At 41.0% G+C, this 288,358-nt stretch overlaps 9 protein-coding genes and 1 long non-coding RNA gene across 23 annotated transcripts in view; 4 read left to right on the forward strand and 6 right to left on the reverse strand.

Moving 5' to 3' along the window:
• Positions 1 to 624: 624 nt before the first annotated feature.
• On the forward strand, positions 625 to 29,266 carry adss2 (adenylosuccinate synthase 2). The gene is made up of 13 exons (XM_026189533.1): positions 625 to 889; positions 10,996 to 11,098; positions 12,905 to 12,973; positions 13,065 to 13,115; positions 13,297 to 13,363; positions 18,909 to 19,016; positions 20,693 to 20,774; positions 20,893 to 21,019; positions 22,123 to 22,277; positions 22,675 to 22,799; positions 23,452 to 23,549; positions 23,806 to 23,955; positions 24,065 to 29,266. Exons 1-13 carry the CDS (start codon positions 728 to 730, stop codon positions 24,115 to 24,117), a joined length of 1,350 nt encoding a protein of 449 aa, XP_026045318.1. The 5' UTR covers positions 625 to 727; the 3' UTR covers positions 24,118 to 29,266.
• Positions 29,267 to 54,196: 24,930 nt separating this feature from the next.
• zbtb18 (zinc finger and BTB domain containing 18) lies at positions 54,197 to 63,623 on the reverse strand. Of its 4 annotated transcripts, none has more exons than XM_026190410.1 (2): positions 63,214 to 63,623; positions 54,197 to 58,314 (listed from the first exon to the last, which is right to left on the reverse strand). In XM_026190410.1, exon 2 carries the CDS (start codon positions 58,295 to 58,297, stop codon positions 56,600 to 56,602), a length of 1,698 nt encoding a protein of 565 aa, XP_026046195.1. In that variant the 5' UTR covers positions 58,298 to 58,314; positions 63,214 to 63,623; the 3' UTR covers positions 54,197 to 56,599. The 4 variants fall into 4 exon arrangements, with proteins under 4 accessions (XP_026046195.1, XP_026046192.1, XP_026046191.1 ...); XM_026190407.1 differs by lacking the exon at positions 63,214 to 63,623 and adding an exon at positions 61,050 to 61,180; XM_026190406.1 differs by lacking the exon at positions 63,214 to 63,623 and adding an exon at positions 59,631 to 59,866.
• A 30,037-nt stretch (positions 63,624 to 93,660) lies between these two features.
• On the forward strand, positions 93,661 to 149,044 carry akt3a (v-akt murine thymoma viral oncogene homolog 3a). Of its 2 annotated transcripts, XM_026190100.1 has the most exons (15): positions 93,661 to 93,793; positions 94,113 to 94,166; positions 102,364 to 102,800; positions 124,801 to 124,926; positions 128,189 to 128,300; positions 131,851 to 131,995; positions 132,691 to 132,822; positions 133,030 to 133,095; positions 133,882 to 133,950; positions 135,912 to 136,034; positions 136,658 to 136,786; positions 142,305 to 142,519; positions 143,132 to 143,219; positions 143,769 to 143,871; positions 144,475 to 149,044. In XM_026190100.1, exons 3-15 carry the CDS (start codon positions 102,755 to 102,757, stop codon positions 144,558 to 144,560), a joined length of 1,440 nt encoding a protein of 479 aa, XP_026045885.1. In that variant the 5' UTR covers positions 93,661 to 93,793; positions 94,113 to 94,166; positions 102,364 to 102,754; the 3' UTR covers positions 144,561 to 149,044. The 2 variants fall into 2 exon arrangements, with proteins under 2 accessions (XP_026045885.1, XP_026045886.1); XM_026190101.1 differs by lacking the exon at positions 94,113 to 94,166.
• A 77-nt stretch (positions 149,045 to 149,121) lies between these two features.
• Positions 149,122 to 201,078, reverse strand: sdccag8 (SHH signaling and ciliogenesis regulator sdccag8). The gene is made up of 18 exons (XM_026190099.1): positions 200,747 to 201,078; positions 199,618 to 199,779; positions 198,475 to 198,560; positions 197,926 to 198,024; positions 197,702 to 197,827; positions 197,168 to 197,260; positions 196,856 to 196,920; positions 195,949 to 196,149; positions 195,665 to 195,803; positions 195,187 to 195,339; positions 194,681 to 194,815; positions 193,656 to 193,772; positions 192,846 to 192,988; positions 171,897 to 172,024; positions 166,612 to 166,720; positions 165,068 to 165,199; positions 149,990 to 150,116; positions 149,122 to 149,691 (listed from the first exon to the last, which is right to left on the reverse strand). The coding sequence occupies exons 1-18, from the start codon at positions 200,811 to 200,813 to the stop codon at positions 149,653 to 149,655; spliced, it is 2,121 nt and encodes a 706-aa protein (XP_026045884.1). The 5' UTR covers positions 200,814 to 201,078; the 3' UTR covers positions 149,122 to 149,652.
• LOC113034925 (uncharacterized) lies at positions 152,050 to 227,510 on the forward strand. Of its 5 annotated transcripts, none has more exons than XR_003274259.1 (3): positions 152,050 to 157,175; positions 160,101 to 160,221; positions 227,033 to 227,510. It is a non-coding gene; the product is annotated as an uncharacterized LOC113034925 (long non-coding RNA). The 5 variants fall into 5 exon arrangements; XR_003274261.1 differs by lacking the exon at positions 227,033 to 227,510 and having other exon boundaries at positions 152,050 to 156,932; positions 157,069 to 157,175; positions 160,101 to 160,483; XR_003274262.1 differs by lacking the exon at positions 227,033 to 227,510 and having other exon boundaries at positions 152,050 to 155,340; positions 155,435 to 157,175; positions 160,101 to 160,483.
• tnfaip3 (tumor necrosis factor, alpha-induced protein 3) lies at positions 210,764 to 222,156 on the reverse strand. 3 transcript variants are annotated; one of them, XM_026190095.1, is made up of 9 exons: positions 221,848 to 222,156; positions 219,820 to 220,228; positions 215,643 to 215,833; positions 215,404 to 215,545; positions 214,818 to 214,988; positions 214,533 to 214,710; positions 213,351 to 214,348; positions 212,982 to 213,175; positions 210,764 to 212,859 (listed from the first exon to the last, which is right to left on the reverse strand). In XM_026190095.1, exons 2-9 carry the CDS (start codon positions 220,124 to 220,126, stop codon positions 212,584 to 212,586), a joined length of 2,457 nt encoding a protein of 818 aa, XP_026045880.1. In that variant the 5' UTR covers positions 220,127 to 220,228; positions 221,848 to 222,156; the 3' UTR covers positions 210,764 to 212,583. The 3 variants fall into 3 exon arrangements, with proteins under 3 accessions (XP_026045880.1, XP_026045882.1, XP_026045883.1); XM_026190097.1 differs by lacking the exon at positions 221,848 to 222,156 and adding an exon at positions 221,548 to 221,832; XM_026190098.1 differs by lacking the exon at positions 221,848 to 222,156 and adding an exon at positions 221,074 to 221,517.
• A 3,518-nt stretch (positions 227,511 to 231,028) lies between the features above and the next one.
• perp (p53 apoptosis effector related to pmp22) lies at positions 231,029 to 243,041 on the reverse strand. Its single transcript, XM_026190266.1, has 3 exons — positions 242,635 to 243,041; positions 236,164 to 236,301; positions 231,029 to 233,792 (listed from the first exon to the last, which is right to left on the reverse strand). Exons 1-3 carry the CDS (start codon positions 242,837 to 242,839, stop codon positions 233,581 to 233,583), a joined length of 555 nt encoding a protein of 184 aa, XP_026046051.1. The 5' UTR covers positions 242,840 to 243,041; the 3' UTR covers positions 231,029 to 233,580.
• A 5,439-nt stretch (positions 243,042 to 248,480) lies between these two features.
• On the reverse strand, positions 248,481 to 256,736 carry LOC113035009 (transmembrane protein 26). Of its 2 annotated transcripts, none has more exons than XM_026190237.1 (6): positions 256,451 to 256,736; positions 255,636 to 255,699; positions 255,293 to 255,376; positions 250,929 to 251,137; positions 250,693 to 250,772; positions 248,481 to 249,130 (listed from the first exon to the last, which is right to left on the reverse strand). In XM_026190237.1, the coding sequence occupies exons 1-6, from the start codon at positions 256,639 to 256,641 to the stop codon at positions 248,838 to 248,840; spliced, it is 921 nt and encodes a 306-aa protein (XP_026046022.1). In that variant the 5' UTR covers positions 256,642 to 256,736; the 3' UTR covers positions 248,481 to 248,837. The 2 variants fall into 2 exon arrangements, with proteins under 2 accessions (XP_026046022.1, XP_026046021.1); XM_026190236.1 differs by having other exon boundaries at positions 255,636 to 255,732.
• A 376-nt stretch (positions 256,737 to 257,112) lies between these two features.
• LOC113035456 (uncharacterized protein K02A2.6-like) lies at positions 257,113 to 261,868 on the forward strand. The gene has a single exon (XM_026191038.1). The coding sequence runs from the start codon at positions 257,457 to 257,459 to the stop codon at positions 261,507 to 261,509; it is 4,053 nt and encodes a 1,350-aa protein (XP_026046823.1). The 5' UTR covers positions 257,113 to 257,456; the 3' UTR covers positions 261,510 to 261,868.
• A 7,782-nt stretch (positions 261,869 to 269,650) lies between these two features.
• LOC113035422 (transmembrane protein 26-like) overlaps positions 269,651 to 288,358 on the reverse strand; it is a 20,367-nt gene continuing 1,659 nt past the window's right edge. Inside the window, exons 1-7 of one of the 3 annotated variants that reach the window (XM_026190975.1) lie at positions 287,113 to 287,178; positions 286,940 to 287,034; positions 279,888 to 279,984; positions 279,658 to 279,747; positions 273,137 to 273,333; positions 272,935 to 273,014; positions 269,651 to 271,587 (exon numbers count right to left, since the gene is read on the reverse strand). In XM_026190975.1, the coding sequence (XP_026046760.1) occupies positions 271,085 to 271,587; positions 272,935 to 273,014; positions 273,137 to 273,333; positions 279,658 to 279,747; positions 279,888 to 279,984; positions 286,940 to 287,034 (1,062 nt within the window). In that variant the 5' untranslated portion in view covers positions 287,113 to 287,178 and the 3' untranslated portion in view covers positions 269,651 to 271,084. Of the gene's footprint in view, positions 271,588 to 272,934; positions 273,015 to 273,136; positions 273,334 to 279,657; positions 279,748 to 279,887; positions 279,985 to 280,438; positions 280,682 to 286,939; positions 287,035 to 287,112; positions 287,179 to 288,358 lie in introns of those variants that run through there. The other 2 variants (XM_026190973.1, XM_026190972.1) reach the window with 2 other exon arrangements.

Here is a 288,358-nt window from a genome sequence, read left to right on the forward strand (position 1 = left end):
ATTAGTCTTTACCAAAATAGTAATAAGTGTGTTATTAACTGTTAAACTCCCTCATATATTAGCCTCCAGGCAATCAAAACATGCATATATTTATTAAGAGGAAACATTTAATCTTTTCTAAATCTAAGAATCTACTGGAATTTTTGAAATTACTTAAAGAACATATTTTTTCTTTATTTTTCCTTTCTTTCTTTCTTTCTTTCTTTCTTTCTTTCTTTCTTTCTTTCTTTCTTTCTTTCTTTCTTTCTTTCTTTCTGTTTAAACTTCCATCAAGCAGACAAACAAATATAGGAATATTAACATTGTGCAAGCTCAGAAAGTTTGCTATAGGAAAGAATAATAAAGTACTAAATTTAACCATCTCCTAGTATAATAGTAGCAATAAGTAATTTCAATTGTTTGTTTGTTCTTTTTAAATCAAAGTGTGATAATAATGAGTCGTACTTAGGTAGAACAAACATAAAAACAAATAAATAATTAAAATACGATAAAACGGGGAATATTATTATCTCAGAAGAATGTTGTGCTTTTCTTTGTCTAGAAACAGAAGCTGCACAAAAAGAAACGTTTTGCTCATTGACAAAACTGAATTTTATTGTGAAAGGACTGGGAAGAAGAATTTTTCGCACATGCGTAGAATAAGCTAGGTTTCCGGTTCGGCTCAGTTGCTGGTAGTTCCTCCAGTCTAGGTCGGTGAGGAGTGGAGACAGCCAGGTACCGAGCTGAAATGTCGGACAGCGGGAGTCAGGAAGCCCCGAAAACACGGATACCCAGGCCGACGGTTGGCAACAAAGTGACCGTGGTACTCGGCGCTCAGTGGGGCGATGAGGGGAAGGGGAAAGTTGTGGATCTGCTGGCACAGGACGCGGACATGGTGTGCAGATGCCAGGTACGTTAGGTGAGCTCTGTCGTCAGGAGAGAGTCCGCAGGTAACTGCTGCTCGTTAGCTGAAACACCCGCCTCTCTGATGTTCTGCCGCATTCTTTATGAAAACCTACTGTCAGCTTCCGACTTCCAGCCACTCAGTGGGAGCTGTCACGCCACGGAAATATTGCGCGAATCATGCAAATACAAATCTGCACGAACTCGACAGCAATACATTCAGCTCCTTTTATACAGCACCTCTGTTTCGTGCCGGGCTTCACCCGTACTGTCCCGAACTACCAATACCCAACATAACAGGTGCGATTTCACCAATTTCACACCTCGTGAAAGTGGTTAGCACCGGAAAAAGCGGGGTCTTCCTCCCCCTTTTTTCTGTCATCCTCACAAGACCGTGTGAATTGAATCCAACAAGCCAGCGACTATTTCCTGGCTGACGAACATCCCAGGCAGGCTGGCTCTCTGTGTTTTTGCTAAAGTCACCTTGAATTCCTGCTAGCTGCCTAGCTCCCCAAACACCTGTAAAGCTGTGGTGACTTCATGTGCACACGTAAAACAGATACCTAGAGCTGGTTATTTAAAGAGAGAAGGCGCAAAACAGCGGCTATCCTCGGTTTGTGTTTATTCTCGCCGAGCTCTTCATTAATGCTTGTGTCTTGGCGGTATTGGCACAATTAAAGTTATCTTAAGGCATTTTCTTCTTCTTTCTTTTCTTCTTTTAAATCTTAATTGCTGTTGGCCTCAAAATTGACCCGTGTTGACATTTGACAGCGTTTCAAACGTCACCCAAAATACACAAAAATATAAACTTTAAAAATGTGCAGGTACTACAAACTCTAACACACTGATGCTGTTGGAGTCAAACTAGAGACTCTTGAAACTCTGAAGTTGTACATGCCATGTCTCTGTGTATGTTTTTATGGGACAGTGGTGACATGCGATCTATCTGTGCACCTGCTGGTCTCTAAAGTGTCATGGGAGGAATTGCTAAACAGTGCAATAGTAAAACAGCACAGGAGGGATGTGTATGGGGGCACAAAAGGAATAGAGGTCATACAGAGGTCAAAGGTTTCCTTGAGAGAGGGTACCTCAGTGCCACGGTGGAAAAGTGGGTAATGGTGTTGCTTCACATAAAGAAGGTTCCTGGTACCAAGCCTGTCTGCGTGCAGTTTGCCTATATGAGTACTCCTTTTCCTTGTACAATCCTACGACACACATTGGTGAATTGATCATAGATGTGAGTTGCAAAAAGTGCTTGAAGTTTACAGTACTGTATGAATATGTGGTTACAGTGTAACTTGCAATTAAAGGCACTTTGAGTGGTCAGTAAGGTTATTTTTCCTCCAAAAACAAGTGTTGTAAAACCTAAAGAATGCCCTCTTCCTGCTTTCTGAAGCATTAATTAAGGATTACTAATTGATTACTAATAATCAGCATTTGTTGTAGACACTTACTTTACCTCATAATAAGTGACGCACTTCAATTCTTTTTATATGAGGACTTTATATACACTCCACAATGCTTTTGTATGTTTTATACAAAAGCATTTTAGAGCCATGTTTATACAAATTCAAAAGTAGATGGAGAGACTGGCATAAGGACTGTTTTCAATACTTGGATAAAAATCCTTTGCGGTCAATGACTGCCTGAAGTGTAGAAACCATGGACGTCACCAAATGCTGCGTGTCCTCCCCTGAGATGCTCTGCCAGACCTTAACTGCAGCCAGCTTCAGCTGCTGCTTGTTTGTTTGCTCTCTTGGGTTGAGATCAAGTGACTGACTATGCCATTGAAGAATATCCCCTTTCTTTGCCTTGTACGGTTTCTTTTAAAGCATGCTTTATTTACATTGTTCATTTGCTCTGTGAAGCGTTGCCTGGTCAGTTTTGCAACATGGAGATTTGGGTGAATCTCCATGTTATAAGGAATATTGACGTGACACTTATGGTCCTCTGTAACCATTACCACGATGGTCACAGAGTGGCACAGCTTGCTTTTAGAGAGATTTTAGTGTTTTAGCTTTTTTTAAATCTGTTAACTGCATAGACAATGGCTAGAGCCACTCATTGGTTCTTTTGACCATCTTTTGAAGCCAGACATGACAATTGAGGCCTGACGGTGACACAGAGGACACTACACACTCATTGGCTAACAACTTGTAGTTGACAAAATCATGAGCCAGTGAGCATACCCTAAGTAGTCCTCCAGACTCTAATAATGACCACAATCTACAAAATTAATTTCACCTTTTTAATTTAGCAAGACTAAAGACCGAGCCCATAATCTCACATACAATAAAATTAAGCTTGCTAGTAAAATGGTGACAGTACAAAGACTGCAAGGACTTTTGAATTGCATCCACTGTGGTTTCCTCATGCAAAATGAGTGGATTCAACTTTAAAATACCCGGATATGTTATCCCTGGGCTTTTAATATGCCTCTCCTCTTTTTGTCCAGCCTGTATCTGCCCTTGATCTGCTTAAATAAAAAGGTTTAAAACCCTCAGTTAAAAAGAAATTCTTAAAACCCTGCTGTTATTGTGGAAAGCAACAGAAAGAAGACTGCTGACGTCTGGCAAGGCTGCATCAGACTGCTTATATTAGGGCTGTGATGTATGTTGTTACGCATCATACAGTGTCTGGATTTGAAATGCAGCAACCTTATGTTTTGGACTGGTTTAGGTATTGCCTTAGCAACAAAACATGCAAACTAGTCAGCTGAGTGTGTTGTGTTTGCAGAACAATGCGCAGGACTTCCTATTTTGGAAGAAAAGGCATCAAAGCTTTGCAGATCGCAAACAGGCAGTTTGTCAGCCTGAATCTGTGCATGTAATGCAGTGAGGAGTGGGGAAGCAAACTAATCACAGTATGTTTTACAAGCCTGCCAGGCTTATGCACCAGGTTTATTATTTTCTTTTCTAGGCAAAAGCTTCAACGGTTAAGTCTGTCTCTGTTAACTGTTTTTGTATGCATTTAAACAAAAAGCAGGTGAAATTAAATACTTTATCGCTCTGTCACAATGAGGTAAAATGTGATTTTGGTACTTCCTCTTCATGCTGTAAGAGGGAAACAAATAAAAACCCCAGTGCCTCCCTCCTCTTTCCAGTAATCCGGCTGTGCCTACGCACAATTAATAACAGCGTCAGGATAGTCCACATCAATTCACTGCAATGTTAATTTATCCTCCGTATACCCACTTCTTGGTTGCAGCAACTGCGATGACAGATTTTCCACCATGTCCCTGTAGTAATTGCACAGATTGGCTCAGAAACACACTGGTTTAAATTCTTCTTGGCAAGGTGTGAAAATCTGATTCAGAGGTTTGAAACTTGCTTGAGAGAAGTGCCTTAAAAAGAGAAAAGCATCACACCGTTTCACCTTAAAGATCTGATCACTAACATATGGTGAATGCATTTATGATGTGTTGTTCTGGCCTCCAGCACTGTAACTTTTTTGAAAATTAGACTCAAGATAGTCCTTTCAGCTCACCTAGCTCATGGGTGTCAAACATAAGAACCGGGGGCCAGCATCGGCCCGTTAAAGACCCCGATCTGGCCGGTTGGATGGTTATGGAAAATGTGAAGGAGGGCATAGCAAAGCAGTATTTCTTTACCATGTAGACAAAGTGAGGCAAAATGTTGAAATATCTCTTCTTTGTCTTATATTAAAGTATCTAATTGATTAAATATGCATTTAAACTTTTTACACTGTCAGAAATTGGAGTTTCAGCAGTCCATCCCACATAAGATCAAAGTAAGCTGTTTGTGGCCCTCGATATAAAATAAGTTTGACATCCCTGCTCTAACTCAAGCTCAAACCTGCACTCTTCCACTAAGTAGACTCACAAAGCTCCTACCAAGTGAACCGGCAAAATATTAACCATATCCTCTAATCAGGCAGCGATACCAAAGCAGTTAAAATGCATAATAAACATCTCAAAATTATGATTTAAATCTGTTTGACAGCAGATGGGGAGGATTTCCTGTTAAACTGATAAGCACTATAAGCAAACCTTGTTCCTAATAAAAAAGCAAAGCTTAATAACACCTTGTGATGTGCACTTGGTTCAATTTTTAATTAAAATTTTAATGTTGGCTTCCAAAATTATAAAACAAGATACTGAGATAAAACAATTACTGCACCACATTTATTGCTCTCCACTCAAAAAAGTCCAAATTAACCCACAACAGTCTGTGGCTTCTTTCTTTTTTTTCAGCTGAAATATAATTAATGTTTAAAGAAGTCGATGTAATTATACAGAATTGCTCGATAAGCCTAGAATTACTTTTGGAAAGTGCGTGTATAAACCTGTCAGATAATTTCAACAGGAGCCAAAATAATTGTGGTTTATAATTCTGCTGTAATCAAACAGCCTCTTTCACTAACGCAGACGGTCCAGTGAATCTGCCGAGTGCTCGTGAAAACTGGTTGTTCAGGAAACTCCCTTTTCCGTCCAGTTGTCTGTCAGGCGACCCTGCACAGACGTGCTTCCCCTCACTGCATTATGATGTTATGACATGTGTGCTTGATGTGTAAGTGAGCGGTGAAGTGCTGCAGCAGGCACCCTTAGTCTTTTTATAAAATCAGCTTTGCCAAGCAGTCCTGCTCAGTGTCCCTTACAGCCCAGACCTCTAAGATGCTGTTGGTGACAGTTGGGTGTGTGAGTCAGAGGTGTGTAGCAGACAGGGCGTGATACCAGCAAAACACATTTACAGTAATATATTTCTGTACAAGCTGCTCACACCTTTTAAACGTTTAAACATTCGTTGAATGCACAATGCGAAGACAATTCAATCAGTGATTAAAGTAAACTGTGACTGCGTGCTTTTAACAAAAGGAAAACATACAAACTGTAAAGTGTTATAGCTGAGTACATTGATGCCTATGTGGGATTGAAATTACTCAACACGTACTTTAATAGCTGATTATTTAAGTAGTTTTCTAAACAACAGCTCCAGATTGTCATATTTTTACTTTTTTATTTATCATTTTGGACAAAGTGTTTTTCACTATTCAGACATTTTACAGTTAAAAGTTTAGAGTGGCTCGATCACCTGATCGGAGATGGGAAACGTACCTGATGCAGAACAAAGGGCTGTGAAGCAAGGTTATCTGGTGAAACTGATAATACTTCCTCTCAAGTTTTAAAGCCCATTTTGTCCAGTTTTGTTTACAGTGTAGGTTTAGCTTACAATGGTTTGTATTATAATGGTGTACGAGTTCAGCTGGAGACGTGGTTGCCGCACGTCGACTCAGTTTCTATAGAGATGTTTGCAAAAGGAAAAGAAAACAGAGACTGTTGCCCTGTTAGCCCTTCGACTTTGATGCATTTGGTCTTTCAAGACTTAAAGGGATCCGATAAAAATCGTATAAATCATCTGTAATGAACTGAAGTCAGACCTTCCTACCAGAAAAAGAGGGGAAATATCAAACCACGGCAGGATTTTTCCTGGCTCACAACAGGGATTCACATAAGGAGAACTAATCATTAGTTTTTATATGCAGGAAAGCTTCTGCACAGTGACCAGTTAGAGGCAGATGCTGGCGGTCAATTTTAAGTTAAAGACCCCTGGGCACAACTATGTGGTGGGACCAGAGCAACTTGGTTTGATTCAGCTAATCTCATCAATAACACAGTCAGATCTACTGCTCACGGATTAATGTTGAAAGAGTAATAAAGTATAGAGCTCAGAGAGCTTCTCGGGTAAAATACTCTTGCCCAATTAGAAAAGGAACTTTCTTTGTTGAACAAAACATAAATAATAATGCAGGTAAAATATTCTCTCGATATTCACTGCTTTGGTCGAGAGCTGCAGCAACCCCTGCACTGGTCAGGGCAGCCTGGCTCCTTCATTTAGATTGGACCAAAGTTTCACGTCATAAATTCACTGCATTGCTAGTTTTTCCATTTTCCTCCATCACTTCTGTTTCATTCGTTTTTGTAGTACTGTATCATTTAGCCAGCTGACTCTGAGAGTTACTACTAGCCTCACCAGTGTGTATGATGAACTACTGTGTTCTACCAATTATATCATTTAAATAGATCTGCGTTTTGGTAATATATAGATTGAGGAAACATTTAAACAAATACAGTTATATTGTTTTTTTTCATTTGCCCGTTGGATGGGCTCCTAACTGTACATGGGCACGAACCCAGAATGGAGTGGAACAAAGCCTAGGTTTAGCTCATCTGGCCAAAGGATATCTCAGTCTCCTTCTGTGCTTCTTTTTTGGGCCTTTTATTTATTCATTTATTCATTTATTTTCGAGTGGAAGGCCAAAACTTTTTAGAGGGGGCTTCTAAATCTTTTTGAAAAACCCCAATCTGTTAAGGTTGCTCGGGGTGTGATCACATCCAGCCTTAGCTTAAACTACCTGCCTGTTTTATGTTTTTTTGCTTGCATCACAAAGAAGAAAAGTAACTGTGAGCATCCCCAACAGCTAGTTAATATCTTATAAATATACATACACGCTCCAAGTTCTGGAGTATGGTATTTGATTTTATTTAATGATTGATTCGTAAGATGTAGTTAATCTTTTGCAGCATTGTAAGGTAGTACAGAAAATGACAGTGACCTGCAATTTAGTGTCAGAGTACACTTGAGTAAGGCAAATGGTTGCCAACAAAACATGAGCCTGTTTAGGAGGAAGATCCTGTCCTCACTATGACTCCCTGGTTCTCAGAGACAAAGTGTCAGGTACAACTGATCTGTTTAGCAAAGTTGTTATCTGGCATTAAATGACTGAACAGAACGGAGTTGGTGCTGAACGGTTTTGACTGTTTTGCACATTACTTGATTCAGATGAAAAGCGGCAGCGCTAAAAAAAAGTCCCTGTTTTTGTGCTAACACATGGGATTCAGTGTGGTAACGTGAACACAGTTTGGTGAGGCGTCAAAGCTTTTTTAAAATAAGTCAAATGTAATAACTATATTTAGTTTAAAAAGCAGGATTTGTGGTTGAAGTAGTCCAGTGTTCTCCCAAACTCTCAAAACGTCTATGAAAAGTGTTTCTTTCTCCAACTGCAGATACTGTGTCCCATCAAGCATCACTTTTCCTGCTGTGGTATATCACAGTATCTTCTGTGAAAAAAAACAATATTTATCTGACAGCGATCTGAGATATAAATACTGAGTCGTACCCAGCCTCTGAAAATGTAAATGTCTTTGAATCTACTGAACCCACTGCTGTCTCTGTGTAAAACTCTGTGGGTGACATTTGTAAAAATCAGGTTTATCTTGCAGGTAGGATCTAATAATGAGTCTGATGAAAAGTATCATGTTCATCATCAAGGCTGAGTGTTATCCAATTATCATGATCATACTCAAAAAGTCATTCAGACTCTAAGTTTTTATTGAGTTTTTGGCCACCTGCTGACCACCTGCTGACCTGCTGGCCACCAGTTCTAGCGATGTGTGCCTGCTGTTCGCTGTTTGGTATGCCCAGTGGGTTTGAGCAGTTTGGGTTTTCTTTTCAGTGCTATTAGTTGTAAAAGTAAAAAAAGAAGAGAAAATATAAGTGTGAACATCAAAACCGCTGAACTGAGCTCATTTTGGAAATCGATGCTACCTAAAAGATCAGATGCGCCAGCAAGACATCGACTTACCCAACTTACCATTCTGACATAGCAGTAAAAACAGAGGCGTTGAGACATTAAAATCTTATACATTGAGTAGAAGTTTCTGCTTGCTCTTTTCTAAGCTGCTTATTTTTGCAAAATAAATGAAATCTGAGACCAACGAGTGCTTTTCAAAAGTACCGTACTTGCATCACAACATTAATGAGAGGATGGGGCAAAAAATGCATTTTAAACACATTAACCAAATAAAGATCCAAAGATTGGATCAGCTTAAGATCTCTTAAAGCTGAAGCCAAATAATCTGTAAATTAATCTTATGTAATTATGTCTTTCAGAAGAAACTACCAGTAGCGCCTGATGACGTAGGGATTGACTAATTGTCCAGTTAATTCCAATGGCTAAGAGATGCATAGCTGCAAGATGAACTCATGTTTTTCCTTTCACATCAAAGCATTTATCCCAGGTTAGAGTCGCATGATTCATTATTACCAACAGCAAGGTCAGATTTTTCCTCAGGTCCTTTATCTATTGTCAAAAAGCTTCTACAGCTTTAGTTTTGTCTCTTTTTTAATAATAGTAATCATTTCTGTTATTGTTGAAGTATGTTTGCATAGCAGAGACCTTCTATTGTACCCTTAGAGCAGTAATCACACTGCCCCTGCAGTTCCCAAACTAAAGGGCAGTAGGTGACCATTGTAAAAATTTGTGTCTTGTGATGGGTACGAGAAGCCGATCATGGGACTGCTGGAAGACCGGAGTTCTTCGGTTCTTTGGGGGGATGGGGTGAATCGTAAAAGTCATATCTAAAAAGGAGAGGCATCTGCCCCCCATCTGTTTCCCCTCTCCACCTTCAGGGTGCTGCTGTAGCCAGGAATAACTCCATGTGACCAAAGCACATGCTGAGCCTGATTTATGTCCACAGGCATAAGTTGAATAGGCACCGTGGGTTGTGGGTAGTGACGCAAGCTGCAGCAGAAAAAATGGATCAGCAGTTTAATTTTTCATCACAGCAAAAGAAAAAGAAATTTAAAAAATGAAGTACTTGCTTAAGTATCTGTTTGTTTCTCCCCTTCTTTTCCGTGTACCTCGTGTTCTTTTTTACCTTAACATCTGACTGATAAACATGAAGAAGAGAGGAGTAAAGCAGGTCAGATTGTGATGTTCTAGTCCAAGAACTCACCGTTCCTTTTCTGGGTCCCCCCCATTTTTATCTCTAAAGTCAGATGTGCTAAATCATCTGCAGGCGTCTGTGCTACATCCTATCAGATTAACTCACAGAAGCATGATTAAATACAACAAGATTAAATGGTCTCTGCTTGTCTGAAATTGTAGTTTCCTTTAGCCAGTGGATGTCTTGTGCTGCAAACAAATTGGTGTACAGATATAGTTCAGTACTGAGCGTCTACACACCGATAGTGATACTGCTTTCGCTTCTCAGAACCTGCACTTCCAAGAGTCCACAGTCTGAATGATTAGCTGATTTTGTTCTTGTCATAAATTTGTCATCACTATTGTGATTTATCATCACTATTATCATAAAAAAAACTGATGAGGTTCTGTTTTCTCACCGACTTAGCTGTCAGGCAGATAGCGTCGTCTTGTTAAGTGTGAGGAGTTGGCCTTTTATACATGTCAAAGTCAGTTTAAGTGTTGGCGAGCGTTGCTGCAAATGTGAACAGTGTTTGTATAAAGTTGCACAGAGTCTGATGAGCTATTATAAGTGTCGTTGCTTTGCCTCACTGGTTAAATACTTAAAAATTAGAAATCTGAGTGTGGAGTTGGAAAGAAGTAGCATTACCATATCCTTTTTTCTTGCTAGTAATCTCTTCTCAACTGTAGAAGATTATTGAGGCCATATAAGCTGCTAATAAGGCTCAATAAACAAAAAAGACAGATTATGGTTAATATAGGCACCAATTTTGACAAGAAAAGGACTGAAGAGCTTGTAAAGCCCTATATAAATCTAAATTCTGAGTATTAGAACCTGTAGACAAATTGCATATTGTTACGCAAATATTATAAACTTCAGTCTAGCTTTTACTTTTGTAATCACAGCTTGTTGTAAGGAGGGGCGCAAGAACTCGTTATTCCTCCAGCTTCATTTCCTTTCTTGGAGTACCATGTCCTTCAGGCGTAACTACGAATATTTCTTTATTATATATTCTTAAAGTGTACGTTTGTAGTTGTAGAGTCTTGACAGAACATGTCGCTGTGTTTGGGTGTGCAGACTAGAGGATTATGAACGCGTTCTTAACACACATTACCAACAGTTCGTTTGACATGCCCTTCCATGCATCTGTCAGTAGGTTTAAACTGGGTTGATACCTCTGCTTTCTGACCTCAAAGTAAACAGAAGTTTCTAAGCAACAGCGCAGAGCAACACATACCCTAACAGGCAGCGCTTCGTGGTTTGTGTATGATGCTTGTTGCTTCTCGCCAAACTATTTGGCTTTTCAAAACAAAGTTGGAGAGCCTCCTCTAGTTTCTGTTTGGCTTTAGTCATCAGTTTCTGTTTTTCCCCCCCCTCTCTCCCTGCAGGGCGGCAACAACGCAGGACACACAGTGGTGGTCGACTCAGTCGAGTACGACTTTCACCTCCTACCCAGCGGCATCATCAACCCCAAGGTCACCGCTTTCATTGGTGTGTATTGCATGCAGAAATACACTTACATTGCTGCACGATACAAACACAGTTCCTCGCTATTTTCTTCTTGAACTGATCGCGATCCCTTTTAGTTGGCTGTTCGTCATCGCTCATATAGCCTCCATCCTGACGACTCTTACAGCGAGTGCGATCGGCTTGACTCGGAGCCAGACTGCAGGCTACATCGTATCCACCCATCTGCAGTAATTTCATTAGCTAATGGATCCAACTTTTCCTTTAAGGCTTCCAGTCCCTGTACACATCTGCAGTTGACCACGTACAGTCTATCAATACTTAATACTGTTTCTGCTTTGTTTTTGCTTACGACTGTGGCACTCATGTGTAGAGGCTTATTTCTGTTTGTTGTGACATAACTTTGCCTCCTGTGTAGATTTTGAGAACGTCTCATTTAGTGGGCACATTCATTCTGACAGTGTCATTAAAAGAGCTTTTTTAATGCTTTTATAGCTAATTTCCTTGTTTCCTATATTTAATTTGGTTAAAGTAATTACCTCATTGCCTCCACGTAATGAAGCTCCAGTTAAAAGCTAATTAGAGCCAGCTGTTTGAATACTCCAGTGAGTAAAGAAAGCTCTGCTCTGTCTCTTGGCATTACATTCAGGCACACCTAAGACTGCTTTCACAATGACGGGCGCTGACTTTGGTTTAGATGCAACTTACACACAGTCGAATGAAGCGACTCTGCCCACAAATGGGAATGATAAGCTTATCTTCCAACTAAGTTAAAACATTTCCAGATGCAGGCTATCCTGTTTGGCCAGTTCCGCATTCAGGTTTGCTTCCACTGTGGTCTGAACAGCAGACAGTATAGAACAAACAACAGACAAGGCAAATTTAGCGTCACCTATATGTATTTTGAACCATGATGCGAGGAGTAATGGGTAGATCTGACTGAAACGAACACTGGTTGGTGCTCATGAAACAACTGTAACTGTACAAAAGTCTTGATTAGCCAGGATGAGTGTGTTCAAGGTCACAGAAACTTTCGATGCGACTATTCGCTGGAAACAAAATCACTTATCTGTGAAAGTAACTGTCAGCTCTGGCCAGAAATGAGAGGCTGGTATCTAAACGCTTTGTGCCCTGGTCAGAGGAGAGATTTAAGATTCAGTAACACATCTGTTAGTGTCTGGGTTTCAGAGGTCACACTCTCTCTCCTCATTTGCCCTTAATTTTCACTCTCTCAGAGCACAAAGCTGCTTGATAGAGGCTGACTGCACAGTAACACCAGCAGGCTGAAGTTAATACAGTGGAGTGCTATAAAGACAGGGTTTAAATTTGATCAGGTTTATTTTAGTTCATCCAGAGTAATAAGCCTGGATTGGCCTCGATATCACTCCATAGAGCTACTCAGGACATCTCCGATCGACAGCATCACAAATGACAGCCCCCAACAGAGCTGCATCATCAACAGTGTGTGAAGCATAACATGTCAGAAAGTTTGACTTGTCTTTGTAATAAGTTTTGTTTCTAATATCATTAATGAAGCCTCCGTTCTGTTCAAACATCCCAAAGTGTGACATTGTGGTGATGATAGAATTTTATACTACCTGTAATTTCTCTGTTGTAGGACAATCTGAACCTTCACTGTGGCATTGAAACATTTTACTTTCGTATCAAAAGTCACTCTTCTTTCTTTAAACATAATTTTGTGTATTCTTTAAGGGATCATAAACCAAAATAGGGCATATACTGATAGTTTACAGAGAAATAAACTCAGCTTTGACTCTTTTGATTTGAAACCAAGAACTGTAATGTCACATAGCTTTGTTTTTACATCAGGCAATGGTGTGGTGATCCATCTTCCAGGCCTGTTCGAAGAAGCAGAAAAAAATGAACGCAAAGGAAAAAGTGAGTGCTGTACTTACTTTTTTTTTCTTTTTCTGAGCAAAACATGGTGTTAGTTATCTGTGTGGAACTCACAGCATATATGCGTGTGTAGGTCTAAAAGGCTGGGAGAAACGGTTGATCATCTCGGACAGAGCACACATTGGTAAGTCCTCACAGATCTGCCCCTGCACTCGTTTACTTTAGAGAGTGTGCGACAGTTTGAATGCATGCAAGAAGAAGTGTGTGTGTGTGTGTGTGCGCGCGTGTATGTGTGTGTGAATGCGGGAGCTCTGCTTTCTTTGAGGTGTGTGAGTGTGTGTGTGTCCTCTCTCCCTCCTTCGCAGTGTTTGACTTCCACCAAGCGGTTGATGGCGTTCAGGAACAGCAGAGACAAGAGCAAGCAGGCCAGAAGTAAGAAACCTGTTGCTTACAAATGGCTGCAATGTACACACAGCGTGCACACACTTTAAGTTTCAGGTACTCCGTATATTAGCAAACACAGCTTCAAACACTAAAGTTAGTCGTTGATTGAATAAATGCCACTCCTTGTGTTCCTTATCTTGGATTGCGTTCTGTTTTCGGTATTCATCTTTGCACTGAGTCAAGCTTTTCTTTCTTTTTGTCATGTGAATCTTAGTCAGGCCTCTGGATAGTTTTGCAGTTTGCTGTCACAGGGTCAGGGTACTATTCCACATGTTACACACTAACAGCTGCCAGCGGTAGCTGCTAGTGGTGCACCGGATCACGGTTGAGCCGAAATCCGAACCGATCCCGCTCCACGGTTCGGTATGCGCGTGATCCGAAGATTCGAGAAAGGGGAAAAAAAGGTATGTGTATGGTGCGCGTGGTGGGTCTGTCAAGCGGTGGTTATGGCCAGCGCTAGCGGTCCAAGTGGCGGAGCAGAGGAGTTTGCGGCATTTAAGCAGCTCTTTGCTGCCCAATCCAACCAGGCTAAAGATATTACAAAAGCTACTGGGGTGTTTAGCTGCAGACGGGAGGCCGTATTCCGTTGTGCAAAACAAGTGGTTTAAACTGTGATAAACGTGCTTGAGCCACGCTATGATATCTCGTTGCGCGTCCACTTCAGTGACAAGATCGTTCCAAGCAAGTATGCGCAGGAGAAGTTTAAAGTTATGGCTGAACTGTCCCAGGCATCTTCTGTTGCCTTAACTACAAATGGGTGGACCTCCAGGTCAACGGAAAGCCACGTGACCATGACCGCTCGTTATATCACAGCGGAGTGGTAGATACAAAGCCCTGTACTGCCCTATAGATCACATTAGATTAGATGAAACTTTATTTATCCCTCGGGTGGGTTCCTCCGGGAAATTCAGTTTCCAGTAGCACAGCACCGACAGAAGTTGCAGAATCTGAGCAGAAATATACCATATATACACAAATATAAATACAGAGTATACAAAGGGGATAAATAGAATAATTAGGAATAAGAATACAAGGAATGGCACATTTCAAGTATTGTGAGTCTATTATACCGTTGGATATTAACAAAAACTATTGCACAGTGAAAAGGCACTACAGCTTATTTGTTGCCCCTCCTTTGTCCCCGTTTCCCCTCCCTCTCCCCTCCAGCGAGGAGTTAAACAGTTTGATGGCGTGTGGGACAAAGGACTTTTTAAGTCTGCTGGTCCTTGACTTTGGGAGAAGCAACCTGTCACTGAACAGACTCCTGGTTGTTTATGGCCGTATGCAGAGGATGCCCAGCATGGTCCATAATGTCCATATTGCACCTTAATTTGTTTTTATATAAGTGCGTGGAATGAATCTTCAGTTGAATGTTTTTTAATAGGCAAAAAATACTTAAATAAGTAAATGGCGAGTCAAATTTTTGTCTTTTTTTTTCTATTTTTGCTGATCCGAAAATTGAACCGATCCGAACCGTGAGATTTTTGATCCGTTGCACCATTAGTAGCTGCTGAATGCGGTTAACAACAGTATGACTGTAAATCCAGGTAGAAGAATGTTACGGCACCTTTGAACACGATCCCAGCATGTTGGATTTCTTCTATAAACATCTTAGTCTCCTTTCTATAAATAAACACGACATTGATCCTCACATACAAACTTGAAGCACTGACATTTTTTGTAATAACACCTAAAACTGCTCCCACCCTCGGCTTTGCAGAGCATCGTGGTGACTCTCGGCTCCATGCACACCTTTCATTTTCTGTGTTCTCATAGTGTAATTTTACACAAGGATCTCTGAACATCCACTCTGTGCACTCATCGCTAAACAGCTGAAAGGCAAAGAGACTAGATGGTGAACATCGTGGAGGATTTAGCAGCCAAAATGCCAGATATTTCCACGAGGAGTTAAAAGCGGATTATTGGACTTAATGTCATCCTGTTGCTGCTCGATGTGTAAATATTCAGCTGTTAAACAAAACAGCTTAAAACATAATATGTTAATGTTGTTTGTAGTCCGTCGGGAGGTTTAAACTGGGTAATTGCTGCCAAAGAGTGTTATAGTACTTTGGAAGATAAACCTCATTCACACAGACCTAGAGACCGGTCGACAACGTCCTCTGGCAAATTCCAGCCGCTAGGGAAAAATTTTCATCGACAACTCGGTCAATCACATCTGCTTTTGTGTGATTTGGTTGCAGAGAAGGAACACACAAAAATCGCCTTGTGATTGCTTTATTCTCCCTGCAGATGCAGTTTTCATTTTAATCTAATTTAATTTAATTTAATTTCTGGCTTGCAGTGAAACTTGAAAAAGTTCTGAGCAACACTGAAATGTTGACCAGCCACCTTGAAAGTCAAAAGTTTGCCACACTTCGCATCTTAAAAGGTCTAACTTTTTGAAGGTGAATGTTTGTGTTGAATTTTTCACACTTTCCACACTGTTTGGTGAGTAGTTAGTGTTTCCGGTCAAGTTGACATCTTCCATACAAACTACTGGTGTCTGTGGCAACCTGCCTGTGACCATCAGCAACCACTCGTTGGCTTGCTAATCTCAGAATACACATTTTCCTCTAGACCGGTGGTTACCAGGAGGTCACTAACCGGTCTCTAGGCCTGCATGAATGGAGTTTAGCAGTCGATTTCACAGCAGCTGCCAGCAGCCTGTTGGGGAATGCATGATTTTCATTTGTGACCAGAGACCACCAGATGATTTCCCACAGGTCTCTAGGCTTGTGCAGGTGAGGCCTTAATAAAAGCATTTTTAATATCTCTTGCTGATGGTTTCAATAATAGGTTTACCTGCCATCAGACAGAGTAAGAGGGCCTTACTCTGTCTCTACTATTAATTAAATCCTCACAACAAATGGGAGTCTGTCTAGTCTAGTGTCGTTAGTTTGTGTCATTGTGTGACTTGGGCCATTTCATGGGTCAGTACAGACCGAAAGTAGTTTGTTAAATTGTAAAAGTCTCAGAAAATAAACCAGGATTTATTTGCATGAACAAATCTACAGACTCTTCTGTGTGCTCCCTCACCTGCACAGTTAATTTATTTTGTATGAATACCTTTAAACTTTGAGTTATTTTCCAATTTTGGGGACAGAATTAGCTAGATCCTGTAAAATGTAACAGAACTATATTCATATATACAATACTGTTTTATTCTGTATCTGAAACCATATGGATACATATCACAGAGCCCATTATATTATATATAGTAACTTAAAAAGATAGATATAGCATTTTCTCCTTTACTTATTCACACATAGGCTTATCTTTACTTTGCATGTGTGCACGAACGTCTCTCCACAGTGACACTGTGCGTGTAACCTACGCTTTCCTCTGCCTGGAGGCGTCCTCGGAGAAGTTGGAGGGCAGGCAGAGAGTAGCAGCCCTGCAGCAGGTGTTGTTTCTGTAGCGCGAGACAGAGTAGCACAGCTTCAACAAGTGACTAAGTAAAGCAGCAGGCTCCTGCTGACGGTCTGCCTTCTAAACTCTCCACAAGGACACAAGCAATAAAATAGGTAGTAAAACGAGATATTCAATCATCTAATTCAGTACTCGCCCGGGCACTGCGTCATACTGATATGTGTGAGGAATGTTATGCTAAGCCCGAGGAACATTCAGAATGCTAATCTAAATTCAGACCCAGCATACTCCTGTTAAAAGCAGCCACGGTCCCAAACTCACAGCCGGCTCACGTGTTTCTGAGAGCGACAGAGTGCATGTGCTTTAATGGCCGAGTCATTATAAGCTTTCAGCAGATTGCGATGTCAGGCTGGTGGATTTCCAGCATCTGCAGGCACGCTGTAGTGTAAGGTCTGCTGAAAGTCAGAGCAGAATACGATCACAGAACCAGGCAACACAATTCAGAGTGCTGGAATATCACAGCAGCCGGTGTTATACTGCTGATCTAACCTCACACATTTAAGTTAGTAACTCTCAATTCCATGTTATAATCAAGATTCATAATCAAGATAATTCTACCATAAAATTAAAAGTGTCTGTAAAACAGTTCAAGGCTGGGATCTCTGTGCGACTGTCATAAATTTCATCTCTGACAAATTTACCAGCATTCCAAGTAAAAAAGAAACAAAAACTTTAATATATAAATTAATATTTAAAGTTTTCTACAAATATTTGAAAAAAGATGATGCGTCACTCATTCCCAGCTTTGCACTGCTGTAAGATCACTCATTTGCCAGTGAAATGGACATTAAGTTGCACACATTTAATTTTCCACTTGTCTAATATTTCTTTTCAAATTTTGTTGCCTCACTTTAAATGTAAAGTCTACTATTCCGTACTGTATTCAAACTTTGGGGGTAAAGCTCAAATTAAATCCAATTTAATTCCACTGAAATATCATGCTTTATATTGCACAGTTTTTTTTTTATCACAGCTATTGTAGATTCGGCTCCCCTTTGCGTCAGAAGTGACTTAATTGTTGTCGCACAGATTCCACAAGGAACTAGAAACACTCCTGCTGCTCTGTTTGAACTTCAGCAGGACATCTTGACCATGTCTGCTTGCTGAATTGCACCGAGTTGCTGCCATATAATTGGCTGATTAGATATTTGCATCAGTGAGCGGTTGAACAGAAGTACATAACAGAATAGCCAGTGAGTGTAGTGTTTCTGAGTTTGTTCCCAGTTGTACTTAAGAGTTCATCCCTTTTCAAACATCTCTGACAGTTGTATTTAAATAAGTGTTATTAAGATGTCAAATGATGCAATATTTCAGATAAAGCAAAAATGTGTTTAAAAATAAATCAAAGGTTTGTACGACTGGACTTTCCTTCTTACTTTCTTACTTCTCTGGCAGAAACAGCTGACTTTTCACTCATGCACATTGGCACATATGGTTACTGGATACTACATGAGTTATATTGGCTGCACTGATGATGAAGTGCAATAACTGTAGGGCATATTTATCTATTTCTGTTCTGTAGTTGCATGTATGGTGTAAATATTCTGCTGTGCCAAGACTTCCTTTTAATAGGGCGTCTTATTAGAGGTACATGATGACATGGTAAGCTTTTGTATGTAGATGTGTATTTAGGTGGGCATGCTGTCTCTGTAGTAATTCTGTGGTGATAGCACGTCAGACTGTAATACTCTAGTGTGAGAAGATGCTTTCTGTCTGAGTTTATAATATTTTGGAGTCTGTAGAGAAGAAGCAAATGGCTCAGTGACAGTTAAACATCTGCATTTTGTCATTTTTCAGAGAATAAAAGTTTCCACATCACGAGTTCGGACTTGCTAGTCTGTGACTATAACTTGAAACCGTTTTAGTGATATTAAATGAGAGGTGGCAGGTCAAATGTTTTTTATGTTGTATTGTTTTAGAAACAGCGTAATGAACTTTTGTTCTTGTGATAACCACTGAGCTGCACCTTTTTCATTTGTGTGCAACTGTGCATAGCATGAAATGATTTTACAGTTTCAGAGTTCATGTTGCGGAGTAAGACTGCATGTAAATGCTGTTTTTCTTTTCTCTGTGTTTCCTTCCCTCCTCTCTTGGCCTTGCTCAGCCTCGGGACGACAAAGAAGGGGATTGGTCCGGTGTACTCGGCTAAGGCGGCACGCTCCGGGCTCAGGATATGTGACTTGCTGGCAGACTTCACACAGTTCTCTGAAAGGTCAGTCTCACCAACAACATTATATATGTCACATCTACCTTTCAGAATACAGGTTTGGACACTGGAAAGGCCCACAGTCTATAAACACTCAACATGCAGTGCTCGTTCACCCTGATCACTTTTGCATATCAGCAGCAGGAGTCTGGTTGTCTGGTAACTGTTGCTGTTGTGCCAGTATCACAAAAAAAGCTTTAGACCATAGTTTAGACCATAAATGATATAAAACTTGGATGCAACCACCGTGTTACCCATTGGTTAGTAAAATAGTGTTTCCACCATCGCCATCTAGTGTTTTGAAACGGCATGTGACCAACCAGTGGGTGAATCTGGCTGTGAAACCGCAAGCCTGTGAAAGTTGCTAGCTAATGAGCGTACCCTGGAGAATCCTCCTGACTTCTACTTTCCAAAATGAACTCCAGGTTTTATTCAGTGTAATCTTAAACTAGTGATCGAGTCCGTAAAGTTATCAGGAAAGCGTTCACAGAGCTCACAGAGGAAGGCAGCTGAGGGTCACTTCCCCACAGACTTCCACCAGTGGATTTGCCCCATTAATAAGTAAATGTAAATGAGACATTGAGTCTCAACGGGACTGTCTCTGTAAGTAAGGGTTAAATAAAATATCTTATCTTTACTTTTCAGAAGCTGAAGTTGGTGTGAAGCTGGTTGTTTAGTTTAGTTTCAGGTGGACTGGTTTGCAATTTAAATATGCTGCATTAATAAACAACTGTAGAAGTGAAACAAAAATAAAGTTGAACTGTTTAAACACATTTCATTTCTGCAGTCACCGCTCAGCCTACCCTGACAGCGACACTGTCACTATGCAAAGGTTTAAGATTACTAATTAATTAAAGGCTGAGTAGTATTTTATATCTTTTGAACCACCGAGCTCAGAAATTTTAACTGGCTGACGAGCCTTTTTTCGGTGCCATAAACTCAGGCGCTTTTACTGGAAGCAGATCTAAGCAGGTGTTCAGATGAAATCCAGCTCTGTAAGTTGCTTCACTTACTCAGAGTTGAAATTCAAGATGGTTCAGCTGTTATGGTCATCTCAAGGTGGTTTTGAATACTTACAGGGAGGATTTTACAACTTAGGTGACGGTTATGCAAAGTGATTAATTAAAATAAAGTTTCCAACCAGTTGCTACCTGCTGTAGTAACTCATTGTGATTAAGGAAGCAACCCCAAAGTATTCACACAGACCAACAGAAATCTGCTAGTGTTATTTAACTATAATCATTATTCAAGTGAAAAGCACAAGTGGACATGTCACAGTATGGGAGGGGAGTTTTATGGAGGGTAATGTAAAAGGAAAATAAGAAATAAGAAATATAAAAAAATATCTTTATCTCATATGTATTCTTTTAATAATCATTGGAGGTAGAAAAAAATGAGTTTGATCGCACAGGCCTAGTAGGTAACACCATGATAGACATTTGAATTTCTATGCTAAACCCTTCTACTTTCACTGACCTCCTTCAAAGGGTTGATCTCTTTCTGAATGTGGCCATTCCTGGTTGTTCCTACTTCCCCGCCAGAAAAGGAGGGGGGAAATAGTCCAACCGATAGTTATTTTCTGTGCTGCTATTTTTCATTTGTGTTAAAATGCAAACAAAAATGAAAAGTGTGACCAAGGTGCATGAATGATTGAAATAAATCAGAATCATTCTTTGTTGCAGGTATAAAGCTTTGGCCCAGCAGTACCAGTCTATGTACCCCACTCTAAAGATCGACATAGACGGAGAGCTGCTCAAGTTAAAGGTAATAAAACTAAAAGGAAATCTGAAAACATTTAGCTGTGCTCTTTGCAGATCTCCCTGTATTTTATTTATTATTTATATTGGGTTTTTTGCGAGTTTTTTTTTATTTTTTATTTTAGGACTATGTTGAGCAGATCAAGCCCATGGTAAGAGATGGTGTGCACTACATGTACGAGGCACTTCATGGTCCTCCTAAGAAAATCCTGGTGGAAGGAGCCAATGCAGCGCTGCTGGACATCGACTTTGGTCAGTAAATCAGTGTTTACTTCACTTCTTTGTTTCTTTGTGCTAACCTGTAGTGTCAGTATAAATCTTGTTTCTGATTGCAAAGTGCTGTTTAGTGCACCCACGGTGAGCTGATGACGTTGTCCAAGAAACACTTAAAGCTTTGTGATGCTCTTTGCAAAAGCCTGCATGGAGCTCAGGGTAGGGACGATGGTAAGTTTAAGCGTTATTATTGCGCTTTGTGCATCTGGGCTTGGCGTGCACAATCACAAGTTCAAACCACTCACCTGTGCATGAGCACGGAGGCACCCTGAGTCTATCGGTCAGTTGATCAGAATTAGAGGGCCTCTTTAACTGTTCTCATAATACTTTAAAGTATGACAATTTGATTGTTCCTTTCATTAAATGATACGGTAGACTTAACCATAATATCTCTCTGTAAGAGCATAAACCTGTCATTGAGAGCAGATTAAATTACAGTCAAAGTTCAACATGATCCAGAGACGATGCCTGTAGTTTCTGTGGTGTCAGAGCGAAACACATCCCCTCTTTCTGACAGGCTGGATCTACACATGATCAGAACATGTCACATGGGAGCATGCAGGGTGTCGGCGTTTACATAAAGAGCACTTTGACAGGACACGCTTGATGGTTTAGACACCAAAACTGCTGTTTGATTACACAACAGTCTCTCCTCACAATGGGTTTACCTCCATGTCAGCAGCCTCCAGCAACTGGTTTTGTGATCCCAGCACTTATTTGCTTTTAAAAATTTCCAAGCATGTCATTTTTCTGATTGATTGTTCTGTTTGTGTCGGTCTGTCTGTATGTTTCCTAAGGTGCAACCGCAGGTCTAATCAGACAACAGGACAGACTAGGAAAATTACTTTAAATTTAACTGAGTGTCACGTAGAAGCCATCTGGTTTCTAGTCCAGTCACAGCTTGTTTTGCAGGTTTTGTCACAAATCTCTGGACAAATATGAAAGCCTTTGTACAAATCAGTACAAATCAGGACACTTGCTAAAACAAGCCTGCGATGACATCACCTTTTCAGAGCTCACACCAGTAAAGGAGATGTGACATGAGAAAGTATGACCCGACTTCACCTCTGGTGTCGTTGCAGGAACGTACCCGTTTGTGACGTCGTCCAACTGCACGGTGGGCGGGGTGTGCACGGGCCTCGGGATGCCGCCTCAGAACGTCGGCGAGGTTTATGGGGTCGTCAAGGCGTACACCACAAGAGTGGGCATCGGTGCTTTCCCCTCAGAGCAGAAGAATGTACGAGCACACACCGATACGAAATATAAACACGATAAAAGTTTGGTTCAGATCGGGTTTTATTTTTAATAAGCACGACTTCATATTTCACATGGAGAATTAAAAGCTGCACGTTACATACACATTAACTGTTTCGTACATACAGTATCTACTGTGTCTGCATGGTTAAAACATGGCCTAATCACTTAATTTGTCTGTGTGAAATATGAGTAGATTTTCAAATAGCACCACCTGGAGGAGTTTTGCCACACTGCCAGCAGTAAACCAGCTGTAGCTTAGAATTCGTTTCAAAGATTTAGAGACAAATTTAGAGTATTTTTGTTTTCTGCGATTGCAAACATTTACAGAAAACCTACATAAGAACTGATGTTCAAGTTTAGACTCTTGTTTTCATTAGGAGATCGGAGACCTGCTGCAGACTCGAGGGAAGGAGGTCGGCGTGACCACAGGCAGAAAACGACGGTGCGGTTGGCTGGATCTGGTGCTCATCAAATATGCACATATGATTAATGGCTTCACTGCGTGAGTTTTAAATCATTTTTTTGTATATTTTAAGAGAAAAGAAAGTATTTTAGAGTAGAGTCACAACTCCAGTTAGGATGCTTGGGCACCTTAGGGCACAGTCGCAACACTTTGGCGAGATTATGTCACTAAGTTGGTTTTGTGTCCCTACAGAAGGAAGTTTCTGTATCTTTGATTATTGTATCTAAACACTTCAGGACATCATGTAACCTGTTTATATGTTATATGAAGTATTTAGAGGAAGAGAAGAAGAGAGGGAACTGCTCTGTTAAAAGCTTACATGGATATAAGGGAGTTTTTCCTTCCCACTGTCGCCAAAACACTTGGTCATATGGTCGGGGATTTCTCTGTTATCTCTGTATTATTGCAGGATCTTGACCTTACTATACAAAGCACCTTGAGGCAACTGTTTTGTGAATTGAATTGAATATTGTGATGTGACGCTAATAGGTTTTAGGACCACTAATAGGTTTTGCCGGTGACTATTATTCATTTTTAAAAAGTCTTGTTTTTCTTGTTTTCTGACAGTTTTTCATCCCTTTTGTCACATTTTGTTTAAAGCAGATTTGTTTTATCTGTTTACTGATTTACTGTAAAAATATATAAAGTATCTTTATCCAGTTGTTGTAAAGCTGTCCGTCTTCTCTTTCAGTTTAGCTCTCACCAAACTCGACATACTTGACGTTTTCACCGAGATCAAAGTGGGCATAGGGTACAAAGTCGACAACCAAACTATACCTCACTTTCCAGGTGAGGAAAAATTTGAACATGTGAGCTATGTTAATGAATTTTGTTTTGCTTGGTAGTCTTAAACTGGATCTTGGTAGGTGGAGAATCTTCTGCCTTCATGGGAGATCATCGGGCAGCCTTTTCTCTTCTTCCAGTCTATTTGATCATTTACAGAGAGCTCCGTTTTCAGAGAGAACACATCGATCTGTTGCTGTTGCCCTTCGAGTGATTCCTACTGTCAAGTTAATGGTGTGATGCTGTTATTGATTTGTGCCAGCCAATCAGGAGGTGCTGCAGCGTGTGGAGGTTCAGTACGAGACCCTGCCCGGCTGGGACAGCGACACTTCGGCCGCTAGAAGCTTCGAGGAGCTGCCCGAGAACGCACAGAAATACGTTCGCTTCATTGAGGAGCATGTGGGAGTGCCTGGTAAGAAGTCACGCATGGAAGTGCAAGAACTGATGAGCAGCTTTTTAAATTGATAGATTTTCAGTATTTCCCCTAAGATGATTGCTTCTTCTGCTTCTCACCTCATCAGTCAAATGGATCGGAGTAGGGAAGTCCCGGGAGTCCATGATCCAGCTCTTCTAGACAAATGGAAAGAAACACAGCCTACCTACCTGTTTTAAACCTCCAAACAAAGACGCCACCGTCATCAGACTGTGCCGGACTGGACTTCTCCAGTCTGTTTGGATTTTTAACAGTTTTAAACTTTATTAAAACAGCATCACAAGGCGCTCTGCTAACATTGCAGCGTTTTGTTTCATATACAACACACTGGGCAACGCCAGCTGCCATCAGGTGAGGGCGTGAAGGAACGGCCACGAGACACGCAGGCACCGGATCGCTCGTTTGGTTGAACACATTGTTTGACTGTATTTTGGTTGATCTATGCTGTGATTTTAACGCGCTGTGTTTTCCCCCTCAGCACTTTAGATGCTTTGGACTGTATGTGCTTTATGTTTTATTCTTCCAGGTGTACGGCGCATCCTCACACGATAAAGGGATCGGTTTATATTTTAAATGTGTCTTTCTGTGTTCTCAGTGTTAAAACTTGCCTTGTCATTCAACTCCAAAAAAACAAAAACAAAAAAAAAACCTAGCTTTTAAATTTTTTCCGTAGCTAGCGGTTGCTTCCACTGATCGCTGTGGGAACGCTTGAGTTTTAAGGATTAATCTCAGCAGGTGAGCTCTCCTCTAACCACTAACAGGCACAGAAATGTTAATGTAACTTAGATTTTCGAAGTAAACAAATCAAATTAGTCTGTCAGCACTTTTCCACGCCTCACATTCTTGTGATTAATGTTGTTTTGTCTTTGCACTGTCAGCACATTGTTCTGGTAACATGGGATGAAGGCAATGATTCGATGTATGCTGTTTTTTTTTTTTTTTTGCCCAGTTTTCTGCAAGACTGTAATTCCACAGTCTTGATTTAGAGTACTGCATTGAATCCCCACCTTAGTGGATGACGACATTGTTTGCATTTACAGTTCTGTGCAATGAAGACATTTTGTGTGTTGGATCAAAAGGTGATCATGAGAAGAGACACAAAAAAGTTTCAGCTTTTATTCAGTATACATTAAATAAACTTTAGATTTCCTGTTTCTTCACTGGTCATGCCTTTACAGGATTTTACTGCACCATCATGTAGTTGTCAGATTTGTTGGGGTTTTCAGGTTTTTAAGTGCATGGTCATTATGTATCCTGCTGAAGTCCTTTGTTGAGGTGGTGGTGTGCTTTGGATTATTATCTTGCCACATAATAAAGATCCTCCTGATTATTTTGGATGAATTTCTTTGTAAATTGTCAGAGTATGTTTTTGGAGACTTCTTCATTCATTTTGCTACTGCAGTCATGATCAATGAAAGCGACGGAGCCCAAGCCATGACAGCACCTCCACCGTGCTTTATAAATGAGCTTGTATGTTTAGGATCATGAGCAGATCCATGCTTTTCTGCAGACACTGGTCTTTCCATCTATATGGTAGTAGTTAAGCTTTGTCCCATCAGGCCATAAAGCTGTTCCCTAACTGATGGAGCTCATATCTGTACAGTTTTGTAAATTGCAATCCTGTTTTTTGATTTTTGCTGCTGGTGAGTGGTTGGCATCTTGCAGTGTGGCCTCTGCATTGCTGTTCTCAAAGTCTCATTAGTGTTTTGGGGGTTTCCTTGCTGCTTTCACCATTTGTGTTTTATCAGCTCTTGTTTTTTGTTTTGTTTTTTTTTTAGCTTGGAGAGCCATTTAGATGCCTGTTGCTCTGTACATCATTTCTTTTTCAGGACAATCCAGATACTTTTACTGACTTTGCTCAGCTTCTTTCCAGTTTCTCAGCTTCAGAATAACATGCTTTTCTCATTGGTCTTCATGTTGGTCTACCCAGAGGTGAAAGCTTAAACTGAGAGGAGATATCCATGATTAAACAATGGACCTTGTGGAACAACACTGTACCACAAACTCACCCATGGTTAGCTGTGGGGGGAAAAAAACTACAACTTTAGAAAAAAGTGAAGAAAAATGCAGCTGTGAAATGAGTGTGAGCAACAGGAAACATGCTGTATGAATGTGTGAGCAGTTTAAACATTTTGGTCAGTCCAGCTCAAAAACATCTGTGCCTATTTGAAGTATGGAAGAAAAGCTGCGACTGTGTAAGTTTAGAGACTTAAGTGTCACAGAATCTGAGCAAGCTTCACCATTAAATTCATGTTTAAATATGTACAAAACCCAGTGGTGTTTAAAATTCTCAGTAAAGAGTGAATATAAAATTAGATTTGAACGTGGGCTTACTCTCTGTGCAAACTTGCACAAGGGGAGTCGAGGAATCTGTGTTGGGCTACTGATGTAAGATATCACTGACATCCGCACACAGAGGTTGGTTTGATCTTCCAAGAATTGTGACGACATTTTCTGGAGAATTAATTGATCAGTGTGCTGTGATTTTGTAAAAGTTAAACTTAACCTGTTCCTGGTTATAGAGTCTAACCCAGCTGTCATGACGCAAGAGGCAGGATGCACCCTGGACAAGTCGCCAGTCCATCACAGTCAATACTTAGAGACAGACAGCCGCTCACACTCACATTCATACATATGATCAATTTAGAATCACCCATTAGCCTAACCCCATGCGTGCCTTTGGACTACAGAGAACCCAAATGGACGGTGTGAGGCCCAGACTGTGCCGCTCATCTAGATGTAAATACCAGGAAATAAAAGCTGAAACTCTGATCTCTCTTCTCATGTTCATCATTCAATCTCACACACAAATGTCTTCAGTGCACAGCAAAAACAAGTTAATGCTGTATGCTTTTAAACTTGTGTGTCTCCACTGATCAAGAGGGAAACTGGGCTGCTCTTGTTGGACTTGGAGCTAATAATGAATAACATTACTTTTACTGAGACAAAACTGAGTCGGCGTGCATACAATGAATGTCAGAGCAATGAAAATCAGAAAAATGGTATACGTGCCCACACAGTACTAGCAAGCTGGGTACAACTGCAACAGTTTCTGAAAGGTATTATCTCTGTGCTATTTAATATACTGTGTCTACATGGCGTATTATTACTTACGATAGCTACGTGTGGTTACATATTTGGGAATGTTCACGTTCTGCCATGAGTTGGATTTAATACAGTACTGTAAATGATGCAGAAACAGCTCTGATTTTGTTTGTAAACCTAAATTTGAACACTGTTTCTTTTTTAAAGGTGTTGTTAAAGAAAACAGTCCAGCATGAACTGATACAGTGACTTCAATGGGTCTTCTTTTAAACTGAATAAAAAAATAAAATAAAGGGGTCTGTAAATTAAAAAAACAACAACTATATAGTTTGTCTACAAGGTGATTTGGCTTTTGAGGCAAAAAAGGGTGAATGAAACCAGAATCTGGATCTGGCAACCAGACCTCAGAGGAGATGTGAGGTCACCGCAGGAAAAATGGTAACGTGTCTAATCCTGCGTTCGTATTTCTTACTCCAACGTGGGCGTGCTCACAGACCAATGCAGCAAGGCCGCCACGACAGCTGCTTTAGTAGCCGCATTGTTTGAATTGCGTTAATCAGGTGGAGATTCCACGTATGGGTATAAATGAACAGTTTAGATCGGTTTGCTTTGTGCCATCATCAGAGTGTATTTAATATCATCTGCAGCCATTCTGTCGAAGGTTTAAAGGAAGCAGCTGATGCAACATTTTCCCACTTGGTTCAAATGTTGCAGCATGAACATGGTGGTAGTCTTCCACTTTGTTGTGTAAATCGGCTTTATTTATTGTTTGATCTCATCTTAAGATGTCTGGATTTGAATGTTGAAAGAGTTTTCATGTTACTAAGTAAAGCTCTTCCATAACGTTGTGGCTCAGACATACTTTTAAAACAAGTGTGACACCTCGTACCTCCCTCCACATCGTGTGTGAATCGAGTCTCTGGATGTAAAAATATTTCAGGACACTGGGATAATATTTTCTGGAAAACATGATGACGTTGTGTGGCAGTACTTCATGTTTCAGTTTGTATGCATATGTGATGATATGATGAGAAATGTTCAATCTTCCTTAATCTCGCAATAGCCAAAAACAAAAACCCCAAATACTAAGAGTTCTTGGATCCAGATCTGGACCTACTGCAGAAGTTAATCACTTTTAATATTTTGAGCAATCCTGCTAACAAACTGAACCCATTGCATAACCTTCTTGGCAATCACAGGAAAAAAGAGAAAGCAGAGGTCTGAATTATCCCCAATTTTTATCCTAATGAGGTGTCGATTCATGGAAGGATGGTGCAGACGGAGTTTAATCATTTTCGCAGCAGCAGCAGCTTTAAAGCTGAGCTGTTTTAAAGCTTCCAGGGTTGAGTTTTGATGTTATTTACAAGCTGGACGAGGTGCTTCGACATGAATGAATCGACTTGACATGAATGTAGCATTTAATCAGACCTCAGAAAGCTCACAGAGCAAATAACGCCTGTGTTTACAGGCTACACATGACATGTAAACAAAACTTTAGGAGTACAATTCAGTTGAATCTTCCTTTAATGAGCTGCAGGCGGCTGCTCTGATCCAAGGTGAACGTTGGAAATTTCACACAGACAAATAAAATTTACCATCACGAAGAATACTCTGCTCTGTATTTTTAAAACCACCTTTTCCAAAGCAAAATAATTAAACTGGTGATGGAAGTTATATGATACTGTATATGATCTGCCTCTCATCTGGTGTCCTAGACATCGCACTTATACAGTGAGGACATTAAAAAAAAAAAAAAAAAATTGTATTTTTTGTGTTTCTGTTGTTTGTGACTCACTCAACGAAAGTTGGTTTTTCCTCATATACTCTTATAAGCAGAAAAATGGTGTTTTCTGATTTCCTGATTGTCTCCTGCTTCTGTCTGTCCACAGCAGATGTTGGCACGTTTGCTCTCATGAACTCTCTGAGCCTTTATTTCCTTTTTCTTAACAGCAGCTCTGACTTTTTTTTTTCTTCCAGCTGCTGTTTCGAGCGAACTTTTATCCCTTTACTTGTCCAAACTGCCTGAATCATAAACAGACTAAATGGCTGCATGCGCACAATGTTCACACGAAACCTTACCATGTTACACTGCCTCTTTTTGTCCTTAACACTTTTAAACACAGTTTTCCTTTTCAGGTTATAAAAAAAGTCTCCACATCTTGATATTCCTCCTGTACTGCTCGTGTATTTTGTGACTTTGGGATCTTGACTGGAATTTCAAATAAAGTTCTTCGGGTTTAAACAACATTTCGCTGCAGAGTATTTCTTCAGATCTGAGGAATGTCTGGCACCGATGAAAACCAGATTTTATCAGACCTCTCCGTCAGTGTGATCTTATAAACTTTAAATCTTGAAGTTTTGCTTTTAACCTTGATGGACTCTTGCATGCTTATAAGACACCTTGGCCTGGAAACTTTCCTTAATTTTGATTGCTGTCAGGTGAATTTCTTTGGGGGGGGCTGATGTGGGGATACAGCTCTTGTATTTTTTGTGTTATGTTTGTATCACTTTACTTTGCGTGTGTGTGTGTGTGTGTGTGTGTGTGTGTGTGTGTGTCTGTACATGTTTACATATCCTTGTGGGGACCAAACATTGGAAGATTACTTGTGGGGACCAACAGCCCTTATGGGGACAAAGTCCCCGTTCCCATGAGTTTGAATTTTTAAGACTCAAAACATAGTTTTAGTGTCAGGATTACAATTAGCTTAGATACAGTTATCACAGTGTTTCCAATTATCAAGAACTGGAGTGACAAATTCAAAGAAGACACTCTGTACAGAAACAACATTGGGAGAGGTAGAAAGTGAAAGATTTCAAAGACTCTGGACAGAAAACTAGTGAGAGATTTGTCTAAAGACCCCAGAACAGCTGAAAAGATACTCGTTAATGTTTTGCCAACTCAAGAATGTAGTCTCAAAAAGGCAACAGGAGTGGACTGTGAGGTTGCAGATCAGTAAAACCTTCACACCTTGAAGTAGGACAACCTGGACAAAACTCATGTACTGGAACGTATTGGAAGCACGTTCTTAATTAAGTTAGGTGAGGTGAAATTACAGTTCTTTGGATACAGAGATGCTGCTTATGCTTGGAGAACAAAGAACACCATCCCCACATTTAAACACGGTGGTTGGAGTATTTTGAGAACTGAAGACCGAGGTCCACCCGAGAAGACTATTGATTAAGAGAGATTTGCCAAAGAAGAATGGGATTGCTCAGGAGATGTGTGCGAGACTTCTACAAACATGTGTGAAAGAATGGGTTGTTCCCAGGAGCTCAGTGAATTCCAGTGTGGTAGTGTGATCAGCTGCAACCTGTGCAACTACTAAATATTGCACAATATTGAAAGACGTGAGACTTGAAAACTAAACGACTACAGGCTCTTCCAGTATACAATTATCTATTAGCATAGGGGGATAATCATTTTAACCCTTGTAGTAAAAAAAAAGAAAAAAAGCTGCATTTAACTTTTGTCTTAAACACCAGGTGACTATTGGAAGAAAGACTTTTATAAAACCTTTAATTTCAACCAGAATCTCTTCAGCATGAAAAGAGTTTTTAATTTGTTTTTTAAGGTCTTTTGCAAAGGAGATCAGGGCTTTACTGTTCCATATTTATGAAACAAGCAAAGCATTCACATCAAGACCTTTTCATAACTTTTAAATCAAATATTGCTTTTTAGTTGCTGTTACGTCACTTTATTTTAATCTCTTAGCTGCGCAGCGCTTCAATAAACACCTGGTGCTTTTAAATGTCCTTACAAACACATTGACTTACCTATTTTCCTTTTTGTTGCTGATCCTTGCACAATAATTTCGCAGCATGTGGCAGATACAGAGCAACAGTAAATTTGCAGACCAGAGGACAACTTGTTTTGATCAAATCTAGGTTGCAGCTTATTGTCTACCTTATCACAGCTGGAAATAACAGTTTTAAATTGCTTTTGGGAGAGTGGATGGTTTAGATTTCCTGATATACATGCTCTTATATGCATAAATGACAACTGCAATCGCATTTTGCCCAGTTTTTATTTTCTTGTCTCTCACTCTGGTTTAATGCCTGGGATCAACTGCAGGCTAAATCCAAACTCATTTTATTTTTCTTTCTTTTAACCTATTGTTTCTGCAACAGTAACTAGCTTCATTTCTAAAACTGCAAAAAGCATGCTAAAGTTCTTTTTATGGAGAAAATTTAATGTCACTATTTTTTTTGAAAATATGGGTTTTGACGTGAAACCCATATTGACCTGCCTGGGTCCATAATATAGGCTACCTCAAATAGAGTGTGCAGTGTTGTTAGTTGTTCTTTATTCATGAATGTATCTGCTTCTCATTAATAGGAGTTTGACAACACATCTTTACAGCACACATGCTGGCCTGTCATAGCAGGAATTTCACAGTTATTAATGGTTCTCTATTGATACAGTAACGCTGAAGGCAGCAGTTAAATCTAGTCACACTAGCAAGGTGAAACAGAATCTTGCTAGTATTCCTGTATTCATTACACTTCCAGCACTTTGAGTGATTAGATATCCCATTTACAGTGGCTTGCAAAGGTATTCAGCCCTCTTGAACTTTTCCACATTTTGTCACATTACAACCACAAACATGTATCAATTTTTTTGGAATTCCACGTGAAAGACCAACACAAAGTGGTGTACACGTGAGAAGTGGAACAAAAATCATACATGATTCCAAACATTTTTTACAAATAAATAACTGAAAAGTGGGGTGTGCATAATTATTCAGCCCCTTGAGTCAATACTTTGTAGAACCACCTCTTGCTGCAATTACAGCTGCCAGTCTTTTAGGGCAGCGGTCCCCAACCCCCGGGCCTCGGACCGGTACCGGTCCATGAGTCGTTTGGTACCAGGCCGCGAGAGTTGAGGCTCAGGTATGAAATGTATGGTTTTCAGGGTTTTTATCGGTTTTCAGCGTTATTTTGTTATTGTTTTTATCGTTAACTCGGTTTGCCTGGGTCTTTTCACGTGTGTTATGAATAAATCTTCTTTTTTCGGTACCGGTACTAGTTTTATTTTGTTGTATTTACCCGCGACACCTTAAAGGCCGGTCCGTGAAAATATTGTCGGGCATAATCCGGTCCGTGGCGCAAAAACGGTTGGGGACCGCTGTTTTAGGGTATGTCTCTACCAGCTTTGCACATCTAGAGACTGAAATCCTTGCCCATTCTTATTTGCAAAACAGCTTCAGCTCAGTCAGATTAGATGGATAGTGTTTGTGAACAGCAGTTTTCAGATCTTGCCACCGATTCTCGATTGGATTTAGATCTGGACTTTGGGCCATTCTAACACATGGATATGTTTTGTTTTAAACCATTCCATTGTTGCCCTGGCTTTATGTTTAGGATCGTTGTCCTGCTGGAAGGTGAACCTCCGCCCCAGTCTCAAGTCTTTTGCAGACTCCAAGAGGTTTTCTTCCGAGAGTGCCCTGTATTTGGCTCCATCCATCTTCCCATCAACTCTGACCAGCTTCCCTGTCCCTGCTGAAGAGAAGCACCCCCAGAGTATGATGCTGCCACCACCATATTTGACAGTGGGGACGGTGTGTTCAGAGTGATGTGCAGTGTTAGTTTTCCGCCACACATAGCGTTTTGCATTTTGGCCAAAAAGTTCCATTTTGGTCTCATCTGACCAGAGCACCTTCTTCCACATGTTTGCTGTGTCCCCCACGTGGCTTGTGGCAAACTGCAAACGGGACTTCTTATGGTTTTCTGTTAACAATGGCTTTCTTCTTGCCACTCTTCCATAAAGGCCAACTTTGTGCAGTTCACGACTAATAGTTATCCTATGGACAGATTCCCCCACCTGAGCTGTAGATCTCTGCAGCTCGTCCAGAGTCACCATGGGCCTCTTGGCTGCATTTCTGATCAGCGCTCTCCTTGTTCGGCCTGTGAGTTTAGGTGGACGGCCTTGTCTTGGTAGGTTTACAGTTGTGCCATACTACTTCCATTTCTGAATGATCGCTTGAACAGTGCTCCGTGGGATGTTCAAAGCTTGGGAAATCCTTTTGTAGCCTAAGCCTGCTTTAAATTTCTCAATAACTTTATCCCTGAGCTGTGTGGTGTGCTCTTTGGACTTCACAGTGTTGTTGCTCCCAATATTCTCTTAGACAACCTCTGAGGCCGTCACAGAGCAGCTGTGCTGTGAGAGACTGGCAGCTGGAATTGCAGCAAAAGGTGGTTCTACAAAGTATTGACTCAGGGGGCTGAATAACAACGCACACACCCCACTTTTCAGTTATTTATTTGCAAAAATGTTTGGAATCATGTATGATTTTCACTCCACTTCTCACATGTACAGCACTTTGTATTGGTTGATTGTGGCTGTAATGTGACAAAATGTGGAAAAGTTCAAGGGGGCCGAATACTTTTGCAAGCCCCTGTAGTTTAACATATTTAAATATGTCTGGTCGATGCACAAAATTATAGTTAAACTCAGAAACGTGAGGGATTGTCACTTATAATAATAATAATTTTATCTATTCATTATTTATATTTAATAATAATTTATCTTTATGTTTATTTAGTTCATTTATCACATGAAAATTTCACTCCTTCTTTCTTTTTTCTTTTAAATAAATCAAACAACTAACCAGAGAGACATAGGTTAAAGTCACAGCTTATATAACATTTAAGGAAGTTTAAATTAACTACAACTGATGCAAATTAACAACTAATATATTGTACAACCTTGCGAAAAAACTTTTTTTTCAGTATAGTTACCAGTTTATTGCATGCAATGCACCACCTAGTGGCAGGTTAATGAGAGAAAATGCCCCCCTGAGTTTATTCCAAACAGGTCCTGGATGATTTAGAAAATGACAAATTTAAATAAATATTCAAAACAACATTTTAAATACAAGTAAAAAGCTGCAGATGAAATTGGATTCAGCTGAATAAAGTTACAGAAACAAAGCTTTGGTTTCCAAAAATACCAGAAGATTAAAGATTTAGATTCAGAGGGAAACAGAGCCCAGATGTGGCACAGACAGAAGCACGAGACTTTAAAAAGTGTTACACAGGTGTGCAGAGTTAGGGAGTATTGAGCTGCATCTGACTGAACCGACTGAAGTCGTATTAGATTTTGGAGAAGCTTTCAGGCAGTTCAGCTGCATTAATATTTGTTAATTAATACTGTGGTGACTCCCAACGAAAACATGAGCTTCTCCACTTCCAGCCTGGCCTCCTGTGTTTTTATTAGTGCCAGACTAGACATCACTGCAGTCTTGGAAACCCAGCAGGCGTTCCTGCACATTCCTGTTAATACTGTTAAGTTTATGGATGATCTTTAAAAATTTGAAAACAATTTACAATAAAATCAGTTTAGTATCTTTTTTTCCCCTAAAATCAACATGTGGCTCTTTGTTGTATTTTTTATACATTATCGAAAACCTTCCTGGGCCTGTGTGGAAAAAGTAACTGCCCTTTTTGATAAAAACATGAATTAAATGATTAACTGAGTTTTTTTGGAAAGCTGAGTTAAATTGATTTAGCCACACCCAGGCCTGAACAAAATCACCGACATCTGTCAGTGCAGAAAGCTTTGATTCTATAAACATGAACTCATTTCAACCATAGGGTTTAATATGATGTCGGCCCACTCTTTGCAGATGTAACACCACCAACTTTCCTGGAAATACTTTCCACAAGGTTCAGGAGTGTGTTTATAGGAATTTTTGACCATTATTCCAGTAGAGGGTTTGTGACGTCAGACACTAATGTTGGATAAGAAGGCCTGGCTTGGACTCTTCGCTCCAGTTAATTCTAAAAGTGTTCTGTTGGGTTGAGGTCAGGACTCTGCAAGCCAGGCGAGTTCTTCCTACAGTGAGTGTGGTGGAAACTCGCTGATCCATGTTTTAATTAGCCTTGCGTTGTGTAGTTGTGTTTGCTCATGTTGGAACAGGAAGGGGCCATCCCCAAAATGTTCCCACAAAGTTGGGAGCATGAAATTGTCCAAAGGGCCACAAGGGTTGTTCTCCTGGCAAATCCAGACTCATCCATCAGACTGACAGATAAAAAAAAAAAGATGGAGCTGTCATTCTAGAGAACACTTCGCCACTTCTCTAGAGTCCAGCGGCGGTGTGCTTTACAGCACTGCATCCAGTGCTTTGCATTGCACTTGGTGATGCAAGGCTTGGATGCAGCTGCTTGGCTGTGGAAACCAATTCCTTGAAGCTCTCTCTGAATCCGAAGCACTGTGTTGCTGAATTGGTGTTGTTCCAAATGGCTTTCACTATGTGATAATACCATTAACAGCTTATAACCTTACTTTATCCTTATAAATGATTGACCCAATCGTTTTTTAATCTGCTTCTGTGGTCTTTGCCAAATGTAAAAAATAGTTTTCTACATAAGCACTAGAGGGAGCCATTTGACTGCAAATGAGTGCAAAACAAATGACCAGCGAGGTCATTTTCTCTCCTCGGGATATTTTCCCCCTGTGCAGATATATATAATTCCACAGAAAACCAAATAAACCACACAAAACTAAACTCAAATCTCAAATAAAGGGGTTTGCATTAGCCTCTCTGCCCCCTTTATTTGTATTGACTTTTGCTGTGACCGCAGATTGGCTTTAACCACAGCCTCACCTGCAACTCATTTCCCTGCTTTTGCCAAGCTTCCTCTCCTTATTTGACTGCATCTGAATGCCCCAACAACCTCTAAAAACTCACAAAAACTCACAGAGGAATCGTCCAGATGCGCCTCGCTTTCATGACGAGTACAAAAACACCTCGCCTGCATGTTTATTCATCACCGAGCTCACAAAACTCCTCGGCTGCCCAGAGTGAGGCCATCCTGTTGAATAAAGTGTGTCACCTTGAAGCGCACAGAAACACACGCAGTGGCATCTGGCACGAAGCCTGGCCTTTTTACGTATTGTGTGACTATGTTGATGAGAGGTTGGGAGGCATCTCAGCAGGCTGGAAGGCACCACTGCCCCACAGTTTGGTCTGGAGGTGCACAAACACCTCTCCGCCTTCCTCTTCCTCACCCCTCAACATCTCTCACCTCTCTTCTTCATGCACAGCTCATTCAATGCTGTCTACATAACTCAACCTCCATACTCCACCAATAACCCCTTCAACCTCCCTGCCCCCTCCTCCCCCTTCATTTGAATCCCACAGTGAGGCCTCTTTGTCCAGCAGCTGCATTGTGCTGCGAAGGGAAGCTCAGTAAATGGACAAGCAAATGAGTTTTCAGTCGACTGTGGTGTTTGGACACACACTCAGCCTCATGTGCACAAACATACAAGCAAATCACCCATTCAGGAAGCTTTCAGTGTCTTATTGAGCTGAATATCTGTTTGTTGCTTGTCTCTAATCTTGGACCTGGAAACAGAGGCCTCTATAAGAAAGGGAAGACAGTGGCTAGTACACTTTTGACCATATTCACTGTGATCTCCATCTTTGAGGCTTGATCCTTTTCATTTAATATTTTGTTAAATCTTCATTTCTCTGTTAAATGCTGGGACTTGTGGTCACCAGCTTCTTCTGTCAACCATTTGGCTCCTGGCAGGTAGGGCAAAACTGTGTTTATCTTATCCTTTTATTTGAAACAGCTGCCTGCTGCAGCTGGAAAAGTAACGAGAGCAGAATGAGAGCGAACCAAAACAGGAAACTGTGGGCTGTGAGGCCAAAACATGGAGCTGAAAGATGGTAAAATGTTCCACATAGCAGATCTGGGCTCCTCTCTGCAAGCAGCTTGCTTCACCTTGCGCATACGATTTATTCATTTAAAGAAATAAAAATGTCAACTGGCTGTAACCTTTCTGGAACTCTGAACTGAGATTTAACAAACTCAAAAAAGAAAATTGTCTTAAAATTATCTTAAATATATTATTTTGTTTTCAATTAAAAAAAATTGGAAAACTGACACAGTTAAGTAAATAAGTTATTTCTTTTTAACACCTAGCATACAGAGGAGGAAGTAAATTTTTTCTATCATCTCTTATAGTTAAAGGAATAGTTCAGTAAGTACACATATTCACTTTCTTGCATCTACAGCACTTTTTTAGAAGTATTAATCCAACACTGAATTTGGAGAAAGTGAGCTTAAGCTTTATATGAAAGGCTTGAAACATAAGAAACAGCTGGCCCGCACTGGCACCTAACCCTGAAAAACCCTGCAAAAAAAAATTGTCATTTTTACACTTGAGCTCCTGTTAAGGTAAAAATAAACGTGTTAATTAACCTAAAAGGTGCTGGTTATATTTGTACAGGCTGCAATAACTTATTGTTCTAAAGTTTGCAGCCATAGACTGAGATCTGAAAATGCACCATGCTCATCATTTCAGCCGTTGCTAAGCTGGTGTTTTGAAAGTGGTTGTGATGAACGAGGTGCAGATCTCACTTAGAACCTTAAAGCTCGCTGCTTTCGCCTCCTCTTTGGTTCTCAGTGTGACCAGAATTGAGTAAATAAAGTTAATGTTCCTAATGTTCTAAGACCATAAAGCCATCAGGAAAGTATTTAAGGAGGTTACAGAGGTCAACTGTGCTCGTTTTTAGAAGCAGACAACTTGCTCCCCTAGTGGCTGCTAAAAAGAAAAGAAGTTTAAGAAGCTTCTCAGTTATCATTGCTTTTCAGAGTCAGGTGCTATATACATCTTTTATATACAGTCTTGCAGATCTTGCATTTATCTTCTAACTCAAAAAGATTCCTAACGCCACAAACTATCTCTTTAAGTAACAGATGTGATATATTGCTGAGGTGTAAGGTGGAAACGTACGCTTGCCTGATGGTGTTTGCCCACAGCTCGTGCTATCTCTTAAGGTGGTCTGACGTGTGTGCAAAGGTCAACAGCTATAGTGGCGTTTAGGTCACACGTGTGCTTTTGTTCAGGCCGAGCTGACCGCATTTTAATGCATTCCCACATTTTAAAGGGACTTTTGACCCCCAAAATAAGTTAAAAATTAAAGATGAATAAAAACATTTTGTTCTTTTCTGGGAGTTTTGTCTTTGAGAATGTAATATCAACCACGCATGGGTAAAGTCATGCTGATGTCAGGTCTTCTATCTGAAGTTTGTAGGTTATTATTCATTTATCTACGAAATCCAGCACACAGTCTTTTATTTGCCTTTTCATTTTATCAAGCGCTACCATTTATTTGATCGCTCTGCACCACTTCTTGAGCAACCCAATGACCCTCCACCCGTGACTCTGACCCCTCTGAGGAATGCGTGGCTGTAAAAAGCCTGTAAAGTTGTTTTTATTCACCAGCTTCTTTGACCCTCCTTCACCTGCTTCAGTTTTTCTCTCCTCCTGTTTTCCAGCCCCTCCCTCCCCTCTCAGCTCCTGAACTGTGGCCGCTCTGTAAAACAGCCCGATCACAGCAGATGTGTGACGACCGGCGCTGCTAACAGCTGTCAGCTCTTATATCAGCTCCTGTTCAGCCTCTCAACCGCCCCCAGCACACACCAGCCCTCAGTTTACGGTTTCCGAACAACAATCTCGAGCAGTTGCGGTGCAAACTTCAAGGGTGTCTGCTTTTTCTTCATGTCTCTTACATATCTGTAACATCTTGCTTTTTCCTTATTCACCTAAACAAAGTAGCAAGACCAGATCAACTGTATGCTTCTATTCAAAAACAGGCAGGTGAAGAGCACAAGAGCTGCCCTTTAATTTTCAGAGGGAAAAAAGTTCTGATTGTTCTTATTATCCTATTGCATGCATGCGGGGATCTCTTTAACTTGGATGTCTTCATTTTATCCATATTTTTTGCTCTATCCCCTAATTATTCACTCAGTCTATAAAAAATCAACAAACTTCATCTGAGTTTGAAGTTTGGTTTATTTCATTTGCTCACGACGACAATCAAAAACACACTAATGTCCTGTTTCATTTGTACTATAACACATAGGTTATGTTAATGCTTTAGTTTTGTTGTCTTATTCTAGATGTTTGCCCATGTTTTGTACTGCAGAATGTTTTTTTTTTTTGCTTCTTCATAGACGCCAAGAGTTTGTCTAACTTTCAGAAACCAGACAATGCTGCATTCATGCACGCCTCACTCCGTGATTGGTCAGGTGTGTGGAGGTGTGACGGTAGGCTGGATTTGTAGCTTCTCCAGATCTCACGCTCTTCTTTTATTTCACAATGTGGTAAGTAAATCTGAGGAGTGACTGTCAGTAAACCGCATTTATGTTTCACCTACTTTTAGTAAGCCAGCGGGTTTTCTTTTAGATTCAGAAGTGGACTGCATAGTTTGTTTCAAGCGCACCCCGGCTCAAACTCTACTTGATCCAACCTCATTGTTTCTTTCTGGCATCCATCCCCTGCTCAGCATCTGGCTGCTGTCCAAGGGGCTCGCTGCTCATCTCTGGCAGCTCTGTCCCTAGCCTGTTACCCCTACTGATCCCCTCCCCTCAGCTGAAAACTCACTCCTGTCTGGCCTTTAATGTGCCCCCAGCTTCAACTCTGTTCCCACTTCCAGCCTGTAAGCTTCAACCCCCTAGCCCCGACCTCGACTCCAACCTCAGGGTCCCAGCTTCTGGCCCTGAGCTTTTACCTTCTCTCCAGCCCAGCTGCTGTCGCCTTCCCAGCCGTCCAGCCCAGCATGAGAAGCCTAGCAGCTGTTGATCAATGGGCAGCCGGGGCCAACGCCTGCCTGTCCCCTCCCCTGACCTCCTACCCTTACACACACATACACACACATGCAAGCACATCCACACACGCGCGCGCACAGAGAGATACACACACACTCACACGCTCCCTCGGGATGCAGCAGATGGGGGTCAGCCAGAGGAAAGGGTTGTGGTGCGCTACAAAGGGTTGGATTAGGTGTGTTTTCTGTGTGTCTTGGTTGTGTATGTGTCTCTTTTATGTATGTGTGTTTGTGTATCACACAGCTTATTCCACAGTTTGTGATAAATTTGTGCGTGTGTGTGTGTGTGTGTGTGTGTGTGTGTGTGTGTGTGTGTGTGTGTGTGTGTGTGTGTGTGTGTGTGTGTGTGTGTGTGTGTGGGGCTGTGGTTGGACATTTGCTAGCCGCGTGTCCCCAGTATGGACAGGTGTTGGCGTCAGCAGTGTCCAGACTCGTTTCGGCAGCTGCTGCCACCCCGCTTCTCCACCCAGCTCTCCCCTCTCATCTCTCCCCCTCCGACAGATGTATCCACACCACCACCACCTCTCAGCTTTTTATGGGCCCAGCCTGTTTTGACTTTAAATATTTGCCCAGGAGGCGCTTGTTCTCTATGGGCAAAGAGGGATTGAAGAAGAGTGGGGTATGCGCATGAAATGACACACACGCCCATAAACAGGAGTACAGTAAAACTCCAACAGGTACAATCTACGCAAAGCAGTTATGTGTCAGAAATGTGCATATTTGCACCATTTCTTCTAGATTTCAAAGTGCAATATTAGGATGTATGCTCATTTTATTCTTAGATTATAAAGTTTTGCTGTTTCCTTACCTTTGTATTCAGATAAAAGCCTTTAATACAACCTGAAATGTTTAATTTAATCTAATGCACGGTGGTTTAACTCTTCGCTGGGGCCTTTGTGGACATTAGGTAAATTTAGTGGCTTTCCTCTGGCATGCCTAACTCCAAAAGACAAAACATTATCACAGCCCACAATTTGAGAATAAGAATGAAAGGGAGTCAGAACTGCATTTAAGATGAATAAAAGTTAGAACAATAAGATTAATCTCTTCTCACATTTTCCTAAAAGCAACAGACAAAAAGCCCCACTGGATTAATTCATTTGATTTTGCCTAAAAGTGCAGGTGTACGATATGAGAGAGCTAGAAAAAGCTTTGAGTTGGTAAAACCAGAAAAATGTTCTCTAAATGTCACTCAGTTTCAATGTGTGCAAATCAATAAACATGAATTAATGTGTTGCACTTTTATGTTTTTTAAAGGTCAGTTTTTGTATCATCTTAGAGGCTGACAGCAGGTCTTCATGTGACATAAACCATAAAGAGCCAAATAAGTATGCTTTGTCTAGGGCAGTTATTGTCCTAGTAAGAAGTCATTGTGCCCCTAAAGGTACAATCAGGTACTTTATTTTCTGAGAGTGTGCTCACACAAACACAGTCATTGTGCGTTGAATGTGAGCCCCTCCTTTTCATGTATACACACCTGGATGGGCAGTGGCTGGGGGCTGATTTTTCCTGTTTTGACTCAGCAGAATAAAAGCCTGGTAGCAGCCACACATGGCAAATAAAACTGTTCATCCAGTGATGTGCACCCCTGCAAAGATCAGCTGGCACCTGTGTGTGTGTGTGTGTGTGTGTGTGTGTGTGTGTGTGTGTGTGTGTGTGTGTGTGTGTGTGTGTGTGTGTGTGTGTGTGTGTGTGTGTGTGTGTGTATCTTTACTGCATGGTTACTCTATACCATGGGTCAGTGATATTCATAGTAAACCTCAGTCTTCGCCTACATTGCATGTTGTATTCTCAGGTCAGATGGTCCTCCCGTGGGCTCAGCCGCTGGTATATTTTTACTTATAAAGCTATTCTCAGTCTGCTTTCATCTTACCTGTGCTATTTCATGCAACGCAGCCCTGAATTTTTCTGCCTCACAGAGGTGCATATGAGAACAAAAATGTGAGAAGCAATCAGATCAAACAATGGACAGTCTTTAACGACTGAGCTCCCCTCTAAATATCCTATGTGTTGTCCAGTTTTTCCCGAAGTGTGAACACAGCAGCTAATGTTCGGGCGCGTTCACCACTGGGAAGTGGGCAAACTGCTTTATATAGAAGGCTGTCTCACCTCAACCAAACAGAGTATTTCCAGGAGTCCAAAGGTGTTTGAATTTAACTACTTCCTGTTATGTGCCCTCTTAAGGTACATACAGTATGTCCCTAAAGGCCAAGAGGGACCTGGTGGAAAAGTTGCCTGCTGTTGAAAGCCAGGGAAAAATGGTAAGTGGATGCTTGGACATAGCATGTTTTAGATAAAGTATGCCTATTTCTTCCCTTGTGTTATCATAGTTTGCTCACGTCTTTGTGTATATATTGTGTATTTTACCATAAAAACCAAATTGAGTCGAGTCGAGCTGAGCTGAGTAGGCACTAGTGGAAAAGGGAAATCTTTTCTCCAAAAGGAACATTGTTTGCAAAGTTGCATCTGAACAAACAACGAGACTGCTGGAACAATGTAGACCAAAGTGGAAGTGTTTGGTCATGATATACAGCAGCAGGTGTGTTAAAAACCAAACGCAGCATGTCAGTTCAAAGGTCTCAGTGCAACTGTCAAGCACGGTGATGGGGGGGTGTAATGATTTTGGCTTGTTTTGTAGCCACAGGATCTGGACATCTTGCAGTCATTGAGTCGACCATGAAATCATCTCTCTACTAATGAATTCTAGAATCAAACATGAGACCATCTGCCTGACAGCTAAAGCTTGGCCAAAAATGGGTCATGCAATAGGACAATGATCCCAAGCGCAGCAGCAAAAGAAAAGAATGAAGGTGTTGCAATGACCCAGTCAAAGTGAAGACTTCAGACTTGATTGAAATGCTGCAGCAGGACCCTAAGAGAGGCCACAAATCTCAATCAACTGAAGCAACGTTATAGAGAAATGTGGGAAAAAATGTCTCTGCAATGATGTCAGACACTGATAAAGTCATATAGTAAACAGTGGAAGTTATTGCTGCTAAAAGTGGTTCTACAAGCTGTTGACTCATGTCGTGTACTTACCTTTTTCTTCATGGCAGCTTGTGAAAATCTTTTTTGTGACTGTTCACAAATCAGGACCCTAAAATGTGTCTCCAAATAAAGATTGCTGTTTGGGTAAATTATTGTCAGATCAAATTCATTAAGTGATTTTATGCCGTGCTGAGTTTACAGTTACAGTATCAAACACTGAGCTTCAGATTAAGAAAAAAAAATTCCACCTATATCACTGTGTAAATATTGAAATAATATGCAAGCTTTTGGGCACATTCTTACCTTTTCTGCATCCAGTCAAAGTGAATTTATGATCCCCTTTGATCCTGCACAGTAGCCAAATAATTCCTCCTCCTATAAGGAACCGCCGAGCAGACGTTCAGAGAAGAAAAACCACTGCTGCTCAACCTTTTCCATGTTTTATACAGAAACAAAGGCAGATAAAGTGATGGAGTAAAACTCTACATCAACAAATGCTAATCACAAGGTGACACATGGGCGGCGAAATGTTGTGCTTTTCCAAAAATCTCTAAACACTGACTGAAGCTTCTGCTTGTGATCCCAGAGAGAGGGAGAAAGAGGAGTTAGAGAGGAATGTGGATATAAAAGAATGATATACAGTTGGGGTTTGGAGTTGAAAGATAATTAGAACAGCAGTGAAGGATTCTGCTGCTGATCCCAGAAAAAACACCTCCGCCAGCTGGGTTCAAAGTCCAGGAGGGAGAAAAGACAAGAGGAGGGGAAGACAGAGAGAGGGCCACAGGAAGGGAGAGATTTGGGGATCTAGCAGAAGAGTGGTGGAGCGCACCTTGTTGTGCCATCTGGGCCGACTCCCCCACTACAAACACACACACATATATCTCGTTCCCCTTCTCCTCCTCCTCCTCCCAGCCCATTAGGATGGAGGATTAAGGTGGTGGAAATTACAAGATGCAGCAGACAGGAGCGTACCTGGCAATACATTTAACTGTCCAGGGGAGGAAAATGAGAAGGTGAGAGAGGGGAGAAACCGAGGAAGGCTGCAAAGGAGGAGGAACAAATGAGATGGGTGGGGGGGGGGGAGATAATTAGGGAAAAAGAGGACAACACGCTCACATCAGGACTGCAGAAAAAAGAAACTTTCTTCATCGCACGCTCAGCCGACTCATCTTCAAAAGTGGCAGTGTGAGCAAGAGGGTGCCAAACAGATGCTGGTACAATTGCTGCCATGCCCCCCACTCCCTATAACCACCACCACCAACAACTCTGCTCCTCACCCATTCCATCCACCTAGCCAGCCAGGGGGGCGGGGGAGGTGGGGGACTACGGCTATGGATGGCGCCCATATGGCCGCAGCTGATGGGGGTGATTGTCGGTATTGTTCACTTTGTCAGCGATCCTGGGGATGCGGGAGAGAGCTAATGATAATGCAGAGTGCAGATGTGCTCCGGAGCAGCCCAGTCGTTAAGCAACAACAGCTTGTGTTTTGTGTGTGTGTGTGTGTGTGTGTGTGTGTGTGTGTGTGTGTGTGTGTGTGTGTGTGTGTGTGTGTGTGTGTGTATGAGGAAAAAAGAGAGTTACAACCACAGCTGCTTGCCAGCCTGTCTGCCTTCTTGTGAAGACCTTCTGGAAAGCCCACTATATGAACACACACAACCTTACATGTCACGTTGACGCACACAGACACACACACACACACACAGCTGTTTGGTTCTTTAATGTTGATCTGCACGTTTACTCATCCAAAATGTTTCCTGTGCACAACATACAGAGCTCGAGCTTTGAGGTGTTTTATAGAAATAAAATCTTTCCAAAGTGAGTTATTTTTGGACTTTTTTAAAGCGTGTTTGCTTTGTCCACTCACTGAAAAAGTGATGCATCGATGGCATTTGGACTGATACTGACCTGCATCCAGAAACAGCCGTGAATAAATCACAGCACAGTAAGTGCTGTGTCCTTATCGAAGGAACATAGTTCCTCCTTTTATTTTTGAGTATTTACTACTTTCTCTTGTTCTGTTTATTTCCTCACATTTCCATTTACCAGACATCACCATACTGGATTGATGATCTTTTCAGCCCCTTCCCTCAAGCCAATCAGTCTTTGGATGCTTTTCTTTGGATATGATTGCAATTCTGTCAGTCTCCAGAAGTCCCGAACTAAAGGTTTCCATCAACCACATGCTGGCTTTACTCCACTACAACCAGCATCTGGACTCCAGGGGATCTTATGAAGATGTATCACGCATCAAACTGCCAAAATCCTTCTCTGCTGTAACCTCAAAAATATTCTTTAATACTACTGATCTCTGATTGAGCTGCCAGTTGTTGTTTTTGTTTTTTGTTTTTATAAAAAGTCAAGAGGACTACCAACTTAATTTTTAGTGACACAACACTCACTGGTCTTGTGCTGCTTTTCATAAAACACACTGGAATCTAAACTGGGGAAGTAAAAACTGCGGTCCAAGACAAATTTAGTGATCAGGTTGCATGCGACATTTCTTTGCATACTTGTTCCCATCATCACTCATCATTTGGTAAATGGTAAATGGTCTGTATTTGTATAGCGCTTTACTCAGTCCCTAAGGACCCCAAAGCGCTTTACACTACATTCAGTCATTCACCCATTCACACACACATTCACACACTGGCAATGCCAAGCTACATTGTAGCCACAGCTGCCCTGGGGCGCACTGACAGAGGCTTTGTGTGAACCAGTGTCTGTAAATAGTTTGCAGGGGTACACAAGTTAGTCCGTGGATTATTTCCTCATGTTGTTACACTATCCAATAAATTATATAAGCTTTGGTCTGAAGAAGCTTCTCAGATGAGAGGTGAAACGTCTTCAAGCAACTTAAAGAAGTCCAGACGCTTTTCTTTGCAAGCTCCTTTGACTACGTTGACCTGGATGACTGAGAACCTTCACAGACAAGCTTTGGTCTTGAATCTCTCCTGGTCATTTTAATGCAGAAGGTTCCGTTAACACCATTGTTAGCGACACTTCCTGACACACGGTGAAGGTTTAGGGTCAATTTTCAACATGATTAGGAAGAAAAACATACATACATCCAAGTCAGGAGGTAGTGTGGCTGGCAGATGGCACAATCACATGAATCACATCTTCAGTGTTTGAGGTCTGGGAGGGGATCATGGTTTGTTTTCAGTACATCCTTTCACATCCTAAAGCACACGTTAAAAGGCAAATTTCCCTTTTCAACCAGTCTTTTCCTTAGCTTCTTTAGCTATCCCAGTTATGCCTCCTATGAATGTGACAATACCAGCTGAGCATTTTTGCCCCTAAATTCATGACATCAATGTCCAGTGACTCCTATTGAACAATATTTGACTAATCTGCACATTAAAACCACTATGGTCCTAAGTATCAATATGTAAAGTCTTAGAAGTGAGAAGTGGTGGTGATAATGCACACTCATCCTCAGTTTTGGCCAAGCTTCAGCTTTTGGAGAGATAGCCTCATATTTGATTCTGAAATACGATTCAGAGGAGTTCATGGTTAACTCACTGACTGCAAGGTGCTCGGGTCCTGTGACTGCAAAACAAGCCCAAATCATTGCTCCTCTACCACCGTGTTTGACATTAGGTGTGAGGTGTTTGTGCTGATGAGCTGCGTTTGGTTTTCTCAAAACATGGTGCTCCACTTTCCCAACTTTGGTCTTTGTGAAGTTTTGTGGTTGCACCTCATTCATTTGTCTCTATTATCAAGTTTAGTGTTAGCCTTCAGCTTTCAGTGTCAGTTAACTGTCCTTTGGTTACTTCCTGTTTTACTTTGAAGATCTCTTGTGTCATGTTTGGTTTTACTTCCTGTAATTGTTTCCCTCCGTCCATTGTAATTGCATGTCTTGCCCTAATTCGTCTCACATGTGTTGCATTTCAAAAAAAAAATTTTTTTTCCCATTTTATCCTTTTCAGTTCATGTTTTTGCACCATGTGTTTCATTTATGTTCATGTGTTTTTGTCTTTCTGTGTTTTTATCACCCTCTCTCCACCACTCCAACAGCCGCATTCTGGTAGTAAAGTTTGCTGCCATCTCCCAAAAAAATCTGATTTCATATTTGGAAACCACTTATTTTATGCAATGAGATGACCTGACAATAAATTCTGTATTCATGATCATGAAGCTGAGGCAGGTGAATTCACCTGTGTTGGATTAGTTTGCACAGAAGCAGTGTAAGAACAAATCAAAGATGCATACACAAAGAAGGAAAACATCTCTTTTATAGCTCACTTTCACTCCTTTGGTTCTTTTCTGTTCTCCTCTCCTCCTTCTCTACTTCTTCCCTACCAACATACAGATGGTCCCAAGCTGCCTTCAATAATCCAATGCACAGCCATGCCAGTACACCCCAGGCTACACCCCTGATGCTACACTACTCACACACACATACACAGACAGTGCCAGTTCCCTAGGCAGGACCCCTGTCTCTCTAGCCCAGATTGGATCACTTTGGTTCAGCATGGAGCAGTAACACTGGGCCTTAGGGTTCTACATGGGCCTGCAGGGCCCCACGTTGGCCCCGACTACCTTGGGCTGCAATGGAAAAAAGCTCTGAGGCTTGGTTGTGTTATCTTTTGATGATTACTATTATTATTGCTACACAAGCTGGAGTGGCCACATGTTTTGTTTTGTTTTCTAATCAGTTTAAGCCTGTGCAGGCACTCGAGAGCTGACAAAGACAATAAAGATAGAGTGGTGGAAGAAAAGCAGTGAAGGAGAGATGAGCAAACACTGAAAAGGAACTTCTGAGGAGAAAAACAGAGGACTTTCCAGAGAGGACTGATAAAGTAGGAGAAGAGCGATGGTGATGGAAGGATGGAGGTAAATAAAGAAACAGGGGGGATGGAAAAGGAGGATGGATACGCAGAGGGAGGGATGGACAGAGTGTGGTGGATGGGGGAGGGATGGAAGAAGGGATGGAAGGAAGAATGTGACAGATGGGTCGTGCCTGGCCAGAGCTGGGAGGGTGCGGAGAGGTTGGCATCACAGGGTGAGAGAACACACACAAACACACACAATACACACACTAACTGCACGCATACACGCGTGTGCGCTGTTTAACTCATCTCACGCACATTCTCTGCTGTCAGGAGTGTTTTCAATGTCTTTCCTCGTGTCAAGAAAACGTCGGCCATATGATAAATAGACAAATAAATGACGCAGCGGACATGTTTCGACATATTGCTTGCATAAATTTATTTTCTGCTCCTGCAATCAATTTCCCCGTTGGCAGGCTGAGATAATAGTTCAATATGTTGGGTCTAATTTATGCTTTCACATCAGAATTGCCCAAAGTTGTCTATGAAATCAAGATTATCTTAAGGCAGTAGGAGCAAAAGATTACACATTTAAGTTGCTGAAAACAGACGCAACAGATATGTGCTGTTTTATACCTTAAACAAAACCGGGCTTGTTTATGATTGATTTCAGTGGATAAAGTATGTTAAGAAAACTACAGAGATCTTTATCTGAATAGTAAGCAGAGTCAATATGTTTCAGTGTGTCTGTCCCTCCTTCGTGTAGCACGAAGAATAAATAATCCCAATACACTGTATAGTATTAGATATTATGTGCGCCGCATCAAAAGATGGCAGAAAGTGGATTCTTATTTTAATGCTAAGTGTTTAGAAAACTACTCATATATGATGTTACTTTGACAGTGCAACAAAACTTCATTGAAAGAAGTGTAATTTGATTATTTTTACCCTGTGCAACTTTGTGGCTTGTAACCTAGTTCATTCTCTATAGGAACACTTCTTTCTTCGATGGCTGTATTTGTGTTTAGCATGCCTCTCCTGTCTCAGTGATCTATGACAGATATCTAAATCATCAGTGTAATTAATTTATACAATTATTATGCAAAACCAGTTAGAATGAGGATGCAAGCTTCTGCAGCAGTAAATCTTTGTGTCTGTTAACCATTGGTGCACTGCAAAATGTAATGATTAGCAAGTGGAAAATTACAATAAAATCTTCCATCCGTCCATTCAAACATGCAACCAACCCACCCTATAATGTCAGAATATATATACATATATTTTCAGGGTCATAAATGACTTTACACAGCCGTCCATTATTCTCAAATAGCAGACAAATTCAATGTAGGTAACATTTTCACAGTTAAAAATATAAGCGCAGTGCATATATAGCTTTACATTAAATTCATTCAGTTCAATTCAGTTTTATTCATATAGCGCCAAATCACAACAACGGTTGCCTCAAAGCCCTTAATATGTAAAGAGCCTACTCTAATAGAGTGAAAACCCCCAACAATCAAACCTATGACCAGCACATGGCGACAGTGGGAAGGAAAAACTCCCTTTTAACAGGAAGAAACCTTCAGCAGGGGTGGCCGCATGTTTTAGGGGTGGCTGTAGCTCAGGTAGCAGAGCGGATCAGCCACTAACCAGAAGGTCAGTGGTTCGATCCCAGGCTGCTCCAGTCTGCATGCCAAATATCCTTGGGCAAGATAATAACCCCATGTTGCTCTCCGATGCATCCATCGGAGTGTGAATGTGTATGAATGTTAAATACTTAGCACTTAAGCTTAGAAGTGCTGGTGTGATTGGGTGAATGAATTAGCTGTATAAAGCGTGCTCGGACAGAGTAGAAAAGCGCTATATAAGAACCAGTCCATTTACCATTCAGCAGAACCAGGCTCAGGGAGGGCAGCCATCTGCCTCGTCTGATCTCCTGTTGGCCGTGTGTTTTAAAGTGAGTACATTATGTGTTAATATTCCTCTGTGTGAATGTGCAACATGAACATGTTCAAAAACATGAAGGAACAACGATGTTTAATAACGCATTTTTTTATTTAAATAATTGTTTAAATAACGTGCCTAGTTTCTCCTTTTTTAACCTTTACTAAGCTTGTTTTGTTGAATCTGTGTTTTGTTTTGTTTTTTCATTTTTTGCAGTCATCGAGTCAATAAACTGTTATCTTCTTATATAGGAGCTGTGAACGAACAATATTGTTGTATCTGTAACACTTAATATTTTTTTTAAACACAAGTATGGCTTATTGCATATACGTGATGCATCCATGTAAAGTGCTACCTTCTACCTTCCTCTTTGTTAGAATAGATTTCAGACTGAACCTGTGCTTTGTTTTGCTGTTTCCTCTTGTGTGAATATTTGGACAGGTGTGTTGTGTGTACGCTTCTCATAACAAAACTAAATCAACTTAGTCACTGCACATTTTGTTCGAATTCTATTGAACCACTGAGCTGAGATGGGCTGATGCCTTCTTTTGACAGCACGTCTCTGTAGCTTCAAACCCTAAACATTTAGCTATTATTATAAACTGACAGTTGAATGTGAGACACACACTGTGCCTTATTCCTACTGATTTGAAAATGTACCGCATCCTGACAGCGCTGAGACACATCAAACTGGACTGTGAGTTTTGGGATCTGCTAGATAAGAAGCTGCACACACAACTGCAGGGATTTACGCTATTACCCAGACTGCAGTTTGTCTCTTTTATCACGTCTCCACTGCGTTACAGCAGGAGGAAAGACACGACAGGGAGAATGAACTTGACTCTTCCGCAACACCGCCACAGCTGGCTAACTGCTGCTCGCTCGTCGCCCGTGTGTGTATGTGTGTGTTTATACATGTGTACAGCTCAGCAGGTACGTGCAGCAGATGTCCACAAACACACACACACACCCGGTAAAGTAACAGCGTTACCACAGAAGACAGCAGCAGCCCGACAGGCTGAGTTAGTGACACTAAAGGTCCTCTCCCTGCGTGACCTCATCAGGTCACCATGGCGGTGATAAAGTGCTGAGTTGCGCACATGTGTACCGGTGCCAGCAGTTCACAACAACACCCCGAACACACCCTGTTAATGCCCCTTATCTACCACACACACACTCGCGCACACACATGCACGCACAGCTGGGAGAGGATGGCAGAAGTGTGGAGGGTGATGAATGAAAGAGAAGCTTTCATTTCTGCCTGTGGGGCTTCATTGTTGCTTTAACCTTAAATCCAATTAATCTGGCTCTTTATCGCAAACGCCTCGTCTTCAAATAAGTCCTTGTGATTCAAAGATTTGTCTCTCCATCTCCTTCTCTCTCTTTCTCTCCTTTTTCATTACCATTCTGTCTCTGTTGAGAGTTCATGGCTGCTCTCCTTCCATACAAGAATTACACAAAGGACAAGTACTGTTTAATCCCATCGTAGCCCAGCCCTGAAGACATACCAGCTGGAGGCCTTTGTGTTTGTGCTTGTGCGTGTGTGTGTGTGTGTGTGCTAGATGACAGGTTATATAAACCTGTGTTACTAATGTGTGTTTCTTGCAAACGTGTGAAAATTGCTCATCAATAAGTCTCTTATGTGAGGTAGCTGTATGTGTGGAGGATGTGCATGGGGGTTGCCGTGGTTTTGGGGGGGGTTATGTGTAAGTGGTATTTGGGGCCCCTTCTCACAGAGACACACAGATATTCAAGTTCGAGTTGCATCGCCTTTTGTTTTCAGGAAGGCAGAGGAGGGGGACGAGAGTGCGGTGGGCGGCTGGATGGATGGATGGCTTGCTGGGACACTGTGCCCCCTGATTTTCCCAAAAATCCTCCCCCCTCACATCCACTACCTCCCCCATTTCAGCCACCCCACCCCAGCCAGTGTAGTGCCACTGTATTGTCTGCTGCAGGCAGGCCGCTTGTTGCTTGCCTTCTGTCCTGCTGTGCTGAGTGCCTGACAAAGGCGCTCTTTTAAATATGTAGACAATCCTAGATCACTTGCACACACACACACACACACACACACACACACACAAAGGTTTGTCCCAGCTTTCCTCTTTCGCTCCCTTGCCATCGGTTCTTCTGTGCTTCGACCTGTCCTGGGAATATTTCCTTTTTCATGGCAAATCAACAAGTCCCCGACATGAGAAGGAATACAGGAAGCTTTTCTCCCGTCATTGCGCTATAAGCTCTGAATGAATGCGTGAATAGCGTTGCCGTCTCGTCAAGGCTAAAAGCTTGAATCCTGTTTGTTATGGAGCTTTCGTTTTACTGTACATTTAAACAGATTCATTTTTATGCACAGGAAGAGAATCCATTTTTTTAATGGATTGAACATAAATACATGAATAATCTTTTTACACTGCTACACAAAGCAAAAACATAACAGTCTGGTATTTGCATGCTATGGAGTTTTAAGACGTAAACATCTGTCTCGAGCTGAGTTTTAGAAGTTCCAAAGTTAAAGAATCCTTTTTTTTCTCTGTTCAACCTGCAGATGTCATTTTAGAGACAAACCAAGACACAACAGCCAAACATCAGGACGTTTCCACATGTCCACATGACACTCTTCTCTTTATCTCTTCCTCCCTCCTCCCTCCCTTGGTACGAGAGTCCTCCCTGGCAGCTTGGCAGAGTCCGCTCCCTCACGCAAACCAGCAGAGTGCAGGGGCCCGGGCCCCAGACAGGAGCCCAAGCTGGTCTCAGCCTCCCAACATGTTGAGCTGGCCCGCCTTGGGCACAGCCAAATGGTTCTGCAGCTGCCCCTTTGTCCCCCCTTCCTTAAGTAAACAAAGGACAGAAACAAATTAATGACCTACATTCACAGCAAACCTCGCACGGCCTCCTCATACAGAGAGAGAGAGAGAGCGCGCAGTTGTCTACAAGCAGATGTTCACTTACAACGCTGCAGATTGCAATTAATGATCACCAAGTAGCGCAGGAGCAAAGGAGAGGGTTAATGTATTTTCTGCCTCTGAAGATTTAAAGAAGGTATCTCAAAGAGACTTTTTTACATTGTCTCGATATCTCAACTGAGAAAAAAGGGTGTTTTTTCTTTTAAAATGAAATGTCTCCTACTGTTTTTTGACAAGTTTTATAATAAAATAAATATATTCCAAATAATGGCCAGCCACTGTGAGTAACCTCACCTAGTAAAATAGCTGCAAAGTTGAAATATTGAACTTTCCTTGAAGTGGACGCCACACTGAAATCTTTTTAACACTTCCAAGTTTCTTAAACTGACATTAGGCATTCATCAGACAGGGGACAATGTCATAAAGATTAGGAGTGAGCTTATCACGTGAGTGTGCATTGGGGGCTTATCGAAGTGGCCATCTGTGGCCTAATGAACGCTGCTCCTTGGCCTCCGAGTGCAGGGGCTTTTAATGCATCTGTAAGAGCCGGTTTACTGAGCAGCAAGACATTAGCTAAAGCTGATTTCTTTACTGGAAACTTGTGCCTGAGAACCTTTAGGAAGAGGCTGTGTGCGTGTGGTGCAGGGGATTGGATCTCAACAAGCTGCTGCACATTTTCTTCTCAAATGCAGCCTACACTTCAGCCAGTGCTGCAGATATATATCAGGAGCTGTGTGAGTACACACACAGCGAGTGTGCAGGCCACCACGCTGTGTCCAGGCACGGCTCGCTGTAGAGCTTCTCAGACACACACACACACACGTGCACAGCTTCCACCCACATGACAAGTCATTGCAGAGCAGGATGCCAAGACCTCCCAACTGGCCCTCATGCAACCTGTAACTCGTGAGCGCGCACACACAGAGTTAAATGTCGCTAATCTTCATTATTTTAATGGCAGCGAGGAAACTGTGACTTTTATGAGTAAAGTTAAACACAAAAAAGAAAAAAGCTTCACACACACATGGGTTGAATTTCAAGATTCTTATAATTTATTGCAGTTTGCACACAATTTAAAAATGTCAACAACAGCACACCAAAAAATTACAAAACTAAACACAATTAGAATTTACTCCCCTTGAGAGAAAAAAAAATCAACCCAACTATGATTGTCAAAGCTAAAATGACTAAATCTGAAAAAAGGAACATAAAAGAAAAGCAAAGGAAAAAAATTGTAATCTCAACAGGGAGTAAATAGATCTCAATTGAAATCTGCTTGTCCCCCCCCCCCCCAGACAGTGATTGTCCTTTTTCAAAACAGACTCAGTCATTTCATGCCCTCTCCCCACCCTCCAACCCTTCATGTTCTTTACCATAAACTGTCCATGACATTTGATTATTTTTTTTTAATTTTTTTTTTTTTATATACCTTACTTAAAAAAAAACCAACAAAACCCCCCCCCAATCTATCCCCTTTTGTTTTCAAGTAAGCACAGCAAAAAGATGGAGATGTCCAGTCGGGGTGGTTTACTTCACAGCGTCTTGAGTGGTTAACATCACTCCCGCCACTCCACCCCACACACTCACACTTTTAAAAATAAAATAACAGCCCGGACTACAGCAGTTTAAGGCGGTCAAGTAAAACCAGAGGAACAGAACGGGGAGGGAAAAAAATGAGAAAAAACCCCCCAGCAGTAATGATGAAAACAACAGCAGGATGGAGGGAGCCCATATGCAGAGACGCTGCCAGTGAAGAAATAACATTTCGGGACAAAAATGAGACGATGTGGTGCAAACTGTCGCAATGTCACCCACACTGTTGCATTGGCAGAGCCTGTAGGTGCCACCAGATGACGGGGCGGCATGTACATATACCCCACCCACCACATGCACATCTGCGGGGACACACACACTAACACACACACACACATACATATTTGAGTGAGTGAGAGAGGGGGGGGGGGTAATGTGGAGTGTCAGTATCTTTCTGAAAAATGTTTTTGGATTGTATAAACGCTCGACCAATTATTTTGAAATTTCAATAAAAACAAGAAAAAAAGAAGAAGAAACTGATGTAGCCCTGACCCAAACGCAACATTTACATACAAGAGTTTTCTAATCACATGATCAAAATAGATAAATTCAATAAATTCCAAGAATTTACACAAAATTTTCAACAGCCATTTCTCAATGCTTTACAGTATCAAATACATCACAGCATCAGAAATGTAATTTTATTTTTATTTTTTTTAAATAAAGGCATCTTTTCAGCAAAAAATCTGATTTCATGTCTTTAAGCTTAAAAAGGTGCATTCAGGCATGCCAATTCTCTCCCATCCATCTCAAAGTAAGGATTATGCTTTAAAAGGAAACACACAAACAGACACGCACGCACACACACACAGACGTGACATCCGCTGCACCTAATGTGAAATGCACACTGCACTGAGCTGAGTGAGTTTAACGGCCCCGCTCAGCTCAGCACAGCTCGGCTCAGCGTGAAGCAACAGTGTGGCAGAGATATCTGACCCTTCAACTTTCAGCAGGACAGCTCAGGTTCAGCCTCGCTCCTTCCTTACTCCCTCCCTCCGTATCCTTCACACTTCAGCCAAGCCACAATTTAATAAAAAATGTTTTAAAAAAACTGCACTCAACAGACCTGAAACGAGAGCCCAAATCTGCAGAAATAATTAAGAAATGGCTCGACCGCGTTTAGAACTGGTGAGGACGGACACAAAAGTTATAGCAGTAGAGACATTTAACGCCTGAGGAGGAGCAAGAGGAGGAAGTGCTGGGTGGACGTAGATCTTCAGTAGGTTAAATTGACTGGTGCTAACCAAGTCACACGCTCGTAAACACACACGCGCACGCACGCATTAACACACACACACGCGTGCAGCAGAAAGATCAGTGCATATAGACACAGGCTTAAAATGCTTCATCATATCGCTTCAACATCCGACGGAAACACATTCGGTAACGTTCTTCTAGGATCCCAGCGAGTAAAAAATATCCGACTTTTCACTGTCAAAAGTGTACGGTTCAAACATTCCCCCTCCCCGATGCAAAAACCACAACTTAAAGGTTTAAGACAAAATCAAAATTTCATGCATTTTTTTTTCCATAGTCGTGAGAATAATATTCAGTTTTTCAACAGACCGCACCCTGGATAGTATTCACAAAGAAAAGAAAAGAAAAAAAAAGGAAAGCCCGTTGTCAAATATTTGATCAATTACAATGTGTACAGTAATACAGCAAATTCACATTTTTTATTTTAAAATATACAGGTTTGGACGTCATGCAACAACAGCAGGTCCCATTACAAAAAAAGTAACAAAATAATAATAATAATAATCATTAATTTAAAAAAATGCAAAGAATTAAAGTTTTTAAACTATATCAGAACAATATACAACAACCTTAAATTAAATAACTTTTCAACAAGAGATGTTTTAAAGACTGCCAGCTAGATTTAAGAAAAAAATTCTATCGATAACAATAATAATTAATAATTATTTGTAAAGGTCTTTTCATTTTTAGAAAATACTTCAAATTGACTGGAAGTGAAAAAAGGAGGCTGTGCATTGCATGAGTGCCATCAGTTTATCTGTCAGTCAGTCAGCTTTCCCCTGAACACACAACACCAAAGAGCTTAACAAGAGAAGCGGGGAGCGCTTCGCCAACGACACCTCCGTGCCAGTAGAAAATAAAATCAATACACACAAAACACACTCATACACACTCACGCACGTTAGGTGAAATTTTTGCCAGAGTAGTGCAGTACCACACACACACACACTCGCGTGTGCGCACGCTAATTCAAACTGTGTGTTTGGTGGCGTCGACTTGTGGTGATCACAGTACCCGTTTAGTGTATTGTAATGCTTTTTCACTTCAGTGTGTTCGACCTGAACTCCTGCAGTGGTGTTTTGCTGTCTGTGGAACTGGGACCGATACGCTGGCCAGCATCGGAGTGTTGTGTCTGGGATGAAACACAAACAGAGTGAAATCTCTTCAAAAAGGCGAGACTTTCTCACTGGGACCCGTGTCCAGAGACGCAATTAAAACCACCAACAGGAGAGAACTTGCGCGAAATAAAAATGAGGATTCAGAATAAAATAGAATAAAACAAAAATTACCCCAAATAGGAACAAAAAGAAAAGAAAAACAACTCAGTAGTAACATTTTCATGTGCTATTAAAGTGCTATTGAATGAGATGTTGCAACAAACAAGAACGTGACTCACTTAAACCCCGAATATCAAACTCTGCCGCCTCCCTCTAACCTCCCCACGCCTCTCTGCCTTTCTTTCACTCTCCGTCTTTTTCCCTTTACCAAACCTAGAAGTCTGTTTCTACTTCCACAGTTCCTGGGAGCTGTCCTCGATCGCCCAATCCCTGACATTTGGGAGCGCCAGAGGTTCGCTCTTCACTGACAGCGAGTTGACCAGTTCGCAATGGAACTTGCGGATGTGTCGGTAGAGGTCCCCGGATTGCGTGAAGCGCCGCTCGCACCACTTGCAAGCATGAGGCTTCTCACGCGTGTGCACCACTGCGTGGCGGCTGAGGTTGTGTGAGTACTGGAAGCTCTTGCCGCAGGTGGTGCAGGTGTAGGGTTTTTCACCGGAGTGTGTCCGCTCGTGGCGCTTCAGCGTGTACATGCAGGAGAAGGTCTTGCTGCAGATGTTGCAGGTGGGCACGTTGACGTCTCCGGCGGGCTTGGCGCGGATGCCCTCCTGCTCCCTGAAGTGGGAGCTGAGGTGAAGCTGGAGGATGTGGGGTGAGGGGAAAACCTTGTTACACAGCGGGCACATGAAGATCTGTGTGTGTTGAGCCGACAGCATGTTGGAGACGTAAGGCAGCAGCGAGCTATCCATGCTGGCCGCCTCAGCCTGAGCGCGCTCGTTTTCGCCCCCCAGGATGTCCTCATCGTCTGCTGTGGCTGGAGGCTTCTCCTCCCGCTCCAGCTCTGAGGCCAGGGAGGCTTCTCGCAGAGCAGACAGGTGTGCTTCCAGGCCGAGCCTCCGCTGGGCCGACAAGGGCCCTCCGACCCCGTGGTGGGCCAGGCCCCCATTGGTGTTAGGAACCGTGGCCTTGGTGAGGCCGCTATGCTCCATGTCATAGTCCCCACCTCCCAGTTCCTCTTCCTCATCTGAAGCCACGCCCCTTTCTACCTTTACCCTAACAGCCAATGGGCTTTGGAGGCTGTCTGGTGTAGCTGCTCCGCTGAAAAAGGATTGGTGGTGGTTAGTGTGGTTGCTACCTGCAATTGGCTTGACTGACAGGTCCAGGACGCAGTCAGCTGCATCATTTGACACCCTCCTACCCCTGTGGCCCCCACGAGAGCTCACGGAGCGGTGGGACCTCTGGGAGAGAGATCCAGTGGAGCTGGTGGGGCTGCCGGCCGGAGAAAGGAGCTTTCCTCCCTCTCCCAGGCCTTCCCCTGCTTGCGTCTCCGTCTCACCCTGCCCTGGACTGGTTGTAGCCATAGCTGGTGTCCCTGGTCTGTCTGCAGACGGCAGCCTCAGCCACAGCGGCCCTCCCTCTGCCTTTCCCTCCTCCTCTTCATCGCTGTGCAGCAGGTCGGCAGTAGCAGGCCGGCCTGTGGAACTGTCTGATAGACTATCGGCTTTATCAGAGCAGCTGGACCCACCGTCATCCTCTCTGCGCGTGCTGTCTGCCTCCGCTGTGGCCTTCTGCTTCAAACGTTTCTTACACACCTTGACAATGTCATACATGTGCAAGTAGCTGGCTGCTGCCAGCACATCCTCCACGGGAAGGTCCTGGAACTGCAGTTTGCCCTCATACATGAACTCCAGGAGCAGGGAAAAGGCCGGAGCTGTGACAATGTCACTGTTGAGGTGCACCACGTCTCTCTTGTCCAGCTGGTCCTTGTAGAAAAGGTGAAAGTACATGCTGCAGGAGGCCAACACAGCACGATGGGCACGGAACTGGGCATCGCCCACCAGCACCGTGGAGTCACACAGGAAGCCCTGATGCCGCTGTTCGCTCAGACACTGGAGTAAATGTCTGCTGTGGTCTGGGAACTCCATCCTGCCGTCCTCATAACCTGAAGCCACACACACAGACACAGCGTCAAAGTTAATTACATCTCGTAAAGTATCAAAGATGTCTTTCATTTTAAACCTACAGTTTTTATTTTTTGTTATTTTAATGATTTCATTTAGGGGGTGTAATTAAAAAAAACAACCTTTCCATGAGCATAAATATGCAAAATATAAAGAATTAAAAGGTAAACAAGAGGCAACCAAGATTACATGAAATGAGGAGCAATAGAAAACTATGGAATCTAAAAAGGTGGAAAACAAGTTAAAAACGTAAGCTAAATAGAGAGACCATGATTTAGTTTTTATCACCACTAAGACGTTTCTTTTAACGCCACAATTTCTGTGAACAAAATTTGTATTAAATCTGGTAAAAAACACAAAAAGATTAAAAATTAAGAGACACAAGGACAGAGAGAATCAGTAAAAAAACATATCTGATATAACGACGGTGACAACAAAACAAGAAAAAGACAAGAAAACACGAAAGGCACAAACAGGAAGAGTAACACATGAAATAATAATTTTAAAACACATAAAAAGTTAACTAAAATAAGCCATGACCTACGCACAACCCGGATTTTTTTACTCCTCATCCCAACATCGACAGAAACAATTCTCGTAAAGTCGTGCACACATTCCTTCATACATCAAACCAAATGTTCATTTTCTGCTCCAATTACTTGCTTAATTTAAAATAAATAAAAAGTAGACAAGAAAAATAGAAAGAAAATACAATTTATGGTTTCATTTAAGAAAAACCACTAACTCAGTTTTGTACCAAGACAAAGACTCAATCTCAGGTAAACCACCAGCGACCGATTCTTCTACTCGGTCTCTCCGCTCTCACTCTCTGTATCTCTCCAACTCCTCTGCCTGCACTCCTGGATTGTCGCTGCTCCTACGCTGGTTATTTTTATTAACCCACTTTGGCCTGGCCTGGCACAGCCCTTTTAGGTAACCGGCTTTCAGCTGCACACGCTGTCCTCACATATAAAACACAACACACACACACTTAGTACCAGCCTACCTACCAACCACCTCCACAGGCTAAGTCGAGCAGCAAAACTGGCCAATTGAAACAGCACTGTCAAAAACAAAACAGCTTGTCCCTTGTTTAACCTGCGAGCTTCGGCTTTAGGTGTGAGATTAGACGTGGAGGGAAAAAAAGGGAGGAAATTTGCATCAATGCTCTGCAGGTGTTCTTAGAGAAGATTTGCTGGAAATTATCGAATTAATAAAATTAATTACCAACTAATTGTGCAAAAAACCTTTGATTCCAGAAGACAATAAGAAAAAAGAAATGTGTAAAAGGTCCCACCTGTTAGCCAAGTCGATTTGTCCTGCCTGAGAAAATACATTGGTCCCGCTCTGCACTGTGTTAACCAAAGCAGTTAAATCACCTCATTTGAATGAAGCTAAACCAAGAATGTCAGTGTGTTAGACTGTGTGTGCGTCCGTGTGATGTGCATGTGTGTGTGTGCTCGCCCTCCGGCTTGTTCAGACTGCTTTTAATGAGGGGGACTTACAGGGACAAGGGTGTACCACCTCCCACCTCCCCCCCACCCCACTGTCCAGCCAAACCCCTCTACCACCTCCTCCTTCCACACACACACACACTCGCACACACATATAAACCAGCCGTCACTCATGCACTCCTTTCCATCTGAATCTTACAAGAAAAACCCCGCACATCCGCCCCATAGTAGAAACTGCCCTCTTCCTAAACCCCCTCCACCCACCACCACCCAGAAGAGAAGATTTACAATACAATCACTGTAAGTGCCCTGCTCGTCACAGCATCAATCCTAATCCTTAAAGATGGCTAAAAATAAAGACGACGGTGGCGACGGTGGGGAGGGAGCCGCCGGCGGAGACTCAGGAGGGCAGCAGCCCAGTCACCCAGCCCACCCGGCCCCGGCCAGCCAGCTCAGGCAGGGGTCTGAGAGAGACACACACAGAGGGGCAGGCAGGGAGGGAGAGGGTGAGGGAGAGGCTGGGACGGCCGAGGAGGGAGGCTTACCCACATCTGATCCAGCTGACGGGGGCCATATGGCAGCTGCTAGCCAGATAAAGAGATTAAGACTAGGAGGGAGTGCGATTACAGCTGTCTAGCCAATTCAGGCAGCTCAAATCTGCAACTTCTAAATTAGTCTCCTCTACTCCAGCCGACAGGAGGGGGAAAATGGGTAGAGCGCACCGCACATGCTTTCAAGTAATTTTTCAGCGAGCTAGAATTAACAGGAAAAAAGTAAAGTAGATAATACAGATTAAATAACTGCTCAGTTTATTCTAGGGTTTTTTAAGCCTATTTATTAGCTAAAATGTGTGTTTATTGTCTTCTCTTAAAATGTCTAAATACTATATTTCAAAGGAGACTTACTTTTATGATTTATGATCACGATTAAACTGCAAAAAACTACACTTCCCTTTCAATTAACAAGTGTCCCGACAAAACGTCTGACAGCTCAAACAGGAAGCAGCAGCTTAAGTTTTAAATGCACCCCTCTCGACTGCAAGCTAAAAACAAGCAGACTGCTCCCGGGCTGCAATTACCCCTCAGACAGGCAGCACCGGCTACCTTTGCCGTTTACTTCTGAAGCACTCGCCAGCAGTTTCACGCAGTTCTCACACTGGTTTGACACACCGGAGATCCCCCACAACAAAACAAAACTCCACCATCCCGGACTCTCCTACTGTAAACACACGCACGCACACACATACACACACAAAACGATACCTGCAGCAGTATGCATCAACTTGATTAACTCCACTGTAGCAGAATAGCCGGGCTCTCTGGCTGGGAATGGCTGTGTATCGCCCTCTCCCTCTCTCTCTTTCTTTCTTGCTCTTTCTCTTGCTCGCTCGCTCTCTCTGAATCAATGAGTGGGTAGAAGAGGAGAGAAGAAGAAGAGGGAGGCAGGCAGGCAGGCAAGCAAAAAAAAAAAAAACACGCTGTTCAAACTGCGAGGGACAGATGCAAAGTGGAGGAGATGTTGGAGGGGGAACGAGATACCACCTCCCTCCTCCTCCTCTTCCTCCTCCTCCTCCTAACTGGCGCTGATCAGCAGCCACAAACACACACACACACAGCGTGCGCACACTGCACACACACACGCACAGCACTGACTCTCCCAGGCTGCCGCTGAGACTCACAATAAAGGACTGGGGAGGGGTGGAGGCAGTGGAGGGATGGAGGAGGAGGAGGTGGGGTGGATGGCAGCCTGTCAGCTGCTCTGACATCATCCTCAGATGGAGATGCTACCTCCAGCTGTGCTCTTTCTACAGCCATATGCTGCCTCCTCTACACTCCTGCCACCAGACTCCTCTTTCATTCTACCAACACCGCACAACTTTGTCTCTCTTCTCCCCCTCCTTTTTTTCTCTCTCTGGGAAATAAAACACAAGTCGGCTAAAATATTCTGGGATTTGGTGTTTGGAGTTTACACATCAAAATCACTAAGCTGCAACTGCCACCAAAACTATTAAGGAAATGCAAAGTTTACGCACTAAAAAAACACACATACACACACACAAACAACTTTTCTTTTACCTGGCGTCTAAAATCATTTGAAATGCACTTCTCTGTCCTTCTCCTTCTGTCTTTTTCTCCTTCCAGTTACCATAAACAAAAGCCAACACGGCACATTTGCAACTGACAGACGCACGCAGCTGATATTGTTTTCCACTCTTTTACGGTTCAGCGCCGCTACCTCGTCTTGTATTCACTCATTCATCCGCTCATCCATCCATCCATCCATATATCCATGTATCCAGCAACCACCACCCCCTACACACCACCACCACCACTGCCCGGACCCTTCGAACGACTCACTGGGTGACAAAAATGAGCCGAAAGAGTCCAGTGAGGGCAAAACAAAAGGTGTGCAGGGTGTTTAATAGCCGGGGAGAAACTTATTACACTTATTATAACGGCTGTATTTCGCTTTCGTTTTGGGCAAACTTTCTGTAACGTTTACAACTCTGCAACTTTTATTTTCTATTTTATTTTGGCTGTAAATAAAGTTGTGTGTTTTTTTTTTTAAATAAAATAATAGCAACACCGCCCACTGAGTTTCCACAATAAAATGTGATCACAGCTGCACACAAATGTGGAAATAAATTACATTTATATTATTTTTTCTTTGTTTCATAATCACCCATTTCAACATTTTGTAAGTTAATTAGAAATATTTGCCGTGTAATCTCCTGTAATGAAAATTTTCACTGTGTCAATAAAACAGAAATAAAGTGCGGGAAACATCACATTAATCAACTTAAACTTCTAATTAACTTCACCACCGGAGTTCTTTTAATTACACGGTTTGGAAGTCGCTTTAAAAAAATCAATTTCACCTCACTTTGACGCGTTTTTATCACCTCTAAAGTGCTATCAAATTTAGGAGAAAGTCTGCTGGAGTTTGTTTTAATTTAAGACTCAATTTTCAAGCTGCCTGCCCACGACGGTCCGGAGAAAAAATTAGCATAAAAGTCCAACTCCTGCTACCGCTTACAGGCTGTTCAGAGACAAGTCTCCGAGCGAGAAAAGGAGTATTGTAATTAATTTCTTACCAGAAGACACAACAAACACAGAAAAACAGGGAGAGACACACACGGAGACACACTGACCCACGCAGCTAGCTATAGCCCGATCGCGGCTAACAAAAGTAAGGCGGACGGGCTGCAATATTGAGCTATTTACAGTTGTTCGGGAGGCCCAGGTGCTATGACAACAGCCCCTAAAACACCGCGGAGGGACGGCTAACATAGCAACTATTAGTGCGTGGAGACAACACAGTCATGCTAAGGAAGGTTTAGCTACTTTTTCCCCTCCGTAACCCACCCTCTCTCTCTCTCTCCTGAGCCTCCTTTAATCGGACTCCGGTATTAGAAGCAGCACTTACAGACAAGAAGGTCCACCGTCTTCCCCGCTTCCTCCGTCAAAATCCCCTCTTTTTTCCTTCGGAGACAAAACTAGATTGACTTTGGACTAATTTCCATAACAGGCTGCCGAGGCGAGCAGGCGCAGGGACGGGGAGTCTAGCACTCTGCGGCGGCCAGATGTTTCCGAGCTGTTGCTGCTCAACTCGGGCTGGGGAAGGAGGCGAGTTGACTGGCACGGCACGGAAGCCAATGGTGCCGGCGAGGAGGAAAGTGAAGGCAAATTGGAAGCGGCCCTCTGACAGAGGAGAGGGAGGGATATGTCTTCTTCTCCCGTCGGCGTAGGTTGACACCAGGCAACAACAACAGCAGCAGCAGCAGCACACACACAGTGAGAAGGCAGGAAACAAGAAGCTGGGCCAAACCAACTGGTTCTGCGAGTCAGTGAGGCGGACTGGCGCAGCGGAGAGCGAGGGAGAGTGGAGAGCGGCGCAGTGCGCTCTGGGTACTGTAGTCAAACCTGGAGCGAGAGGTGTCGTGGGGGGGGGGGGGGGGGGGGGTAGGAGGCAGGGAGGGAGGGAGGCTAAGGGGGTGGAGCTGATATGAGCAGGTGCACCACCTTGACAGGAAGTAAAAACATGTGGTTGGGTTTTCCAGTGGTGCTGGATAATGCTTAAGACACAGGCATAAAGCCAGCTGCACCACTTCCAGAGGTGGACATGTATTATGTATGATGACCAGATGAAGATGTGATAAATTATTTATATTGCGTAGTAGTTGTAAGCAAATGCGAGCATTTATATTAGTGTGTTTGTTAATGCACCGCTGATAAACATTTTCAAGTGTTACAAACAATTTATTACGTATTTACGTAGTTGATAGATAATTAGGAAGATGTAAAGTCAACAAACCTACCTTGCTCACTTACCTTACTTCATTTTAATGCCACCTCATTTTAAAAGTGTGTGCTGTCCATCCAGTTAAAAATATAATTTTTTGTTCAATCAATAAAAAAAGTTTTCTTTGCCCGATGAAGGGATGCGGAGAAGTTCATCTACTAGTCAGATAAGTGTCCTTGGGCAAGATACTCCACTCCAAGTGATGGATAGAAAAATACTGTATGGTGTGTGTGAATGGGTGATTGCAGCTTGTAGTAAAAAGTAAAGAGGTTGTGTGTCTGCTTCAGAGTTTGTTTCTTCAACACAGTTAACCTTGATCCCTCAGATAGATAGATAGACAGATAGACACAGTTTAACTTTCACTTTTTCATAATGCACCTTTGGACAAAAACATGCCCCCATCCCTATAAAGGAAGTGATGTTGGCATCCCCTTGTTAATGTTGCCTGTATGTTTTATTTGGCCCCCAAGCCAAAACGCCTTGGTCAAACCATGAAGGTATTTTGTGTGCCTCAGTGGCTGCAAAGAGGCGCCTACCTGCTAATATATACCAAACCTGTTTTGACTTGCCGAGGTAGGAAAAGAACAAAGTGTTAATGATGGCTCAGCTGGCCTGTAGGTGCATCAGAAAGCCATGGCAGTAGATCAGAATCCACAAAATTGAGAATACAGCTATTGATAATACCGCTGTCATTTCCCTATAAAGTGTCTCCTGTGGCAAATCCTCAAACCTTTTCCAGGTGTGGCTCTGATGCAGTAGTAGTATGTGGGTTTTATTCAAAACATTTCAGAGCCCATGTTCATTATAATGCATCTGAGACATGTTATCAGGCCTGGTCTTATTTGTTAGAAGGAACAATCTACGCTTTACTACTTTCATAATAATATCAAAATTGCAGTGTATAACTAGGGTGATTCTTCAAAGCACAAAGAATAAAACTGATTAACATTTTATCTGCAGTTAACTGTTACAAAGGCCTTAAAGGCATTTTTATTTAATGTGTTTTTATTATTCATTAAGTGACTAAATAGACAGACAGCTCTGAGAGGCACAGTTAACAGTAAAATGATCATTTGTTTTACTTCTTTGACATGTTATGAACTAAACAGCAATTTATCTTCTGCTTAAACACAATAAAAATATTAATCACTAATAATATGATTGCTTGAGTCACATCTGTACACTATGAGCTTGTCCAATACCAAGAATTTCTTAAAATCTTAAACTTGTCTTTCCTCTGTGAAAGCTTATATCTGTATTTGAACTAATCCAAAGACATGTTAACATATTTGAGGAAACTGTCTCCTTAACAGAGGCTATGATGATTTTTGGAGTGAGAAAAACTAATGTGCCTCTGTTGCTGTTCATGCTTATAGCACGGTTAAAACCTATAATAAAGTGTGGCTGCCTAAGCTGTGTGAGTCAGAAGAACAAATCCAAAATGTCTGTAAGGTGTAGTTAAAATGTTTGTTTTGTCTCCACCAGAAATCACTCTTACAGGCGTCAATCGGAGTCTGAAATGAAAGGAGGAAGAAGGAAATTCTTTTCTGAAATGACTAATACAGGCCCAGCAGTGACCTTGGATACAAAAGGGTGAATAAAAGTAACAGGTTCCTGTGCTGGCTGACAGGTTTTAACTGCCCGTATCTTTCCCGGGTGACACATGAGTTGTCTTGGACTTCTCTTTCACGGGAGACCTGTGACTTGCTCTGTCCTCCTGAAGTAACATCAAGGCTTCTGGTGGCAGGGCCTGTCTAACCTGTAAGTGGCAGTTTACAATAAACAGGCTGTTGCACATTTTTACACCGGACTGGTTTGTTCCACCAGTAACGGGCGAGCAGAAATCAAGCTGATGTTCTTTTTTTTTTTGGTTTGTTTTAATTTAGTTGTTTTTTTATCAGTCTTTGTTATGGATGCCTTTAGCAGTACGAAATGCTTCACAGATATTGAGGTTGCACGTTTCCTACGTGACAACTGAGAGAAGAGAGCACTGAATCTAGGACACGGCGCAACATCAGCAGCAATATATCTTCCTGTCCAGATAAAGGGACACCATTTCACAGATTTCAAAATAAGGATGTTCAGAGACTTAAAGCTTAGAGTGACACACAAGATGAATTTATTTATTACCCCACTTACCACAAATTATATGCTTACAACATATTTTTCAACTTCTCACAGATGTGGGTCACTGGGACAAAAACCTTTTTTGAATGTGTGTCTGTCATGAGAGTCTCTATGTGAAAAAGTTTGGGGCAGCTCTGCTTGGTGCGTCTGAGGGCCTATTTGCATCTCGTGAACCTGTCCCAGTAAACTAATTGGCGTCACTAATAGATGGCTGGATGAACCGCAGCCCTGTATGGTAATGAATTCACACGATCTGGTGTCATAGCTGAAGGACTTGTTAAAATGCAAATGAATGATGACCCTGTTATGTGTCTATCAATTTAGGGATCCATGTTACCAGCGCATTACAATGAGCCCCTTGTTCATGCACGAAAATACGCAGTTCAACGAGGGGGCCTGTGCAGGAAATTGGACTGAAGGACAGGCTTTTAAAAACTGTTGGCTAATTTGTGCAATAAACGTATGGCAGTCAAAGCATTTTAGATGTAGCCATATTTAATATACGCTGCCATTTAGAGTTTCTCTTTTTCACTTTGGCTGTATTGGAAAGCTCACCTCTCCGGAAGTGTCTTTTGTAGCTTCTGTATATGATGACTGAAAAGAGAAAGATAGCCTTGGATGTACTGAAATCTGTTCTCCAGAGACTCCTGTGCAATTTTCTAAACTTCTTTCACCTTTCTCGTGTTCCCTCCTCTGATCCACATATTGTTTTGCCACTGACAGATGCCAGAATACAGCCAAGTGTGTGAACATGTGAGCCAAGAAAGCAGAGCTAGACTGATGTTTGAAATTATCTGCACTACTGTTTCATCCTCCTTACAGCTGAAAGACAAAGCAGACGGCAGGCAGAAGGGAGAAACATGCAAGAACCAGTATGCATAGCAGAGCTTATTATCTGTAGCAGAAGTTTTGTTTAGGTTTAGTTCTCCTTCTTTCTGCTTAAATCTCAGAGGACATTAAGAAAGAACAGAACAAAACATCTACGAATAGTCTCGTATATTTATGTTGCAGCACTCAGGCCTTTCTCACATTTCTGTTGTCTGTTACGACAATGACAACAATGCTAAGAGTTGTTTCCTTTAAACATGAATCATGCACAATGCTTCTAGGAAAACATATAGAGCCAGACTAATTACAGCATGTGTTTCGCTTCCGAATAAATGCAGCATTGTCCTGAGTAAGTGTTATAATTTCTGCCTCTGGAGGTCGCTGTAGATCCCATATTTTACACACCGGTTCACTCTCTGTCCAGTAGAATTGACTTCAACTTATCTTTGCTTGTTTTACATTTTGATTAAAAATTATTCTGATAAAGGGCATACATGCAAGAAAGGTACTAGACTGCATATCTGCACATGTTTAAGCTCTTACCTAAGGCTAGAATATAAAAAAATCACTTCAAAGAACGATTGGAAGTGTTAAATATCTCCTTCAGATTTAAGCAGACTTTCTTTATGCTTCTCTGGCTTGTAGTTGTGTTCCCAGTGCTTATTTTTCTCTGTTCACTCTTTTTTACTGTCTTTTAGGAGAGAGTGATTGATGCTGCTATTTATCTTTTTGTTGGAATAGATAGTCCTGAGCAAAGCTTTTTCTTTCTTTTTTTTAAAGCAAAGAAAAAGCATGTTGTGCATCTGGCAGATGAAGTAAATCACTGGAAACCTCTGGCCATACCTTAGATATTAGGACTGCATGCTTCACATCTTCTGGCTTTCGCTGCCAGCATTAATTATATTTTGCTTGTTAAGGGGTTTTCATATTCAAAGTTTTGTTTTTTTTTAACATGGATGGCTGTTTGAAAGCACCTCTAAAGGTAATTCTTTCAACAGTCCTCATTTTCCCCAATGAAATGCAAAAATAAATGACTTCTCAGGGTGCTCAACTGAAGATATATTTATTTGCAATTAAATCCATCTAGTCATCCATCCATTTTCTGCCACTTATCTGGGTCTTGGTAGCTGGGGCAGCAGCGATGCAGAAATGCCCAGACTTCCCTTCCTGGCCACCTCCTCCAGCTCTTCCTGGGGGACACTGTGGTGTTCCCAAGCCATCTGAAAGACATTATGTCTCCAACATGTCCTGGGTCTGTCCCTGGATCTTCTCCCAGCTGGCCTAAAAACCTCACCTAGAAGGTGTCCAGGTGGCATCAGATGCCTGAACCACATCAACTGGCTCATTTCAGTGTGCAAGAGAAGCGACTCTAAGATCTGAGCTCTAAATCTGATCTCATTGTATAATTTATGTATCCTGCGCTGTGATTAATACTGCTTTCTATGTTCCCGCTCTCATCAGTTTGCTGTGATTCCTACATTTAAGTTCATGATAAATTTGGCGATAAAGATCTTAAAGCTTATTTGCACGTCTTATAAGTTGCCCTGAATGAACATGAACTAAATGTTCCAAGCAGGAAAAAACAAATGTTCATTTGCAGAGATATCCCGTCTGGTAGATGGTTCAGCTTAGTTTCGAAGCAGCAGGGGGCTGAAATAATGAAATAAACCCATTAAAAGCAACACGCAAGGGCAGCAGAGTACGCAGCAGCCAGGATCATTATCTCACTTCCTTTGACAATTGTTTGGGCATCTTTATTGATATAAGTAAAGAGCATAAATTGGTTTTTTTCTCATAAAGTCTCAGCCTGTGTTAGGGACACTCCTTATCCATCAATCCTTGAGCTTCCCAAACCTGCAGCAGGCAGCAGCCCTCCACAGTATGTCCCACAGCTTCCTTAATTATGCCCATAATGGAGGTATGCAAGAGGGGAGACACTCTGGGAGACACTGGCTGGCTGTCAGACGAAGATGAAGGGAAGGAAAGGGGGTGCAGACAGATGTTTGAATCCCAGCCCTGGGGCAGATGAGATTAATCCATCCTCCAAGGCAGAGACAGCAAAAGAGAAATAGAGAACGTAATGGAAGCAATTTCTATTAGTTCAATTGGCTGCCCTCTTTCCTCCATGCATACCAGGCATCCTGATCCACCATTTTTTCTTCTTGCAGAAGTATGCAGTGCATCCATTCTATATCACTGGACTGTATGAGAAAAAGGAAGCCTGTTATTGGTGAAATAACAGGCTCATACCTCCTGTTCAGCTGAGATTAATCATGTGAATACAGCAGCAATGTGGCCCAGGATTTATGCAGGTCCCTAAATTTTCCATAAATGTGTGGCATTACGAGACATAAATGTGAACATCCTCTCCTAAACACCTGAGCTCAAGCTAAAAAGCCAACACAAACTTTCTGTCAGTGTCAAAACCTCCAGGAAGAACAAACTTTGTTTCAGCTGACAGTGGGAGGAAATCCATCCATATAGTTTAATGATTTGATCATCTGGTTCAATGTGGCTGCTGTTGTAGGCGGTTTGGAATGCAGCCATTTTGACTGAGTGTAAAATATTCATGAACTATCAATGGTCGCCCATCTGACTGGCTGGGGAACAGCTGCTGGGTCTCTGTGCCTCTAGAGGTGCAGCATCTGTCCATTTAAGGAAAGTGAATTTGTGTTTGTGTGAGTGGATTCTAGCGTTCGCACGTGCATTCCTGAGCATGCGTGTGCGTACAAGAGCGCATTTTCTGATGCACGAGAGTGTGTGTGTATTTGTGCGTGCGTGTGTCTCAGTGGGACCAGACATCAGGAGAAACAACTGTGTATTTAACTTGCTCATCTCCAGATGGTGGAGGATCATTAGACATGATCAAAAAGCGAGTCTCAGTTTTATTAGGATCTGTACTTGTCAATCAAGTGTCGCTCTCATATATGCACAAGGAGAGCGGTGCTGCTGTGCGTGTGTGATGTGTTAAAGGGAATTTTATACATCTGATGTCTGTGCCATTCTATACATATCTGTCTCAGCAAACATCAGCATATCACAGCTATGCAACGTGGGTGTGTGTGTGTGCGTGTGTGTGTGAGAGAGAGAGACTCACACCCATTTGTGTGAAGCTTGCAGAGAACTGTGGAGCTTTGGCTGAGCCTGTATGATGGACATCTGGAAGCTAAATTGGTTAAGTGCGCCTCCAAGCCAACAGCCAGCCGGCCGTCCCCTTGCTGAACTAAGAGAGAGTTGTGCGTGTGTATGTGTGTGTGCAGTGGGGGTGGTGGGCTTCTGTGGTGGGGGACTCTACATCTGGCCAGCTGCCTTGCCACAGACAAAAACCCCTGCTGGACATTTAAGGGCTTTTACCTTCCAAATTCATACTGCAAACGAAATCAAATTAATTTTGTTCACTCAGGCAAACTGCTGCGTTTGAGACCATAAAGAAGCATCACGTTTGGCTCCGATCGCCACACCGCTCTCCACTGTTACACAGAGCTGTGTTATACAGCCTCTAATCCTGCCTGTTTAATATCTCATGTTTTTAGGGAAGAATGTTTATTAATTTGTTCAACTTCTTTAAAGGAATTATAGAAAATTTCAGGTCACTGTTTTCAGTAGTTTTCTCAAAAAAGTATCCTTTTCCCCTCCTGGCCATTTTAAAATTCCATCAGCCAGAAGCAAGGTCCTTCAGTTTTTTTGGGTAAATATCTGGTCTCATAGCTCTGTGGGTCATCGTGACCCCTCAATCCTGGAGCCAGGACTTTGAGTTTTAAGAGCTCATGATTGCTTTTGGTTCTAAGAGTGGTTCTTCTTTGAGTTTTTGTTTTTTGTTCCTTTTTAAATGTAGGTTGTTTGCATTTTTTACATTCTTATATCTCCCCAGTGGCCCTTGGTTATAGTTAGGCTCCTTTGAGCCTTTCATTTTAGCTAATCCTTTGTGTTGGGTTCTTTGTGTGTCTAATTAATGGACACACAAAGGTCTAATACCTGGTTGACTAGTTGCAGAGTTGTTGCTTTAATTTGAGCTCCTTGTTTAGTTGTGTCTTATTCTGTGGAACCAGCTCACAGTTTTTATTCGGGAGACGGACAGCCTCTCTATTTTCAAGATTAGGCTTCAGCTGACCTTGAATATTCCCTTAGTTACCCTGCAATAGGCCTAATCTGCTGGCGGATGCTGTTTCTTCTTCACTCACATTTTTCACTCACTATGTGCTTACAAGCCACTATGCATTTAATCATTAGTTATTATTAATCTCTGGCTCTCTTCCACATTGTCTTTTTTGTCCTGTCTTCCTCCACTCACACTCACCCTGTCACTGCCTCTCCCTGAGGCTGATTCTGTCTGAGGTTTCTTCCTGTTTAAAGGGAGTTTTTCCTTCACACTGTTGCCAAGTGCTCGTTCATAGGGGGTTATTTGTTTTGTTGGCATTTTTCTCTGTATTGTTGTAGGGTTTTTAGTGTACAATATAAATCACCTTGAGGTGGCTGCTGTTGTGATTTGATGCTTTATAAATGAAACTGAATTGAATTCCTGTTTTGTTTTGGTAGCTCTTTGATCTTCTGTATCTAATTTTCTGATCTTCCCCTGCTCATTGTCTTGATTGTTTTCAGCTGTGTGTAGTCTCCACCTATTTCTGTTTGTGTGTATATTGTCTCAATTGTCTCAGTCTTCCTTTGTTCTTTGTTGTGTTGTCTACATACAGAGCCATGAAAAAGTATTTGCCCCTTCCTGATTTATTGTTTGTTTTTTTTGCATACTTGTCACACTTACATGTTTCAGATCAAATAAAATCAAACAAAGTTTAATATTAACCTTTTCCCCCTTAATAAAGGAAATCACATTTAGAAGCTGCATTTTGTATTTACTTGGGATACCTTTGTCAAAAATTAAAATAGTTCCTTGGTTTCATAGCTGTGTGCTTCCTAGCTACGTATTCTCTGTGTTTCATGAATTTATATCCCTGGTTTTGGACTTTGCAATATTCTGGAGTCTTTCTGGATTAAATGATCACTTTGTGTTTGACTTCCGTCTCTTCCATCCTGCTGTTGGTACCACAAAATTAATTTACATTCAGTAGTTGAATTTGACACTATGAACCAGGACTGTTAGGAGTGTAACAGGTTAACAGTAAAATGATGGATGCTTGAGTTCCCTAAAATATTTGGATGTCCGATCTCTGATGGCATATTTGGAGGCTTGTATAAACACTTTTGCAGGTAGGAGAGAGGACGGGGAACAGGACCCTCCCTAAAACTGCGCACTTAAATCTTCTTCCCACCTGCTTCATGTCGAGGAGCGTGTCAGGCTACATTTCACTGTGTGTTATACTTGTATAACTATGCATGTGACAAATAAAGAACCTTGACCTTGACCTTGACCTTCCCATGTTAAAAGCTTGTTAGAGTCTATTGCCATTTAAGCAGTAAACTCCAACCAACTCTAGCTACAATGCACAGCATTGTTCATACTGACTGGTTACATCTATTCAGTCAACCATGAACTCCTCTGTCTTCCAAAGCATTGAGAGGAAAATATGAGACCATATGTTCAACAGGTAAAGGTTGGATGAAATTAAATCATGCAGCAGGACAATGAGAGCTAGCATAGCAGCAATCCTGGTGATTGAGATGCTGTGTAGTGACTTTAAGTGAATAAACAAATGCCTGTAAACTGCAATGAACTGAAGCCATGTTGCAAGGAAGAAAGTGCCAAAATTCCTAAACAACAATGAAAAAAACAACAACAAAGTCATACATAAGATGATTACTTCAAGTTATTCTTGCTAAAGGTACTTATTGGAGTTATTGGGTCATGAGTTGTGCTTTCTTTTTCACATGACTGTATGTTATATCAGTTCATTTATTTCAGTTCCTAGGGAGAGCATTCATTCATGTGCCAGATTTTATGATAAGCCATCAAGCAAAATCAGATTATTTCACTTCAAATCTGGAAAAAAAAATGGACCAATTTTCACGTCAATCCAATTACTGCCGAAATATTCAATCTGGGGGGAAAAATGACCGAGTGCCAAAGTGTGTGAGATTTTTACCCCTCCATCAGTGCTGCTACTGTGGCAGCCTCTATTATGACCTCACATGATTGTAATTTTTCATTATTATTACTACTATTATTATTATTATTATACAATAAAAATGCTGTACCAATGTGTGGATGAATAACTGAGTGTGTCTTGAGTGTTCAATAAAACTAGAAAATCGCTCTATAAATGCAGTTCATCCTATAGTAACAAGAAATACAAGCCAGTCACAGGTCTAAAGAGAGTTGAAGAGGGTAAAATAACAGGCAGAGCCTGTGAGGTGGACTCACAATGAGTAGTAGTAATGAAAATGCAACCAAGGACACACATCTGCCACCCTTCATTAGATTAATGCCCAGGAAAGTGTGCTTAACCTGTACTTTACTAAAGCACTGATAGTCACTGTAGTGTCCTGGGGTTTTATGCGTTGGGCATTTCAGTGCTGTATAGACAAAAGGCTATAAAAACATTTTCTAAAGCATAATTAATAATGAGCAGCAGATGAGTTTGTTGCTTATTTTTTATATCCATCAGACCTGCTGATGGTTCCAACACCATCATTAAGTTTGCAGATGACACCACGGTGATTGGCCTCATCAGTGACAATGATGAGGCCGCCTACAGGGAGGAGGTGGATCGTCTGGCTGAGTTGTGCGACAGAAACAACCTGCTGCTTAACACCGAGAAGACCAAGGAGCTCATCATGGACTACAGGAGGAATGCTGACCCACATCCACCCATCCACATTAAAGGGACGGCTGTGGAGCGTGTGAGCAGCTTCAAGTTCCTGGGAGTCCACACCTCCGAGGATCTCACCTGGACAACCAACTGCTCCAAGCTGGTCAAGAAGGCTCACCAGCGCCTCTTCTTCTTGAGGACTCTGAGGAAGAACCACCTGTCCTCAGACATCCTGGTGAACTTCTATCGTTGCACCATCGAGAGCATCCTGACCAACTGTATAACAGTCTGGTACGGGAACTGCTCTGCCTCGGACCGGAAGGCGTTGCAGAGGGTCGTGAAAACTGCCCACTTCCTGCCATAAAAGACATCTACAGGAAGCGGCAGAGGTGGGACCAAGTCATTGTTTTGCAAGTCTCAAGTAAGTCTCAAGTCTTTATCCTCAAGTCTCAAGTCAAGTCTCAAGTAATGTCAGGCAAGTCAGAGTCGAGTCTCAAGTCACTGGTGTAAAAGTCCGAGTCAAGTCACAAGTCTGAAACTTTGAATTTCAAGTCCTTTCGAGTCTTTAAAAAAAAAAAATGAAAAAATAATGTTGCAGTTATGCTAAATGTAAATATTAGACCATGTAATTTTAAAATCTGTGTTTTTCTCAACACATGACAAAATAGTGAACTTAGAAAATATACACAAATTGTGAAATTGCACCTCTTTAAAATGCAGCTCAATTAAACTTAGCTCCAAGAATAATTTTCACCAAAAGTTCTGAGATAAGCTGCATGTTATTCTTGGATGCGGTTGTAGGACCAGCTTTAAAATCGCATGACAAAAATATCATACACATTAAAAAAAACTGTATCACCAACGTAGCCTGGACAACATTTGCTAGTTAGATGAAGTCAGCTATCTCATCTTAGCATATTTATATGCATATTTATAATTATACGGTTCTTGGAGTGAGTGCATACACTCATGAAGTTTAGTAACTTCAGGTCACTGCAACAAGCCCAGGTACAGTTTACCGACGGATGGGTGCAGGACCTTGAAATGCACCGTGTAGAAAGTAAAGACCATCGTACGTATCATAAGTTTACCAGTCTCACAAATCGTCGTCATAAATACACATTCGTTAACCGTTTATTAATAGGACCTTTGAGCTCAACGGTAATTAATTAGTAGAGGAAATAATTTCTGGTAGCATCACAGAAATGTAGCAGTGACAATAATACTGTATGCTGTAATCGTACTGGGCAATTAGTGATACAAAAAACCTGTTTTATCCTGTGAATAAAAGTATGTGTTTTTGTCAGTGTACCATAATAACAGAAGCGAAACGCAATATTGTGTCAGGATAATTTACTATTTATGCACAATAAATAAAGGAGCATAGCGCGACAATTTCTGTTCAGCGCCAGACTTGCTTGTAACCTATATCACCAATTATGTTATGAAAATGACGTATTAACTACTAAAAAACACTGACCTTTGTGTAAATGCTTGGAGCAGACTAACCTGTGAGCTGGAGTGTTCTGGGACGTTATATTTGATCTTTGAATGGCTGCGATCCAGGCCATCCGTCGCGTCTTTGTTACTTCGGAAACATGGCTTGAACAATTTCTCTTCAACGACGTAATCCGATAACAACCGATCTCTTTACCCGTCGGCTTCCCGTGGCTGTCATGCGACCGGCTATTGCAGTTAATAATACAACAGCTTCTTGACATTTTTGTGTTTCTTTTTATCGCTGTATAACTGATTTTAATTGAAAGCCTGCGTGCGCTAGTACCGCTTGCCACGAGTTCCCAGAATCCTTTGCGGTTCTACCCGTGAATGACGTCACATTTTCAATCTCTATATAATATGCATGTTAAATTTTATATTTGGGGTAAAATATCAAGTCTTTTCAAGTAAACCGGTTCAAGTCCAATTCAAGTCCCAAGTCATTGGTGTAAAAGTCCAAGTCAAGTCACAAGTCTTACAACATTTTTTCAAGTCAAGTCTAAAGTCATAAAATTAATGACTCGAGTCTGACTCGAGTCCAAGTCATATGACTCGAGTCCACACCTCTGGGAAGCGGTGTCTGAAAAGGGCTGGGAAAATCATCAGAGACCCCAGTCACCCATCACATGGACTCTTCACCCTCCTGCCCTCTGGGAGGCGCTACAGGAGCCTCCGGACTAAGACCACCAGGTACCAGAACAGCTTCTTCCCCACAGCTGTCAGACTCCTGAACTCTGCCTCCTGACATCTGACCCACGTTAACACATGGACTGAACATACACACACCCACAATGGACAACTGTACCCTCAAACACAATAATAACATGGACTGAACCACCACTCACAACCACTAGCACTTTATATAGCCTCTGTAGAAATTATCCACATATCTCACTTATCTTAACTGCACTACTGTATAGTTCTGTAAATAATCATTCTGTACATACGATAATTTTTAACCCTACAACTGTTTACAACTTGCATAGTTCCCATTTCTGTATAGCTGTATATCTCAGATTTCTGTAAAGTTATTTATTTCATATTCTGTATAGTTTTTCATATTTATATCCTGTTCATATCCTGTACATAGCTTGTACTCACTACAGCCTGTACATACCTATAGTTATAGAATATTCACAACATACTTCATACCGTGTACATTATAACATACCATAATAGACCCATTTCTGTAATATACTCACATATCTATATTATTGCTAATATATATTGTAATATATCTATATCACTAAAGCACTTCTGGATGGATGCAAACTGCATTTCGTTGCCCTGTACCTGTGCATGTGCAATGACAATAAAGTTGAATTCTATTCTATTCTATTCTATTCTATATGTTTTAATTACTTTTAAAGCTCTAAAGAAAGTCTTTGGGAGCCAGGTATGGAGCTGGTCAGACTTGCTGCAGCTGCTATCTGTCCAGGCAGAATTCACATACAAATACACTGAGGGAGAGGGAGAAACACTAACATGGACAGAGCTTTAAATAAATACAGACACAGCAGATGCAGCCGAGCCCAGGCCAAGAGTGCAAGAGCAGCAGTGTGATCTCCTCAAATCTTTATTCTAAGATTTCAGAGATCATGTTGAAATGAAACGAGTTACTGTAGCCTCTGTCTGCCGGTCTGCTTGCCTGCCTGTCTGTCTCTCTTCAGTCCAGATGTCAGAAGAACTAGCCAACAGCTGCGGCAGGAAATGAGCCCCCAGGCTGTGAAAAGGCTAATACACTTCCACACGGCGAAGAGAGACCAAAACAAAACATGTGCACACACACAGAAAAAACTGTGCAGGAATGATGCAAAAGCGTTACTCGTCTCTTTCTTTGCATATCAGTTTGCTTTGTACCTAAAATCCATGTTGCTGCACATGCGCATATGACTGCTATAACCAGTTCAGTTCTTTGCCTGTGAAAGTATTCGTGCGCCTTTCATTTTTCTCCAGCATTCATCAGTTTTGCGTAAAGTGTGTGTGGATAGGGGTGATGGCGTGCCAGCCTGCCAGCCTGCCTGCCACAGCGCCAGCCCCCCAGCCAGCGGGAACATTTGCCTTGTGGCTCCAATTCCCAGGAATGCCTAACCTGCGCCAGCTGTTGAGAACATGTTACCTGTGCCAACAATGCGCCGGCTCTGCCCACCACATCACCTGCCATTCTGTCTCCATCTGGGCGCGAGATTGGATTTGCGTGCGTATTGTTTGTCAGCGGATTACTGTGCCTTTAACTCACCACATCTGTATTTGTATTTCCAGCTGTGTGCATGAATGCAAAGCCTTTTTTGTGTGTAGTATGCACTGTGCCAATGTGTATAAGAAGTGATGTTGCTAATGTTGTGTGCACTGCATGTGTACATACCAGCTCTGATGTGTGCGTGTATGTGTGTGTGTGTGTGTGTGTCTCCATCTGTGTGTGCTGGGCCTCCCTTGCCTGCATCTGGAGCAGCATTGAAGAGGCTTTCCAACAAGGCCAATGGCAGCCAGCCTGCCAAACAGCCCAGATGTTAGTTCTGTAAGCCTTGGGCTAAATGGAGGGACCCACACTCTCATTATACAGGACTAGTAAATTGCAGAGAAAGAGAGACCACATAAAAGGATAAAAGAACTGGAAGATGAATCAGATGAAAGAGATATTATTTGATACGATGTGCCTGTTCACCTTTCTCACACAAGAATTTAAACATAAATTAATCAGACTATGCCACTTTAATGGATTTTTGCTCAGTGTTGGTATAACCGGAAACCTCTGGCCCCTGGGAGGCATGAAATTGATATCAACTTCAGTTTTCTTATTTCAATTGGATATATACTTTCACCGGCCATTTCATTAGGTATGCCTGTTGTTCATTAATGCAAATAATTAATCAGCACAATGCAGCAACTCAATGCACTTAGGCAATTAGACATGGTCAAGACGACCTGCAAAAGTTTAAACCGAGCAGCAGAATGAGAAAGGAAGGTGATCTAAGTGACCTTTAATGGTTGGTGGTACTTGGATTTTCACAACTATCTGTAGCGTTTACATAAAATGATCTGCCTTTCTTTGATGCCAGAGGTCAGAGGTGAATGGACATACTGCTTTGAGCTGATGGGAAGGCATTTGTTACAACCAAGGTTGTGCATAGGTTGTGCAACACACCAAACCTTGATGTAGATGGGCTACAACAGCAGAAGACCACACTGGGTGCTACTTCTATTTTTTGCACTGTCCAACCTGGTACTAGCAAGGTGTACCTAACATAATGGCCTTTTTTTCCCCACTCAAATAACAATGGTAAAGATTCTTTCCAAAAGTGCCTGGATCTAGATCAACTAAGAAGTTAGTTACTGTCCTACCTGTGGTCAGGTTTTTAAGCAAATTCTTCTAAATATTTTTTTCTTAGTAATCCAGCTAACAAACAGGCAAAACAAATCATTCAAAAACTCCTTGGCAGCAGTAATATACTACAACCATTCTTAAAGTGAATGATTACATTGTCTAAAAAGTGGATTTTAAATCTGCAGCATTCAGTTCACTTCTTGGGTTCATCAATCTATAAAAAGTACAATATGTATTCATTTGCTTTGAGTCACCTTTTTAAGATCCAGCACTCAATCTCTTTTATCCTAGTTTTAGCCTTAACAAGCTGCTAACGGTAATATCTGCCTGTTTATCCACTAAACGCTTCACTCTTTTCACTACCTTAAGTTTGATGGACAGGATGTGTACAGTTAGTGATCCATAACCTTTTAAAAGTATGGCTGAAAATGCCACAAATCTCTGTGAGAGAAATTTGCAAGAGCAGAGTTTCAGCAATGACAGAGTAATAACAGAGAACGTCAGGATTCTTTGTTCAGTCTGTTTTTTCACATTGCACACTCATTTCATTTCATTAAGGTTCTTGATATGACCATATATAAATTACCATGAAAAATGATGGCATCACATAATCCAGCCTGGTGACCTTCAATTGCGTTACTTTGAGGTCACCCTCTGTCCTTTCTAATCACCAAATCCAGTGTTTCCCAAACCACCTAAAGCCAATATCTCTCCATAAACAAGAAGGCGGTTTTTGAAATAAAAACACAACATGTTCCATCAAACAGTGGGACACAATTAGCTTCATCATCTGGAGGGTGTGTAACTGTGATGCTGAAGCAGATTTATGTGTGTGTACGTTTGTGTCTGTGTGTGTGTCGCCACAGAGGTGACATCCATGAGGCTGCTTTAGCTCTGTTTGTGAGATCCATGTGTGCGGACTTCCAGAGGGCTTATAGAAAGGGCCCCCCCATATGGTGAGCACACACTGTGGCAACAGGATGCAGCCCTCCCCTGTGTGCGACCTCCAGCCAGCCATCACACACTGACTGAGTAAACAACAACTGGACATGGAGTTATGATGTTGTATTTGCTGGCATATTTTTGGATGGGATATTATCTCCTAAATCTGTCATGAAAGTGAATTACCTTGGTCGTATGTCAGTATTTATACTGAAGCGATATCCTAAAATCTGTTTATCCTTTTTGAAAAACATTGTTTTTGTCAACAAATTCTAACACATTTCACTGGAGTGTTTATGAGTAACGGCTGTCAGATGTTACTGATGCGGCAGAGCTAGTGTGAAATGGATTCACAATGATAAAAATGTAATGAGTTTTATGGTAACCTTATTAGAAAATAAAAGAAAATAAATTGAATTGATCGTATCTGCCCCACATTCACGTGCGTCTTCTTATCAAACACAGCTTAGGGCACATTTGGGAAATGCAAATTGCTGAGAGAGAAATGTAACTGAGAGACATCTCCTCCCTTGACAGATATCCTTCTCACATCTCTCTGTTCCTGCACACAGATGTTACGCAGCAGTTTGTTCAGAGAAGGAGAAGATGATTCCTCCTGTGCTTCCCCAAGGAGTGTGTAGCCTGGGGAAAATCACATTTACACATAAAGTATTCATGTGTGTCTGTGAGCAAGTGTGAGGAGGAGACTAAAGAGAAAAGAAGACAGAGAGAAAGAAAGTGTCATGCAAAGGAAATAACTGAGGCACAGACCAGAAATAGGAAGTGGCAGGATTGGAAACTGAGGGGCCCTTGGGGGCCATCAGAAGCTTTGGAAATGCGTGTGTGTGCTCTGTCCTCTGGCTGTGCTCAAACTGTGTGTGTTTTTGATGTTGATCTCACCCAGTTGTTGGAAAACCAAACACAGTCTGTGCACCCAGATGCTGACAGATGTGCCGTGCACAGCCTAACATCCTCTGAAACTCACGTGCACAATGACACACACACATACACACACAGCGGAGACAGTAACCCACATCCTTCCTGTAGGCCCATTAGAAACAGTCCTTCTGGCTTTCGTGAGGGATTCAACAAACACTCCAATATTTCTTAAAACCAATCTTAGCTCCAGTGGTGTGCTGCTGTGCTCTTGAGGGACAAGGTGTCCACTCTGCTGTTCCAGATGTTCTATAACAAACTAAAACACAGAATTTGTGTCATGCAGATGTGTTTGCATCATAGTCGGCAATTTCAGGGAGAGGCAGGGAGACAGACAGGCAAATAGCCGGAGTTAATGCAGCTCTCCCTAGTGGTCTGGGGCGGCTCCTGCACACATGCAGCTGTGCACATGCAGAGAGGATGTTGAGATGGATGGTTTGGAATGGTGGGACATTTAGCTGTCATCTCTCACAGGCTGGGCTAGGTTGGGTAGCAACGTTTTAGTGTCTCAGCTGTTGTTTTTCATCCAGTCCTATCATTTCCCATCCTGTCTGATCCTACTTATCATGTCACATCCTGACCTTTCTATCCTATTTGGCAAATACCCTTTAGATACTCGCTTTTGTTGTGTATTGAAAATGAATTGTATTGTATTAATTTATTGATTAATTTTTTTAGGTAGTTAGGTTATCATGTTTTCAAACACAACACAGTTAAGTACATAATTTGTTGGATAAAGGCACAATTTTTAGAGTTTTACCTCTGTAAATCTCCATAGTGGATTTCTACTCAAACAAATAAGATGTGATTGAAGCAAACAATTTTAACTTTAATTCAAGGGTCTTAATGAAAGACTGCATGAACTGTTTTGGTATTACAGCATTTTTTATACAGTCTAGAGACAGAATGTCATTAAAGTAAATTAAACCACATTCAAACACATTGCAACCACATTTTTATGCTTATATTGGACTGTCATAATTGAAAATAGGCCATTTTCTATAAGGACTACTGAAAGAAGATGTCAGTGATTGCATAAATCCAAGGATGAAACTTGGATTTAACATCCATGAACTGATTCCCTGAAGGACCACAGAAGGACATTCAGATTATTTTAACACATTTTCTTCAGAAAGTGAATCTAAAGCCTCTTTTTTTTCCTCATTTAAATTTAAACTATGCTCAATTAATTCAATTTAGTTTAATTCAATTCAATTTTATTTATATATTGCCAAATCTTGACAACAGTCACCTCGAGGCACTTTAGATTGCCACAATAAAACAGAGAAAACTCCATGAGCAAGCACTTGGGGAAAGTGAGAAGGAAAAACTCCCTTCTAACAGGAAGAAACCTTGGCAGAACCAAGCTCAGGGAGGTGCAGCCATCTATTGGGACCAGTTGGCATATTTATGATGATATGACACAAAATATCCTGTTTTTCCCAATCTTGAAGAGGTAAAGAACCCTTTGAATTATTCCCAGAATGACCACAAAAGTTAATGACTTCTAGGCCCGTCAGTCGATTTTTAAAGAAATCAAACAGCCAAAAAAATAAATAGACAAATTATTCACTTATTTATCTTACAAGTCATAAACCTGCTTCATCAGGACTGTTAGTGTTGTTTGACAAAATGTCTTTCTTGCTAAATGATGCAAAACCATAATTGTAGCATGAAATTCTGTGACAAAACCCTCAAATACAGAAATATCTTAGATGTAAAGTAATTGTTGCCACAAAACTACACTTTTAAGCATGCTTTTAGCCATCCGTGTTGTAGTAAATTTGGGTTGGAAATATAATAAACTATTTAAAGAACAACCACAGAATTATTTTCTATATTTTCTATATTATATTTTACAATGTCAATGCAGCTGGGAGCATTATATTTCTAAAGGTTTATAACAGTATGTGTTTAGCCATATGTCAAGGTCACACCTCAGAAATGGCAGTGTTCTTGCTCCTCCATTGCCTCAATGTGAGCAAAATCTATTTTGATGGCACCCAGTAAAGCTCCAGTATGCAGCTGGAAGAGCAACAAGAGCAGTGTGTGTGTGTGTGTGTGTGCGACATAGGGATTTCATTTGTATGTACATGTCACAGAGTCCAGAGCTTGGAGATGCTTGATGACGGTAGAATGAGGTTTCTGGCTGCCCTCACTGTCACATGCGGATAACATCTGTCTACAAACACATCCTGTTCACTCACTCATTTCTCATAATGACAAATAATAAAATTCAATGTAAAGTGAACAAAACACCTTTGCTAAGTCTTGTCGGCTTGTCCAGCTGTCCTGCAAAATAAACAGCCCCTTCCTGAAATGTGCAGTCTCATTCTTAGAGTCACTTCCAAGAGCTTATGACGTTAGTGCTGGCCGTCAGAGCAAACCTAAGCAGTATATCAAGAGGCTTTGCTTTGTGGCTCAGCTCTCTCTTTATCACCATGGCGCAAAATGATTCCTACATTACTGCAGCAGCTGCTGCTAAGCAGCGGTCAATCACATAATTACTTTTACCCTCACTCATGAATAATCTGCTGTCACATGCTGTCAGAGATACAGGAATTACAACTTGCTGACGTAGAAGCTGCTCATGAATCTCATCATGGTGGGAGGTTCACAAAAAAACTGATTCACAAGGTTGAACTGGGAGAGCTTTCTGTCATAGACGTGTTTTCTTATTTAAAAGGACGCAATGTACAGATACAATGTAGGAAATTCTGTAGTAATTTAGTGGCAGCTGGATGCTGGAAAGTTACAGCAAAAATATCCTGTATCCTGTAATTGCATTTACTGTAATTTGCTGTAAATTTGAATGGCCACCTTGTGCTGAGTGGCAGTTAACTGTTAAAGTGACATCTTTTCTCTGTTATCCTTTTGCTGCAACCTCAAAAGGATGGTTAAACATTGAATTTTAAAAGAAGACTCTGCCATTGGTCAGTTTTTCCCATGCAGGTTTTACTTCTGTAAAATGGAATTACAGTAGTGAACCAATATTTTCCCATAATCCTTTGCCATTTACAGTAAATTAATGTGTAAACCTACTATACTATCTTACTGTTGGCATTACAGATTAATACTGTTCAAATTACAGAAACTGGTTACAGTATATGAATACAATAAATTTATAACAGAGATTTATAACAATATGATTTTATTTCTTATTCAGGATGTGGAAATAACAATATAAAAAAAATCAGTTTTATCACAGACTCTAATATTCTGACACATTTCTGGGCCACTCTTTACCTTAAACTGTCTTAAAACCTTACAGTTTTCATCAGACTTGGATGCTTTAATCAGCCAACGCATCTCCTTGACAATCATAATGTGGGAAGATTGGAAGTTGTAAATTAAACGTTAATGAAGAGGTTATATCATTGTTATTACTACTCTTGTAAAGTTAATCAAAATCTGTTTCCACTCTTCTGGACCCCAGCTTTTCATTTTAGAGTAGCAGCTGCACACTGCTGCACAACCTGAAAAACCAGGCTGCTCCAAACAAGGGGATGGATGTGTGTATGGAAGGTAGTGTGGGGGTAGAGGACAATCTGTGTGTTTGTGTGCATGATGAAGGGCCAGGGGACGGGGTGTTTATAGGGAGAGTTCAACCTGTCTGCACATGAGCAGAAGGTATCCACAAACACACATACAAATGCATATGCAAGCAAGTGTGTGAACATGTGATACAACACTGGATAACACATAAGGAGGCAAGCAAGCGAGCACATATAAGCAACTACACACTGATACACACAAAACCAAAGTGCCTTCTCATTTGCACACAGGGTGTAAGTTGGACACTCCATTTGCAGAAGTGAAATGTTTTGATCACATACTGTGTATAGACAAAATAATAGCAACAGTTTACCGTGTGGTGCAATCAAATGCAATATCCCTGTAACAAATGAAAGCCTTTCACAGCTACAGCTGTGGGGTAATGTGGCTGTAATGTTCAGTTTGCTGACTCTGTGTCAAGAGGGTGGAGATTAAATGTGACTGAAACTTGGATAGTTTGTGGAGTTGCATTGATCTCCTTGTATTTTGGCCACACTTTGAACAGCAGTATGAACGGCATTCATGTGACAATTTCAGAGTAGTGGACCATCTACATTAGTGATTTAATGCAAATATTCACACAATTATATCACTGAGACGAACATCAGTGAATGCATAACAGCCAAATATTCCACATTGTTTAGTTTTTTTTCCAGAAGCAGCAGCAGCAAAAATTTTGTTTACGAGCTGAAGTTTATATCTGGTCATCTGGTAATTCGCAGACTACATTTCACACCTGAGTGCAGAATAGGTGACCCAGAACAGAGGAGAACAGAGCACAGCAGAGCCATGCTGGACCATACTGGCTCCCAAGCTGTCCTGCTGTACAGCACACCTTCAACACCGTGGCTGCAGCTGCTCTGTCCTGTCTCATGTGTGCATACATTTATGTGCATGTGTGTGTGTACGTATCCCCTGCACATTGACCTCAGCTGTCCCTACCTCTATGCTGGTCTCCTGGGCAAGGCTGACCTCTCTCCTGAAGCCACTTCAAAGAGACCAGGGATGGGCTGTAGGTGCACAGGGTGCTGAGCCGGCCAGCACGGCTGCTTCCCTGGGCTTTGGGAGCTGGGGCTGGAGTTAAGGTAGGAGGGAGTGTTGCAGAAGGTGAAGGGAGTCACAGTGGCAGGCGAGCAGAGACAGGAGGTAAGGGAATGGGATTAGGGATGTTATGATCGTCAAAAGATGGAAGTTTAGACTTGTGTTTGTTTGCTTTTCAACCTGGGCAGGCTTTCTGTGCTCTGGTGTCACCTACAGGAGTATGTGCATGCGTGTGTTATTCACTCAGCAGCACATCCCCTCACCCGCAGGGAGTCATATGTTCAGCTTGGTAAGAAGTGACGGCTAGGGGACCTGGGGGCCACTGTTACATTGGACTCCCAGTGGAAAAAAAAGATTACAAGACAAACACACCCATATTAAGAGATGGGTGAAATAACAGAACATCTGATATAATCACGGAATCTAGTTTAACAGACATAAATGCATTTTTAAACTTTATAAGTTGAAGAAATTGGAAAAAAAGGAAATAACAAAAAAGATTGGATTGAGATGTTAATAATATAGAACAACTGCTGGTGAAAAACCTTATTTATAGATTCTTCAAGACAACTGTCAAAATATGTGCCTGGACACCTGCTTACTGTTGGCCCAAGGACCACCACTTTGGTCCACTTTAAAAGAACTTTTTGCATCTTTGTGAATTTTATGTACCGTATGGATTACACACATACAGGTTATGTATGTATTTCTACATTAACCATATAAATGAAGTGTGAAAACCTGCCACGTGCAAGACTCAAACTTTGGTTTCTGGTGTGAGCAGCAAAATCCAACCTTTTAAAAGTGAAAACAATCATTTTAAACACAACGACACAAATCAGTGCATATGATACTGACCAGATTCAAAAGAAATTTTGTCCAGGCACACATAAACTAAGGCTGTGAAACTGTGTTGTTTGCTGTTCTTTGTACAGCAGGTTTATTCAGTCGGTACATTTCTCCAGAGCATTTCCAAAAAATTGAAATGTGACTCTACTGAGACATTTAAAACACAATGGATTTCAGTCATGTGTTAAGATTCACAGACTTGTCGGACTCTTTAGAAAGGGCGACATTACAATGACAGGCAGCTGGATACCCTAGTCAAAGAAAAGCAGCAAAGGATGACAGCCATTCAAGCCACTATGTTGGTCAGCTGAAAAACTATTATGTTATTATGTATGTTCTCTCTGCGCCTGTGGGTATGAATGGCACATCTGCTTGGGGTGTATCCCACCTCTTGACCAATGTCAGCTGGGATAGGTTTCATTGAGGGATGCTGATCGTGAGGCAGTTATTATCATAATGGAGCGTTTTTAGGAACTATATTGTCATTTCATCTGTGGGTGCACCAGTTTTCATCCAGTCAAGCAAACACTGGATGGATTACCATGAAACACTGTGCAGACATACTCCTTGAGCACCAACAGCTGAAGAGGATCTCAGTTTAACCTTGATGGACTGATACAGCATTTAGTGCAGATATTCATGTTTCCCAGGGGCAGTGTATCTTTGCTCTTCCTCTTTTTGGCCTCGGGAATATATTGACAGGTATTTTGTTCCTGTAGAAAACAGGAAGCAGGAAACAGGAAGCAAACTGATATGCAATTATATGTAACACCAGCTACAGGTTGAGACATCTGTCACCTTGCATTCTTCTGTTACATCATCATTATTTTTTATTTTCTTTTTTATTTAGTGTGTGAATTTCACCAGCTGTCGTTGAAAGATTACCCAACCTTTTAGTTAGCTAGTATCTTTTCTTGAGAGCGCAAAAACCTCAGTGAAACACAAATACACACAAAAGCAAGATGGACAACGACAAACAAACAAAGATTAAAGGATGGTGGAATGAAGTTTATTTCACCTCTACTTTCTCTCTGTCTCTCTATCTTTTTTAAAATTTGTGGACATGTGCATGTAGCCTTCCGAGGTAGTTTTTTTTTTAGTAAAAAATTAATGGTAGACATTCATCCACCTCAAAGCAAATGGCAAAGAATTTGATGATCTCTTCTTTTTTATATGTTGTGCTAAAAACTAAAAAAGTACTGCTTCTTTCAGACTCTCTCTCTCTCTCTCTATAAACACCCAGCACGCCCCTGCGGGCGGTTTATCCTTCAAGCTCGGGTCCTCTACCAGAGGCCTGGGAGCTTGAGGGTCCTGCGCAGTATCTTAGCTGTTCCCAGGACTGCGCTCTTCTGGACAGAGATCTCCGATGTTGTTCCCGGGATCTGCTGGAGCCACTCGCCTATCTTGGGAGTCACCGCACCTAGTGCTCCGATTACCACGGGGACCACCGTTACCTTCACCCTCCACATCCTCTCGAGCTCTTCTCTGAGCCCTTGGTATTTCTCCAGCTTCTCGTGTTCCTTCTTCCTGATATTGCTGTCATTCGGAACCGCTACATCGATCACTACGGCCGTCTTCTTCTGTTTGTCTACCACCACTATGTCCGGTTGGTTAGCCACCACCATTTTGTCCGTCTGTATCTGGAAGTCCCACAGGATCTTAGCTCGGTCATTCTCCACCACCCTTGGGGGCATCTCCCATTTTGACCTCGGGACTTCCAGGTTATACTCCGCACAGATGTTCCTGTACACTATGCCGGCCACTTGGTTATGGCGTTCCATGTATGCCTTGCCTGCTAGCATCTTGCATATATATATATATATATATATATATATATATATATATATATATATATATATATATATATATATATATGAATATTTACTTTGAGTTTGTTCTGCTTATTTCAAATATATGTAGTGTTTCTTTTGTTTGTTTCTTTTACTTCTTTTACTTCTTTATGTTGTTGTATTATTAGAGGGCTAATATTTTCGAAGTTGCTTACTGACTCTAAGTTATCTGTAGGTTTGTGTGTGCGTGTGTGTGTGTGTGTGTGTGTGTGTGTGTGTGTGTGTGTGTGTGTGTGTGTGTGTGTCACAGGGGCACGTCTGGCCACAGCAACAGTAACAGAAGGGCTCCCCTGTGTTGCCTTTTTCCTTTTCAAGCTGTCTCTTTACCCCCACCTCAGTTATTCAACCTCCACACCACACACACACACACACACACACAACAAACACACACACATACACACCTTCCTTTTGCTGCTGGTTGCTACCCATACTCCCCCTCGTGCACACAGGGCTGTGAGCAAAAGGCCAGCTGATGGCAATACGTGTATGTGTGTTAAGGGAGGCCAGAACAGTAAACACATATATTATGTGACACGCTAGGTCCACCTGTGTCTGCACTCTGTGCCCAGCCATGGTCCCATACCTAAACCCTCTGCTGCTGAAGCTCCATGCTCCACACAGATGATGATAATGGAGGCCAAAAAGCCAACAAATGAAAATTCTAGCTTTAATATAAGGACATGTCTTTCTGAGATGTTATCAAAAGCATAAGAATCATTTGTCTGTATCAACTCTTGAATAACCAAACTGACGCTAGGATGCCCTAATTCAATATTGGCTGTAACAAAATTAAAGAACCATAATAGGACAGCTGACCCTGTTGGCTTGAAACAAACTGCACAGGAATTCAAAAAATGTGTTGCATAAACAATCTGAGCCTTATATGTGCACTGAACATTCTGGTTTACACTAGACTGATCAGCTGTTGTGTAGAGATTTCAGTCATATGCTGTGCAGCTGTCTGATCCTTCCGGGCTGTAAACAGCATTCGGAAAATGGCAGTGTGAAGAGGATGCATGGATTGTTGACCTCACAGGTTGGTCATTGTTCAGACACTGTGTCTTTGAAATAGAAATAGTAATAAAAAAACAAAGAAAAATCTATTAAAACATTTCTAATGATACAACATTTCAATGTAACACAACCACCCAGTGAATTCTCCTGGCTTTTGTTTGTTTATTCCAAGACTGATCTTAAAGATGAAAAAAAGTTTAACTGAAATCCAGATTGCCTTGTAGGAGTAAGTGGTTTCCAAGATTTATCTGTTTGCATACAACAGCCCAGTGTCTTAAACTGGTATCTCTCTTTTTATAACAACAGATCAAGGGTTTTCTAACTTTTCAAGATTTAAAGATGTTGTAGGCTTTCTTCAAGCAACAGTAGGAATATCATTTATCCATCCATCCACCTTGGGGGCCATGTTGCAAGTTTATTGCAGGTCTAATAGAGATAAACAACTAGTCACGCATATATTCACACTTACGACCTATTTAGGGTCACATTGATCACAGCATTGATGTGATTCATTGTTCATTTTTCTAAGCAAATTCTGGGTTTCTGTGTTCTGACTTTTAGACCTCTTCATGGACATCGGCAAATGTCCCCAACGGGTGCCTGAGGATCTTGTGATCATGGCGTATTTGTTGTGCACCACACCAGTCTGAAAACTCAGTGGTCTCTTTCAAGAAGCAACTAAAAACTTATCTTTTCAGACTTGCTTTTGGTTAACTCCCTTTTTTCTCATTTTTTAATACTCTGGAATTTTTTTGTGAAACACTGTTATCTTTGTCTGGAAAGGTGCTATATAAACAATGTTTTACTTACCCACAAATAAACCAGACATGCATGTCCTTGAAGTGTGGGAGGAGTGGGAGGAGAGAACACATGCAGGTGTAGGAAAATCTCTTCTCCAAATACAGTAAGATCATAACTGTAAATAATAAATCAGTAATGGTTTCCATATCAGTAACACTTAGCTCCACTGATTTTAGAATGGGTCACCCTGTAACAGCTGGGATAGACTCCAGTCCAAATGTGACCCTGAACTGGATAAGGTAAAGAAAATGGATGAATCATTTGTGGACATTTGGTGAAGCTAACATTTTGGCAGTATTGTTAGTAATTGGTTGCTTATTCACACAGACAGCAGTTACAGAACGGGGCATTATTATTAATATGAGTCATATTTTTGGATGTAGCTGAAATTAATTGAAAAATAAAGAACAGCCAGGAAGGTATTTTTGGTACATGGTGTTAATGATCATAAGTATAAATACAACTGACAAAAGTACATTTTCAGTCAGTGGTAATAACATCTAATGGGGGTTTTTTTTTGTAATAAGACATCAAATTGTAACATTAGGGTGACATTTGGGCTGAAGGGTTAGCTTAGGCTGCTGCCCCCGCGACCCAGCCTCGGATAAAGCGGATGAAGATGGATGGATGGTTAGTTTTGTGTGGGTTAATATGTGAGAGTCAATATGAAACTGTGATATACTTCAGCAAAAGATAAAGAAACTGGTTTGTATCAGTCTTGTGATGAATAAATATAATGTTGGGTGTTTTTTTTTTGTTTGTTTTGTTTTTTAACTTTAATTCATACCTTCTTATGCACCTAAATGGAGGTTAGATGTTGTTTTTCTGGTCTAACTGATAACATTTGTACATTAGTGAATTCCCTTTTTCTGTTGCAATACCTGTTGAAATTTGTAACTGTTATTTCAGTTGCCTTTCTGTTTGGTAATCATCTTTGGGTTTCGCCAAGGATCCATTCACAGATCAGGCCTTTTGAGCCACAAGTTTCTTGTGAGATGTGTCCAGTTTCGCAAGGGACAAGGGATACAAAACAGAGAGACCTGTTTCCACTGATTTTCATCCAATCACTGTGTAATTTGGAATACCTCAGCATTTTCTCCCTGTTCCCCTTCCTTAAGAATTAGTTCTTGGATTAGCTGGAGGGCCAGATGTATCTCTCAGGTTCTTGCTGGATTTTATTTCTCTTAAGGACATGACTTTCACATACTCTTCATCTGCTGTAGGTTGTTTTTCAGGCCCGCCACTTCTTTTTGTGTCTTCCACTTGTTTAGTTCGCTTAGTTTTTTAAGGAGACACTACACCATGTCAAAATATGCCAGGTTTTCAGCTAATAGTTCTTTCAAAATCTCTTGTTGGTGGAAAAATTTAATTTTATGCCTTTCAAACAGGCAGCAGCAGGCTGCTAGTCAAAAAGCGCTTGCAGATGTAATATAAAATAATAATACATGTGGTAATGCACTTTTATTTAAGAATAATCACTTAAAGTTATCACACGACTTCTACTCTACACACTGTATTGTTCTCTGCTGCTTCCATATATGACATACTGTCTGGAGATATGGGGTAATGCATATATAACAAGGCACTCTTCATATTTTCAAGTTACAAAAAAGAGCTATAAGAATTATAAATCAATCAAACTATATAGAAGTAACTAACATTTTGTTTATTAATCTGAATACCCTGAAATTTTTATGATTTAGTTGAATATAAAATGGCACAGATAATGTATAAAGCACAAAATAACTTGCTTTGCCCCAGTACTCAGAAGCTGTCCAAAGTCAGAGAGAGTCAATATGACTTAAGGGGAACAGGTTTCTTTAAAAAAAACAAGATAAGAAAAAATATAAAGCAGAGATGTGTTTCTATTAGAGGAGTTAACCTGTGGAATAGTTATGACAGTGATTTAAAAAGGTGTAGTTCATTTTCCTTGTTTAAAAATATGTTTAAAAATAGAGTATTAGAAAAATATATAAATTAAGAATGAAAAGAGCAAAAAAAAACAAACCCCCCCCCCCCCCCCCCCAAAAAAAAACCCCCTCTTGATTCTTTTTCTTTGATGTAGTTACTTATCTAAGGTGGAAAGTTTTTTTTTTCCCTTGTTTGTTTGTTTGTTTTGTTTTTGCTTTGTTTTATTATTTGCTTCGAGCCCTGTGTACAGGAGCTGCATGCAAAAAGTTCTTTTGTTAAAAGGGTTGGCGTAATAAGCAAATACTTCAGCCAATACCTTTTGATTAGCCTTGTCTCATGCTTTCTTGCTTTGTGGTAGATCTTTGTTCACTGAGATATTTGAATGCTAATCAATAAAATCAAATCTACTTTTACTTAAAAAGTAAAAACCTCACCTTAGTTTAACAGTCTTTGCTTCAAAACTAACGTAAAAAAAAAAAGTAAATGATTTCACACTTTGCAAAGTGACCCAGTAGGCCAAATTTGATCCTTTGGTGCACCTTATGTTTGACACCCCTATGGTTATTCAAGTAAGTACAGCTCTGATGAACGGATGATGAGTGGCTGCACCTTTGCTAAGCCCAATAAAATTAATTATTGGACATGTTTTTTGAGATGTTTACTGAGATTTTGGATGACTGCAAGTGTGTGAGTCAACAGTTTTCAAAAAATTAATGATTTACCAAAATCTGTGTCTGCTCAATACTGTAAGGACATTAATGACGAACGATAACAACTTGTAATATAGCCCATAACTAAGGGCGTAATTCCCCTGTAATTAAAAGGAATTTCAATGTATTTTATTTTAAATTATAATGTAATTATATTTGCATTCAAATACTTAGAAGAATTTGGTAAGAAATCAGATTTTTACAGGAAATAAAGAATTAATACTGTGAATTTTAAGTATAGCATAAGTAAAGTTGTGTGTAATATCATGGTACATATTGAGGAAAAACAAAAAAATCTGGTTTATTATTAATATACTTAATGTATACTTAATATAAGTATGTTTGGGGGTGCAGGTCGTATTATGAAGTGACTTAATCTTTTCTCATCTTTATTTGTTTTAGATCTTTATTAAATATTTATTATGTAGATGTGCAAATTGCCTGTTCTTTCATTTCCCCTTTTAGTAGGCATGCAGTAGGGATTTAGAACATTTTATTCTTAAAGTTATAGTTGAACAGTTATTGTGAGGTGATTGTGAAGTTTGATATTTTAAATTTTAATGGTATTTGTTTTTGTATAAGTTACAAAAAGAATAGTCATGATCACATTTAAATATCACATTATCACAGATTATTATGATAAAAGCACAGTTGTATAATAGAACATCCATCATGCACATTAACATAATGAATATTAAATAAGCACGTAAGAAAGCGAGATTAAAGCACTTCATTATATGGCCTGCGCGAGAAGTACAGTACAGTATGTAAGATTTAAGATGGGGAAATGTTGTTTAAAAAAACACAATAAAATTACGCTGTACTTAAACTTACCTATGGTGTACTGAAGATGACTTATGCTGTACTGAAATTCACTTGCCCTATACTTAAAATTACTTACAATGTAATTAATTCTTTGTTTCCCATAAAAACCTGACTTGGTGCTCCCTTATTCTAGTGTACTTACCTTAAAGTATTTGCAGGTAAATATAATTACATTGTCATTTTAAATAAAAAAGTGGAAATGAAGTTTTATTACAGGGGACTTGAGCCCTTAATGATAGGCTTATTATAAGGTGTTACCTAAGAGACTAACAAAAACACTAAAAGAAATAAAAACTAAAATGAAATTTAAAAATTTCAGAGAATAAGAACTCGTGTTATTTCCAGCCGAGAAAACCAAATAATACTAACTTGAATTTTAAAAAAGGGAAAAAATTAAATAAAAATAAAAACTACTTAGACAACATCATGGTATTGCTCTATTTTAAAAATTGTGCTCCAATTTTTCTGCCCTTGTCATACTGTTCTTCTTTATTTAAGCTATTGTCATAGGCTGTGTAATGTCTTGACTACTGTGACACAACAATCACCAAACTTCTGGGATCGATAAAGTCTGTCTCACATCTTATTTCTGATGATATGTTTGGGTTTGTGATTCAGTTATCTCGCAGATAAACCACCTAAGCACTTAATTCTCGCGATACTTGGCTTATTAGCCGGCACAGACGCACGGGGTGTTGGGATGAGATGATGAGAGAGCTCCACAGGGAAGGAAAACAAGACACAGAACTGAAACCGTTAAAATCGAAAACGGGAGAACGAGACGAGACGGTAGGGAGTGCGCGCGCGCGCGTGTGTGTGAGAATGTGGGTGGGGGGATGGGGACATAACAGAAATGGGGTTGCCGTTTCCCTGAGTGACGTCACCGGTTTTCCTCACCAGAGTCAAAACAACCGTTGGCTGCGGTAAACGAAAGCTCCGCGGAAATCCGTTTGATGTGTCTGCAAACGATTATTTCTGCATCGGCTCGTAACGTGAACCGACGACGGTTTCTTAGCTTACTTAGCTTGCAGTCCCAGGATAGCTTAGCGTTCCTCACTTAAGAAGCGTGGAAAAAAATAATTAATAACCCGAGCCGTCCTGTCAACAGCAGGTGCAAGGGGGATACCACACACCACCACCTCTACCGCACCTGCGGCTACAGGTAATACTGTTAGCTAGCCACACTGTTGTGACAGTAAACACGGCACGAGCAACGCTAAAGCTAGTAATATAATGCCTCGTGATAACATTAGCGAGGTGTGTTTGACCGCTCACATGGGAAAACTGAGGCGGGGGATAAAAAGTAGTGTTTTTAAACGTTTATCGTGCGTGCAGTTTTCTGCCTGCGTGTGATATGCGTCAGTTGTTTCAAATCACCGTGACGCAGGTATTGCAGTGGTGGTACCTGTGTGTCTTAATCAATCATATTCATCCTACCTGCTGGATACATCACTGCAGTTTGAGGCAGCAGTATATCGGGATGATTTGCATGTACGCGGTATGCAGAGAAACGGCAGACTAGGCCTGGCTCGATTTGCCTACACAAGTTACGGCAAGTAATTAAGAGGGTGTGCCACACTCGTAGATAATCCAGTTGATAATAATGGGAATAGTGCTGGTTGAATTAGTAAACAATATGTGTTGCAAATTTTTACTTTTGGAGCCTGATATTTGGATTATAATCGATTTAGGAGCCCAAGCAGAATAGAAATTAGAGGAAACCTGCTTACCAATTTTTATTGATTCTTATTTTCTTTTTAAGAATTGTATCAGAACAAAATATTATCTTCATGTCAAAGAGATCATTACAAAAATCCCCAAACTGCAATAAGGCTACAGAATCTTCTCTCTCTCTCAAAAAAAAAAAAAAAAAAAAAAAAAAAAATGCTTTGCTGCTGGAAAGATGTACAGATAATAAACTGAAAATGAGTTGCTTTTACCCACCTTTAACTTACCCTATGAAAGAAAAGTAGGTGCCCCAGATTTATGTAACATGACAAAGGGTAGGCACTTGTATTATTTACCTAATGTTTGTAACTTCACCCTTTTCTCTTTTATTACTCATTTTTATAATTTTCTTCAAAAGTGCTTTGATTCTTTGCTCATACTGATTCTGCTGGCTCTGAGCTTGCAATAGGTCATATGGGAGGCTGACCATCCGATCACTGGTTTTGAGCTGAGAAGACTGGCAATTGACCGATTTGGTGCCTGGCCGGTCAGTTGGCGCATGTCTAATACAAATGCTTAATTTAAACAACTTAGGTCAATTAATTAGGCCCAAACTGATTATAATTGTTCAATTTAATGTAATCCTTTGGTTTGTTTCTTTCCATATACTTCTCCTTAATGTAAATAGGGAATATACTTTTCCTTTTCACCAAAATGTCAGTTTACAACCTTAAAGGCTCCCCTGCAATGGTTTTTTTTAAATGCAAACTCTCAAGAAACTTAGAGCAAAACAAAACGCATATCTGATCAAATGCACAGAGATACTGAGTGGCGATAAGGTAACCACCGCGGCATATTCATTACTTTGGTTTTGAACATAATAGCCTCTGTTTAGTATGTGTATTGCAACACTCAACATTAAATATTGACCCACTTTTTAACTGTAGTATATATTTTTTTAATTGTTTGATTTAATAGTTTCTTTACATAAAGTCTGAAAAATGGTTAGTACATGAATTCTAATGAAAAGGAAAAATTAATTTATAGAGCACTTTTCTGCTCTTGCTTGTAGTGTAGATAGAACAAAGTGTTTGTAGTGTAAAGCACTTCAATGACCAGTTGAAGTGCTTTACACTACAAGCACTTTGTTCTATCTACTTAAGCACTTTATCTAACTTACATCCCCACCTCCAGCCAATTTGGATCCAGCAATTAACCTAACAAACATATCTTTAGACTTTGGGAGGACGAACATGCGATCTCAGTACAGGAAGACACCATCTGACCAGAGGTTCAAACGAGGGATGTATCAATAATAGTAAAAAATAATAATAATATTTCATTAATGGAAAAATTAAGTCTATACATTTCTATAATAGGCAGAATCCAGCATATGTGAACATTGAGGTTATGCATGCATATAAATAACATACCAATACCATAATCCAGTAATGACATAAAATTTCAAGCAACAAGTCTTGCACATTGCAACGCCCACCCACCCTCAAACCTTTCCATTATAACAAAGCATAGAGCGGGGGCTGGACTGGGTGACACTGAATCCACCTTTAGTTACGATAAAATAGGCCAAGGCTGCTGGGGCCTTCCCAGGATGCACTAACATCACTCACTATGTCTTTTTATACCACTCTGCATTTAATCATTCGTTAGTATTATCTCTGCATGTCTTTTGTCCTGTCTTCCTCTCATCACCCATAACCAGTTGTAGCAGATGGCTGCCCCTCCCTGAGCCGGCTTCTGCTGGAGGTTTCTTCCTGTTAAAAGGGCATTTTTCTTTCCCAGTGTTGCCAACTGCTTGCTCACAGGGGGTCGTTTGATTGTTTTCTTTGTATTATTGTAGGGTTTTTACCGTACAATTTAAAGTGCCTCAAGGTGACTGTTTTTATTATTTGGTGCTATAAAAATAAAATTGAGTTAAATTGAACTGAACAAGTCTTATTGTTGATTCTAAAGTAGAAACCTAGTTTCAGTTTTAAGTTTTCTCACCAGTTGCTGAAGTGAGGAGTAAACGAGAGAGTCATAAGTACATATATAGAGAAAGTTTTAGTGCATCAAATGCATCTGTCCAGCACCTTTTGTTGCTAGGCTACACAAGGCTTCTCAAGTTTTTCTCCTTTGCTGTTATTTGCAGAGCTGATATTTTAAGTCCCATTCCTTCTGATTTCAGTTGGTTAGTGAAAGAAGATAGAAGTGACCTTGACAAGTTCCTAAACTGAACTGTTTTGAACAAAGAACGCAACAAAAATCAAAAAACACTTGTGTACCAAGGCCAGTTTTGGGTCTAGGACTTTTAGCACTGTGAACACTCAGCTTGATAGGATTTGTATAGAAAATAAAGCACAGATCTAGACACAAACATTTAATCTCATGTGTTCACTTTCTAGTTAAATTCACTTTCATTTAATAATAACAAATAAATAACAGTTACATTACATTCCACATCTCAGGCTTTTCATACAAAGGAAGAACTTACATTTCAGAAACTCTGATAACCATCCTCAGCATGTTTGCTTGATGCAAAAGATTAAGCACTTGTACAACAATTGACTAATCATTTTATTTTTAATTTTATTTTCCGTCTCTTCTAATGAAAGCAGCACTTCATACAGAAGCATCAGTGTAGTGTGCTTACCTGTGTATTGGCAGTGTTCGCCATCGAATGTACCCTCGCATCATTAAATGCTTATGAAGAGAAGAAAATAGACTTCAACCCTAAGTAGCATGTGAAGGCAGCTTCATTGATTAAAATAGAAGCGAATTTCTCATATCAGATCCGGATTAAACAGACCATCTAAGGGGGGGGGACAACAACACCTAAAGCACTTTCTGTGTTAACAGAGTGTAACACTTGAGGTCCTGCCAAAGGCTGGCTTTCATTTAGGAATTTAGATTGTGGATTTGCTGCTGTGGATGTCAGCCAGAGTTTTCATGAGGCCAGTGTTGTGGGTGAGGAAGGGTGATGAAAGGTGAATTGAGGTGAGGTGTACTGTCCTGACCTGAGTTTGATGGGAATGTTCTACCTTTTAGAGCTGATTACATATAGAATTAGCTAAAGAATAGTGATAGCTTGCGACGTCAGTGTATATCTCCTTTTGTAGATGACTTGTTCTGTAGAGCTACACCAGTAATGGTGCATATTTTAGTCTTATATATTTGTATATCGTGTACTGGTGCTTTGCTTAGAGTACAGTAGACTCTCTTCCACTTAGGCTTCAGTTTCTATCGTAGTAGTGCAAAAAAATCTACTTGCAGACATTCTTCCTTATTACTGTTTAAATTTATATCAATTAGTGATATAACTTTTTCTGTCTTAATACCTTAGGTATCTGTTGATATTGAGTACAGATTAACACCAGAGTTAAATTAATAAACTATATTCCTTACTGTGGGTAAGAGACTGGGAATCAGTTCAACATGCTTGACTTACACAGTCTCATTTGATATCATCTTCCAGTCAGCTGAACAGAGAGACCAGTGCTGTTTGGCTAGCTTATATGAATTTTTATGTTTTTATGTTTTTGTTATGAGTTATGGATCGGTGAACTTTCTTTCCAACTATACTGAAGTAAACCAGTCCTTATTACACACACTTGAAGAGTAGTATGTATACCTCAACTCACAATTATTTATTTTGGTCTTAGTCTTTACAGTATTTTCACAATCAGAAGAGATAAGTGGTGAAACAACAGCTCGGATGCCAGCTAGTAATTCAGCAATGAACGAATTTGCCTGTGCAGAGACTAGCTGCACAGACCCATGAATTGGGATGTGTGTTGCCAGGTTTTGCTGCCAGATGGTTGAAGTTCTATGTAGTGTGTGGTTGTGTGTATGAAGACTGTGTTTCATAGACAGTCTGGCAACTTGGGCAACATAAGAGGAACACAAAACTTGCTGATTTTTTTTTTAGTAGAAAGTTTGCGGGTCATGCCAAATACAGAAGTTTGCCAGGAGAGTCTTGAAATATTAGAGAACCTGGGGAAAAAACCTGTTTGCAGGTATGCTTGTTAGTATGTTACAAGAAAGATATTTAGCTTTCTTTCCTTGAACAGTGGTTGGAAAATGCTGGTGTCTGAAATGTGATCTGTTTTTTTGTTTTTTTTAAATAAAATACAACAAAGATTAAATTGTTTAAGGCAGACCTGTGGATTTGGATTTGGGTCTGTTTCTTACCTTTGCAATATTAAGAGACATGAGTGGGGATTTGAGCAGTGTAGATAGCTTAACTTGTGTAAGAACTGGCATTGCTTGTATTAGTCTTCGTCAAGCTGAAAGTGTTCCAGTTCAAAGTTAAAGCAGATGGAGCTTATAAAGTGTTGAAATTATTCCACTTTCATCACAATTTCAGAGTAAATTATGGGGGAATTCATCAAGTATTCTGTAGTTCTCAGTTGTAGCAAAGACTGTTAAAAGAGAAACACAGAGCTCTCAAGCAACCCTCAATGTCCCTGGAAGAAGTATAATTCTGGGGACAAAAAGCAATTTAAAGCTTTATTCTGGGGTGGAACTTACTGGTGATTATAGAGATGCAATTTATATGTCCCCGTAAATGAACTGACAATAAACTTAATTCAGATAATGCTTTATATCAATTGCCCAAATATGTGCTGAGAGGTGTTGTATAGTTACAACACCTTGTAAGTATAGTTCTTCTAGTTACATTGAGTTCAAAATCCCATACTGTGCTCTATGTACTCAATATCATGGTTCAACAAACTTAAGAGTGAATCTCAGTTGTTTTTATCCTTTTGGATGCACTTCTAAGCTTGTCTTAGTTAAGTCACTCTTTCAGAAATGCATTTCCATGGTAACACTACTTAAATTATGGATAGACAAATTAAAAATGGAAAAATTGTATATTTGCTTTAAATCCCAGTTTACTCGTCCATCAATATCACTACATTGCATTGTGGAGTATACATGCCAATGTAGTGTCTTGTGCTTGCAAACTATAATATTCCCTTCATATTGAGATTGCTCATATACTGAAAAAATATTTTAAATTTATATATTAAATTTTTTTACTAAGTAGTAAGTTTGTTTATTATTTTGAACGCACATTGTTTTCTATAGGTGTGGCAACTGATGCTCTTGGATACACTATCTCAAAATTATAGTGAGAACATCACTTCTGCAAAACAAAGTAAATAATAAAAACAGGGTTCTGCTGTTATGTAACACATATTCGTTGAATGCTGCCACTCGCTATGTGTCTGCCTCCACTGAGTCTTTTTCTCTTTTCTTAAAGTTTCTTTTCCTTATTTGTATTTTTTTGTCTTTGTTGTTGCCTCTGAAATGAAAGGGCATGAAATAAATGTTGTCTGGCAGGTGCTTCCCCTGGCATGGTTGGTTCATCATTGCAGTACATGTCACCATAGCAACAGCCACCCTAGTGACAAGGGGTTGCCACTGTCTGGACATTCCTCTCCTCTCCTCACTTCAACTCTCCTCAACTCAACTCAGTCCAGGCTATGCTTCACAGATTAAGGTTGAAGCTAACCAAAGCTTTATTGAATAACAAGCTTAATCCAAAATTGTATAGTGTCTATAAAAAGAATGTTATCCCCTTGGATGTAATTACTAGGGCTGAAAGTCATTTATTTTTCTCTTCTAAAGTAGTGCCATTATGATAGTCTTTATGCCTCAGTTTCACAAATATCAACTGGATTTCAAGAACGAGGTCTCTTTCTGTTGAACAAAAGGACACAAAAGGAACCATCTGAATAAGTAATATTGTAAATTAAATGTTTGATTTTTGTCTTCTGTAACACAAGCACCTTATCTTATGGTGTCAATTTGATTGATTTTAATTTTTAGACATTTCAGAAATAGACATTTAAGAACTAGAAAAAAGTATGATGAATAAATTCCAAACATTAAAACTACAGCAAGAGATGTTCCCATAGGGTTAATATATTTGCCAACAAAATTAATAGGTTAGATGTGCTGGGGTAAAAAATTGACTATTTAACTAGTCTAAAAATAAGAGAGCACACACACTTTATGTGCATTTAAGTTGTTTGAAAACAAAAATGTATTTCTTTATAATCAGATAATCAAATCTTATTTCTAAGTTTGCTGAAATATGTGGCAATTCGACACTAAAGTGGCCGATGTTTACTGTGTTAGCGTAAGCACCCTACTTTCTTACAGGTTAGCATCCGTGCACCTTTGCAGAACACGGTTGAGTGGTCTTTGCCATTTTGCTCTGGCACAGCCTCTTACTGATTTAGATCAAAGTAGTGCAGAACCATGATGTGATATTTACAACTTCAGGGCAGGACAGTAGCCATCGTAGGTGGCTGCCTAAAATCTTAAAACCAACAGTTGGCTGGTGATGTACCTGTATAAAATGTGAATATGCTGACTAGAAACTCCAGTTTAATTGTATAGTTGATTAGTTGATTGATTAGTTGCTCACATACCTAATTACATTGTATTTGGATGGTAAAATATTAAACATCCTCAAATCCAAGGTCATTTTCAGGTATTATCAAAGGTGCAAAAATGTACATTATTGATTGTTTTCAATAATTAAACAAAATAACGGCATAAAACAGGTGCTATAATTTCTTAAATCCAAAGTGTTGAACAAAAAGTTATCATTTTGACATTTGAGACATATGACATGTTTGAAATGTGAAAGTAGATATCCTCCTGTTGATTAAATGAATCTCTGAGCTTTGATTACCAACAAACCTAAATGTGATGAACTAGTCTGCATTTGTTCATTTGCTCGCTGACTAGTCACGACTCTGCTGCTTCAAAATGTATTAAAAAAAAGAAAGAAAAGAAAAATCCCTGTGTCACCTACTAGGGTGTGTGCGCATCTGTGGGTCTATTCCAGCATTCGCTCTGACGCTGCAGACCCCACAAGTGTCTGCAGCATTGCAGACAGTAGCTGATCTGAATACTGATTTCCAGCTAGATAGCATTGACTACTAGCCTAGCTCCCGTGGTGCTGATCTTCATTCAAGCTGAGCAGCGTAGTGTCGTTGCGGGGTTTTGTAATACAGTGTAGTAGGGTGCATCTGAGGTGAACGCAGCAGCTATGCAGAGAGACAAAGAGAGGGGAGGGAGAGCAGGAGTGAGACGACAGAGAGGTGCAGAGATTTGCAGAGAGAAAGGGAGCGTGAGAGCATCCCTAACTGCCGTTGTTGCTATTTATAACCAAGCCCTACTCCACAGTCCTGAGAAGCTCTCTCACCTCCCACATACGTTCAAATCAGCCCACACATACCCACACACACACACATTGAAAAAAATTATTTGATATACAGAAATACATTGAAGGCAGAGCGCTAGATTGGCTTATGTATGGTGCACAACCTGCTAACCAGGACAGACATATCTGTGAATGAATGAGTTCTTTAGCTCTGGGATTTTGGTTTGGCAGTCAGTGTCAGGTTTTTTTTTTTTTTTGGCTTCATTGACAGTTCTGTAATAATTCATCTTGTTTATCAGAGAGAGTGTTGCGTGGATAAAAAGAGGAACTGGGTGTATGATTGGGTGGAGAGAGAAGGAGAGGAAGCAGCCCTCCCAATAACTAGTTGTTTGTCTTGTCAGAAAAGGACTTATGACAGGAAGAGGGGACCAGCAAGAGAGGAAGAAAAATAAACCCATCTCTACCTTTTTCTGTATTATTATTTTTCTCTCCTTTCACTTCCTTACAGGCTGAGTCACTGCTGGTGAGGAGGAAGGTCTGGAGAGGGAACGAGAGAGGAGGTGGTGGAGGAGGAGGGGGAGAAGAAGAAGAAGGAGAAGAAGTAGGGAGGGAGCTGAGGAGATAAGCCACAACAGGAAGCAAGTCGACACACACGTACAATATACATACACACCGCGTGTTTGTGTGTGTGTGTCTAAGAGAGAGGCTGCGCGAACGAGAGGGTGAACGGGAAAGGAAGGGAGGGAGAGTGACGCGGAGGCTGGGAGAGCCGGCCCCCCTCCTCTCCTCTCCTCCTCCTCTCCCTCTCTTTCTCTCCTCCTCTCCTCTCCTCCCCTCCTCCCTCTCTCTCTCTCAGTGGAGCAGGCGTGCAGCGGCATCAGACTCGGCGTGAAGGAACCATGAGCGATGTCACCATCGTTAGAGAGGGATGGCTCCAGAAACGGGGTAAGTACATCCAGTACCTCTCTTCTTCTTCTACACCCCTCCCCTGTGCTTCTGCCTCCTCTCTTCTTCTTTTCCTCTGCCTCTTGTCTAGACTGAGGGCCTGGCTGTGCCTTTCCACATGTGCTGGTGGGAGGATGTGAGTGTTGCGATTGTGTGTGTGTCTGTGTATGAGTGATAACATGGATGTCTGATTATGTAGTATGAGACTGTACATGAGTGTGTGTGTCTTTGTATATTATAAGCTTGCCTGGCTGTGTTTGCTAAGCCACTATATGCCCCTCTCAAGTTGTGACTGAAAGGACTGTGCATGGGTATGTGCTTAAATTTGTATGCACAAGTGTATATATGTGTGCACTTAACAACATCTACTGGGCTAGTGTGTAGTGTTCTTTTTCTGTTTTGTTTTTTTTTTTGTTTTTTTTTATGCCAGTGTCTCTGCTTGTCTGAAATCCAGTTAGTTCTGTCTCTCTGCGGTGTTATTGAAAACAGAAGTTTTAAGTTCATAGCGTGGTGTCATTGGGAGTCATATGATGTGGGGTTGAGGGGATAGTTGGGGTGGAGTCAGGGTGTGTGTGTGTGTGTGGTGGGGGGGTTCACTGACAGCACATCCTGTTTATAGCAAAATGAATGAGAAATGGGAAAATTTTGCAATAGCTGAAGAACATGTGGCAAAAAATAGTACTTCCCTGTCCTCAAACATTCACAGCTTATGCTCACTCAGTGGTAGTCACAACACAAAAGAAGGCATTTGTAGCAAGGCCAGACTGGGCAGAATTGGCCAAGAAAGTGCTATAGAGTAGCTCTGTGATGAATGCATCACTGACTGGTAGACACTTCAGGACTTTTTTTTTTGTTTTTCTCCTAAACCACAATTTCATGGGGTCGTGTGTCTGCCTGAGGGATACGACTAAGTGTATGTGAATGTCTTTTAGAAGGAGTGCTTCAGGGGTAGAACAAGGGGATTTCCAGTCTTTTAGGCCAATGAGCAGCATCCTCTTGACTGTGATGCTGTTTTAGGAATGTGTAACAGAAACTCTTGAACAGGAAGTGACATGGGTACATAACAGACAGCAGGTTTCTGGGTATTGTAGGCTCAGCCTACAGCACAGCAGGAGTATATGCTGCTCCTACTACATGGACTGGATTATCGCTCTCTCACTGTGTCAGACACTCAAAAACAATCTGTATTACGGTAGTAAAAAAGAGGGGCAAATCGTTGTCAATATACGCCAACATGCCAGTATGATTCTCAGACAGTCGTCTGTGCATATTAAGAGGAACACATCGCCCCCAGTCACGACGCAGCAATACTAGTGCTTGCAGTGAGAGGGAGAGAGAGATAGAGGTTAGGGAGGAAAGAAGGGGTGTTTGTTTGTGTCAGGAATATGAATGTTTGTCTGCATCATATGCTAAATCTTTCTCTGTGTTTGTGTGTGGAGTGAAGCAAGGTCAGGGTGCTGACTCACTGTCCAGGTCGTGATACAGCAGACACTGCAGTCTTAGTCATTAAACAGCTTTATGCTGAAATAAAATGGCAAGATAGGCCAATGCAGAAAGTTAAACTTCCACATACACAAAACTTTGTGCTAATATGATTGCATTCAGTTGTGCTCTCACTGTCTGGAAGAGCCTGTACTTTCTAACTCTTCTAACGTCTTTTTGTTTTGAACTGAGTGACAGTGACAATAGACACAGAGACTAAAACACTGAACCTCTGGAGTTTTAGAATCTCTCTGTATAAAGGAATGAGGCTCTTAAGTGCCTTTGAAAACCTCTAGTTAAAAAAATTGTAAAAACAGTTTTCCTGTTTTTGTTCTAGTCAGTATGAGAGCAATACCTAAATAACTGCTGGGTTTGTGTATAGTTTCTGCTTAGATGAGTACTGATGTGTTTGTCTTCCTGTTACTAATTCAGTCTTGTTTGTGTATTCCATAATTCAGGTTGTATTTTTGGTAATCTTGTAATTGATCATTTTAGTTTAATTTTATTCTCTCAGTTCAGGTCTACAGCAGCTGTTAAGTATGTAGTTCCAATATGGTAAAATCTTGCTATCAAAAACAACTTGATGTTAATTAGTTGGAAAAACTCTGCTTGCGTACAGAAATTTTCTTTTAATAATAAGCAGGTTGGTTGAATATTTTGGTTGTTGTTTTATTTGGTCTGATTGCTGATAGCTCAGGCTTGGTTCAGATATAAAAGAGCTTTATAAAGACTGTTGTTTGTACGTTTGCTGATGATATAACTGTTCTAAAGTTGTAGATATGTATGTCCATTGGATAAATAAAACGGACAGTTTTGTCTTCTTTTAATTTAACCAGATTAGCTAAAAGACAACTATGATAAGAAATGTCTGATTTTTATTTATTGTTTTATGCTACTCTTTCCTCTGCTTATAAATTAGAAATGATTGATTAGGAGAAAGCATTTACCCTTCAAAATATCAGTGACGGTCATGACTTCTTGCTCATGGACTTCGAAGGGACTATGTGTACCTGTGAGTTTATTTGACAAGTTGGTGTCTGTATACACTTATTTCTGTAGCTTATATCTGTATATGTATGCCCAACTGCACCAACCTCAGTCAACCTTTTTAACCTGTACTGTAACTATATCAGAGCTTCAGGATGCATCCTTACTTTCCGTATTGCCTTTCTACTTCAAACAATGAGACCAATTTGAAATACAAAGTGTTTCATAAACACTGAGTAAAAGATCCATAAGACATGAAAGAAATGCACAAGAGATCGCATAAAATAAAGCGTAATGAAATGTAAATGTAATAAAAGCATAAAGTTACGCAAAGTTAAGATGAATTATCTTTGTAATCTTGCAACCCAGAGATAAGCATCAAGAGCTTTACCTCTACAAAAACAGAGTGCACCATGTCCTTAGATGACCGAGCCTTTGAATGCTTACTCGCTCACTACCACAATGATGATTTCCTTCCTCCTTTCATTGAATCAGAGTGGGGAGTGCATTTGGCTGCATTATGTCTTTATCAATGGAAGTAAAAAAAACAGTGGATTAATCCCGTAAGCTGCCACACAATGCGTCATAAAAGGAACAGATGGAGAAGTAAACCAAAATCATTATGGAATTAAAACATCTATAAATTTTAAAAATATTTAAATAAATTATTAATTTCTGAAAATAGGTGCAAGTGTAACCTTGGAAGGACACTGTATTGTGTTGATTATCTGTGGGTAACAATCAATATTTAAATGCCTAACAGAGCTGTTTTAGTTTAGCTTTAATATCTAAATCTTGAAGTATACCTGTCTTCTTTTCTGCCAAAGCTGGGACTTTACTTTCTGACAACCTATATGAGGCCACAGAGGTCACACAGTAGTTGTGGATAATGTTACCTCCATCAGCATCAACCCACACAGCAGTCAGCACAACAGATGGCTAGGAGGGAGGAGAAACACTGGAGGAGAGAGGACAGGGTGAAAAGCATTGTCTTTTCTTTGACACTTTGTCCCATGTGAAGTGCTCTTCCGTAAAGCTAATAATCTCAAAACTATATCAAAGTAGAGTTAGGCTTCTTGCAGACTTGTTTGATCATTATTTATCTCCCAAGAGATAGAGGAGCGATACAGGTTTTTTTTTTCAAACAACTTAGATTTATTTTTACATGAAACTTAAAGAATATAGATGCATTTAGAAAAAAATGTTTAAAGAAAATGCTATGAAAACTTACTGTTGAAGTCAGAAGGGAAACACAATATACTGCAAATATATGCTGCAATTTTTGCAAACAATATGTTTCCTTCTTTAAATTTCACTCAGCTTCATTTAAAAGTATAAATCTTGTATTTCTGCTAGGAATTAAAAATATAAAAAGGGCATCAGGCTAGTTCAGTTCAAATACCTCTTTGCATATCACTTCTATTCCCATAAGCTGTAAGAAACTAGAAATTATACTACAAATACACATCCATGTTTTCTCGAATGCAGTCATCTTAATAATATATGAATCATCACCACAGGAAGGAACACTTCTCTTTGTTCTTCCTCTCTGAGTTCAATAATTTTGTAGTGGAAATTATTGATTTCTTTGACTGCATAATGGAGGGAAAAATCAAGAGGTCAAACGAGGCTACAGGCTCGGACATATGGTCTCGATTGTGTATTGGTTATGATATTATATTATAAAAGGAATTGAATTACATTGCAGCAATTAAATTACATTGCAGCATCCTACACATTCACAAAAATGTTTGTTCTTCATAACTTCATTTGTATCTTTAGCTCTGCTCATGCTGCTCACGTTGCCTGTATCTTTCCATCGTTTGTTTGGAAATGACATAATACGGAACCCAGGAAGTAGCTGCATTAGATATTCAATGTGTCTCTTTATGAAAATCCATTTATCTGTCCCCAGTGAAGTGGCTTTCCTCAAAGCTACTGATCTCTAAACTATGTCAAAGTGGAGTGTGTCTTGTTACAGACGTGCTATGAAGTGGTCAGGATCAATAATTCTTTGTTGATAGAATCAAGGGGATGTTGTACATACTTGTCCTTGTGCAGTTTCACATTAGGCTTTTCACGCAACCTGTCTGCATCTCACCACTCTCTTATGAGACACTGAGCTGCAATAAGGAACAGCACACCTGTCCTTTCTGCACTCTTTCCTCTTGTACAGTCTCTTAAAATTAATCCCTCTGGGAACTGTACGTGCTATACTGTATACATTGGGCTGCTGTGGGGTTCATTGGGTGCAGTGCAGTGAGGCAGCCATCTTGGCTCAGTGAGTTCAGTGAGTTCAGTGATGCTGGAGGGAGGCTGGCTGGATCAGGTGGCAGTGCCAGATCTCTGATATCAATCACCAGCCGCTGCCTCTGCTACTGTCTGCTGTGTCGCCTTTCTCTCTTCTCTTCTCTTCTCTTCTCTTCTCTTCTCTTCTCTTCTCTTCTCTTCTCTTCTCTTCTCTTCTCTTCTCTTCTCTTCTCTTCTCTTCTCTTCTCTCTCATTTCCATGTACCATTATTCATCCCCTCTTTTTCTCAAACTTATTCTACAGGCCAATAGTAGACACACAGACAGTGAAGGCTTTGTTATGAATGGCATCCTCTTGCACATCCGGAGGAAGTGTACGCTCCAGTGTGGCTTTACAAACTGTCTCCATTGTCCTGAGAATGACTCACTCTACACTGCAGAGAATGGCAGACAGCCAGGCAGTCAGACAGACTGACAGCACAGTGCAGACAGACTAGTCTGCAGAGCCTACAGACGAACAGCAGAGAGACAGTTTGTGACAGGTAGAGCCAATATGGAACAGAGGAAGCCAACTTGTGAACTAAAAAGACCTGCAGCTAGCACGTGTGGACACAAAATGTAGATGGATAACATACACAGATAACTTTGTGTTTAGCTGGAATATATGTTTTTTGGTTTTTGGATTATGTCTGTGTTAGCGTTACACTGCCTCAGCATAACCACGGATAAATTTTGCGAGTTGTGAGCTCAATGGCCTGAAGCAATATAACTGTCAGCTCAGTAAGATCGGCTGAAGCATCCCTATAAAAGCCATGCACAAGGACACTCCTGGAGTAATGGATGGGTGTGTGAATGAATTAATGTAGAGTTAGGCAGTCTTGGATAAATGAATGAGTGAATCAATGAATGGAGTGCTGATCACTGCAGATGAACAGCTTGGACAGAGGAAGTGAGCGGGGAGTAAAGGAGGAGAGGTTGAATAATGGGATTAGTTTGCAGCTCAGGATCATCAATATGCTGACCTCAAACATTTGATCACACTGTGGGTGGATGCACATATATTCACACATGTACACTTCACAAGGTTATTGTTAGTTATTATTTATCACTACTCTGAAAATCATTGTCAGAATCCAAATTTTGCTTAATGCACCCTGCTTACATGCTATACATTATCACTCCTTTCACTTGATTAGTAATAAGTGTGATCAGAAGCACCCTCAGCTAAACATATTGTCTGTCATCTGCTGCTAATAATTAAACAAATTATACAGTTTGTTATCAATGTTAGAATTTAATACATATATAAATTAATAATTCATTTATATAAAGGTGCTACTGTGTATATATAAGAATGTGACTCAAGCTTGTTAGACATTTTCATGGTCACGCAACACAAATCCAACAACTAACAGATGTTATATGATGGATTTCTTTAACAACATGGTTTATGCCACTTGCACCAGTAAGGCTATTGTTGAATATTGTTGCCAATGCTTGCTTCGTTTTTCAAATTTAGCCCAGACAATGTTTTTTTAAGGGAAAAAACCTTTATGTATCCTAGATTTCCTACACGCCTCAGGTTCCTCCACAAGTATTTTCCCTTGTTCCAAAGGGAGCCTGGAGATGTGTCTTTAGTTTAATAAGATCTGTTGACAGCAGCTGCACTGTCCTCACTTGACAAAGCAATTTGAGTTTAAGTGGAAACCAGAATCTATGTTTAAATGTGCTAACACAGATTAGACTAATAGGGTAGTGTGTGGTTTAACATCTTGAGGTTATTGAGAGCTGGTGGGAGCAGGCTTTGGGTTGATTAGAGAAGGCAGGTTACAGTGGGGGTTGGTTTGGCTGATTTGGGCCAACAGATTAGTTCCTAGTCGCTAGCAGCTAATGTAAGTGTTACAGTAGCTGACAGAAGTATTACCCCAGAGTGAGACTGTTTTGGCTTTTTATGTGGCCATTTTTTTTTTTCTTTTCCAGTTTTGACAAAATTTTAATCCATAGCTTGATATGATATTAAAACTTCTGAAAAATAATAGTCTACTGTATTTAATAAAACCCTGTAATGAGACCTTGTACAGCTCCATTTCAAACTAGTTTTTCTCTCCAGTATCGAGTACTACAGATAATCAGATATACTGTCTGTTTGTGCCTTTTTAAATAATAGAACAGCACAGTCTGATCGTATGTCTTAGAACTGCTTTTCACACTGACAACAGGACGACACTAGCCAGGCTGTTGCTTACCACAGCTGACAAAATGATTACTGCTCCAGTAACAGTGTGTGTATTATTTAGTATGTCCATGCTGAAAATTTCCCTAGAAACTGTTTTTGGTGCCCAGTTTTTTCTCTGTGATGATTTTATTCTTGTATGATTTTTTTTTTCACATGCTGAAGTTTCAAATAAGATAAGGATGAATTAAGAAATGCTTTATCCCCTGTTTGGGGAAAAATGGATGTTGCAGTTGATTTGGGTGCAGCAAGAATAAATCAGGTGTATAACACAACAAAGGTGTTTTCAGCAGAACCAAAATGGTCGACAGTGGTGTACATCTGTTTGCTCAAAGCAACTGGACAGCATCCTTGATGCATTTCTCTTCAATTTGTAGCACAGAGCTCTTTGTTGCCTCATTTTTAAGTCCGAGCATGAGCTCCACAGAGCATCGTCTGTTACAGAAGCCAGGAAAGAGGTTTTTGTGGTTATTGGAGCCCCTTTTTAAAATTTTTATTCAGCATTTCTGAATCTGACTGATGGCTATTGGGTTGGTGACTTAATAGTTGAGCTGCATGTTGATGTTACAGTGATCATGGTTAAAGGGTCAGTCAGTCTATTTATAACTTCCCACCTGTAATCTGTCCCTGACGGGATTAACAGAGCCACTAGCTTCAGCCTGCTGTGCCACACAGACACGCTGAAAATGTCACACATGAATAAATACATGCATTAATAAAGGTATAAAGGTGTACAGTGCATGCAGACCAGAGAAAATGCATAAAATGTGACCATGTTTTTTTTTTTTACTGCACGTGTACATGTTTGTTTGCATGCATTTTTCTTATTGGTATACACATGTTTCACAGAATCTTGGTTATTTGGCCTGACTAAAAACAGAAGAAGACGACACCAAACAGTGACAACATTTTTTCATCCTCCCTCAGACTCCTCCATCTATGGTTGCCAATCTCCAGTCATTAATTAGCTGTCCATGATAAAATTCCCCATTCCCAATCTGACACTAGTGTAGAGCAGTGGACAGCAGTGGTAATCATGTCAGCAAGGCTTGGCTCAATGTTCTGAGGGGGCTAAATGGCCCCCATATGGTCCACTGGCTGGGACCCGCTCTTCACCATGCTCTCATTAAACTACTGCTTAATATACCAAGGTAAAGAAACACACACACACACACACACAGACTAATGCATACTCTCAGCTGTAAGAAACAAATCAAGGCATTTGACAAGGGATTGGACACAAAGGGACAGGAGGACAAGGAGGTGGTGTTTGTTTCTGTGTTTGTGTGTACATGTGGTGTGTGTGTCTGTGTTTTGAGAGAGTGACGCTGTACAATTGTTGACTTGCCATCTGTCATCAAGCAAAGAATTCTGTCTGTCTGTGTGTGTGTGTGTGTGTGTGTGTGTGTGTGTGTGTGTGTGTGTGTGTGTGTGTGTTTGCATAGACAGGAAAGATGAGACAGAAAGGAAAGAAAGAAACAGTGAGTGAGGTGCAGATGTCTCACAGCATAGCGGCTGGAACATGAGGTTCAACAGCAGACTGCTGTATGAGAGGAGGTGGAGGGGGAGAACTGAGAAGAAAAGATGACGAACATCTGCCATATTCAGATATTGCTCCGTGGTTTGAGTGTTTCCACAAAATATTTTGAGCTGGAATAGGCCTGGGACATTGCCTGCTTATTAAGTAGTTTGCAGGACTAGACTGGCAAGTTCACAAATATTCTTAAGTATTTAACCAAAAATGCGATTTTATCTCCCTTCACCAACGTTTTGTTTCACTGGGCGTATGTCTTTGTTGGTGAAATACTCTGTGGAGAAACAGATGAGCCATTTGACACGGAGAGCAAACAGTTGAACAAGTTGGTGCAACTATAAACCTCAAGAAATATTTTAAAGTCAGATAAATCGTACTGCTTGTTAGCTGGTGTTCTTTGTCTGTATATTGGAGTTTTTCTATACTTAAGTCATCTATCATTTCCTCTTTACTGTTAGGAGAGTGACATATATAATGATTTGTTCCCTTCACTTTTTGATTGATCACTTGTTTGGAAGCTTTTTCTTTTGCAATTACAGTAGTTAGCTGTTACTGACTGGGAACTTTTCCCCATTGTAGTGAATGAATTTTAACATAACTGCGTGTGAAAACTTTGGTTTGATTTTAGTCTGGCATATGTATTTTTTAATCTTGTTTGTAATTTTCAGGAAGTGCAAGTAGCAGATTTAATACTTAATATGAATGTTTTGAGTTAAATGAAAATTAAAGGATTAATTTTCATTAGTAATTGGCTAAAACTGATTACAGTATAGATGACACACATATAGCCATCTTTGTTTCTTTTTAACTGTGTGAGAGGCCTAAGTGCCTGATGCTGGCCAGCTGAGGTGGACAAGTTGTCAAAAACAGCCTCTTAGACAGAAAGGCGTTACAAAATGACAAGCACCAGCTCCCAGGGACAGAGAGAAAAGTGTTTGCTGTAGTTAAAGTGATATACTGTCTGCCACCTCAAGGTGTTACAGACAGGCAAGCGGTCACTAATTGCAATCACACTGTGATTCGTTTCCCCAAAGTCTGTAATACTTCCTGAATTTACACTGCCAAATTTTAAATAAGCAATCCATCCATCCAGGCATCCATTCATTGATCAACCAGGTTGAGTCATGGGGTCAGCAGTCTAAGGAGAGATGCCCAGACCTCCCGAGGATGGGAATGCAGAGGTGAAGTAATTTCTTCAGCATCCTTGGCCTGCCTAGGGGTCTACATCTGGTTGGAGATGCCCAAACCATGTCCAACCAAAACTAGACGCCTAGTTTATTCTTGCCATTGTCATGAGCAGAACTTAGGGTGAGCCCCTACCAATGGAAGCTCATTCTGGTATCTGAGGTCTTGTGCTTTTTGTCTCTAACAGAATTATAGACAGCTTTACTTTGCTTTCACCCTTACCTGTGAAAGCACAAGTCTCTTGTTGTGGGCACAACTGGGGCGCCACTGTTTCCACAAGACCCTGAAAATATTTTTTTAAGGCTTACGCTCAAGTCTTTTATTGAACTGAGTTGTGGTGTCTTTATGAGACATCGGGAAGTTTTAGTTGCAGGTGAACCAAAACAAATATGATTTTCGTTCAGACGACGAGGAGTGAGTAATTGTGAGGGGAATTGAATAAGTGTTACATTTTAAAAGCTTTATGAACTGCAGTCTGTCACATCCCTCTATATCCATTATCCTTGAATTCAGATGTAAACAACTATATTACTTATGTACTTCATCACATAAAAAACTAAATAAAGTCTCTTTTCTCTGGTTATTTGTTGGCATCGCAATTTCTGAGTTGCAAGAACAAAGTTTAGTGAGAAAATAATAAAAAGTGTGTGAATGAGCTGTGCTAAATATGCCCACAGTGAATTCACCGTAATAGACAGATGGGCACACACTAAGGCAGGTGGAGAGACAGACAGGTAAACAGGCAGGACGGAGAGGAGAGCAGAGAGCAGCAGTTAGTGAGGTGGAGAGCACTTACTGTCGGCCCTTCAGTGCAGCACATGAATGGACCCTTTGAATGAGGCGCGGCTGGGCTGGTGTGTGTTGGGGGCAGTACTGGTGCAGGGGAGGCGGTGCTCTTGACAATACTTGGGGTATAGTACTTGATTGTTTACTCTTGCCTGTGGGGCTGAGCTATTGTGCTCTAGTGTGTATGCGTGCATGAGTGTGTATTTGTGGTTGCAGAGTAGTGTGTATGTGTGGTGGTGTGTATAAAGTTTACAGGCATTCAAGGAGACAAACGGCACAGTGCTTCTCTGTTGATCTAGAAGAGTATAGGGGCTTCACAAATGATCAGGGAGGGGGTCTTATGTTGGCCACACAAACACTCACATGCACACATAATGCCAGCTGCCGCCCTTAGCCCCAGCCTAGTATTTCTGAATTAATAATACAGGGCCAGCCACTCTGGAATAATGGTGATTTACACACACACACATCCATGCACAAAGCTTTGCACCTGTTCACCACTGCTTAACTGGACAGGGTTGGGCTTCACCACCACACGCACACACGCACACACACACGCACATCCACACCCCCCTTGAGTCTGTTGTGGGCAATAGTTAGACAGCTGTGTCTATCTCCTGACCCTCCCCTTCTATTTCTGATGGCAAGCTATTCTCACTGAATGATTGGTCCAGTTGTGTTACTTTGTTCCCCTGATTGGATAGTTTTATATCCAATGAGGCAAAGAAACAGGATAATAATTTGAATATGAATGTCAGATTTAAATGGGGACCCTCAAAGCTATGCACTTCTAAGTGTTAATGCACAGTATGAATATAGCAAATACTGAATGGGGGGAATGCAACCCGTTGTAAAATTGTGAGCCCATACTGGTATTGTTTTTTTGTTTACTATTATTGTATTTTTATTTTTAGTATTCATATTTACATTTTTTCATATTTTATGTTCAGCACTTTGGTCAGTGCTAGCTGTTTTTAAAATGCTCTGTAAGTAAAGTTGACTTGGCTTGTTCCTCCTTTTGCTCCAGACTAACAAGTAAAATCTTTGTAACTTAGCTTTTTAAAACCTTAAACCGCTTCATCATTTTCAACATTTAACCAGATAAACAGAGAAATGTCAAGAAGGGACATTAGTGTATTGCAGCAGAACCAGACTAGTCATCAGGAAACCACTGATAACTTTGGTGTTGTTATGATGATTTTCATTTGTAAACAGGGCCTCTCAGGCATGAACTAACTGAAAGTAATAGTTGAGGGAAGTAAATTGCCTTTTTTGAAACAATTTAAAAATATATTTAGACCTGCTAAAGATTTAAATTATATTTATATTAAAAGCAAATGAGAAATATCTGTACAGCATTTAATTACTGCATTAAATGTAATTGCCAGTCATACAAAAATAAAGAAATCCAGGGTGCTAACACACAATGCCTCAAGGAGAGAAAAAGAGGAGCAATATACCAACAATCAGTACAATATGATTAGCCTGCTTATTGGCTGTGTGTGTGCCTTTCCTAATCTCATTGGATCCACCTCTTTCTGAACACAGGCAGCATGTCATTCCTAATGTTATCGGGTGTTTGAATGCAAAGGATTTTTTTTCTGGTTAGCTCAGATTGTATTTTTACCTTCTTGATGTGCGAGAAGACATACAAACACATCAGTCTTCGTGTTTTCAGTGACATGCTGCCTGGGTAGTTGTGCGTGTGGGGGTGGATGGTTATATATAAAAATGTATTTTGGCGGGGCAGACCATCTGACTGAGCTGTTTTGAATATTGTTGACAGAATTTACAGATTTAAACCTGGATTGTCCGGTTAATGATTCTATCAGCATCAATATTTGCATATCTTGCATATCTAAATCTTACTTATACATTGACAAACAAACTACGAATTTTAAAAAATGTAACAATTTTAGGGAAAGTCTGCAAAAAATAGTATATTTTTCTGATAAATAAAAAATGGTCATCTTATGTATTGATTTCCTGCTTTTGGCTGATGTTGGCCTATTGCAGATATATTAGTATTAACTTGTTTGTTTTTGTTTTGTACCTTCAAACTATGACAGTTTTCTGACTTACAGCCCCTCAAAGTAAATTGGTGTATTTGGATAGAAATACACCAACACTGCGACAGACTGGCGACCTGTTCAGGGTGTACCCCGCCTCTCGCCCTATGACAGCTGGGATAGGCTCCAGCGCCCCCCGCGACCCTGAAAAGGATAAGCGGAAGCGAATGGATGGATGGATGGATAGAAATTTCAAACTTAACTTACCTTTGAGTCACGTAAAGTTTTAAGGACGGAAAAATGCATTTAAATTACTTAAAAAATTTTTTAGCATGAGTTTTTTCTGTTATCAACTTTAAATATCATTATCACAAGTTGCAGTAATTGGCATACATCAATTTAATGCCTCGAGAATATCTTGAGAGCAGGGGTTAAAGTGGGCTTGGACTGCCTGGATCAGTATTTTGGCACCTTCAGTTAATAAGCAATTAAATCTGATGGGTAGGTTAATGTAAATTGCTGTCAAATGAGTTAATTTTTTTATGTACTCCAGTCCCTAAAGGTCAGCACCAGTCAGGTTCAAGTAGAGATGTATTTTATTTGTAGCTGAAACTGTAAAAAGAAGCCTCTGTAATGTGTAAGGAGAAGAATTTGTACTGAACCAGGCTTCATTTACTGGACAGGAGGTCATTCTGGGCCCAGGTGTGTCTCATGCCCCTAATAATACCTCGTCACAGGACTGATTTCTGAAAACAGAAGAGCATAGAACATAAAGCTGGACAGATGGGGAATCGCAAAACACTTTGGATGTCACCATTAAGTCAGAAAACTCCTCACACATTCTAAAGTTCATAAGCTTCTGTGGGCATTTTTGTGTGCGTTACATATCTGTTCTCTGTCTTTTACAAAGCAAAGATTTGCTGTAGGGGTGGGTGACAGACCCTACACAATGCGGTCACATAATAAAACTAAAATTCAAAAATATTTTCTGCTTGGGATGTTTTAGCCTGGGTGCCTCTTATTAAAGCACTCCTTTTTTGTCATACGAGTTGGCACCATATACTTGGCCGCACAATATTTAACCACATCAGTAATTTCCATCCACTGTTTGCTGTTCCCGTTTTCCTGTTAAATGGAGTCTAACTAGCATGTGCTCTAGCCATTGAATATTTGTTTACTTTTGGGCCATACATCACCTGCTGCTTATCCCCTTGCGTGCCTTCCTAGTAGGGCTGCCACGATTAGTCGACTAGTCACGATTACGTCGACTATCAAAATCGTCGACGACTGATTTAATAGTCGACGCGTCGTTTGAAGCTTTGTAAGATCCAAAAGACGCAGAAATAAGTAGCAGGATTTAAGAGTGTAATAACGGACTGAAACAGAAGATGGCAGCACTGCATGTACAAGGATGCCAGCTGCCGTTAAACCCCGAAGAAGAAGAAGCTGTGTCCCAGAATTCATAGCGCGGCCCAGCTCAGTTTCCAACAATGGCGGCAGCTAGTTAGTTTTAATATTACTCTTATTATTCTTTCTGGGTCACAAAATAAACGTTTAACATATTTTCAGGCGAGAATGTAGCTGTGTAAACCTCAAATATCTGCTCAGTTTATTATCAAGACACCACATATTTTCAAAAGCGCTCCGACGTTTTCGGAGACGTCTGTTACCCACTAGCTCGATAGCTAGCCGGGGGCTAGGCTAACTAGAGCCGTGAGAGCACCGGACTCCCGGCAAATAGTTTTCAAACCCACCGCCGTCTTTCGCTCCTCAGGTTAAACGTGATATATAAGTCACTTAGATAACTTAAAAATGTTATTGTTTTGCCTTTTTTTTTTTTTTTTTTTTTTTTTAGTATTTTATTTGTTCCTGAGTAAATCAGTTTGGCTGAGATTAAAGTTATAGTTTTTACACAGCTGAATAAACGTCAAGCAGACAGCTGATTATCAGAAGTGTGAGATGCTGTTATATTTTAGATAGCAAGGAGTTTATTAAACTTCACCGAAACAATCTGCAAATTTCATTAAAATTTAATAAACTATCATCCTGTCTTTATTTTTAGTTAGCACAGACCTTAAACACTTAAAGCTGTAAGCTAATGATAGTTATATAAGAGCAGATGCTGCTGGTGCAATAAGCTGTACGTTTTACGTCCAATGGATGATGATCTGATTAGTCGACTAATCGCCAAAATAATCGGTGACTAGTCGACTATCAAAATAATCGTTTGTGGCAGCCCTACTTCCTAGCCTGGTTGAATTGTATGATGTGTGCATTTTGTTTTGGTTGTGGTAAAACAAGTTTGTTGTTTCCACCTTTACCACTATCGTTGGAGGGCGACATGCGGCTCTGGCTGTCGGACATGTCTGGACTGGTCTCATTGTTTCGTGCATTAGGGAATGTAAATGTTGTTGCTATAGCAATGATATCATGATATGACACTTTTTTTCTTATGACGTTAAAATGTATATCATATTGAAGCTGACTGAACTGGAGAAATGGTCAAACTGACATCAATTGACATACAAACACGGAACTGCCATCTTATATATATACTGTTCTCACACACACACACACACACACACACACACACACACACACACACACACACACACACACACACACTAGCACACACATTCACAACTGTGCTCTTAGGGGGATTAGAATGAGCGGCATCTTGGCTGAGCCATGTTTGTCAGTCACTTTCCAGCACAGCAGCAGTGGCCACCATGCTTCAGGGAGCCACCACCATCTACTGGACTGTAGTGGTACTGCAGGAGAGGATATCATAAAAAGAGAAGAATTGTATTTTTTTTAAGCAGAAGAAATAAATCGAGGAAAAAAAAAAAGGTTCAATTCTGTAGTAATGTTTCCCCAAAAGAGATGTTGTATTCCTTGTATTGCAATTGAATGTGTATGCTGCCAGTGTGTATGTGTGTGTGCATGAGTCCATGAGTGTACCTCCTTCTGTACCAGCTGAGGGAGCAGAGGGGCACCAGGGCATGCTGCATGCATGTGTGAGTGTGTGTCTAAGTGCACCCAGCACAGCTTACCAGGAGGCTCTGGCTGTGTGCAGCTGGCTGGGTAAAATCTCCTTGGCCCCCAAGGGATGGACATACTCCCATGGGTTTACACTCAATCTGGTCACCCTGTGGCTGCCCTGCCCTGTCCCAGCTTTCTGTCACTGTCATAGCTTCAACCACACACACACTGAGCCTTGTCTCACTCTCACTCAGTATCTTGCTCAGTGTTTTCCCCTCACTCTTCACCATGACATCCTCTTCATCATTACACTGTTGTGGCTCCGTGTAGTAACGCCCCACAGACAGCGCTATAAGCTTCTACAATTACTCTAGCACTAAATGCTTAAACACAGCACAAGCAGGAAAAATGCCATCTCAGTTTTACAGGGAGCACGTAGCATAAGTTTTATGCTCTCACTGTATTTAAAGCAGTCATGCACACGCTGGTAATGTGGTAATGAGACTAATGCACACTAAGTAGATTGGCTTTGAAGAGTCTGGACTCGCCTTAAGAAGTCTGAGCAGACTGGAGTTAGAATTGCTGGGGTTGAGGTCACGCATAGAGATATTTCCTAATAAATGCTCACATGGCTGATGGAGTAGACTCTCCAGATAATGCTAAAATTTTGCACTCTTTTGAACCAGTGAGACTGACAGTAAATGTCTTGTGCAGCTGCATATACTGGACAAACTCTCAGAAAGATATAGTCATATTGAAGCATCTTTCAGCACAGTTCTCCCAGTTCGCCGTATTCTCCGTGCTCTCTGTGCAGTCACTACACTGTTACCTTTCCTAACATCAGAAACCAGTTAGGTGTACCTCTTCGTCCTCCACACGATCTGTTAATGCCTTTTGTACCTGCTTTAGATTTGCAAATTAAAACTCCTTCACACAATGTCTTGTGATGTATGTTGACTTTTGTCAATAAAGAGGTCAGCTAAAAGCCCACCTACCAGTTTGACTGTGTTCTGCTTTTGTTTCACAATGGTTCGTTAAACCCCTAAAAAACAGTAATTCCTGCCCACCTACTATAGCTCAACTGCATAATATTTTGGTTTTTCAATGCTTTTTAAACATGATAATTTTTTGCTTTAATGCACGTCCTTTCACATCCATGTTTAGTAAATGAAGTCTGATTAATAAAATGACCAAAAATAGCCAAGACAGTTGGAAAGCAGTTACCATATTTGCTTTTGTTTTTTTTGTTACAACCAATGTTATTAAACACTAAATCAAAAAATTTTTTTTTAAAAATGTGGAAAAAAAAGATTTACTAAAAGAAATAATAGATAAAACTAAAATAAAATAAAAATGCAGAGAAAATTCTTTAGTTTTAATTTTTAGCCTTTGCTGTTATGGTCACATTTTGTCAGCAGATTGTCCTGGTGCAGATGTTGAGTAACTGGAATGTCACAATAATAAATAAAAAGACTAATAAAAGCTCAACTAAATCTGCTCTGGAAACTAACAAACTAACTAGGATTGAAAGCAAACATTCAAGGCATAAAATACATGAAAAAACGAATTTAAAAAAATACAAAACAGCAGTAAATCTGATTGCAAGAAAACCCTGTTATATGGAAGTGAGTGTGTGGTGTTATGTGGCCAGACGTTTTTCTTTCTGCTGGTGAGCTGCTGTGTATGTGCTGGAACGTGGCAGAAATTTCCCTCCACCCTCATCCCCGCCTCTCCCTACCTCTATACACCACCACCCACCACCTCTCCAGCTCCCAGAGTGCCAGTCACACAGCCCCGTCTCTGCACCATCTGCATATCAGCTCTAGCCTCGGCCAAAGCATTAAATTAAATCCCTGTTTGGGTTGATTAACAAATGGCTGGTGAGCTCACATAGTTATGGACTTATTTATTTAATTGTCATCAAAGCTTTTCCTGATTTTCGTCTGTCGTGTTCTCAGCTAAAATGTGGTTAAATCAGGAGAGCAGAGGTATACCGATGTCCTTAAGGAGTCAGTGCGAAACAAAGAGATGGGGAGAAACTAAAGAAGTTTGTGCAAGTTTGTGTGTCTCATTCCTGTTTTGCTGGCTGAATTTCAGCCTCGTCATTTGTACCTGTCTCCCCATTTATTCTCTCTGCATTTCCCTCACTGATTCTCTCCTCTTTTTTCCTCCGCCCCGAAATGAATAGTTAATCAGTCCACTAATTGAGTGACAGTTAGCGAGCGCATTGTTGTAATTGTCCAATCAGAAAGCTTGGAACGGACACAGTCACAGCTGATTCATCTCTGCTTCTTTCTGCTAAATCCACAAGCTGCAATTGGAGGAGGTGCCAACGAGATTTATTTCTCCTATAAGTCGGAAAAATTACTTTAAAAAAGTCTAGCTTGATTTTTATGTCATGTTGACCTTTGTGAGTCAGCGTTACACTTTTATTTAATATTTTCCTAATAGTTACAGAAAACGGAATAGAGAGGAATGTATGAATATGCAACCTCTCATTTCTAATTATATGGAAAAGAGCACTTTACATCTCCTGCTGAAGTCTATATTTTGTCGTCTTTTTGAAGCAATTTGAATACACTTCAGAATGGTGTATCCTATTCTCCTAAACATCTTCTGTTCCTTCGATCCTTCAGATCTCCCACGTTCTCCTGTTTTACTGATACCCTGTCGTTCTAACAAGAAACAAGAGACTCCTGTTGTTTTAAGCACTGTGTACTGTAGTATTTACTAATTGGCCTTAAGGGAAAAGTAAAGTTGTGCAGAAAACTAAATGAAACTGAAGTGAGGAGTCCGAGAGAGATGGTGTGGGAAGGAGACCGGCTGTTCTGTTTTCTCCAGCAGTCCAAGCTAGAGACATGTGGCTCCCCAGACAAGCTGTCCAGAGTGGGAGAGCTCGCTGGACTCATTACAGGCAGGGCCAAGACGGGATAGCTTGACAGAACAGCATTGGATCATACAGAGAATTGGATCGGTCAGAGCAGAATTGTTTTAGTCTGTGTGTGCGTGTATGTGCATGCGCGTGTGCTTGTGTTTGTTTGGAACGGCGTGTGCGGACAACTGTCCATCTCCTCTCTCTCCGTCTGTGCCACCCCTGGCTGCCCCCTCCCCCCCCCCCCAGTGGACATGTACACACAGAAAAACACACTCACAGACTCACACACTCACGTACACGCTGTCTAGGCCTGGCCAGAAGGATCGCTTAAATGTTTTCAGTTGTACTGGACAGCTGAGGGATGAAGTGGCCAACCACAGGCTTCCATTGGTTGGACACCTCATCTAGAAACTGACTCATAGAAATGACTGGACTTGGACCGGCAGGCCAGCCGTCGCTGCCAGTTTATAATAGTTTTATCAGTTTAACTTTCTCTTTATCTTCATCCTTTTTGACAGTCAATCCATCTCTTTTTCAATCCAGTTTGAAGTTAAGCAGAGTTTCTTTTTTCCAGATGATCAGTTTCCATTTTCATTCCTTTCTGAGCTCACAGCTGGAACGGATAAACCTCCAAAACTGCTAATTTCTGTCAACTTTCCACCATAGATCTTATATTCATTCATTTTTAATGTCTGATGCATATCTATAAGAGCTGAACACAGTTGCACAATAATAATTTACATGTGCACTGCCAAACTCAGTTTGTGTGATGTGTAGGAATGTCATTTTGATTCTTGATACCCATATTAAGATGTCATGGTATGAAAACCAAAAATGATTACCCTGTTTACTTAATCGTAAACCTCTCCAATAAAATGTATTTTTAGATCACTGACACAATGGTTTATCTAAAATATGAGCATTATATTTTATTGATACAGAAATCTTGGGAGGCTTGCTGAGTAGTTTAGTAACATTACTACAAGGTTGCATTAGGTTAGCTTCAGCAATAAAACAACATTACATACTAAATGTGCACAGAGGGACTAAATATTTTCAGTAGTACTGTAGAGTTTAGTTTTTATTGCAAACATTTTATGCTGTGGACCACAGATGATTTTACACTGCCTGCAGTACTATCAGGATGGCCGGGCCAATAGGACACCTGCAAAATATTGTACATACATTATATGAAAAACACAATTTTCCTGACATTTTCTCTTCTGTATAGTAATTCTGGCATTGGTGCTCCTGTGCATTTCATTGAAAAATAGATATCCTAAACCCTCCTTCAGTTTTTACACTGTGCAAAGCTATCCAATTGGATTGGACCTTTGGGTGGGCTCGTTCTGGCTTCCATAAAGATGGATCATGACATCTTCAATCTCTAAAAACACTGAACATCTGTATTTAGTTTAATTTTTACTTCATCTTCATCTTTTCAAAGTCCATCCATCTCTTTCTTAATCCACTTTTAAGTTACTTAGTTTCACTTTAAGTTTTTTTCAATCATTAATCATTAACTTCTGTCTACTGATTAATATCTAATGATTAAATCATAAAATATCATAAAGATATCTAACCTCGCAATTAAACTTTCAATAAATAGAGCATTAATACACTTTCTCTGATGCAAATCTAAAGGAGCTTATCTTAGCTACAGAAGAGAATATCTCATCATAATGTTTTCCAGACACGGTCTCCACAAGCACTGAACATTATAACCTTCAGTATTTATCACAGGGCTTTTATTGCCTTAGATAATTTTTTCTGGACTTTATAAAGCACACGTTGTTTAGAAAGTCTAGTGATTTTCCACTTACATTTATTCACAAAGTAGCAATGAAAGAAACATTCATTCCTGCTTCAGGGAACCAAAACCCACAGTATAACAAAATGCTGAATTGATTAACTGTGAACCTCATTAAATATTTATTATCTTTTTTTATGCCCGATTATCTATTATTGTTTGGTCAGAATAATGAGAGATTCTGGGTTTTTTTTTTTTGCTTGTTTATAATCTACCCCCCTCTCCCCCCATATTTTTTGGAATGCTTTCTTTAATATTTTTTCTTTCATCTTCCTTATGCCTCTCTCCACCCCTCCCATTCAGCCCCTCTTGCAGCACTCTGTTTATCAGTAGCAAGTGATCCAAAGAATATGCTTTGTTTCTGAAAGAACAGGAGAAGGAAATAGGAAAGGAGGAGAGAGTGGGTGGATTTGTGAAAAAGAGAAAAATAGAGACTAGGAGAGAAGAGGAGAGGAGAGGTGTGATTTGGTAGCCCTGATGACGCACTGGCACCCACAAACATTTTATGTGTCTGTCTGTCTGTGTGTGGTGGTTCAGATCAGTTGCAATCACTCCCCTCTGCGCCACACACACGCACACACACAAATACACACATGCACCTCTACCACCATCAGCGCCCAGAGGTACCGGCAGGGCCCGCAGTCGCATGGTTCCTTCAGTGGAGCAGGTGTTTTTCTGCGATGTGTTAACGAGCACGGCCTGCTGTCATTTCCGCTTTAAATGGATGTCGCAAATAGAACACACACACATATATAAGCTCTCCGTGTTCTCTTCTCCCAGCGAATTAGCTGAAACAAGGTGATCAAAACTGTTACTGAGCTTTGTATGTCAGCTGTGAGCATTTCTGCACATATTATGTGGAAAAGGTGTGTTAAAAGTGTGCGAAGTATGCACGTGTCAAACATTGGCTAGTTTATTTAAAGGGGCTGAGGTTTCAGCTGCTTAAAATGACAAACTGAGACGTTTACACAGCTTCCATCTCACCCTGTATGTGCACTCATTCTACTCGTCCAACTTTGTGTGAATCTGCACACGTGTGCACTTTAATCCATGTGTGTATCCATGCTGTTTTCCAGTAAGTGTTATCCGCCTCTGTGGTGTGGAAGTGCTTGACACTCATGTAATCCTGCAGCGGGTCATCTGATAAAGCTGTGGTGCCACCTTTGCGTCAGTCTGTGCCAGCCAGTTGGGTAAAACTCTGCCACCAGCTGCTCAGCAGATGTTTATATTTGTCTCTGCAGTCTAGGAAGGGTTATTCTCGATACGCAATCTTATCTGATGTAATCTTGTCTCATCTGATCTGTCTCTTCTTTCTTGTCTTCTAGTGACCAGTGGTTTTTGTAGATTTGTGTGCGTTGTGTGTCCGCGTGTGAGTATTTGGTAGAGGGGTCGTCACCTCAACACCTGCCCATGTATCAGCCAGATGATGTTTCTGGCATGGATAGTTTGAGTTCTGCGCTGGTAAACATGTTTTTGTCATTTTTTACATGATAATCCGATCTGAATCTGGCAAGCGCTGTGGGAGCCATAGAGATGCTGTGTGTAAGTGTGTGTTTGTGCAACACTGCAGAGTGTGTGTGTGTGTGTGACATCTTTTGGACAGATGAGAGTTGAGCAGACAGGCTCCTAACTGTCCAGGGAATAAAATCTGTATTTAAAATCCTTAGCATTATTATTGTTGCAGTTAATGCGACTGTCCATATATCATGATGATTATAGTAATCATCACAACCCCTGAATGAACTATTCCATCAGCATCACTCTTTCCTCTGAATCTGATCTGAATTTACCTGTGTGTGCACCAAGTATTTATTGAAGATATTTAACTCCTACATTTTCTTTCTTTTTGTGTTCATCTTTCTTTTCAGGTGAATACATAAAGAACTGGCGACCGCGGTACTTCCTGCTGAAGACAGACGGCTCTTTCATCGGCTACAAAGAGAAACCTCAGGATGCCGACCTGCCCTACCCCTTAAATAACTTCTCAGTAGCAAGTATGTTACCTACAACATATGCCATTATAGACTCTTGACACTGTGCTCTAAAATTTTGTGTACATGAATTTTTACACTGTATACAGACAGGAACATTAAAGGCAAGTGAGAAAATGATGATCCACAGATTTCTGTCAGAGGGATGCAGCTGCAGATTACATCTTTTTGTTTGACTCAACATTCAGTTGACCGATCATGTCAGCACCTTAAAGATATTGAAATGTTAAACTGTAAGCAGGGTATATGGGAAGACTAGTAGCCAGGAACCTGCATCTTTCCTCTACGTACATTACCAAAGTACCCTGCATACTTCTCTGGAGGCTCATAATTAAGTAATGATATGGTAACACCTCCTGTAATTTATCTGTGAAGGGAACATTTCAGTTCAATGAAGAATCTCTGCAGGTGGTACTGAGTCACAGTCTTGCTTTAGGACAACTCAGCACTTGATGAACTTTTAATAACCATCAGTATTGCCTCCAACTGCTTATAGGACAGAACTGAGTTTCTATTAACTAAAGAGGCACCTTTCTGTTTTTAAAAATATCAAATTTTCTCAAGTTAAGGTTACTTTATACTACACATAGATTAAAGACATTAAGTCTGGGAAATGAGAATAAAAGTGGACTTAGCTGGGCTTAGTGGAAATGCAGTAAAATACTTTTTCATGTAACATTGATTAAAGATATCAGTCAGCTCATAGTAAAGTTTGAAAGTGCCTTATAGCAGATAAAATGAAAGACTGAAATGGAAGAAAACAAAATCATTACCATCTGTCCAAGTGAACATCAGTCTACAAGTGAGGGAGGCGGGTTGAGAAGACAGTTATATCTCTGTCAGTATTAAAGAATGCGTGTAATAAAAGTCCTCAAGAAGTAAGTTGTGCAACTAGGCAGGGATCTTGAACTGCCTGAGGGCACATGTGGAGGCAGTAAACCTGATTTTTTTTTGGGGGCTACCACAAGGACTACCATTCAAGCTGAAATGAGATAAAGGAGCAGATAACCTTGTTTAATTTTGCAAAATGAACCAGATCATTTTGTTGTTTTATAAAAAATATAGTGTAACACACAGCAGCTGTCTGTTAATGAATAAATGAGTATGTATTATCTAGTTGTTTACTCTAGTTCATGTTTATACATAATCTGATTGTTACTATGATGGTGTTTGCCCTCTTGGCACAAGGCCTGATGCAGATGCCACCAAAATTATTAGCATCTATTTCCAATTAACACTGTATTGCTGCACAATATCTCAGGTTTCAAAATAACATAAATGAGGCGAATATGTTTATTCTTTTAAATCAAATGGCACCTGCAGGGCATGTGAAATATCTGCAGAGAGGCAGAGAATATGTGTGAGACGAGAGCCAAAACAGAAAATATGATGTATGATAGAATACAAGCTGATACCTCAGAGAAAATGATAAAAAATGGTACATCGAACAATGGAGGTGGAGAAAGAAAGATAGGAGTCCAGAAGGGAGGACAAGTACAGGGAATGAGCGATGGTAGCTGATCAGAGGTGGCAGAGGAGAGAGGAAGAACAGGGAAGGGCAGAGATGGAAGGATGATTAGGGTGGAGGAAGAGAAGGACGGAGGGACTGGGAGAGAGGAGGATCATCAGCACCGAACAGACAGGGAGGAGGAGACGAAGACAGGACTGGAGAAGGAGGAAAAAGGGGAGAGGAAAGAGTTTGTGAGGAGGACAAGCCAGGCCATACATCCGGCCCTGGCTGCTTGGCACAGCACTGGCATTGCCACATCTGTTGCCCAAAGCTGGGAGGCCAGGTGGTGTGTGTGTGTGTGACTGTGTGCGTGTATGTGTTTGTTTGTTTTTGCGTGGTTGTGCGTGTGTGTTTGCGTGCGTGAACAACAGAAGTGGTCAGATGGAACAGAGATGGTACAGGCCTGTTCCCTGCAGAGGGACTCATACATACAAGCCTTTCGCGCGCGCGCGCGCGCACACACACACTAACACTGCTACACAGTTTTCACAATTGCCTGCTGTGGCAAACAACCCAATTTCATTCAAACTTTACTTTTACGTGTGTGTATGTGTGTGTTTGTCTGTGTGTGGGTGTGAGTGTTTTTTGGCATCAACCATAGCATAACATTGTTTTCAGGCAACACTGCAGGCTGTATTCACAAGTCAGGTTGTAGCTTCTTTGTGTGTGTAGTTTTGTGTGTGTTTACATCGAAGCACTGTGGTCTTGTCATTAACCTTCCTGTCTATATTTAGGCAGAGCCATGACATGCTGTGCTGTGCCACAGTTAAACAGATAGCATTATAAGGAGGGGAAGGGAGAGATGAGCGAGGGAGAGAAGGTGAGCGGAGAATGACAGGAGACAAAAAGAGGACAGAGGGGAGGAGAAAACAGGAGAGAGAGAGATGGAGGGTCACATATGTAGAGCAAGTGGGGGAGACGAGAGGACAAAAGGTGACTCATTAGGCTCTTTTACATCAGTTCTCGTCTCCAAAAACCAGAGAGACTGCAAAGGGGCAATGAAGATGCATTCTTTCCCACAGCAAGCTCACAGCCCCATCTGGCTATGTGTGTATACGTTTCTGCTTTTGTGTACTGTAGTATGCTTTGCGCAGTAATGGACTGCTGTATTGCCTATTTTCATAGAAATGCGTCTGTTCTGATAGTCACCAGATGCGTATGTGGTGCACCACATAATATCCCTTGGCACAGTCATTGGTTGCTGAAGTTGCCGTTTTTTTTAAATCAACAAATTAAAATACAAAGTGCATGTTTTCTTAATGATAATGTTAAGGGTAATTTGTTACATGGCTTCTTTTTCTAGCTAAATGAATTCTAGTGTCACTGTGGCAAGGACTAGGCCTTTTTAACAGCAGAGGGCTTTAAGGGAAAAATACAGATGTTGCTAATAACAACTGCCTAGGCACAAGTGTAGAAAAAAAATACCCTGGCAAATCCAATGGCCGACATGCTATACGTGCATATTTTTAACTTGTCATAAGTCATAAGTAACTTTGACCTGAAGTCACTACATCTTAATTTATTTCTGGTAGAGTTAGAAGTGCTCTGACCTCATCTGAGTTTGTTTCTGCTTATTTGTTTTTCTGGAGTGCAAAGTGATTGCAGTCATCGTACAGTGAAGAAATCACTTTCCTCTGGGTGCCCATTTTCTTTCTTTTCTTTTCTTTCTTTCTTTCTTTCTTTCTTTCTTTCTTTCTTTCTTTCTTTCTTTCTTTCTTTCTTTCTTTCTTTCTTTCTTTCTTTCTTTATTTTTAGAATGTCAGCTGATGAAGACAGAGAGGCCGAAGTCAAACACCTTCATCATACGCTGCCTCCAGTGGACCACGGTCATCGAGAGGACGTTCCATGTGGACTCCCCAGATGAGAGGTCAGTTTTCCTTTAGGCAACAATTCCTAAAGTGTTCAACAATCAGGGTTTGATCAGTGAGTATCTATATCTCTCTGAGAAATGAGTGCAGCATGCTAAATGGACATTTTGTAATCTAGTTAAGACTTATTAGTCAGAATACCAAAAAATGTCTATTCTCTGTTAATTCCACCAGTTTTGAGAAAATCTCCAGCACTGGCGGAAAACCCCAAACCATGACAGAGCCTCCACCATGTTTTATTGATGACTCTCACTGTTGTACATCTGTCTTCTGTACATATTGACAACAACTTGAATCAAAAATGTGAATGCCACAGATTTTCAATCCAGTTCATTTCCCTTCCTTAAGAATTTCTTCTTGATAGCTACGCTTGCACTGAGACCATTTTTGATGACACTTCAGTTAACAGTAGATGGATCACATATCATGAATGTCCTGGTGCATCGCTCAGGTTCTGTGTCAGGTCTTTGCTGGAACGCATGACTTTAAGACCCTGTTCATCCACTATAGATATGTTTTTGGGCATGCTACTGCCACTTGTGTTCTCCACTCCTCCAGTTTCCTTATATTTTTAATGATACTGCGCACCATGCTGAGATATTCCAAGTTTTTGGCTAATAGCTTCTTCAATCACCTCATTAGTGCAAAAATATTATTTTTTGCTTACCAAACTGTGTTATGTTTGTCTTTTCCTTAGATTCAACTAAAGAAATGAGAATAAATTATACGCTTGTAAAAAAAGTTATTTAAAATTGCTTCCTTGATAAGCTGACTGTTATATGTAGACACGACAGTGGTTCATCTCTTGAGTTAGTTGCCTTTTTATCCTTGTAGGATGCATAGGTTAGTGTTTCAACAAACAAAAAACATTAAACTGAAAATGATCAGGTGGAGATACTGGACTAAAAATGAATGAAAACCAGCCAAAAAACCACTTTGAAAGCCCTTCAGAAACCCAGAGAACTATTGCTCAAGAGCACTTAAAAAGAAATTTAAAATTGCAAGAGAGTTTGGATCATTGCATGCAAAATATAAAGAAATGACAGGCTGATTTTTGCACAGTAATGTATTCTTTGTATTACATTCCATTTGGAATTGATTTACACTCTCTTCCCAGAAGAGACAGTTTGTTGCTTTCAGGGTCAGCTGTTGTTGCGGTGTTTTTCATGCCACAAGTCGGTGCTTGAATTTTTCTTGAGTATCGTGCCTCTTTCTCAATAACCTGTGGCTACCACCAGTCAAATTGACATCCACGACTGCTTGACGAAGCATTTTTTTTTCCATTAAGGGAAGCAAAAATAGCCAAATGAGTACAAATCATGTTGAAGTAAAATAAATGGAAAGTACATGGGTAAACGAATTATCAATGGCAGGGATACAGGATGTATGAAGAGGTCTGTACTGTATTGCTTTTGGTGGTGTGAGAGAGAAAGGAGAGGGTGAGAGAGACAGAGTGGAAAGGAGACCTTTCAAGTTGCGTTGGCATAAATTCTCCAGCTGCTCAGTTCCTTTCTGAGGAGCTGAGGTGTTTATCTCCAGAAAATGAACAGCTTTGCCCAGAAGACCACAGATGCTTCTGTGCATCCTTTGAGTTTGTGTGTGTGTGTGTGTGTGTGTGTGTGTGTGTGTGTGTGTGTGTGTGTGTGTGTGTGTGTGTGTGTGTGTGTGTGTGTGTGTGTGTGTGTTCTTTTTATTTATTCATTTTTTTGGGGGTCTATGTGTGTGGGCTGCAGCTGTCTGTCTAACTTGGTGTTATATGTTGCTTTTATAGTAGTTTAGTCTCTAGATAATCAAATAAGCATTTGAGAGATAACATTAAACTAATAACTTTATATTGATGGAGGAAGAGGAAGTAGATGACTGTGAGCTCCAGATGTGCCTGTGCTTTGTTGTAGAAGTGTGCGCAAGATTTTTTGCGTTATTGAAGTGGGTTGGAAAAAAGTCTGCGTGTGGGAGTCTGTGCTGTTGTGTGTTACTGTATCTGTTGTACTGTACCCGTGCTGGCAGAGCTCCAGCTACCACAGCACCAACCCAGAGAGGGTGGCACGTGTTGGCGTGGTGCCCGACTGTAGGCAGGCCCATTATCTCTCATTAGCAAAAAAAAAACCCTCATTACACAAAAAAAAATACTCAAAATGAGAGAGCATTTATCTGCTGTCTGACCTTGAGAGAGTTCCCGTTGCTTTTCACGTAGCACACACACATTCGCACAATATGGATGCCACAAATTGAGTGCTCCACTGTTGTTGATAGAGTGTAACTTGAGTTTGCCCTTGTTTTGGAGTGTGTAGGGTATGCTAAGAAGTCTTTGCAGAAGAAAGAGATTCAGATCTTAAAAACACACTGCTCTGTTTAGGTTCAGATGAATATTCCTCCAGATCCCTCAAGGAAACATATGGGCGTCTAACTCAAAACAAAACAAAGCAGACAGAGGTGAATGTTTATGAGTCAAGCAGGTTTCATTATTATGATCTCCTCACGGCTTACTCTGGGTAAGTGTGTTTTCAAAGTGCATTCTCGTAAATCCAGATTTGCTTCTCCCGAGTCCAGGGGATTTCAGAATATTTGAGTATCATTTTTACTTCACCTCAGTTCAAGCTCTCTGGTGTTTTCTGCTAACATGTAACCCCTGCATGTGGCACAGGATTAACACTGTTTGAGTGAAGATCAGTGGCATAAAAAAAACTTCAAAGTACAAGTCATTTTGAACCATTTCATTCTTGAGGAAAACTTTCAAGTTGTGTGAACTTAAACTAATTTACAATTTTTTGGATACTGCTAAAATCACAGAATCTTCTCTTCTCTTCTCTTCTCTTCTCTTCTCTTCTCTTCTCTTCTCTTCTCTTCTCTTCTCTTCTCTTCTCTTCTCTTCTCTTCTCTTCTCTTCTCTTCTCTTCTCAGGGCAGAGGGAAGCTAGACCCTCTGTCCTAACCATTATATTCATCATTGTTAAATACAGTTAATGCACCTTAACATCTTGATGCATGGCCATCCATGCTGCTACAGATTATAATCACACACACACACACACACACACGCACACACACACACACACACACACCTTCTCTGAACAGATGTTGAACATCACTGCTAATGGAAAGTCAATGGGGAGGAACAATGTTAGCAAAAAACAAAGCATTGTTCCCTCTAATGCACTGGTGTGTATTTGCACACACTCATTCACCCCCTCGCCTCTCGCACATGCACACACACAGACTGGTAGGCATTAGTTCTGCTCTATGATCATTGCTCATTTGGTTGATTCTCTAGTTGACCGTGTTTCCACTCTGTTGAACAAATAGGTGTTTATGTTAATTGAAAACACTTTGATGCCTTTAAAAACCTGGTTAAATAAGTGCACTCAAATTTCTTTTTAATATTAGGACCAGTATAATGCATTACACCAATTTAATGTTTTTATACATGTGCTAGTTACAGGTGTGTGCTTAAGCATAGTAAACTGGACCTTTTTGGACAGTCAGTATATTAAGAAAGGTCTTAGTAAGGCTGCAAATGCTAACTTTACCTTTTTACATGCTTTGACTCCAGAGATGAGTGGACAGAGGCAATTCAGATGGTGGCTGACAAGCTGCAGAGACAAGAGGAGGAAAGGATCCAGTGCAGCCCCACCTCCAACATCGACAACATGGTGGAGGAGGAGATGGACATCTCCACTACACACCACAAAAGAAAGGTAAAAACTACACTTGCACGTGCATGTATTTTATACCCAAGGTACAAAAAATATTCCAGCCGTTATGCTGTTTTATGTCAGCTCATAATTTTTTTCATGTTATAATACTCCAGCGAGTAAAATCAGTCCTGCTAAATATCTTCTGTGAAGGCACAGGTGATACTTGGGCACATTTCCTACTACATACATAAAAAAATAAATTTAACAATCTACCACTAGCTGCCTCCTCTGGCTCTGCTGTTTATTACACCCCACTCTGTAAAGGTTTTATGTAATAATGTTATGGTTCAATAAAAATCTGTTTTCAGTGTCTATCTAAAGGGCTTGTTTTGACCTGACAGTCGCACTCGGCATGGTCATGAAGATGACTGGGAGTCATCTCACGGGTGCCATTAACATCACTCATGAATTTCATGGCATTTAGCCCAGTAGCAGTCAATAAATGTTGTTTTTGGCTGCCTGAATTTAGATATCATTTACATTGAGGAAGATTGCCACTTTTCTGTTACATGAAAAAAGGCTTCACAGAGAATCCTCATTGTATTGCTTAAAGGAGAAAAATATACTTATTTCAAAATATTCACAGCCCTACACTTCCAATGGGATTTTAATGTTTCTAAATGCCAGTAGATACTGCATCAATTATTCAACTGAGGAACTCATGATATTGGCCCTCTCTTTTTTTCCTCTAATAGACAATGAGCGACTTCGACTACCTGAAGCTGCTGGGAAAGGGAACCTTTGGTAAAGTGATTCTTGTCCGGGAAAAGGCCAGCGGGAAATACTACGCCATGAAAATCCTTAAAAAAGAAGTCATTATAGCCAAGGTGAGTCTGGAAAATACATCAAGTATGTATTTTCAGTTGCGTCCATTAATTTGAATATTTTATCTTTTACTGTACTTTTGATTCTGGGTAATGTCAGATGTCAGTATTGGTTGTTTTTATTGTACTGCTGCAGCACTGTTCAGCTGTCCTCTTTCTTAGTGGTTTAAGTGGACTGATAATGGTTTTCATTGCATGTTGTCTGAACAGGATGAAGTGGCTCACACACTCACAGAGAGCAGAGTACTAAAAAACACCAGGCACCCCTTTCTAACTGTAAGTACCTCGTACACACTAAACACAACTGGTTTAAATTTATAGATCTTTACATATGGACCGTGTCCTGACATCTGTACACACACAGCTTATTGATCCTCCACATACCTGAGTCTTCTGAGGCCAGTTATGATTTAGAAGCCACATTGTTGTACTTTAACAGCTGCATCTGTTAGCTTTGATGTACACATTCACACATTAGCTGCTGCACACATATATGCATGTTCACACACAGACACACACACACACACACACACACACACACACACACACACTATCGAAAGAGCAATTACACTTCACATCTGAGTTTAGCCCCGTCACACCTGCAGCCACAAAGAGACTTCAACCAACTGTTCTTTTGTTTAGCAGATTTCTCCCTCAAAAGAGAAAGTGAACACACAGACACACAGACACCTACTTGCTTTGAATAAACAAATAGAGGCATAAACAGTTTAAAGCTTAGGCCGATCACGTTGTGCTCCTCCTGCTGTTCTAGCTAGAACGGCAAGACTTCCTGCTGTGTATGAAATCGTTCACTCACCCACTTCACTGTTCACTGTACAGGGAGTGCATACGAAAACAGGCAGATTGTTTGTGTTTTTTAAGCCAAATGAAGAAGGAGCATTCCATATTACCTCTCCTGTACAACCAGTTAGGCCTGAAATGTTATATTACATATATATCCTGAGATTATTTTATTTTAATTAATGCAAGGCTGATGCTTTCAGTGCCTCGGTGAATGATTTCTTTTATATAAATTGTTTGTGTGTGTGGTTTTTGTTTCAGTCTCTAAAATACTCATTCCAGACTAAAGACCGCCTCTGTTTCGTCATGGAGTATGTGAATGGAGGAGAGGTAAGAGACACACACATTTGTGATGGATGTGCTGTGTGTGGTTTCTCATCTTTGTGTTACTACTTTAAAGAGCCGGTTAAACCACATTTCCACCACAATAACTGTCGGCGAGTTACTTTCTCACAGTAACTGTCTTATGGTATGTAAACAGATACATTCCTGGATCTGTTATCTTAATTTTCATTTCAGTTTTTATATATCAGGGTTGTTACAAGTGTTTTAAATCATATTTAATCACTCTCCAGATGCCAGTGTTCAGCCAAACTAAAAGAGACTGGATTTAAATTGTAAATTAGTTGTTTTTGTGATTATTATTATTTCAAAGACAATTTCCTAAACAGTTTTTTGGGTTCATAAATGTCTCACAGATGAATACAGAATATGTTGTAATTGTATGTGCAAAGCTGCAGCAGCAGTGCCGGGAATGATTGGTTGAACGTGCAAACACTGAAGAAGTGGCTAAAGTTTCGCTTTTGGATTGCTTTCTAACACAGTTAATTTTCCAACCAACTGGCCTCTCACTTGCCTTCTCGCCTCTCTTTTCTGTACTCTCCTTCTCCTGCGTGTGTCTATTTATGAACACACCTATGGGGAGGACACAGCCAGAATGACAGTCTGAGATGAAATGAGTTTGGATTCCCCCACTTTTCCATTTCTCAGATTTTTAATCGGGCCGTTTTTGCAATCTTGGTTCATTCCCTTAGTGTAACTGTCACCTGCTCCCCTCCCAGCTAGTTAAGCAGTTCAGCCAGCACCAGGCCTGAGCAGAACTCACACACACACAAACACACACACACACTTACCCTGAGAACACAAGCACAGACACACACACAAAAGGCACACATACTTAGACAAACACACGCAGCAAATTTTTACCTCAACGGACAAATTGTGACCACACATGCCTCACACACACACCACACACACACACCGAACCCATTACAAACCTGCCACAGTCACAGCTGCCAGTACACTGATGAAGGCCCACCTGTCGTGTTACCCCCTCTCACCACAGTTTCAACACATACACACACACATGCACACACTTGCACACAAACAGACACCATTTGAGCAAGGTGGTCTGTGAGGATCACTCCAGTGGCCATTATGCAAACCTCCCTGAACAATTAATGGGGAGATATCTGCCCTTTGGCCTCATGGGTAATTTGTACGACTCGACTGTTGCGGCACAGCAGGCTGATGTCAGTTTGGTGCCACATGTGTAGCTGTGTGACAGTGAGAACTTGACAACTGACAGCGAAGGAGAAAGTAAGTGAGGAAGGGAATGTGAGGTGAGCCATTTAAAAGGAAGACAGGAGAGGTCAAACCACAGGAGGGGTTGTACTCTTTAAAGTATGAAAATAAGCCTTGTGCCAAAAACAGAGAACGGTGGATATGAGAATGGAGCAAATGAAGACGGAGGCTCAGGGGGCAAGGCCAGTTAGGCCACTAATGAGTACTGCACCGTAGGCAGTCGGGGGGCTGTTGGCGACAGCGGCAGTCGGCCTGTCTTTAACTAGACTGGTGTATTGATTAAACCCTTGATTTGGCCCCCATCGCCGAACTCCACGCCAGCACCGTGCCAACCTAGCCCAGAGGGTAACGTGGAAGAGGTATGCGTGTCTGTGTATGTGTAGTGAGAAGGGGGTGTGGGGGGGGCCACTAGATGAGGCGCCAGCTGCCGAGCGCCTCCACCCGCCGTCCTCTGAGACCCCCCCCACACACATGCACCCCTCACACACACACACGCGCACACACACCCCACTCACCCTCCCCTCCGCTATCTATCATCTCAATATGGTGCGGGCAGCCAGTTTGTGTTGTGCTAATTTCCTCCAATAAATCAGTAATTATTGCTGTGCCGTCCCTGCTGTCTCTCCCCCTTCTCTCTCCCCCGCCCTCTCTCTGTTCTCTCCCTCTCACCCGCTCTTCCCTTCTCGTCCTTCCTCCTTTTCCCGCAGCTGTTTTTCCATTTGTCCAGAGAACGGGTGTTCTCAGAGGAGCGCACGCGCTTCTACGGCGCAGAGATTGTTTCGGCTCTCGACTACCTGCATTCAGCCAAGATTGTGTACCGGGACCTCAAGGTAAACAGAAACAGGGAGGAAAAGCAGGCTGGGGGCATGGAAGAGAGTGATCAGATATTTTAGGGAAAACTTCTTTTGTTTTTGCCCCCCTCCCACCTCTTGTGTTTCGGTGTCCCTCCCCGTCCAGGAGAAGACAAGTGGCTCAGGATGTGTAGTAATTAAAGAGACGGACAGGGACAAACTCACACAGACATAAAGCAGCAAAGAATTGCAGGAGGCAGGGAGAGAGGGAAGGAGAGAGGTGCTGATGCCACAGAGGTAGAGAGGTAGATGGCTCCGTCTGAGTGCCTGCCTGGCAGCCTTGGCCCCAGCCCCACTCGCAGCAGCCAAGAAAACAGAAAGGAGAAAAAGCAGACAGAGAGTGAGAAAAACACTTCAGCCATTAAAATTAAAAGGTTGAGTGGCTCCACTACATGCCTGAAGTTTATTTCCCTTTTCAACTTGGTGTTTGTGTGTCTGAGTGTGTGTACTGCCACACTGTGGAGTAATACAATACAGCTTACTCGTCCCTCACTGCTTTCCTCTTCAAAGTGATAACAAGTTTGACTCCACAGTGCACAAAAAGTGTTCAGCCAGTTAATAAAGTGTCACATAATGACAAAGAGATTTTGATTTCCTTCCAGTTGGAAAACTTAATGCTGGATAAAGATGGCCATATCAAAATCACAGATTTTGGGCTCTGCAAGGAGGGCATCACTGATGCTGCTACCATGAAGACCTTCTGTGGTACACCAGAGTACCTTGCACCTGAGGTAATGTTTTTTTTTTTTTTTTAAATGTGTGTATATACATTTATGTTTTTGTCATCAGAGGGTGAATGTGAGGTGCCTGCACTGCACTGCAATGCGGTAAATAAGCACACATCCTTGGTATTTTCACCTGGATGTATGCACATCTGTAATCTTGTACAGGAAAGGAGAAGCTTTTTTTCTTTGATCTTCACTAATTGATCACTCACGTGTGTACCCCACGTGTGAAATTTGAAGTGTAACATGATGTGTGGTGTCAAAGAATTTGATGCATTTGTTGCTTAACGTTTTCATTAAAATTCTGTTTTTATTTATAGATAAGAAGAAGAGATGAGAAGCAGTTAAAGAAATTGCTAATATGTCACAGGGCACATTCCTGAGAGTTGTACTGTATAGTAGTTCTGGGCACCATGTAAAAACCATACACTGTCAGGACAATGTACGTGTAAGATATTTTTAGAGGTGCAGGATATAGAGCTCAGCCTGTTTCCACATGCGACATTGATTCAGTCATGAACATGTTAGGTGTTCAAAGGCCAAAAAGCAAAGGATTCAAACCACCAGATCCACGAAGGAGCGTCCACTTTTTAAACTGATTTATATAATTGATCAACAAGAGAAATCTCAGTGACTGTATGTTATGTTCCGTAAACTGAGCAGATTGACTTAGGCCTCGTAGTACATAAAAGCATCTGTGGCATCCACAGGCGGCCTATCCATTAGGCAGCTTTTCTGCAGTGCTCAGGGTTCCACCAGGAAGGCCCCTGTGAACTGTGAGACTCATGTTGCCCACTGCACAGTTTCTGTTTATCTAACAACAGCCCTGGCTGATTAATTTAACTACCGGAATTATTACTGAGCTTTGATAAATGGGTGCCTGCAGGGTAGGTTCATGAAGAACCTGTAGGAGCCACACATACAGTATCCTTTACTGCATTACAAAAATCCATTGTTAATAGCAAAATGTATTTCTAAGTATTGAAACACACTGAAAGAGAGGTCATTCTGTTTTTCGTTATCATGAATTATCTTATTGTTTCATTTATGTGTCTGGTTGAGGCGGAGCTAATGCGCTCAGTACACTTGAATCACAAAGTGATGATCCAGAGACTCTCTCCCGACCCGTTACCCATAACACTCATGAGGGTGTTAGGAGTCTTCTTATAGTGGAATTTATGTATGTACAGTTTCATTTGCAAATTTCACAGGCAAACAATTTCCATAATATCAGGGTGAACAGTAAATATGCAGTTTTTGCGTGCGAAGCAGGGTGTTGGTTGAATTGGAAAAGGGCAAAGCACGGTTCCTCTCACACACACACACAAAAACACACACAAACACACAGCGCTACGATCTTGTAATCATTTTTTTCAACCATCCGCTGTCCAGTCATCAGCTCTGCCTCACTCGAAGGCCAGCAGATCAACTGCAGAGAGTGTTGCACGACTGTGGGTGGTGGAAGCAGAGCGATGGTGATGTGGAGATGAAGGCAGGAGGGGAGAGGCATAGTATATATCCCACTCAAAAAAGTATGGAGGACAATTTGGCGCAGCATTTTGTGCTTTTTTTTTTTTTTTAGTCCCTTCCTTTGCGTGCCAAAAGCTGATTGGAGGCTGTTGGTTATTTTTCACAGGATGTGCGTCTGTGTGTATTTATATGTGTGTGTGCGCGCGTGTGCGCTGTGTGTGTGTGTGTGTGTGTGATTGCAGTAGAAAGTGCAGGCTAAAGCGAGGCAGATGGCGGCAGATGGGCGAGGTTGGAGGAAGGTGCTCGGAAAAAACCTGGAAATCTACACCACCGCCGCCGCCACTCGCCCGCCCGCAAGCTCTGCTCGCCCGCCCGCGTGTAAAAATAACACAGTTTGCTCGGAGCCAAGTTACAGAGATGCAAAGTAGCCGGGATAAAAAAGAAAAAGGGGGGATGGGGGTTGAAGACAGAGGAAGATGAGAAGGGAGAGAAAATATTTCAGGGTTACAGGAGTGAAATTCAGACAGTTCCTGTGTTTGCCGTCAGTGAAAAGGGCAGATGAGAAGTGAATAAAGAGGGTTTCTGTCTGCTGCGTGCCTGAAGAACACACAAACAGATACTGCAGCAACGCAACGCTGAATAATTCTTCATCCAAACTCGTAAAGAATTAGATTGAAGTGTTATCATTTGTTTCAAGGGAAGTCAACAATTATAAAAAAGATTAATGTAAGATTAATAAAGAATAAGCAGTGTAAGATCCTCGCAAAGGGATGGAACGGGATCAGAGAAAACACATGGAGAGTGTTTTTTTTCCTTTTCTTTTTTGTGCGTTTGACACATTTCTTTGTGGCAAATTTGAAAGTGTTAAAGGGAATGGATTTGGGCCTTTTCCATTTATTTTTATGTGTTTGTTTTTATTTTGTTTGTATGTTGTATATGTTGGGTATTATTGCGACTCCTTTTCTATTGTAAATGTTTCACAAACATAGCGGCACAGTCAGCGTATTTCAAAATGTTAGCACAGTGACAGCACAAATTCATTTTCAAGTGATGACACTTTGGAGATGGAAGGCCTCTGTCTGATACCCACAATATGGGATAGTATGTTCACAGTATATGAACTGTGTATGTGGATGTGTGTTTGTGTTTCCTGCTGGGTATCTGGGCTGGTACAGCCTCAGGCTGTGTGTGCCCATCCCGTCCCATCTAGCCCTGTCCAGGCTGCCAAAGCCCTCATCCTGCGATCGGCAGCTAGCTGCCACATGGCTGCCACTATAGGGACCAGGACAGGACAGGACCTTCTCCATCACTGCTGCTTTAAATCACTCTCCTCTCCTCCTTCTCTTCTTCGCATCCTCTCCTCCTCTTCCTCACCTCCTTCTTTCCTCCTCTCCTCTCCTTCTTCTTTCCTCTCCTCTCCTCTCCTCTCGATTTGTCCCATTTGTTTCTTCCTGTCTTGTCCTATTTATTTGCCCTGCCTCTTTTTAAATTATACACATAACCACACATGCCATAAACACACACACACACACGCATACACACTCCAGTGCCTCCATGCCTCGGGCTGTGGGGCATCATTCTGGCTCTGTGTGGATTAATCTGCTCCCTGCCTGCAACCGAGCTGCCACCACTTTCTTTAGTCCCAGGACACACGGACACACCATTACACACACTGTTACAGACACTGACAACCACATACGTATACATGCCTAACTGGACACGCTGATTAGTTTGCATTTCTGTACCTTTTTTGTACAAAGATGCAAAATCAACCTCATAAGCTGCTCTGAATTTCATAAACGGCTCCGTGTGTGTGTGTGTGTGTGTGTGTGTGTGTGTGTGTGTGTGTGTGTGTGTGTGTGTGTGTGTGTGTGTGTGTGTGTGTGTGTGTGTGTGTGTGTGTGTGTCCTCGAGCTGCAGGAACTGAAACAACACCAAACATCTCACACTCAAAACTTTATGAATTTGATGAGGATGGATAAATATTCCATCTGCTGTGTGTGTGTGCGTGTGTGTGTCTTGCAGTCTCCCAGCAGTCTAAGCCAGTGTTATCCCTCCAGCCGTACCAGTCAGTAATATATCTGGAGCTGGCGGTGTGTTTCATTCCCCCAGCTCTTCTCTGCAGCTGCCAACTGGGTGACCAGCTTAATTCTCACCCAAACACACATTCACACATAAAATAGCACTCATAAGTCTCTTATTCACTTCCACGTACTGTACATGTTGACTTGCACACATTGAAGCAGTCCGCCTGCATCATTAGCAGTTTAGTGTCAAGTGCATGAGCTCAGTCAGTTAATGACCAGCTTTCCGTGGTATTGAACTGCTGTAGAAACTCACAGGCAGCTGTTTGGTGTGTTCTTCGTATTCTTCCTTTTTTTTTTCTTCCCTGCGTGGTGCACTGTGACATTTGAATTCAGCCGTCTTATCTAATTGTAGAGCTGGAAAGAAACTGCCAAGTAAAAATGTATTCAAAATAAGCATATTGCATATTTTCTGCCTGCCTTCACGGCATTTTAGGCTGTGGTTACTTTAAATGACAGCAACTCTGTTTAGGATTTAAAATGCAGAAATATGCTAAATAAAACTAGATTTTGCTTCCTCGAGTTTCCTCATACAGTTGATTATATCACATCCGTAACATTGAAATGATACATTTAGAGTGGTATGGTTTGATTTTAGACACTGTTTTCACCTTTTGACACTGCTAATAAGGCCTATGTGAACATCAAAGCACAATTTGCAATTAGTATGCATCAACGTTTTTTTGTTGTTGTTTTTTAAAGTTTATTAAAAGTTTTGATATGTGACCCTGTTTTCTGTTTAATATGAGCCAGTTATGTATTTATGACACCTGTCCTCCCAGCATCTGCCACACAATGTCTGGTGTTAGTTCAGAGTGGAGTATATGTTTTTAAATATTATGATATTATTAAATTCACTGTGTAATTGTTTCATGTCATTTTAAATAGTGGCAGTACAAACAGGCCTTTTGTGAACGTTTTAGTCTCTGTTAGCGTGTGCTCATGTCCACCCTGACTGGTCCATTATTAACAGTGAGTGAGATGTTGTTATTATTGGCGAGATGTACAACATATGCTGTTCTGGCTGCTCTCCAGCCCTGTCTGTTTGTCAGTCACACGCACATACACACACACACGTGCAACACATGCACACACTTGTACTCATCATGTTAATAAGCTTATTATGTTAATGAGGGCCTCAACAGCACCTGAAATACCTCTCTTCTTGTTTCTGCCTCCTTCTCTTCTCCTTCTCCCTTCCAGAGGTTTGCAGAGCGGAACATGAGGGGATGAAAGAGAGGAAAGCGAGTGAGGGAAGGCATGATTAGAGGATGGAGAAGGCAGGATAAGACAGGATGGAGAGGATAGTGCAAGGAAGGGATGAAGAGTAGGAAGGCGGCCCAAACGCGAGATTTAGATATAAAAGTGACTTACTAAACAGTACAATTTTCCTTAAAACACACACAAATAGACATGAAACACAGCAGTTTACCATGCAGTACTTGTGCCACCCAGCTTGGAGGTTGGTGTGGCCCTGACTTGGACTGGAGGCTGTTCCTGCCTTTTCCATCCAGGGACATTCTTGTCTGTCACTGCCAGGAGAGCTTAGTGTGCCAGGGAGAGCTGGCAGCAACCGGGGGGGCATCTGGTAGGCCACGCCAACACGCTGACTTTCCTACTGTAACAGGAGCCTCTGAAGACCTGCCATCCCATAATATTTGCCTCTGTACGTGGCTGTGTATTGAGAGAGGTGGGGGCTGTCGTCTACACCTTAGTCCTTGATAACTGTGCAGCAACTTCTGTTCATCTCAGACAACTTTTTGGTTTTATTCATCCCTGGAGCCTAATGGCATATTGACTGTCCTTTGGTGCCGTTCCTCGCTCATCTGTTTATTCAATGGATACCTTAAGCAGTCAATATTGTCCAATAAAATAAATGCAGACGTTCACTAGAAAAAGCAGATGCCCAATAAAACTAATGGTCCCATTTTAAAAGACAGAAATTTCGTATCTTTGTGTTTGCTCCTCAGGTCCTGGAGGACAATGACTACGGTCGAGCGGTGGACTGGTGGGGTCTGGGTGTTGTGACGTACGAGATGATGTGCGGTCGCCTGCCTTTCTACAACCAAGACCACGAGAAGCTGTTTGAGCTCATCCTCATGGAGGACATCAAGTTCCCCCGCACTCTGTCAGCTGACGCAAAGTCCCTGCTGTCTGGCCTGCTCTTCAAAGATCCGAACAAACGGTGTGTGTCGAAGCTTTTTTTTTTTTTTTTACTTTCACATGAAATCAAATTTATTCAGTAATGTGAAGCAGGACCTCTATTAGAAATACTATTTTGATGTCAAATAAATCTCTTTATTCGTATCACCATGTCAGCGAAATTTAAATTTTTACTTTGTATCGCCAATATGGCCCGGTACTGACTTAATACAAGATATTAACAGATCTGGTGAATTGACAACCACCGGCAAAAGTGGGAAAAGTTGGGAAGATGATTCATATTTGTGCCCTTTGTGTAAAGTTATTTTTCAGTTACTACCTTCAGACACACAGAGGAGACTAACTTTAGTTATTTTGCTATATAAACAAAAAACACCCACTACTTTTAGTGTACAGCCACTAATCATACAAATATAGAGATGTGCTGATTCTTACTGCTGTTTTAATGGGCAAAGCCTTTCATTCTGTAGATCACTGATTAGCCACCATTTGTCGATATAGCAGCAGTAAGACACGCCATATAGAAAATTGTAGAAATCTTTCTTACATTCTGTTCACGCTGTGCTGTTCATTTCTTACTGCGTTTGTCACTTCTGCTTCTAACAATCCTGTCTTCACCTGTCCTCTGCCCTAGGCTCGGAGGAGGGCCAGATGATGCTAAAGAAATAATGAGACACAGTTTTTTCTCTGGTATTGACTGGCAGGATGTCTACGATAAAAAGGTATAGTTTGCATGTCTAATTAAACATAATAGGACTGTAGAAAATAATGTATTCAACTTATTAAGACAGGCAGCTGTAAAGAGCACAGTGTTACAGAGATGTGTGACTTTGTATCCTGTGCATGTTTCTCATATAACACCATCAAGTGAGAGTCAGGTGGCATCACTTAAGCAGCTAAACAGGTGTCAAGCCTCCTCATTTGACTTTTTTTTAAAAAGTTGTTTTGTTCTGTTGCAGAGTTTAGTAGAGTCCAGTGATTCAAAAGCATAAAAGACCTCCTTGAAATTATTCAGTTGGTTTAACTACTATTTATAGGGTTTTATGGTAATGATGTAAAGACAAGACACTCTGGATCTCAGGCTCGGATGTTAACTATGAATAATAACTGTGGTGAAAGGAGGATTTTGGTGGATTTATTTCTTCTTCTTCCTGGCCTTTTTTTCCTGACTTTTAGTTACAGGAATTTTTATGTCTGTCAGTCTGGAACAACAACAACGCCCACTGCTGTTATTTACAATCTGATGTGATCTCTTCGCATCTCTGTCCCAGCTCGTTCCTCCGTTCAAGCCTCAGGTGACGTCGGAGACAGACACCAGATACTTTGATGAGGAGTTCACAGCTCAGACCATCACAATCACCCCACCAGAGAAATGTGAGTGTCTCGTGCCTCTTTCTTTTCCACACGCGCATATGAACAAATAAGTCAAGAACATAATTTGACTAAATCACAAATTTTGTTTTTTTACAAAGCTGCAGATATTGTCCTTGGACATAATGGTGAAATAAACAAACATGCATTCTCTGTTGTCGGGTGTTTAATACGTGTCAGGATTTCTGTAAAATGTTAGTGGTGAAATGACAGCGTTTACTCAAACAGATGACTGTTTCACACTGTGGAACAAACACCTTTGTCTGTTTATTCGAGTGTCTCTGTGTTAGTCCTCCGGCCACATGCAGCTCTTCTGGGCTTCTGGGATACAGATCGTGCTTTTAAAATCATTTAACGCTGTATTATACATGAACTGATGTGAGGTTCCACTTGTTTGTAGGTCACATGTTAGTAGAATGAAACTGGCACATCAGAAACTTACTTTTTAATTGTTTAACTCGACAGTAACAGAGAAGATGATCAGATGAGAGAGAGAAGTTGTATATTTCCTGATTGATGTCATGTATTAATACAAATGAACTGTGTTATATAGTAAATGCTTTAAAAATGACCTCTGAATCTATACTTTTCATATTTTTTTCTTAGTCGATGAGGATGGGATGGACTGTCTGGACAACGAGAGACGACCACACTTCCCGCAGTTCTCGTACTCTGCCAGCGGTCGGGAATGAACTGTCCATCACAGTGACATCATCACAGCTGGTCTCTGAGGCCATCACTGTGGGCGCAAAGAGACCCACAGCTTTGGACCAACCCAGAACAACCATGACTTGAAGGATTTTTGCCCTTTTCCTCTTCCTCGTTATCTGTTCTTCACCTCTCCAGTGTGCTTCTTTTCTCTCTCTCTTTTTTTTTTTAATTCTCTCCAATCCCTCCTTAGAAAAAACCTTCAGGCGAAATTACGGTCTAATCCTGCACTGCAACCCCAGGTGATCCGAACTGTGATGTGATCAGTTGTTATGTAATGACCCTTTAATGATGGGTGCACCTCCGGTGGCCTGCTGTGCTTTGACGTGTGTCGGGCCTGCCAAACTCTAAAAATGAACATCTCTGATGCACTTAGACAACAGCTGATGCATTTCTAAGGAGACGTTTTTGTGGCTTCTTTATCCGTGGGACGGAAACACTCAAATCATTCAAAACCCAAACTGCCATTACCAGTTGTATCTCAGGCTTTTGCAGACAGGTCAGATTTGAAATCCTCAGTTACATAATTCTGGGATTTATTGAGGCTGCCTGGCATCGAGGAAGCAGTTGTCACCAGTGAGCAGAATCCTACACACCTCATGTTGTCGAGCAGGATTTGACTCAGGTTTTGCTCAGTGCAAGTCATTATCATCGTTGCTGCTATTTCAACTACTACAACAACTATTACAGGTACCGCTGTTCCTACTGCTCTTATACTATTACTGCTACTACTAAAACCCGGTGCTACAATACTGGCTAAATGCTGCTGATCATTATACAAGCGCCAGCAAAACATGAACCACACTTATGCTTATACAGCTGCAGAACAGCTGCTGCTCCTGATGCACAGCTCTTACACATCAGCTCTGTAGATCAAACGCGTGTCGTGTGTGTCTGTGTGCGTGTTTAAGGTCCAGTTATGGGTTTGTGTTTTAAGATCGCATCTCAAAGCACAGCAGTTCAGAAGGATGTGACTCTCAACCCATGAGCTTTACTACATAACCTACAGTGCAGTGCAAGATGGTCGATGCATATATTACTGCAGAGGTGAAAACAGCTGGTTTGAATGTTTCCCCCCAATTTTTTTTTCTTTTTTAGTTTTCAGTCCCGCTGAGTTTAAATCTCTGAAAGGGAACACAAAAGCAAAACGGTACTTTTGTTTCGACGATGGAAAGCTTTACTGTGACGCATCGTTATAGCGGCTGTTGGATCCATGTGGCTGTACCTCTGTGTCTATGTGCAGGAAAGGGAACCTGAAGAAAGGAGCAGATTTAGCACAGAGCAAAAAAAAAAAAAAGTCTGAGATGGCAGGGTGAGTGCAGCGATGAGAAAAAAAAATCAGGAAAGATGTGAAATATTTATAATGTGATAAGGAGCCGTGAGGTAACAGGTATAAAAAGTATATATGTTTCGTGAGGAGGTACACGTCAACTGTTATGGGTTTACAAGAATCACAGCAATGGTTATAATATATATATGTTTTATTTATTGTTCTACTCATCAGTTTTATATTTAACTTTTTCTATTGTTATTACATTATTCTAGAAAGAAATATATTGTTATTTCTTAGGGCTGAGAGGGAAAAAAAAGCACCTCAAGAAACAAAAATGGCTGAAGAATGTAGGAGGGAAAGCAGATAGCCTTCCTGCTCCATTTGTTTTTTTGTTTTAATGTTTTCGTGTTGTTTTGTGACCAAAATGTGACAGCCCAGAGGTGACAGGACATATTAAAGACAGACGACGAAAGTTTGGGAGAAACATCTAGGAATCTGCATAATTATCTCAATGAGATGTCAGATATGAAGACTAGTAGATGTTGCTCATATTTATTCTTATTACAGGTGTGTGTCGGTGATGGTTAAGGCACAGTCGGGTGAGAAAGACAAAGTGGAAGTTGAGCAGAAGGATAACAAGTGCAGCACAAAAGGCTGAATGCAAGGCTTTAGCTGTAAGTGTTTTGAGGAGAGGTGAGTTAGCACTCGGTTAAGAAATGTATGTTTGAAGGCGAGTCGTCGTGTTCCTGTCGGTTCTTTGGATGTTTAGAAGATCCAAGTTTATTTAAAGATCAGGTCCTTACCACTAAACCATCCCCGCACTCTTCTGTCTATAACGCGCGCCGTCATTTCTCCCTTGTGGACTTTTCTTTGTTTCCAGTCGTCACGTTGTCGTATGTCTTCCAGTCTGACCAACAAGATTTGAAAGTCCCCTCAAAGTCACTGTCTTCAAATGGCCAGTAAGCCTTACGGTTTAGCTCAGAACAAGTCAAAGACGTTGACACCCAGCATTTCTGAGACAAAAATATATATATCGCCAGATGTGAGGTAATATATTTTTAAAATTTTAAAATAGCGACATGTTCATCTTGTGGGGGAGATGTCACCTTCAGTGTCAGAATGACGGATTAAAAGAGTACCAGGGGATGTGCTCTTATTAGCCGTGGAAAACTGTATTCCACTTTATTTATTTGAATGTTTTTTATCTTTATTGATGGATAACTTGAATTTATTTTCTATTTAATTTATTTAATGTTGTTTTGGCGTTTAGCAGTAAGGGGATGTAGCTGTGTTTCAACACTTTGTGCTAGAAATAAATGTCTCCTTTTTTTTTTTTTTCCATTTTCAGATATACAACAAATTACCTGTTTTTCCGCTGCTCTGAAGTCCATATGCTTTACTGTTGCACATCCATTAAACCGCTACTAGGCGCTTTATGGCAGAAAGTATAAAAGGATGGCGCTGGCCTGCAAGCTGTAGTCCTCCTCTGTCCGCTTCACCAGTCCTGAGTCAAAGTGGCACTCAGAACTCTTATGAAAAATACTGCTCTGTGATCGATTGAGCCTGTCTGGCACGGCTGAAGCGAAATGAGTACAAATCCCACCCAGCTGGCACCCTCGACAGGCTCAAGCAAACGCTCCCCAAGTATTTGGAAGGATTTCAGCTTTGATTTGACCCAGGTCTGCGAGCGACTGAGGAGTTCTAGCTGCATGTGCACGCTTAACGCCAAAAATCATTAGAAACCAGAGTTCATAAAATATCGCTTTGTAGCTTCGGCCATAGCACTTTCAACACCCATCACTTTTTATATGACTCAGAGGAGTCTGGTTCAGCTTTGCTTTAAAGGAAGACTTTTAGCTTGTTTTTTATGTTTGTAAGGAAATGAGGATTTTTCAAAACACATCTCCCCCTCCATCTACAACCACTAGCTTTGATGTTGCTCTGATGTTGAGAGTTGGCGAGACTGGATGAAGTGTGTCGCATGCTGAGACGAGTTAGAGCGGCCTGTGAACTGGGCTCAGTTGGAATTTTTAGTAAATTGGTCAGTGTTTGTTTAAAAAAACAAATCCACTGATCAGCCGTGGCACTGATGTCCCAGATTCCTGCTCTGATTCGCAAAGTTTTTTTCAACAGTAAGCCGCCAACTCTCCCACACTCCATCCTCGATGGATACAGGTCCATGTAGTGACAGCAATGATATCAGAGTCTGACTGTGGGGTCAGAGATCCTAAAAAAAGAAGGAAGGGTTTCCTCTGACTTTTAATAGGGGGGAAGGTAACGCTTTGTAACACACTTACTCAGTGTGGAACAGCAAATCAGTCGTGGACACGTGGCTCAGTTCTTAAACTGAATGCAGAAATTCATCGTTCCTCACAGCTTTACTGGTGGCCTCAGCAGTTTGAGATTTGATGCTGCGCTGATGGTGTTCCCTCTTAAAGCTGCTGCTGTTTGTACACCTATCACACAACACATAAGACCCCACTCGTGTTTCAGACATATGTAAAATTCTTTCAAAAACTGACCTCTTCCATTGTTAATGAACCCATCAGCTCTAAATGGCAAACCGCTCTCCGCCAGGTGATCAGTAAACGGCTCGAGTGTTTGGAAGGTGAAAGTGTTCGACCTCGTGTCTGCGGCAGATTCCCCCTCCCCTCTCCTCTCTCTGGTACTAGACCGCTATCATCACATTTAACATAAACAAGCATGAGATGCATTTATTTATAAACGGCAAACAAAAAAAACAAAACAGCAAACATGTACAAATATTACACAGTATAACTGGGTTTTGATGCCATGTCCATCCACTGTAGCTTTACAGTTGCATGAGACATTTGCGGACAGCTTCCAGCTGTTCGGCAGAGTGGGCCGCGTTTTCCCAAGTCGCTGCGCGGCCGAGGTCGTCGCCGCTCTTGTCGAAGGCACAGAGATGGCGTAGACTCTGACACGGCATCGGGGAAACTCTGGAGAGCTTCACAGAAAAGCGGATCAAACTGCCTTTTTCTGTGCTCCGTGCAGATGCAGAGCTGCTGGCCAGTGAGCCCGCCACGATGTGAAAACAACAAATTACCATCAACATGAAGCTGGTTTTTTTACTCTGTACATCCTTAGTATTTTTACACATAAAATGTATATGATAGGGATGCACATTATTTTCCTTCTTACAGACAGCTTCAATAAAGCACTATGTCAATCTGCTGCCATCGTGTCGACTTTTTGTTCGCTTTGTGGAGTTTCAGCTCAGTCTAAACAGAGCAAAAAAACAATGTTCACTAAAAACTCACAAAATGAGTGTTGGGGGTGCGCTTTGCACACATCATAACAAGCTTTAATACAAATCAAGTCTATGTCCAGTATGGCAGAGGTTTACAGAGGCACTTTATGCTCAAAGTTTCCCAGCAAATAAAATCCTGTAATGGAAGTAAAGTTTGGATTAGGATCTTTACAGTTTTTAATCCAGGACACTTCCTATTGGACATTGAGTTGTGCATCATGTTAGCATTTCTATATAAAGAAGTTGTACTTCAGAAAGCTCATTAGTGGACTGAGCTTTTATTTATTAAAATGGATGGGAGGGAAAAAAAAAAAACATACTTTGAATACTCACTTGACCTATCAATCATAATTACACTCAGTCATGAGACAAAAAAATGCCACAAAAAACCCAGTTACATGAACACAATCCACATTAATACCGAATAGAGGACATAAATATCCTCTAAGTAAACAACAGTTTGTTTTCCTGTTGACAAACGAACAGAACATCGTGATCCACGGAGCGATGAAGGGAAACCGGCGAGACAGACTCATGTGGACAGAGTCTCAGTTCGTCTCGTGTTCGGCAGCTTGAAAGACAAACACACAACACATAGTGAGAAGTGTATGTGAACACACACAGAGGCGCGCACAAACACACCCTGTGATAATGAATCACAGCAGAATACAGACAACATGTTTTTCAGCAAATCCAGAACCAGACAGAATCATTAGTCACGAAGGGACAAATGTCTTCTTACTGGTTTTTATTCTTGGTAAACTGACAACTCTTAGCGTGCTCCCAGAGAGAAAAGACACGACTACAAATTCATTTAGTATCAGAACAGTGAGTCACACACAATCATACACTCCTCTGTGTGTTCGTACCTCGATGCGTAGGCTCTGCATCTCCTCGCTCAGTGTGTTTCTCTCCTGCATCAGCTGGTTCTGTTTGGCCAGCAGCTCACACACCTGCTGGGCGCTGCTCTGACAGTGACGGTCCAACTGCTGCAGCCTGCAACGCACACGCGCACACACACACACAATATTGACTGAAAGAGTGTGAGAAGAACGTACCCTCCTGGCTAATATAAAACCAAATGTTGTAAATATTGAAAGAGAGCTGGATCCACAAAGAGCTTTTAATATCACCGGACTTTGTTTTGATCAAGCAATCAACAGTGTTTACAGGGATACGAGTGCGGTCTAAGTTTTTCACTGTGAGTGCACATAGGGATGATGCAGTAGCTGAAATGTATCAAAGGACTGGATGCTGGCTAGATGTTTATATAATGACGGCTATTAAAAATTCCTCTTCCAGACAGTTTTTGAAAACTATAAAGTACGTTTAAAAAAAAAATGCTGACTTGAGGCATCGAGTCGATAAGCTTGGTGCATTAAGAGCTAATTTATATACAGAAGAAGTTTAGTCCAGTAGGCCGCATTATCAACCTATTGATAATTAATGAGGAAGAGTCAACAAAAAACAAACAAAAAAACACTCATCTTATGTGAAACTGGATGAAATCTTATTAAAACACTTATTCAGGGATACATTAGTGACACACTCGACCAAATATTTTTTATAAAATGAGTGACTAGTAACCAAAGGTACCAGTTCATGACTCAGCTGGTGTTTCTTATCAACAGAATCAGAGTGAAATAATTAATGAAGTTGCCGTGATGCCCGCAGGCCCCAAACTTTCGTTTTTATCTAACAGCAAACATCGTAACCTGACAGACAGCTCCCTAAAAGTGCAACCACACGTCAAGTCGACACAGCCCGCAACTATTCTGATTGGTCTGTTCAGTACTGCTGATTCCTCCTGTGAATTTAGTACGCAGAAGTCTACATCAGGCCTTACAGGCGTGTCACATTTTCCACCTCGTGGATATGCTGCACTGCAGATGTCTGCAACTGTAAACACTCCTTTGCAGAGACATTACAAGTCAACAGCTCTGCCTGCGGTCTTCAGAGCGATATAGCAGGAATGAGTGCTCGTTATTAACGGAGTATAATCCCTGCATGAGAGACCGAGGGACACCGTGTGCTCACAGGGCAGCAGCTTGTCACTCATACAATCCTTCATCATTTTTGCTGACTTTAATGACTTTATAAGAAAATAAGCTTCACATGGTGTTCAATAAGACTTCAAACTAGTGATGGAGCTCATATACTCCTCAGGACTGTGTTTTCTCAGGTCAAAGATCAAATGAGCCAATGGTAACTTTCCTTTACACTTCTAAACAAAGTGCGTTAGTACAAGAAGTCGCCCCCTGTGGGACACTGAGAGAAGAAGAAAAATGCTGTGACTTCATTTTTAGATTTTCAGACCTATAAGACACATGCATCGTTCCTACTGCTTGCTTTTTCAGGACTTCCAACATAGAGAGTGTTGTAGTATATCACTATATCACTATATCAAGATCATTACTATGGGCAACATACTGTCATACAGTTGTTTTTTTAAATTTAATGCTTTTTCACTCATAAATGATAATAATGAGAAAATTAACCCATAACTATAGATTGAGTTAGTGCAATAAAGTAAGATTTGATAACATGGGACAAAGTGATCAAAATACATGTTGACCATTCATTTGTTTTAGTCACTGTTTTCATCACTGCAGCGTACCATTAGCATCTCTGGATATTACATCTATCTAACGAGATCATTCAAAAGTAATTATTCTTTAAAAATTACTCGGATTTTCTTGGTTATATCATCAGTCTGTCATCCTGTAGCTGTCAAAAACAGTCAGTCTGGTGAGAAAGTTGTGTGTGTGCGTCGTTCTGAAGTTTTGATCTTTACTACGACATCCCAATTAGTGTGTCCCTCCCTCTGACACAGCCGCTCCTACAGACAATGAACTCTTTCACTGCACACTAGGATTAAACTCAGAGTGTGTGTGTGTGTGTTCCAGCTGGAGTTCAAGGATGTGTGAGAAATTGTGTGTGTCGAATGTGTGTTTGGGGTTGGTGGATGAATGTGTGTTGAGATATTTCCCACCAGCAGCCCATTATTTCACTCATTCATCCATCCATGCTCCCCTCAAATGCAGTGGTGAACTCATTCATTTACACACACACACACACACACACACACACACACACACACACACACACACACACACACAGAGAGATAATGAGAGCGATGTCACAGCACTGGAATGCACATTTACATATTTAACCAGCCATCTATAAAATTATACATATTTCTGTCTTCTATATGAGGAACTTTAGGATAATTTAGAGACTTTTGCACACATAAAACAATGCTTCAAAGTATTAAGTACAATTACTCGAGTACCACAACTTCAGATTACTCATGCTTTACTTATGTATTTTCATTTTTTTTAAATTTACTTCTGCTAGATTTCAAAAGGAAATGTATCATTTAGTCTGATATGTCTATTAAATAAAAATAGCCACTAGTTAATCCTCTATAATATGATGAAATATTAAAGATTAAACCAGTTCTCAATGAATAAAACACTTTTGTGGGAGGATTTATTTATTGTTTTCGTTTCTCTCCTGTGTAGGAACCCGACCTTTAGATTACAAACCACAGACTAGCACCACCTCAAGGAGCATTAGAAGTTATATACTGCTCACATATTGATATGCAGCTAATAAGAATAATCATAAATCCAGTATCTCAAATTCTTAAAATATTTTTAAAGACCAGTATAAAAGAGATTTTAAATACAAAAATGTCCAAATTCCAAAAACTGTACACTTGTTTGGAGCTTCTTTACCACAGTTTACTGCTTCAGTGTATGTGGCATGGAGACGATCAGCTTAAAGCACTGCTGAGTGTTCCAGATTGCTCTGACAGTGTCCTCCATCCTTATTTTTGGATGAGGGATTTCTCATCTTCCTCTTGAAAACATCACATAGATTACTTAAGACTTGTGGTATTAAAACTTTATTTACTACTTACTTAGAGGGAGACAGGAGGAAAGATAAAATGGTTAATAAAGTTAAGAAAGTATCTGCTACACTTTTTGAATTTAAAAAACCAACATCGGTCTCTGCAGAGCTTCTCAGAGCTCATAAGCACCCTGTGAGGAATTTTAATTACTCTGATATGAATTATAAGCTAAAATTGTCGCTGTTTCAACAAGTTCATTAGAAAGCAATGATGTGGGGGGATACAGACAAGGAAGAGCGAAGAAGAGGAGGATGAAGAGGGCAGTGGCTCGGGGCAGAGAGAGACAGAGAGGGGGTAGCTGGGAGGGAGACAGATGCCCCTGCCCTGCTGGTCATGTTGGCAGTGGTAGTGCTGGCTGTGTGAGACAGACGGGGGAGGCGAACATCCCAACACTTCACACTGCTCTCCCCACCCACATGGTCCTCACTCTGCTCTGCAGGGTTTAATCCTTTTTTTTTGCCTGTCCTTCTTCATCATCCCTACCTTCCCTCTTTGAGCCTCCTCCTTCTCCTCCATCCTGTCTCAGGGCCCGCTGAGTGGTTTATCCCAGTCCCGGAGGCTCTGTCCAGTCCTGGAGGCTGAGGGCGATGACTCCCCTCCCTGCCTGGTGTTCCTCCAGCCGGCTGCCAAGCTGTCCTGACCAACCACCCCCTCACTCCCTCCTCCCACTCTGCTCTACCTCCTACGCCTTCACACAGCACCACAGCAGGACATCGCCACGTCACCCAACAACACAACAAACACACACACAGAAGCAGCCCCACTGCGGTGAGCGAAGACACAAGGTACAAACACAACCAGTGCGGGGATGTCGGCCACACACACACACGCACATATACACACACACAGCGGAGCACCTAAAGGTCAGAAACAGAGCCTGTTGTTCTGAAGCTGTAAATGTTTGATGAGGGAAGTGTTGGGAATGTGTCGACTGAAGGCCTTTAGCTCCACACCACTAAACTAATCTGAGTCACGCTGGGAAAATGCCAGTCCTTATCCATTCATGCCCTCTGATATCGATACATGTAGATGCACCACTCCGAAAATCAAAGAGAATTTACGGGAGATTTTGTGGCGATGACTTGGCCCGCTTTGAAATCCACTCTATAATCCAACAGGGGTTTTACACTTTGTCTGCTAGTGGAGAAAAATGTGACACTGGAGTGAAAATGTATTCATTCATTGATTAAAGCTGGGAGGATATTTCTATGAAATGATCCACAACTTGTTCACAGAGGACATCCTACAACGGTAAACAAAACAAAACCTGACATATCTTAAAAATCCCATTTTATACCAACTTTAACTTAAACTTTATTACCCAAAATAAAATATTTCTAGTCCTACAGAGAGTTCTGTTGTTTGCATTCAGAAGTTTAACTTAATCAAATTTCTTTTTTCCACGCACAAACCACTACTCTTTAAAATCTGTATCTGAAAACTATCCCTCTTCAAAATGTGGATATTCTTTCAAATGTGAGTCTGAATCATTTAAATCCTCTCTTTAAATAAACATTGTGAAATGACAACATACTAAATGTTTAAACTGAGAAAATGTCTTTCTTTTTTAAAGAATGTGTGCTCTCTTTGAGTTTGATCCCTGTGACGTGTTGGATAAAGACTGGAAACGTTATTTAATTGGGAAAAAAAGTGGGAAAAACACCTGTTGGAATATCTTTAAAGTAATTAGGTTAATTGAAAACAGGTTTAGTAGCAAGGCTGGCCTACAAAACACATGCACTTGGAGACTCTATCTTATAAAAAGAATGTAAAAAGTCCGGATGGAGAGGGGAGTCACCATGTTTAAGGTGTAAGGTTTATCTAAAACGATTAAAAAAAATTGGGGGTGTACTACTAAAAGAGTCAGAGATTCTGGAGCAGAATGGGACGAAGTAGGGAGGAGGCCAAAAATCAGGCCTCCAGATAGCACTGCATTTGACAGCCGTGCAGTGGAAATCCGTGCATCGACTCAGGGACGCTTCTAAAAACTAGTCTAAATTAGCATACACTCACCAGCCACTTTAATAGTCCTACCTGTTGACGCAAGTATCTCATCAGCCAATCACATGGCAGCAACTAATTGCATTTAGGCATGTAGATGTGGTCAAGACAACTGCTGAAGTTTAACCCGAGCATCAGAATGGCGAATAAAGTTGATTTAGGTGACTTTGACCGTGGCGTGGTTGTTGGTCTGTATTTCAGAAACAGCTAATCTGCTGGGATTTTCCTCACAAAACCATCTCGACGAGAGGGATCATCCAACATATCAGCACAGAGATCAAAAACCAGCATCGGTGATTGAATGTGAGGCATTAGAGCAGATGGCACACTCAATTAGCACATTTTTGAAGTCGCCATTAATACAGACAAAGTTCTGGAATATTGACATCTTGTTCAGGAAAACTTTCTTATTTTAGCAAGATAACCACACGTATTACAGCAGAGCGGCTTTGCAGTAAAAGAGTCCAGGTGAAAAGAAAATGACCTCCCTGTAGTCCTGAACTGACCCCGGCTGAACTTTTAACTACAGGAACTAATCGTCTCAACTCCCACACACATGCAGTGTTTCTGAAAGAAGAGGTGATGCAACACAGCGGTCAACATATATATGTTTTTATTGCGTTGCTACCCATGAATTCAAAATGAGCTTTTACGTGCTGCATTTTCATTACTTTCAGTTTAAAACAGGCTTTAAATAGTTACATTACATTTTACACTTCCACAAAAGTAACTTTGTAGATGTTTTTTGTCAACACACTGATCACCCATTCCTAAAGCATAACTGGGTCACTCTGGAGTTAATATATCCAAAACACAATTATTCTGAACAACATGGCAACAGCTGTACAAAATGTAAAATGCCAGCAGGCTTCTACACAACCCCCTGACGTGACGGTAAGTGAGCTAAGCAGGCAGCCAGTAAATCAGTCGGCCAGGTCGTGGCTCGAGATGTTTAAACCGGCTATAGGTTGTAAGCTGAAGGTTTATGTAATGCAGTAAGTGAAGGATTTGACCCCAGCACAGACATAAACAACCACAGACGCAGTTTGTCTGCCCTCAGAGACGCCAACCTCTGACCTTACACAACACACTTTCTCTAATCCACTTCACCTCACCTTGAAACCCCGCCTCCTAGGGGGGATGTGTGTATATGCGTGTGTGTGTGATTAAGGTAGCGCTCCTTCCAGCAGCTAAAGCAGCAAATCCAATAACTGGTCTCTATCGACTGGCACACTCATTAATTAGGGCTTAAAACGGCTTAATGCTCAGGCACTGCCCTACACTGAACACCCCCCCCAAACACACACACACACACACACTGCTGGCTTGCTGGCTCAGTTCTGCACACTGCTTGGAATGGGTTTGGTTAGAAGGAAGCTTGGATTCACTGACCGACTGATGGGAGGACAGATAAACGGATGTTTGGGTGAAGGGGATCTGCAGCCGGTGAAAAACGAGGGCTGACAGTTTGTGGTGTCAGGTGAGGTGTCGGACTGAGCGGTGGTGGGGGCGAAGAGAAACCGAGGCTCCAAGCTCCAGCCGTCACCATCCCCTGCTGCCTGCTGATGGCCGGGCTGGCAGCTCAGTGACCGGGGTTAGAGAAGGAGAAGCTTCCCCGCTGACCTGGTAAAAGGACACCACCTGCTGGATCCAGCGCTTCACTGACACACACACACACAACGCACACATCTACACTGAAATAATTCCCCTAAAATACCTGAAAACAGCTTCCAGAGCAGTCCTGGTACTAAGTGTGTATTCTGCTCTCCAGCAGACATGACAGAAGCAAGTTTTGCTGGGAGGCAGTTTGCAGTAATTTCCCCTGACAGCCCAATAATCAAACTCTGCTCACAATCTGCACCTCAAACCACAGCACTCTCTATTGACTGCTGCTAGTAAGGAGATTAATTACAACACACAAACACAGACACAGCTACCTCTCTCTGGTATACATCAGTCGTAGCCCACAGCTAGTGTCTAAACTCTGTTCTGTGTGTACGTGTTTGTCTGTGTTTGCATATTTATTTACAGGTGGGAGCATATGTCCTAAAGGCATGGTCCAAAGGGAAAGTGCTAACGTCACGTTAGAAAAACAGAGACACTGTAATAGATACAGAAGATCTGGAAGCGGCGTTCAGGTCTGTCACTCAGCAGCCCCTTATGAATGTGTGTGTGTTCCTATCACTAAACAAATCAGCCAGTGGAGCGTGCCACTTTAAGAAAATATTTATCGCACAGTGCATAGATTATCAAAATTACTCAAAAACAAACCACAGAGTAAACTGACGCTATCCTGCATAAACTGGGTTGTGAGATCAGGTATTTTACTTTTTTTTTTTTTTTTTAATAAGAGTAAAAAAAAGGAAAATCTGTCAGCGATGGCGAACGTGGGCTGTAATTAAAGAGTACATTTCAAAAATCTGCAAACCAGAGAGATAAAAAACACATGCTCAAACATCACAAAAAACTAAAGAATTGGACTCAATGTTGCAAAAAATTAAATCTAAAGACAATGAAAGATCTCTGAACCTACGTGTGTGCGTGTGTGTGTCTGTGTGCAGCAGGCAGGGAGCCTAGGGGGGTGAAGAACGCAGGCAGACGGCCTTGGTTTGCCTGGTTACAACAACACTGCCAGGGGCATGAAGGCTGCAGCTGCCACACACACACAAACACACACGCACAACACAAAACCATATTTCGCCCAACCCCAGGCTTGCCCACCATCACCACCCTCACACCCCAGCGCTCCCGCTAAATCTTGGCTGGCACAAAACCGCACTCGAGAATATGTGCGTGTGCCTGAAGGCCATGCCCCTCGTCCTCTTCCACCAACCTGTCACGCCAGTTGTTGCTCTCGCTAACATGTGCATTTGACATGGGAACGCCATCGCTGACGCTGCGGGGTTTTGATCGGGATGAGCCCGACGTGCATTCCCTCACTGTCTTTTGATTTTCTTTGCTTTTTGTTTACGGCCACCTGGCAATTTCCAGAGACTTTATTCTGTAAAGGCACAGCGGATTTCACATGTGAGCGTCACGCTTGAAAGACACGCTAAGTCAGTCTTCATTTCCAGATCCACGACACAGAAGATCACTATCCCCTGAATAAACAGATAAAGAAATTACATATACTGGATATTAAAGAAGTATATTGTTTATGGGCAATTTCTAAAGCAGGATATAGTTGATATTTTTCTGTAATTTAGAATTGAAGAAATCCTAACAATCAAATCATTTGCAAAATCCTCTAAGTTCCAGTAATCTTTAAATATGTACATTCTAACTGGAGCGGCTTTGGTGCACCGCATTTCTGTCAAATTGTGAAGACAGAAATGGCGATTAAACAAATGTCGGGTGAATTGGCATCTAATCATCAAACTAAAAAAAATATCATCTGTGAAGCAGCCTCTGTTAAAACTGCTCTTTTCCCCCCATTAGTTTCCAGCTCACAGCTGTTCCCCTGCAGTGCTGAGCACAGTGTGAAGATCAGGAGGGGAAGAAAAAAAAAAGTGTCTTAGATGTTACTAGCCCGCCAGATGTTCCATGAACAGTCACATGAAAGTTGCAACTCATCTGTCGCAGTCCTGCAAAACCAATATTCAGCACTTATTAAAGGAACAACATACACGAGGCAGCGATCCTATAGCTGTTCAGTTTTAATTCCTTTTACTTTGAGCACTGCACTGTGTACACATTTATATTCATGCACGCTGAATAACAGCGTGAATATAATAACCTAAAGTCTGTCAGGCCAGCTTCTTCTGAGAGCACGGCATGAAGTGAAAAATACTTTTCAGCATGTGATCACCAACATTAAATAATACTTTTCTTAAAAATGTTTCTTTTTTGTTGATTGAAATTTTTAATTTGGCTTCTCTTGTGTTTGTTACTACAAAGTCATGTTAACTAATCATGCTTTTATTGTGAAATCTTTATTTAACAGGTGCAAGAAAATGATTTTTACTGACATTTTTGTTTGAAAAAATGCATGCTTAAACCTTTATATGAGATTTAAAAACACTAAAACAGCATTTATATTATTACTGGTTTGTTTGTTTTTTTAATTTTCAAATACAATTACTTGATATTACTGCTACATTTACATTGCATGCTGTGGTACTTTACAGTTTTTAGCTTTACATTAAAGTGAACATAAAGTTGAGCGTAAAAGAAATTAAACATCATGTCTGCTTCTTGCGCTGATTGCAACAAAAACCATAAATATCCAGCTTACATAAGTATTAAGTTATTATCAGTAAAATAAAATTTGAAAAGTGCTGTGCAAAAAATCTTAATTGCAGATTCTAAAGTGGGGCTAGTATTAGGCCGTCAGCTGTGCTGTACCCAATAAAACATCTGTAACAGACAAACTTGGCAAATCTGTCTTTTTTCGTCTTAAGACCTCCCAGTGCCATCACCTTCCGTATGATGTAATTTCATATTTTTAATATCAATTATTTTCCTTGATCATTTCAGGTGCTTTTTCTTTCATTCCCGTAAAGCGTCCCAGACAGCAGTTCACCAGCGTAAAATGAAAGGCTCCTGGCCAGTATTTATAATTAAAAATAAAATCTGGAAAGAGTTTAGGAAGGGATGTTAGAAATATATTCACGATCTGACGAAGCTGTAAACAGCTCTGAACGGGCACAGAAGTCGTCTCTGCTTTCATTTCTGCATTAACAGAGGTGTCGGTGCTGCTGCAGGCTGGGAAATCATCTATTTAACGTCAGAGTTGTTTGCTGCCGTGAGGCCTCCTGACTGTTTTAGGCCGTGTGTTTGAGCTTTTGCTTTGCTGGCATTAAAGTGTTTCTGCTGATGTTACTTTTAACATTTTTTCTAAAGAAGGGGCAGGTGCTTCTGCTCGAGTTTTCTACTTGTAGTTTTATGAAGTAGTGTTAGAGTCACTGACTGGGGCTTGAGATGTGACGCTTTGCACAGTTAACGCTCCAGCTTGCAAGCCTCTGGCTACAGCCTGACATCTGAGCTGCAAATCTGTGCGTCTGTGTGTGCGTGTGTGTGTGACAGAGCTGTAAAGCCACCGTTTGACAATGCTCTTTCAGCAGGCCGCCCTGCAGTCGCTCCCGGCTGCGGGAGCCAGCTGGGCCATGCAGAGACAGAAACGATGAGAAAAGAAGAAGAGGAAGATGAAGGAGGAGGGAGACGACTGATCAGCGCCACCCAGAGGTAAGAACGCAAGTATGAGTGAGGAACGAAATGGAGGTAGTGTCTTAAAACGGTTAATACTTCCTCGTGTTTGCTTTTGTAAATATTTAAAATTTAAATTAAATATTTGAAATGTTTGGAAAGTAGCTGCTAACAAACCACATTCTGACTACCCAACTACCTACCTGTGATCAGTGCTTTATGATAAAAACCTGAAAGGCAAGGGGCTGCTGTTATGTGAAAAATAAAAATCCATTTTTAAAAAAATCTGTGAAGAAACAGCTATGTGTGATCAGTAAAAAAAAAAGGAAAAAAAGAAACGCATGTGAAATGTAAGGAGGTGATGTTAATATTAGCACTCTGTGGAAGATGAATACGAGGCGTTAACGTCACTGAACCTCACACTGGGCCTTCTTTGTCTTTATCCTCACTTTCTCCACATCTCACTCTTTTTATCGTCCCCCTGTTTCTCTGTACCTCATAGATCACACACATAGTGGCAACTCATCACACACAGATGCACGCACACACAAATATCTGTGTGTGTGTGTGTGTGTGTGTGTACGCGCGAAGACACAGATGAGACAAATGAAAGCTGTCCTGTTTTCTTCTGCCCAGCCTCTGCCAACTTCATTTGCAAATGAAAAGTTTTGCGACGAGCGTCCTTTTGCTTCTGGGGCGGCATGGCAGCACACTGTGTGTTTGGGAGCGGGGGGATGAGGAGAGACGAGGGTTTGACAGAGGGTGTGTGTATGTGTGTGGCATGAGCCCAGATGAAGCAGCCCTCGCCTGAGGCTCGCTGTCCGCCCGCGGTAGCAGCAAGCCTGTTCCCTCTTCCCTGGCCCGCCGCGACCATTTGTTCCATTAACCAATCTCCTGGAGCCTCTGGTGCAAACGCACACGCTCATACACACGCATGCACTCACACACACATCCACAGGCATACATACTTCAACAACTGCTTGCACAGCTCATGCCACACATGGCCCTCCATCCTCCGCTCCATCCCTCCCTCCCTCTTCTGCTCTCCTCCAGACGCAAGCACCATCTTTCTCCGTGGAGGCCATATGGCCCAGTGAAGCCTGTGGATCTACAGACACATCTGCGTATATGTTGCTACTCTTCTTAAAGGACTGCACAGTGAGCTGCGCTCGTACACCTCTACAGCACTCGCGCACCGAGGCCTGACAAACACACTCCGCTGTCACGATGCGTGGTTAAGCAAGCGTTGGTGTTGTGCTGGTCCGTCGTACATGTGCGCGAGAGTCTATGTGCGTGACCTAAGTGTGTGCATGCGTAGTGATAATTGGTAAAACAGCCTGCCAACAGCTGTGGGGTGAGAAAAGGTTGCGTGGTGTTTAGTACGGAAAGCAGAGGGGAGGAGGAGAAGAGAGGAGAGGAGAAAAGTTGGAGCAGGAAAGGAAAGTAAAGTGAAAAGAGATAAGAAGAAGAGAAGGGGGAGGTAAGAGGAGACGGAGGGCAGAAGAGCCACAGCTGAAAAAATAATTAATATGAATAGAAAACTGAAGAAGTTACAGTTTAAAGTCACATTTCCCAACAAACATTACTCTGTTAGAAAAAGGTTATTTCATATATAGAGAGATCGACAGATATGTTTTCCTTTTTCTTGTTAAAGCTGCATTATTAAGAGAAATTTCCAACTAAAATGGACTAAAGTGGATTAAAGTTTCAGGGCCAGCTGTACATGTACTCATGCAGCGTTTTCAGATTTTAATAATATCTTTGCTTTAAAAGAAATGCTCGTTTTTATTTATGTATTGATTTTAAATATTTTGGAATAACTAAGAAATGCATGATTTGCACTGAGAGTTTAATGTTTCTATTAACTAATTCATCTGCACTGCAAAATGTTCACTTTTGTCACAGTTATAGCAAAATCTTTTTTCTTCCGTTTATGCTTGTATTAAGTTGTTTTCACATAATACAAACTCACAAACATCACCTGCCCACTGACAAATGATCGGCTGTCATGAGTTAATAAAGGCTGATTTGTTGTTTGTATTTTTCGGACACAAAAGCATCTGAAAATGATCAAATACCAAAAATGTTAAATAAAATATTCTTGAAAACTAAAAAAAACCAACTATTTAAACCTAAAATCCCAAACTACATTATACACTAAACTAAATCAAAATGTTTTTAAAAAAGGCTGGTAAAAATGATAATAATCGCAGAGGCTTTAAATTCAACATTTGCATCTATGCATCTTCTCTAACTCGCTGCTGTCCTGCTCCATCTCTCCACCCTCCGCTCCATTCCTTCATTTCCAAGCAGAAAAAAGGAAAAAGAAGAAAGAAAAAAAAAGCAACAACACAGAAATAGTAAAATAAATAATTAAATGGTGCAGCAAAACATTGTGTGCTAAAACCCCTGTGTAGTTTGGCAATCAGCTTGCCCATGTAAAAATAAATCAAGCTGATTTTCCAAATGTTTTGTGCGTGGTGCGCTGTTGCCGCTCTTCGCAGCACAGATTGCAGGCCGATGGAGAGGCTGTGGGGAGGGGCGGGGCGCTGGATATTGAACCCACTTACACCAGCTTGTTAACACGTACACCTTAACCCCCGAGCGGCACGGCGGGGCGCCCACCGAACACTCGGGGCCTGTGGGGACCAGCGAACATATACCCGACATATAGACGTGCAAGCACACCGAAGATCACGACAACAAGTACAAGAAAAGAACTGATGACGTACTGGCTTAAACGCGCACAAACAAAACTGCATGCACACACACTCGGAAGCCACATCTCAAAGTTCGCGCCTGTCGCTAAACTTCCCAAACTCCAACAAATATTATTCTCTTATACTCTTATGATATACATTCTATAATGTTTACCTCAAAAAGAAGCACATATAGAGATAAAAAAAACAAGTTGTATCAGCATTGTGTATCATAAATGTTAATCACACCTCTCTACCTCATCTCTATGTTGCACCTTTTTAAAAAAAAAAAAAAAAAAAAAAAGGCAGCTAAATGCCAAAACTACTCGTCAAACCAGTATAAACACACTCTCAAACAAACACACCTTCTACCGGCTGAAAAATAAAAACGCGGTCAGCCGGCTTAACAGTCGCTCCTGAAGTGACCTCTTGTAGGACTGAACTTGAGAGATTTTTAAATATCAGGAGGATTCATCAACAAACTAAGTGTCAAAGCAGAAAATAAAACTCAGTAAATGCCAAGAGTGATTATCGTGGTTCAGTTGGGAGAAGAGAGAAGTTAGGTGCCAACTTCCCAGCCAATCCACTTTTGGCAGCCACATTCCTGCTCTGCTAAACCTCCTGAGAACATGCAATAGCAACCAACACACACACGCACACACACATACACAAAATACCGCAGCAACATATGCACAGAAACGTACAGAATATTCATACTTCACACTCCTTGTCAACTTAAATAGCTTTTCTTTCTCTAAACCACACAAAGAGTCACACAGAACCAGGAGACAGCTGTGACTTGGTAAACTTTGTTTTTTTGGCAGCGTGTGACTATCGACAGGTTAACACCGGTGGGAGGTAGACAATATGTAGTGTCATGGATGGAGCAGGAGAAAAGGGTGAGCGTGATTGCAAGTGTGTGTGTGTTAAGAGGAAAAGTGGGGGGCACTGGGGTAGAGATCCTGCAGAGTGGGGCAACAACACCCACACACCCTCTCCCACATTGGCAGAGCCAAGCTGTATGCCAGGCGCCCCGTGGAGACGCACGCCAACTGGGCTCCGCACTTAAGGAGGAAGAGACCCCCGCATCATGCATACACATGTACAGATACTGTAGCATAAGCCAAAGATGGAGGCACTTTTAGCTGCAGCTTTCATAAGTAAAGAAACCCAACAAATCTTCATACAAATACAAATACTCAACTATTACACTATCAGATTTATTTTCTCTTAACTGACTCCTCAGTTCATCAGCTCACTCTGATCAGCTTCGTTCTTTTCTTAAAATGCACACTGCCATGTTTTTTTTTGACTTGAAGACTATTTATGGTTTCTAAATTCCTCCAAATCTCACTTTACTGTTCACTGCAGTGTAATTAAGAGTCTATTAGAGTGTGACAAGCGCACGGGAGCATCGTGTGTCAGCTCCCGCTGACAAGAGATCAACTTACCGCTGCTTATTATAGGTTTTAGTCACTGCCGAGACGCACAACTTCTCACGAATTACCCACTTGTTAACTTCATAACTCATCTGAGCCACAGAGGTGTGAAGAAGCACAGCTGTAAACGAGCAATTTGATAAACAAGTACCTAACGTCCTCGTTTTAAGACTTTTTTCCCTTTAACATGTGTCCATTATCTGTGTTGAGCTGTGAGAGACTTGCGTGTGAACGGGGCGAACAGTCGCAACCGCGTAGTTATACCGCTATAACTACTTTACTTTCCTCCTGTCTGTTATGTAAGAGAAAAGTTTCTGATCAGAAACTCTTGGTGTGTGCAGCCTCAGTACAGACAGCAGGAGAATAAAGCGCTGACACAAAAAACACTATGTCAACAAAAAATTAAAACAATTCTTATATAAAAATAAACATCAGATGTGCAGAAGATTCACTGGTGAGGGGACAGAATGTGAAGAAAACTGTGCTTCCTTTTTTAAAAGGCTCGCTTCCATCGCTGCAGAAATGTAAAGAAATGAACATTTAAACACTCGTGATTTAAACACTAGTGATTTCTATGTAATGTCACTGATGTTTACAGGACTCTTTCAATCAGATAAAATTCTTGACGGGGAGTTTACAAGACCAATGAACAAATTAAACAACCCCAAAAAGATGTCAGAAGATGTTTTGCCCTCTGCTGCACGGACAGTATGTGTAGCTGTGTAGTTATGTGTGTTATGCGCCCACCTGTCCTTCATGCGCTGGTGCATGCGACCGTGCTGGACACACTGTTCTTCCATATCCGAGCAGCGAGCTCTCAGATTCTTCACCGTTTCCTCCAAGTGTTGTTTCTCCAATGCCAGCTGTTCCAGCTCACTTCTGCATACACACACACATACACAGCTGCTATATTCACACTACCAACGTACGAAGCATTATACAACCAACAAACTGAATTCATCATCCACTTTTTTTTCTTTAATATATGACTTTTTAGTAAAGTATATCTGCGTAGTCCCAGAGAATGAAACAGCAGAGATAGCAGCAGAGTCTTTGTCAGTGTGTGCGCACATCTTACGAGAACGTATGTGTCATCAAATAAATGGCAGCGAGGTAGCTCAGCGGTTAGCATTGTTGCCTCACAACAGAGCTCACGCACCTGAGTACTTTTCTCTGGTGTCCAAAAACAGGCTAGGTTCATGATGCCTATGTTGATCCAGGAAATAGAAGTCTCAAAAGGCAAAACAACAAATAAATAGTGACTTCATTTACTCTTCGGCTAATTTGGCAAACATGCCTGTTTTAAGATCACCATTTTCCACTCTGCCTACCTAACATCAACAGTAGAGGTAACAGCAGGAAATGCAGGGATAAAAATAGAGGTAACGGGCTGCATGTCCAGACGTAGTGAGTGTCACTTTCACAACATTACATTGGCCAATCTGCAGCAGCACACTCGATAAAAGGTGCAGAGTCAGCAGGACTACCAAAAACAGATGATCATTTTTCTTTTCCATCTTCCTGCAACTGTCTCACTGTAACCTCACTTCGCCCGAGTGAGGCAGTCCAGCAGGACTTTAACCGCTACGTTGGGCTTAGACTCCAGGAACTCAAACAGCCCGAGGCACCAAACACACCACCACGCTGCTGCTAAACTAAATAACGCACACATCCAGAAGATGTACACAATGAGCCTTCAGGCCAGTGTGTCAGCATGACTCTGTACCTACAAAAACTCTATACGTGTACCTGGTACTCACGTCCTTCCAAACAAACAAAATACACAGTGTACTTTGGTGTGTGTGTTGTGTGCATGTGTCCTGTGGTTGGTGAGGCCAGTGCGGTCTGGCAGGGCCAGATTGGAGGCTGTCATGTGACTAATGTGCAGCACAGCTCCAACAGCTGACAGGACACTGAGCCCAGGGTCACTGTCATACACACACACCCAGAAGACAATCACACACAGACACACACGCATTCAGCCCAGATGGAGAGCTGGGCAGGCCTGCTGTGACTACTGTAGCATCAGGTTAACAAGAAAACAGGTCAGACTGGAAAGCAGTATGTAGTATGTTGACGTGCTCTGTTCAAACAGCCTGGATAGATGATGCTTTGTGAAATGATGACATGGATGTCCAGCAGATAGAGGGAATAAACAACAGAGTGGCAGAGCAAACAACTGTTTCATGTAGAGAGAAAAAAGCCACTGAGCTAGGAAGCAAACGGCAAATTTAAAAAAAATCGAGGCATAACTGAGCGAATAAATGTTCAAACACAGAGGAAACACTCACCTGCTTTTTTCAGCCAGCTCTTCCAGTTTGGTCCCCAGGTTGCAGCACTCCTCCTTCAGCCTCCCAATGAGGGAATTCTGGGAACTCAGGAGACCATCCAACTCTCCAACTGTAATCAATGATGGGAAAGCTGGCAGTCACTTTAGGTTTAACCACCACAGGTGACGTTCCTCCAGAACAGGTGAAAGTCCTCACCTACCTACCTTTCTCTTGAAAAATTAAATGTTATTTATTTTGGATGCAAACATAGTTTAATGCCATCAGTGATTCTGTAGCTGACTGGCTTTAATGATGATATCAACACGTGCCAGCTAAACACAGAGAAGAATTAGACACCTTTTTCTGAATGATAAATTACACATCGGTTATAGAGATACAGATGTGTATTCAGGTCCTTTCAAAATAAATCTCCAATCTGACCAAAACAAAACTGAGCCTAACTAGACCATTTCCAATCTAATACTTAAACACAACTGAATAAGTTGCTCTGACAGTGTAGCAGCTGTTGTTTACCTAACAGCGGTTACACTCCCTTTAATTAACTGCTGCTATATGTAAAAAGGACAATCTCAGTAACAAGGACATGATGGTTACATTTTTAAGCTGTGGAGCCAAATCAAAAAAATTGACAGCATAATAAATGTTTTATGCGTATGCAGGTTTTAAACACAAGGAACAGCGAGGGGCTTAATTTGAAGATTGTATCTGTCAGTTTCACCTCTGAGAACATAAAATACTAAAGGTCAAAAAAAAGATTTGGGCGACTAGTTTTCACAGGTGAGGACGATATCTTAATGTCGTAATCATTAAGCTATCATCCAAGTATGTTTTTACTATAATGCCACAGCTCATAAAACTGAGCATGAGGAGAACATGAGGAGAGTAAAGCATCCATCCTTCAGTGGAATAAATTCAAGTACACCTGCATGCCCGCCTCAATATTATTGATATAATTAACAGACAGAGATCTGATTCCCAATCTGGAGAAATTATTGAAAGACATTTACAGAACCCTATAAAAGGCCTCCATATTTTGGAAAACCCTGAGATGCCCCTTTTATTCTAATTAGCAGTTTTGCATGCTCATGTCATTAAAAGTACAAAGGAAAACATAAAGAAGATTAAAATTATAATTAAATAAGTAAAAAAAATGTGGGTCAGGGCCAGGGCTGTTCGATATAACGATATATATCGGATGACGATATAAAAACGTCTATCGTTTCATTTTATGCTATCGTTTGTTTCGTGGTGTCGCAAAATAAACTGTTTACAGCAATATTTTTTCATCCTTTTGATGGTCACTGTAGTGGCTATATTAATTAATGGCTATATCTTCTTTCTCTACGGACGGACAAGCGCCTGTTTTATGCGTTGTCATTAGCAACAACGACGGTAACACAATCCCGTGTCCGCTTGTTTATGTTTCACGTAAACCTTTCACAATAAAGCTCAAGATCCTGTTGAGACTTTTCAAAATAAACTGAGTCACGTGAAAGAGCAGGTTATTTACGGATGAGAATTAAAAAAGAGCCGCCAGGTGCTAAAAAATAAACCTTAGACTCCCTTAGACTCAAACGTTGGAACAGGCTTTTCCCCGCAGCACGCCGCGTAATAAATACTCACAAAGAAAACGGCGGCCTTTACAACTTATGTCTAAAAATGTATAGTTTCATGCATCGGTTAAAACACTCGACTTCAGGTACATGACGCGCAGCTGGAAACACTTCCCGCAAGTTGAGCTGCCCGAGATTCACAGAATTAATGTTACATTTTTGTGATTTATATCGTTATCGGACGATAGAATTCTTATATCGGGATATGAGATTTTGTTCATATCGCACAGCCCTAGTCAGGGCCAATAATATCAACAAAAAAAGATTCGAAGTGAGCTGTACTAAAGGACTCTGCACTAGAGGATGGTCACTGTGACTTGTAAACTGGAGTCATCATGTGAGATCTCATCATGTTTTAGAAAGAAAAATCAATGTTTAAATGGTGTGTCTATATGTGCTACTTGGTTCCTGTGCAGAATAAAAATTACACCGCGACTGACTAAATAAAATACAATAAACGAAACATATGTTGTTATGAAAAGTTAGTTAAAAGACATTTCCCAACTTCTGTGGGCACATAAAAAACCCCAAGTGGCCTCACGTCAGAGGATAACGTCTACCTTATGGACAGCACAGAACAATGAAACTAAAGTCACATATAGGTACATATGTCTCTTTGAATCTGCAAAAAATGCTTTAGTCAACAATCCTATTAAAATAAAAACTGTTCAATCGACACAAATAAATGTACAGGAAAAAAAAGCAGCCATGCACAGAAGAGAGAATTTAAATATAAAGTGAGAAGGGTAAAACAAGGTGGAGAAAAAGAGTGGATAGTTGTTTGAAAGCGCTTTCTTTCTCCTTTCCACCCTTCCTGCCACCTCCTCATCCGCTCATGGGGGCCTCTTTCTGAACAATCCAACACTGGGCTTTCATCGTTCCTTTGAAATGGTCCACGTTCAGCTCTCCAGCATATGTCTGCTCTTTTAAAATAACAATGGCTGCCGGTTGGATTGAGGGAATGATCCACCTGCTCCGGCATTCTGTTACAGTCGACCAAAAACCAAAAAACACCAAGGACTCGCAGTCTTTGAAAAGTAACTCAGACTTTTTTCCTTTTCATACAGCAAATATTGTGGAGAAAATAAAGATCTCTGCAGACAGAAACTGGACTCTCCCCTTTAGACATCTTCGCTCTCTCCGAGCTACAGATTAGCTATTAAAACGGAAAGTTATACAAGTCTTGATTGGGAGAAATTTAAAGGGTAATGCTTAGGATGATGAGCACCTCATCCATTGACCGTGACTCCAAAGGAACCTCTAACCTATTTTATTCCACTGTCCACAGCCGCCTTCTTCAAATCACTACCACAGACAATGTAAGTCGAGCAGAAATTGGATGCTACTGAGCATTAAACTATTAAACTAAACTACACAAACTCACAGCCGTGCACACACACATACACTCTACAAAGTTTGGTCAGTGCTGGAAAAGTTGTATGAAGAATGCTAATTAGCTGAACAGGCTTTGAATGCGTCTGGCCATGCGTAGGCCAAAAAGAACCCTGGGACACAGAAACACAGCAGAACTGGCACTGGAAACAAACAGAGGAAAAATGAGGGAGGGAGGGATGGAGGGAAGAAGCGTGGCAGGGAGGGAGGGACAGAGAGAAACAAATATCTGATATCATCTAGAGGCTGCTCTGTACACATTTACTCAAAAAAGAAACATGAAAAAAAAATTCAGAAAAAAGAAAAAAAGGTGGGAGGGAGCGGAGAAGAAGTGAGAGAGGGGGGGAACGGATGGATGGAAGGACAAACGGATGGACAGAGAGGCGGGATTTGGAGAGCAAGAAAGCTAATTATCCAGCTCGTCTGTTGAGTTGCACGGGGAGAGGAAGTGATGCGAGCTACTAAAGGACGTCCACCCCTCTATCCCCTCCCCATCCACAGTTTCCTGCTGTGCTCTGATGTCAGCTCTCTTTAGACAACATGTGTGCTGTCGACACGCGCCAGCAAAAAAACTCTTTGTTTACCCCCCCACCTACACCGCCGCCACCCCTCCCTCTCTCTATACCCTCCATCTTTGTTCTGCGTACCAGCAGGCTCCCGGGTTGTTGAAGGGAACCACAGGTAAATAAAAAGATAGGGGAAGGGAGGGAGGGGAGGGAGAGTGGCTGAGGGCGGGTGGTGGGTTATGGGGGGGGGGGAATATCCAGATGGTGCAACAGATGTGCTAGCAGCAGCAGCTCTGCTGTGCAGACAGACAGGGAGCTCTGAGCTGGGTCTCCCTGCTCTGCTCCCATCACCTTCCCTCTGCTCTGCCCCTCTTCTCTCTATTCTCCTCTTAAGGCTTCTGTTTGGCTCTTTCTGCTCTCTTCTGCACTTCTGAGGTCACTTCAGCCATGTTTTGTACAGTTCAGATGAATTGCTCTCCTCTCTGTGCCGTCATGGCGGGGACGAGGGGGCACAGAAAGAAGAAAGACACCCTTCAACTGGATGATGCAAGTTCAAGACCTTGTTTGAACAAAGATCCGCCATGCTGAATCGCCCTTGAGGAGGAGAGTGAAAATCATCCAGCTCAATGGATGTGAATGTGTAGCTGACCCTGGTCATCTCTGCCGTTTTGCCTCTTGTTGTTCTGGATATTTGACTCTAATTGCTCTGTCCCATTCAGTCCTGCTGCGTTCTGTAGTCTTGTTTGTCTCGACCGTACACCGACCTCTCCTCTGTGTTAGAACTGACGTGCCTGTGTACTGCGGGGTACTGCAGTAAACCTAGCTGCGACGCAAATCGGAGAACAGACGGCTGCGTAGCCATGTACAGTTTTAACAAGTGTGTGCAGGCCTTCGCTGAAAACTTTTTAAACGATGAACCTGCTCTATCAGCATCCACAAACTCGGATTTCTTTATTCACATGTTGTACATATAACATTTAAAGATTCATTAGATCCTGACACTGTCTTTTCTTTTCGGTCTCCCTACTCTGAAGCATAAAACAGAATAAGAAACATTACAAGATTCCTTCTGCTAATATTTTTTTTAAATGTTTTAAAAATTATAAATACAAATTGCATTAAAAAAAACTGTTGTAAAACAGTTTGTTGTAAGCTTTATAATGTTCAACGGTTTTTACGTTACAATATAAATTGCTTTAAGAAGCTTTATCATGCTTTGCTCGTCCAAGTTTTCCAGAAAGCATTTAATAATAATAATAATAATGATAATAATGGATACTTTATTGATCCCCATGGGGAAATTACTTGTTTTTCTCTGCATTTGACCCATTCACTCAGTGAAGCAGTGGGCAGCCCACTAAGCAGGCGCCCGGGGAGCAGTGTGTAGGGACGGTACCTTGCTCAGGGGTACCTCAGGGTAGCCGTTAAGTGGATTCGAACCGCCGACCTTCCGATCATGGGGCGACCACTTTACCTACTGAGCTATCCCTGCCCCATACTGAGCTATCCCTGCCCCATTTAAACTGCGGCATCGAGCTGTGGTGCAGTCTGTAAGTATTACGACAGCATGACTCTGAACGACAGGTTCTGTGGTGACTAAAATGCCGATGGGGAAGAAAGGAGGGGCTTTTTCTTTTGAAGAACTGACCTGTCCTGATGTGAGCCAAAATGGCTGACTAAGTCAGAGAGGTGAAAAGAGGACATTGTGACCTACGCCACAAGTCAAAAGCACGAAGACAAACCCGTTGTCACTGCTGTGGATTGAAGCACTGACCTCTCTGCAGGTGTTCGGCTTCTGCTTGCTGCAGCATCACAGTTAGCTCTCGCTCCCTTTCCCGAGCTGAAAGAGTCACCGAGGCCATTTCCTCTTCGTGAGCCCGATCTGCACCCTCTCTGTCCTGTCTGAGGAGAAAAAACAAGAAGTTAAAGAAAAAGAAGAAGAATCAGTGAAAGAAAATGTGTTTTCACTATTTCTACACACTTTCTAGTTTCTGGCACATCATATAAAAGTGCACTGCAAAAAATACACGCACAGCGGCCCATTGGTAGAACCCTAAAGACTAGATGACAGTGTTCTGATTCCTCCATAGCTGCTGTGTACACATGCACAGCATCGCATGTGAAAAGGAAAATAATGTGAAAAGTCTCCACAGCCACTCGCTGACATTCTGTGGCATCTTACTCATCACACTCTGCGGGTGATGGTGCATGAAAAAGGTTTCACTCTGAAGCATTTCAAGCACAATCTTTGTTTTTAGGTAGGAATTTGTGTTTTGTGGCTAAAAACTGCAGAAATAATGGGTCTAATGTTTTACTCCTGCAACATAATGCAGACGACAATTTGTACACTTAGATCAAGTTCAAGTCTGTGCATTAACAGACATGTCAATCAGTGCATTTAAGTGGCTTCTGGTTACTAAGGAGATTAGTTTGTTGACACACCGAGAAACAAATTTCTTGCGCGCAATCTGCTCTGGAAGGAGTACGTTAAATAACTGCACTCAAACTGAGACGTGGAAACTAGGCGTTAAGTTAAATGTCAGATCATCTTCATTACTGTTGATGTTTCAGACTTCCCACGCGTCCAGTAACAAATGCACAAAGGCTTACGATGTAATCGGGGTCATTTATCAAGTGAATCCCAGCAACCTGACAAGAATCCACCAGGTCGTATCTGCAGCCGTTTCTATAAAAAGAAAACGCTATGCGTCTGTGTGTGTGTGTGAATGATGTCAGACAGGCTTTTTGCTAAAACCAAGGTGAGAGAGGGAGCAGGAGGAGAGCACATACTATACAACATGAGAAAGAAAGGAAGGGCAGAAAGGACGATGACAGAAAAGACTTGGAGGGGGTCGAAGGGTAAATGTGTCAGGCCACTGTCAGCTTAGAGACCCCTGAGTGATACAGCAGCTGTCTCATTCACACAACACTCGAATAAACTGCCATCCCGCGCATTTTGATACAAGGTAAATCACTGTGATATATGCTACACTAATGCTGAGGACACACAACAGTGAGTCAGCTGATCTGTCATCTCTGTAAGTACGTGAAGGAGTCAAATAACTTTAAACTGCATTCAGATTTGTGTCAGTATCAGAATAGAATAGAACAGGTACGATTCAAGCTGAGGTGCTTCTGGCTTTGAACAGCGGCACATTTTGTTCCTGTCTGAACCAAACTTTCTATCTCAACTAAGTCCAAACGTACCCAAACAACAGAGAGACAGACAAAGAAGGAAAGAAAAGAAAAACTACAAAGAGCGGAAAAAAACGAACAAATAAACAGAACTCTTCCTGAAGTCCAAAGGCGCTAATGAAGAGAGAATTCTCCAGTTTAAGTGAAAACTTTTCTCCCCTACAGCGCTTGGCCTGCATCTCTAAAGTGACCGCGTCTGTCTGTTCCTTCGTGTGTGTGTGTGTTCTCCTGCTGTCCTGCTGTCTGGGGTGTGAAAGCGGGTGGCGGGTGTGCAGGGGACACAAGGAGACTGTGTGTGTCTGTACGCGTATGAGTGTGTGTGTGAGTGAATGAACCCCCGCTGGGCTTGAACAGCAGCCTGAGCCACCAAAGCGCACACCAGGGCTCAGCGGGAGATGGCGGGCAGGCGTTGCCAGCCATTTGGTCCTGCAAGAGGTTCCAGGGGGCCGTGTGTATTTGTGTATTTCTATGAGTGTGCGTTTGTGTGCGATTGGGATGGGGGGTGGTGGTGGAGGGGGCTCACACCAGACCTGTTTACCCACCAATTAGCATCAGACAGATCGCCAGAAAGTTCCAGCAGTCAGCAATAGAGTGGTGGTGAGGAAGAGGAGGGTGATAAAAACTGAGGAGAGGAAATCAAAAGACAGAGAGCTTCACATTTGGCATCTGCTTGGTCGTGCTGATTTACAGAACCAAACCTCAGAAGTACGACCTAGTTAAGGACAGAGAATTGAACAAACGGACTGGAAACTTTCGTTCCTGGGTGAAGAAACCCCAAAGAAGTGCGCTGAGTTTAGGTTTCGGTTCGATAAGTTGGGTGCGAGCACTTGTATCTCTGTGACAAGAGCCTGAATGCCTCACCAAAGATCAAACTGGAGCTGCCAGATCAAACTTTTGCGGTTGTTTCTCCCCTGCGCCATTTTGTACCTCTAATCCAGTGCAACATGTTTACTTGCAAAATGCTGTCACAAAATGGCTGCTGTTGAGCACTATCAAATTAAAGCATAAAAAAGAGAAAGCGAAGGCGAGGTATCAGCGAAAAGCCAAGCCCTGGAGCAAGCATAAGGAGTGACGGGTAGAGCAGAGGCTGAATATGTGGGGCTGGAGCTGTAGAATTCTCCTTGGGCATTAATCTGCCTTCCAGTTAATTGGTGAATGGGCTCTGGGATGCTGCCTGTGGCAGGAACTCTTGTTTGGGCCTAGGAGGCAATAGACTGACTGTTCAGTTAGCAGATAGCTGGGCCTGTTTGTATATGCCTGGCCTGATGCACAGTAGGACAGCTTGATAAGTATGGCGAGAGCTGCATGGGCCAGGGGCCTAAGGTAGGCTGGAATGGCTCTGGGGCTGCGTCCAGGTACAGTGGCTGCTGGGTAAGTGGGAGGTGGCAGAGGCGGTGGCTGGCTGACTAGCTGGCTGGAGTGGTGAGGAAGAAGAGGGAGCCCAGTCCACACTGCCTGCTTAAGTGGGCACTATTCAAGCTGTTGCCCATTAGATGTGGGGTGCCAGGGCCTGACCAAGCGCGGAGTTTGCAGCACCCCATGGTGCAGCCGGCATCCCACGCCAGAACCACCAAATGCCGTGGTTTATCACAGAACGAGCACAAATTGGAGTCAGACGGTGGACTTGGAGGAATTGGAGACATTCGCCAACGCCAGACACAACTGACCGCTGTTCTGACTAAAGTAAAAACAGAATCAACTCTCCACTATATAACTCACATACATATACATGCATATTTAAAGCATAAAAATACGAACACACACACACACACACACGGAGATAATGGGGAAAACAATCATTTAGTTTATATTTTGCTGTAATTTCAAATCCTTAAAAAGCAGTCACAAGATTGATGAAGGAAAAACTGGAGCAACTTATTCAACGCACTGCGACGTAAAGAAAGTGTAAAATATTGACGTGTATCGTATATTAATTATCTACATAAAAACAAGCGATAAGCTAAAAAGAACAATTCCTCAAATGAATGAATATTCAGATTTATGCTCTGCAATAGTTATGTGGTGCAAAATAACAGGTGTGAAATTAACATACAGGTGAACAGACTGCGAACTGAGCCTATAGCAAAAAACATGTGAAGACGCAGGCTTTGTTTGCAACAAAAAGGACTGAATGTTGCAGGTACTGATGATCTCTGCAAAGAGTTGAAGAATCAAGACAAAGACAAATAATAGCATTTCTACTGCGCAGGTAAAATACCTACGAGAGCCCAGAACCAGAAGATGCTATCAATTATGGAATTAGCGGTTCAATGTAACATTTTAATTGAAGAATTACAGATTTACGTAATTCACATGTAACTAGGATGTCATTATAGAATAAACAATAAAACACACTGATTTCTGAATTGGATTTTTAAGCACCTATAACATTAATTAAAGGAAAATGTTGGCACACCCTGCCACTGATTCATCGAGTCTCTTTAACTCTTCTGGGTCCCTCCAATTATCATCTCTTTATGATGCAATCTCTCACAGGTCCTCAAAAGGCTTAACTGAGGTGGTCCTAACACCTTTTTTTCTAATTTACAGCCTGTACAGTGACCCTTGGATAGGGAGCACTGCCATCTTTGAAGAGACCTCCCTCACCAGAATAGAAATGTTACATTTAGGAGATAGTTTCTTTCATTTTAAGGCCACAAATGAAGTCAAATCACCCTAGCAAAACACAGCATACCAGATCTAGGTCAGGTTTTTCCCTTTATTTTGCCTCTTATATGAACATAGCTATAAAAAACCCACAGTTAATTTCCACCCCATTTATCGAGTCAGTAAGATTTTACTGAAATAAACTCATAGTATACTATAAAATGACAACTGTTAATTATTTGCTCTCCAACTGCTCAAAACGGTGACACTCGTGATGATTCACTCTGGTGGAGGAATTCCAGTAGATACACGGTTATTTATGATAGACTGCATCAATCAGACTATATTAATATTCAACAGTTTGATACGCAAGACTACAAAGATGATTTCTGCTTATGTGCGAGTGTGATGTTTATGTGTGCGACAGAGAGACGGTGAGCGAGCGGCCTCGTGTAGGCCCGTCTAACTGGTAACTGCCAACAATCGATGAGCGCGATACAGAGAAAATAATGTGACATATTGAACATTTGCAGCGCTGCGTATCGGTGATGTCGCACACAATAAACATCTGAATTGTTCCGTGTGGCAGACCACGCAGAGTGTCACACGATTTCCTGTCACACGCACCTCAATGTGTTTTAGCACATTTTTATTAAACCTCTGGGTGATGCAAGTCAATCACTCTGCTCCCACATTTTTCCTTGCGGCACCCCTCCCTTCATCTTGCTGTCCGACTCCGTGAAGCAAGCACATCCAACACAGAGGCGGCCTGATGCAGCCTCACTGCTTCTTTACTCTGCACCCAGCCTTATTTATTTATATATATATATATATATACACATACATGTACATACATGTACATACACATACACGTACATACACATACACGTACATACACATACATACACATACATGTACATACACATACATACACATACACGTACATACACATACATGTGCATACACGTACATACACATACATGTACATACACGTACATACACATACATGTACATACACATACATACACATACATGTACATACACATACACGTACATACACATACATGTACATACACATACATGTACATACACATACATATATATAGATATCCGTCCATCTATCTGTCCAGAGCATTCTCATCTCTGCTCCGATCCTTTTTTTTCTCCCGTTCCCATCTCTCCCTCCTCCTTCCTCTTTTCCCTCCCACCCTTTTTTTCCTGTAACTAAACTGGCTGTGTCTCTCTCCATCTGCTGGTTCTTCCTTCAGCGGCCCTGCACCTGTTCACACCTCCTCTCCTGTTGGCCACCTCTTCTCTCTTCTCCCCTCTCTCTCTCTCCCCCCCCCTTTATCTCTCTCTTTTTCTCTTTCTCTCTCCCTCACTCCCTCTCTCTCCGCTCGGTGCGATGCTGCCAGGCCCATTCCTGGCTCAGTTAGCCTCTCTGTCATTCAATCCATCTGTCGGCAAGTCAACTTTGTTTACAGCGGGCGGCCCAAGCCTCTTTTCTTCTTCAAGGAACACTAAAGCCCCCCCGCCGACACCAAGGTCAGTGGTTAGCAAATCGTGCCCGAAAAGCAGAAAGCTGCAACTGTTAAAAGTAGTGCAAAAAAAAATAAATAAAAAATTTATATACCCCCTCGCCTCCCAAACCGTAACACACATATGCAAAAGTATGCACAAAAAAAAGTGTGCAATTTCGCTCATCTGAAAAGCTGTTTAATCTCCCATGCATATGAATAAATGTATGCATATACACACAGACGGCTACAAATAGACACGACCCTGCAGAAACAAACATTTGCTGTTACAGCACACATTCCCTCAGAGAAAAAAACCCAGCTCTAGATTGAAGCAATTAGTGGCTGATTGGCCTCTGTCATCATCTATCTGCTCACAAAACAGAGCGAGAGAAGTTTAAAAATCTTAATTGGCACAGATGACTGATGGTCTTAACACAAGAAAAGCGGCCTGGCAGCGCAGGCATCTGTGATTTTTAAAAATAAACACACAGCATACGTACAATATGCTCTCATATTGACCCAATCCAGAAACCAAAGACCTAACGTCAGTGTCAAATCTGTGCCCCGCAGAAATAGTTGTGGGTAGCATATGTGGCAGTGCTCGAGGTCAAATCTATTTTAGCAGAAAAGGTAAACGACTGCTTAAAATTAATTATTTCAACCAGGCTACCTCTCATTAGGCATCTTTTAAAGTGTATGTCTAATACCTGTTGTGTGAATTTTATGGGACAAATATAATAAGAAAAGGTTCTGGTTAATTACCCAAATAAACAGAAAGAAATCTGTGATTACAACTGTCTTACTGTTAAATGCTTAACTTACATGCAATGCAACAAAAAAAAGAGAGAGAGAAAAGAGAGAGGAAAGAGTGAGAAAGGTACTTATACTATAAGTCCAAATCTTGTGTACTACAGCAAATTTATCTCAGCTGGCGTGAGCACCGTCTACCTGTGACGGAATTCACTTCTTACTGGAGACATGCATGATGTTATTTAAAACACCCACCAGCCTTCACAGTGGGCCGTGTGCTTGGAGGTAACAGGCTCAAAGGACTATGCACCACCTTTCTCTCCTTATGCACCCAAATCATCGTCAGTGAATTCAATCATCTCCTTACTTTCATACCTCGTGTCTCTGACAACGTCTCTCCTCTCCCCTGGGCTTTATAATCAGATGTGTCTTTACCAAGTAGCAACCACTAGAGTTGCCAGAAACTGCAGTTCCCCTGGTGGCCACTTGAGGCTGCCTAAGAAAGTCGAACAAATTCCCAGAGCCCCCTCTTCTTAAAATACTTTACAGTTATTTTTTTTTTTCCTTTTTGAATTATTCAGAACGACTTTACAAGTTTAAATTTTCATACATTTTGCATCTGGAGTGGTTGCATTGATTAACTGTCCCGGCACAGGGAGCTGTAGCCGGGCAGGATTTGCTAGGCTTCACCTCTGCTAACTGGTATCACTGATTGCTGCTGATGCAATCCTTAATGCAATTATCTGACAAATAATACAGCTTGCTGTGTACAGACTATCCAAGAAGTTGTGCTTTGGTGAGTGAAAATTATTAGTACCTTATCATTAGTCATTACGTACTTAGTACTAATTAGCAGATGTTTGTCGGTACATTGCACCTGTTCAGTTTATTAATACAGCTTGCAAAACAAGCTTCCAACTTGTCCAGATATGGTTTTATGGTAAAAAAAATAAAAAATAAAATAAAATAAAACTAATTAAATAAACAATGTGCTGCCAAAGACAGCAAATCTTGAGGCTTCAGAATACAGAAATCAGAAAACTATGCGTGATGTCACAGTCTATGGTCTCAACTAGATCACTTTGTTTGTCAGGATCAGGTCAAGGCGTCTTTAACCTGGCTCGCACGGCACTTTGTTTGGAACGAGCAGCACATCAACATACACTGCAGGGAAATTATATTAATTCACTTGAAATGTAGCTGCAAGTGCCAATGAAGAGGCCTAGCAGTTACAGAGTTGTCACCATGGAGAGTTGATTGGATCATGTTAAAAGTATGGCTGTAAGTACCAATAGCAAAAAGCTTTTTCACTCATTAAAATGGCCAAAGTGGTCAAATAATGAAATTTTTTATATTACCTCAGGAAGGGGAGAAATCGTCCTTCTTCATGTTTTTTCTGCTAGTTCTGCTGCTGGTGTCATGTATAGACACCAAAGTGGACAGCACTCCTTCATGAGCTTCTCCTATTAGTGCTTATAGCCACACTGATCACATTTCTTATTTTGTTTTGGGGTTTTATCAGCTTTGCCTGATTTGATCTCTCAGATCTAGCTTGCAGGAGTAGATCCTTCTGTCTTCTCCCAGTATATAATTATTATTACTTTCCTATGCCGTCTGAACTCTTTGACACTCTCCCCTTTCAGTATTTGTCCTGCTGTATCTTCCATCTCCACTTAGCTGCTACCTTGCTCCAATCTTATCTTTCATCCTTCTGTTCCTTACTGCTCTTTGTGATCAACTCCCAGTACAATCTGCTGAGGGCAGCACTGGCCCACTACCTATGTGGCACCGGTTGGCACTGCTGTGTCCACCCAGGGTAACAGAGAGAAGCTGATGGAACGAAGGCAAAAGAAGGGGAAAAAAACTGAACAAAAAGCAGCTATGCAGGAAAAAAAGAGGATGAAACGACAAAAGGATAGATCAATCAGGTAAAAGAGAATGAGAGAGGTAAAAGAGAAATGGGGGGGGGGGGGGGGGGCAGAGAGAGGTTCTGTCATGTTGGATGAAAGCTGGGCCTACTGGGTAGTGGGCACTGGGTAGCGCCACTGATCCTGCCACCCTCACAGCAGGGGTGTGCAAAGGCACAAAAGTTGAACAGATGACACGGTCACACGAAAACAACACACACTTTTAAACACAGATTTCAAAATCGACCTGCACTGGATCTTCAGCACAATCCTCTAAAACGTATAGAGCTACTGGTAAACCCTTCTCACCATACCTATTTAGAAAGATATGCAAAAGATGAGTACAGAATGAGGTGAAGGGTGGATGGTGGATGGATGGCAGGGGGCTGGTACTCCCTTTCGTTTTGTCCTCTAGCAGTAGTGTGTGTATGTAGGCCAGTGTCCCAGGGCACACTTGGCTGGGGTGGCAACAGTTGTAGCCGACAGATTTGCCTCCATCTTGCCTGAGGTCTCACAGTCAGCGATCTGTCTTTTCTATCCATTCTCAGCCTCGCCGGATGGATAGATTACAGTCCTGCTTAACAATCTTCATACTTACAGTAATGAGTGTGAATATTCTCTGGTAAATTTATAGCATCTACATTTTAACTGCGAAAGACATAAATAAGCTCCTGAGTTAAGAGTGAGAAGGACAGTATACCATGGCTGCACATTATCAGTTATCAGCCATAACATATAACATGTTTATATATAATACTTAGGTTGTGAATACTAGTGAGAAATGTGTGCACTGGCTGAGAACCTAACAAGAATGAGTTCTCTCTGTATTGCAATTCTGTAATGCTCAAACTACTGTGTTTCCCCACATAAACTATCCACACTTGCACCTAACTGGAAAACTGTTTTAAACCTACATGCATGATGAAAATAATAGTATTTAATCGTATAAAATCACTGCAGAATACAATCGCAGCACATGAAACACATGTTTAAGAGATCAGGGAGTACCTGGTAAGGCCAAAGCCATAAAGTCATATGTACTAATGCAGTAGTAATGCTGTTCTAAGAACCATCTTAGATCTATTACCTGATAGTCAGATGCCTCAAGTCTGGTAAATTTCCTTTAATATTATCCACACTCAGGTAGAATAAAGGGAAAAGACTCATAAGCAGAGCATAAGAACCACCAATATAGAAGGAAGATACATTTATTAAGATCACGGGTGAAAACGAAATATGTTAGTGACTTTATGCATGATTTCAAAAGGCATTCAGACACTGACCTACTTCACGAAGTCAATAAACATCAACATAACAGACATGTTCCTGCTCAAGGGGTCACATTTTTATACGTATAGTGCCAATTCCATTAAAACTGTACAAAAATGGTTTCAGTATAAATTTGCTAGTATTTTAATAACTGTTTCATGGCAAATTAACATAACCTTTGAACAGTTAACCAAAGAAATACAGCAGTGACAGGAAGATCAAAGGAGACAGTTAAAAAAGCTAAAACGAAGACACAAACAAGTAGGTCTCAACAGATTGAGCGAGAGAGGCAGGAAGAGTGCAAGAGAGAGAGGCGAGGAGGCACGATGGCAGAGAGGGCACTCCGACAGCGAGGAGAGAAGAACACGGCAAGGTCTCGTCACCGGGCCAACGGGCCCACCACTGTCAACATCATGGCACTCTGTGGTACACACACAAACACACACACGCACACACGGCTGGCCGACGGCCCTCCCAGCTGCCCTATCCGTAACTGTCTGATTAGTTGTGCTAAGCAGCCCCTCCCCTGCCAACCATGGTGCCATCTGCTACCCAACAACATGGCCGCCGACCAGACAAGCACACACACACACACAAACACACACACACAGAAACACACAGCGAGTCTCATACCTGGCACTGCACTGCTGCTGTCACACAGAGACACACACATCAAACTTCACAGACACAGGTGTAGCCCAAAGGTATCAACACATAACATTCACACACAGACGTGCACGCACGCTCGTCTAATTGCACGCTCGCAAACAAGTCAATACAGTTCACGAAACAAGAATACTCCAAGCATGTGCGCACACACAAGAATACATGCACACAGTTGCCTTAGAGGCAGAGTGCATTCATGTTCGTGGTGACAGTGGTTAGACACTCTTAATGCCAGGTAGAAAGAGTGATGCTGTGCTCAAGTGGTGTGTGTGTGTGTGTGTGTGTGTGTGTGTGTGTGTGTGTGTGTGTGTGTGTGTGTGCTCGCTGGCAGCGCTTGAAGGTTCATTATGGCCCCCGCCTCTCCTGAGCGACTGCAGCCCGCGTGGCGCCCCGGCCCTTTTATTCCGGGCCGTGATTGGACAAGGGCCTCCCGCCGAGTTGGTTTGCAGCAGTTTTGTCGCGCCCAGATTTCACTCGCTGCTCAAAGCGAGCCTCTGGCGGGACGCGGCATCTGCTGCCTCACCTTCCTCATTTACACTTCTCCGCCCTCGCACACACACACACACAGTTCTGTTCACCGCCTTTCCAGACCTTGCTATCACGATGTACAACAGAGGGGAGAAAAAAATAGAACGACGTAGAGGTACAGAGGGAACGCAGCAGCGTGACGTGTTTAATAGAGTTTGGGGAACTTCATGTATAAGAGTAACAGCGGTTGGTCCAGAGTTTTGTCTGCCTAACCCTCTCGCTCTGTGTCTCTTTGCACCCATCTTCTGATTTCAGGGTCACAGAAAGGAGACTGTGGCCTTAAAATACACAATGTATGCTTCTCTCCTTGCCTGGCCTATATGGTTGCTTTTGTATTTCCCACACTACCAATTTGGTGCATTCCATCATTTCACAAGTGCCTTAAATGTCTCACATTTTTGCATCTCTAATACATCATCTCTTATGCCCTAACCAGACCTGGTCTAGTACCAAATATATATAAGTTTTCTGCAGAAAGCAATGCAGTGATGGCATGCATAACATAGCTACAAGAAACACAAGAAAGACTTCAATAAACAACTACACAATCAGAAAATATTAATCAGCCCTTTCACTTTTCTTTCTATTTGTGAAAATATAAAGTGATGCCAAAAGGCAGGAAAGATGTTAGTTCATGCAGTACAAAGTCTACCAAATCTTTTCTATTTACTGCAACTATTTGTTGGTTAAAGCAAGAATACATGGCAGATCAACAATGGTGTCTTCACCTCGCTGTTGGATATGCTCTGAATACATCAGTGAATATGCACCTCTGTATAGCCCCCACTAATGGAAGTGTTTTTCCAAGGCCTCTTAATAAGATTATTTCCAAACCTAAGGCTTTGTGTAAAGTGCCAACAGAAGCTTCAGCCTCATGGCTTACATAGTTAGGTTCATAAATATCTGGACTAGAGATGGCACGATACCACTTTTTTTATGTCCGATACCGATATCATAAATTTGGATATCGGCCGATACCGATATGAATCTGATATAGTGTGTTTTTTAATCAATAAAACTGTTTTTGTAATATCTTGCTGCATTTTGTATAAGTTCATACTCAAGTTTAAAAACAAACTAACACTAAAGCTATTCTGTTATACTTGTATGCAAAAAAATACAGTGCACCCAAAATATTTCATAGTTCAGCAATACTGATCAATCTAATAAACGTAAACCTACTCCATCCTCCCTATTCTGGTATTTTAAAGAGTAAGCAACCTAACTAATAAGGTTGCAAACTCCCAGCAAAACTAGCTTACTAGGGTGTATTAGACTTAATAGTTACTATATACAGTAATGAACTTCTATGCATTTTACATCAGATTAAAACTTTGGGTGTAAGATGCAGATAATTGTTTATTAAAAGCTAGATATTTTAAATGAGAATAAGAAAGAAAAGTATGTCTTTGTGCCCCCTTTTCCCTGTTCATGCCCTATGGCCCCCCTGGCTAAACTTTGCTAGATCCGCCCCTGCACAGTTACCAGCCGTCAGCTGCGTAGAAAAGGATTCTGGTGTAGAAAGTAATATTAAATAAATTCTAACAACAGATTATCAAGCTGTTGTTCAGCCGCTGGTTTCCTCTTTCTGGCGCGAAGTGGGCGATAAACAAACAAGAGAGATGGACTCGCGACAGAAAAGCCGATCAGCTGATCATTAATCAGTTTCATGATTTAAGTAGCAGCAGGAGAGGGAGGGGGAGAGAAGAGGCAGTCGCTCCATATATCGGGTGTTAAGCATAAAGCTGGAATGCTTTACAAACATTCAGAGATGAACTTACACACTTGCTTTACTTCTCTCTGGGATAACTTCCTCGGAGATAAAATGCCGGTTTGGTAGCAAGGCTCCAAATGCTCAACCAGACAGCTGACAGGTCTTGCAATGTTATAGGAATTTGTTTTATTTATGTATTAATCACATTATTTTATTGTACAATGCCTTGGTGCCACTGGATTTAAACATATTCCACACTCATTCATTAAGACAAATGGTGGAGGAGTAGTAAGGAAGTTGGGGGAAGCAGACCACTCCACAAGAAGAGTCTTTTGTCTCTTCCAGAACTCTGGGAGGTAGCAAGGGAGTGTGAACCTTAATGTGTGAAACAGCTGTGCACTGCCTTTTGATATTTAACTGAGAGCCATGCTAGGCTCAGGGAGACTCTGCTGACTGTCTCCCCGTGGTCATGCAGGCTCTCCACCAACTTGGTTTTCTGTTCTTTGTGTGTTTGGATTAAAGAATGTTAGCTACCGCTCACTGCTCGTCTGCAGGCTTTATTTAATGGAAAACTTCCACAACACACGCCACAGCCGCTCTATCGTGTGACGCATACTGCTCCGACGTGCTACAGTTAAGAGCCGAGTTATGCCATGTCGCAAGTTTTGTGAGCTGCTTTTGTGATATTTAATGGATCGGATTAAATTTTTTATTTCTCTCCGATATCCAATCCAGTAATTTAGGTCAGTATCGGACCGATACCGATACGTAATATCGGATCGGTCCATCTCTAATCAGAACAGAGACAACCTTTTTCCTAATTTTGGTTCTGTACATTACCACAAATTTTTTTAAATGAAACAACTCAGATGCAGTTGACTTTCAGCTTTGATTCAGTGGGTTGAACACAAAGACCTTTACTGCAGCAGCTTTCAGTTGCTGTTTGTTTGTGGGCCTAAGTTTAGTCTTCAGCAAATGAAATGCATGCTCAGTTGGGTTAAGACCAGGGCCCTGTGCTTCGTACGTCGCTTACTACATCCAAGATCAAATGAAACATCCAAGACCAAATCATCGCGCTAACTCTGAGCTCGCTATTCCGGTTCCCCGAACACACCTGTTGTTGACGATTACTATAGCTGGATGAAGTAATGTGAGATCACTGGGTGGCCCAACAGGGGCTACGCATCGATAGTAGAAACATTGATCGGCAACCCTTTGATTGGTCGGCGAAAATGTCGAAGGAGCACGCTCGGTATTTTTCGGCAGCCAAGCAAGAACTCTTGAGTGAGGGATTTCAGGAGTTTCAGAGTTGAATTAAAACGCAAGGGAACACTGCAAAGGCTGCAAAAGCAAGGAGAGAGGGCTGGCAGAAAGTTGCTGACAAATCAAACTCGTAAGTAATTCAATAATAACAATAATAATGGAGTGGATTTATATAGCGCTTTTCAAGGCACCCAAAGCGCTTTACAATGCCACTATTCATTCACTCTCACATTCACACACTGGTGGAGGCAGCTACGGTTGTAGCCACAGCTGCCCTGGGGCAGACTGACAGAAGCCAGGCTGCCATATTGCGCCATCGGCCCCTCTGGCCAACACCAGTAGGCGGTAGGGTAGATTTATCATATCACACCATATTATCCAATATTATATTACATTATATTATATTATAATATGTTATATTATATCCCCTTTCACATTAGAGCCACAACAGGACCCACTAGAACATGGGAACAAGTAAAAGTGAAATATAAGAATATTCTACAGAATGGTAATATTTATCACTTATATTGCTTGTCGTCTCTTGGAAAGAGACCCTGGAATACTCTGTTTGTTTGTTCATAACAGCAACCAAGAAAAGGGCAGAGCAAAAAAAAAGACAGGTGGTGGTCCTGCACCCCCTCGTCAACAAGTTGGTTAAGTGAATAATACCCTCACGGGAAAATCGATATCTCTCTATGAGCACACTGTCGCGCTGAGCTAAAGGATCCTGTCTGTCCCGCAATATACGCTGGATTCTGAGGACTCTCCTTATCAATCTTGCACCTTCCGCAATGGGTGGCTCGCGTAAACGGACAGGACATGGCTGCGACAGACTTCCCAAATCCACCTTCGCTTTTATAGCCGTGGTCTCTCATCTTGATTACACGAAGTAATTTACAATTACTACTCTGAAATATGAATTACATCTGTAATAATCACATACATGTAATAGAATGTTAATAGTACATTTCCCTTTTTTAGGGAATGACCTGTATGTATCTGTGTGACATCAATAAAAGGATCAAGTGCTGCATTATCTTTAGTTACATTGATGTTATTTATTTATGGTGAAACAGTGGTGGAATATCGCTGTTGCTTTCGTATGAATGACGCGAACATACCTGCGTGGCCGCGATCTAATCCTGTTTACATAAAGTAAACCTGCTCCCCAGCAGGTTTACGCTTACGGCTCTGTTGCTATGACAGCAAGTCCCGGATGGGCTTCGGGGAACCGAACGATCCAGGATCACGCGAAATCGTCAACAATCTAATCCAGCTAACTCACTTAGCGCGGTACGAAGAACAGGCCCCAGGTGACTGACTTGGCCATTCAAGAATAATCCACTTACTTGCCTTAATAAACTCCTGGATTGCTTTGGCTGTATGTTTTGGGTCATCATCTATCTGTATTATGAAACGTCATCCAACCAATTTGACTGCATTTACCTGGATTTGAGCAGACAGTATGTCTCTGAACACCTCCGAATTCACTCAGCTGCTTCTGTGCTGTGTCACAGCATCAATAAACACTAGTGTCCCAGTGCCACTGGCAGCCATGCACACCAAACCCATTGCACTGCCTCCGCCATGTGTTACAGATGATGTGGTATGCTTTCGATCATGAGCTGTTCCACACCTTCTCCATAGTTTTTTCTTGTCATTATTCTGGTAGAGGTTGATCTGAAAACTGTGTTCAGTTATATTAGATGTTTTTCCAATCTAGCTTTTTTATTACGAAGACTTATGAGTGGCTTGCACCTTGCAGTGAATCCTCTGTATTTACTTTCATGCAGTCTTCTCTTTATGGTAGACTTTAATACGCCTACTTCCTGGAGAGTGTTGTTCACTTGGCTGGTTGTTCTTGGTTGTTCTCTTCACCATAGAAATGATTCTGCGATCATCCACCACTGTTGTCATCCATGGACGCCCAGGTCTTTTTGTTTTCACCAGTGCTTTCTTTCTTTCTCAGGATGTACTAAACCAGCGGTCCCCAACCTTTTTTGCGCCACGGGACAGGGACACCGAGTTAATGATAAAAACGATAACAAAATAACACTGAAAACCGATAAAAACCCTGAAAACCATACATTTCACATCTTCGCCTCAACTCTCGCGGCCCGGTACCAAACGACTCACGGACTGGTACCGGTCCAAGGCCCGTGGGTTGGGGACCGCTGTACCAAACTGTAGATTCTGCCACTCCTAATATTGTAGGAATTTCTCTGATGTGTTTTTTTTCCTGTTTTCCCAGTTTAAGAATGGCTTGTTCACCTGCATGGGAAGCTTCTTTGACCGCACGTTGTCTGTTCACAGCAAACTCTTCCACATGCAAGCACCACACTTGAAATCAACTCCAGGCTTTTTATCTGCTCAATTTAAAATGACATAATCAACGAATTGCCCACACGTGCCCATGAAACAACAGAGTCAATTGTCCTATTACTTTTGTTCTCTTTAAAACGAAGGTGGCACAGGTTAAGAGGCTGAAACTCCTAAACCCTCCATCCAATTTGAATGTGGACACCCTCAAATGAAAGCTTAGAGTCTACACATTATATCCATGTACATTATATAACTATAATTGTAATATGTTTTATCAAACAAATAAAACCAAACTAAACTGTGTCCCAATATATATGGACCTAACTGTACAAAACTTAGCTCTCAATTCCACCTGCATGCTTATCCCTTGACTTGTGGGATAAGCGTCATTTTATCATCATTTTGAAGAGGGATGTTTTAACCCAAACCAATATTTCTAGCTAATCCTAATCTAATACTTTTTAAGGGCCTAAACCTCACAAGCAAATGAAGGAGCAAGTTTAAGAGAATGGTAAAAATGGTAAATGGCCTGTATTTATATAGCGCTTTACTAGTCCCTAAAGACCCCAAAGCGCTTTACATATCCAGTCATCCACCCATTCACACAGACATTCACACACTGAAGAGAAGACAAGACATAGCGCCAAGCACAAAGGTCCTAATGGAAGGCAAACTGTGGCCTCCTGGGTCATAAACATTTGACTCTTTCAAATAGGACTGTTAGCATGCAATACTGCTGCAGTGGGTGCACTTAGCACAACTGCCAAAGAACAGATCAGGACACGCTGATCCAAACCCAAAAGACCTTCCCCATCTCACAGCCCGCTCTGCATTATCCAGTATCAACCTTTGGAAACTGTGACCCCAAATGCATAAAGATGAACATTTGCTGATAGGATTTTTAACCAGATATTCACAGATAATCATCACTGCAGATTTTCTCATAAGAGGTTTATTCAGCCTCCTCGGCAAATTTGCTGCCAGGACAATTTCAACTGAAGACTCGTTCTTCAGGTGTTTGTCACATACAGGCACAGATTATATGGACCAGCATGTTCAGATATTTCCTGGCTGAAGACTCCACACAGAAGTTTTAGGTGGAAAAACTGAGCGCAAGTAAACTTATTCACAGAAGCAGTTTGAAGCTCCAGGTCCATCTACATCTCTAAGCAAGCACCCTAATGAACATGGATGCTTGATTTCATGGGGATAACAAAACCGGTGGAAGATCTGGAGCCTCAGACATTCATCTCGGCTCAAACACAATGCAGGCCCACAGGTCTCAACTAACCATGGATACACTAACGCATGCAAACACACATCTCAGTCCTATCTGGCATGTGTTGAAAGAGAAGTTATGCTGGGCAGTTTTCACTATGGCCTTTGGGATGTGTGATCACAACACGGGGAGAGATGAGGCCGGATGGAGACATGGAAAGAAGAAAAGAAAGAAAGTGAAGAAAGGCGGGAGCAAACAAACAAAACAAACTTAGTAAAGCCCTCTGCTGGGTTGGGGCCGGGACTGGAGAGTGTGTGTGCGCATGTGAGGCGATGTGAACAGAGTGGCGGGGATTAGGACAGATCCTGGGCTGTCCAACTCACAGCTGGCTGATGATCCAATCCTGGAGCACAGCGCAGCGCACCAGCCGCCATGGGACCCCCGGATGCGTGCTTGCATCTGTGTGTGAGCGCGTGTGTTTGCGTCTTTGTGTACAGGCATGTGGGTTAGACTGATGTGAATATCGGCGTGCACGTTTGCAAAGATGCCGTTGTACAAACAAATATGTGTGTGAGTGTGTGTGTCCATATTATATGTATGTGTTTATCAGGAAGGAAGGTAGGGCTATCAGAAATCAAACAGAAGCTGTCTGCGCTTCATGTCCCCCCTGTTTGAAGGCGAGCTGTGATCATTTGCGCCACGAGAGGTGGACCGAATGAAAGAGAGGAGCGAGCAAGTTGCAAAGAGAAAAATCAAAGAGCTGCCTTCGAAGGCTGGCCATATAAATGCCTTCCAGCCTTGCTACCGTGAATCTCACCCTCTCCTCTTACTCTCCAACAACACACACACACACCAACAAAAATACAGCCCAGTAAAGCTACAAAGACTCTTGGATGGCTCTGTAGCGAACAACAGCAGAGGGCATGACTATGAATGAAATACATGTAGCTCTGCATAACCCCTGAAGGCCCACAGATGGACAGAAAGAGAATGACACAGAGCTAGTGAAAGAGCAGAGAGACACAATCGCTTGAGGTTTATTTGTTTCATTTCGAAATGGCAAAAGAAAAAAGCGATGAGGACATGACAAGTAAAAAGGGGGGGGGGGGGGGGGGGAGAAAAAAACAAACATAATGCAGTGCTGAGGAGGGACAAAGGCTTTGACCAAACTTCAACAGGTGTGTACGATGCATGTATGCTACCATCTTTGCATGGATACATTTTTGTGCAGAGCCATTGCACCGCTAAGACTTGGTTTTTACCATCACAAATTTGATGAATCTTTAAGATGTGAGTGAAATATACCATTCTCTAAAGCAGTTAAATCAACAGAGATCCCATATCCATGTATGGATGTTAAGACTTTGCACACTTCTAAGAAAACTGCTTTTTGGAAACAGGCCTGCTGGACAGCTTTCTGTGTCCTCGGCAGACTTTTTCCTTCAGAGCTCAGAGTAATGATTAACCAAATATCAAAAGTAATGAGTTGAAACTGCTTTAAAGTGCATCTCAGACGGACAAACCTTTAGTCTGTACAGTCAAACGGTGTTCAACATTTACTGTAACAGCACAACAACTCGTGGTGGATTGATACCTCTGTGTTAGGAAACTGTAACTGCAGAAACATCTGAAAAACTACCATTTAAACTACGCCTTAACCTGACATGCACCTCCGTGGAACTATAACTAGACGTCACATCGACCCAGCCTGCAGCTATTGTGATTGGCCTATTAGGTGTGTTCCTCCTGTGTGTGTTTCTAGCTATTTTTCACTGCAGTTTCTGAATGAATCAGAGAAAGAATAAGAATTATCATCTAAACATGAGAAATTACAATCATAGCCTTAATATTAGTACTTACAGATGTGGTCAAATTCTTGAGGGGAGACTGCCAAACTATTGGGAGTGGGAATGTACAAAAAAGGGGGAAAATCTCCCAGGATTTTTGGGTAGCACTGCATTTAAAACACTGAGCCACAACCACAAGATAATAAACACATTGCAGAAGGCCACTTGCATTGGTTACATTGTAGAATCAACAAAGATTTACAGCAGAAGTGGAAATCAACTGTCAGCCAGCTGCTATAAAAAGCAACTTTCAGCTGCTGCCTTATTCACGGGAGAGTCGTCATAGCAGGTAGCTCCACAGGTTTCATTGTGTCTCCTTTCAGCGTCAAACCAGGAATCTTTCAGCTGTCAGAAAAATGTGCAAACCACCGCACTATTATGGAACCATCCAAGCTTAAAACCAGGGGCGGTTATGGGTATTAATCATTTTTATACTCTTATACTCTTTTGCCTTTAAATGTGACTAAAGGTGTTACTGTGTGCAAAGACTTAAGACTTCTTCTCATCTAAAAAAAAGAAGCAGCCATATTAAATCTCTATCAGAAGTGGTTTTCACTGCTAATGACCAAAATTGAATCTGAATGGCTACATGCTTAGCCAAGTCAACAGCTGTCAAACATCTAGTATGCAACTGAGGACAGATAAAACTATAAACTCTCTCATGCACATACAGGCGCACACATGGCAGTAAAATGGTTTCGTCCAGTAGCTCCTCTAGTACAGGTCAAAGTCATCATGTAGCCACATTAATATGCATGTCATTCTCCACAGCTGGCTGCAAAATGCACACACGTGTGCACGCACGCACACACGCTCATTACATCATCTTTTTAAAAAAAACAAAAAACACACAGCAGCCAGTCATGAAACCAGTGTGTAAATGCTGGCCAGCTGACAGACAAACACACTTAAACACAGATCAGAGCCAGAAGCAGCAGTGGACACACACACTTAAACCAGACACACATATACACACTTAGATTGCACAAACTTGCATCCCGCAGCCTCCAGCACCACGGGACACCGCCACCACATCTGTGCCCATCTCAAACACCTCGGCTTTGGGCAGCGGGGGTGAGAGAGTGCCCTGAGCGGCTGGCATTGGCTGGCGTGGCCTTGGCGGTGAATGGTGTGGAAGGAAAAAGCAGCCAGAGGAGGGACAGAGGGAAGAAAAAGACAAGACCGTAGTAAGAAAGGAAAGAAAGAATAACGTCAAAGGGAGGACGGCGATAGGATAACGTTACAGGGGAGATTAGTTTCAATTAAAGAGGAGACAGAAAGGCCAGATAAGGACAAAAGAGCAGGTGGAAGTAAATATGAATCTATGCCCAAATAGGTGGGATGAAATCATAAAGAATATCAGAGGTCTTGATATAGAGATGCTGGAAAAAGCAGGACAGAATGGTGCAAAAATAGATAGAAAGATAATGGAGGGGTGCCGGTAGTGCCCGTTGTGAGGACGGGTGCAGGGCACTGGCAGGTGGCACTGAGGCCAGGCTGTCCAGTGACCATCAGCCGCACTGTTGTGTGTGTGTGTGTGTGTGCGCCAGGGACAGAAGAAAGGCTCAGGCGCCATTTTGGCTCTGTTGGAGCTGTTGCTGGGTTGGGCACTGGCCTGGTGGCACAGAGTGGGCAGTGTGTGTGTGTGTGTTGTGTTGCATTATGTTGTGGCATGCTTAACAGGATTAGAGGTGACCTAGTGAGGTCCAGTTGGTATCGGGACCATGGCACAGCGGCGCGCATGTGTGTTTATGTGTGTGTGGTTTGTATAATAGGATTAGCTGTTACCTGGTGCGGTACAGTTGGTGTGCTGATCTGAACTGGACTGGACTGGGCTGAGCTGGGCAGGAGCTGGACAGAGGGGAGCACTGTGTGTGTGTGAGTGTGGTGGCATGTATAATAGGATTAGGTACTACCTGGTGAGGTGCAGTTGGCGCTGGGCATTTGCCAGCTGTTCTGCTAGGCTCAGGGCTTCGGCCTGCCATTGGCTCCCATCCTTTTGGACCGCCTCCAGATGCTGCCGACAGCCAACCAGCTCTGAGCTCAGCCTTTCCACTTCCTGTCCCGCAGAGATGGAAGAAGAGAGGAGGTGAGGAAATCTTTCACAACAACCCACCCTGTGCCCTCAGATGAACAAAACATTAAAGCCTGGTTACAATAACATGTAAAAACTGAGCAGGACAAAAAAAGGACGTCAGGTTTGATCTTCTGAACCTCAAAATGGAAACACAGAATATCCTGCATTCATTATTTAAATTTAAAGGGACAGTTCACCCCAAAATCAATCAGAACCTTTAATGCCATTTAGTCATATAGATTGTTTTGGTGCGTCTTGTCCAGTTTTTGAGGTGTGTAGCAATGTCTGACTTCTTTATGGCATTTGCCTTGTGGTGCTCAAAGCACACGAAATACACTTAAAAGACATAAAAAAACAATCTCTATCACTTAATATCACTAAAGGCTGAAGGAAAAGTATGCAAATTTGATTTTGGTGTGAACTGTTCCTTTAACAGTTTGGATAATTGATGCTTGTGCAAATAACTTGAGAATAATTTGGAAAATTTGAGTTTTAATACTCATTTTGCTTGCTATGCTTCATTGCAGACCCTCAAAAAAAGAAAAATAAAGACTATTTATGAAACAATCAACTCTACAAAATACTGGGTCTGTAGCCGACTTAAACAAATATCAAATAAATCCTAACTAATCAATACATCGGCACATACCTGTGCTGCCTTTTCCATCCGTCTGCTGGTCTTGGCGTTGAGCTCTCTGAGCTCTCGTTCAGCCTCCTGTTTCTTCAGCGCGGCCTGGCTGAGCTGATATCTCAGATCCACACATACCTATAGATGAATAGTCCTCATTAAACAAAGGCGGTCTTTTAATTAACAAGTATGTCACATTCAATGCTTCATCATTTATTGATTTTCTTTTTATTATCCTATCATGTCCTTACTTTGAAAATCACCCATCTAAATCATCAGACTGTCTCGTTCCCAGGCTCAATGTTTTTACACTCGTGTATTTGACTAGTTTCACATTTCATCATCCCTAAAAGCACCTACTAATTCAGTCTTTCACCAAAAATATAAAAGCACTGTGATGTTTAATCTCCAATCCTCCCCTAGAAGGATTAAGAAACAAACACAAATAAGACGCATTTGAAAAGTTTTGAGAATCTCTTTGAATTATTAGAAAGATTTGAATCTGGCTGTTTGTTGTAAACTAAGTTTTATTTTTTTAAGATTTGTAAAATGATATGAGGGTTGAATTTTGTGTGAACCCACACACTTTGTTTGTCTTTTTCTGAAGTCTTTTTCAGCCTGTGGGTTGCCATGTGTCGATTGAGAGGAGCAGATTGCTGTTCGCTTTTTCTTTCGATTCACTTGGTTTATTTTTGTTTTTGTTTGTGTTCTTGAATTGTTCAAAATAAATACAAATATTAATGAAAGAAAAATATGCTCTTGCATTTACGTGTTCAAAAACTGAATATAAAGTTGGAATAGATTATCTTTTGCTGCCATCCAGTGGATTTAGAAATTAAATGCAAGCAGATAGTGAAGCATGTGGGTCCTTAAAATTAATAGTTCTACTTTTTTAAACAACAACAAAAGAGCTTTTTGCTTTTTCAATCCCACACTTCTAAAGACAAACGCTGGCTCATGCTTATTTGAAATGCTCATCATGCCATCAATAAGAAATAAGAAGACATACTGACACAAAGTTTTCTTGCGCAAACAGCATCCGATACCTTTGTGTTTTCTTGTTCCTGGCTGGTAAGTGTGCGGAGAGTGTCCTCCAGCTGACTGGTCAGTGAACTCTTGTCTCTGAGAGCTCTGTCTAGCTGTCCTTCCAACTCAGCGACACGCTGGGAAAGGCCAGACACCTGACAGACAAACACAGTACACCATTTCAGTGGCCATTTCACTGCAGCGTCACTCAGAATTCAAGTAAAATGTCCTGCAAATACAAACATTTTTTTTAGGGTATCATTACCGTACAAAACATAACAGACATAAACTCTAAGTACAAGAAATATACAATAGCTACTGCAAAAGCAAACAGCAATGATTCAATTTCCTACTTTTTACTACTTAATGTTTCATTAAAAGAGTATTTTTTTAAATTTGTCTGTTAATATAGTTATTTACAGTATTTTACAGGCAAATGAACAGACTCATTCTTCTGTAATCCACTTCTTCTGTGAATTTCCCAATTCTGCGACTAATAATCATGTACATGAAAAGTAAGACTAACTATATTCGTCAGCTCCTCTTTTTGTTTGCGGGCCTCTGCTCGGCCCTCCTCTCTGGCCTCAGCCAGTCTCTGCTGCAAACCGTGTGCGTCTCGGTCGAGCTGTTCTCTCTGTCGAGCCAGCTCCCTGGACAACTGCTCGCACTGCACCTCCACCTGCATGTGTACAAAAACAGAAGGGTTAACAGAGTAATAACCAGCTGTAAAGAAAACAAAAAATGATGTTGTGAGTCAACACCGAGGTTGAAGAACATATGAAAGCTGAATATGTCCTTAATTTCAAGGCAATGTTTGAGCACCCTCTAGTGGACGTATATGATAGTGGTATTCCCATAAGCTTGTACTGTATATGTATACAGTGTGTGTAGCTTATAAATAGGTAAATCTGAGCATTAACAAATGCAATGCATTCTAAATATTAACTGTATTAAGCAAAGATGGCGGTCAGCTGGAAAGTTGTGTGTGAGGATGTTTCTCTGACCCTAGCTTTCTGCAGGTTTGCTTCCTCCGCCATCTCCACAGCCTGTTTGACCTGGAGACAGGCTGACCACTCCCTCTGTTGTGTCTCTTGCTGACTGGTCCTCACAGCACGCAGAGCCACCAGTAACTCATCACGCTCTCTGAGAAAAATCAGACAAAAAGGAATTAAAAGCAGAATCTGGATGGTACACTTAACTAAGTCTAAACTAATGCTATGGTTTACGCAGTCAGTATGCTGCTGCTAACGTCTGATTGATTCTGCAGGAAGCATTTGTTACCACTGACTTTGTGAGCCTGTCAATAGCCTGGACATGCAGGTTTGTGTGAGTCCCAGCCAACACAGCTTCGTGCTGTGCACACTTCAGGCACAATCCTGCCACACGAGGAGCTCCATCAGCCTTCAGTGCATCTGCGGCCTGCTTCTCCCTGTGTCTCAGGCGAAGCTTCACCTCCTCGCACTCCTTCTGACTGACTGACAGATCCTTTCTGAAAATATCAGAGAAGGAAAAGTGTTCTAAAAAGAATTAAAGATAACTGATTTTTACAGACATAAGGTACATTTGCTAGGGTTAAAAATGACTAAGGTTTTGAAACGGAGGGGATCAGAGATGGGCTTGGTATAAAAATGTAGGTAAGCTATGACTTATTTTGACCAGCCTACAAGAAATGGACTTTTTACATTTTTCTCCAGTGAATTACCAGAAGACAGATAAAAAAAAATTCAGGTCAGAATGTTTCTGTGACACCGCGTCATTGACAGCAAATAATAGTTTGGTTATTGAAACTATATGTTGATGCTCAAAGTTGGTTATTGAAAAACTCATGCTGAACAAAAACGTTTTGTGTTTTGCACTGTGACACTGAGTGGGTGTCCACTTGATCTGGTTGCAGTTTTAAATAGAGCATAAATGTCTTTCTCAGCCCTGAACATTTTATGTTGAGCTCAAAAAAAACCAAGAAGACAATAACTTGAAAAAATGAGCATTTTGTTTTTAACCAACTCCTCTGCACTTTTAACTTGGAAAATATTTAGTACAAAATAAACATTTTTTCCAGGGTATCATTAAAATACTAAAGTGACTAAACAAAAAACAATCTGCAGACTCTGAGGGCGTCAGTGGGAGGAACTGACCTTTTCTTCAAGGAATGACCCAGATGAGTTTCTGCTCGTTTGATGCCGCAAAGAACTAACCTGAGAGAGATGACCTGGGCCTCCAAGCTTTCCATCTGGGCCTGGTAGATCACCTTCAGTTTTTCCTGATGAGCACAAACATCTGAATCTAACTGGATGAAATTTAATTTATTGCAACAGCTTCCTTTAAAAATGTACTAAAAAACAGAATTCATGTTTCTACTGTTAAAGTTTTATTGGAGGAAATTAGCAAAAAGACCAATCTTAAAATACAATCTGGGACCATTGTGCATTATTGTGACGCATAAAATCTGATGAACACTGAGGTAAAAGAGAACCGAACGGCAACCAGTAGAGACTCATCTTTCCTACCAGCTCATTTTTCCATGTGTTGTGTTCTTCTTTCTGTAGCACACTGTGGTCTCGAATGGAGGCTACGTGGCTGTTGTCGATGACTTCATTCATCTGAGGAAAAAAATTGGAACGGGTGACCAAATCTTTAATTTGAAAGATGCTTTTATGATGCTTAAATTCAGCCTGTTGAACTATAAAAACTTTGCTACGTTAACTTTATATTCTAGTGTCTCTCTACTGAAAGTGTCCAGAGAAAAATGACTAATGCAACAGTCACAATATAATAAGAAAACAGCGTTTGGAGACCATAGCATGACTACGATTAATGCAAGCCTCAAGCCTCAGTCGCTGTTGTCAAAGCTGGAGTGTCAAAGCTGCAAAGAAATGACCGTCCTATTTTTATTTAAGTGTGACTGAGCCATAAGGTAACCTCAGTCTTTTTTATTCCTCTCATTATTATGTTTGTACTATAGGTGCCTTCATTGTTACATGCATTACCATTTTCACACACACAAAAATCAAACCAATGATTTTCACACACGCACAAATTACCGTGGAGTTTCGGATCGTGTAATCTTTTAGGGATTCATCCACAGCTTCGGCTTTCAGTTCTGAACGTAACTTCTCATTTTCCACCACCACTACTCTGATCCGCTGTTTCATTCCCTGCAGCTCCTCCTGAAGTCACACAAACAGAGAAGCCGATTAACATCCGTTCACATTAGCACACTGGGAATGAAGGACGCGCCCACACACGTACATTTGTGCACACAGACCTTACAGAATTTAACCTCAGCTTCCAGATGTTGGATGTATTCTGACTTGTGAAATACAGGAACCAAATCCTGAAAGGCAGGTAAACTGGACATCCCCTCCTGCCATGCAAAAGGGAAAGAAGAGTAAAAAATAAAAGCCAAAGCACAGAAGAGCCGCAAGTGAAGTCAGTTTTAATTCCATTTTATTTCAGTTTAGCTTTCATTTGTTTTCAAAGCGGCTTTGCACATTTCACTTTTAGCATTTTTTTTAATTTTACTTTTTTATTATTAGAAAGTGAGTCTGTGACAAATTTTAACAAATTTACAAGGCTTCCTGATGCTTGCTAGAATGACAAAAACTAAAACTGAGGGCCTTTCCTGTTTATTTTTAGTTTATTTCACTTAGTTTTCACACCTACTTTTAGTTTTTTCTTTCATTTTAGTGAACTATAAAACCATGGTACATTCAAGTATGGAGAATTGCTCCTAATCTGAGTATCAGTTCTGTAACAGGCCTTCGTCAGATCTAACGCATTTAAATGTTAAACCATGCACAACTGCTCATTCTACCTTGGATGGAGACTGTTTCTTGGAAGGGGAGACAGGTGTGGGAATTTCTCTGCCCTGCTTCAGCAGAAGGCTCTTCAGCTGATTAACTACAAAAGACATAAGAAATAAGTATGTACACAAACACATAAACACTTTATTTAAACTTTGTGTAAAAAGACTGAGAGGGGAAATCTCACGATACCCCACTGTAAGGGCTGAGTTTTATCACATAACCGACTTACAACTAATCAGAAACATTTCATCACTCATCCAAGTAACTTCTTCGGTCTCAGCTGACTGCACGTTTCCCAGCCTTATAAGCAGTACAAGTGCATAATTTAGCACCATTGTGGTTCTTTTTAGAGCAAACACCATCCCCACATACACAGCAGCTAGGGAAGCAAAAGAACGTCATATCAAAGAGCTCCTTATTAAAATGTGGTTATCACAGGTTGGTTAGTCAAAGATGGGAAGAATGCTAGGAGCGATCCAGGAGAGAAGAAGGACAACTGCTGCCTAAGGAAACAATCTGATCTCTTATGTTTCGGGAGTATCAGAACAGCTGAGATGCATTTTTCTTTTTTCAAAACACCATGTCTCTGTGGTTTGAAACACCAAAAGATGATCCATCAAAAAGTGGTCCACCTCAATGATCGGGTGCCCCAGAACAGACACAGTAATACAGTACATGCAGCTGCCAAGACGACTGCAGTAAATTATACATTATCAGAGAACCCAAACAACCACTGGCAGACGGGACAACACAGAATATTCAGTTTGTCAAGCCAAGACTGCATGTAATTATACCTACAGGGTACTGCCCAATCTTTCAATGTTGAGGAAGTTTGCATCCCAGGCTGGTAGGAAGTAAAAAGAGAGGTGACCATTTTTTAACACTGGAGGAGGCCTAAGAGTACATCTTTCACAATCTTGCAATGCTTTAGCCACTCCTCACTGATCAGTGGTCATGACAGTTGGCATATTAACAATCACGGGACTGAGCTCATTGCACATTGTTAGTCAGTTGCACCAATTTCTGTCATTATGCAACTCTACTGTTTATAAGGTTGAGAAAGCCTGCAGTCAGCAGAAAAAGTTACTTGGTTGGTGTAAGGTCAGTTTACAAGTGAACAGAATCAACTTTCTATGTATTCAATCAGTCACCTGCTTCACTCTGTGACTTTTGGTTCCATGCAGCCTTGTCCTCTTCAGCCATGGTTGTATAATGGTCTTCATCACCACCTCTGACCTCCTCCACCTCATCTCCATCAGGGTCCAGCTGCAGCGGAGCACTGCTCAGATGCTGGATGCTTTGGTTGGCCCGCTCTGAATTCAGCATACACATAGATGCCAGTGTAACATAGTATATCATTTATTTGATGAAATGCACAGACAACCAAAGAAGTCATGTCTATACAGCAAACAAATACACCACCAGTGTTGTGTTCACGAAGGTAAGCAGGTGGCACTTGCACAAAAACTAAGCTGTACAATCTCAATTTCACCTATTTATTTTAGCCAATCAGAAGCCAAATAATGCAAAGCTTTTATTTTGCTTAGGGCAGGCAATGCATCCTAAAATGAAAGCTTTAGAGCAGTGGTGCCAATCATAAGGCCCGGGGTCCAGAATCGGCCCAGCAAAGGCTTCAAACTGGCCCACTAAATGGCTTTGGAAAGGAGAAGGAGAACAGAAATCTTGGACTTTTAATTGTATTTTCACAAGTTTTCATACTGATAAAGACCTCCTCCATGGTCATTCATACTACACCAAAGTAATTAAAATTTAGATTTCTGCAATTTTACACATTTAGTTCTTTGACTTTCAGCCCAAAGAGTCATGCTAACAAATCTCGGGGATTAAATATGTAGTTAAACTTCTGTACACTGGCAGAAAGGGCAGTTTCCCTGGTCCGCTTCACATGAGATCATGTCTCCTTTTTAGCTGCACTTTGAGCGCCTGGATTCAGAATCTGAAGCTTCATTTTATTGTCAGCTTGTGTTTTCTTTTGGTTTAAGATTGCATTGACACTTATGTTCTGTGAAGTGTCCTCATCTGCTGCCCCAGCAGCAACAGGTGGCAGTCATGTGCCTGTCACCTGTACTTTTCCACCAATAATAGTTCTTTTCGGTAACATACCTATAGAGATAATGCTCTATTGGGCTCTGGCGGCATAAATTTAATACACCAAGTCGGTTTCATCTTACTATGTGCTAACTAACCATCCAACGACGCTCTCTTGAGCTGCCCATTCAAACAGGTTAGCAAACGTAGCACGACAAAACATTAACATACGCCTCAGCTCCTTCTGCATGGAGCTTGGGTGCTCTGCTTCATCTTCATCCGAGTCTGTCGGTTTCATGGATGTTTAATCGTCGTTAAATCGCACTGTTAACTAAGGAAACATGCTAGGCTACGTACAACAATCAAAGCAACAACCATCACATCGAGCACGACGTAACGGTCGTCAAATCCCAATGGAGCTGTGCTTAGTTCATTAACCAGTATCGCCCGAGAACAGTTCCCTTTAAGTAGTGAATTTTAGATTTTACGTCACCGCCCCTGCGAGAAATCACATCAGGTTGTACCCTAAAAACAAAACGAGGCAACCATTAGCTTACGGGTCAGGCTTCCGTAAACACACGTAGCTGATGGGAATTGTAGTTGTTTTTTGTAGTCATGATACAAATGCGAGCGCTTAAAGACGAAACGTTTTTTGTTTTTTGTTTTTTTAATTCCCTAAACCCAGTTGTGAGATTACAGAAATGTTTTAATCGACGCCAGTAGGCAACACTTAATGTTAAACTACCTTCCTTGGTATTTATAAACACCAAATACTCCATATTTTAAAGTAGTATACCTTTATTTCTTATTGTCCATTCATGTATTTTCTCAGTAATTATAGGGAGTTTTGTTTTAAATGGTTTGGTATCTTTATAGCACTTTCTTACTAGAAGCCTCATTCACACACATATTCATATAAGTTCCTTTTTTTCTACACCTAAGGACTTTTAACACAACATTGGCACACTCGCAATTTAGTGGATGCACTAGGGGTAACTTAGGGTTCACTATCTTGCCCAGGATACTGAATATGTAGACTGGAGGCTGAGACTCAAACCAGTTTACACATATGATATTCCAGTTGACAGACGACCGACTCTGTCTCCTGAACGACAACTGCCTCAGTTATGCAAACATTTTAGAGCTGTCTATCAGTGCAAAAATCCCTTATTGCTCTTTTAGAAAGAAATATAAACGTGACTAAGTATATGTTGTGATGTTAAGACAACTCCCTTGTTAGATGTCATAAAATAAAACGTTTAATCATCTCTGTGGGGGAAATTACTGCTGCAGTGGAGACTATGATGTAGATGAAAATATAAACAACCAAAATAGTTAAATGCAGTTTATTTTGTTCAGCTAAAATCACCTTAGGGAAAGTTAAGAGACCTGAAACGGCAAGGTTAATGACCTGCTGCATGGTGTTTTGCTGTGATCTGTAGCCCATCGGTTTCACTTCTTTTATCATTGGCATCTAGACAGTCCAGTGACGCACTGTTGAGCACTCCTACAAGCATACACATACTTACACACAATGATAGGATTAGAGATCCTAGATTAGAAAGATTAATAACTGTGAGACCGCCTGTTGGATTACTCAGAATTACTTTTATAACACAGGACTTTGGGTTATGAAACTGTGGAAATTTCACAGATGTACATCTGTAACACTTTTACTTCCTATATGAAAATAAGTAGCTTATGAAGGACTCTAATATAGCTGTAAACCAAAATGAGATCATTTTTAGATATCCTTTACTGCATTTGTCATGTATGAGGTAATTGGGGGTGAAATGTAACACAGCTATATCACATTAAGCATTTTAATAACAGGAAATGTAAATACAGCACATGTATGTGTTTGTTTTATATTTTTACTGGTAATCAAAACTTACTTGAATATTTACAGTAACATGTTTAAGTCTGTTCACGAATGACAGTCATGAGATGTGGCTGAAAGCACAGAGGAAATCTGAATGAGCAAATCTAGCTTTCAGTTAGAAACATTTATTTTAAGCTACCATTAATCAGGCTGGTTAGGACAAAGCACATTTATATGAAGGACAATTCTGATACTGACACCTCTCTGTATATACTGTGAATTTTACACCTGTGATATTTTATTGGTAACTTATTAATTTACTTTTAACCCTGGAGAACCCATGGGGTCAGATCCGACCCCATTGGTTTACTAGGGAAACCATGGGGTCAAATTTGACCCCATGGTTTCTCCAGGGTTAAATACCATACATAGTTAACAAATGAATGAGCAAACACTTTAAGTGTTCCCTTATCTGTGGCTTTTTTTTTCAGCTTATGAATGCCAAATAAACAGGGTTAGATCATACTTCATGTGGCATGTACAAATTGTACTTTATATACTACTTAAATAATAATTTTAATGGTTTATGTGAAGAGCCTGAGAATGGCATTGATAATCAGTCAAACAAACTGTGTTCTGAGTATTTCACCTCACTCTATAACCCGAATCTGAATCCCGCCTCAGTTTCCAGGAATGTTACAGTACTTGAGAGTTTTAAATGGGCCAAAAAAAAAAAAAACCTCAGTTGGTGGGTGTTTATGTGATACTGTTAGGGTGAATGGGCGTGTTTTGTTTGCTGCTGTTACAAAAGGGTCAGACAAAGGTAACCATGGATACACCCTCTTCCTATTGCACAACAGCAGATAACTTCCTGTCGAATGAGCTTCAGCTGTACTTTTGAGTTTTGCGACATGTCACTTTTCAAAAGAAGAGGCAGTGAGTCAGATTCATTCATGAACAGACATTGTGCAGCGATCTTGGTTTGACATTTTCATTCTTATTTTATTGATGACAGCTTAAACACAGAGTTTGGGCAGCTGTTTTTTTCCTGTGTAAATCAGGGCGTTTTGCAGTCTTGCGAAATACCACAAACGTCAAGATGAAAACTTTTCTTGTATAATCCTTGTAGTTACATATTTGAGAGTTTGTAACGGCTTGATAAAGAGGCTACAACTAGAAGGTCACCAAACTTCCAAGTGCACCAAAGCTCCTCTTTCACTGCCTTTTTAAGGAAGTTCTGGTAATGACTCACCTTTTTCACTACTGCACAGAGTGCTACTGTAACCATTTCGTTCCACTATCTATATTGGATAGTTGTAGTTACAAGTTACTTGGCTGATTAGGATCATTTCGTTCTACAGGTATGATTACCTTATAAAAAAATGGTGCTTTCTTATAGATTAATCTATCCACCGGTGGATAGATTAAAAAAGTACAAATTTGAATGCTTGTCTATTTTAGCACTGCGGGTTTTAGACACATAACCAGTGACCAGTTATTCGGAATGACATAAATTCACACCTCTTTAAGATAAGATAAGATAAGATAAGATAAGATAACCTTTATTAGTCCCACACGTGGGAAATTTGTTTTGTCACAGCAGGAAGTGGACAGTGCAAAAGTTATGACGCAAAAATTAGAATACAATAAGAATAAATACAGTACACAGCTGTACAGAATAGAATAAAATAATATACTATATACAGTAGAATAAAATAGAATAAAAATATACAATAAGATAAAAATAGAATACGAATGCTATATACAACTGAGTAAAAATACAACGATGCCAGAAAAGATTATTGCACTTAGTGTTATTGCACATGTGTGGATGTGTGTGTTTGTTCAGTTAAAGTCTTTGTTGTGGAGTCTGACAGCAGTGGGGAGGAAAGACCTGCGAAATCTCTCCGTCCCACACCGTGGGTGCCGCAGTCTCCCACTGAAGGAGCTGCTCAGTGCTGTCACAGTCTGCTGCATGGGGTGGGAGATGTTGTCCAACAGGGATGACAGCTTAGCCGCCATTCTCCTGTCACTCACCACCTCCACTGGGTCCAGAGGGCATCCTAGAACAGAGCTGGCCCTTCGGATCACCCTGTTCAGTCTCTTCCTGTCCCCAGCAGAGATGCTGCCGCCCCAGCAGACCACACCATAAAAGATAGCAGAAGCCACCACAGAGTCATAGAAGGTCTTCAGGAGTGGGCCCTCCACCCCAAACGACCTGAGTCTCCGCAGCAGGTACAGCCTGCACTGCCCTTTCCTGTAGAGGGCGTCTGAGTTATGAGTCCAGTCCAGTCTGTTGTTCAGATGAACACCAAGGTACCTGTAGCTGTCCACAGCCTCAATGTCCATACCCTGGATGTTCAGTGATTGCAGTGGAGAATGCTTGTGCCTGCGGAAGTCTACCACCAGCTCCTTGGTTTTACTGGCGTTGATCTGGAGGTAGTTCAGCTGGCACCAGTCCACAAAGTCTTGAGTCAGTCCTCTGTACTCCTTGTCGTCCCCATCAGTGATGAGGCCGACTATTGCAGAGTCATCAGAGAACTTCTGCAGGAAGCACTGGGTGGAATTGTGGGAGAAGTCTGCAGTGTAGATGGTGAAGAGGAACGGAGCCAGAACCGTTCCCTGTGGGGCCCCCGTACTGCAGACGACCCTGTCCGACACACAGCCCTGAGTCCTCACATACTGTGGTCGGTCGGTGAGGTAGTCCAAAATCCAGGTAGTGAGGTGATGGTCCACTCCAGAGTTCTCCAGCTTGTCCTTCAGAACCGAGGGAAGAATAGTGTTGAAGGCACTGGAGAAATCAAAGAACATGATTCTCACAGTGCTTCCAGCGGTCTCCAGGTGAGCGAGGGAACGATGTAGGAGGTGAATGACGGCATCATCCGCGCCAATGCCAGGCTGGTAGGCAAACTGAAGTGGGTCCAGTGATGAGCTTGTTAGGCGCCGAAGCTGAGCCAGGACCAACCGCTCCAGGGTCTTCATCAGGTGGGATGTCAGAGCCACCGGCCTGTAGCTGTTGAGGTCCTTGGGGCGTGAAGTCTTTGGCACTGGTACAACACAGGAGGTCTTCCAGAGCTGTGGGACTCTTCCCAACCTCAGGCTCAGGTTGAAGAGGTGCTCCATCACCCCACACAGTTGGTCCGCGCAGGACCTGACGACCCTCGAGCTGATGCCATCTGGGCCCGCTGCCTTCTTGCCATTAATCCTCCTCAGTTCCCCCCTAACCTGGGTGGTTGAGAGAGACAGGCTGGAGCCTTGTGTTGAGTGTGTATTGGATGCTGCAGTTGGGGGTGGGGGGGAGTGAGCAGGGTGAATAGAGGAGGTGTGAAGTGTCTGAGGTGTCAGAGGTGGAACAGCAGCAGTGGGGGTGGGTGAGTCTGCAGCCGATGTTGTAGACTGTCTCATGGTTGAATCAAATCTGTTGAAGAAATGATTCAGTTCATTTGCCCACCTCACATCCCTCCCAGGCAGAGAGTTCTGCTGTTTGTGGCCTGAGATGGTTCTGAGGCCTCTCCAGACTTCACCAACGTTGTTTTGCTGAAGCTGGTTCTCCATCTTCTGCCTGTAGCTGTCCTTCCCATTCCTTATCAGTCCCCTCAACTCTCTCTGCACCCTTTTCAACTCCTCTTTGTCTTTGGATTTGAAGGCCCTCCTCTTCTGCTTGAGGACAGCTTTAATTTCTGGGGTAATCCAAGGTTTGTTGTTGGAGAAACACCGTACAGTCCTGGTAGGTACGGTGTTATCCACACAGAAATTAATATAGTCAGTAATGCATGTAGTAAGGCTGTCGATGTCCTCTCCATGGTCGTCACAGATCACCTCCCACACAGTCGACTCAAAACAGTCCTTAAGAGCCTCCTCGCTCTCCTCTGACCATCTCTGCACTGTGCGGGTGGCTGGTGGCACCCTGCGCACTAAGGGCTCATACACAGGGACAAGGTGCACCAGGTTGTGGTCAGATTTGCCCAGTGGAGGGAGAGGTGATGAACTGTATGCCTCTTCAGCATTGGCATACAGTAAGTCCAGTGTTTTATTGTCTCTGGTTGAGCAGGTCACATACTGGGTGAAGGTGGGCAGTGTGGAGTCCAAAGAGGCATGATTGAAGTCCCCTGATATTATGAGAAGGGCTCTCGGAGATTGTGTTTGCAGTCTGCTGACCACTGAGTGGAGATGCCTCTGGTTCTGAAGAGCCATATCCCTGGTCTGCTCGTCTTACTGGTCCCAGCTACCTTAGGGCGAGAGGCAGGGTCCACCCTGGACAAGTCGCCAGACTGACACAGCAGGGCCTCGGCCAAATGGTGGAGTCAAACTCAGGACGTTCTTGCTATGAAGCAACACTGCTAACCACCATGCAGCCCTAAATTAATAAATGTAATGCCTTAAATAAAACTAAATTTAATTAAACTGAAGACGATGTTGTTGCTGCAGCATTAAAAGGTACACAACAGCACATTTTTGCCCCAGGCCTGTTAGGATGCCTGGGTCGTTGACCCAGGGTGTTTGAGTTTATGTTATTATTTATACTTTCTAGTTTTTGGTTTCTTTGAGTTCCGTCTTATGGCTTATGTCTCCCCTATCACCTGCATCCCCTTGTCTAGTTCGCGTCTGTGTATCCTAAGTTCCTATATCCCCGTGTTCAGTCAGTGTTTGTGTCTGCCTTGTTCCCACATCTCTGTTCCCTTTGTAGTGCCTGCATATGAGTCTGTGTCTTTGTTCAGTCTGTGTTATGTGTTTCCTGTTTTACTTTGAAAGTCCATGTCTGATGTTAATGTGTCTGGTTTTGCTTCCTCTTGTCTCGTTAGGCCTGATTTGCCCCAGCTGTGTTTCCCTTCTGTTACCCATTCCCTGATTGCTCCCTCTGTGTATTTAAGCCCAGTGTTTCTTTGTGTCCGTGTCGTGATCTACCGTTTATTTTGCTGTGTGGTTTGCCTGTCCACCGGTGTAAGTTTATCTTGAGTCTTTCTAGTTATGTCATGTTGCGTTCAGCATTAAAGCCTTTTTGAGTTCACGTCTGTCTCCGGAGTCTGCACCTTGGGTCCTATTCCTGACTGCACACAGCCTCACCTAACAAGGCCAACTTGACAGGTTAATCAAGCCTAGCAGACTGGAGCTGTATAGCATTTAGTCATGTGTTAGTCCTTATCTAAATAAGAATTTTAAGAATTTACTGGGTCTGGTATGTAACATTTGATTAATTTATGTATTTGTGTATGCACTTGCATACATTTTCCTAATTGCAAACTTGTTAATATACTTTTTGCCTAAGTCATCTCTCTGTCAGGATAAGCTATTCAATGAAGTCTGGCAATAAAAATAGGCTATTTGTAATCTGCAACTAAATTTGCTTCACTATATTTATTCATACTGCGTATGAATAGAAAGGTCTGCTGCACCACACTCATGAGAAACCTCAAGTGAAACACTTCTTGCCTGCTTGTCAGAACGGTTTTACAAGAGCGTTTGCATGTTGGGGTATTTCCAGGAAACCGCATCAGCCTACCAATCTCCCCACGCACAAACCTTGCAGTCCCACGTTTGTTAAATGTCACCTCAGCCCTACCATATATAAGTATTGCCAATTCCCCACCTGTAACTGCCATATCTCCCCTTACTCCAAATTCCCCCCTCCCACCGTGTGACCCACTCCTCCTGAGTAAACTGCGTTTTCTTTTGTGAGGGTGGGGGTTCCCTTTTTTCTTTTCTTTTCTTTTTTTTAGCACAAAAGCCTTACAATAACCTGGAAACAAGAATATAGTGACCAAAAAAGAAAAAAAAAAGCACAGAAGGAAAAAACCTTATTGTTTGTGCTTCTTTTATGGAAATCTGCATAACTGACAAAAGAAAGGAGAACATCAAAGGCGGAAAGAAGAAGAAAAAAATCTAACCCAGTTAAGCATATGGGAAAATGGTGCAGTCTGCCACATCTAAACCAGGCCTCAGTAGTCATTTATCTGATGTTTTTGCAGCACCCACTATACTTCCTACACTGGAGATGGATTTGTTGCCAACAGAGTGCAAGTGCTTGTCTGCAGAAACAGCGTTAAGCAATATCCAGCTTAGTAAAGAGAAGCAATAAGAAGAAGGTTGAGCATCTGAGAACACAAGCAGACTCCATATGCAAGTGCATGCAGGCTAGAACACATTATAGTGTTTCATATACTGTATTCTCCTGCCCCCTCCTAACCAGCCACAAGAAAATAATAGAAAAAAATGCCGAACAAACCCATTTGTAATGTTACTAATAATAATTCGAGAATTATGTCTCTTTTCTTTTTTCTTTGCCTATTTTGACAACTGTTTATCCAACCCAGTTCAAGCTTGGTGAGTGTGTTGCTGGGGACTTGACTAAGTATGATGCCAAGTCTGACATCATTTGGATGAACACTTCCCATATTTTGGCTAAAAGTACTCTCTTACCACTGTTTCCCCTGTGTGGCTGCCGCCTGCTCCACTCTCTGTGTGTTGAGGCATATACATACACACAAGGCCATATTTAGCTATCTTTATAAGGACCTTCACTGATCATAACATCATAACTAAGGGCCCCAGGCTTTACCCTGACTCAATTATAATTTTAACACCGAAACAGTATTTAATGAAGTATAGGGAGTAAAAAGCAATAACTTTTGCATTGTTCTAGCTTCTTTCAGCTGCTCCATTATTCACAATAGGTCACCACAGTAGACGGACCTGTGCACTTTTACACCAGATGCCCTTCCTAACACAACCTTCACAGGAACTTGTGCTTCCTACTGGTCTGGAACTTTCACACATTAGGAAAAGCTGTTAACCACTATACAACATTACTCATTCGGGACAAAACTCTCCTCACAATGACAGCCTGACGTGCTTTTTTTTGCCTTTGATGTCGAGTTACTGATGACCTCAGTCACTCATGCATTGGTTGAATGAGCTGTTCTCGAAAAACCCACAATGTTCCCTTTCTGCAAAACCTCATTTTAAACTGGAACCATCATACACTTAAACATAAATGCAACAAGCTCATCTTTACAACTTTCTTTTCCAAACAGCAACTTAACCCAATGAAGTTTAAGTAATCATAATCCCATCCATAACCCTAGCACTCCCCTATAATTGTATATTTTGGAGACTTTTTGGGGGGGAAAACATAGATATTTTTGATGTATGTCACTTTGAATAAACGCTTTCTTTGTTTCCCAATTGAAAATATTTTGGAGAACAACTTAATAAATCAATAAACATATTCTAATTGCCTAGTTCTAGAGTTAGGGTCATCACCAATGATGTTTGTGGTGTTGTTTGCAAGCAGGTGATGCATTTGAGACTCATCAGTAAGTTGTAGCTTCAAAAGCTTATAATAAACTCTCCCCTGACAGCGATTGCACTTGTTGACATGGGGCTGCACGTTAATATGATTTTTATCAATATAATAAATGTTTGACGCCAATCCTCACGCAAATCAAATTCTACGGTTCCACCTGATGTCAAAATACATCCACACAAGTATATGCACACACACACACGCACACACACAGTAAGTACAGACCCAAGAAACACATCAGTCAGATTTCAGATTTCTTAATAAAAATAATTCATTTCAGGACGACATATAAATAATTATTGAATCACACAATACAGATATTTTGATATGAATAAATACTTAACAAATAAAACCAGGCTTTTTTCATACAATACCCTATTGTCAAAAAGTCACACAAAGAAACTTCCACACCATTTGCATGTTTTGTTACACCTTCTGCTCTTAAGTCGATGCTCTTCCTACTGTTGGAATGTCCCTACACAGGTCGGAGTACCATTCCTAAATGCCTCAGCAGCTTAGACAAGTCATGTGCAACTTATGTGATCTCCTCCCAGTCAAACTCAGTCAGAGCCCCTTGTTAAGAGGTTATGATGAGCTGAGCACTAATTGGCCTTGAAGTGATTAAGGTTTGTCTAGAGGTGATTAAAGCACACAGAGATCTACGTCCAGGCCGTCAACACGTGGGCTGGCCTGACAGCTTTAGATACAGTTGAATGAAAAGGCAGACCAAGAGCCTGGTTGTCTATGCTTTTCTAACTAGAGCCACAGATGGATATCTGCCCACAGCTAAAGTAAGAGGGGAAAGAGGTTCCAGTTATTACCAAATTTGTGTCTGATAAATGTTTCATGTTTGAGCTTATCTTTACAGACAGACATTTCTTCGTATCTGAATAAAAGATAAGTTCACGGAAAGATGGTGTCCATTAGGGGGTTTTCAGCATGAGAGATCTGGATTAGCTGAAGTCTGTGGTTGCGCAGAACAGGAGATGTCAATCTGTGGCACTCTGGTTAGTTTAGAATGGTCCAGGCTGGCCGTTTTTAAGGAGGTAACAACAACTGTTTGGCAATTGATGGCACGTTTTTTTGTTTTTTTTTCCTCTTTTGGCAGAAAAAAAACAAATATATCAAAATACATTTGAAATTCAAAAAAAAAGAAAAGAAAAAAAGAGGAGGAATGTCAGTTTTTTGTGTACTCCAGACGCACACACGCGTACGTTTTATCTGTATGTGTGTATGTGTGTGTGTGTGTGTGTATTGAAGATGAGGCATCGGGTTGGAAGGTCCTACGGTATGGACTAAGATCCATGTTCACAAAAGCATTTTTTATAAGTGGGAGCACTGATCCATAATCACTGATCAGGCCCCTCTGGTCCATAAAATTTCAATCACTATGTAAAGGCAAAACTTATCGAGGATCAGCCCCAATACTGTGCTGCTGTACAAGCAGCACAAACACATTCAGATAGACAAGATTAGCCAAAGCAGGCAACAGGATTGCTCTCTGAAGTTTTGAAAGTGATGCCTTGGCACATCCAGGAGGGTGAAGCAGAGAGGAATGCATCTTTACAGGTTCATTTACCTACACATTACCTCAGGCTGGGGTGGGGACATACAATCTCACAAAGCTGTGTTTGCATGTGTGCGTGTGTATACAGTAGTAGGGTGGATAATTATCCAGACTTCGCCTGTCCTTGTAGTCTCAGTTCTCCTCACAGTTGCCAATCCCCTTTTAACAGGACTGACGATATTATGTTGGTGTATACATTGTGTAGATATGTGTGCGCATGTGTCTATGCGTTTCTAGGTGCTTAAGTGGTAAGTAAACAGGAAAACAACGTCCAAGGCAACAGATTTGTTTTGGAGAAAAAGGGAAATAAGAGGAAGGAAAGGAGGTTTTGAAAGAGAGTGAGTCCTGTCTCTACTGTGATCTCTGCCTTCTGTCCGCTGAAACCACCAGCATGTTGGCTACAATGGAGAGGCTTGTATTTCTGTACATGTAGCACCAAAACTAACAGGGGCCTGCCCTGTCTGTCCTGCACAGTTTATAATTTGTTTTTTTACTTTCCATATCAAGCAATTTACATCAGATATGTAACAGTAATAAGGTTAATTAGCCTCAAAATATAAACTAACCCTGCTATTGTCTGGCTAATGGAAGAAAATCAATATTTGACCATTTTTACAATATTGACTGCAAGAGAATCTTTTTGAAAAAAAAAAAATCTTTGTCTGGGTTGTGAGGACATAGATGAGTGATTTAGGAGATTTAAGCAAAACAGTGGTGAATGCCATTTAACTTAATTTCAAGCACTTTGCTTGCTTTCCTTTGGCCCAGTTTTGCACACTTCTGCTGACTATTTTCACAGAGATTTGCTGTTGGGCATGCCCAACTACTGCATCTCTCTTTCTTCAGAGCAAATGCTAGACAGACAGGCAGACAGATACACAGATGGGTTAAGACAGACAGACAGACGGGGGGTATAAATCCTTGGCTGTGGTCTAGAAAGCAATGTCAGATGCTTCTTGTTATGTCGACATACAATCATTTTGTCCGGCACGATTCACTACGTACCTCTAAATACATATTGTACACAAGAGTTAATTCAGTTGCTCTGACATGTAGCCAAACCTCTCACCGTGTAAGTGCGCAGGGCATGTCAGATGATAATAATTGCACAAAGAGGTATTCTGGAGGCCATGTCTACTGCGAAAACACACACACTCACCACCACCCCCACATACACACACTCTCTCTTCACATTCTACATGGGGGGTTTGATTTTCAGGCCATAAGGTAACTAGTTAGTCACTAGCAAGTTAGTTAGTTGGTTAGTTAGTATCAGAGGTGCATTGACTGGCATGGAGAGCCCACAGCAGGGCGGCGGCTCTAGCGTGCTAGCGATGTGTCATCATCGCTGTCGTGTGCATGGGCGCTAAATGTGGTCAGCCGCGGTAAATCTGTTTGAAGTGGTCACACTCGTTGCAGTAGCCCTGTTTCTCTTGGTTGGCGTAGTGGTCACAGCCTTGTGTCCGGCACCGCTGCTTCGACTTTTCTTTGGGCGCCTGCGCCCGTCTTCCTGGCTCTCTGCCTTGACCACGCGTGTGGCACTCTGGGCAGAGGTCTGTGCAACCCGGGGACACATTACTGCAGCCACTCCGCCGGCACTGAGTCTGGGTCTGGGATTGCTGCGAAGATCTGGGTTTTGCTGCTCGTTCACGCTTTTGTACAGAGAAAGAGCGAGAATGGAAAGAACTGTCAACAGGCGAAGAAGAAGAACACACGAAAAAAACAAGACATGTGAAGAACAGTGAGGAGTTATGAAGGTATGGCAGGTACCTACCAGAGGAGGGGACGTGCGATTTGCGACTTGGTTAAGTCTTGCACTTTGCTCTTTTACGTAGCACTTATCACAGTAGCCCTCCAGCATCACCTTGCCAACTGCACCACACCCAGGCCCACGACATCGTGAGGCATTCTGGAAGCCTGTCTCCAAACCATGCCGACTCTGGGCCGGGGCAGGAGGAGGAGTCAGGTCTGGAAGAAACAGTGGCCAACATAAGCAATGTGCCATATGACATTTGAATAACAACAAACAGAACAGTTAAATGAGATGTTTATTAAGACAGCTATACGGCTTTTATAATAAATTTTATATATACGAAAAGCGTGCAATGCAAGAAGTGTTTTCTAGTTTTGTTTTAGGACTTACGGTGATTTGTCTGATAGTCTACGTAGCAAATAGTGCAGAAACCCAGTTTCTCAGGTGTCCCAAAGAACTGGCAGCCAGATCTTTTACAAGGTCGGGCCACAGGGCCCTGCCAAGCTGAGGTGTGCCCTGGAGTTAGAGTGAGGCATGGCCGCTCAGTGTCCCTGGCCTGGGTCCAAGCTGAAGATGAGGCTTCAGTCCTGGGATTGATCTGTTGTGGCTCTCCCCTTTCTGGAGCCTGCTGTCTCTGCATGCAGGGTGGACACAAGCCATTGAATATCCTAAACGCCTCCTTTCTGCACATGTTACATCGCTCTGTCTCGGTCTCACAGCCTCCCCACTGGTTCCAGCCGGAGCCCTGGGCTGGGTGGGGAACGACAGGCCCCCCATTGGTCCCTGGCAGTCCTGTAGCGGCCGTTCCAACTCCAGGGGTTCCATGGTTTTGCCTGGAGTTGAAGCAGCGCTCACAAAGTCCATCATGCTCCACACTTAGGGTGAAGAGGCAGCCGGGTGTCTTGCACTTCATTGCATGTGTTTCACTGTATAGGCTGAGGCTGGGGGCGGTGGGCGGGGCTGAGCGGGGACTGGATAACACTACTCCTCTCCCAGATGAAGAGCATGGGGGGCTGCTACTTCTGGCCCCTCTGGAGCTCACCTCAGTCTCTGATCCCCCTATGACTCCTACCCCACCTTGTAAACCTCCTTCCTTAGTCTGAATTACCCCTTCTATCCTCGCTCCTCCACCAGTAGTGGCCTGCCGCTTTTCAAAGCATTCATGGCAATGAGGCTGCGTGTCCACAGAGACATAGAAGGTGCATCGTGGTGTGGCACAGCGGATCTCAATAAGCGAGAGCTGGGAGACGGAGAAGGGTGGCGGACGCTGTGGCTGGGCGGCCCATGCCTGCTCCTTGTCCTCCTGCCAGCGCTGGTACTCATGGTTCACAAGCTGTAGGTAGTCCTCCATCAGGTTCATGTCTTCAGGAAGGTTTCCCTCATCCAGCCTTAGGACAGAGACATACAATGTGGTTCTTAACTGCATTTTATTACTTTTTTCCCTTTCAAATTCATAGTTAGTAAAAGTAGTTTGGCTAAATTATCTTTGATAATCAGTCAAAAACAATTCTTATGCCATGAGCTGTTCAAGGCTGCATTTAACAATGGATGGAACTTATAATGCCCAAGTACCTTGCAGCTTTCATAATCTGTGTAATGTCATGGCCCAATCTGATAGGGATCTCTATCAGGTGCAGGTACTCTTTGAGGAGCCTCTCTTTCTGCTGCTGCTCCTTCTCCATCAGAAAATGAACTTTCAGTTCCTCAAAGCCATTCCGCCTCGGATTGATCAGCGGTACTGCTCGGATCTCTGGGAAATTCAGTTAAAGATACACAGAGCCAAATCCATGAACAGGGGTCCTGCTTTGTCCCTTTATCGTGCCAAATATATAACACCTATTTCTTTGTGATTTGTACCTGGACCACTGTCTTTGATGGTGATGAGGGGTGCAAAGTGCTGGGAGTCGTAGCCGAGCACTATTGGGTATTTGTAGCACTCTGTGGGTTGCCAGTGTAGAGGCAGATAAATCCCACCCACATTCAGAGGAGAGATGGAGGTGCCGGATTTCATACTCCTGACCACCTGGTCTGTTGAAAGAACAAAGATTTAAGAGTTTATAACTCTCTAACAAATGACAATGAACAACTTTTATAGAGCTGCACCCAATTCAAGTGGAATAAATGGAGCAATGTGCAGTCATTTTAGGATTTTAGATCCTGAAAAAGCAAGCTTTGCTCAAATATGACTGCAAACATGTTTCTGCATATTTATTTTTTTATATTTTGAAGTTGAGAAATCATCAGTAGTCATTTGAGATTCTTTATTAAGATAGACAGTAAGTGACACAGTGCATTAAGAAGACTTCAAAACAACCGAGAGCAAATGTTGAGGAATGGTGGTGATATATTATACATTACAAGATGTGCTCTTACAAAACCAGTGAGTCTTTGAGGGCTAACAAGGATAAATAAGCATAATTTGAGATGATAAAAAAGGGAGTACCTGCAATGACGATGATGGGTCTGCGGAGAATGTTGGAGAGGATGAAGATGTGGATGTCCTCCAAAGAATCAAACTGGAGGCCATTGCTACTGGAGACTGGCGATGCCATCTTCACAATCTTTTCCCACTCATCCTCCCAGTTCTGGAACAAATGCACACAATTAGGAAATAAACTTCTGCATGAGCACAGTTTTCTCAAAGCAAAGTAATGGAAAATGGATCTAGTTGAAAATTCATACCATGGTGGTGTATCGGAGTCCAGTTTGGGTGAACTCCTGAGATTGGAGCAGCTCTGCCTGGAAGCGAGCTTTGAAGACGCCCGTGTCAGTTTCTTTCAAAACACCATGGAGAGCTTTCCGAAGAACCAGGTCTGTGTCCTGAACACCCAGCATGTACTGAGAGGCTGCATGAAGCAAACAGTTCCCATCTCCTACAGACACACAAAGAGGAGGCAAGAAAACACATGTGTTTTTAGTACTATGGTTGGTTGATTTTGTACACAGGACACAAAGTTCTCCTTCTGTGAATAGGCACATGCACACGCACACATACAAAGGCTATGCACATACAGCATAAAAAACAGGCAACTGCAATGTGTACACACACACACACACACACACACACACACACACACACACACACACACACAAGTGTAACTAAAGTCTGGGGATTTCCAGGCCGCTGGGCTGGTCGTTAGTATCTGGTGTTTCGACTATTATATGACCCTTATACATCTAACAGTACACACGCCACAGACAAGGCTGATAAAAATGACCCGTAATTTCCCCGGAACATGTTTTTGAAAAACTGAATCTTTTTACAATCTAAATCTGTATAGAAAACCAGAATTCTCACATACATATATTTGTTTTTGCCAAACGTATGTGCCTTTATCACTGCAGCCAGTCAGTAGAATATAGGTAAAGACTTGGTTGCTGAAAAGACGAGTGTGTGAGAGCGTGAGCGGCTAAAAATCCTGGAATTTTATTTATTCTCCTTTGGCAGTACTGGGTCTTTTTCTCATTGTGAAACAGCAGAGCCCATATTTGTTAATGTGTGCAGCTCTGAAAAACCCTGTTGCCACACTAAACACAGGAATTTCCCTGTACTAACTTCTGTCTTTCATGCGAGTGCATGTGTGCATGCTCCCCTCCTATGATCCCAACTCATCAATGCTACTCAGCTGGTCCTGTACTTTCCACAAAGGCGTGACTTGGACCGGATGGAATGTTATCTTTTTAAATACTACAATCAACACCCGATGAATGCTGTGATTAATGAGCAGAGATAACATGGGTCCTCACATGCACAAGCATATACACATGAACTGTAATGTGTACTTCTTTTTTTTCCCTCCACAAACATTTACCTGGCAGTAACTTCATACACATAAAGCATCTGCACCCTTCTTTGTATAATACTGCTGTATTAAACAGGCGTTTTCAAGATCTCTCCTCTATACAGGAAAAGTTTAAGTTTAAGTAGGTTTAAGAAACAGCTAGGAAAAAATTTCGAAAAAAAAGGATCATAAAATGTTGTTTTGTTTTGATGCAAGTGTTAAATAGGCCAAAATCTGATCTCAGTGTAGCATTAATTGTTGTGTGGCTCAATTAATGCAATCTAAGCTACAGTTGTTTTCTTTCAACTGAAGGAACATCTCGCTGTATTTAAAGAGAGAAAAAAAAACACTTCTCCATTTCAGACCAGCTAGATGTTGTTCCATTTCAGTGCTCTTGCATCACTCAGCAAAAACATAAAATGCAAGGCTTTTTTAATAAAAAACACCAGACATATGTAGGCCCAAAGGTACACACAAATCCAAACAAATGTCCACACACGTAATCACTTCCTCTTGCATGAAAAAAAGTCATGATCACAAAGTGAGGTGCCTGAAAACTAAAGATGAAAGTGGTTCAGCAGCTCCCATCAGGTTATATATAGATACTTCCTCTGTGGCAAGCTGGGGAACTTCCTGAAAACATACCAGTGCAGAGCCAGACTTAAGTTGATTTGGTCACTGTCCAGGTGACAGCACAAGTTTGCAACAGTGTGCTTCCAGCAGGGCTGCACTTTCCCACACCTTGTCTGCAGGTTGTTGTGTGAGAATGGCCCAAGATTTGTGACTGTAAACAACTGCAGTAAATTATTACCAAACTAGAAAAACGCTCATAGATTATCCACTAAGGCCAATGTCCCATTTTACAGAAAGTGATATGGAAAATTTCACTGGCTCATCCTTTGCTCATGCGTCGCCTCCTCATCAAGTTTTTCCTTGTGTAGTCTTGCTTATAAAAACAAAGTGCACATACCACATACCCCAATCTAGGAGGAATAATGTGGATGCCCCAAAAGAAACCTAAAAGCTTTATTTGTAAGGCAGAACACTGCAGCAGTGTATGTGTCCTCCCAGTAACTTAACCATGAAGTTAGTGTATTGTAGCTGAACAAATCCTTCCTGATGGGGACACATGACAGACATGGGATACTGTTTGGGAAAACCCCACGGATGTGTCCGAGACATTCAAGACAGAAGAGAGACTGAATTCTAATAAAGCCTTGTTTTACTTGGAGGAAAAGTTGGATGTATCAGGAAAACGGATGTGGCCCTGTTATTTTAATTGAAGCGGAGTGGAAGTTTTATGAGTCTGGGTTTTTTTTGATGGTCAGTTATATTCTGTGGTCTTGCTTCGTAATTAAGCCGGGCTCGGGGAAATTGGTTATGGGGTTTGGATCTTTAGTGCATTTGCATAGACCAAATGAGATAAGGATTTTGGGTTCACTGGTAAATTCAGTTCTGAGATGATGTGGAGACAGATATCCGACAACGGCGCTGGACATCAGTGAACAGACTTCTTCTCTCTCACGTTTTCTTTCTGTATTTGTGTGTGTCTGCTGAGCTCCAGTGACTCAGCAGCAGTCAGTCAGCCTTGTGTGTGTGTGAGTGTGTGCGTGCGTGCGTGTTGTCCGTCCTCTGCTCAAAGTCACGTCTGGGTCCTTCAGAGTTAGACGCTCCGGCACTAAATTCTGTCTCCTCTTTATGACATCATCTTCGCAAACCAGGAAATTCCAGCCAGGTTACTGGCAGCAGAAGTCATCCGTTTTGGTCATCAATTAAGGGGTCTTTGCAAGGGGGAATTATGTGCTGATGACAGTTACAGTAAGTCCTTCAGTGATTACTAACTTCAGAATTGGCAGGGACCCTTTCAAAGAGTTTCACTATTTAAAAAAAGTACTGTAGGACATAACACATCCAGCAAGTTCCTCAACCATCCAGTAATTATTCAAAGTAACTTCTGATATGTGACCAATGTAGGAATTTCTCACATGAGAAAGAAAGAAACTATTTCCTCTGGAAACTCACATGTTTAGCACAAAGCTGCAATTATGACTGATTTCCTCTTCCTCCTTCTGTTGTGAAGCTATAGCTGATGATTCCTCTCAAAAACCTTGCTCTCCATTAACTTTAAAATAGATCTGATGTACACAGCAGCTGTGTTTAAGCTACTGCAGTATAGATGGAAAAGGCCACCAGAGACACACACGTTTGCTTTAACAAGGTCTGATGAGCTCTAACAGATCATCACAAACACAAATCCATAAAGTCACATAAAGTCAGGCAGGTGGGGAATTTAAGGTAAAACGGTGTGTTTTTTTGACATCCACTGACATTCACTAACACACACCTACACAGAAAAAGAGGGGGCATACCCCAAATGCAGCAAATGAAAAACTGTGGAAATAGTTGGGTCTGAAACATCACAGACAGTAAATAACAGTCCTGCATGTGACGCCAGAGAATTTCCCAGTACACAACTATGATCAGAAGTAATCAGGCCCGAGTCTACATGTTTGCCTGCCCTGGGATGTTCCCGTCTTACAACATTCACGTAACAGAAAACATGACTTAGCAGTGGGGTGCCTAAAGTCAAACACTAAGGTCGGCACAGTAAAACCAAGGGGGCTGCTAAATGAGTCTATGTGAAAGCGGAACTCACGTCCCTCGATTGTTGTCATTTACAGTAACCCTGCCTGTGAGTAATGACATCTCAGAATTTGCATATCAAATAGTCCTGACTCATAAGAGCTCACCATCTCTCTCATAGAAAATGAAACAAAAGCAAAACACATCCTGTGTTGAGCGCAATATGTTTTGCTTCTAAAATCAAGGAGAAATGGTTCAACATTAGCTCTGTGACCAATCTGCTGAATTGTTCTATTCGTGTTGAATATCACCTACTGCTCCAACAGCAGTTATTTACGGTGCCCTCTGCTATACAACCAATAATATAAAACATCTTTGAACATCAACAAAGCTTCGTGGAGCTTCATCCACTTACAAGACCACCACAGAAATCTGGTTTACTGTAGCCTCCATATTCCAGAACAGCTCCTCAACATCAGCATAATCGTTCTTACCATTGGTGCGTAAGGGCACCATCTTCTTCAACTCCCCACACCAGTTGAGCTTTTTCTCCTTCTCTAATGAGGCCTGCATGGCTCGGTCCAGGATGGCGGCCTGAACCACCTCCCTGAAGGCCTGGGGGAAGTGGTTCATGGCGATCATCTCCAGCGTGTACCGGTGCATACCCCGCAGGTGGTGCATGAGGCCACCGCTGGCAGCAGGCTTCACCACATCGTTAGGCACTCGCTGTCGGATCTTCACTGCCTTGAGCAGGTTGGAGACAAACAGGAATTTGGGGAGGAAGTTCTGACCCTGCGACATGGCGGATGGCTGGCCAGGTGAATGGAAGGAGGGGAGGAAGAGGAGCAAGGAGGAGAGGAGGAGGAGGAGGCACCAACCACCGATGCCGGATCAACGTGGAAACTGGATGGAGAGAAGCGGAGAGGACATGTTATTTCACAGCAGGGATTTGTGGGAAATTTTCAGTGGAGAGTCCCCTTCCTAACAAATTAAGACTTAAGGCACAACTTAATTTACAGTTTGTTTGGGAAACTACCCATCACAAAGGATGATTCCAGTATGGAGGCTGTATGGTGCTTTTTCCTGGAGATTCTGCTGGGCCCAACTGAATAAAGTACACAAAGACCCCTTTGTATTCTTGTTTGTTCTTTTAATTCTCCTTTTTGTCTTGATGGTTTTTGAGAGTTTCCCTCAACAGGGCTTCCTAGTGTCCCACTGAGCTCAAAGACTTCCAACAATAAACGGGTGCTTTCCAGACCTTAACCGAAGGCCACCCAGGGCTTCCCAGGCTGATGGGAAGGTCACAAGGCCTCCTCCCTCAACAGCCTGCATAAAGTCTCCATTTAAAAGGCTGGGAATCATTAGAAAAATTATAGGCTTTCAGTACAGACACAAACACTGCTCTCAGTACAGGAGGAAGATAATCTAACCTGGGTTTACGTCACTCCCTGAAGTCATTTAAAAGACAAGCAGCTGCAGAATTATTTCCCCTAAATAAAGTAGTAGTAGTAGTAGTAGTATTTATTTATTGTCATTGTCAAGAACAATGAAATTGAAATAAAATACAACTTTAATTCAGCCACGTTTCCCAATTTGTTACAGTAATTTGAAAGCTAGGAAAATTAGGGAAACTTTTGGCAGTTTTTATACTTTAAGTATAAAGGTACTGAGGTTCAATGCACAACCTCTATACCCAATTTGAGTCAAGTTTGCTAAAGGGAAGGTTTTAAAGGACTATTTCCCCTCACATTTCAACGCAGTGAAGACGCATTAGCAGTTTAGAGGAAGTAGAAAGTAATGGTCAGCAAGTGGGCCTGGAGTTTTGCTGACTTTTAAACTTCCCACAACATCCTTCTATCAACCTCTCGCAAGCTGGCAGTCAGGTCGAAAGATACTGTTCGAGTCCACAAACACCTGAACAGCGAGCTTCTATTGGCCTCTGTGCCTTTACTACCCAAACAGCAGCAGGTGCAACAACAGACTAGGCCGTGCTAAAGGGCTAGTCAGTCACATGAGGGACCAGACAACAGACACCTGGATGTCAGGGAGCATGTTGACACGAATCATTAGCGTGGCGTGCTGTCACAGCGGGGCACACTTTAAGGCAGACAGACAGCAGCACCCGGGTGGACGCTGCGGTTTAGGATGGCTGGCTACACAAAAACACAATAACAGGAGACTTTGCTGACGTTAAAGGCTTACGTAATTCCAATGACAACTACCTTTGGAACAATGTAGCGTTCAATCGCGTCTAACAGCGCGGGTATCGATACACTGTAGCTTCGCCGATGCCACATTTGGCTGTTTAAATGTCCTGCTATCCGCTCGAGGGTGACGTCTTTGTAAACAATGGCTGTCAAAGCCACTGTCGTGAGCAGGCTTCAAGCTTCCTCCGTGTCCCCAGAAACACGACCATACATTACTCAAGGCCCAAACGTGGTCTTACCCACCAAGTCTCACCCAATTGCTAAGAAATGTGTGTCCACATGGGGAGGCACAAGGAGGGAAGGCTGGCGTCTTACCTGTGTAATATGTCGGGGTAATAACAAAAGCCTCCCGGATGCTCAGGCTAGTCCTCTCTCAGCCACTTCACTCAGCCTCACCGCAGCGGTCCTCGGCGCCATTCAACCTTCTCTTTCTTTCAGTATCAGATCTATTTTGGAGCCCTCGCAGCCTGCGAAGCCTTTCAAAAGAATACACACGTACGATAATGATAGTTTTTTTAAAACAAGGAAAAAGTCCAAGTCAAAGGGGATTTCCACACGGGGACTTTCCGTCCACCCATTTTCCTCTCTCTCTCTCTCTCTCTCTTACTCACTCACACACACACACACTCACACACACAACCGCTGTAGTTGCAGCTCATTGCCACCAGGGGGTCTTTACTATCTGTCTGACTCGATACTGAAAAGCATATCCCACCTACTGAGCACAAAGGAGCGTCACTGAGGGAGGGAGGCAGTTCGCGTCATACTCTATTTCATGAGACAGCCTTAAAAAATAAATCATTAACCTTCAGAATCAGCAAATGAGTAAGGAAAACGAAGCTCATTACCTGATTGTGAAATGGATTTGAGTTGTTGACTGCATGCACTGATATGTGCATTCATGGTCTGATGACTGTAGCTATTGAAACAATGATGCGATGGTGCTTTAATTGTTAGCAAATCATGTAAATATAATTACAGACTTTCAGGTTCTTGGGGATTCCTGTCTTGCTCAAAGATATTTAAGAAGCAGATGTGAGCTCTTTGCTAACCCGCTGGTTCATTCACTACATTAGTAAGTTAGCTCAATGTTCATGTAAAGTGAAGTTTTCTTTTATTTTGGCAAAAGTTTCTAGCTCTTCCCACCCAAATCACAAAACAAAAATTGGTTTCCTCTTAAAGGAAGCCTCTTAACCTCCATATGTCTCCACCTAATGGAAACGTAAACTGACACTTGGTTAAATTGTGCCTCTCATTTTCATGTGAGTTCAATACTAAACATCAACAGATGATCTTTGCTCTAGTCTACCAAGAAAAGTGTGCATCTTCCATCATCCAGCAACCCACCTGACTTTGGCTGTCAAGGCGGCTAAAGCATTACAACAGTCAAGTCACAAGTCTGTTGTGCACCTGTGGTTTGTTGTGGTTGACAAGTTTTATTATCTTGACTGAGCTTCTAGTATGTGGCAGAGCATGCTTAACTGTTTTACTGCGGTCTACCATTCAGAAGCTGCAACGGAAAAGTAGTCAGAGCTTTATGTTTTATTTCCAAGTGTAGCGTTTGCTTAAGTTATGCATGATGCTAACACATGCAACTTGCTGGAGTTGCATGTGTTAGCATTATGCACGCGAAAAAGAGGTGTGACACATTTAGATGACATAAAGAGACAAATATTTTTAGGCTTTGTGTGATGGGTGTGTTCCAACACAAATAAAGTTTCAGTTTAGCATTTAGGAGGAGGTGAAAATACAAAAGTTGGAAAAGCCCACATGCTGCAAGTTACAAAAGCAAAATTTTTAGATGGTTTGATTTCCTTAAGTCAATCAAAAACAAAACATAAATTCAATTTGCAGTACTACTGGGACCAAAAAGTTAAAGAGCTACATATAACTTAGCATCGACTTACTATACAACACACTGGGGCCAGTATTTTTTATTTTTTATTAAAACATGCATACACCCCCTGATTTCTTTTTTGATTAACTTGTCAGTTTAACTTACCAAAGTCTTCTTGACTTCTTGAATTAAAGGAAAACTGAAGTTGACTAAGTCATTAGACAGGAAGGAGCGGTAAGTTTATACTTCTCTCTAGTCCTTTTGAAGCATAAAATCAGAATTGCTTATATATATATATATATATATATATATATATATATATATATATATATATATATATATATATATATATATACATATACATATATATATATATATATATATATATATATATATATATATATATATATATATATATACATATATACACCAAGTACCTGCAGAGGGTCAGGCAAGTCCTGAGGAGTCAGCTGAATGGTAAGAACAAGATCCGGGCCATCAACACGTACGCCCTGCCCGTGATCGCCCTATGACAGCTGGGATAGGCTCCAGAAACTCACTAAGTGAGCGGGGTAAAGCAAATCAAAGAGTTTAATAAAGGAGCTGGCACTTTATTTGCAACTTTAATTCACACACACGCAGACGCAAATATGCACATGCACATTTAAACTGTGTCGTGTATTGCGCTGTCCTGGGCCACTTAAGATTAGATTAACATGCCATGACCCATTCTGTGATTCCCACCCCTAATTTCTAGTGTCATAAAATAGATAAATCAGAAAAAATAACCAAGTACAAATAGTATATTTTGCACGGCGTGCAAATACGAGTATTCGGTCCAAATCCCAGCTGTCATGGGCCGAGAAACAGAGCACAGTTACCACAGAACTGTCGCAAATTAATGTCGGTCTGTAAATTTGTTCTCAGTTAAGTGATAGATAATTTATAATGTCATCTTTTCAGTGTTGAATCAACCATTAGAAAGACCACAGAAACTTGGTTGTCATTAGGTTTCAAAAGAAGATTAATCCAGCCAGAGTCACAGTAACTGAAAGTAGCTTTAACAAGAATTTGGCATCCTAACAAACATGTTTATTATGTAAGGGCAGGATTCACGTAAATCTAGAGTAGGCCTGAAGCTGAGGTAAAACTTTATTCTATATTTTTCCCACTGTGGACAAATATCCACTTCACCGCTGTGAAAGAAGATAGTTCGTCTTAATCTTGCGGTTGTTATCCTGTGCTGATCCTCACTTTTTATTTCCTTTCTCCTACCTGTGGAAAGACTCCTACTGCTGTGTTGAGCTGCCCCAACAGTTGAAACTACATTTCAGTTTTCTACCTACTTGGGGAAAGAAACTTAAAAAACACCTGACAGCATTCACGAGGAATGAGCTCTGTGAATCAGTCTTACCTTTCGAAGTTTCAAGCTGTTGCCCTTGAGGTAATGCTTTGCACGCACCGGCTGTTAAAATGAACATCTATAAAGTCACTTTGACTGACCTCAAAAAGGCCTTTGATTGAGTAAGTGGGCACTTAAGAAAAACCCATCTAACTCTGGTCTGTTTTGACTGAATGCTGCTGAGGGGGCTATTGTAGATAAAGCTAAAAATTTCAGTTTCCAAACTTTTTAAAAGTTCCTTACTGAGTCACATGCTGGCTGAGTCATTGGCCGGAAGTCAATAATCAATACTAGCCGGCTGTGGAAGTGGTGAAAGCTAAGTAGCATAGTCATCAGCACATGGAAACCCCCAGAAGGGACAACTGGCCCACTCCGCTGTTTCAAATCACCAGTATGAGCAATCCTCCTTTAGTCACTGCCCCCACCACCGCCACCACTATTGTCTCATATCAATGCTGAACTTTTCCCTCATTAAATGACCTATATTAGACCAGCAGATGATACTGTAATAAAACCACCTGACCATTGTACTGCAGTCCACATTTCCTTATAACGTCTGGAAGGATTTATGTCTGTCAAGAAAAGGTCAAAGGATTCCACAGTAGTGCATACTTTTATAACTTTCTTCTCAAAACTGAATAGTTTTTCAGTTAAGTTACATTTTTGAGGATATGCTGCACACCATGCAGAGATGGGGCAAGTTTTTGGCTAATAGTTCTTTGGGAATCCCATTGTTGGTGCAAAAATAGAATTTTATGTCTGTCAAGCTGTGTTATTGTTAGCATTTTTTTAAAAATATATAGAATAGGAACAAATGTGTTTTTGTGACAGGCTGCTAGTAGCAAAGTCCCAGGAGATGCATTTTATAATGGGGTCTTTGTTAAGTTGTCTGTTATGTGTAGACAGAACACTGCTTCATCCCTCTATAGTTGAATAATTCATAGGTCAGTGCTTAAAAAACAACAAAAACCCCAAATATTCTTTTCTTAAAATAGTCAGGTACAAGGACTGGACTGAAAATGAGTGAAAAAAGTGAAAAAGCAAAAAAACAAAACAAACAAAACAACAACAACAAATTAGAAACCCCTGGAAAGATCTGCAGAAAGTCTGGAGAGTTATTGCTTAAGACCACTTTTAAAACATTACACACAAGTTTAGCCTTTCCCTGGAAGCAAAATATAAAAATTCAGGGTGACTCAAGATTATTGCACAGTTTGTTTCCATTTCATTTATTTTGGACTTTTTTCTTCACCTCATTTATTTGTCAATATTTGCTTTAAATAATTAACACACAAGAGGCCTTTTAAAACAATTAAAGTAATAAATATAATAATAATTTAGATATGTACAATGCTTTTCAAAAAATCCAAGGACACAAATATGTTGCATTGATAAAATAAATTGAGATGAAAGTACTGGCAGTATGCAGTGCAGTAAGCTCTAACTGGATTGGCTGCAACAGTAAACTATTGCTTACAAATAAATGCATCAGCAACAATAACTTACTAAAAAAGTAGATGTCAGCTTGACACTTTTAGCCTCTACAGACATGATGGCTACTTACTTTTAATTGAGCAACTTCATCAATGCAGGACTTTTTTGCAGAGGTAAAGGTCTTGAATACATCCTACAATGTTGCCATCTTGAAACACCAAAGTTGAACAGCTTTTGAAAACCCATGAACATGCAGACAGAGGGGTCTGCAAAGATTTCACCCTTTCTTCAAATTAAAAAAACATAAAAATGATCAAATTCAAATAAATATTGCTAGTGTGCATTATATTCCTTGGCAGTCTATTGAAACCTTGCATATTAGGGGATTTTGTTGATGCTCTAAAGGAAGCAACAGTTGCTAACATGAAGTAGAAATCTGACTCACTGAGACTTTGATAGTAACCTTTACTTTAAAATGTGGCATCCACTTTTTGATCTTAGCTGGCAGCAAATCCGTGCTGCTGCTTACTTCCAATGCTTTTGTTGCATGCTGTATGTGCTTTGTTTTAAAGCTTGAGACATTTGCCAAAACAACAAAAACATGAGCTTTGCAAAATCTTAGTCAAGCCTAATAATGTTGGCATATACACCCTGCCCAGTCTCCTCATCTGTGTTAAAAGGCGGAGCACAAGTGGAATTGGGGATTTATGACAGGTATGTCGGATATGTACATCCTGCTGGTAAACCATTTACTTTACATTAATCTATCAGCCTCATTCTTACCCATATACATCCTCCAGAGTCAAACGTCTCTTGTGTTCTGACAGTGCGGCCAGTCCCTCAGAGTGACTTCTGAACCCGGATTGTTCCATCAGAGCCCCAAAAGCTTCGGAGCCCCATCCTGGTATGAGGTGGCAGAAGAGCGGGGAGAACCCTGGAGAGAACTGTGAAGAGGAACATCTCAATGTTCTTCTGACTCTTCTTCTCAGTGGAAAGCACCTCGGAGGCGGATCGAAACCAACCCCCACTAAAAAATTAGTATACACAGCTTTGTGTAGGGGTGAAGACTGACATTCACATTGTTTAATTGTGATATGTCCCCCTTTTTATGGGCCACTACTCCTAAGAAAGTAGTAAAAGTTGATGCTGACTGGTTCAGAGAAAGCAGTTGTGGATTGAACAGCTGGTTGATGACGCAGCCACGGAAGCTCTTGTGCTGATCAAGCCTGACCTCCAGTGGCAATTGTGTGGAAACACAAACTAAAGGGAACCAGTGAGCTACTAAAGCTGTACTGGTAACCTGTGGCAAAGAGTAATTGAGCATATTGGTTCAAGAATTGTACCACAATAAATCTTTGAAGTATTTACTGTTTTCTTTCTTTAATTTCTGCTTTTGCTCCAATACAATACAGAAGGAAATACAGCACATTTCACACCACAATTACTTACTAACGTCAGGGACTTTCCAGAGTCGTTGTAGAACATAAAATTAATATAAAAACTTGGATTTACATCATAAAGTTAGTAAATAGTATTTGAAAATCTAAATATTTTGTGACCCTGAAGAAGCTATAAAAATGGTTCTTCTGATGAGAGTGCATGGGAAACTGAGGGCTGAATTTTCTTTTCACCAAATGCACTTGACATTAGACAAACAACGTCTTCAAATGCTCAACATGAATTCATCCATATATTCCGGGTTGTGTGGATATTTGGACGTCAGTTCACACATCAAGCATTCATTTGTGTTATGTTCGATGCCTGCAATGTTTGTAAAGTAACTTAACATTTACATAGTCCATTATACAACATATGTTGTGATTTGTCAACTTCTGAGCACTTCCGCATGCTCACATTGATGGTGAACTGTTAGTAAGTTGGAGATAATAGTAGAAACATTACCTGATCTGAAGAGTCTCAATTTCTGCAGCTGTATTTGGATGGCAGGGTCAGAATTGGGCAGAAACAACATGAAAGCATGGATCCATCCTGCCTTATTTAAACAATCAGCTCACATTTTTTGTGGTTTTGAAATGGTGTGGGCCTCTTAGTACCAATTAAGCATCATTTAAACATCACAGACTAAGTGAGTAATGTTGCTAACCATATCCAACCCTTTATGACTGCAGTGTATTCATCTCCAAAGAATAAAATAATCTCTGAAGGAAAACAGGGATCGACGTGAAGCGCACCTATTAAAGTGACCAGTGAGTGTATAACAGCATTAGAAGTAATGTACCGTTTAATGTACTGATATTGCTTTCATTTAATTTCTATAACAATATTTTTGCTACTTTCCTTGTGGAATCACTCGTTCTTAAACTTCAGGGCTTACAAAAACATGTTGACTTTTAATTTTAACTGATATGCTGAATTTAAAAAAAAAACAACTTTTACAGAGATAAAACCAGCAGCTGAGAAGTTTTTCACTGTTAGAATTTCCTGTTTATATGAACCACATTTCTATTCATTTCTATTCCCTGTTAATATCTCTATCTCATCACCAGCATGTTTATTCTGTAACTTCTCAGACCTGAGGGGGTCAGCATTGTGCAGATAAAGACAGCAGAAAATCGAGCACATAAATTACAAAGATGCGTTTAATGTGTTAAAGATATCATCTTACAGTGCTGCTTTTTCTTAGAGCTGCACTTTCGGGAGATTTTTACAGCAAAGAAAAGAAACAAAAGTCTCTTCGTCTCAAGTGAAAGTTGTTGATACTTTCTTGTTATGCACAACTGTTGAATAAATATTACTTCTTTTTGTCTTCATGCTCAATTATTCACGGAGACTGAAGAAGTCACTCCCACTGAAAAGGCTATGTCCACACAAACAGATTCAACTTTTTGGGATATCTTCGTTTTGTGTTGTTGGTCAAACATGTCAAAAACATTTAAACATGATCCACCAACGAAAAAGGAATAACTGTGGAAGTACTCAGTAGTTTTATTAAGCACCTATTTTATATGTGTTTATATTGTAGATGTACTGTGTAGCAAAATACACTGCAAATACCCAAGTTTGACTATCATGAACTGTGGTGCTACATGAACAGAAAACAATGGTGCAGCAGATTTTCGCTCTGTGACGTGAAAAACAGAAACAACACAGAGGGAAAATAATTATAGTCCATGGTGTGGATTAAAAAGTTCCAGTGTGATACCATTTGTTTCACTTTCTTTCTCTTCCTGCTTCAGTGCTGTGTTACTTTCCCTTACGATCTCTGCCTTTGTGTTGTCTTTCCCTTCCCCTACCTGTCTCTGTTCTTGCCACTCCCATTTTACAGAGAAACCAAACTTGCCACAACATGCTGAGCAAAGTCTAATTCCCAGTCAGGGAGGTGCTGGGTGTGTACACCAGAAATGTATGACTCACATCGTTGGATCTCTGAGCTGTTTATCACCAATGTGTGTCTCCACTTGTATGTGGTAACAAATGCTCTGTGTGTGACGATAAACTACGAGTGGCAAATTAATGTTATGCTGCCAATACCACTGAACAAAAACTCAGGTTGACATGCACATTTAACTTTAATTTATAACTTTGAAGTTACCGATGAGAAACCCACCAGTCACTTTATTAGGTACACCTTGTAAGTACTTGGTTGAACACTCTTTTGGAGTTACAGAACTGCCTTCATTCTTTGTGGCACAGATTCAACAAGCTGCAGATTTGCTGGTGGCAAAGTGTTTGATTGTGTTGACTGTGATTAGTGACTGTGAGTACTGTGAACTCACTGTCATGCTGAAGAAACCAGTTTGAGATTACATAATCCTCCTGCGAGCAGCCATCATAAGATGGGTACACTGTAGTTAGAAAAGGATAGACATGGTCAGCAGCAATACTCGGGTAGGCTGTAGCATAAGGCTGTCCAAAGCGTGCCACTAACAGCCTGAGCCGTTGATATAAAGCAAGATAGATTCATGCTGTCATGTTGTTTGAGTCTCACCCTACTAACCAAATGCTACAGCAGAAATTAAGACTCATTTGTTTTTTCAGTCTTCTTTTGTCCAATTTTGCTGAGCATATGCAAATTATAAGCTCAGTTTCATGTTTTTAGGAGAAGTGGCACCCTGTGTGGTCTTCTGCTGCTCTAGCCCATCTGCTTCAAGGTTCAACTAAGAAATGTAGTAAATATGTTTTAAGGAGGTTTTATTTTAATCAGTGTCACGCAGATGACTTTCAATTGTTTATTTCTTTTAAGTCCAAAGAGGTTTATAAGTACAGACCTTGCACAAGTGCTTTCACTATATTAAAAGTTAGGTTGACAATTTCATCTTAACTTAATAAAGGGGATAAAGAGAAATCCTTGTTTGTGCCCCTAACAGAATTCTGCCAAGTTGCGCTTCATTCTGTCATCCCCTGAATTAGAAATGTTACTGATGCCTTTATTCCATTACATCTTAGTAATTACAATTCATTGTTCGCTTGTCTTAAAGCTTCCTTGGAACATCTGCAGGTTGTTTAGACCAACTAATGTGAGGCTTATGACTAAATCCAATGACTCACAGGTCACACCTCTGCTAATTCAGCTGTGCTGGCTCCGTATTACCATCACAGTCCACTTTAAATTTATGGATTTAACTTCTCCATCAAGTGATCAGGACTCAATACTCAAAGAGTACTAAAGGAGCTCCCGCACCCTGGAGCGTTCACTTTCTTAGCCCAGCTCTGTTGACTGATCTATTATTGTGTTGTGATATTTATCTCAAAACTACAAATATTTCAATTTGACTTGTTTATGCACACAAACTTCACTTTATCATTTTGTCCATATGAGCAATACAAAAATAGTCACTGCATTTCAACAAACACTCAGAAAATCTTTCCAAAAAAACTCTTTATTGCATAAAAATACACACGCTACCAAAATTATTCAAACTACAGCAGAAAACCAGCTAGATTTCCAGTGAGACAGTCCCTATAGATCCATACAGTTACTAATGATATATAAAGCTGGAACTAAAAAGAAAAAAAAAAAACAAGAAAAAAACAGATCCATGCCTTGAGCAAAAACATGTTTTTGTTGCAATAGAGTTAGGAAGAGTAAACCTGCTCTCATTAAAAGGTATAAAATAACGGTTGTTATTTAGCAACAACTTTATACAATCTACATTTAATGCGAAACGCTTCAACTGGGTTGTGGCCAATAATCGAGAATCAATTACTAATAACTACTTCTTTGGAACTCTTTCTTTAATTGATTAGAAAAACTTCATCTTGCTTGGGCATGAAATTTGTCTCAACACGAACAGACTTGTCATAAGTCAATAAAACCTGACTTACCAGTTGGATCGAACATTCAAGGATTCAGAAACATAACACTGAAGAAGCTAAGGCACAAGTTGTCCACACAGTAAGTCAGATGATTGTACAACATTGTTTCTGTGTCTTATCAAACAAGAAAATGTCAGCCAAAGTGGCATCATGAGAACTTTTGGCGGCCTTTAGAAAATACACATTTGGTCATCTGTCAGCAATCTGCCAGTATTAAAAACACAGTAAACCTACTGAGTTCATCGCGAGTCCCTTTAAACAAAGATTTTGACCACCTAAAACAAAAATGTTACCACATTTAGATGTTCTAAAATAACTATGATGTGGACGGGGATATCAGTTGTTATCAAGTTCGATAAAGGTAAAAAAAAAATCTGGATACGAGTTGTTCTTTTTTGTTGTTTATGTTAAATTAATCATTGTGTTCAGTGGAAATTTCTTTATATTGTCTTCCAGTTTAGAGCGGCACGCAGAGAAGCAACATGCCCTGGAAACCAGAAAACAAGAAAACAACTTTTTCCGGGATCACAGCAATCATCAAACTGCCGCCCTACTCAAGAAGTGTATCATTAGCCTTATTCATGATGGGGTATTGAAGGTGTTTTTGGCCGACAGAGGTGGAGAGGTGAGAAGTGACGCTAAGAAAAATCTCAAAGAATTTAAAGATTAAGTTCCTAAAATCAGGTGAAGATTGTCTCTGACATTGTTTGTAATAAAAATTACAAGAAACAAAACACATTTTTCCAAAGTGAAGCAGAAATTGCTTCACTTCACAACTGTGTCAGTGTTTCCTACACTGTTGTTCGCCAAATCTGATCGCAATTTAGGCCGTGATTTAATTAAGTTATTAGAGGCATAATAGAAGGTTTGTGTTATAAATAGGTTTTTTGTGACTTAAGGGGAAATTATGAGCCATTTCTCAGAATATTACTCCCTTCCTGCATATTTTTTAAAACATTTTTACTCTTACCTTCAATCGCTCTACTTAATTACACATCCAGACAAAACAGCACAGTGAACTCCCCCAGTTATATCCCCTTGGTAATATGGAAATTTAGAACAGAACTATGAAGACAAACAGCAAATGAATAAGAAAATGTATAAAAAGTTACAAACAGGAAAGTTGAACCACACAGACATTTTCTGTATAACTTGATTACATTCCAGAAGCAAAGTCTCCTTCTTATCATCTATACACAGCAACATACAGAACAAAAGACACAGAAAAACTAATGATGGCACACAGGACAAATCCAAGAAATGATACTGAATGATTTGATATCCTGTGCAAAATATTTGACTCTGGATTGCTTATCAAGGAGATACAGACAAATCAGGCAAAAAAAAAAAAGCTTTATACCTAACCTCCTTTAAGTTGAGTGCACTTAGGTGATCTTGCATTGACAATAAAGCACAGTCTCGTGGTCCATTTGTGAAATATTCACAAAATGTGAGCTATTTAGTTGACTATATGGTCATCATTTTATTTTTTTATTTATTTAACTTTTCTATACCATCCTTTTAGGGACACATAAAAACATGTAGTAAATATAGTAGGTTAACCCAAGCGATACAGTTTTCCTAAATATAACCAGGAACTTGTGTAACCAAACATATAGAATTATAAAAAATATCAAATCAAAAATCAAAATGAAGTGTAAAATTAATGTTTGTCTGTTTCTTGGTCCTTTGATTGACGTTTGCAACTATTTCACAAAGTGATGTGAGACTGTGTTAGAGAGTTACAGTTATAAAAGTACAGGTAAATTGATAAGTGTGTTTTATATGACAAAAACAAAAAAATAACATCATGATTATTATTTCTTTCTTAATAAATCTAAAATAGAGATCTGTGTACTAAAGTAGATGCAGTTCCCAATTGCAGTCCACTCCCAGTAGGAATTACTTCTTGCCTATAACTTCACTCACAGATTGTAGAAGAGTGGTTTTCCCATTGCTGGACCATATTAAACTGAATAAGCCATTGGAAATCTTTGGTGAAACGGCACAGTGTAAAAATGTTCAGTGGCCAGTCCAGATGCAGCTCAGAGCGAAAAGTGGAAATGGCTATGACTGGGTGGGTCCCCAGGTTTTTTCCTTACTCAGAAGTATAGAGGTATTTGACCTTTGCCTGGCCGCTGAGTTCATCCTCATATCTCGGCAGGCAGCAGAAGAGGATGGCGCAGCCGATAGAGATGATGGTGGCGCCCCAGCCAAATCCGTAGGCCCAGGTGTAGTAATAGTTACCCTCAAAGATCAGCTCATTGAATTTGACTGGGTAGATGATCAGAGCGATGATTTGGATAATCGCTGCAGAGAGAGACAGACAAACAAGGCTTGGTGCACAGTGTGAGGTGATAATCTACACTAATAAATCAACTAATGCCAAACTGCCTAAACCAGCAATGGCTCAAACTAATTGTTTTTTTTTTTTTTACTTTACTAGAAATGTTGTCTAAAGTCATTGTTAATGGTCAAAAGCTAATTCAGAAATTAGGGTTTCAGGGCTTTAAATTACAACATGATGAGAACTACTTCTTTTCCTGGGATAATTAAGCAAAGTACATATTTAAGTTTTATTTAAAAACTGATATAAAGCTATGTGTTAACAACTGCAAAATGCCTCCGGGTTCACTCCACTAAATTAGATGGAAAATTAAACAATGCAATAATGATAACCTATTATTACATTTGATAATTTATGCAAGATCTCATTTTGGGGATAAATTGTTTAGAAGCTGATAAATGATCTATTGCATTTTTTATTAAGCAAGAAATAGAGGGAGATTTTATATAGCAGATTGGCCAAATAACTTACTCTCACAGACCAGTCAGTGGAAAGTAGAGTTCATTTTTACTGTATAAATAAAAACCTACTAATAAAAAATATATTTAAACCATAAACTAGATGAGCAGAGTTTTAAAACCATTACAGAAAACAAGGAAGTTGAACATACTTAGTCAGTCATGCAGTCAACATTACACTGATGGTAACAGCAGGGTGTGAAAAATACCTTCACAAGCTTGTGTAAGAGTTTCATCAGCATATCAACATCTGGGAGTTCGAGGTGAGTTTTGGCAGACCTGTCATTATTACCAGGGATTATTCATGAGAAAGGTGTGACTCTGACTCAGTTAGATCCACTTTCCCATGACAGATGACTATTAAAACAGCATTATTTTGCTTAGGAAAGGCAGGGAGTGAACATAAACTACTCTGTTTCAACACGCACTTTCACATTAATTGCAAAGGCAGGCCTGAATTTTTGAACACTGCATTAACATATTAAAGGGGACGGGCCCCACAGTTCATCTACTTGACTGAAGCAAGCTCTTTTATCTCACTTTCTGTTCCTAATAGGCCAAATTTCTTCAGAGTCGCTCGCCTCATTAAAAAAAAAATGCTTTGAATGGCAGATGGGTTGGGCTCCTGTGCTCACAGCCAGAGCCAACCACAGTAGGAATGACCAAATTAGGGATATCCGCTCTCTTTGACATCATACGGACACAAGAGTAAAGACTTAACAAGTGAAGAAAATATAGTTTTGAAGGAATGCTTGCCAAAAATCATCAATATACTCTTCTTTTTCTATATTTCATAAATACACAGTTTAAATCAAACGTTCAAGTTTAGTTTGTTTTGTTTGATTTTTAACCACCACCTCTTTTTGTAAAACCCTCCACCAGACTGAAACTGAACTTCCTCATCCCACTATTTTGCACATTTTGTTCAAACACCCGACTTTATTTTAAAACTCCTGTATAATCAAAATCTCAGTTGCAGGCAACTGCAACCGACAAAGTGATGTATCCAATCCAATTCAACATATTTCTGTAAAATGCAGCTATAAAATAAACCCCGAATCTTGGATTTGATTCAATGTAGGATCATATCTTCAACAAGGAGCTGTGTGGGCTGAAACAGCAGCTGGGATGCCGTCGAATAAAAATAGGAAAATAGATTTTTGAGGTGGCAGTCATTTCTGCTATCTTTTTGGTGACTATTACAGTGTAAAGCAACTTAAAATAAAAAAAAACACCCCACCACCTGTAACTGTGTCAGGGTCTTTCGTCTGTGAGGTGAGTCAGTCAGTCTGTCTGTCTGATAAACACACCAGCTGTTGCCACAGCAGCGTCACGCCTCAGGGGAAAAAGGCCTTTTCCTACGCTCACCCTCTTAACGCCAAAACACGCAGTCATTATCAGCGTCACTAGTTTTATTGTGTGATTGTATGCAACTCCCACATATTTCCCTTCCCTATTTTACAGTTTTGGTGTTGGTATAAAATAATATTTTCAGATTATTACTTTTTTTTTTAACCTATTTTGCATATTGCTTCTATTTGGGAAGCTGCTGTCTGAACATTTGCAAGCTTAAACATGTTATTTGAAGATTAAAGCATCATGTAATGGACCGATAAGACCGGAGGCATGTTTGGTATCAGTTTCAGAGATTCTAATCTGTGGTTGAGTGTTGCTCTTCGTGTAGTTAAAGTTAATTTCATTTACCAACAAAGAATATCTGAAACGGAGGATTATTTCTTCTTCTCAATACATATCGCCAGCCCCACCTGACTTTGTTTACAATATTTTTACTGTGTAGATGTGGAAGTAATTATACCTGCAGAAATTAGGTGTTTGTGTGGATGCAAGTTTTTGTGCATGTGTGTGTGTATCTTACCAACAACGATCAAGAATGCTGCAACAACAACCATAAGACCAGTGTTGATGTTACACATCGCCACAATGGCCAAAATGAAGGCGATGATGAGGATGATTAGACCAATGATCATTAGAGCAGCGACTGCCTGGGCCCAAGCTGGAACGAAACATAAGCAAAAACAATTGTGACACTCAAGAAGAAACAAAAGTCTGAAAAGTTCAGTTTTTTTAAAAGGAGTCTTTTTTTAAGATTTTCAAACCTGATATATCAACAAGTGTTACAACAGTGTATGTCTTATACGCCACACAAGGTACAACTCCCATTTCCATTTTTAAGTTAATTTTCTTAAAAACAAAACAAAACAAAAGAAAATCTCTGAATATGTTCTGTTAAAAATGTTGGCACATGTTACCATTAAGCCCTCAGAGAAAACAGCTGCAGAAAGTTACAACTGTAAAGCTGCGCACAGACTTTCCAGTCTTAGTGGGAAGGTTTCGGCTGCTTTATGCCTCAACACAGCTTTGGTTTTTCTATTTATGGTTAATGTTCAGTAAAAAGATTCATGAAAATGAAGGAGGCAGCACTCTTTCTGCACTATTCATTCTAACTTTATTGTGCACCTCTGAAATCAAACCACCACCTTTTTGTAGAAGCTCAGGATTTGAAGCATTAACTGCTTACTGGGTCAAATTTTTATGCGTTAAAATTGTCCAAAAACAACAGTTTATGACAGCTCAGGATGCAGCTTGGTGGTAAATCCAAATCCCTCTCACTTTTGTTTGTGGAGCTAAATGAATCATCTATTGTTCAATATGTCTACATGGTGTTTAGTTATTATTGCAGCTCCCCTCCCCAAGGCTGTGCTCACACAGATTGCAAAGTTACTAAGGTTCAAGCTGTGACAAATTTTGTTTTGCTCACACACACACACCACACCCTTAAAAGCACTGGAATTCTCTAAAACTCTGTAACGTCGGCAGACATGCCTCTGAACTTTAGCAGAGATGCAAACCTCCCAAAATGCAAATTTTTCAATCTTTTGGACAAAAACTGATATGAGTTGTTGGCCAAATACTCAGCGCACCACCAGCCTTTGAACAAATTATCATGTGACACTGCTGCTGTTTGCAAAGAAGCACCAAGAGGTGTTCATTGTATTGTGAATAGGTTTTACTTGCATCAAGGATTAAAAACAAAACTTCCTGAGAGTTTTAGGCTTTATGTAAGCTCGCCATGTGGATCAGCACAGCATTACACCCAATTTACTGATACTGGATAAGTTACACCCTAAATTATTCACAGTGTTTTGCCTGTGAATGTGTTCAGGTCATGGCCTACCTGCCTCAGCCCCAGGCAGCATCACATACACATCAGACTAGTCCAACTGGTTCAGCCTTCCATACCCATGTCAACATCAACCAAGCTTCAAGCTCACCAGTAACACAGTGTTCTGCTTTTCACCAAACTAGACTGGTTATCAACAGTTTGATGACTTCAGGCTTATTGTGAGATTCAGTCCAATAAACTTACTACAAGTATTTCTTCAAGAAGCAAAGCTCTCAAAATAAAACAAGTGAAACAAAGGAGACAGTCACAGAGAGACATGCTACTATTTCAGCTGTTTTACATGGTGTCTTGATTCATTATTGGTAGAAGAAAAAGCTTTTGAGTTTCTGAACTGATACTTTTTGCCATACGAGAATTAAAAACTGATATAAAAGCTCCTACACTTAACGATGACTGTTTAATTTAAAAATATTCATGGGTGTGTCCTTGTTTACTGGGTGAGCACTCGAAATGCGTGTCCCAATCACTCACACTTACTACTATCCAGCTGCTCAGCATCTGCTTTCCCCATTTAATCAAAACACAAAGACATTTGGCTGCCCTCCTACATTTTTACACTATCGCTACCCGCGTGCCTGAAACTGCCTCTAATTGCAAATTTACTAAAATGCCCTATTAGTATGATTATGAAAACATACACTGACTTTCCCATATTTGACAAATCTAAACCTTCAGATAATAAGGATAATTTAATAGCTTTTATTCTAAAAGCTATTAGAATAAGGCTTTCACAGAGGCAGCTGGGATCGACAACACCCTGCGCTCTCCCTGAAAGAATTTTAATGGCACACTCTCTTAACCAAAAACTCCAGTGTTAGAAATGCAGTAAATCGTACTAAAATAGCTCCTTGGTTTTGTTTTTTTTACTTGCTGTTTGCGCATTTACATTTTTCACAGTTTGGGCTCAGCTAGAGAGCGGTGACAGTGAGTGGGCGATAAGCATTAAATCTCCAAATGCTGGTATTTAATTGAGGGCTAAAATGATTACAGCTACTCAATTTTATTTAGATTTCACCAACTGGCAACAATCGTCATCTCAAGACACTTAATATCGTTAAGAACACTTTCTGTCTATTATTGTAGGATCTTTACCTTAAAATATAAAGTGTCTTGAGGTGCTTTGAAGTATGAATCATCATGCCTGATACTTTTGATTGAAAATAAATCTGAAAATTACGCTCTGACGGATATTAAAGTGGCTTTTTTGTCATTACTCTCTCTGCACAACAAACTGGGAAGACAAGCAGCAGATTAATAGATAAAGAAAGCAGTGGTTAAGTATATCTTTTGCAGCTATCTTAATCTGTTACTAATAAATAAGATATACAGACTGGCATGTATCATACTTAATCCTTGGAATCACTGTATCACTGTGGCTCTAAGAGTGTGTGTGTGTGTGTGTGTGTGTGTGTGTGTGTGTGTGTGTGTGTGTTTTAAAACAATGTATAGTTAGTCAGTTCTGACTCAAAATGGGCTGCTGTAATTTGAAATATCACTCTTCCTCAAAGTGATGCAAAATTCTAATTTTGCCTTAATGCTGTGCTCCCCTAACTGCCCTAACACACTCATAAGGGCGTGACAAACTTCTTTTGTCTCAGCATACTATCATATCACCCAACCCTTTGCCATCATCCATAGTCAAGCCTGTAATTATGTGATTTGTTCAAGCACTCATACCAGAACACTGAAACTGCTTCTTCCTATTTAAAACTGCAGTTCCTGAGAATTCAGTCTCTTCAGCTTTACAGGCAGTTGGCCTAAACGCCCTGAGGGGGAGTTAGTTTGGTCTGCTTCCAATATTCACAACATCCTACAACTTACACACACAAACTGTGCTCTGGTTGTGTTTGTTTCCTTAGTTTTCAGAATATCCCTACAAGTATTTAAGCCAGAGAAACCGCGGGGCCAAAATGTACCCTTCATCTAGCCAGCAGCCTTCAGGCAGCTTTGTTCTGCTTCTTCTTCTTTGTGTAACAGCTTCAGCCCCGCTGAGACTAAAGGACACCAAAACAGTAGCAGAGAGCGGTTGAGGCAAATAAGGCTAGGTTCACACTGCAGGTCTTAATGCTCAATTCCGATTTTTTGATCAAATCTGTTTTTTTTGTCTGCTTGTTCACACTACAAAAAAAATGCAACAATATTGTTTGACTGATGGCCCTTAATATAAAGACTTCGGACTTTACGTTTCCCAATTTTTGCTTTAAGTTATTTTGTTGTTAACATAATAATGTAAATAACCTAATAATTATCCCTATTGCTGTTTTAGAGAGGAGCAGTGCTTCAAAGGATAGTTGCAGATTTCTGTCAGAATCTGGAGATTATACAGTACAAATAAAATGTTCACGTTTCTCCAACGTTGTCTTCCCAACAGTTTCACTGACATCTGGCCAGGAAGCGTTCGCGATGTCTTCTCGGGCGCTTCTCCAGCGCTGATAATTGGCGTCTGTCTTGTGTCAATGACGTAAAAGACGGATTTAATGCGACATGACCGTTCAAACAGCAGTCGCTTTCTAAAACATCGGATATGTATCGGATTCAGTACCACATAAGTGACCCAGATCGGATTTGAAAATATTGGATTTGTGCCGTTCACACTGTCATACCGTGATCGGGTATGGGTCGCATAGGGACAAAAAAATAGGATTTGATGCGCTTTCGCCTGCAGTGTGAACGTAGCCTAACAAAACTATTTAGCCTGAAATATCAAAAGAGATCAGAAAAATGCCAGAAAAACACTGACAACATGCTAGAGCTATAATACTCTCTTAACAACCACACTGGCAATTGTTGTTGTTGTTGACTTTTTGGAGCTGCTGTCACACAGCCATGGATATTTACATTAAACAGTCATCTTAATTAGGGCTGCAGCAAGTGGTTATTCCCATTAACAATTATTTTCTCAACTGACTGTTACAGTGAGGTCATTAAATATAATAAAACATGACACCACAGTTTAGTAGACTGTATGTGTTTTGTGTAAATAATACAAAACTAACTTATTTAGTGACATACAGTAAAACTGAGGTGATCTATTGAACTGCTGATTAATAAAGTGATCATTTTAACCATGTTTTAAACTAAAACACAGGTGTGCATGCAAAGTATGAAACACAAAAAAGTAATATCAACAGACATCTAAAAAATAAGGGGCATTTTCCTGTGAGTAAGGTTTTATGCCACTGAGTGCTAAAAGTACTTTTTTTTTAAAAATGTACATATTACACAAAAAATACCAGATCTTGCTTTGGGGCTGTGCTCCATGCTTAGATCTCTGGTTATGTTTTCTAGAAATGGCATTAAAGAGTGCAAGCAACTCCTAAAATAATTACCACTGTGAATGGCGAGTCTAATAAGTGATGCTACATGTATGCTTTGCAGACCCTAATTTGGAGCTGTGTGACATTAGGCTGACCTAGGTGACTTTCAAAGAGTCTGATAAGAACAACAATAGTGTCTCTGTTGGCCACAGCAGGCGTGGAGCAACACAAATAAAGCCTGAGTAGGAGAGACCGAGAATACAAGTCTGTTCTGTTCTCAGTTATTGTTCCACATACTGGGTCTCCTTGTGTGTCGGTGAGTTACGTTTCTGTGGCTGACAGTCTTTGCTGAAGAATAAACTCATCAACTGGTTCTCCCAAAATAGTCTGTGTGAAATTCTGCTTCTCTTTGGTTTGGGCTGGGAGAAGCTATTAAAGTATTCTAAATGTACCCGAGTTGTTTTTGTTTTTCCTGATATGGTTTTCGCTACCTGTGCAGATTCACAGAGTTCACAAAGTTCTTGTTCGTAAGGGTTTATTCAGGGTGCCCTTGAATCATTCTGATGAGTAAAAGTATTTTAATCCATTAAGTCATAGCAACAATGACCTCATCTGTCAACAGTTTGTCTTTATAGGTTTAATTTCTTTGTAAATCCATTTTTTTCAGGGGCTGTAATCAAAAGTGGACCTTCTGGTCACTAATAGTAAACCCTGAGGGGGGCTGTGCAATTAAACAACTACTACTTTTCAAGAAGAACTTATCTCTGTGGTTGTTATGCAACCACCACAGTTGTGGGAACATATTTCACATATGGGTTGCTATGGGGATAGCACTATGAGTTTCACTGCTTTGATAAAAAGAGGTTTATACATTATATGTACTGTAACATGCACATTAGTTATTCGTGTGTTCTAATATGAAGATAACCTTTAAAATGACATCAACCAAGGATTCTATAACAAGGATGCCACAATTTACACAAACACCATCAAACAGCAGCTCTGCGCTGTCTTCTATGAAGGCCACATTTAGTAATTATCTTGATGATAAGAACATCAATATCTTAACAGTAAAAAAGCTCAGGCTTCACTTACTAACAGGCTTTTAGTCATCTTTGGTGCCTGTTGGTTGCACCCATTTCTGATACTTCAGAAGTATGTTTTCAAGATTCATGCTAATCCTGCCATTAATATTAATAATTAACATTATTAACCATAAAGGTGAAAAAAAAAAGGGGGGGGGGGTGTTATGGTTACACTCCATATAAAAATTTACAATTTACTTATAAATATGTTTTCACAACCATAACCTAAGTGCGACTGCCCCCAGAAAAGAAAATTCTTCCTCCGCCAATGCCCAGGTTTCATACTGAACAGGATATTATGTGAGGAATCGTTTCTTTATTCATGATTCTTTTTGCTGCCGTTTATCTACGTTTGAATCGTTTTGCCTTCTTCGAACTAATGTTGTGACCCTTCACACAAACTAAAGAACAGAAAGCTATTTCAAGGAATGTTTCTCCTGGCGTGAAGACGTCAGCCTAGAAGGAAGGCACTCAGGACTTATTATCCAACAGCATTCAACCGCCTTTCTTTCAACTGCGTTTATTTAAGCTGGAGGTGATAAACGAGAAAAGAGTTAATGCTCGTGGAGACCAAAGTTCATTCCGCCTGCTTGCCTGACTGTTGCAGGCCTCCCTCCTCCCCTCAGCCTGGACTTCTTTAGCAGAGGTCAACACCCTGAAGTTACAATATGGGAATGTGGAATTTCGCACTGACTCGAGGTTTATTATTGGCTGCATTAAGGCATCCCATTCGCTCTTGTCGGATTATCTTTGAACAGCATATTGTGTATGGTTTATGTGTGAGGTAGACTGATACTTACAGAACTCCATGAGCGACTGGCACTGCCAGTTGTCTTTTAAGCCGCGGCACTGCTTCCACATACTGGCGTAGTGAGACTTGGCGTCCTCGTCCTCTAACCATCCCGATTGTGCGCAGATGGCGATAAGGTCAAAAATAATGGCGAAGAGCAGAAGCAGGGGAATGATCCACCTGCATCGAGGGTAGGCGATCCCACAGCGAAACATGACCGACGATCAGCGAGCGGTGTACACGGAGAGGAAAGGCGAGCAAAGGAGCCGAAATCTGTCCGCTCAATGTCTTATGCGTCTTTGCGCAGTGACAGTGGGTGATGTGAGGATATAATATAAAAGCTCCAGCCCCACCCAAGAGTGAAACGTACCCGTCAGCCAGGTTAGGATCGTGAAGGGCTGGGCTTATTTGGATACAATAGCAAAGTATAGCCCAGCCCCACTCAGTGTGTCATATTACACACCCAACAACCGGCCTGTGACCGTTACTGTCTAAGCTCGAGTCCTGATCACAGAAAGGATTGCGTTTAACAGAAGATAGTTGAGCTGAATGCTGCAGAGATGTACTTTTCTTTTTCGGAATTCCAACAGGTAGTAATGGGTGATGTGCTGTGAGGCAGAAAATATAAAGAGAGAGTACAAAATAAATGTAATAAATGTAAAATGCCACAAGATGGCAGCCCAGCTAACCTTAATATTTTCTTTAAAGGTAAGGAGGTAAAAAAACAACAACAACACACAGCGTTTGGCTGTATTTATTCTGTATGCCTTTATGATTTTTACATAGAACTGTCTATCTAATCAAAAATTAAATGTATGATTCCGTAACTTATTGAATCATCTTTAACGGCAATAACTGTATATGGAGGGATTTTGGTCCACTCAGGTCCCTGTTTGAGCCATGCTTTAATTGTGAGACAGATGGTCTCATATTTGACTCTAGAATACTTTGGTATAAAGTGAAGTTCATGGTCAACTTGACTGCAAAGTGCCCAGATCCTTTGGCTGTAAAACAAGTCCAAATCATCACCCTTTCATCATCGTGCTACAAATGAGGGGTTTTTTTTATGGGGCTTTGCTGTGTTTATGGGGTTTTAGGAAAACCTAAGCTGTGCTGCCAAGCTCATTTTAGATAGAATAGGCTTTTCTCCTGGCAACCCTTCCAAACAAAATAGTATAGCTGCTACTTACATCCTTAATTCTTATGGAAGCAGTAAGGGTGTATGTAGTTTTTCCAAAGGATTGCACAGAGTCCTGTGAAACCTTTATTCTTCAGATGAATGTAGGTATCTCCTAATAAAGAAGTAAATTAAAAAACATACTGTGATTGTACTATACTACTATATTACTATAATAAACTGTTAGACAACACTCAGTTGTCACCTTTGGAGAGCACATTGGACTTTTTTGGTCCAACACCTAATTACAGTTTGCTTGTTTGCTTTAGCACATTTCTCACAAGTTCTCAGTTCTGAAGATTTCTTTTGCAAATTAGAGCATGCTTATGCATTCAGAAAAAACCCCCACTTCTGCAAAAGCTGTAGCTCACTGGAAATACTTAATTCATGTGTCAAAATGTTTTTTGTTTTTTGTATTGATCAAAGAGTAATGACTACCAGAAATAGATAAATTAATATTTAGAGAGAGAGGTTAGAGAGGTTAGATATGAGTACATCAGTGGGAAAGCTCAGGATGGAGACAAAGTCAGAGAGGCAAGGCTGAGATGGTTTGGACATGTGTAGAGGAGGGACAGTGGTAAATGGTAAATGGCCTGCATTTGTATAGCGCTTTTCTAGTCCATAGGACCCCAAAGCGCTTTACACTACATTCAGTCATTCACCCATGCACACACACATTCACACACTGGCGATAGCAAGCTACATTGTAGCCACAGCTGCCCTGGGGCGCACTGACAGAGGGGAGGCTGCCGGACACAGGCGCCACCGGGCCCTCTGACCACCACCAGTAGGCAAACACGGGGTTAGTATCTTGCCCAAGGATATTTGGCATGCAGCCAGGATGCAGCCTGGGATCGAACCACCGACCTTCTGATTAGTGGCTGACCTGCTCTGCCACCTGAGCTACAGCCACCCCTATGGGTGGTATGCATATGGTCCTCCGGGCAGGAGGAAAAGAGGAAGACCACAGAGGAGGTTCATTGATATTGTGAAGGAGGACATGATGGAGGTTGGTGTGACAGAGGAGGATGCTAGGGTTAGGGTGAGATGGAGACAGTCCCCTAAAAGAAGTGGCTGGTAGAAGAAGCCAAAATCTTCATTTATTTATTTATTAATATTATTATTATTATTTGAAATAAAACTTGTCAGCTGATAGAAAAAATACACGTTTTCACAAAAAGTTATATGCAACCAATATTTGTTTTTAGTCATGGTCCTGGCAGGCCAAGGCTGTTTTTCTTCTTCTCTCTTTTTCTCTCTCTCACTTCTGCCTCCCCCTTCTCAGGTGGAATTGCCCACCCTGAGGTGACTCCAGTTTGAGTGTCCACACTCTGCAAGATCATTGGCTCCTTGGTATTGCATGGTGTTAAGATTGCTGGAAAGATTTTGGTGCATTCCTCCAAACTCAGCTTACCTGCACTTTCAAGTGGGACGTTACCTGTCAAGAGAAATATGCTTACAAGTTAATTTCCTGCCCGCTTTCCACCACTCTCTTCTGTTCCCTCTCTTGATTTTTTTCAGCCTACTTGTTTGGCCAGTGCAACCTGCTAAGAAGAAACACAGAAGTAAACAATTTGAAACTGTATCTGCGATCCTCACCTTAGTCAGCTCTTACGTGTCCTCTTCTCTTTGAGAGAAATCCCCATTTCCCTGTAAAGAGTTCACTTCCCTGTGTACTCACCTGTTTCAAAACTCTTCAGAATTCTGGAAACTTTAAAGCTGCTGTGCTTTCTCTTGAGTCCGGTGTCACTTTGATTATGATGAAAACATTATCAAATGATAACAAAGAACAAGAAATGCTCTAGCTAATGTGCACAGATAGCAACTCTTACGGAGGTTTTCCACAGTTATCTTTGTCTCTCTGTCAGCCCTTTGAATACCTGCATGTTTATCCAAATAACAGGCAAAGTCAAACTGGTGACTGATATTACACAGCCATGTTCAGTTTCTTTCACTGTAATCTTCATGCTCATGAAATGAAGACTTAGCTCAGAAGGCGACGCGCATATTCAGAAAACTTTTATGCCACAATGGGCAATTCAGTTTGACAGTCCACCATCATAATAACCATATAAAATTTGGAATAAATAAACAAACTACACGTAGGTACAGTTTTAAAGTCTCTGGGTAGAACCTAAACATAGATTGAAGATGGAATAAGAAAAACTACTCAACATTCAGCAGCTTATTAGAAGACGATATGAAAGATTTTGAGTAGCAGTTTGTTTTTCCCACAGGTGCAGGACAGCACCAACCTGAGGGCAACAACATAACTTCTCTTAAGAGAACATGCTTTGGTTGACAAATAATGCTTTTTGTCTTCTGAACAGATGTTTCTTCCAAAGCGAGTTCACTTGCTGTTAAACTAACTCTATTTTACTCAGGGTATGCAAACACTACACCTCAACACACAGCTTTGAGATGCAAAACTTTTATTTTGGATTTTTTGGATTATTGTGGCAGTCTGTGGCTACTCTATTAAAAACAAACGAACTCCAGTAACAGTTTGACAGCAGCCACAGTGATTTCACAGAGAGCTCTAAGCTCAAATAAAACTGACTATGATTATACAACATGTCAAAATCTGCCCACAGATGGCATCAAAGTGTTAATACACTAATTGTCCACAAAGGGGAGACAGCAGACAGGTTGCAGAATCGAGTTACTGTAAAAAATGATCGCTTTACTCAAAATAAATAGGAATCACTTTTTCCTTAAAGTGATTCAGCTTTTACTTTAAGGTGAGGCTGTGCAGAAGTCAAGTGACGGCTGAACCTTATAATTTATACTTTGTATCAGAATTAAGATGAAATGCATGCTCAGAGGTTTGAATTTATATCTGTGAAGTGAAACAGGTCAGTCCACGAATTCTGCTGTAAATGATCAGTTTAATTCTGAAACAAATGCTTGTTCAGTAAAGTAACGGGAGGCAGAGCTACATCATTTAATGATGTTTATTTAAAAAAACAGAATTACAGAAAAAAATAAGACCTTGACAGGATAAGATGCTATTTCTTGCAGTAATCTAGGAAAATAATGCAGTCAAAATAGCATCACCAAACCAATACGAATAATTTGAAAACAAAAATTGCTGGCATCTTAAAGCCTGAGGAGAAGTTTAAAGGTCTTAAATACAACGCAAACAGAGCTCCTTACCTGAGTAAAGTTTAACGTGTTTGGTCTCTTTATCAGCTTCTTAGACCCTTACGTAAAATCAAGCCTTAGAAATCTCGGTGTCTTATTTGACAGCTCGATGTCGCTCGAGCAGCATTCTAAGCAGCTAGTCCGAAACTGTTTTTATCATTTACGGAATATTTCTAAACTCAGACTAATGGTATCAAAGCTTGAACTTGAGATGATTATTCATGCTTTTATTTCTTCTCGTTTAGACTATTGTAATGGCCTTTTTACTTGTTTTAACAAATCAGCCTTAAATCGTCTTCAGACTGTGCAGAATGCTGCAGCACGTCTCTTAACAGGCACCAAGAGAAGATCGCATATCACTCCAGTCTTGGCCTCCCTTCACTGGTTGCCTGTAAATTTTAGGTTTCAGTTTAAAATTTTAGTTCTAACCTTTAGGGCCCTGCATGGTCAGGCTCCTCAATATTTATCTGACCTGCTGAAATCACATACATCTTCTCGGGCTTTAAGGTCATTAGATCAGAGACTGTTGGTGGTACCACGCACTCGTTTTAAAACTCGTGGTGATCGGGCCTTTCAGACTGTGGCACCACGGTTGTGGAATTCTCTCCCACTGTCTCTTCGCTGCACGGACTCCATTGATTGTTTTAAGAAACAGCTGAAGACATTTTTATTTAGAAAAGCATTTGATTAATTTCTTCTTATGCTGTTTTTATAGTTTTATTGTTTTACATTGTTTTATTTACTGTTATATTGTTTTATATTCCCATTTTCTGTGTTGTAAAGCACTTTGTGATTTTTATCTGTGAGAAGCGCTATATAAATAAATTTTACTTACTTACTTTTACTTACTTTAACAATATTGCACGAACGATAAGATAATTCACCCACTTCAGGGATTATTTTACATTTCTGATACTTGTTAAAAAAGAAGGGGGGGGGGGCATGAATTACTTTTTAAGCATCACCATCCAAGAGGTACAACTAACCATCAATCAAGGTGTGGAATAATTATCCACGCTGCTAAAGTTCTTTTCTTTAACAGCCAGCTGCTGGATCAGGGTTTGTTTTAGTCAGCCGGAACATCCTGTCTGCGTTAAGACAGGAAAAATGCTGTCGAGCTTTTTGTCAACACCTCCTAGCCTCTGAGCCATTGCTCTCATCTATTTTTCTCTTCCTGTTCTTGGTGACCTCATGTCCTCTCAGCCATTAAGCACAAAAGTCTTACCTGAAAGTCTGGGACTTCAGTTATTTTATGCTGCACTGATAAGCAGAGGCACTGGAGCTACTTTAAGGCATTGTGGAGTGTTGACAGGCTTAGTGTTGTAGATTTGCACTATTTTCTTATATGGAGATATTTATTATTGTGACCGCCACACCTTTTTCCTGTTCTGCTCTGTTTCCTTGTTTTGCTGTGTCCCTGGTGCTGTTGGTCACGTAAGTCATTCATTCATTCAAACAAACAAACAAACAAACAAACAAACAAACAAACAAACAAACAAACAAACAAACAAACAAACAAACAAACAAACAAACAAACAAACAAACAAACAAACAAACAAACAAACCAGTTTATACCGTGCATAGTTGAAACTAACATTTAGATCATGTATTCATAACCGGATATAAGTACTACATGAATGAGTTGACAGAGATTTTCATAGGCTGAACTGGATGCTAAGCAGTTGAGTCTCTGAACTTAGCTGCTCAGCATATCCGAGTTTTCTGAATTCTGTATTTCACACAGTAGAAGTGTGTGAAGAAAGCAGAGAGCATTAAATTCTTTTTATTTTCCTGCTCCAGGTGTAGTTTTCTTTTTAACTGAAAAATCTTTAAAAAGTTTGGTGTAAAATCCTCCCAGACCTCCGTTTACACTTGTTGTTTATGCGTCAAAGTCATGGGATGGCGGTGCCCCCGGCATCATTGTCACTGGAGGTTCTGAAGTCCTGACATATAACAACAAACCTGTACAAGTTCAGTGCAACCACTAGGAAGTTCTTGATGGCAAAAAAGACAAGCATCTGGTGGAAGACTTTGAAGCAGGCCATCACAGTGAGCCTGACACACAGAAAAGGGCCGTCCTGGATAAACAGCGCCTGAATGATGTTCCATATGTCAGTGCTGTGCTTAGTCAAGAGAGACTCCTGTGCACCCTGATCAGCCTCTCTGCCAGGTGTGGAGTTCACCACTATGTCAGATAAGGAGAGAAAAAGCAACAGATTGGGAGTGAAATGAAGGTTTCATTCAGGTAGCTTGATGTAGTCTGACAGACGCCACACTTGCTATTTAGAGCAACCTTCCCTGCTATTGTTTTTCAAGAGGTAAATCGTTCTTCTCTAAAGAAATGCTGGAATAGTCACACATAAAGGATACCTATTATGCTTTTCCCTTGAACTTATATCTTCCCACCCATAAGAAAGTTAGCCAATTAGAAGAAAGCTGGATAAAGGGGAGGGAGAAACAGTTAGAACAGCTTACTTCTTTAAGTAGATCAGTAGATAAGAGGAGGGGCATCACTAAGACCTACAGTTAAAGCATCATTTTTAGCCTTTAAATGGCTAAAAACTAAAACAAAGGCTATCCATTTATTGTTTAGCTGTTTAAACCTCAAAAAAGTCTAACCTATCATAGAAGTGAAAACTCTTCACATATGCACAGGACTCCTATGTTACCCAGTTAATGTGTTTGTTGGAGTGTAATGGTTTACATAGTCACATAGAAAGCTGAGGGTTCCTGATTTGAGGACAGTACACACAAATTCCCTGGGAGTTCTGTCAGGAGGGGTAGCTGGTATAAAAATCTATCAGATCAAATATGTAGAGCTAGCCAAATATTTGAATAAGTCAAGTCAAACTATAAACAGTCTTTGGTGGTTTTCCTGTGTTATAGGGGGATGGGGAAACCATGCTAGTGTAATTGGAAAGTCAAGCTTTTAAACCCTTTAATCTTTAATATATTCAGTGGTTGTTGTCTAATTTCTTTGAAGAGGGTTGATGAGGTTCACGCCTTTAATCATCAAACATTTTTCAAGAACCTTAACCTTTCAAAAATGTATTATAATGCTTGACCATATACCCTATCTTAAAGATTGTAAGATGTGTCAGAAACTCCAGAATAGCTTCTAAATTGATCTTTTTTTTCTCAGTGGCTGTTTCCAAAGTCAACTCTGCATTATATGAATATGTTGCATTTGTCTATCAATTCTTTGTGTGTTTAAAAGAGATCCAGACAAAGTGAACATGGCTCTCTGTGTGCAAACACAGAGTACTAAGTGCTCTAAATGCACTGCGATAGTAAAGATGCATATAACTGCATCATTAGGGTTACTTATAAATTATGAGATGGGGTTATGGAGAATTGAGATCATTATTAGGGTTTGGCAATTTCAAGAACACAGCGGCCTAATAAGAGATTCCTCTTCTCAGGTAAAATGAGAACTTGAAGCTTTGTCAATTTATCTCTAATTATTTGCACAAATTCCCAGTTCTGACTACTTCATGTAGCAGTTTTTTTTAAGTATAGGTCTGAAGGAAGCAGCATTTCCATGTCGGTGGCAATGCCCTTTGGTTTTGATACTCGGGAAGTGATGGCACTAGGGAGAACTTATCTACATCACCGTTTACTCCCAGCAGTTGATGGGATGTTTGGCAAAATTATAAACATGTTGAATTACTAGGGAATTAGTGTCTTTATGGTGTAGGCCCTTAATAAGCACTAAAGTTACATTTTGATACACTAACACGCACTGACCTGCTAGATGAAGTGGAAATTGCAACATACTCCAGGTCCATACACCTAAGATGACATAGACCAGCATATCATTGTTATCTCTGTAAAAAACAAAACAAAAAAACACGGTGAAGAGTGAAGAAAGAGTTTCACTGCTTATTTCAGTTATTGCATTGATATATTATCAACACATGTACATGGCTCTGTGTGAAATTAAAATAAATGCACATGGAGATGGAACATGATTAGTCACCCACTTGATATCTGATAGTGTCTCACTAGTAAATTCCAGGATGTCTGCTGCAGTGCCAACAAAGATTAGAAGAAGTTGAGACAACTCATCTCTTGTGACCCCGCCTCCCAAGGGCAGGAGCCACTTCCCCACAATGAGCAGGATGAGCAGGATCTGATGGAGAGCCAGGATCCAGTCATTCGCACAAACAGCAGAGAAAAAATTGCCAATATCCTGGAAAAAGAAAAGACATTAACAGATATTTAAAGTTGGTTTAAGCTCACTTGTATACCCGTAAGAATGCAGAAATTAGCCCTATTAGAACAGATGTCAACATGAACCTTCGAAGAGAGAGTTCATGACAGAGGAGGATAGAGGTGGGGTGGGAATCCTATCCTTTATGACCAAAGAAAATTGGTCAAAAGACAATTCTGATGGACTGACCGAGTTATAAGTATCGGGTTTCACCCAACACCCACTCTTACCTTGATAATAACTAGCATCAGAACTGTCTTTTCTGCAACTGTCAGTAAAAACTGACCTCGGTTCAATTAAATTGGTGTTCCTAATAAAGTGCTCAGTGACTGTAAGAGTAACTGACACAGTTGCAAACCACACTAAAACAGAATTTAATACATCACTTACCACAAGACGTGACTAAATTATCTTTTACGTGTTAATATTAGATTTGGATGACAGTGGTAGTTTAGTGTCAGGGGAACACACTACATTATACTTTGTCAACACAGCCAAACTTGGCATTCACATGATATCATTGTATGTTATCATATTTCAATGGGATTTGTTGACAGTAAGAAAAATGAAGAACATTGCCAGAATTATCCTTCAGTGATTTTATCATCCCACACAACATTGTACATTGTTTTTATAAGTGACACGCTGCAACTAACTGCAGCCATTTTTAAAAAACGTGTTTTTTCTTTCATCTCCTGGGAGAAATGGGTGTGGTGGTTGTGGTCTAGTAATTGTTTATATAGTCTGGTTTAAATCACTCCTCTTACTGTTATTGGTCACTGTAGTAATGTGTTTCCAATCAGTGTAGAAAATTTAGTCTGTTTCATTTGTAATGTTTTACAACTGCAGTTTTATTCAGTGTTCTTAATTGCTGTGGCTGTAAAAGCAATGTGACCACTGGAGATTATTCTGATAGTTATGTAGATGCAGGCTACTTTTGCAAGTTTTAAAAGTCATACAATTTAAAATAGTCTTTGCAGCTACATTGTGGCCTCACTGTTTGACAGGTGTCCTGAAATGTAGTGTTTGTATGCTAACTACGTAAAACAGAGTTATTTTTTCCACTAAGTCTTCGTTTCAGCTGTATGACGTTTACTCCATCTCACCCTGTCACACCAACCCTCTCCATGTCCTCCTTCACTACACACATGAATCTTCTCTATGATCTTCCGCTTTCCTCCTGCCTTAGCATCCTCTGCACATGAACAAACCGCCTCAGCTTCTCAACTTTGTCTTCAAACCCAACGTACCCAATGAAAATCTGCAAATATTCAACGTCCCGCCTCTCGTCTTTCTCTCCAAACCAGACATAATAGCATGTCTCACCATCATCTTGCAAACCTTGCCTTTCACTCCTGCTGCTGTTCTTCTATCACAAATCACTCTGAGACTGCCTGCACTCTCTTCTTCACCACTCTTGTGCACTGTCTGTTACTTTGGATGGGTAACCACAGGTATTTAAACTCAGGCATCCTCTCACGCTCCAAAATTGTGTTAAACAATCTGATCATTGCTGTCTCTCCTGGACATCTTCATATCCCCACAGGTAATCTCGGCCAGCAGCCCCGCTTCATCGTCTTCACAGTTCCCCTCTGCCTGTTCTCCATTTGTCCTCCCCTCATTCTCTTTTAATTAATCTGTGAGTTCCTCAAAGTACTTCTCCCATCTTCTCAACACACTCTCCTCATTACTTATTTCCATTTGTAAGAAAACCATCAACGTGAAAAGCTTTCAAAACAGTTTGACTGCACAGGAAGTTTCAATCCTCTTATTTTAATGACCTCCTGAATTAAATATTGCTTCCATTATCAAAGGTTTATTCTTACATCATCTGACGCAAAGCACACCCATTTAGAAATGCTACTCTTGACAGTCATTTTGATAGTGATGGACCCAGCCAACTGATAGACTGAGTGTTTGGTATTGACTTATAAATGCTCTTCATATTACGGATGAACTGTGGGACTCTATCCTTGGCCAGGTTCACAATATATCAATGTGTGCTCGACATACACTTATCCAATTTAAGATAGTTCATCGGGGGCATTGGTCCAGGGGTGGACCCAGCCTGTATAAGGTGTGGGGGTGCTCCTGGTACATTGTTTCATATGTACTGGTCCTGCCCTTCTTTGTCCACCTTTTGGAAATCTGTTTTCCATACCATGTCTGAAGTCCTGCAGCATCAAATTGAACCAGAGCCACTCTGTGCTTTGTTTGGTGCGGTCCAGAATCTGAATCTGTCCAACTCCAGACTCAGAACATTAATCTTTTCATTATTGTTGGCCAGGCAAGCTATACTGCTGAAGTGGAAAGGCTCTTCTCCCCCCTCACACACACAATGGCTAAAAGATATAAAGTCTTGTATGGATTTGGAAAAAATTTTTGTTTGTTTGTTTGTTTTTTGGTTTGTTTTTTTGTTTAGTTGGGCAGCAGGCTTCCAATTATTTGTTGTTTTAAGGGTTAAGGGATTGAAACTTTTGAATATTCTGAAGCATTTTGTGTTATTGTATACATTGTATTGGAACCTTTGTCTAATAAAAAGACTTTTGAAAGAAAGACTTATAAATGCTCTTATTGCTTATACTTATTTGACTGTGACCTGTGAACAGTGAGGTTCCTGAGAGGTTGATTGTTGGATCCTTTATCCTTCAACTTATTGTTTACCTGAAGGATTTGTACTGTATGCTGGTGATATTCATCTCAAATCTCATCTATTCCTTTCTTGTTGAATTACTCAAAGCGTTCTTATAATAAAACACAATTGAAGATTGTTCTTTTTCTTTGATCACGTCTCTCAGCTATTCATAACTTCTCTAGTTATCAAATACTCTCCATCCTCAGATAAAATTAAATGCAGTGCTGCAGAAGCATAAGTAAAGCAAACTATGTGACTGAAATTCTGCTGTCAACGTGAAAACCTGAGTTCCTTTGAACCAAAATGTCATAATATCGGAAAATTTAACACTAAGAAAAAACAGTTGAAACTGTCAAAACAACAAATAAAATGATCATCACTGACTGCAAGCCTTCAGAACTTCTGTTTTTCCTATTAGTGGTTACTTTCTATATTGTTCAGTCTCTAATGCCAAAACTAGACTGCCAGTCTTCTGATGTTGAAATCTTTCTAAACATATCGGAATCAGTCTGTATGAAGCTTTCCAGTTAAGTCTCTTCAGGGATCCCGTATTACACAGTCAGATTTCAGTTCCTGATAACCACGTCTCGTATTCTTTGCCCTTGAAGAGCCTGGCAGCACTGTCCACAACTAAATTGAGAAAAGACATGGACGCTGGTATTTCAATATACAATTTAATAGAAGTTAATAGAAGTTAATAGAAAGAGAATATGCTTTACATATATATTTATATATATTTTCCTAACCCTGTGTGTGCATATAAATAATTAATAATAATTTATATGCACATACGCATATAATAATAATTATTTAAACAATAATTACTGGGGGAAAGGTTAAAGTTTATGCATTGCAGACAGTGTGTCTGATGACGAGGTTATTCTGGGATATACATTGTGAACTTAAAGTTTCAGTATTACATTAAATCCACACTTCTGTGTAAAGAGTTTCCAAGAACTATTTCATTAAATCACCCTGAATCTCGAATTTTAAAAGAGACTTGACAGATTTTTTTTATATTATATGGTTTGCTAAACATTTTTGTGTTTTTCTTTTTGGCTTTATCAAAGAGAAACAGCCAGCAGGCAGTTAGCTTATCATCAAGAAGCAAGCTCTGTATGAGGTAAAACTTCAGCCTCACGAGCAAACACCTGAAGCCCAAGCTGTGGTTTTTTATGGTGAGCATTTGACTGTTTCCTGGCTGGGAGCAGTGACTTTCTCATGAATGATTATGTGGCAGCTTTAAAGTGCTGACATGGCAGGCATACAGCTGTGAGCAGTAAAAGGGAACAATACAAAACAGATAGAACCAGTGGAAGTAAACACCAAGAGACTTGTCTAAGCAACTTTCCTGAGAATTTTGTCTGCCTTTAGTTAGTTCATTCGGAAACGCTCTGTTAGTTTCACAACACTATTCAACATGATATATTTGACTATGAGTGCCAAATGGTATAAAATCAGTTTTCTTCTTTTTTTCTTCTTCTTTCCATCACTCTTACCTTCAGGGAATCCGTGATCGTGAGGTTTCTGGAGGTCTTGTTTTGAATGAGGTTGTACAGATCCAAAGAATCAAGCTTTTGACACTGAAACAGATGAAAGAAGATTTTACAGACTTAATTTCACAGGCTACTTATTATTCTCTTGTAGGTAAGCCTGTATAAACCTAAAAGCAAATGGGATATCCGATGGAATCTGTAAATGAATGTATAATGAACGGTTATTTTACAGAGCTGGACGCCTGCAAACTTCCCACTCACCAACATCTGTTGTTAAATTACATGTTTGAGAAACAGGAGATTATTTTAAGCAAGTTATATAATTGATCTTTCTGGCATGGAGTACCTGAGGTTCGCTGTTCTTATTCTGCTGGTGATGGAGCTCCAGGAGCCACATGGAGGGAATGATACTAATGAGAAACAGAAAGATGGGTGGGGAAAACCTGCAAGATGACCAGAATCATTCAGACTTTTTATTTATTTATTTATAATTAGTAAAAAAGAAAAAAAAAACCATATACAGAACTGATACCCCTTAAAGATAAATAAGATTACAACAGATGCTTTTCATTGTGTTCTTTTGGAGATTTGGCAGTTTGAAATAATTATTAGTTACTGCCACAATATTAAGTATTTTATTATCACTTTGCTTCTAGTTTACTTCCTCAAAATACTACCACGCAACATGATTTTTAAAACAACAGATATTCTGAGGCATCCATTAACCTCCTCAGTGATTGGTGGATGCTTCATTAAATGCACAGTCTTACACAATATAGCACTTCAATAAGTTGTTGAATGAAATGCAATATCACGTCAGAAAAATAGAACAACACAATGTATTTCAAGCATGCAGGAAGACAGGGGAGACTGCGATCTGCGATATGAGTTAAGGGGTACCACCCCAACTTAATGTCTTAGGACAGCTTAACAATAGCAGCAGAGGGACAGGCAGGATATAGGATGCTCGGGGGAGATGGGGGAAGGGATAAAGTTTTTGGGGGAAATGGTAAGCGCTTAGTTTTAGTCATATACTGTACATCTATACCAAGTAGCTGTGCAAACTCCAGTCGTTAAGTAACATAATGCATACTGAAGGATAATATAATTACAGCCTTACAGCACATTTCCACACTCTTACATTCATGCTTCACATCTCACCATTTGTAATCCTTTCCTTTCCTCCTCCTCAGGGTTATTATCATTTCCAGAACAAGCGGCAAAAAGAGGAAAGTTAGCAACCAGTAAAAGTCATGTTCCTTCACCCGAGTCACTCTCCACACACCGATGAGAGCAATCAGGATAAAAAGCGCTCTAGTAATGATCGCACTTATAAATTTAATCAGACCCATGTCGCCCGTTGCCTGCAATTTGGCACTGGACGCCGCAGCGGTCCCGTTATTCCTAACTGCACGGATACAAACGAAACTGTGACTCCAGCAGTGAAGTGGGGGTAAAATCGTTTTTCGCCAAAGTCACAAAAGTTTAAGCTCCGCCTTATAGAGTCAAGGTCCATTTCCCCCCCCCCCGACCCTTAGACGGGATCAGATACACCAATAGAAGGGAAAGTCGGAATAAATGTAGCTCCAGTTAAATACAATGCAAGCTGACGCAAGAAGGTCTTTCTGTTTTTTCGTGATTAATTCATGACATCTTGGACTGATTAGAAATTCTTTAAGGGTATGGGGGAGGCAGCATCACAGCATGCCTTTCTTTAACAGGAATACCACGACAAGGACATCCTGAGCTGTTTTAATTCCTGGAAACTATAAATTAAGTCCCAAAGCTGAAGCAGAACAACAAACAGGCAAATATGACTGTAATAGAGTGAATTGTTGCCCCCCAGTGGTAAAATACAGAAGTGCCTGTTACAGGGCTAGTTCTTGGTTGACCAATATATAACAACAAAAAAGGGTAGTTTTCTGCACCGCTAAGAAACAACAAGTTAGTGTGTGATGTCCTGCTGTTCAATAAAGGCACCTATCCACGTCCTTCTGTCCTGATCCTTTTAAGAGCCTAATCCAGAATATCACAACTGGCGACGAGGATTCTAAAGATTTCCACAGCGTGACAGAGGCTGTAGGAGGGTTGTGTTCACATGTAAAGAAAAAGACAAATCAAGACGTTTTCTTCACGGCTGCAGCGGAACAGCTTTTGGTGAGCTAACATGGCGATGCATGTGGGTCGTGTTGAAGAGTATAATGAATCGAAGGAAGATTTTGAGTCATATTTGGAGCGGTTGGAGCAATGGATGTTGGCAAATGATGTTTCCGATGAGAAGAAAGTGTGCACGTTTCTCTCTGTGATCGGAGCAGATACATACAGGCTGCTAAAGAATCTTGTGTCTCCGAGGGTACCGAGTACCATGGGATATGCAGCGCTGACTGGGGCGTTAAGTGCGCATTATAAGCCGACTCCAGTGGTGATAGCTGAGCGTTTTCGTTTTCAGAAACGTAACCAGAAAGAAGGGGAGGCAGTTTCTGACTATGTTGTCGCCCTGAGGCAGTTGTCAGCCACATGTGATTTTGGACAATATTTGGATGAGGCCCTGAGGGATCGTTTTGTTAGTGGGCTGCGTTCTGATGCTGTGCAGCGCAAGCTACTATCGGAAAAGGATCTTACATTTCCACGTGCATGTGAGATTGCCGTATCCATGGAACTCGCTTCGAAAAATACGATGGAGTTCTCAGGACGCCAGGACCCTCACCACGTAAATGCCTTGACAAATGCTCCAAATTTTTTCAACAAAGGATGGAAAGGACAGAACAGGCAAGAGGGCAATAACAAGCCAAAGAACTGGAAGGGACCTAAAAAAGACACAGGAATGAAGCAACCATGTTATCGTTGTGGTGGAAAGCATTCAGCACGTGAGTGCAAATTTAGGAGCGAAAAGTGTCATGTTTGTGCAAAAATAGGACACATTGCACGTGCTTGCAGGAATAAAAAATTCAGTCAGCAAACTCAGTATTTGGAAACTGAGGATGAATGCTCAAGTAGGAATGATGAAGCTGAACTTTTTGGAGTTTATTCAATGTACTCCATCACCTCCAGTGAGAAGGGATACACAGTGGATGTTGTGCTTGGGAGCAAGAACACCACCATGCTGCTGGATACAGGATCAGCAGTGTCGGTAGTATCAGACAAGTATTATCAGATGCATCTCACTCATTTCCCTATAAAACCAGCCAGTGGGCTAAAGCTCAAGTCCTACTCAGGCCAACACATTGCTGTGCGTGGATATATTATGTTACCAGTACAGTATGGGACTCAAAACATCACCCTACCACTGATCGTTGTTCAGGGAGACAGACCAGCTCTGATTGGACGAAACTGGTTAAAGAAACTACAGCTGAACTGGAAACAGATTTTCACAGTACACAAAGTACTGGTGCAGAAAGAAGCAAAGCCAGGAGTACTAGAAGTGATTCAGCGCCATCAGGCAGTGTTTTCGGATGACCAAGGCTGCATAAAGGGATTTAAAGCTAGAATCCACACTAAACCAAACACCACACCAATTTTCTGTAAAGCTCGCCCAGTTCCTTATGCACTAAAAGAAGCTGTGGAAAAGGAGCTGGACAGATTGGAAAAGGTGAAGGTTATTTCAAAGGTTGAGAAAAGTGAGTGGGCATCCCCTATTGTTACTGTGCCAAAGGCAGACAAAACAATTAGGATATGTGGTGACTACAAAGTCAGTGTCAACCAGTGTGTTGAAGAGGAAAGATATCCACTTCCAAATACTGAAGATTTGTTTGCCACTTTAGCTGGAGGAACATCCTTCAGTAAACTTGACCTTTCTCATGCCTATCAGCAGCTACAGTTAGATGAAGAATCAGAGAAGTATCTGGTCATCAACACACACAAAGGTCTCTATAAGTACAATCGCCTCAGCTATGGTGTTTCCAGTGCTCCGGCTCTTTTCCAGTCTGTGATGGATCAAATCCTTCAGGGGATGGAGCATGTCACCTGCTTTTTGGATGACATCCTCATCACTGCTTCATCTGAAAGGGATCATTTGAAGAGGTTGGAGGAAGTACTCACACGTCTGGAGAAGCATGGTGTCAGAGTGAAGCTTTCCAAGTGCCACTTTCTTCAGAGCAGTGTGGAGTACCTGGGACATCGTATTGACAGGGATGGTCTGCATCCTTTAGAGGAAAAGGTAGCAGCCATAGCAAATGCACCAGAACCAACAAACGTCACTGAACTGAAGTCCTTTCTTGGTCTTCTAAATTACTACAGTCGATTTTTGGAAAATCCATCCACCATTCTTCAGCCTTTGCATAACCTGTTGAGAAAAGATGCTAAATGGATTTGGACCATGGAATGTGCAAAAGCATTCAGGGATGCAAAAAGTCTACTGCTGCAGAACAAAGTGTTGGTGCACTACAGCACAAATCTGCCATTGAAGTTAGCCTGCGATGCATCACCTTATGGATTGGGCGCAGTCATCTCTCATGTCATGGAAAATGGAGAGGAAAGGCCTGTGGCTTTCGCATCAAGAACATTAACTGAAGCTGAGCGAAAGTATGCCCAGATAGAAAAAGAGGCCCTTGCCATAATTTTTGGAGTAAAGAAATTCCATAAATATCTGTATGGAAGGAAATTCACCCTCATAACAGATCATAAGCCACTGCTGGCTATACTAGGGCCAAAGTCAGCTGTCCCAACACTTGCTGCACTAAGAATGCAACGCTGGGCTCTTATTCTAATGGCATACAATTATGACATTGAATATAGAAGATCAGCTGAACATGCTAATGCAGATGCATTGTCACGTCTACCTCGGAATACGCCAGACAACATTGCCGCTGAGGGAAGTATCTTCTATTTCTCACATGTGGAAGAGCTACCAATAGTAGCTAAAGACATTGAGAGAGCAACCATGAAGGATCCAATCCTCAGCAAGGTCTGGAGCTACACCATGAATGGGTGGCCAAGTTATATGCAAGACGAATCACTTAAGCCTTACTTTACACGCAGACACGAGCTGTCAGCAGAACAAGGATGTGTTCTTTGGGGACAACGGGTCATCATTCCACCGGTTTACCAACAGAAAGTGCTGGAAGACCTGCATCATGAACATCCAGGTATCTGTCGTATGAAAGCACTCGCTCGCAGTTACCTGTGGTGGCCAGGCTGTGATGGTGATATACAAGAACTGGTTCAAAGCTGCTCAGTCTGTCAGGCTGTACAGAAGTCACCACCCGTTGCACCGCTCCATCCGTGGAAGTGGCCTGAGAGAGTTTGGCAACGGATTCACATTGATTTCGCTGAAAAAGGCAAGCAGTACTTTTTAGTTGTCATTGACAGTCATTCAAAATGGTTGGAAGTGTTCCCTATGCCATCCATTACCTCACACAACACCATTGAGGTTTTGAGAGGGTTGTTTGCTTCATATGGACTTCCAGAAGAGCTTGTTTCAGACAATGGACCTCAACTTGTGTCAAAGGAATTCAATCAGTTTCTGGAGTTAAATGGGATCAGACACACAGCTGTTCCTGCCTATCATCCTGCATCAAACGGGGCAGCAGAGAGGTCAGTACAAATCCTGAAACGATCCCTGATGAAAAATGTGCTGGAAGCAGATGGTAAGGCCACATTGCCACTCAGTCATCGTTTGGCAAACTTCCTTATCATGTATCGCAGTACACCGCACACTGTAACGGGTCGTACACCAGCAGAGTTGTTCCTGAAACGTCAGATCCGGACTCGCTTCAGCCTGCTGAAACCTGAACTAAGCAGACACATTGAACAGAAACAGTCTGAGCAGAAGCGACACCATGATTACAAAACCCAACCTGTTCGTGTTTTTTCGGAGGGAGACGCTGTGCGTATCCGAAACTTCAGGGGGGGGGAAACAAAATGGACTCAGGGAACAGTTCTGAAGAAAATGGGAAGTGTTACTTACCTGATACAAGAGGGACAGAGAACACGCACAATACATGTGGATCACCTGTTACCATGGAGACAGACTGTGGAGAAACCCCCAGTTATATTTTCACCGGTTTCAGAGGGACGGCCAGAAGTGATTATGGACAGTGTTGTTCCAGAGATACCACCAAGTCCACCTGGGATTTTAACATCACACTCCTTACCTCCTGAACCACCTAAACAGACAACCGATGAACCACCAGTATCCAACCCAGAAACCACCCAAAGCCCATCTGTGGAACGCAGATACCCAGAGAGACGCAGAGTTCCCCCAAAGAGACTGAATCTTTGAAAATGTAGAGTTATGTTTTAGTTATTTACTGCCAGTTATTTTAGAAGTGAAGAGTTAATAATGGAAGTAATGGCTACATTTGTTCATTGTTCATAAGGGCCACAGAATATTTCTTTTTGGTGGGGGCAGTGAAATACATTCGTTAAAAGGTTGCTTACTTCAATTACAAATCTAAAAGGGGAGGAATGTAATAGAGTGAATTGTTGCCCCCCAGTGGTAAAATACAGAAGTGCCTGTTACAGGGCTAGTTCTTGGTTGACCAATATATAACAACAAAAAAGGGTAGTTTTCTGCACCGCTAAGAAACAACAAGTTAGTGTGTGATGTCCTGCTGTTCAATAAAGGCACCTATCCACGTCCTTCTGTCCTGATCCTTTTAAGAGCCTAATCCAGAATATCACAATGACCTTTACTGGTTGAAAACTATTTTAATAATAATAATGGATTGCATTTATATAGCGCTTTTCGAGACCCTCAAAGCACTTTACAATTCCACTATTTATTCACTCTCACATTCACACACTGGTGAAGGCAAGCTACAGTTGTAGCCACAGCTGCCCTTGGGCAGACTGACAGAAGCGAGGCTGCCATATCGCGCCATCGGCCCCTATGGCCAACACCAGTAGGTGAAGTGTCTTCCCCAAGGACACAACGACCGAGACTGTCCGAGCTGGGGCTCGAACCGGCAACCTTCTGATTACAAGACGAACTGCCAACTCTTGAGCCACGATCGAGAGTTTTAGCAACTATTTTATATTTATTAACTGTTTTATACCCTTCAGTTAATGTATGAAAGGTCCACTGTATATATACAGGAAAAAATTACCCATGTCCAAATGCAGATACAGTTTATTTACAGAATTGTGCAAGTTTGTTCTACACACAGTAATAGTATCTTTACAATTACACAACTTCTGCATTGCATAAACATTTGCTCTCAATCTTAAATATACAGGAAGATATTTTTGTCTTCATTCATTCATCTCCAAGTTGTCCTGAGCTACAGAGTGCACATACTGCAATATTCAGCACCATGAAATCTGCCTGTAATTACTGGGATACCATCTTTTTTTTATAAAGAGGTGATTGTTAAGTGGCAAATACCCTATGCTTGTATTTAGGTTGAGCACTTGAGTAAATGTAGATTAGATTAGATTAGATAGAACTTTATTAATCCCTCGGGTGGGTTCCTCTGGGAAATTCGATTTCCAAAAAAGCACAGCACCGACAGAAGTTACAGAGTTAACTTCAGTAACTGCATTTTAATAGGATTATATTTGGATGAATCTTAGTTTGTAATTTTATAAAACTTGCATTTCTAGTAGTACTCAACTTGGGGTGTAAAATGCAGGTAAAGGTGGACTGAAGTATTTCCATGTTCACATACAGTTATGTAAAAAAGATCACAGGAGTCCCATGAGAAGCAAAGTACACCCTCTGATTTGGTAGCTTGTAGAACCATGTTATTGTAGCAATAACTGGAAACAATCTTCTTTACAACTTTATCAGTCTCTCACATCATTGTGGAGGAGTTTTGACTCACTCTTTTTTACAAGTCTGTGGTTATTCATTTATGCATAGCTCTCTTAAGGTCCTTCCACAGCATTTCAGTTAAGCTGAGGTCTGGCCTGGGTCATCAGAACACCTTAATTCTTTTCTTTTTGAGCCATTCTGCTGTAGATTTCCTGTTGTGTGTGGGACGTCCAAGCTTAAGCTGTCGAACAGATGGTCTCACATTTGACTCAATAATAGTTTGAAATACAGAGAAGTTCATTGTCGACTGCCCGGATACTGCAGCTGCAAAAGCAAGCCTGCAAGCTTGGATCATCACCCCTTCATCACCATGGTTTGCATTTTCCATGAAGTATTGGATATTCTGTGTTTGGGTGTTTGCATTAAGGCAGATTTCTTGACTTTGTCCTTTGTATCCAAAGTACATTGTTCAGATGCAATTGTGCAGACTTAAGCTGTGCTGCCTTTATAGAGAGAAGAGGTTTTCTCCTGGCTATCCTTCCAACAAGCCATACACATTTGCTCTTTTTCTAATTGTCCTGTCCTGATCTTTAGCATTCAATATGCTCACTGAGGCCTGTAGAGTCTAAGATGTAACTCTTGGGTTTTAATTCCTGTGGAAGCCGACAGGTGTTTGCAGTGTTGCAAAAGACTGCATAGAGTCCTTTGCAAACTTTCTTTTTCACATGACTGTCAATATAAATTTTCAGAGCTACAAATATAATTAGACTCTTAATTTGTGGAAAGTTTTGAGGCAATAATTCAAATTCAAATTTTATTTGTCACGTACGCAGTCATACACAGTACGATATGTAGTGAAATGCTTGGACAACTGCTCGTGACCTAAAGAAAACAAAAAAGGAAAAGGCTATGAATAAGAAAGGAAATAAATATGAAAAATTAAAAAGGGTAAATTTAACTAGGAAGGAATAAAATATAAATTAAGGTTAAAAATGAAATAACTGTACAACACAAATTAGAATGAAGGGTAAATTTAACTGGGAAGAATAAGATAAAGATAAATATATAAATTAAAGTTGAAAATAAAATAACTGTACAACAAAATACACAATACACAATATAGAACTATATAAGAATGTATGAAGAAATCTAAATATAAATAAATATATACACAATAACAGCAGCTGTACAAGTATTAACCGGAAATGAAGAATATAGTGACCAGTGTTGTGCAAAACCAAAGTCCAGAAAGTCCAGTGTGTGTGTAAGAACCATATGTGTGGGTCAGTACTGTGTGGTGGTGTGATTGAGAGACCGTATCGCCTGCGGGAAGAAGCAATAAAGGTAAAGTGGGAGATCCTTGCAATAATAATGTTAAGAATGTATTTTTAATACATTAAAAAAATACATTAAGGAGAAAAAAATTGATCAAAACAGCAATGTTTTTTTGTTTTGTTTTTTTATCTTGGAGAACTTGCCACAATTTTTCAGTGGACGTATCAGGTGATCATAATTTGACTTCTCAGAGTTTGTGGGTCCATGATACAAGTTTCAGGACTTTCCATTCTTCTTGTGTCTAAGCACTGTTCTTTATGCATCTGTCTGTTTCAGGCATAAATTTGATTCCTCTTGATATTGTTGCTAGAATGCTAAGTTTTAAAACCTACTAAGGAAAATTCTAAAACTTCTGTACAGTTTAACACACACACACACACACACACACACACACACACACACACACACACACACACACACACACACACACACACAGACACACACACTTATCTAACAGAAGTCAGTGATTATGTCATCTAACACACACACACACACACACACACACACACACACACACACACACACACACAGAGACACAGAGACACACACACTTATCTAACAGAAGTCAGTGATTATGTCATCTAACACACACACACACACACACACACACACACACACACACACACACACACACACTCGTTTTTATATCTTAGTGAGGACATCAAATTGACATAATGCTTTCCCTACCCACTTACCCTAACCATCAAAAATGATGGACATTTAGTCCCCACGAGGAAATGTTGGTCCCCACAAGCATAGCAACATTCCAATTTTTGGTCCTCACAAAGATATCTAAACATGGTACACACACGTCACTTTGCCCTGTTTGGCTGTGTGCTAGGTTGATTTCTATTCATATTTATCTGGCCTATCAGCTTTGCACAGAGGAAACGGTAAAAAGGTCTGTGACCCTGGAGAACAGCCAGACTTTTCCTGTCTTTGTTCCAAATTGTCTGTCATCATACTTCAGTCATCATCACGTGAAATCACAGTGAGAATTTTACAGAAGACGAAAGAGGAAGGAAAAAAATAAACTTAGTTCTATTTCTTCAAAACCCATTAGTCTCTGTTAATCACGAGGCAGCTTCCTTTTTTCCACGCATCTTAAGTCTTAAGTCAACTCTGAGCACTTACAAATCACTGAAACTAAATTAAATGAATTTGTATCAGCAGGCTTTCCTCTTCACAACAGCAGGTTTTTTTTTCTGTGAGCGAGTAAATGGAAACAAACCGTCTTCTGTGGACTGAGACAGAAAGGCCATCCAACATCGCACCCTAGGCCTGGTGTGACCCTGCATTTTTATGTGAGCATAGTATTCAAAATTCAGCTGTTTTCAGCTTTGTTGAAATGATAATGACAGAAATGGGGCGATCGTGCCTCAAAGAGTTGTCAGTTTGTCTTGTAACCGGAAGGTTGCCGGTTCGAGCCCCTGCTCAGACAGTCTGGGTTGTTGTGTCCTTGGGCAAGACACTTCACCTGCCGCCTACTGGTGTTGGCCAGAGGGGCCGATAGCGCGATATGGCAGACTCGCTTCTGTCAGTCTGCCCAGGGCAGCTGTGGCTACAACTGTGGCTTGCCTCCACCAGTATGTTCTTTGAGGGCCCCAAAAAGCGCTATATAAATGCAATCCATTATTTTTATTAAATGGCCGAGGGGCTCTGGTCACTGATCACAGAACAGTGATTCCCTCTATGCAGTTGCTTCAATCAGTACAAGGCTCATGCAGACTAACATTGTTTGCTATCTTGGCACAAAGAACAATCTTGTCTGTCATGTAGAATAAAATGATCAGTGTTTGACATATTACTGGTCATGACATCCTACAATCTAGAAAGAATGATGACTATTAGAGAATTACAAGCCAGGGAACAGCGCTGTTAGTGGGTGAGCAGACAGATGAGGAAATAAAATGATTCCAAATCTAAACCGAAGTTTGAGTTTCAAAATCACAAAGGAGAATTTCAACAAAGCCACGAGGAAGATGACACACCAGGGGGTTACTGGAAGCAGTGGCAAGAGCAAGAGTAAGCACTTAGAAGACAAGCAAAACATGGAGGTAAGAGAACTGAGGACTGAGACAGGATTCAGCTGGGAGACATGACATGCTGAATGAATTATCATAGATTTAGGTAGTTTTAGACAGACAGCGGATGGAGTTATGATTTCTTCAATTACATAGGGGCTGTAAAGAGATGTCATTGATGACAACCAAACATGTTGATCTAAATGAAAACAGGTGTCCCCCATCAATCTGCCAGTTTCTTATGTCGTTCAGCTGTCTCAAGAAACACACCCTTGGCCTCGTCCCATGCTTTCCTGAGCTGTTAACAGAGGGGGATAGGTGAGGTGGGAACAACCCAGTGCACTACAGCTTTTATTTGTTTCGAGCTCTGTCTTCATCTGCCCACTCGCAAGGAGGTAGCCCAGAAAAGAACCTGATATTTCTTTGCATTAACTTCCTCACATTTTTCTGGTGATCAACTGGGTCTTTAGTAACTTTAAGTTATACATATCAGCTTCCACCTATCTTTACACCAGCTTTCTTCTCATTGGTTACCCCTGACAAACAAACATTTGATCGTCAGGTGGGTGGGGCTACTGTGTTCACAGGCAGAGCTGTGTTTTTAAATTTTTTAAAACCTCAAATAGAAGAAAATTAGAAACCCAGAAGATGTGTGAGGTCACGCTTATATATTTTATATATTTATTTACTTATTTTTAGGTTGTGACTTCTAGGACTCTGTGATAATGTGATTCTCTGCAGGTGTGCTCATGTGCTAGACAGTAAAGTCTAAAAAAGTAAAGTAAACCTTGGAGACAGGCTGCTAGGGATTATTATACTCTACCTACATTAAACCACCTTTCTTTGAACAATGTTTCCTTAGGCTAAAGATAATAAAAGAAGAGTTAATCCTTGTGAACACTAAAGCTCATTCCACCAGAGTATTGTCGTCCACTCCAGTGTTGCTATCTTTGAACAGCCTGTTATGTGTTCTGTGAGGTGTCAACTGATAGCTCTATAAGCGCTGTTGCACTACCAGTTGTCATTCCTCCTAAGCGAGTGCTTTTTCATATTTCAGTGGTGTAAAATTAGTCTAGAAATGTTTACAAAAGCATATGGTATGATCCATGAACATAAACTAAGATTTACAAATCTGCACAATGATTTGCGTGTTTTGACTTCTCACAAATGCATTTGCCAACCCACACACAAATACACAGCAACCTGAACACAGGTAAAATTATTTTGCAAATGCATAAATAGAAATTGTTACGGATTCAAATATTGGGGATGGATACAAGAGGAAAAACCACAATAACAACACTGGTCCGGCCGGGTTGAGTCAAACGATGATTTTAATAGTCACACGCGTGGGAGATGGACACTGTATGCAGACAGCCTCAGATCTCAAAATGGTGGAGCATTGATAAAACTCTTATAGCCTCTGGTGCCTCCACCTTATCATAAAAGCCTAAACATTCACATGCTTTCTCTCACACAGTGCCTAAGCTACGACCTTGGCTCCCCGTTTATCTGCTCCTGCTGAGATGGGGCAGAAAACTCCAGTATGTTCCGTTCTCTTCTAATCAGACAAATAAGGCGATGATTTTCTGCAAACAGTATTTCTTATAACATCATAAAACAATATCATTCATCCACAATAAATCATCAGTCTAATGTAATGCAAATCAGTTTAACAAATGCAATAGTTATCAGCTTCTTCTACTTCAGGAGAATACTGCAAACTAAAACTACATAATAATTCACAACCTTTAATTAGGGGTATAACATGGCATAAAATAATATTATAATCTAACAAAATCTATGAATGCATTAAGTTTAACTTCACAAGTCACATAATTTAAAAATTCAGTTATTTCAAGCAGCTTCCCGTGAATTTCAAATGTGTATATATATATATATATATGCATGCTAGCCTTTTGAAAATAATTTGCACAAATCGCCTACCTTTTGAGATTTTGGATTGGATCAAGGGTAATGAAACGTGCCCGACATTCAGCGAGTGTTAAGCAGTGTAGGCAGAGACAAGCAGCCAAAGAGAATGACATTTGCCTGATAAATGTCTTTTTCACCTTTCAACAAAGAGAGTGGCAGTGAATGAAATGGATTAGTGGAGTGAAAGTGGGCGTAAAATGCAGCAGCCAACCAGGTTTAACTTAATTTTACAAAATAAGAAGCTTGCAAATCTTTACTAGTTCAGTTTAACGGGAGTCCTGATCTCCAGAAATGATTTCGTTTAGTTAACTTTTTCTGTTACAATTAAAGAGGCAGTAAAGAGAAAAATGCTGTGAAGCAGAAGAGGAGCAAGATGATGTAATACATCTAAAATGCCAGAAGAGGGAAGCCAAGCTCACCTTAACTGCCAAGAAAACTTGATGGTTTTTCCACTTTGTTTGTGTTTTAACTTCAAGTGGAATTATTCAGAATTATTATTTAATGATTATATTATATTTCGTTATTATTAAATAATAATTTAAATAAACATTTCGTCACTCCCACTGAAAACACAGATGTCCAGATAAACAACATCAACTTTTTGGAGTTTGTTTCTATGTACAAATAATTCATTTCTTCTTACAGTAGTGAGTCAGGAAACACTCAATGGTTAGATTTCTGTGAAAATCCTGTCAATCAATCATGTCAATATTTGACCGGGACTGCTAGGCTCCATCTCTCCATCAGAGTTTCAGAGAACTGGGGAGTGTTTGAAGTTCACAAAGTTGTTTTAGTCTCATTGGCTTTGGCACATTTCTCATAACCTTGTTTGAAGTTCTCAGCTCTAACATATGTTTTCCGCAACAGATCATACATGCAGCATGTGCCAATATGAAGTCTTTGTCAATGAACAGGTCTAAATAATTGCCACCAAAATAAAGGTTAATATAACACTGTTTAAAAGAATGACGGTGAACACTAGAAGTGTGTATCATTGTTGTCCTACATTTTTATTTTTTTGGTAATACACTATATGTGATCTCATTTGGTCACAGATTTTTATCACACTAACAATTAAATGTACTTCCTTGCAGTGTAACTAAAGAAGAACTGGCATATATGTTGCTGCACTTTTATGCATCTTCATATTGCAGCACACCTCTTCTCCCCTTCCTCCTGTAAAAAAAAAGTCCCTGTAAAATAAATATCTGAGATGATTTATATAATGAAACAATGCTTGTTTACAATTTGACCGGATTTTGGACAGCCGTTCTTCCTCATTTGCCTTAGAGCATTTCCAAATATTAAGGAAGGGTGAAAATGACTCAATCTGGTGTGATAAACTGTTTTGAAGGATTTCACACATTCCTTGAGCCTTTTGAACACCTGAGTATTTATTGTCATGACAGATTTATGGTTCCAAACATTGTTCAGTTTTATCCAGTTTAATCATCATAGAGAGGAAAAGACTATTTGCTGGAGCTGGAGTTAGTCGAGAAACTGTTTTACTCTTGTTTTGTCAGAAGCTGGACACACTAACATAAGACACAGACCTTCACAATAAAACAGGAAACCACACTGTGGGGCCATGACGCAGGTGCAAATGTCAATTTTAAATTTCCTGACATCTCTGAAAACTGGCTGGCATATAGATGGTGAATACAAAAATCAACTCTTGTGACAGTTTGACAGCAGCCACAGTGATTTCATAGGGAGCTGAAATGTTCTAAACTCAGATAAGACTGATTCTGATGCAACATCTCAAACAAAAAACTGTCACAGATGGCATCATCAAAGTGGTAATACACTGATGTCCACAGAGGGGAGACGGTAGACAGTTTGCAGGTTAGATTTACTGTACAAAATGAAGAAATGTAGACAAAATAAACACAGTTTTCAGATGAATATTTTCAACAGAAGTAGATGTAGCGCATTTGTGCTCATAAAGTTTGAATTTGTGTTTGTATATATTGGCAATGCGACAAATCACCCAGAAAAACTAAAAAATAATCATTTTGAACCCACTGTTTCTGGTTTTGTGATAAATGAAATAGCAAAAAAGTAAAATGAGCCACATTTACTGAAATGTATTCAGGTCAGAGCAGCTTTGACAGGATATCCTGAGTTATAGTCATTTACAACAAACATGACATATATTTTTGTTCCTTTACCAGCTAAATGAAGATCCTCACATAAATCAGGTATAAAAACTTTGTGTGATTTTAAAGCCGTAAAAACGGTTTTAAAGGCTTTAAAAGCAACTCATACACAGCTCATCACCTGAGTGCAATTTTATCTTTAGTTTAAAAAAAATGTACAAATGGACAATGATCCACCTGTTTTAGCCACAGATATCACATTGATTTAATGTAACTACTGAGGTAACAATACTTTTTGATTTGTAAACAGCATATTCCTTATTTTGTAAAGAGCAATCATCTTAAATGAACAAAGCACCTACCGACTACCACTAGAGGGGCTTTTGCATGACTTTCAATTTCCTGTTTGGGTTAAAACAGGAAAATTTCTGTCTGTTATTATCTTCCTCTCGATCTCACACAACATGCAAAAATATCTCATCATCTCGCTTTCACCTTCGTTTGTTGCCCTCAATTCCTGTCGGCCAGACATCAGTTATCACACTGTTAGAAGTCGACTAACTTCTTATCTGACAGTCTGACTTTAGTCACTCTGACTTTGTAGCTGTGTCAAACCATTGTGTTGTGTTTCCTTCTTTTCCTGCTTCAGTGATAGTTTTTGCCATTTGAATTTAAAAGGTTTTAAATGTTTAGCGTAATACATCTCACTCTAAGATTCCTCTTTATCTACCAGAGCTAACTCATCGGTCAGCACTGCCTCTTCACTGTTGTGGCTGGAACGTCTGTCATCCAACTCATGGGTCGACACTGCTTCTGCACTGTTGTGGCTGGAAGGTCTGTCGCATAGCTCATCTAACTCATGGATCGCTATTGCCTCAGTGCTGCTGTGGCTGCAACGTCTGTCATCTGACTCATGCATCGGTACTGCCTCTGCATTGTTGCCCATGGAATGTCTGTAGTCCAGCAATATAATGGCCAACCTGTACAAGCTCAGTGTGATCACTAGGCCGTTCTTGATGGCAAAGAAACCAAGCATCTGGTGGAGGACTCTGAAGTGAATAATGACAGTCAGCCTGACCAACAGAAAAGGCCCATCCTGGATAAAGAGGGTCTCTATGATACTCCAAATATCAGTGCTGTGTTTAATAAAGAAGGTTTCCCGGACAACTTGATCTTCTCCGCCATTCTCTTCATCAGATTTGGTGTTCACCACTATGTTGAATAAGAAGAGGAAAAACAAATGATTGACAGTAAAAATGAAGCTTTCCTTCAGGTAGCTGCATGTAGTTTGACAGATGTCACATTTATTTGTTTGTTTTTAAAACAGCTTATCTCGCTTTTTGTTTAAGTGTGAAATTTACCAAGCTATTCTAGTAGAGTCCAAGAATACAAATATGGTCTGAATATAACAGGTCTCCTTTTAATTTAGAACCTGAATGCAGGACACAAGTGGATGGATTAACCAAAGGTTAGAAGTTTTAGTGAGGATGATACAGGAGGAAACCTTAGATAAAGGTGACATTAATTCAGAAATAGTCTTAACAAGTTTTTTAGCCACCCAGGTCAAAAGTATTTTAGCTACGACCAGGAAGAAGGTTCCCAGTGAGCAGAAACCTGGGGAGCTAATAATAATTATTAATAACAAACCAGAGCATAAGATATCCTTAAAGTTAGATACTTATCATTAGAATAACCATTTACCTATTAACAAATAGTAAATAAAGACTCGAGACCACAAAAACTAAGGTTGAATATTTCCTGTAACACTTTGAAAACACATCAGATCAAAATGAGAAAAAAATCATGCTGATATCTACACTGATATATACTGAGTAATGTGATGGGAATGAAAAGATGCCACATTGTTTGATGGAAATGGAAACCTACAGAGGGCTGAATTCAAAGACACCCCAGAAATCAAAGTGAAAAAATGTTGTGAGGAGGCTTGTCTATTTTGCTGAAATTATATTGCAGCAACTAAAAATGTGAGGGAGTAGTTTGTATGGCCCCCCACGTGCTTCTGTGGATGCCTGACAACATTGGGACATGCTCCTAAAGAGACCACGGCGTTACTGCGCTCCTAGACAGTCGGAGGTGCAACTTGGTAGCATCAGATGGGCAAAAAAATAAAGTCCCAGAGATGTTGTATTGGATTTAGTTTATGTGAGAGTGGGGACAAGTCAGTGATATCAATCCTTGATCCTACAGCAGCTGCCTACATACTCTCGCCACATGGGGCATGAGCTGTGTTGTGCACTAGGAGGAACCACACCAAAGCAGCTGAAAACTTATAACCTGCTACCTAATTCCTTTAATTTAAGTCTCGGGAAGTAAAAATGTTTGAGTTAGTCATTTAAAAGCACCGGGGGCTGTAATTTCAACTTACTTGCTGCACTTATGTACTTAACTGTTTACTTACTGGACTGGCTTGGATTTTTAGCCAATTTCTAAACACACTCTTAAGACTGTTTGTCTTTTTCATGACCGGGGAACAGGAAAGGAACTTCCTTACACTGCTGTAGCTCCTTAATAAACACCAAGTATTTTAAGGTACCTGACCTGCTAGATGTAGTGGAAACTGCAACATGCTCCAGGTCCATACAGCTAAGATGACGTAAACCATGGCAGGATTTTTTTCTCTGTAAGAAAAGTGACACCAATATCAGGAACTATATATGCATTTGCATACATTAAATGCAGACTTATGTCTCGATAGGAGAAGCACATTCTTAACGTACAAGCAACACGATTAGCCCCTTACTTTACATCTGACAGCGTCTCACTAGTAAATTCCAGGATGTCCGCTGCAGTGCCAACAAAAGTTAGAAGAAGCTGAGACAACTCATCTTTTGTGACCCCGCCTCCCAAAGGCAGAAGCCACTTCCCCACAATGAGGAGGATGAGCACGATCTGGTGAAGAGCCAGGATCCAGTCATTCGCGCAGACAGTGGACAACCTCTGCTCAGTATTTAAGAAAAGGAAAAAAGATGGCAAGATGTTTAATGCTGAAAACTTGGTTTTCTGAGAAGGTTGAATCACTTCACTCAAAAAGCCATTTGGGATTTAATCTCATCTCTGTCCTTTCAGTAAACAACAGTGAGCCACATGATAGTTTATGATAGTTTCCCACACATACAATTAAAAGCAGTTCTACAGAAGCATTTGAGTATAAGTAACCTGAGACACAGTACAGGTAATATGTCATAAGACCCTGCTGTAAATAAGAGAACCTGAGTTCCTTTGTACAATTTTTTAAATTATTATTTTCAAAATAAATAACAGAATAGTGGAGAAACTATTTTCTTGGAACCTGCGCTAAACATTTTTAAAACTCTTCGTCAATATTGAGACCCAGGCTCTTATTTTCTAAAAATTATTCCTATTTCTCCAATTAGTGGGCACTTTGTGAATTATCTAGCTCTTAATGCTGCATCTTGAACTCGGCTGTCAAACTCCTAAAGTTTGCAGATGACACCACTGTCATTGGCCTCATTCAAGATGGTGATGAGTCTGCATACCGGCAGGAAGTTGAGCGGCTGGTACTCTGGTGCAGTCAGCACAATCTGGAGCTGAACACTCTTAAGACTGTAGAGATGACAGTGGACTTCAGGAGACATCCCTCAACTCTGCCCCCCCTCACCATATCAGACAGCCCTGTGTCAACTGTGAAGACCTTCAAGTTCCTGGGTACAACCATCTCCCAGGACCTGAAGTGGGAGACCAACATCAACTCCATCCTCAAAAAGACCCAGCAGAGGATGTACTTCCTGAGACAACTGGGGAAGTACAGTCTTCCACAGGAGCTGCTGATCCAGTTCTACACTGCGGTCATTGAGTCTGTCCTGTGCTCCTCCATCACAGTCTGGTATGGAGCAGCCACTAAACAGGACAGGAGCAGACTGCAGCGGACTGTACGGGCAGCAGAAAGGGTCATCAGCACGCCCCTGCCCTCAATCCAGGATCTGTACCTCTCAAGAACCAGGAAACGGGCAGAGAAAATCATCACAGACCCCTCACACCCTGCACACAGACTTTTCTGCTGTCCTCTGGCAGATGGTATAGAAGCCTGCAGACCAGGACCACCCGACACAGGAACAGTTTCTTTCCCCTCGCCATCTCCCTTCTTAACAGTTGACCTGTCACACTGCCAGACTGCAACTGCACCTTATGTACGTGTGTGTGTGTGTGTGTGTGTGTGTGTGTGTGTGTGTGTGTGTGTGTGTGTGTGTGTGTGTGTGTGTGTGTGTGTGTGTGTGTGTGTGATTTACATTGCTGTGCTTGAGAGCCACCATCTATTGGAACCAAATTCCCTGTATGTGTCTGCACATATACTTGGCCAATAAACACGATTCTGATTCTGATTCTGGTCTTTGTCATCAATCTGATGATATTTGAAATGATGAAAGTAAGAGAGACTGTCCACTTTATGCTTTACTGTTTTCTACTTTTCTTATTAAGAGTACTAAGTGAAAAGGCACTGGAATTTGGATGCCGCATTTTGGATAGGTAGCTGAAATAAATTCGTTTTTGTTTTTTTTTAAGTGTGACAAAAATGCATCGTTCCTACAGGTGGAGTGGATCAGTTGGATTATTTTATTAATTTCCAGTCAATCTTAATGCATGAATGAAAAATGAAAAAATCAGAGCATAAATAGTTTCACTATGCGTTCAGTCCACACTGCTGCTTAAACAGTTTCCAAGAACTAAATGATGAAATCATCATTAATCATTTTATTTTACTTGAGTTGCTTCAACCTTTTCTGCTGCTCTTTCTGGCTTTCTTAAAGAGAAGTCATTATGAAACAGTCAATAAGCTGTTAAGTGTCTTAGCATAAAGAAATAACAACCTTTACAGTGGTAGTTCAGCCTTCTTAGCGAAAGACCAGAAGAGGAACAACGCCACCGGATGTTATTTCTGTAGAAGGTTATGTCAGTCTGCCCCAGGGCAGCTGTGGTTACAACTGTAGCTCGCCTCCACCAGTGTGTGAATGTGAGAGTGAATGAATAGTGGAATTGTACAGCGCTTTGAGGGCCCGAAAAGCGCTATATAAATGCAATCCATTACCATTATTATTATTAGGGCCCGAGCACCGAGAGTGCGAAGGCCCTATTGTATCTGCTCCGTTTCTTATTATTATTATTATTATTATTATTATTATTAGGGCCCGAGCACCGAGAGTGCGAAGGCCCTATTGTATCTGCTCCGTTTCTTATTATTATTATTATTATTATTATTATTATTATTATTCACCCCAAACAAGGGCCTTTTTGAGGGCCTAAACATGCTCAAAAACTCATGAAATTTTGCACACATGCCAGGTCTGGTGAAAAATTTTGTATTTTAATGGTTTTACATATGAGCACTGGGAAATGGCTCTACAGCGCCACCTATGCCTTGTTAAATGCAGCCCTACGACCACATCGTTTGAGCTACATGTATGAAATTTGGCACACATGTGTATCATGCCAAGACGAACAAAAAAGTCTGTGGGCCCATTGACGCAAACCCAACAGGAAGTCCGCCATTTGGAAGAGAAGGTGACATTTTGGCTCTAATTTTGCCATTTCCATGCCTCGAACTTTTGCGAACTCCTCCTTGGGGTTTCATTTCATAACCTTCAAATTTGGACAGTGTCAACTACACCCTTGTGCCATGTTAAATTGCGGAGCTTTTGAGTTTTCACAATACTATGAGGCCGTGGCGCCATGGTGAATTTCGATGACTCGCCATGAAAATCTTATTGCCTCTCATTTTGTCATACATTTTCTGACCTTGACCAAAGTGAACACATATGATAAGGCTCCACCCCTGAACATATTTCAACTGCCATATTTGACACCAGGGACAGCGCCACCTAGTGGGAACAGGAAATGTCATGTTTTACACTTTGGGGTACAGTATAGTGATGGGTGACATCTGCAGCCTCAAATTTCAACAGGAAAGCCTTAAGGAGTTGGTCTTGGGTTACAGTGAAAACTGTGAGTTTTCGCGAAAGGGTGTGACCCCAGCAGCATGGCGAACTTTGATGTCACGCCATGAAGAAACAAATTAGTATAACTCAATGAAATCCAGTCTGATCAGTACCAGACTTTACAGGCATGATGTCAGACCCGCCCTGAACAGATTGATGTGCCCATTGTCGGAAATACGGACAGCGCCACCTAGTGGCAACAGGAAATGTCATGGCTTTAATTTTGTTGTACTGATTTTCACAGGTTCATCGTGGCCACCTCAAAAGCGGTGAATATCAACATCAGTCCCTCGTGATGCTTCAGTGCAAAAATTGTGACTTTAAACTGAACGGCGCACCCTGGTGGCAACGCTGTTCACCATGAAAGATGAAGTGGCTTTTGAGGGTCTTGGCAAGTGTATAGAGGCTTGAAATTTGGCACACACCTCCAATGTGACGAAGGCTTTGTTGTCATGTGATAATTTTCATTGAATATCCCAAAATGGCTCCACAGCGCCCCCTACAAAATTTCAAAACCACAGCCCCAGCTCTGTGTTTTATGTATGAATCTGAAACCTGGTAGGCTTATAGGAGATATCAATATGTACAAAAAAGTCTCTTGGAGCAATATCCCAAATCCAACAGGAAGTCAGCCATTTTAAAATTAATGTGTAATTTTGGCGACATTTTCCCCTCTTTTCAGGCTTCATACTTTGACGAACTCCTCCAAGGGATTTCATCAGATTGGACCGATCTGAAGTTTGTGGAATCTAAAGACCTTTGTGATGTTAAATTGCGAAGCTTTTTACGTTCAGGGAAACGGGGTGGTCATGGCGGCACTTAGAGTTTCAATCACTCACCAAAAAGCAGTAATCTGCTGTCACTCAAAAACACAATATCCAATCTCTCCCAAACGTCGCAGGTGTGATGAGACTCGAGCTCGGAAATGTTTGTTATGCCATTTGTCGATAATAGTTAGAGCGCCACCTAGTGGGACGACTATAATCATGGTTCAATGAGATGAAATGTTAGCTGGTGGTTAAATGCATGAATTCCATCAATGTGACATCACATCGGACGTGCTGGTTTTAGGTGTTGGGCGTGGCTCGACACGCCAGGGTGCGAGGGCCCTCATAACGCTGCTTGCAGCTTTAATTATTATTATTATTATTATTCACCCCAAACAAGGGCCTTTTTGAGGGCCTAAACATGCTCAAAAACTCATGAAATTTTGCACACATGCCAGGTCTGGTGAAAAATTTTGTATTTTAATGGTTTTACATATGAGCACTGGGAAATGGCTCTACAGCGCCACCTATGCCTTGTTAAATGCAGCCCTACGACCACATCGTTTCAGCTACATGTATGAAATTTGGCACACATGTGTATCATGCCAAGACGAACAAAAAAGTCAGTGGGCCCATTGACGCAAACCCAACAGGAAGTCCGCCATTTGGAAGAGAAGGTGACATTTTGGCTCTAATTTTGCCATTTCCATGCCTCGAACTTTTGCGAACTCCTCCTTGGGGTTTCATTTCATAAGCTTCAAATTTGGACAGTGTCAACTACACCCTTGTGCCATGTTAAATTGCGGAGCTTTTGAGTTTTCACAATACTATGAGGCCGTGGCGCCATGGCGAATTTCGATGACTCGCCATGAAAATCTTATTGCCTCTCATTTTGTCATACATTTTCTGACCTTGACCAAAGTGAACACATATGATAAGGCTCCACCCCTGAACATATTTCAACTGCCATATTTGACATGAAGGACAGCGCCACCTAGTGGGAACAGGAAATGTCATGTTTTACACTTTGGGGTACAGTATAGTGATGGGTGACATCTGCAGCCTCAAATTTCTCCAGGAAAGCCTTAAGGAGTTGGTCTTGGGTTACAGTGAAAACTGTGAGTTTTCGCGAAAGGGTGTGACCCCAGCAGCATGGCGAACTTTGATGTCACGCCATGAAGAAACAAATTAGTATAACTCAATGAAATCCAGTCTGATCAGTACCAGACTTTACAGGCATGATGTCAGACCCGCCCTGAACAGATTGATGTGCCCATTGTCGGAAATACGGACAGCGCCACCTAGTGGGAACAGGAAATGTCATGGCTTTCATTTTGTTGTACTGATTTTCACAGGTTCATCGTGGCCACCTGAAAAGCGGTGAATATCACCATCAGTCCCTCGTGATGCTTCAGTGCAAAAATTGTGACTTTAAACTGAACGGCGCACCCTGGTGGCAACGCTGTTCACCATGAAAGATGAAGTGGCTTTTGAGGGTCTTGGCAAGTGTATAGAGGCTTGAAATTTGGCACACACCTCCAATGTGACGAAGGCTTTGTTGTCATGTGATCATTTTCATTGAATATCCCAAAATGGCTCCACAGCGCCCCCTACAATATTTCAAAACCACAGCCCCAGCTCTGTGTTTTATGTATGAATCTGAAACCTGGTAGGCTTATAGGAGATGTCAAGATGTACAAAAAAGTCTCTTGGAGCAATATCCCAAATCCAACAGGAAGTCAGCCATTTTAAAATTAATGTGTAATTTTGGCGACATTTTCCCCTCTTTTCAGGCTTCATACTTTGACGAACTCCTCCAAGGGATTTCATCAGATTGGACCGATCTGAAGTTTGTGGAATCTAAAGACCTTTGTGATGTTAAATTGCGAAGCTTTTTACGTTCAGGGAAACGGGGTGGTCATGGCGGCACTTAGAGTTTCAATCACTCGCCAAAAAGCAGTAATCTGCTGTCACTCAAAAACACAATATCCAATCTCTCCCAAACGTCGCAGGTGTGATGAGACTCGAGCTCGGAAATGTTTGTTATGCCATTTGTCAGTAATAGTTAGAGCGCCACCTAGTGGGACGACTATAATCATGGTTCAATGAGATGAAATGTTAGCTGGTGGTTAAATGCATGAATTCCATCAATGTGACATCACATTGGACGTGCTGGTTTTAGGTGTTGGGCGTGGCTCGACACGCCAGGGTGCGAGGGCCCTCATAACGCTGCTTGCAGCTTTAATTATTATTATTATTATTATTATTATATGTCCCTTCCTGGCTGAATACAGAGAGTTTCACTCAAAACATTGGTAGAAAAAGTGGAAAAACTGGTTCTCTCTGATTAGACATGGATAACGAAATAAATTCCTGGCAAGTCTGTATTTGCTCATTGCTTGTCCCATTTGAGCTCATTCTTGTATTTACAGCACTTCACATGGCACAGTGATCTTTCTCATTTCATTCATTCACAGTTTCTTTCTTTTTTCTCTCTTTATTTCTGTCACAGAACCATAACTTAACAATTCAGTCACTCTTACCTTAAGTAAATTCTGGTTTGTGGTGTTTCCCTGCTCGGTGCTTCGATTCCACAGTCTTTGCAAAGTTTCTATAGAATCTAGTTTATTGCACTGAAAACAATTTAAAGAAGCTTTTGTGAGTGAATTTCACGGGGTATTTATTGTTTTATTGTAATTAAATCTTATAAACCTTAACATTAATAGCAGATGTGACATTTGATAGAATCGGTCAATAAATGTACATGGGGTACCTCTAGATCGCTGGCTTTGTCTTGCTGGTGTTGTATCTCCAGAATCCAGATCGAGGGAATAATAGTAATGAGGAAGAGAAAGATAGGAGGGGAAAACCTACAAGACAACCAAAGGCATTCAAAAATGTTAAAAAAAAAGAAAAGTGATAAGCATGTTTACTTCAAGCATGCAGGAAGACTGAAGAGATTAACTTGAAGTAATAAAAGTCAAGGGGTATTGTACCACCATTCGGGACAGTTTAACTATTAGCTTCCCAGCTTATCAATATAGTAGCAGCAAAGGTACAAACTACTTAAATATGCATGTAAGGTACACCGGGGTCGAGATAAAGACTAGGAAAAGATGAAAATGCATAATTTAATCATGCATTATACTGTTATACTGTCTATTAGAGGGGGAAAGTGCAAACGATAGAGCGGAGATGAGTTTGAAAGTAATCTGAGTAGCTTCAGGCATTAAGTAGCCTAATGAATACTTAAGGATAATATAATTACAATATTACACCACTTTTGTTTTTACCATCACTTGCATGCATGCTCCTTTATCTTACCATTTATAATCCTGTCCTTTTCGCATCTTCAGTGTTACTATCATTTCAACAACAAGCGGCAACAAAAGAAAAGCCAGAAACAAGTAATTGTTATCCTTCTTAACCGATGCCACCCTCAACACTCCGATGACAGCAACTAAAATAAACAGCGCTCTGGTGAGGATCGCACTCATTAATTTAGTCAGCGCCATGTCGGTGGCTTAACGCAGTTCACAAGTGATCACCTCAATTTCCAGTGTTCACTGTGGCTTTTACTGTAAGTGAAACAAAACCTTTGGGAATGCATTTTCAAATAAAGTTCCCATGGATAAAGCCCCGCCTTGTTCCTCAGGCACAACATGAAAAAGCATGGGTCCATGTAGGGGAAATAACAGTAGAAGACCAGAAAAGGAACTGTGGTTTGAGTTTCTTAATAAACCGCTGGTGTATTTGTGAGTCATAATTCTGGTGTTTCTGGCTTCCAAGGAATAAAGCAATTTTTTTAAATGACTGTAAATGCTGCTGAGTAGCCTAATGTTTAATGTGAAGCTCATGATGTAACTCACTTTTTCTTTTTTGCTGGGCCCCCCTATGTTTTACATGAAAAATGTTCGCGCCCCCCCCCCCCGCGCGTGCACGCACGCACGCACGCACACGCACTAACACATCCTCCAACCACACACCAGAGGTGGGACCAAGTCATTGTTTTGCAAGTCTCAAGTAAGTCTCAAGTCTTTATCCTCAAGTCTCAAGTCAAGTCTCAAGTAATGTCAGGCAAGTCAGAGTCGAGTCTCAAGTCACTGGTGTAAAAGTCCGAGTCAAGTCACAAGTCTGAAACTTTGAATTTCAAGTCCTTTCGAGTCTTTAAAAAAAAAAAAACGAAAAAATAATGTTGCAGTTATGCTAAATGTAAATATTAGACCATGTAATTTTTTAATCTGTGTTTTTCTCAACACATGACAAAATAGTGAACTTAGAAAATATACACAAATTGTGAAATTGCACCTCTATAAAATGCAGCTCAATTAAACTTAGCTCCAAGAATAATTTTCACCGACAGTTCTGAGATAAGCTGCATGTTATTCTTGGATGCGCTTGTAGGACCGACTTTAAAATCGCATGACAAAAATATCATACACATTAAAAAAAACTGAATCACCAACGTAGCCTGGAAAACATTTGCTAGTTAGATAAAGTCAGCTATCTCATTGTAGCATATTTATATGCATATTTATAATTATACGGTTCTTGGAGTGAGTGCATACACTCATGAAGTTTAGTAACTTCAGGTCACTGCAACAAGCTCAGGTACAGTTTACCGACGGATGGGTACAGGACCTTGAAATGCACCGTGTAGAACGAAAGACCATCGTACGTATCATAAGTTTACCAGTCTCACAAATCGTCGTCATAAATACACATTCGTTAACCGTTTATTAATAGGACCTTTGAGCTCAACGGTAATTAATTAGTAGTGGAAATAATTTCTGGTAGCATCACAGAAATGTAGCAGTGACAATAATATTGTATGCTGTAATCGTACTGGGCAATTAGTGATACAAAAAACCTGTTTTATCCTGTGAATAAAAGTATATGTTTTTGTCAATGTACCATAATAACAGAAGCGAAACGCAATATTGTGTCAGGACAATTCACTATTTATGCACAATAAATAAAGGAGCATAGCGCGACAATTTCTGTTCAGCGCCAGACTTGCTTGTAACCTATATCACCAATTATGTTATGAAAATGACGTATTAACTACTAAAAAACACTGACCTTCGTGTAAATGCTTGGAGCAGACTAACCTGTGAGCTGGAGTGTTCTGGGACGTTATATTTGATCTTTGAATGGCTGCAATCCAGGCCATCCGTCGCGTCTTTGTTACTTTGGAAACATGGCTCGAACAATTTCTCTTCAACGACCAACCGATCTCTTTACCCGTCGGCTTCCCGTGGCTGTCATGCGACCGGCTATTGCAGTTAATAATACAACAGCTTCTTGACATTTTTGTGTTTCTTTTTATCGCTGTGTGACTGATTTCAATTGAAAGCCTGCGTGCGTTAGTACCGCTTGCCACGAGTTCCCAGAATCCTTTGCGGTTCTACCCGTGAATGACGTCACATTTTCAATCTCTATATAATATGCATGTTAAATTTTATATTTGGGGTAAAATATCAAGTCTTTTCAAGTAAACCGGTTCAAGTCCAATTCAAGTCCCAAGTCATTGGTGTAAAAGTCCAAGTCAAGTCACAAGTCTTAGAACATTTTTTCAAGTCAAGTCTAAAGTCATAAAATTAATGACTCGAGTCTGACTCGAGTCCAAGTCATGTGACTCGAGTCCACACCTCTGCCACACACACCCATATTTTGCTCCATTGCGCTTTATTTCACACCTCAAACATTTAGTAAACAATTAAGCAAATACAAGTAATCTGCAATAAATTACGGGTAGTAATAAAATAAACTACTAACTCTTTTACGCTACGTCCACACCTACACGGGTATTTTTGAAAACGCAGCTGTTTCGTCGTAGACGGCGTTTCGAATCACCGAAAACAGATATTTTTTAAAACCCTTTTTTGCGTTTAGTTGTGGATGAGGAATACAGAGTTTGACACAACGTCAAAGGTATGTGCCTTTTTTCACGTCAGGCTGTGCGCCACATTGTTTACATGAGCTGCATTGCAGAATGGCAGACAGAGACAAAATACTGTTACTGTTAATCTGACTATCCTCAGGTTTTACACGCTTATATATACACAAGCAGTTACTGTCCCTCTATTTAGAAAGGCTGACGCATCAGGGTGTAATTATTTTTACTGTAGTTGGTTTTTTTTTCCTGAGTAATAATATTCAACATTGCCATCAATACATTTTTTAAAAAAATGTGTCTCTGTGCAAAATGGGTTCAAAAACATAAACAACTGTAGGATACTGTTTGTCTGTGATTTGAACCGGGGGAACAAATCGTGGCAGGATCAGTCTGATATTATTTGTATCCCGCTGTAACTTTACTGTATACAGAGCTATCATCTCCAAAATGTCAGGAGTAGTTAGTCATTACAACAAGTGTTTGTGAACTAAAAATCAAGAATGTGGGATACTGTTTGTCCGTGATTTGGAGAGCCCAGCGCTGCTCCCGACAAAGGGAAAACTAATTCTGCAGGGGAGACCTACCTCGGCACTTGTGCAGGTGAAACCAAAGGGAAGATATGCTTCACCAGATTTTCTAGTCTTTGGCTTAGAATGAAGTTGGTTTGGAAACATATTCAGCGATGCTTCATCTCCTGCTTTGCGTTTCTGTGGGCGCCCGTGCTAGCAGTGCCCAAGCCTTTTGTTTTTTTCCTTTTCATACCGCGCCCCCCCTGCCATGGCTCTGGGCCCCAATCACTTTGGGAAGGTCTGATGTAACTACTGGTACTGAAAATCAAAAAAAAAGAAAAAAAGTTAAAGCTAAAAACTTAAAATGTTTAAAAAAACAACAACAAAAATTTAGTTTGCATTTAATTTTTATTTGTTCATAGATTCTCATCACCCTTGCAGTGCAACGAGGGAAGAACTGTCATGTATATCACATCTATTTTGTGCACTGTTATTCATGTTCATCCTGCAGCACACCCCTACTCCCCTTTCTCTGCCTGTAATCCCTGTAAAATATATATCTCAGACGCGTTATATAATGAAACAACGCTGATCTTTTTTTTAATAATTAAAAAAAAAAAAAAAATCTTATTTAAAGCCATTTTCATTATTCGTTATAACGAATAATGAAAATGGCTGCTGTACAAAATGAACCAATACAGACAAAATAAATATGGTTTTAAGATGGAATTCATGCATCGGAAATATAGAAGTAGATCAGTTTAAAACATCTGTGCTCCGAGGATAAAGTTTGAATTTGTGTTTATGTACTGGCAGTGATACAAATCAGTTATGTACACAGAAATCAAGAGAAAAGCACCGGGCTGCTCAGTCACTAACTAACTACTGTTACTGTACTTTTATTATGAGTATATTACTGTAAGAGCAACAGGCTGGACTCTGCTTCAGCTCCTGTGCAGAGCTGATTATTAACAAACAGCATGTTGTCTGTCTCTTGCCACATCTGTAAGGATAGTAACAAACCTGGCACTTCAGTAACCCCTCATTAATCAGTAACTACGAATTAAATAGCAAAGCCCGATATTTATGTACTGAAACCAACTACTTCCGCTTGGCAGCTTAAGTTCAAATATATGTTTAATTTTTCCACTGATGAATTTTTTAGCACTGACTCTGTATATATTTTTGTACTGAGTTTGTTGCAAACATTCATGTTAAAAAACTGTCTGAATTATTGCTAATGAGATATGTTCACAAAGTCACATGTGCAGTACTCTGTACAGCTTACATCCTTTAAGAGAAATAATTTGAAGCCTTAATATTTCTTGTTCAATACCCAAGCAGCAGCTCACACACTGCTGATAATACCTCGGTAGCTTGGTGACCAGGATGCAGCAGCAGACTGAACCAGGACTGAAACCTGCTCCATCATCTCATCTTTGCATACCTCCATTTACAAAGCATCAACAACTCAAAAGGTAAACATTATATTGGAAATTTTTTTATTTCAGATTTGAGAGAGAAACTTTATATTTCAGTTTGTGATGATTCTGTTCTCCTTGTGATTACAGGAGCTGCCCTCAGATTCAGACCTCAGCACCAGCCAGTGACAGCAGACAGATCATCCTATATCTTCACTCTTTGTAGTAACTCCATAATTAACTGATGAAAACAGTACAAAGGTTAAAGTACCACATGTGCTTTCAGTAAAAGCTGCAGCTGCTTATAGATAAAGTTAAAGACAAAGTCAAAAGGATTGATCACCCATGTAACTGTGTCACTATATACCAGCATTAACAGGACCTGAGTTTGGTGTTTCAGAAAGGTGCTAATCTCAGACCTGCTCAACTCCTGTTTTAAACACTGAATGTAGTCAGCTGCATGAAGAGGATGTGATGTTTTCTCTGACACAATTGAATAAAACCTGATGAAGGTCAAAAATCGTCACTTGTATGTTGAACTAAAAACGTCTGATCCGGAATTCTTTCACCGTTTCTTGCCAATAGTGTGTTATTTATCATAAAGTAATACAGAATCATTCATACAGAGTAACGAGAGCATAATATATATTTAAATATTTAACTTTCTACAGGACTGAATATAATATCTTTATGTTCAAAAAAAGAGCTGCTGGTGAAGATCATGAGTCCTGCTTTGTCCCTGCAATGAGCTTCAGTCTTCCTGGTGTTTCTGAAATGATACCTCTCTCTATGTGCAGCACACATCGTTGTGTGCCTCAACTTTCGGTCTTTTACCCAGGCTAATCTGCCATTTACCTTCCTTGGTTAGGTTTAGGGATTAGAGATCGATCTAGATTATCATTTTCAATTTGGGAGATATCATCAGCAGTGGACCTTGGATTCATCAGGTGTTTTGGCCATTATCACTATACACCCTCATCCAAGGAGGCCCTGCCAGGGTTGATCAGGCCCTGGATTGTGTCACTGGTTTATGTTAAATTGTTATTTCTCTTCTTCTTTCTTCTGTTTAGTTAGTCCACAGTGAACACTATCGGCTGTCATGATCCGAAGAAGAAGAAGAAGAAACCCCAATATTACTAATACTACTACAACAACAACTACTATTAATAATAACAACATAGCATGTACAAGTTGCAGTAAAAGAGGAACTAACACAGAGACTCAGACAGGTGGAATTGACACCAGGACTGGGGAAAAACAGACATGGAGACATGACCGGGAAAGCTGAAGAAATATCAAAACACAGAGACGAGACTAGGATGGATATGCAAATTCAGCATGGTGTTGGTTTAGCTCAGTGTTTCGAGTGAGCGACGGCTCAGAGCAGCCGGTCCAGGTTCGAGTCTGGCTCTTTGCCACAGTTTTAGCAGATCTAACAGACTGAATGAGATTGAGGGAGAAAGTAGTTTCCACTTCACTGTGTAACATTTTTCCACATCCTTCTGATTAGCAGACCAGCAAAGAGGCCCATCCATTTTCCTCTTTTACCTATTAAAACACTGAGCATTATGATGCATTATGCTTATCATTTGTTGTTATTGTTGTAAGTTGTGGTATTTCAGACTCACTTTTAAAAAACGGATAAGTAAAACTTTGCTATAATAATTTCTTTAGACCTTGCCCCGACTCCATAATAAATTTACCTGATACAAGTTTGTGCTTTCGTGTGTATTAAGTTTCTTTAGTACAAAGGTCACTAAAGGCCTGCTATAAATATGATATATGAGGTTTATAAATGAACAGTTCTGGTAATGACCTAAATCATGTTTTGTTTCTGTAATGGTTAATCCACCATTATATGAAGCCTTTTAATCAAAACTATATATAACGTATCCACGAATTTTCATATTTACTGTCTTCACTGTATCATAGATTTTTTTTTTACATGTTTCTATATAGTAACTGAGGCAGCAAAGTGCATGAAAACCAAACTCACCACAACTGTAGGACTACAAAGCAACAGCAGGGGACAATCCTTAGGTTTGAACCAGCTCTCCATTTACAACTTGAAACGTGAAAAATCGATGTCATCTGTAATGGGAAAATTCTAGTGAATCCTCACATTTAGATTTAGGTGGTAAGAATTTCACTGTATTATTTTTGTATAACCTTTGCATGCTCAAGATGAAGTATGTATCAGCAAGACCTTGTGAAAACTGCTTAGCTAGGCCTAACAATGCTTCACTATGTTATCTGCTAACTGTTTTGCTCAGAAGGATAAAGTTCAGGGCCAGCGCCAGGTGCTGGCCTGGGAAGAGATAGTTGGAGTCTTCTTTGTTCAGCAAAAGCCCGGGATTGGACAAAAGACTGTTGTAACTAAAATATACACAGAAAAGATACAAAGCCTTTTAATCCAAACTACAGTGGGATGCAAAGGTTTGGGCAACCTTGATAATAGTCTTTATTTTCCTGTATAAATCGTTGGTTGTTACACTAAAAAATGTCAGTTAAATATATCATATAGGAGACACACACAGTGATATTTGAGAAGTGAAATGAAGTTTATTGGATTTACAGAAAGTGTGCAATAATTGTTCGAACAAAATCAGGCAGGTGCATAAATTTGGGCACCACAAAAACAAAGAAATGAAATCGATATTTAGTAGATCCGCCTTTTGCAGAAATTACAGCCTCTAAACGCTTCCTGTACGTTCCAATGAGTCTGGATTGTGGTTGAAGGTAATTTGGACCATTCCTCTTTACAAAACATCTCTAGTTAATTCAGGTTTGATGGCTTCTGAGCATGGACAGCTCTCACACCACAGATTTTCAATAATATTCAGGTCTGGGGACTGAGATGGCCGTTCCAGAACGTTGTACTTGTTCCTCTGCATGAATGCCTTAGTGGATTTTGAGCACTGTTTCGGGTTGTTGTCTTGTTGAAAGATCCAGCTTCAGCTTTGTCACTGATTCCTGGACATTGGTCTCCAGAATCTGCTGATACTGAGTGGAATGTGTCCCTCATCTTTGACAAGATTCCCAGTCCCTGCACTGGCCACACAGCCCCACAGCATGATGGAACCACCACCATATTTTACTGTAGGTAGCAGGTGTTTTTCTTGGAATGCTGTGTTCTTAAATAATTTCCCCCAGGGATCAATAAAGTATTCTGATTCTGATTCTGATTCTTTTTCCTCCATGCATAACGCCCTTTGTTACGCCCAAATAACTCAATTTTAGTTTCATTAGTCCACAGCACCTTATTCCAGAATGAAGCTGGCTTGTCCAAATGTGCTTTAGCAAACCTCAAGCAGCTCCGTTTGTGCTGTGGGAGGAGAAAAGGCTTCGTCTGCATCACTCTCGCATACAGCATCTCCTTGTGTAAAGTGCGCCGAATGGTTGAACGATGCACAGT

This window comes from Astatotilapia calliptera, chromosome 13 (assembly GCF_900246225.1).
Source record: "Astatotilapia calliptera chromosome 13, fAstCal1.2, whole genome shotgun sequence".
Lineage (NCBI taxonomy): Eukaryota > Metazoa > Chordata > Actinopteri > Cichliformes > Cichlidae > Astatotilapia > Astatotilapia calliptera.

What these genes read in the sequence shown, in the direction of transcription:
- akt3a (XM_026190100.1), top strand. Translation starts at nt 102,755, where the DNA reads ATGAGCGATGTCACCATCGTTAGAGAGGGATGGCTCCAGAAACGGG. An exon ending in TTGTGTACCGGGACCTCAAG is followed by an intron (nt 136,035 to 136,657) that starts GTAAACAGAAAC and finishes ATTTCCTTCCAG; the next exon opens with TTGGAAAACTTAATGCTGGA. An exon ending in CAGAGTACCTTGCACCTGAG is followed by an intron (nt 136,787 to 142,304) that starts GTAATGTTTTTT and finishes TTTGCTCCTCAG; the next exon opens with GTCCTGGAGGACAATGACTA.
- perp (XM_026190266.1), bottom strand. Translation starts at nt 242,839, where the DNA reads ATGTTTCGCTGTGGGATCGCCTACCCTCGATGCAGGTGGATCATTCCC. An exon ending in CCAGTCGCTCATGGAGTTCT is followed by an intron (nt 236,302 to 242,634) that starts GTAAGTATCAGT and finishes GTTTCGTTCCAG; the next exon opens with CTTGGGCCCAGGCAGTCGCT. An exon ending in AGCATTCTTGATCGTTGTTG is followed by an intron (nt 233,793 to 236,163) that starts GTAAGATACACA and finishes CTCTCTCTGCAG; the next exon opens with CGATTATCCAAATCATCGCT.
- tnfaip3 (XM_026190095.1), bottom strand. Translation starts at nt 220,126, where the DNA reads ATGTCGCAGGGTCAGAACTTCCTCCCCAAATTCCTGTTTGTCTCCAAC. An exon ending in CAGATTATGAAAGCTGCAAG is followed by an intron (nt 214,349 to 214,532) that starts GTACTTGGGCAT and finishes CTCTGTCCTAAG; the next exon opens with GCTGGATGAGGGAAACCTTC. An exon ending in AGACTATCAGACAAATCACC is followed by an intron (nt 213,176 to 213,350) that starts GTAAGTCCTAAA and finishes TGTTTCTTCCAG; the next exon opens with ACCTGACTCCTCCTCCTGCC.
- sdccag8 (XM_026190099.1), bottom strand. Translation starts at nt 200,813, where the DNA reads ATGAAACCGACAGACTCGGATGAAGATGAAGCAGAGCACCCAAGCTCC. An exon ending in CTGAGGTTAAATTCTGTAAG is followed by an intron (nt 197,828 to 197,925) that starts GTCTGTGTGCAC and finishes GTGTGACTTCAG; the next exon opens with GAGGAGCTGCAGGGAATGAA. An exon ending in TGCAGAGCCTACGCATCGAG is followed by an intron (nt 149,692 to 149,989) that starts GTACGAACACAC and finishes TTGTCTTTCAAG; the next exon opens with CTGCCGAACACGAGACGAAC.
- zbtb18 (XM_026190406.1), bottom strand. Translation starts at nt 59,670, where the DNA reads ATGTATTTTCTCAGGCAGGACAAATCGACTTGGCTAACAG. An exon ending in CAAATCGACTTGGCTAACAG is followed by an intron (nt 58,315 to 59,630) that starts GTGGGACCTTTT and finishes GTGTGGCTTCAG; the next exon opens with GTTATGAGGACGGCAGGATG.
- LOC113035009 (XM_026190236.1), bottom strand. Translation starts at nt 256,641, where the DNA reads ATGGGTCTGATTAAATTTATAAGTGCGATCATTACTAGAGCGCTTTTT. An exon ending in AAAGGAAAGGATTACAAATG is followed by an intron (nt 255,733 to 256,450) that starts GTGAGATGTGAA and finishes GTCATCTTGCAG; the next exon opens with GTTTTCCCCACCCATCTTTC. An exon ending in GAGACACTATCAGATATCAA is followed by an intron (nt 250,773 to 250,928) that starts GTGGGTGACTAA and finishes TGTTTTTTACAG; the next exon opens with AGATAACAATGATATGCTGG.
- LOC113035456 (XM_026191038.1), top strand. Translation starts at nt 257,457, where the DNA reads ATGGCGATGCATGTGGGTCGTGTTGAAGAGTATAATGAATCGAAGGAA.
- adss2 (XM_026189533.1), top strand. Translation starts at nt 728, where the DNA reads ATGTCGGACAGCGGGAGTCAGGAAGCCCCGAAAACACGGATACCCAGG. An exon ending in GCTGCTGGACATCGACTTTG is followed by an intron (nt 21,020 to 22,122) that starts GTCAGTAAATCA and finishes GTGTCGTTGCAG; the next exon opens with GAACGTACCCGTTTGTGACG. An exon ending in GGAGCATGTGGGAGTGCCTG is followed by an intron (nt 23,956 to 24,064) that starts GTAAGAAGTCAC and finishes TCACCTCATCAG; the next exon opens with TCAAATGGATCGGAGTAGGG.